Source organism: Mastigoproctus giganteus, chromosome 14 (genome assembly GCF_048544385.1).
Source record: "Mastigoproctus giganteus isolate SK-2022 chromosome 14, ASM4854438v1, whole genome shotgun sequence".
Taxonomy (NCBI): Eukaryota; Metazoa; Arthropoda; class Arachnida; order Uropygi; family Thelyphonidae; genus Mastigoproctus; species Mastigoproctus giganteus.
Window position 1 is genome coordinate 94353092 of NC_143588.1, and position 288358 is coordinate 94641449.

General features: G+C 36.7%; 2 protein-coding genes across 3 annotated transcripts in view; both read right to left on the minus strand.

Moving 5' to 3' along the window:
• Positions 1–15520: 15520 nt before the first annotated feature.
• LOC150075393 (uncharacterized) lies at positions 15521–196437 on the minus strand. 2 transcript variants are annotated; one of them, XM_090388248.1, is made up of 16 exons: positions 196282–196437; positions 171827–171966; positions 168546–168689; positions 157053–157185; positions 132331–133114; positions 120088–120196; positions 107875–108039; positions 89637–89786; positions 66510–66894; positions 62322–62485; positions 57152–57387; positions 46392–46597; positions 35699–35829; positions 28760–28829; positions 18053–18251; positions 15521–15693 (listed from the first exon to the last, which is right to left on the minus strand). In XM_090388248.1, exons 1-16 carry the CDS (start codon positions 196385–196387, stop codon positions 15609–15611), a joined length of 3207 nt encoding a protein of 1068 aa, XP_090244374.1. In that variant the 5' UTR covers positions 196388–196437; the 3' UTR covers positions 15521–15608. The 2 variants fall into 2 exon arrangements, with proteins under 2 accessions (XP_090244374.1, XP_090244372.1); XM_090388246.1 differs by having other exon boundaries at positions 196273–196437.
• Positions 196438–198944: 2507 nt separating this feature from the next.
• The window catches only part of LOC150075394 (uncharacterized), a 159095-nt gene continuing 69681 nt past the window's right edge, over positions 198945–288358 (minus strand). Inside the window, exons 6-13 of the mRNA XM_090388473.1 lie at positions 286010–286456; positions 273354–273884; positions 250944–251039; positions 245089–245289; positions 235910–236062; positions 220597–220698; positions 208986–209224; positions 198945–199343 (exon numbers count right to left, since the gene is read on the minus strand). Coding sequence (XP_090244599.1) covers positions 198945–199343; positions 208986–209224; positions 220597–220698; positions 235910–236062; positions 245089–245289; positions 250944–251039; positions 273354–273884; positions 286010–286456 — 2168 coding nt within the window. The remainder of the gene's footprint in view (positions 199344–208985; positions 209225–220596; positions 220699–235909; positions 236063–245088; positions 245290–250943; positions 251040–273353; positions 273885–286009; positions 286457–288358) is intronic.

Below are 288358 nucleotides of genomic sequence, written 5' to 3' on the forward strand. Positions count from 1 at the left end.
GGACGTAGCAAGGTCTGTTAAGCCACTCATCATTTCTTTCTTTCAGTTCTTCTGTAATCAAATTTTTAAGCAATGAAAACTGATTAAACAAATTTTCATCACCTTGAAAGCCCATGTCCAGGTTCAAACCATTTTTTTTTTATATAGTCACAGGTTGTAATGTACATCTCAAAAATTTACTCTTTAAATGTTTCTATTTCATCCTTTTGAATATTATTATCTGATAAAACTCTGAGGAACCCAAACAAATAAATTTTTCATCAATGTGTAATGCAAGCATGTCGTTGGTTTCTTGGATGCAATTCTTTACCTCAATTATGATTCTCGCTTTGGGTGTAAGAGGTCTCAGGTTCAAATCCAGAATCAGCCCAATTTTTTGGGCTCAGAAATGGCAGTTGAAGTTTAACACTGACAAATGCAAGGTACTGAATATGGGTAGCAGAGTAACTTATCAACTGTGTGGTAGTAAACTGAGGGTAGTGGAAAATGAAAAAGGCCTGATGGTAACTGTGCAGTCAGATATGAAATTCTCTAAGCAGTGCAGACGTACTGCTAAGATGGCTCATGGGGTTTTGTTAATGATACAGAAACTTTGCTAGTAGGGAGAAGGAAGTGATTATCCCTTTTGTACAAGGCCATGGTTAGGCCTCATCTAGAGTATTGTAGATGAGGATATTTCCTAAAGTGAAACCCCCAGGTCTGGGGGTTTCACTTTAGGAAAGATGTAGATCTGCTGGAATGGGTGCAGAGAAAGGCAACCAGATTGGTGAAGGGAACAAAAGGTTGCTCTTACCTAGAAAGGCTTCAGTTCTGTAGATTGTAGTGTCTGGAGACTAGGGGCATCTGCAGGGAAATCTGATTGAGGTGTTTAAGGCCATGAATGGATTGAGTAAGCTGTAAGGGAACGGCATTCTTCTTCTTGCTGACATGCGAGGGGCCATAAATTTAAGTTGAGGAAGGATGATAGCAAGATAATGCAGAAGTTTGCCTTCAGCCAGTGAGTGGTTGATTGTTGGAATAGGCCTCCATCCATTGTTTTGAAAGTGGATGGTTTGAATAAATTCACGGAAGAAATAGACAAATTCTTGGAGGTTAAGGATGGGTAAAGTGTGTGTTGCATGTGTTTTTTTTTTTTTTGGCTGATAAGCTTGCTTTCTTGCATCATTTGCCATCACCACTACTACTATTTTGTGCAACTTCAAATTTTAGAATTTATTAAATAAACCAAGGATGTTAAGAATTGAATGGAAGTATGCTTCATTTACTGGTGGTTCAAAAAATTTAACAATAAATTTTGAGGACTTTTCCTCTGAAGAAAAATGTTTAATATTCTTTATACTGCACTGGACAAACTCAACCAGAAAATTTTTGAATGGGTCAATAACTTTTCATACTGCATATCTAATAGAAAACAAACATCTTTCAGTTGTGCAGTACATAGTGCATATGTTGAAAAGTACAACAGTATTTTTTATCACAACCATTTCTACATCACATGATAACCTTTCAGCTCCCAACTGCACTGTGTTATGCAAAATATGTGCAAAAAACAGATTAATTTTCTTGCACGATTTAAAAAAGACATTATTTGTGTCTTTTCTTAACAGCCCCCAAAATTTGTGTTAGCATTATCTGCTCCATAAGCAATCCACTTTTTTTTTATATCAACACCATAACTCACAAAGCATGTTAAAATAAAATCAAAAATGGAATTAGTATTAGTAATGGCCATATGGTGCATGGAAGCCTAAGGCTTTATGCTGCACCAGCCAAAAAAAAAAAAAAAAAAAAAAAAGAAAAAAAAAAAGTAAAATAATAAATAATAATAATAAAAAAGGAAATATGCATTTCTAAAAGAAACCTATGCATTTCCCTCCTCCTGTAGATAACTATCCAGCTGATCTTTGAAACTCAGCATCTACACAGGTATTAGCATTAGCATAGGCACATGATACAAGAAAAACGCAAGCTTATATAGCATAAGCCAAAAAAAAAAAAAAAACACCTCATTTCATCCATCCACTCGCTCCAAATGTTTGTCTAGTTCTACTTTGAATCTATTTAAGCTATCAACTTCTACAACAGATGGAAGTTTGTTCCAGCAATCAACCACCCGCTGGCGAAAGGCAAATTTCCACACATGCAAAACTTAAGCCTTTCTTTGTAAGAGCAACCCTTTGTTCCATACACTAATCTTGTTGCCCTTCTCTGTACTCATTCCTACAGCTCTACATCCTTCTTAAAATGAGGCCTCCAGACCTGACCATTGCTTTATACAAGAGGATAATCACCTCCTTATCCCTGCTAGAAGAGTTTTTGTATATCACTGACAAGACACCATTAGTTACTCTTGCAGATCTGAAGTTTTCTGTGCAGTCTGCACTGCACAGAAAACTTCATATCTGCTTTCACAATTACCCCTAGGTTCTTTTCACTCTCTACCATGAAAGACACAATATAGACTGGCAGCCTATTTGTCATTAAATTTGACAACAACAACAACTCTCTACCACTGTCAGTGTAGTAGTACACAGTATATACATTACTCTGGGGGTTACTTCTTCCCATATGCAGTATGGGAATTACATTTGTCAAAGTTAAACTTCAGTTGCCACCTCTCAGCCCATCTGCTCAACTTTTCTAGATCCTGTTGCAGCATCGTTCTGTCATTAGCGTCATTAACAACCCTGCCGACCTTGGTATTATCTGCAAACTTGGACATTAAGCCTGATACACCATCATTGGTATCATTAATGAATACAGAAAACAACCATGGACCCAACACTGAACCCTGGGGGACTCCACTAATAATATTAGTCCATGAAGAGCAGTGTCCATTGAGCACCACTCTCTGTCTTCTCCCACTCAACCATTCCTTTATCTATTGCAGCAATTTGCCTCCAATGCCACACTGCTCCAACTTGTGGAGCAGTCTTCTGTATCAAAAGCCTTTCTAAGATCGAAATATATGATATAAAAATTATTCTTTGCATCCAGTTCCTTTGTGACTACATTATAGTATCCAATCAAATTGGTCAGACAAGACTTCCCCATAACAAACCCATGCTGTGTCCGAGCTATAACTGAAGTCTTGTCTAGATGATCCTGCAATGCTTCTTTAACCAGTGCCTCCATTAATTTCCCTGGAACAGAAGTTAAACTAACAGGTCTGTAATTACCTGTGTTTCCCTTTGATCCTCCTTTGTGGATTGGGGTCACATTTGCACACCTCCAGTCCATGGGTACCTCCCCTGAATCCAGGGAAGCTCTCATAATTATGGCTAAGGGTTTGCTTACTTCCTTTGCCACTTCCTTTAATATACAAACTGGATAGATTCCATCCACCCCAGGTGCCTTTCTTGTGTTTATCTTCAACAATTTCTCCTCCACTTTACTCTCAGTTATCACAAGATTATCTAGCTTACTGCCAGAGTTTACTTCACCTCTGGCATTCCCCTCCCTGAATAACTCCTCATGTGTGAATGTCGATGCAAAATATTCATTTAGTTTGTTAGCTACCTGAGGAGGATCAGGTAGCTAACAAACAGTTGGATCATCAATATCAAGTGGACCAATCTGATTCATTCCTTTCCTTCTAGAGTTTACATAAGTAAAGAACTCTTTGCTGTTTTTCTTTGCATCCTTTGCCAAAGATTTCTCATTATCTGCCTTTCCCTGCCTAACCTCCTTTGTGACTTGGTTCCAGACGAGCTTATATCTATCATAGGCTTCTGTCTCACCTATTAATTTATATGTATCCCATGCATTTTTCTTCTCTGCCACATGTCTAATTAGTTCATCTGACATCAATTTAAGCCTAGTAGCTTCCAAGATTAATTCTTTGAATGCTTCCCATTTTGAATTTGCTGTTGGTAACATCATCAGTTAGTCCCACCATATTGAATTTAAAAAGTGTCTCAGACCACTGTAGTCACCTTTACGAAAGCAAAAACCCTTCCCTTTACCCTTGATGGTAGTTACCTCTTTGAGTAAATCCCACTTCAGCACACTGCGATCACTGTCACCTAGTGGTTCCTTTATCTGCAGACTCTTAATGCATGAAGAATCACTACTGATAATCAGATCAAGAGTATTCTCCTTCTAGTTGCCTCCTGAACATGCTGCTGTAGAAAACAATAATCCAATAATTTCTCAAAAAAAAAAGCCTTGCTAGTGTGTGAGTGACTAACCCACAAATTCCACAGTCAATCTCTGGGAAATTAAAATCCCCTATTATAAGATACTCTGATTTACTGGCCCACTCTATTTCTCTGCACAATTTCTCATTATACTCATCAGATTCATTAGGCCTAAAGCACACACCTACTCTCATTTTTCCTTTTGAAGTGCTTATGTCACACCAAACAGACTCAACATTGCATTGTCCACCAACATCAACTGGATGCGCTTCCTCAGATTTTATGTTTCTTAACTAAACGCATAACCCCTCCTCCTTTCCTGTCCTGTCTGTCCTTCCTGTACACATTGCACTTTCCGAATTCCAATTCTGCACTGCTTATGTCTGTGTGACACCACGTCTCTGATATCCCAACAATATCTACCTTTGATGTCTTGACTAGCACTTCAAGCTCATCAAATGTATTAACTATACTCCTAGCCTTAGTATTATTCCTAGCATTAGTATTATCCTAGAATTAGCAAGTAACTTATTCTAGTAATTTTTAACACACTGGATAAAATAAAACTTCCTGCAATCCAGTCTAAACTTAACCCCCTGTAGAATGAATTTATAAACCCTACTTCTAGAATCGTTTATAACCATGAAAAGTTTCAGAAGTTTCACATGCTAGTATAGAATCTGTATGGTGTGAGATAGTTGGAAACAAAGGTATAAGGTATAATGCAAGTAGGAGTAATCTACAGACCAGGTGATTGTGAAGATTATGATGAAAGCCTCTACATGCAAATGGAATGGGCAAGTAAGCATCAATGTTTTATTATGGGTGATTTCAATTTGCCTCTAATAGATTGGAGTAAATGGGAAGGAAACTCGACATGGGGAAAAAATATTTAAATCAACTAGATGACTTATTTGTATCAACATGTCAGGGAAAGTACTAGAGAAAAGAATATCCTAGACCTCATCATCACCCATGAATCAGATGACATAACAGGGTTGATAGCAGAGGAACCAATAGCAGGAAGTGATCACGGAGTTCTATGGTGGATGATGAAGAGAGAGGTAGCAGTAGTAAAAGGCAAAGGAATGGGTTTTAATTTCAGAACAGGAAATTACGATGCCTTAAGGTACTACATGGCCTCTATTAACTGGGTAGATATCGCACAGAGAACGAATAGTATTAAATACAACAGCTGCAGTTGCAGATGAACTCAACTCGATATTGAACTGTGGTATGCTTTTAAAACATTAATCACAGATGCCTTGAATGCTTATTTACCATTAAAAAAATACTCCACGAGGAGGATTCCAAGTTGGATGAATAGTGAAGTTGCCACAATACTTGAGCAGAAAAAGGTGGCATGGAAAGGTTATAGAGCAATAAAAAGTACTAAAGCCTATAACAGCTACAAGATGATCTGTAATAGAGCCACAGAAAAGGTTCGACAGGCAAAGGCAGTTTATGAGAAATCACTAGCAAACAGAGCAAAAGAGGGGGGATAAGGAATTCTTCACATATATAAATGCTAAGAAGAGCAGCACAAACCAGATCGACCTTTACATAAGGGAAAGGGGATAGTATTAAATACACCAACTGCAGTTGCAGATGAACTCAACAGTTATTTTGCATCGATATTTACAAATGAAAAACCTTTTGTGGAAATGGGAAATTGTGGGAGCAAAGGTGAAAATTATGTAATTAATGATATTGAAATTTTGCAAGATTATTTAATGAAAAAACTTTCAAGACTACAGGCCAGTAAGGCTCCTGGAGTTGATGGAATATACCCTATAATCTTAAGGGAGGCGGCAAGTGAGTGCATTGAACCATTGAGGCTAATTATACAAGCATCACTAGATTCTGGGGAGATTCCCTTGGATTGGAAAAGTGCCAATATATCTCCATTACATAAGGGTGGCTCTAAGAGTGAAGTGGGAAATTATCGACCTGTCAGTCTGACTTCAGTGGTAGGGAAAATCATGAAGGCAATGATCAAGGGTGGAATTCAGGATCATTTGGATAGAATTGAAATTCTCAAGGATACTCAAGCATGGTTTTGTAAAGGGAAAATCATGTTTAACAAATCTGGTTCGCTATTTCGAAAGGGTCACTCACGAGCTGGATTTAGGGAATAATTTTGACATTGTTTGTTTAGATTTTGGCAAAGCTTTTGACTCAGTCCCACATGAGCGGTTGCTTTATAAGCTGGAACAGGTTGGAATCACTGGGAAAATCCTTAGATGGATAGCAGGATGGCTTCAGGGCAGGAGGAAGAGGGTTATGATAAATGGCTATTCCTCAGATTGGGTTGATGTAAGAAGTGGGGTTCCCCAAGGATCAGTATTAGGGATCACTGTTGTTTTTAATTTTCATAAACTACTGGATAGTAACCCGAAGGTACTATCCAGATGACCTTTGAATTTCCCCAAACTATCAGCCTCTACCACCCATGTAGGCAACTTATTCCAGTAATTTATAACTCGCTGGCTAAAATAAAACTTCCTGCAGTCCAATATAAACATTTCCCCCCCCGTAACTTGAATTTATGTCCCCTAGTTCTAGCATCATTTAAAATCTTGAAAATTTCATCCTCATTCATTTTACTGATGCCTCTCAGAGCCTTAAACACCTCAATAAAATCTCCTCTAAGGTGCCTAGTTTCCAAACTGCAACCCACATATTCAAAGTCTTTCTTCATATTGACACCCTTTTGCTGATCTTACCAGGCGAGTTACCCATCTCTGGACCCTTCCAAGAAACTCAATATCTTTTTTTAAGTGGGGTCTCCATACCTGAACACAGTATTCCAAGTGTGGTCTAACAATAGCTTTATACAATGCTATTATGATGTCCTTATCTCTAATAGCAAACGTTTGATAAATCATCAATACGACACCATGGGCCTTCCTTGCAACCTGTCTACAATGCTCGGAGAACTTCATATCTGACTATCATAACTCCCAAGTCCCTTTCTTCCACAATAGACTTTAGCTGAACTCTGCCAAGCGTATAAGTTATTTTGGGGTTGCTGTTCCCCAGGTGTAAGACCTTGCATTTTACTGAATTAAAGCATAACTGTCACTTCTCTGATTATCCTTGAAATCTATCTAGGTTGGTTTGAAGAAGTTCTGCCTGGCAGTGATCATTAACTACTCTACTGATCTTTACATCAAACACTATCCCTTCATCGATGCCATTTAAGAAAATGAAAAACAACAGTGGTCCCAATACTGATTCTTAGGGAATCCCACTTCTTACATTAACCCAATCTGAGGAATAACCATTTATTACAACCCTCTACCTCCAGCCCTGAAGCCATCCTGCTATCCATCTAAGGATTTTCCCAGTGATTCCAAACAGTTCTAGCTTATAAAGTAACCGCTCATATGGGACTGAGTCAAATGCTTTGCTGAAATCTAAATAAACAATGTCAAAATAGCTAACCTGTTTGTTAAACATGATTTTACCTTTATGAAACCATGCTGCATATCTTTTAGAATTCCATTTCTATCTAAATGATCCACCTTGATCTGAATTCCACCTCTGATCATTGCTTCCATGATTTTCCCTATTACTGAAGTTGGACCGACCAGTCGGTAATTTTCCACTGCACTCTTAGAACTGCCTTCATTGGCACTTTTCCAATCCAATGGAATCTCTCCTGATTCCACAGATGCTCTCGTAATTAGCCTTAATGGTTCAATGCACTCACTTTCCACCTCCCTTAAAATTATAAGGTATATGTCATCAACCCCAGGGGCCTTATTTGCCTGTAGGCTCAAAACGTTTTTCATTAAATAATCGTTTGAAATTTCAATATCATTAATTGCATATTTTCAACTTCATTCCCATAATTTCTCATTGACATAAAGGGTTTTCTTCTGTAAATATCAATGAAAAATAACTGTTGAGTTTATCTGCAACATCTGGGGTATCTAATATTATCCCTGTCCATTACATAAGGGTTCGATCTGATTTGTCCTCCTCTTCTTTGCATTTATATGTGTAAAGAATTCCTTATCACCACTCTTTGCCAGCAATTTCTCATATTCTGCCTTTGGCAGCCTAACCTGAATTGCAAGTTTCATTTGGTAGTGATTTAATTTTTAATATTTTTATCTGAATTTCTTTTGTTTTGCAAAAATAATGAAAAACTAAAGTAAAAATCTTTTCTATTTCGTGATTGCTTGTATCTGTGGATATTACAAAACAGTAACTTTTTTCAAATCTGAGAATAAATGTTGCTCACAAAATATCCCAATAACATTTTTAATAACAGTTGCAGTTTTAGCTCATGTACATGAATATTTACCAGCTATTTCTGAGTCACAAAATATATTTCTTTAAATAGTTCATTGTTACAATCGGCTGATCTAAAGGAATGGCAGTGTATAACGATGTGACAGGCCACTGTCACCTCACTTGTTACAGTAAGATGGTATTAACATGGTCAGCTATGTCAGATTTCTGACTGTGACCAATGTTTATATAGCATTTGCACTTCATTATCAGTGCTACAAAATGCTACACTTCATTATCAATTCTTCCTCTCTTAATGAACCTCCACAGTTTTAAATACTTATCATTAAAGGTACATTTTCACTTCGGCATTTCTGCTTAGGGGTTCTTCAAAAACTATTACCAATGAAAATAAATAATTACATAAAATTTGGCAGATTAGTTGAAAATACACAATTTTTCATTCCTTAGATTAAAATTAAATTTAATAATTTAAATTTGGACTTAAGAATTATTTAAATTTTAAAGAATTAAATTTTTTTCACTGAAAACAATAATTTTATAATATGCAAAACTAAGTAACTTTTATATGAATGGTACTTTTCATTAACAGTTTTAAAAATTAAAGCCAAACCAAAATTTACTCTACAGTAAAAACAAAAATCTAACCCGGAAACAAATGGCATTCTAGAGGTTCATAGTAACATGATTAAACACCCACACCCACACACCACTGATAAAATAGTGAAAAGCTATTGGGGGTGCTAAAAATTTGTTGGAAATGTAAGTGCACAATTATAATTTTTCAAAAGAAAAAAACTGCAAAAAAAGTTGTCTGTAGACTTTATTTACAATTTTTTATTGTATTTCACTAACCTATGCAAATATATGAGGGGTGTTCAATAAATTATCTACTGATTCTTGCTTCATCTCAGGATCCCAGTGATGAAGAAAATGAGATAGAGGCAAAAATTTGGTTTTATTTTTCAATGTAACTCCCCTGAACTTCAATACACTTGTTCCATTTTGTTGGCAATGAGGAATACCAGACAAATAAAATTCTTTGTCCATCAAAGAATGCAGAAACAGCAGACTTCAGTTCATTATCATCAGCAAAGTGACATCCATGTACAGTCAGTCCTTGTATAGCACGATAGTTGTGTTCCTAGAAACCCTCATGCAATGCAAAATCGTGCAATATAAACAACAGGCCCTATAGAAAAAATAGGATTAGGTGCCGACCACCCAAGATTGAACACACATTTGTAACCAAAACATTACCAAATACAATAAATAATCGTAATAAGATACTTAAGTATTTTATTACGACTATTATGTAATAAAATATTGCTAATGCTTTTGCTTCTATTGTAAGCAAACTTGTTTTTTGTTTGATTTTCTATCCAAAGAGATGACAGCCGTTCCATCTCTTCCAATTCTTTGTGTCTTAATCTAATGGATTTTAATTACACTTTGAGTTGTTCCTGCTATGAAAGTTGTTTTTATTTTCTCTGCATTCTTTGTAATTCTCGGCGTTGCCTCATTTAGGCCTGCAGCGCATGCAATATCACATGGTCTTTCATTTCTCTCAAAGCGTTTCACAATTTCATATTTTTTCTCTATCGACAGAGGCGGACTGGCCATAAGCCTTACCGGGGAAACCCCGGTGGGACGGAGGCCGGTGTGATTTTGGCCATAAACGGTAGTATGAGGCCACTACAAATTTTCCTGGGTAAGAATTCTTGACCCAGTCCGCCTCTGTTTATCGATATTGCTTTTCTTTTTCTCTCTGAATCTGCAGTGTCTTCACCAGGACACTTCCTTTTCACACCTTTTAAGTATTTTACTAATTTTTATGGAATAACGCACAATTACAAAATGAGGAGGCACGTTTGATACACATAAACAAAGCTGCGCGGGTGTAGCTTGTTTGTTTGTTTGTTATTTGGTTTTTAGGAGCATTAGCAACTAAGGCCATATTGCTCCAGGATATGCGGTGGTCATTCCCTGACCTTTCCACATCCTCCGTATTTGGTGGTGACGGGGCATTTATGCCCCGTCACCACCAAAGAAGAAGAATCGAGTTTGCTCAAACTATTTAAGGCTTTATACACCTCAATCAGATCACCTCGAAAGTGCCTAGCCTCCAGATGCTGCAATTTGCAGAATTTCAGCCTTTCTTGGTAAGAGCACTCCTTTGTTCCCCCTCACCAACCTTGTCGCCCTTCTCTGTACTCATTCCAGCAGCTCTACATCCTTCCTAAAGTGAAGCCTCCAGACCTGTATGCAGTACTCAAGGCGTGGCCTGACCATTGCCTTATACAAAGGGATAATCACCTCCTTACCCCTGCTAGCAAAGTTACTGTATATCATTGACAAGACCCCATTAACTGCTCTGGCAGCCTGTCTGCACTGCTCTAAAAACTTCACATCTGACTGCACAATTACTCCCAGGTCTTTTTCATTCTCCACTACCCTGAATGTAGTACCACACAGTTGGTACGTTACTCCGGGGTTACTGCTACCCATATAAAGTACTTTGCATTTGCCAATGTGAAAATTCAGTTACCACATTTCAGCCCATCTTTTCTAGATCCTGTTGCAGCAGTGTACCATCATTACTCTCATTAACAACCCTGCCAACTTTTGTATCATCTGGAAACTTGGACATTAAGCCCTGATGGCTGAGATTGGCCGAGAGAGAGAGAGAGAGAGAGAGAGAGAGAGAGAGAGAATGAATCTAATGGAGAAGAGACCATCATGGAATTGAGATCCGAGGTATTTAGTATTAGTATTAGTAACGGCTGCATGGTGCAAGAAAGCCTATGGCTTATGCTGCACCAGCCAAAAAAAAAAAAAAAAAAAAAATCCGAACAAAACAAAAAAAAAATAATAATAAATAAATAAAATAAATAACTAAATAATAATAATTAATAAATAAAAAAGAATAAAATAAAAAATAAATAAAAGGGAAATTAAACCTATCATCCTATGCGCTTCCCTTACCCGAAAGTACTATCCAGATGACCTTTGAATTTCCCCAAACTGTCGGCCTCTACCACCCATGAAGGCAACTTATTCCAGTAATTTATAACTCGCTGGCTAAAATAAAACTTCCTGCAGTCCAATCTAAACATTTCCCCCCCGTAACTTGAATTTATGTCCCCTAGTTCTAGCATCATTTATAATCTTGAAAATTTTGTCCTCATTCATTTTACTGATGCCTCTCAGAGCCTTAAATACCTCAATCAAATTCCCTCTAAGGTGTCTAGTTTCCAAACTCTGCAACCCACATATTCGAAGTCTTTATCTATAAGGACGCCCTTTTGCTGATCTCACCAGGCGAGTTACCCTTCTTTGCACCCTTTCAAGAAGCTCGATGTCTTTCTTTAGGTGCAGTCTCCATACTTGAACACAATATTCCAAGTGTGGTCTAACATAAGCCTTATATAATGGGATTATCACGTCCCTATCTCTACTTGCAAAAGTTCGATAGGACACCATGGGCCTTCCTTGCAACCTGTTTACAATGCTCAGAGAATTTCATGTCTGACTGTATCGTAACACCCAAGTACCTTTCCTCCAGTACTGGGTTTAGTTGAACTCCACCATGTGAATAAGTTTTTTTGGGATTACTGTTTCCCAGGTGTAATACCTTACACTTTGTTGGATTAAAGCACAGCTGCCATTTTTCTGACCATTCCTGAAGTCTATCTAGGTCTCTCTGAAGAAGCTCAGCTTGACAGTGATCATTAACTACTCTACCAATTTTAACATCATCTGCAAATTTAGACATCACGCCCTCTATCTCTTCATCAATGTTGTTTATGAAAATTAAAAACAAGTGGTCCTAATACTGATCCTTGGGGAACCCCACTTCTTACATCAACCCAATCTGAGGAATAGCCATTTATCACAACCCTCTGCCTCCTGCCCTGAAGCCATCCTTCTATCCATCTAAGGATTTTCCCAGTGATTCCAACCTGTTCCAGCTTATAAAGCAACCGCTCATGTGGGACTGAGTCAAAAGCTTTGCTGAAATCTAAATAAACAATGTCGAAATTATTCCCTAAATCCAGCTCGTGACTGACCCTTTCGAAATAGCGAACCAGATTTGTTAAACATGATTTTCCCTTTACAAAACCATGCTGAGTATCCTTGAGAATTTCAATTCGATCCAAATGATCCTGAATTCCACCCTTAATCATTGCCTCCATGATTTTCCCTACTACTGAAGTCAGACTGACAGGTCGATAATTTCCAACTTCACTTTTAGAGCCACCCTTATGTATGGGAGATACATTTGCACTTTTCCAATCCAAGGGAATCTCCCCAGAGTCTAGTGATGCTTGCATAATTAGCCTCAATGGTTCAATGCACTCGCTTGCCGCCTCTCTTATGATTATAGGGTATATTCCATCAACTCCAGGAGCCTTACTGGTCTGTAGGCTCGAAAGTTTTTTCATTAAATAATCTTGCGAAATTTCAATATCATTAATTACATATTTTTTAACTTCGCTCCCACAATTTCCCATTGCCACAAAAGGCTTTTCATTTGTAAATATCGATGCAAAATAACTGTTGAGTTCATCTGCAACGGCAGCTGGTGTATTTATTACTATCCCCTTTCCCTTATGTAAAGGTCCGATCTGGTTTGTCCTGCTCTTCTTGGCATTTATATATGTGAAGAATTCTTTATCCCCCCCTCTTTGCTCTGTTTGCTAGTGATTTCTCATAAACTGCCTTTGCCTGTCGAACCTTTTCTGTGGCTCTATTACACATCACCTTGTAGCTGTTATAGGCTTCAGTACTTTTTATTGCTCTGTAACCTTTCCATGCCACCTTTTTCTGCTCAAGTAATGTGGCAACTTCACTATTCATCCAACTTGGAACCCTTCTGGTGGAGTATTTTTTTAATGGTATATACGCATTCAAGGCATCTGTGATTAATGTTTTAAAAGCGTACCACAGTTCAATTGTATTCATTCTCTGCGTGATATCTACCTAGTTAATAGAGGCCATGTAGTACCTTAAGGCATCGTAATTTCCTTTTCTGAAATTAAAACCCATTCCTTTGCCTTTTACTTCTGCTACCTCTCTAGTCATCATCCACCGTAGAACTCCGTGATCACTTCCTGCTACTGGTTCCTCTACTGTCAGCCCTGTTATGTCATCTGATTCATGTGTGATGATGAGGTCTAGGATATTATTTTCTCTAGTACTTTCCCTGACATGTTGATACAAATAACAGTCATCTAGTTGATTTAAAAATTTTGTTCCCCATGTCGAGTTTCCTTCCCATTTACTCCAATCAATTAGAGGCAAATTGAAATCATCCATAATAAGGCATTGACGCTTACTTGCCCATTCCATTTGCATGTAGAGGTTTTTGTCATAATCTTCACAATCACCTGGTCTGTAGATTACTCCTACTCGCATTATACTTTTGTTTCCAACTATCTCACACCATACAGACTCTATACTAGCATGTGAAATGTCTGAATCCGGGAATGCTATCGTCGCACTCAGGCTGCTTCTGATAAGAAGCATTACCCCACCACCCCTTCTATCTAACCTATCCTTCCTAAATACATTATACAAGCCGTACTGGAACTCATCATCCCCAATTTCAGGTGGCACCACGTCTCTGTAAGCCCTATTATGTCCGTGTTACTTGTTTTAACCAGCAGTTCGAATTCGCTCATTTTATTGACGACACTTCTAACGTTACTGTACAAACAATTAAGATTTACTGTTCTTGTATATTTAACAACCCTAACACAACCCTTGAAGTTTTTTAGGCTCTCTTCCCTGATATTAGCTACCCGTTCACGTGAAACGTCTTTGTCCCCAGAACATCTAGATAATACGTCAGTTGGGGTAATAGATAAGCACTCTTAAGGTATGTGCAAGAGTTACATTGACCAATATTATCAGATAAACGTGTGTCAGTATTACCCACATCCCCCCTAACTAGCAGTTTCCCTGAACCTTTAAGGTATCCTCAATAATACTGGCAAAAACCTTTGCACCACCTTTGTTTAAGTGTATCCCGTCTCTACAAAACAAATTCCTTCTACCTACAAGTGTGGGCCATGCTGATAGAAATTTGCCCCCTAAAGCCTTGCAGATTCCTTCAAGTCTTGAGTTAATCCACAAGGCTCTTAACATATAATCCCTCCTATCGTGTCTGGGCAGAATTGCAGACACATAGCCATTATGGCCTAGCTCGCGACATTTCCTCAGCATGGTCCTATATTTTTCCAACTTTAGAGGGACCACTAACATTGATTGTGTACTTGAGGAGATTGTTGGTGAGGAAAAGATCAAGAGTGTTGAGTCTGTGTGGTTAGGATTGTTTGGTATTCTGGTAGCTAAATGAATGAGTAAGGATTACTAATGACCTTGTGTAAGATCATTAGTAATTACAAAAGCCTCAGCATCTTAACCAGCAGAGTTGTGTTACTAGAAAATTAAAGCCAGTTTCAGTTGTGAACATAAAAATTGCCAAGGAAAATGACCTCAGTGTTAGGAAAGTTAGAGGTTGAGAAAGTTAATTTTCAAAGAAAGGAAGTCAAAAAGTTCTGAGTGATTTGTAAAGTTGGAGAATGATAGAGGAAATAGATGAATTTAATAGAATGGAGTAAAGAAAATTTAAGCCATTGGAGATCAAAAAGAGCAGATTCAGATTAGGATGTCTGTAACATGGAAAATTAGAGTACACATATGCGTCAGTGCCACTTTTAAATTAAGCCAAAGGAATCATAGATCGAATAATTAGCAAACTGAGATGGGGGTGGTCGAGGCCATCGATAACTGAGATGCTGTCAGAAAATATAAGTAGGGCTTAGCAGATTGTAGGTGGAAATGGATATCACTGAGACTGGAATTAAGATCATGTATATTTGTGAGATAAATGAGAGTTTTAGATCTTTTTGCAGAATATGTTTGCTCTATGTTACTTTGAAATGATATTTGCGGAATACAAAAGGAATCATAAAAATTCAGGAGTACTCAAACCACCTTATCTGCCATATTAAAATTTATATCTGATAGTTACATACAGAGAGAGAGAGAGAGAGAGAGAGAGAGAGAGAGAGAGAGAGAAAAAAAAAAACTTACAAATAATTTTTTCTGAACTATCATGGATATACTGATGTTTACTTTCAGCAGAATCAACTATTTTTAAAGCTTTTTTTTTCCATTTCTCTGACGGCTGTTTCCTCTTCATCCAACTTTTTCTGCCAATTTAAAAAGTTGTTCTACATCTTTTTTTCGCTGTAGAAGCTTTTGCTCCCTTTTGCTTAAATACCTGGTAAACTTGTGCATACAAGAGTTAATCATGAGGTGGTTTTAAAATTTCAGTAATTCTTTCAGTATTTTGTATATGAAATAGGCAACTGAGATTGCTAGAGTTGCAAATACATATAAGTAGGCATTAAATATATCTGAAAAACAACATCTCTTATTGAGAGTTTTAAAATATTTGGAGTAGTTTGATATATATATTTTTAATCAGTAGCAGAGTTTTTTTTTTTAATCAGCAACAATATTATGAGTATATATATTTTGGAAATTCACTAATAAATTACATCAACATTCATTTTAACCACAGCCCATATTTATACATATCTCCAACTCATGTGCTGGACATAAAAGATAATGAATGCAATTTCTAAACTGAAATGGGTCAAGAGGAGAAAACTTTATAGAGAATAACTGAAAATCCACTTCTAACATCTATAAATAATACTGTAAGCAAAGCTTTAACAAAAATGTTATCAAAATTATTACCAATAAAACCATGTTATCAAACTATTATAAGGAGAATTCAAAACGTTTTGCAACTCAGGTATGAAACAAGATAGTAATTTTGGTTATAATTTTATCAACATAATATCATTGTACTTTAAATGCACTGTTCTATTTCAAATTTAGACTTTTAATATCTATTTAACAAAATTCTGAAACACACTCCTCAAAAACAATCATTAACAGCTACAACTGACTATGTGGTTTGAGTTCAGATTCCTGACCACATAATAGTCACTTTGGGCTAAATATGGACTGCGGGATGGGTAGTTTAGCTGAAATGATAACTTTTTTTTTTTTTTTTTTTTTTTAATGGCATTAGCATTAGCAGAGGCATATGATGCAAGAAAGCAAGTTTATACTGCATCAGCCAAAAATTTGTATATCACTGACAAGACCACATGAGCTGCTCTCGCAGCCTGTCTGCACTGCCAGAAAACGTTATACCTGACTGCACAATTAGTCCAAAGTCTTTTTAATTTTCCCTACCCTGAGTGTAGTACCAAACAGTTGGATACTTAGATACAATATATCCACAACAAAAACTGAAACATCCTGTTTCAGTTTTTGTTGTGGATATATTGTATCATGATTGTGTCTGCTACTGCCCGTTGGTGCCAGTCAGGATCTTGGTCTTGGGGATTCTTAGCCCGTAGTTGTTGCTCTTTTTCAGTTAGCTGAAATTAAGGATGCAATGAAATTTATGGAAAATTAGCATTAGTATTAGTAGTGACAAATAATGCAATAAAAAAAAAAACATATAAAGAATCAGCCAAAAAAAAAAAAACCACCATTCCCATAGCACCTTTCCCTTCCCTCAAATAATTGTCTAGTTCTTCCTTCAATTTATTCATACTACCCACTTCCACAACAACAGATGAAAGTTTGTTTCAATAAATAACCACCTGCAGGCTCAATGCAAACTTCCACACATCTATTCTGCAATTATCCCTCCTCAATTTCAATTTATTCCCCTCCTGTGTATAGTCTCAGCATGAGGAAGAATGCCATCAGCATTGAGCTTGCTTAATCCGTTCAGTCTTAAACATCTCAATCAGATCGCCTCACAGGTGCCTAGTCACCAGAAATTTGCAGAATTGAAGCCTTTTGTGATAAGGCTTCAATTTTGTTCCCTTCATCAACCTTGCTACTGTTCTCTGCAGAGCTACATCTTTCCCAAAACAAGGCCTCCAGACCTGTATGCTGTACTCAAGATGCATTCCAAACAATCACTTGTACATAATCACTTCCTTATTCCTGTTATCATAGTTCCTGTATATGATTGACAAAACACCAAACACCTGGCAGCCTGTTGTAAATTTCTTGGAGAATTTCATATCTGACTGCACAATTACCCATCAGGTTTTTTTCACTAACCTGAGTGTAGTACCACACAGTTGGTATGTTAATCTGGGATTATCACTGCCCATATATAGTACCTTGCATCTGTCAATGTTAAATATGAACTGCCATTTCTCAGCCCATCTGCCTAACTTTTCAAGGTTAACCATCAGCATTGAAGGTTAACCTCATGGCAGAACATCAACTAATATGCATTCATTATCCCATTCTTAGTCAAACACAGTGTCTGATTAATAATATGTGTTCCCATCTCTGCTGCTGAGCTCTATCCCCTTTACAAGGAATTAAATTGATGTACATTGACAAAATGATACATTGTTGGTAGCTACTTTCTTGCACTGCATGATGGTAGATCATCCCAAAAAGCTATTATTTTTCACAAATATGTAATTACTTGGTGCTCATGTTTGGTACAAATCTTGTACATTGTTAAAATTTCAATTGTAATATGTATGATTTCACATCAACAACAATCAAGAATAATTTCAAATGCATACCGTTTACTAGCTTCAAGTCTTTTCAAGCCTTGTAAGATGGATTCTAATGAATGGCTACTATGCTTTGATAGATGAGACGATACTCCTTCTGCAGATTTTGATTTTGTAGACGACTGCTTGCTGCTAAGAGAAGTGAGAACTTCCTGGGTTTGATTTGATTGTGAAGGCGGCATAGTAATATGAGTTTCGATAACAGAACCTGAGGGAATAAGAAAAATATATATTAAATTCAACCAAAATAAGTAAACACACCCAAGGAAAAAAAAAAAAACACAGCAGCAGTATATCACACAATAAAACAGGGATACTGCATTGCTAATGAGAGAGAGAGAGAGAGAGAGAGAGAGAGAGAGAGAGAGAGAGAGAGAGAGAGAGAGAGAGAGAGAGAGAGAGAGAGGGAGGGAGGGAGGGAGCGAGAGGGAGGGAGGGAGAGGGAGGATGGCAACGATGAATGAATACAGCTTTATAAAAGAGAGCCAGTATGCATTTTTTTCAAACCCCAGTCTCGGCGGGTCACCCCGGCCACAACTGTCGTCTAGGTCCTGATCTTTCTTTGTATACAGTTCAGATATGGGAAGAAGGATAGGTTCTTATCTATTATTATTCCTAGGTGCTTTAGTTCAGTGACAAGTTTGACTGTAATGCCAATGGATCTCAATCTGTGGTGGTCTTATTGGCACCAGGGAGCCGTTTAGCAAGATGGATTGAGATTTTGTGGGTGATATTGTGAGGTTGTGGAGTCGTACCCAGTCCATGAGGATGGTGAGAGAGCGATTTGCATAGGTTTCAAGTTGAGCTCTTGAGTCAGCAGCCAGTATTAGCAATAGTTCATCTGCATAGGCCTGAGTGAAGACATCCTCAAGGTTCATACCCAGGAACTCATCCAAGACATAGGTCAGAGCAGCAGTGCGAGAGCGAAGAACCGAGCCGTGGGGACAACCTTGGTAGATTTTCCTCTTCACTTGGCAATAAGGTGCCTGGAATACTACACTTCTGTTTGTTAGGTAGTTTTTTATGCAGTTATAGGGGTTGTTAGGGAGTTGCACTTGTCGCAGTCGGCCGAAGACGCTCTGCCACCAATGGGTGTTGAACACGCTGGTGAAGTCAACTGAGATAACTGGAGGTGTTTCTTGTCACAGTTGTTGGCTGCACTGATGAGATTTTCCGATGTCTCAACAGTTGATCTTCCTGGCTTGAAGCCATATTGATTTGGAGCAGGCATCTGTGCAGCACTGTAGTGGCTGTCTATTCTTTAATGCAGTAGATGTTCAAACACCTTACTCAGCATCCAGAGTAGGGTGATGAGCCTATATGAGTAAGGAAGTTCTTGAGGTTTAAAAGGATTCTTCCAAATTAGGCGAATTCCTGCCATCCGTCAGTCTGATCGGAACCACCCCCATTGTAGGCAGTGATTATAGAGGTTTAGAAGGAGGTTTGGGATATATTCTGCTACTTTTTCATGATTTCCAGTTCTATCAAGTCAAGTCTGGAGGTTTCCTGTTTCTTATCTTGTTGACTGCGAGATGGAGGCCAGTTATGGCGAAAGGGTCCGTCCAGGTACAGTGGTAGTTCTCATTGTCCAGGCAGATCTGTTGTTGGCCAGGAGAATTTTTTCATCTAGTTTTGTTTGAATAAGGTGTTGAGGATGTTACTGAGTCACCCCAGGTGGTGGTCATTAGCCCTTGTGGAGTTCTTGTTGACTGTGTTACCTCACCTCTGGGGAGTTTGTTGTCACTTTATAAACAACTCCCCAGGGGTCAGTGTTTCCTATTGTTGAGACCAGGTGCTCAACTGCTTTTGACTGCTTTTTGCGTTGCCTTATCATTGCTGTGTAGTCATTCCTGGTCTCACGGGTATTGTTTCCACAGGTGGCCAGGTCCTCCTTGCCCTCTGGAAGGTGCATCGCTTCTGATTTACCTCTTGCCTCAGTACTTGAAGTTCTCTGGACCACCAGGGGACAGCTCCTGGAAGGGGATTTCTTTTCCTGATGGCTTCATTAGCTGTACTCATGATTGTGTCTGCTACTGCCCGTTGGTGCCAGTCAGGATCTTGGTCTTGGGGATTCTTAGCCCGTAGTTGTTGCTCTTTTTCAGTTAGCTGCTCCTTAAATAGGTTCCAATTTGCCTTGTCTGTGCATAGCATTGGAGTCTGTCCTGTGACCAGGTTATTGTTCTGTTCATATTGAAGGTAATGACACGATGATTAGAAGTGGACCACCCCTCCCGCATGGTCCAGTCGGTGATGCAGCCTGCAAAGGCTCTGGTTGATAAAGTCACATTTATGGTGGCTTCCCAGAGGGTGCTGGAAAAGGTTTGCAGATTGTTAGGTCTATTATGGATGACCAAGTTGCTGTTTATTATGAAGTCCTCTAGATGCTGGCCGTTTCTTTCCCCCCTGCATTTCGCTGTGCCAGAGCAGAGAGTGGCAATTTATGTCCACACAGATTAGGATTTTTGCTCCTTCTAGCTCAGTGAGAAGGTGTTGAAGGTACTGTGTCGATGGCAGGATATCCTCTCCTGGCCGACAGTACAGGAAAACCATGTAGAAATCCCTGAGCATTGTAACTATGTGGGCAGACACCGCCCAGGCCGAGCAGAGATGGGAAATCTTTGTGAGGTTGGGGTTTCACACAACTATGGCTGTCCAGGGCATCTCTCCATCCACCTGGACCACCTTGTAGGACAGAGCATAGCCTTTTATTCCATTGGCAATGGCATACAGCTCCTGGATCAGGAGAGCATCTATATTTTCTTCTTTGATCTTCTGTTTGATTTGGCCAACAACAAAGAAACCAGCTGCTAAAGATACACCACTAGAATCCTTATGTATATAATAGCTGTAGAGATTCACTTAAGAACAATGATCTTAAGTGATCAATGATCTTACCCAATGACAAGTGATACAATGGTTGTCTATATTTTTCTTAACAGTAACATACAGGATATAATTGGATATAACTGACTTCATTCATTTTATTTTGTTGCCGTATCGGCATATCCATGATCATGAGCGGCGATTGACGTTAACTTCGGATCTGAAGAAACTAAACCATTAATTACTTTCCTGCAAGGAACGTTCGATCTAACTCTCAACACGAATCCCTCAATTTCAACTACAAGATCGGGTATCTCAATTTAAGCTGTTTTCCAGAGACATCTAGCTATCATAAATCCATTGTATCTTGTCTTCCAGCTGAAATTATGGAAATTATGGAAACAATATTTACAAAACAAAAGCTCTTTTATTTCGTAATCAATATATACAAATAAAAATGCCTAAAAGAAATGCGAAGATTAGTAAATTTTACGGAAATGACATCATTTCCGTCTCACATTTTCATCAAAGATGAGGCGGAAATGGCACAAATGACGTTATTTTCGTGTCGCATTTTCATTACAAATTGGTTTTATTTCGGTCTGAAATTTAGTAGGTGCCGCCAAAGATGTTTTCACATCAAAAACAAAACAGCAGTATAATTGCTAACAACTGAGAGAGAGAGAGAGAGGATAATAACAATGCAGTCAAATGATAACTGTTTCTAACACACAGATAACAACAGGAAAATTTTAAAACTGCTTAATTACAACCTCATAGGATTATTGTACTGATTTCAATCTTTAAATAGTGATAAACTCATTATACAGAGTGTCTCAAAAATACACGGCATAGCTTCAGGAATGAGTTCCTCATATGGAGACAATAAAAATATTTTATATCAACATAGTTCCAGAAATGCTTGGTTCCTGAGTTATTAACCGGAATGTCTTATCTCCCGCAGGTGATTTCCTTCATCACAAGGTACTGACAGAATCTGGTGGTTTTCCATTCCGACCATGTACTCAAATCAGGAGCAAGTGGATATGCACTTTATGTACGGTTTGGTGGACGGCAATGCTCTGGAGGCTCATCGTTTGTACCACGAAAGGTTTCAGACAGGAAAACGTTTGAAGGTATCCATTGCTGCCTTTGTAAGCATGGGACCTTTACACCTCGTGCTGCTGACAGAGGACGACGACCAAGATCTACGACTCCTGAAGTAGAGGAAGAGATTTTGGATGTTGTGCATGCCACTCCTGGAATCAGCACACGCAGAATAGCAATGCAACTGGCTGTTCAACGCTTGACTATTTGGAGAGTGTTGCGAGAACACCAACTGTATCCTTATCATCTGAAATGGGTACAGGCCTTGTCACCAGCAGATTACTCAGCACGAGTAATGTTCTTGTCAGTGATATTCAGCCAGAAGGTGGACATTTTGAACAATTACTATAAGGTGATGTGAACAGTTAAGTGTCATAGACAGACCTTCAAAACTTGGAAACCAAGCATTTCCAGAACTATGTTGATATAAAATATTTTTATTGTCTACATATGAGGAACTCATTCCTGAAATTATTCCGTGTATTTATAACCATATTTTATCCCTGGTGCTATGTCATACATTTTTCTGATTACAGACCACTTGAACTTAATCTGTTCTTTCAGCTCTTTAGTGAGGCAAGAGAACAACAGAATAGCTTAGAAGAAACAACTCAGGTGTTTAAAGAAAACTAGATCTATATAAAATAATACAAAAAAAAAAAAAAAAGCAAGCAAATAGCACCAACTTTTATGTATGAACCAAAAAAGAATTTCATTTCATATCAGTGCATCTACCATATTTTCATTCATTCCTCCAACTGGCACGTGGCAAAACACACAATATTCAGTGCTTCAGCTAAAATACAAGAGCTGTTCAGTTCTGTTCAAAGAATGATCGTAAAATTTTTTTTCACAACATACCTTTATTAATCATGCATATTTTGATGGTCTTTTTCAAATTTTGTGATTGAATCATGTCTACTTTAAACATTTAAACCACCTGCGAGCTGTGCTATATGGAAGTGTAGATTCACCATAAGCCTCTTTTAACATTTCATTATGCTTCGGCTGATGATTTCTTGAGACGGAAACAAAAATGTGAGAGCAGCGTATTGTTTCTTGTGTGTTATGTCATTTGTTATGTTAGGCAAAGCTGAACAGGCATAATAAACTTGGCTGCCAAAGGTCACACCATGCACATGAGTCAACTGTGCAGCTGCTCTGTGATGCAGCTTGGTTTGGTCTTAAATTCCATAGCTCAGCTAGAAATGCAGTATGGTTGTTGATGAAAAATTACTATCATTCTTTATTGAAAAGCCCTTGTATACAGTATATGGATAGCCTATGTAATATGTATGAAAAAAAAAAAAAAAAACAATAATTAATGGAGTTCTATTGGTTTGAATTTAATGAAATTTGGAGAGGCTCAATAAATGTTCCATATGAGTCAAATTTAAAATTTCATGAAAATCCGTCCACTGTGAGTCAAGTTATTACATGCGGACTGATGGACAAAGAAATAATGATTGCAGGATTTCTATTGGTCTAATTTTAACGAAATTTGAGATCTCTCTCTCTCTCTCTCGCATAGAGAAGTATAAAAAAAAAACTTGATGAAAATCCATCCACCGTGAGTTGAGTTATTAAGTGAAGATGGATGGACAAAGAAATAATAATTAGCAAATTTCCAATTTTTGGTCCAATTTTATTGAAATTTGGAATGGTTTGATAAATTTTTCTAAAAGAGCCATATATAAAATTTTATGAAAATCCATCCATTAAGAGTCAAGTTATTTACATGCAGATGGACAGATAGACAGACATGGTGAAGACATAGGAGCATTATGCATATATGCTAATGTGCCTAAAAATGGATAACACACAAAAAAATACCATAGCCAATTACTTTCAGCTATCATCCACATGCATAATTTAATTCCCTGAAAAGCACAGATTACAAATTTAAAGTTCAAACATTATGTAATAGTATTAATAAGGCCAAATGGTGCAAAGAAACTGACTTTTTCTGCATCAATAAAAAAAAATAATAATAATAATAAATAAGAGGAAACAGAACAATAAAATAAAACAATATTCATAATATTCCCATTCCTGCAAGGTAACCATTCAGTTCTGCTTTGAACTCAACCAGGCCCACTGCCTCTGCCACACTAGGAAGCAATTTATTCCTTTGTTCGATAACCTTCTGCCCACAAATGAGATCCAGTCTTCTGTTATTTCCTGAATTTTATATTTATGCCTCCTGGTTCTTGTCTCATGAGGGAGAACAGACCTTCCTCATTCATTTTACTCAACCCCTTTAGTGCTTTAATACACCTCAATCAGATGTCCCCTTAGATGTTTAGTTGTCAAACTTTGCAGTTCACACCTTCTAAGCAGCTTTTCATATGTGAATCAATTTGCATTCACTGCTAATCTGGGTGCCTTTCTTTAAACCCTCTCCAGAACTTATGTCTTTTATAGGTGCAGTCTCCAGACCTGAATACAATATTCCAAATGTGGTCTCACCATTGTCTTGTGTAGAGAGGTAATTATGTCCTTCTACCTACTAGCAAAGTTCCCATAAATAACAGACAGAACCATATGTTTCCCTAGCTCCTGTTTACACTGCATAAAAAATTTCATGTCTGACTGAATAGTAACACCTAAGTCTTTTACTCCTTGAAAACCACTTTTAGCTCCTTTCTCCTGAACTCATACATGCCTCCTGCATTTCTTTTCCCAAATGCATAACTTTACATTTAGAAGCATTAATATCGATGGGTATACCCTCATCGATATCATCTAAGAAAATTAGAAATAGGATGGGACTCAATAATGAATCCTGAGGGTCCTTGCTGATCCCACCAACCAAATATGAACCTTAACATTTCTCAAAGATTTGAATTTTTTTTTTACTATAAATATCATTGAAAAGCACCTGTTCAACTCATCTTCCATTTCTAGTAAGTAGATATAGCATCATTATGTTTGGCTATGATCTTGGTAATCACCAAATGAAAGTACAACACAGGCAGCTCTGAGGGAAATAGCTGATTAGCACTAAATATAGGCTGTAGGGATAGGGAAAAAATCAGTTGAATAATATGGAATTAAGAGATGAACTGATCTGTTTATCTATAACGCTCCTTGATTTCCTACTGCTGATCAAACTAGACTTTTCAAACATATAGACCTTACTGAGAAGAATAGGCTTAGAATTAAGGTCTGGCATGTACTAATTAAAGGTGATATGAGAAAATATGGACTGTACAAAAGAACTTCATAACTGTAAAATTACCTCTAGTAAATTTAACAGTTCAACATGAAGGAATCATAGAGTTCTGTCAATGACATATAGGAATTTTGCCAGCAGGGACAAGAAGATGATTATCCCATTGTATATGGCAATAGTTAGGCTGTATCTTGAATACTGCATACAGGTCTTTTTTTTTTTTTTTTTTTTGGTAGTTGTTGGCGCATCGACTTCTGTGGCCATAATGCGCCTCCCAAGGTTTTTGCAGTACTTTGATCCAAGCCCAAGGCGGGATTCAAACCCGCGACCTTTAGGTTGCCAGGCAGGCACTTTACCCACCCGGCTAGCCCGGTCGGCGCATACAGGTCTGGAAGCCTTAATTTAGGAAGGATGTGGAGCTGTTCAAATGGATGCAGAAGAGTGCAACCAAAGACTTCAGTTCTGCAAACTACAGCACCTGGAAACTAAGCTCTTGCGAGAAGACTTGACTGAAGTGAAATGATAATAATCATAAGGGATATAAATTTAAATTAAAAAAGCATGGTTGCAAGATAGACTTGTGAAAATTTGCTTTTTGATTGTTGGACCAAACTTTCATGTGGTGTTATGGAGGTAGGTAGTGTGAATAAATTTAAAGAAGGATTAGGTAAATTATTACAGGGGATAAACAGATGATGTGGGGAGTTTTTTTTTTTTTTTACTTAATTTATTTATTTTGATGAATGCTGTATAAATTTTATTCCTTGCAACATTTTCCACTACTAATACTAATTTCATAAATAACTTTATGAAATAAAGTTATTTATGAATTCTGTTTTACTCATAGCAACATGAGTAAAACAGAATATCAGGCCCTAAGACAACTGAAAAAATGACATTAAGCCACTGATCCTGCCAACCTGAGATGTCTCTAGCATGCATGTCAGTTCCATGGGTCGTATTGTTTTTTTCGACAACCTAATTCTATTATTATAAATCTACAGTTCCAGTTGCATCTGCATGATGTAATCTGGAATCTGTTAAACCATAGAGCACTTTACAGTCATTCAGTGTCCAATTTAAGCAATCCCTGTTCCTCCGAAAGCAGCAGCAGCAGCAGTGATGTACATAGTGTTATTTGTAATGCAGGGGTAATCCGGGGATTACTCCCAATTCTGCTAGAGGTACAATGAAGTGTTCTATTACTGTTGCTTAAAAACTAAAACGGTTGACCCATTATGTGTTAGGATAACTGCCACCATAATTCACAAGTGTGCTGAGATGACCTTGGCTCCCTTCTGGTGTTACCCACTAGTATTTATTTTGCTCTGACTGTTCATTTTTGTGTTTTTGAGCTTCCTGGTGTCAATTTACTAATAATATGCATGAACATCCCACCATGGCAGTGGTTATGATACTGACTCCTATAGTCTAGGAGTCCTATTTCAATTACTATTTCAAATTCAGAAATTAGTTAAGCCAAATCCATTGCTACATGCCAGAGTAATGTATCATCTAGAGATTGACATCATTTTGAGATGTTTGCTGTCAACCTATATACACAACTATGATGCATTTGTTGTTTATGATATATGCATAGGAATAGTATCACTAACCAGTTATCTGCAATGTGACACATACGTATCCTTTTCACAAAAAGAATATTCTAAATTTATCCAAAACAGCCTTTCAAAATGCTGCACAGTTTAAAATATATTTAAAGATCGCTCTTATGCAAAATATGCGAAGAATATATCTTTTATTTTTCATCAACTAGTTTAAATTTTTAAAATAATTTTTATAGTGTGCACATATTATACCTGAAGCCTAAAACACTGTGAATTGATCTGTGATACAGAAACAGTTAAGCTGGCAAAGGCACATTATGAGAAATCACTGGCTAAGAGAGAAAAGAATGGGGTCAAGGAATTTTTTCATGTATGTGAATACAAAGAAGAGAAGAATGAATCAGATCAAATCCTTGAATAAGGGGATGTAGAAAAGTCTTAAATCACTCAGATATTGCAGATGAATTGGACAGGTACTTTACATCAATATTTACAGACAAAAGACCATTCATGGCGAGGAAAAACTGTGCACGTGAAGTTGGAAAACATGAAATTATCAATATTGAAATTTCAAATTATTTACCAGAAAAACTTATGAACCTAAAGGTAAGTAAGGCTCCCGGAGTTGATGGTATATACCCAGTAATTTTGAGTCAGGTGGCAAGAGAATGTGTTGAACCATTAAGGTTAATTATGAGGACATCACCAATTCTAATAGCATCAATACATAAAGGTGGCTTCAAAGTGAAGTGAGTAACTACTGACTGGTTAGTCTGACTTCAGTGGTAGGAAAATTATGGAGGTAATGATCAAGAGTATAATACAGGATAATTTAGACAGAAACGGAATTCTGAAGGTAATAACACAGTTTTGTAAAGGGAAATTAATGTTTAACTAACCTGGTTAGCTATTTTGAGAGTCATCATGAGCTAAATGTAGGAAATAATTTTGACATTGCTTACTTGGATTTCAACAAAACTGACTTAGTCCCACAAAGGTTACTGAATCACAGGGAAAATACTTAGATGGATTTGGAGGGTGGCTGCAGGAAGGATGCAGAGAGTTGTGATTAAAGGTTCCTCTTCAGATTGGGTTAACATAAGTGGGGGATTCCCTATGGATGATTAGCCAAAATTTGCAGATGATGTCAAGATCAGTACAGTAATTGATGATCAATACCAAGCGGCACTTCTTCAGCATGACTTAGATAGACTTCAGGAATGGTTAGAAAAGTGACAGCTATCTTTTAATGCAGCAAAATGCAAGGACTTATAGTTGGGAACAGCAACCTCAAAATAATTTATACACTTCATAGGTTGAACTGGAAATATAGAGAAAGAGAGGAATTTGGGAGTTATGATACAGAGAAGTGGATTTCTTTGAGCAGCATAATCAGGCAGTACGGAAGTCCCATAGTGTCTTATTGATGCTTTATCGAATGTTTTCCTGTAGTGATAGGGAGGTCATAATCCCATTGTTTAAGGCAATTATAGGGACAAACTTGGAACACTGTGTTCAAGTATCGAGACTATACCTGAAAAAAAAAAAAAAATCAAGCCTCTTGAAAGGGTCCAAAGATGGGCAATGCACCTGTTGAAATCGGCAAAAGGGCATCCATGAGGAAAGACTTCAAATAGGTGGGCTACAGAGCTCAGAAACTAGTCACCTTAGACTTGATTGAGGTGTATAAGGCTTTGAGAGATGAGAGTAAAATGAATGAGGGTGGAATTTTCGCTGTTATAAATGATTACAGAACTAAGGGCCATAAACTGAATTGGTTTAGACTGAATTGCAGAAAAGTTTTATTTCAGCCAGCCGGTTGTGGCTGACTTAAGAAAATTCAAAGGCCACTTATATAGACACCTATGTGAGGAGGGAGTCAAATAGGTAATTTATTTTATTATTTATTTATTGTAATTATTATTTTCTAATTATTTTTTTTTTTTTGGCTGTTTCAGCAAAAGTCTTACTTGCACCACATCGCTAATACTAATACTAAATACATTTATAATAAATTTCATTTGAATTTCTAAGAATACTTACGTTGAGATGATATATCTGAACTTCCTGAACTTGAAAGTATTTCAGGTATGTCTGAATTTGAAATATCTTTCTGTTTAAAGAAGAAATGTATTGTTATATAAAGCATTAATAGCTGGGAAAATAATACAACATAATACCTTTTAATTCTATATTTTGATTTTCAAAATACAGAATTATTTGAAAAATTAAAATGATCTTATCTTATTTTTATACTCCAAAATTTAGAAGCTTATCTGTGTATGAACTATCTATGAACCTAGCTGTGCATGAATTGTATTTACTAACACTGTAAATATTCCAACTAGTGACAAGCAAGCAGGAATTTATTTTAAGCTCCTATGGTTAAAAATGGTGAATTTGTCAGTAACTGCAGTAAACAGAAGTATATAACAGAAATGACAGGAAGTAAACAAAATACTTGTCTGAGTCCAGCTGCTATAAAAAATAATTTAGGAAAGAGAGTAACTGTTTAATGATATAGGAATTTCAAGGAATACTTTAACACAAAATTTGACAGGTTTGAAGCACATTACTTTTTAATGCAAATTAAATCCTTTTTTAATGGAATACAGACCACATTAGGTTTTATTTAATGTAGTAATGTGCTTCAAACCTGTCAAAAAAAAAAAAAAAAAAAAATACTTACTGCTTGATTTCATTTCAAGTCATCTATTTCACTTGCTGTCATTTCTAAACAGCCTCTTTCTTTGGACTGATTTCCTCACTGGCCTTCATAACTCTCTTCTATCACAATCTGTTAGTAGTTTCATCCAAAAGTTCATCAAACCTGTGCTTGAACTTCTAATTTGTTCTTTGTATTATGCAGCTTAACTTCAAATAAATAAAATGGGATGCACAATTTCAACAAAGTGAGTGCAATAAGTACAAAGGTCAAATGGGACATGGGGGGAGAGTTTTGCTCTTGGTTAAGAGATAGATTCTAAAACAATACATCCAATTGACATGGGTTGTCAATGTACTATTGAATCAGTCTAGTGTGGCAAACACTGGGAAAATAAAAATGAGAGTAGGCAAAAAAAAAATGTTAGGCAAAAATGTTAGAAGGCCAAATGACTGCAATGAGTATAATAAACAACTATATAGACAAATAGAGCAGGCCAATACACCAGAATATCTTATCATGATTGAATTTTAGCTTTCTGGATACTGACTGGAGTTTTGTGAGGTTGGTCACCTCATTCAATAACAAGAGAAAGCAATACTCTTGATCTGATTGTCAGCAGTGACTCTTATGTATGAAAAATATTCAGGTAAAGAAACCACTAGGTAGCAGTGATAATAGTGTACTGACGTAGGATTTATTTAAAGATATAACTACTTTCAAGGATAAAGGAAAAGAATTTTCTTTCCACAAAGGTGATTGCAATAGTCTTAGACTGTTTTTAAATTCTTTTTACTGGGACCAACTGATGTGTTAGCAAATGCAAATGGGAAGTGTTCAGGGAAGTAACTGAAAAGTACAAAAAAAAAAAAAAAAAAAAAACCGTTTCAAGTTTTGAACAAAATGGATGATGTAAGCTGAGCTTATGAGGGACTAATGGCAGAGAAGAAAAATGGATGGGATAATTATAAATTATCAGGGAACACAAAAGCCTACAGTAAGCATGAATTAGTCTGCAAACAAGTCACTAAGGGGATCACCAAGGCAAATTACAAGAGGTCTCTGGCTGAGAATGTAAGAAGAGTAGCAAAGAATTCTGTGCTTATATTATTATTAGTAGTAGTAATGGCAAATGATGCAAGAAAGCAAGCTATACAGAGTGTTTCAAAAATGATGGTCAATAATTTAAAAGTGAAAAGTACAAACTAAAATAAGCAAAAAAGTACCAGTGAACATCGGGCAGCAAATGAACCATTTTCGAGATAATGCACATTTTCTGTTAAGATCCACCACTGACTATGGGAGAACTAGTTTAGCAAAAAGTATAATAAAACCACCCTTTGCTAAGGGTGGTTTTATTAAACATAACATATATATTTTTGTTAACATAATATATTTTTAATTTTTGGTTTCAAAACCACAGGATTTTACAGATGTTACAGGATGTTCTTTCTAAAACCCTTTCCTCAACATCAGGTGTTGTGCTTCTGGGCCTACCTGCTCGTACTTCATGTGCGAAGTGCCCATGTTCTCTAAGGCACTGATGTACCTTGATGAATGTGTGCCTGTTGGGAAATGCTTCTTGGTACAAATGTGCAGTCTTGAGTTCATTGCTGTTGGCTTTACCATACATGAAGTACATGTCCACATACTCTTCGTTGCTGTTACCTCTTTCCATGTTGACTATCCTTTGACAAGTACTAGTATGCCTGCTACGTATCAGAGCAATGAGAGAGGAGAAAGGGAGAGAATGAGCATAGCCTAACCTAAACAAACAAATCAATGGTGGATCCCAACTAGAAATGTGAAATATCTCGAAAACAATTCACTTAAGGACCCATGTTTACTAGGTTTTTTTGCATATTGTAGTCTGTACAGCTCACCTTTAAATTATTGACCATCACTTTTGAAACACCCTGTATAGCATCAGCAATACAAAAAAAAAAAAAAAAAAAAAAAGAAAAAGAAAAAAGTTCACTTATCTGTACCCTCCAAGAATTTGTCTGGTTCTCTCTTAAATTTATTCAACCCATCCACTTCCATAACAACAGAGGGAAGCCTGTTCCAACGATCAAACACCTGCTGACTGAAGGCAAATCTTCACACATCTACAATGCAACCATCCTCAACTTGAATTTATGACCCCTCATGTGTGTAGTCTCAGCAAGTTGAAGAATACCATTAACATTCAGCTTATTCAATCCAGTAAAGCCTTTAAACATCTCAATCAGATCTCCCTGCAGGTGCCTGGTCTCGAGAAAATGCAATTTGCAGAACTGAAGCCTTCCTAGGTAAGAGCACCCTCTTGTTCCCTTCATTAATCTGGTTGCCCTTCTTTGTACCCTTTCCAGCAGATCTACATCCTATGTCTTCTTCCACTTAACTATCCCTTTATCCATAGCAGTAACTTGCCCGTAATGCCACATTACTCCAGTTTGTAGAGCAGTATCAAAAGCATTCTTGAAATCTAAGTATATGATGTCAAAATTATTTTGTGCATCCAGTTCCTTGGTAACTGTCACAGTAACCTATCAAATTGTTTAGACAAGACCGCTCCTTGACAAATCCATGCTGTGACTGCAGTATAATTGCATGCCTGTCAAAATGATCCTTAGTGATTCCATTATTTTCCCTGGAACAGATGTTAAGTTAAGAGATCTGTAATTATTCATGTTGTCTTTTGATCCTACCCCTATGAATTGAGGATACATTTGCACTTCTCCACTCTGTAGGGATCTCCCGTGAATCCATGGATACTCTTGTAATTATGGCTAAGGGTTTGCTTACCCCCTTTGCTGCCTCCCTTAATATAACTGGATAGATTCCATCTGCCCCAGATGCCTTTTGTATGTTAATCCTCAATAATTGCTCCTCCACTTTCCTTTCAGTTATCACAAAGTTGTTTAGCTCTTCATTAAAGTTTGGTAAACATCTGGCATCCCCTACTCTAAAGAATTCCTCATATGTGAATGTAGATGGAAAATATCCATTCAATTTGTCTGAAAACCGAGCAAGGTCATCAACAGTTATCCCATAAACATCAAGTAGCTCAATATGATTCAACCCCCTTCCTTCCACTGTTAATATAAGCATAGAAGTCTCTGCTGTTTTTCCTTGCATTTTTTGACAGAGATTCTGTATCACTTGATAATTTATATGAATCCCATGCACTTTTCTTCTCTGCCACGTCTCAATAATTCATCTGACATCGATTTAGATCCATGCTCTGAACAGTACATGTATTTCTTTGTTGGTATGAAAAGCCTAGTAGCTTCTTTGATTACTTTCCATTTAGAATTTGCTGTCGGTCATCAATTAGTCCCACTGCACACAATTTAAAATCTGTCTGAGACCTCTGTAGTCACCATTATGAAAGCAAAATGCCTTTCCCTTTAAGCTGACAGTAGTTATGTCTTTAATTAAATTCCACATTAATATACTGTGATTGCTTGCACCCAGTGGGTCTTTTATCTGCAGATTCTTAATGCATGAGCAATCACTACTGATAACCAGATCAATAGTATTCTTCCACTTGTTGACTCTCTAGCATGCTGCTATAGAAAACAGCCATCCAAGATGTCCACAAAAGTTTTGCATGTGTGTGTGACTAACCCACAAATTCCAGTCAACATCTGGAGAGTTAAAATCCCCCTTTATGAGACATTCTGATTTGCTGGCCCACTCTATTTCCCTGTACAGCTCTTTAGTTTACTCATCACAGTCATTAGGCCTATAACACACTCCTACTCTCAATTTTGTTTTCCCAGTGCATATATCACACACCAAACTGACTGAACATTGCACTTGTCACCCAAGTCAACTGGATGGACTTAGATTTAATATTCTTCTTAACTAAGTGCATAACCCCTCCACCTCTCGTGTCCTGTCTGTCCTTCCTGTATACATTGTACTATCATATTCAAATTCAGCATCAGTTATGTCTGAGTAATGCCACATCTCTTATATTCCTACAATGTCTGCATTCGATGACTTAATCAGTACTTTGAATTCATCAAATTTATTTGCAATGCTCCTAGCATTAGAGTGTACATGAAAGTATATATGCACATGTTCTTACTCTTAGTTACCCTAATACAGGGTGTGTATTCATTTTTTCCATGATGACACACAGCAGGGTCTGAAATCCGAAATACCTTGCTTTCCAGGCTGCTGCATGTACCAACCATAGCAATGCAAGAATTGCTTTCACCTCTGCTTGCAGCTCTAGTTAAACTATTAGTCTGTGTACCCCCCCCCCCCCCCCCAAGCTAGCAGTTTTCTAATGTTAGCACTAGAAATAGAGGAATGAATCACACTGACCCACTAGATATGAATATCACAACTACTGATGATTCTGTACAGGTTGCTGATAAACTGAATAAATATTCTGCATTTACATTCCCACATGAAGAAATTTTTAATGATGACAATAGCAGAAGTACACCTAATTCTACCTGTGAGTAACTGATGGAGAGGATGGTTGCAAGATACGTGTACGAAAATTTGCATTCAGCCAGAGAGCAACTGGATTGTTGTGGAAATGGGGAGTTTGTAAGAATTTAAAGGAGCTTTGGAAAAATTATTAGAAGGGATGGGCTTTCAACAATGTATGCTGTCTTTATGAACTAATATTGTTACTTTGGTAGCCTAAGGCTGGTATAAAAAGATGTGTGGATATACTAATGTGATCCTATGGTGATGCCTGGAGATGGGTGAATCATGTTTTGGTTAAAGTGACTTATCCATTCGCTCATGATATCTCGTGTCATCCACGCTTTTTTATTAGACTTCCAGTCAACATTCAAAAGATTCAACTTTATGCCCTTGAAACAACGAGGATTTTGTGGTTTTCCTATAAAAAGAGGTTGTTCAAAGTCTCCCAGCATATTTGTACACAATAGTATAGTCAAGCGTTCCATAGAAATTTTTCCACCCTGGCACTTTTCGTTTTTTTAGACTCATTGTTTTTTCAGGAAGAGCTTTAAAAAACAACCCTGTTTCGTCACAGTTGTAAATATTCTTAGCTTCAAAATCACGACATAACTCTTCCAATTTGACGGTCCACTCTGTTACAACCCCAGTATCACCAGACCCACCTTCACCACTTACGGTTTTCCAAGAAATTTTATGCCGTTTGAACTTGTCTAGCCATCCCACAGAAGCTTTGAACTCATTTACTCCCATAGATTTCGCAACCTCCAAAGCCTTTTCCCTAATAATAGCCCCATTAATGGGAATTTTTTTAGCACGTGCGCGACAAAACCACTCATACGTAACACTGTCAATTTGAAGTCCAACAGTTTTCGGGAATGATTTTTGAACGTGATCATTTCCGTGTTGCCAAAATTGTTTGAGCAGTTCATTTTTTTTCTTTAGGATGTCGCTTACCTGCGTCTTCCCGATTTTGAATTTTGCAGCGAGATTGCGAACACTATTTTTTTGTCGATCATACGCATTAATGAGTTCGACTTTATCTTTTAAAGTTAAATGTTTACGAGAAGACATTGTGCACTTCACACGACACTGAACAAAACTGAAAACTGAAACTCAAAAGACGAAAGTCCGACCAAATTCACCCCACCCCCTGCACACGCCGAATTCATCAGAAGTTTTACACATGCCTTAAAAATTCTTGAAAAAGGGTTTACAACCGCGACGTAAACCTTGATAAAATTCAGAGAATCGGAAATAGAAAATAGATTGAGGCAATATGTGGAAGAAAAGTTCCTAGAAAAAGGGCCATGAGCTCCCTCGCAGTCCATTATGGGGAGATCAAATTAAGTGCTAATCTAAACGAAACAGTGCAGATTGCCTGTCCGCGTCCGTTACAGAGAATGTCCGCTAGACAGAAGCTGCAAACACGTTAAAACCAATGGAGGTGAGTTGGGGAATTTGAAAATGTCCATTGTAGAGAGATGTCCGTTAACGAGAGGTGTCTGTTAGGAGAAGTTTCACTGTATTTCCTCTACGAATAACCTTTATCTGTATCATTATAGATAATAATGCTGCAAATCTGATGTTAAGTCAATCAAGAAATGTATTTCACAAGTATTTTTTTAATTAAAAGTAAAATAAAAGCATCTATGAGAAAATCTATGTTTATGACAACTCGGACAATAGAACCATATATTAAGAAGGTTCACATAACTTAATGGACTATTTTTAAAAAGATCTATATAATAAAAATCTCCTCTCTTTGCTTCTCAAAACTGAATGCATGAATATTAGTTGCATACTGGGGGCTGGAACATTAGCTACTGAAATCTGGTCACCTATTTAAGAGTTTCATTACTGTTCAAATATGAAAATGCACTTACTTCTACATTTAAATCTTCATCAGTTGGTACTGATGTAGTAGATGAAGATGGTAAAACTGAAACAGTAAGTTGTGAATGTTCTTCTTTACTTCTTGCATGCAATGGCAACTTAGACTGTGTCTGTCTGTGCTCTAGATTAAAAAAAAAAAAAAAAAAAGAACAAATTTGACACAAAAATTACTTGATTTAGCCTTGCACAGTAAGATAAATAAGCTACTTCTGAAAATAAGTTTTTCCCAAAGATGAGTGGGTTAAAAAAAAAAAAAACTCTTTACTTAAATAAATATTAAAATAAATTATACACAATTTGTGAGATGAAAAACTTTTTACATGGGTGTGCTTGTTCAAGGTAAACTCAAAAGCAAAGGCAAAAAAATTTTATGCAAATGTGTGCACGTTGTACAGCTTACACGTACACAACCAAATGCTGGCATAGAGTACACTGGACAATAATGAAACCATATTTGTATTTTATTTGTTTCTGTGTTCATAATTTGCCAATTCTAACATAATCAGTGTTAGGTCAAAAAATCCATACCGAAGAAATACTAAAATTTTAATTTTTTAATAATTTGAATTTTTGGCACCCTTTTAGAAGCAATGTGCCCACTCCAAGTTTAACTGTCAAACAAGAATGTTAACCCATTTGACATGAAGAAGTATGTAACACGTTCTGTATGCCAATCAATTTTTAGGCAAGTACACAAATGCACAGAGTACTTGGTTTTTTTTTGCTCTATTCATTTGGATACACCTAACAACTTGACTCCCATTGGATGACTTTGTGAATTTTATATCTGTCTTTTAGAAAGATTTTTTTAGTCATCCCAAATTTCATTAATAGAAATTTTACAAAATTTTTTTAAAAAAAATTTTGGGTATCTTTATACATAAATGGAAATATGTCTTCAGATATTTGGGCATCACTTAATAAGGAAAAGTCAGTTCAACAACAAATTTTCAGCATGTTTTGTTTGTCCCGGGGATAAATTTCAATTTGATAGCCTATCCCACCATAGATACCAGTTATGGATGTCCAGGCATCGCTCTTGAACACTTTATTCGGTAGTAGTTGTTGTTGTTCTACATGACAGTGATGATTTTAGGGTACATCAGCATCTTTGTGTATACTGCAGCACAGTGTTATGTCTTGGCACATATTCATGTTGTGAAGGTTGAAAATCCAAAAATAATTTATGGAGTAACCCTATTCAATCATTCTGAGATCAGCTAACTATAACCTTGATTGTTGAGACCATTAAGAATTCCTCTAATCTCTGAGAGGATTCAAACACAGAACTCTAAAAATATTTATTTCAGTAAAAGATAAACCATATATGTGGATAAACTTTAAAGTTGTTTAGGATGGTGGTGCTTCTAGCTATAAGTTACAGAAATTTTTTGCTTTATAATAATAAATAAGCTTGGTATTTAAGCAGAGAATTAACCAAAATTTCAGTTATTTTCATTCCACAGTATACATTTTTTTGGGAATATTTTCATAAATATGTTTATTAAACTAAAGAAATTTTTAATTTAGCTAAATACATTTTCAATATAATACCAGAAATGTTTTTATTTAATTTATTGATGAAGATATAAAGTGAAAATAAAATATTTAAAATCTGAGTGAATTTGAAATATTTTTTATATTATTTTGTTTTATTTTATATTTTAAATATTTTAAAATGAATTTTACTTTGCAAGTTTCCTGCAAAACACAAATTAAAGTCTAGGACTGGGCCTGGTTTATATGCTATTCATGCAGAATTTGACAATGGTTGACAATGACAGAGGGTCTTAGGCAGCAAAATGTGCAGGGTCCTTAAAAATATTAAATGGAAAATATTCCTCACATTATGTGATCAATGTGTTTATTAATGTGATTAATAGAGCAATAACTGTGTGCAAAATTAATAGTTTATTTTCAACAAGAATAGTTAAAGCTTGGGCTGACACTTCTGCATACAGCCTTCGTGACTCTCAACAGTAACAATTATTAATAATTGTTACTGTTGAGAGATCATATTATTAATGATCGTTATTATTAATTTTACAACATTGTAACAATAATATTCATGTAACGCTTAACCTCAACATTAAAATAATATGATACTAATTGATAAATAAAACTAGTTTCTTTGTTCATATAAGGTGTTTTTTTACTCAGAAAAAAAAAAAAAAAATTCCGAAATTAACTACTCATGAAGCAACAACTCTATCAGATCTCACAGGTTCCTGGTCTCGAGAAAATGAAATTTGCAGAACTGAAGCCTTTTTAGGTAAGAGCACCCTTCTGTTCCCTTTGTCAATCTGGTTTCCCTTCTCTGTACCAGTTCCAGCATTTCTACTGGACCTTAAAACACATAAATCAAAATGACAAATGCAGCATGTGTTTGCAATTCCCCAAACACTGGGAATGAAGTTAGTGGATCCTGGGCATTGGTAGTATGATTTTTCTCTTCCTGAAACTCACGTTTTTCATTTCATAAAACTCAAACTACCATAGAATAAATGAAATTTACTGTGTCTCATGGCCTTAATTTTCTTCACATTTAATTCGTAACAATCCATTCCATACCCCTATACCCCTAACCATAAACAGAGGCAGGCTATTCTATGGATATGTTGTTGATCATATGCAGTTCGAAATGAAATGTTTAGTTCTAAAAATATTTCTACATTCAAATGTTATTTGAATGCAGAAATCATAATTTGTACAGTTATAAAAATTCCTAAAGAAATGTTTCAGAAAGAATGGTCCAATAAGAAAGGAAGTGGTAAAGCCCCATAAAATGGTTACTTCTAGAGGGTGCAGCCAATCTGTGTACAACAGAGTTTTCCAATGTCCAAATATGTCAGTTATGGGTATTCACTTCAGTTCAAAGTGAAGTGGACCTTGTCTTGCCAAAGGATGTTCCACAGCCATTGGTTATCCATCTGCAGGTATACTAGGAATGAAGAGTGAATGTTTTTATGTTCTCCACATCACCTTCTCTAACACCTTCCATACTGTGAAAGCAAGCACGTTCAGTTGCTTTGTTCAATCCTCCACAATAGATGTGACTGCCTCAGTATCAATAGCTTTCCACCCTCATCTATGCATTATGCCAAACTTGTTTTCTAAAAGTGAGCTTTTGGAAATAACCAATGTCAGAATGTTTTTTTCATATTGGTATTTCCAAAATGCCACTGCTACATTTCCACTGTTCATGTAAAATACTAGGAATGCATGATCTCATAAAGAGAGGAACATATTTATTACTACTTTTGTGATATTCTTTAATGTGCTTAAACCTCTCTGCACAACTGCAATATGCATAACACACTGTAGCAGCACCATTCCATGGTTGGAGGTATGTGAAGTAACTTTTTTTCCCTGCTGTTCTCCTCCCCATTTTACAGACTATGTGCACCAAATTTTACTTCAATTTCATCATTAGATGTATCTCCAAATGGCTATAATACAAATACTTTAAGTAATTAAAATGACACTGTATATGTACCTAAATGTATGTTTACTATGAATTTGATGCTTAATGAAAAGAACAAAGGAAACGCTTCCTAACTGAGAAGACTTTTTTTCCTGCTGCATTACACAGCTCTACACTCCAATACTTTTCGTAGGCAGAAATGAAAGTGATTCTTGCATTGCTACTGTGGGAACATGCAGCAGCCTGGAAAACAAGGTGTCTGGGATTTCAGACCTTACTGTGGATCATCATGGAAAAAAATGAATATATGGGCTGAGTTAGGGTAACTAAGAGTAATGTATACTTGCATGTATACTCTAATGCTAGAATTTAAAGTACTGATTAAGTCGTAAAATTCAGAAATTGTACGAATAACAGAGATGTGGTGATGCTCAGACAAAAGTGATGCTGAATTTGCATATGGGGAGTACAATGTATACAGGAAGGGCAGACAGGACATGAGCTGTGAAGGAGTTATGCTCTTAGTTAAGAAGAATATTAAATCTAAGTCCATCCAGTTGACGGGTGACAAGTGCAATGTTCAGTCAGTTTGGTGTGATATATGCACTGAGAAAACAAAATTGAGAATAGGAGTACGTTATAGGCCTAATGACTGTGATGAGTATAAAAAACAACTATACAGGGAAATAGCGTGGGCCAACAAATCAGAATGCCCCATAATGGGAGATTTTAACTTTCTAGATGTTGACTGGAATTTGTGGATTGATCACTCGCACACTAGCAAGACTTTTGTGGATTTCTTGGATGGCTGTTTTCTACAGAAGCATGTTAGAGAGTCAACAAGAGGAAGCAAAGCTCTTGATTTGATTATCAGCGGTGATTCTTCATGCATTAAGAATCTACAGGTAAAAGAACAAATGGGTGGCAGCAGTGTACTAATATGGAATTTAATTAAAGACAAAATTAATTTCAAGGGTAAAGAAAAATGCTTTTGCTTCTGTAAGGGTAACTACAGAGGTTTCAGACAGTTTTTTTAAATTGTGTGCAATGGGACCAACTGACGATGTAACCAACAGCAAATTCTAAATGGGAAGTATTCAGAGAAGTAATCAGAGAGGCTACTGGGCTTTTCATACCAACAAAGAAATACTGTTCAAGACTTAGATGTAAATGGATGTCAGGCAAACTATTGAGACATGGCAGAGAAGAAAAATGCATGGGATGCATATAAATTATCAGGTGATACAGACGCTTATGGTAGATATAAATTAGTCTGTATTCAAGTCACAAAGGAGGTTATGCAAGCTAAGGTAGATTATCTTAGACGTCTCTGGCAAAGAATGCAAAGGAAAAAAGCAAAGATTTCTATGCTTAATTAAGAGTAGAAGGAAGGGGTTGAATCATATTGGAGCACTCAATGTTTATGGGTTAACTGTTGATGACCCTGTTCAGTTTGTTGACAAATTAAATAGGTATTTTGCATCTACATTCACACGAGGAATTCATTAGGGAAAGGGATGCCAGAAGTTTATCTAACTCTAATGAGGAGCTAAATGACTTTGTGATAGCTGAAAGGAAAATGGAGGAGAAATTGTAGAGGATGAACATAAAAAAGGTACCTGGGGCAGATGGAATCTATCCAATTATATTAAGGGAGTGGCAAAGGAAGTAAGCAAACCCTTAGCCATACTTATGAGAGCATCTTTGGATTCAGAGGAGGTCCCTACGGACTGGAGAAGTGCAAATATATCCCCAATTCATGAAGGGGAGGATCAAAAGGCAACAAGAATAATTACAGCCCTCTTAACTTAACATATGTTCCAGGGAAAATAATGGAATCACTGGTTAAACAAGCAATGCAGGATCATTTCGACAGGCATGCAATTATACTGCAATCACAGCATGGATTTGTCAAGGGGCGGTCTTGTCTAACAATCTGATAGGTTACTGTGACACAGTGACCAAGAAACTGGATGCAAAAAATAATTTTGACATCATACACTTGGATTTCAGAAAGGCTTTTAATATTGTTGTACATAAAAGACTGCTGTATAAATCAGAGCAATGTGGCACTAAGGGCAAGTTACTGCTATGGATAAAGGGATGGTTAAGCGGAAGAAGACAGAGAGTAGTTATCAGTGGAGTTCCCCAGGGTTCAGTACCAGGTCCATTGTTGTTTTCAATATTTGTCAATGATACTGATGAAAGTATATCAGACAATGTCTAAGTTTGCAGATGATACAAAGGTTGGTAGGGTGGTTAATGACAGTCAATCAGGGTGAGCTACTGCAACAAGATCTAGAAAAATTGGGTCAATGGGCTGAGAAATGGCAGTTGAAGTTTAACACTGAAAAATGCAACATACAGCACATGGTTAACAGTAACCCCAGAGTGGGCACATGTGGGGAGATCTGAATGAGGTGTTTAAAGCCTTGACTGGATTGAGTAAGCTGAATGTTAATGGTATTCTTCCACTATATATAAGTTTGCTATATATATATATATATATATAATAATATGCTATATATAAGTTTGCTTTCTTGTTGTTATTGGGTTTTAGGAGCATTAGCCACTAAGGCTATATTGCTCCATGTATACTGTCTATAAATTGTGCGTTGCTTACTTGCATCGTTTGCCATTACTACTACTACTTCACAGGGAAAAAAAAAGCATTTAAAATAGAAATTCATTTTCTCCAGTGTGTTGTGTGTCCTCTTAGTTTATACTTATACCAGCATTACAAAGATTCCTTACATTTCTATTTGAGTATTTTGTGAGGTGAATTACCATATATGTGGGACCCTGCCAAGCCATTGTGCAATTTATGCTGTTGTTAACATTATTTCTTGATTTATTTATAAAAAAAATTATAATTTTAGCATTAGCATTAGTAGAAGCATATGATGCAAGCAAGCGTATGCAGCATCAGGCAAAAAAAAAAACAAACAAATCCTCCCATTTCACCCTCCATTCGTTCCAAATGCTTGTCCAGCTCAGCCTTAATTTTATTTAGGCTATCAGCTTCCACAAAAAAAGATGGAAGTCTGTTCCACCAATCAACCACCTGCTGGCTAAAGACAAATTTCCACACATCTATTCTACAACTATCTTTCCTCAATTTGAAATTGTGGCCACTCGGGTTCTTAATCTGAGCAAGAAGAAGAAGAAGAATCCCATCAGCATTCAGCTTGCTCAACCCATTCAAGGCCTTATACACCTCAATCATATAACCTCGCAGGTGCCTACTCTTCACTGCACTGCAATCTGCAGATCTTAAGCCTTTCTTGGTAAGAGCACCCCTTTGTTCCCCTCACCAACAATGAGAGCCTTGTCGATCAATTTGGCCCTGGAGAGATTGTGCAAGGCTCAAGGGGCACAATTTTTTCAGCCTGGTCTGTGCTTGTTGATAGGAGAGACTGCTTCTTCATACACTTAAATAGAAAGGGTGCAAGAATATTTGCTGATGCTATCGAGGCAGTGTTCTGTGGGTCGAAAACTGCTAGCTTGGGGGAGGATACACAGACTAAAAGGTTAACAGTGGCTGCAGCCAGAGGCAATAGTGATACTTGCACTGCTTCTATTAGAATGAGCAGCAGCCTAGAAAGCAAGGAAATGGAGATTTCCAGGACTGCTGGGAGTCATAGTGGAACAAGTAAATACATGGGCTGTGTTAGGGTAACTAAGAGTAGAAACAGGTGCATGTATACTTCCATGTACACCAATGCTAGGAGTATAGTTAATAAATTTGATGAGCATAAAGTGCTAGTCAAGACATCAAAGGCAAATATTGTTGGGATATCAGAGAAGTGGTGTCACACAGATATAAGCAGTGCTGAATTGGAATTTGGGGAGTACAATGTGTACAGGAAAGACAGACAGGACAGGAAGGGAGGAGGGATTATGCTGTTAGTTAAGAAACACGTAAAATCTAAGGAAGTGCATCCAATTGATGTTGGTGGACAATGTAGTGTTGAGTCTGTTTGGTGTGAAATAAGCATTGGGAAAGGAAAACGAGAGGTGTGTGTTATAGGCATAATGAATCTGATGAGTATAATGAGCAACTGTGCAGAGAAATATATTGGGCCAGTAAATCCGAATGTCTTATAATGGGAGATTTTAACTTTCCAGATATTGACTGAAACTTGTGGATTGGTCACTCGCACACTAGCAAGACTTTTGTGGATTTATTGCATGACTGTTTTCTAAAGCAACATGTTCGAGAGGCAAGCAGAGAGAGTAATACTCTTGATCTGATTAGCAGCAGTGATTATTCATGCATTAAGAATTTGCAGATAAAGAAACCACTATGACAGTGATCATGATGTATTGATATGGAAATTACTTAAAGATGTAACTACCATCAAGGCTAAAGGGAAGCGCTTTTGCTTTCGTAAAGTCACCTTTACAGGATTCTCAGACAGTTTTTAAATTCTGTACAGTGGGATCAACTGATGATGTTACCAATGTTGAATTCTAAATGGGAAGCCTTCAGGGACTTAATTTTGGAGTCTATTAGGCTTTTCATTCCAACTAAGAAATACTGTTCAAGGTTTAGGCCTAAATGGATGTCAGATGAATTAATGAGGATTGGGGGGGCAGAGAAGAAAAATGTATGGGATGCATATAAAGTATCAGGCAACACAGAAGCCTACAGCAGATATAAACTAGTCTGTAATCAAGTCACAAAGGAGGTTAGGCAGGTGAAGGCAGATTATGAGAAATCTTTGGTAAAGGATGCAAAGAAAAACAGCAAAGAGTTCTTTACTTATGATAACTCTAGAAGGAACTGGATGAATCGGATTGGACCACTTAACATAGATGGGTTGACTATTAATGATCATGCTCAGGTAGCTGATAAACTGAATGGGTATTTTGCATCTACATTCAAACATGAGGAGTTATTCAATGAGGGGAATGCCAGAAGTTTATCAAACTCTAACAGGGAGCTAAGTGATTTTGTAATAACTGAGAGCAAATTGGAGGAGAAATTGTTGAAGTTAAACATAAGGAAGGCACCTGGGGTGGATGGAATTTATCCAGTTATATTAAAGGAGGCAGCAAAGGAAGTAAGCAAACCCTTAGCCATAATTATGAGAGCTTCCTTGGACTCAGGGGAGGTCACCATGGACTGGTGGTATGCAAATGTATCACCAATTCACAAAGGCGGATTCAAAAGGTGACACAAGTAACTACAGACCTGTTAGTTTAACTTGTGTTCCGGGGAAAAATAATGGAATCACCGATTAAAGAAGCACTGCAGGATCATCTAATAAGACTGCAGTAATAATTAAGACACGGCATGGGTTTGTTAAAGGGAGGTCTTGTCTGACTAATTTAATTGGATACTATGATATGGTCACAAAGGAATTGAATGCCAAAAATAATTTTGATATCATATACTTGGATTTCAGGAAAGCTTTTGATACTGTTGCACATTAAAGACTGCTGTACAAATTGGAGAGGTATGGCATTAAGGGTAAGTTGCTACAATGGATAAAGGGATGGTTGAGTGGGAGACGGCAGAGAGTGGTAATCAATGGACACTGCTCTTCGTGGACAAATGTTTTTAGTGGAGTTCCCCAGGGTTCAGTGTTGGGCCCAGTGTTGTTTTGTTTATTTATCAATGATATTGATAAAGGAATATCAAGTTTAATGTCCAAGTTTGCTAATGATACAAAGGTTGGCAGGGTTGTTAACGACAGTAAAGACAGTATGCTACTCCAACTGGATAAGTTGGGCAAATGGGCTGAGAAGTGGCAACTGAAGTTTAATATTGAAAAATGCAAAGTACTGCATATGGGTAGCAATAACCCAAGAGAAATGTACCAAGTGTGTGGTACTACACTCAGGGAAGTGGAAAGTGAAAAAGACCTGGGGTAATTGTGCAGTCAAATATGAAGTTCGCTGAGTAGAGCAGGGAGATGATTATCCCATTATACAAGGCAATTGTCAGGCCACACCTAGAGTACTGTCTACAGGTCTGGAGGCCTCATTTTAGGAAGGACGTAGAGTTGCTATAATGAGTACAAAGAAGGGAAACAAGATTTAAGACTATTTTTTAACTTTTAAGATTTTAAGACTATTCTTTAACCTTTCACAAGTAGGTTTTTCAAATGTGGGCTCCTGTTAGCAAGTTTGTAATGGTGATGGGCTCTGTAGAATGAGTATTTTGTAGAATTCTGAAGTTTTTAAAAATTTGCTCAAATACTTAATTTGTTTATATTTTAACTTTATTGTCTAATGCTAGAATAAAATTGTCAAAATCAAATCAGAATTTTTTAAAAAATTAAAAAATTGTTACATTTTGATGTAATAATATTCTTTACATCTACTTATGTATAACTTAACTTGATTTTATTGAAGAGAATTTCTTCAATTATGACTTTTTCAAGTTCCAAATCAGACAAGTGAAGTTAACAGGTGTGATCTTCTCCAATTTTTCAATGCTACTTTTATGCTGTTGTCTGTTAAAAATGTGTTTATAAAAGTTGGAATTAGATAAGCCATAGCAACATCGAGATACTGTTTGGAAGAACCTTTGAAATACAGATCACTTAAGTATTCTTGAAATATGAAATCTGAAGGCTAAATTAAAGATATGACGAATATAATATTTCTACAAACCAAGTAAACATTTTGTGCTTAATTCTGAGAGAGAGAGAGAGAGAGAGAGAGAGAGAGAGAGAGAGAGAGAGAGAGAGAGAGAGTGAGAGAGAGAGAGAGAGCAAGAAAATTTCTGTGACAAAGAAAGATCCTTCAAAATTTCAACCAAATCATTATTTGATGTCCTATACAGAGCCATGCCAAGGGTGAGGCAAGCGAGGCTCTTGCCTCAGGTTAAAAGTCGAAAGGGGTGCCAAAAGAACAATTAAATAATTGCCAACATTTTCGATTTTATGTTTTGATTATTCCAATCCATTTATCATCTTGCTTTTGCAAGAAGAAAATCTTTGTCACTCCACTGTACAAATACCGAGCACTGCACGCAGTGCTATCTGGGACACTACCATGGCTCTCATTTTTATTACCACAATTTTCATTTTTTATTAAAATGTGTAATAGAAATGTATTTTTAATGTCATATTTTTTTAATTAAAATTTTTTTTTTTTATATATATTTTAAGGAAGGGAGAGAATTTTCATTCTATATCTGTCCTATATCTGTTTCTCATAATGTGATAGAAAACTATCTATCATAATATGAAACACAGAATGGAAAGCTACTAAATAAACTTTTAATATCTTACAGATATACATACTACTGAGAATCTGATAAGCCAATGATCCAGGCCCAGCTATGTTTTCTTTTAGGGATGCACCTGTTCGATTTCTTTGGATAACAGCTCGATAAGTCTCTTTCATACACCTCAATTGGGCACGTTCTTGTCGAAACTGCTGCAATAAAATATGCTGCTGTTTGCGTACTATTGGAAGTTTATCATCAGCTCCTTTCTCTTGCAGCTTTCTGAAGTTAAAAATATAAAAACTGAAAAAGTATATAAATGGCTCAATGTGAAATTACAAAATTTTATTAATTTTATTTATGAGGGTGGAATGAAAAGCAATGTATCTTAGTTCATAACATCAGAGTAAGTTCCTACTAGTTTCTAGTTAAGAGGTGTGCAGAAGCATTTCTTTGTGATTGTGACATCTGTTTCACACAATGTTCTCAGCGTTGTTATGGGCCTTTATGAGACCTTGAAGGACAGGGTGGATGCCCTCGAAGGAAATAAATTGAGGGGCCCATCAAGCTCTCAGCTGCCCACATCAACGCCAGAGCTTGCACTTGGTCATCAGGCAACACAGGGGCAGCCCCCTAGGCAGAATGCGCTGGTCCCACAGGAACTAGTAGTTGTTGGTGACTCTATTGTCAGGGAAACGGGGAACATGCTTTGTAAAAAGGATAGGTGGAATAGGACCAGGGTATGTCTGCCAGGGGCAAAGGTTGATGACGTTGTAGAGCGGATATCATCTTTTAAGGGCACAAAAGGTGATATAGTTGTACACGTTGTTATATCATTAGTTGGCACTAATGATATTAAGAGTAGGAGACCGGCGGAATTACTTAGCAAGTACAGGTCACTGTTGAAAAAAAGCCGTGAATTAGGATTGAACTTGAAAGTGTCTGCAATTCTGCCCAGACACGATAGGAGGGAGTATATGATGAGAGCCTTGTCGATCAATTCGGCCCTGGAGGGATTGTGCAAGGCTCAAGGGGTAGAATTTTTTTCAGCCTGGACTGTACTTGTTAACAGGATAGATTGCTTCTACAGGGATGGGATACACTTAAATAGAAAGGGTGCAAGAATTTTTGCTGATGCTGTCGAGGCAGTGTTAGGTGGGTCGGAAAACTGCTAGTTGGGGGGGATACAAGGACTAATAGATTAACAGTAGCCACTGGCAGAGGTGGAAGTGATTCTTGCACTGCTTCTATTCAAATGAGCAGAAGTCTGAAAAACAAGATGCAGGATATTTCAGAGACTGCTGGTAGTCATTGCGTTACAAGTAAACACATGGGTTGTGTTAGGGTAGCTAAGAATAGAAACAGGTGCATGTATACCTGCGTGTACACCAATGCTAGGAGTTTGGTAAATAAATTTGATGAATTTGAGGTATTGCTCAAAACATCAAAGGCAGATATTGTTGGGATATCAGAGACGTGGTGTCACACAGATATAAGTAATGCGGAACTGGAATTTGGGGAATACAATGTATATAGAAAGGATAGACAGGACAGGAGGGGAGGAGGGGTTATGCTATTAATTAAGAAACACATAAAGTCAAAGGAAGTGAAGCCAGTTGACATCGATGGACAGGGCAGTGTCGAGTCAGTTTGGTGTGACATAAGCATAGGGAAATCAAAATTGAGAGTAGGAGTGTGCTATAGGCCTAATGACTCTGATGAGTATAATAATATATTGTACAGGGAAATAGAGTGGGCCAGTAAATCAGAGAGTCTTATAATGGGGGATTTTAATTTCCCAGATATTGACTGGAATTTGTGGGTCACTCGCACACTAGCAAGGCTTTTGTGGATTTATTGGATGATTGTTTTCTACATCAGCATGTTCGTGAGGCAACAAGAGGGAGCAATACTCTTGATCTGATTATCAGTAGTGATTCTTCATGCATTAAGAACCTGCAGATAAATGAACCACTAGGTGGCAGTGATCACAGTGTGTTGAAGTGGGATTTACTCAAGGAGGTAACTACCATCAGAGGTAAAGGGAAGGGTTTTTGTTTTCGTAAAGGCAACTATGATGGTCTGAGACAGTATTTAAATTCTATACAGTGGGACCAACTGATGATGTTACCAACAGCAAACTCAAAATGGGAAGCATTCAAGGAACTAATCTTGGTGGCTACCAGGCTTTACATACCAACTAAGAAATATTGTTCAAGGTTTAGGCCTAAATGGTTGTCAGATGGACTAATGAGACATGTGGCAGAGAAGAAAAATGCATGGGATACATACAAATTAATGGGTGACATGGAAGCCTATGATAGATATAAGTTGGTCTGTAACCAAGTCACAAAGGAGATTAGGCAGGCAAAGGCAGACTACGAAAAATCCTTGGCAAAGGATGCAAAGAAAAACAGAAAGGAGTTCTTTACATACTTGAACTCGAGAAGGAAAGGGATGAATCAGATCGGTCCACTGGATATTGATGGTTCAACAGTTGAGGATCCTGCTCAGGTGGCTAACAATCTAAACGAGTATTTTGCATCTACATTCACGCATGAGGAGTTATTCAGGAAGGAGAATGATGTAGGTAAAGTAAACATTGGCAGTGAGCTGGATGATTTTGTAATAACTGAGAGGAAAGTGGAGGAGAGATTGTTGAGGATAAACATAAAAAAGGCACCTGGGGTGGATGGGATCTATCCAGTTATATTAAAGGAGGCAGCAAAGGAAGTATGCAAATCCCTAGCCATAATTATGAGAGCTTCTTTGGACTCAGGGGAGGTACCCATAGACTGGAGATGTGCAAATGTAACCCCAATTCACAAAGGAGGATCAAAGGCTGACACAAGTAATTATAGACCTGTTAGTTTAACTTCTGTTCCAGGTAAATTAATGGAGGCACTGGTTAAAGAAGCACTGCAGGATCATCTAGACAAGAATTCAGTTATAGCTCAGACGCAGCATGGTTTTGTTAAGGGCAGGTCTTGCCTGACCAATTTGATTGGATACTATGATGTAGTCACAAAAGAACTGGATGCAGGGAATAACTTTGATATTATATATTTGGATCTTAGAAAGGCTTTTGATACTGTTGCACATGGAAGACTGCTGCACAAATTGGAGCAGTGTGGCATTGGAGGCAAATTGCTGCTATGGATAAGGGGATGGTTGAGTGGCAGAAGACAGAGAGTGGTAATCAATGGACACTGCTCAACGTGGACTAATGTTATTAGTGGAGTTCCTCAAGGTTCAGTGTTGGGTCCATTGTTGTTTTCGGTGTTTATGAATGATATTGATGATGGGATATCAAGTTTAATGTCTAAGTTTGCAGATGATACAAAGGTTGGCAGGGTCGTTAAGGACACTACTGACGCTATGCTGCTGCAACAGGATCTGGAAAGGTTGAACAGATGGGCTGAGAGGTGGCAAATGAAGGTTAACATTGACAAATGTAAAGTACTACATATGGGTAACAGTAACCCCAGAGCAATGTATCAACTCTGCGGTACTACACTGACAGTGGTGGAGAATGAAAAGGACCTGGGGGTAATTGTGCAGGCAGATATGAAGTTCTCTGAGCAGTGCAGACGAGCTGCAAGAGTAGCTCATGGTGTCTTGTCAATGATATACAGGAATTTTTCTAGCAGGGATAAGGAGGTGATTATTCCCTTGTATAAGGCAATGGTTAGGCCACATCTTGAGTACTGTATACAGGTCTGGAGGCTTCATTTCAAGAAGGATGTAGAGCTGCTGGAACGGGTACAGAGAAGGGCAACAAGATTAGTAAATGGAACAAAGGGTTGCTCTTACGAAGAACGGCTTAAGTTTTGCAAATTACAGTCTGGAGACTAGGCACCGGCGAGGTGATCTGATAGAGGTGTATAAGGCTTTGAATGGTTTGAGCATGCTCAATGCCAATGGGATTCTTCATCTTTCTCAGAATAATCACCTCAGAGGGCATAAATTCAAATTGAGGAAGGACGGATGTCGGATAGATGTGCGGAAATTTGCCTTTGGCCAGCGGGTGGTTGGTTGGTGGAACCGACTTCCATCACTTGTTGTTGAAGTTGATAGCCTAAACAAATTTAAAGCTCAACTGGACAGGTATTTCGAACGAACGGAGGGGTGAAATGGGAGAGGGTTTTTTTTTTTTTTTTTTTTGGCTGATGCTGAATAAGCTTGCTTTCTTGCATCATATGCCTCTACTAATGCTAATGCTAATGCTAATGTTACTGAGTTTTTGACTTTTGAAAATAATTCATTTTTAAATGTCTTTGTGATTGAAGATGAATCCTAAATTCACCACTATGATCTAGAAAACAGGAGATAACCCAAAGAATTTCACCATAAAACATTTCCATGTCCATTCAAATCCAAGCATCAACTTGGCCAGGTGATGCTGACTGTTTTCTGCAACTCTATTGGGATGCTGAAGGAATTTTTCCTTTATCAAAAATCTCATGTGGGTTAACATCCACAGAGAATTTTGGATAAAGACCACAATAAAATTCAGTCCATTACAATAAGACACTAGACAAGCTCAAAAAAAAAAGAAAAAAAAAAAAAAAGGAGAATCAAATGAATAAAGCCTGTAATACAGCATGTTGCTTCAACGTGAAAATTCACAATTGGTCCCAAAGCAATTTTCTCTTTGTTTGCAAAGCTTAAAAAACATCTCCAAGGCAAGAGATATATGATGCTGATGAAGTTAAAGCTGCCATGAAGAGATGGTTGGCTTCTTAGCTGAAAGAATTTTCCCTTAAATGGCATATAAAACTTTGTTAAGGACTGGAAGGATGTATGTATAAAAATAATAACGTAAAAATGAAGATTGATGCAATAAAGCATCATATGTTTAAGAGTGTAAATATTCTATATAATACTGGTTAGATAGTATGAATCAGAGTTGTAATACTCAATATGTTCTACGTTGATAATAATATTAGTAAAATAATAAGAGGAGTTTACCTCAATATAGTACGTAGAACACTTCCGTATGATACCCTGCAGAAATTAAAACGGAAAAAACGAAAAAAATCGACAACTTACCGGTACATTAAAGTAAAATATAAATAATCAGTTTAACACAATTCAAAATCAATTTAAAACAATTAAAAATCAAATTAATGCAATTAAAAGAATCTAACGAAAATATTGAAGATAATCACACAATATGAGAGATGCCAGATGTACATGATAATGTAAAAATGAAGATTGATGCAATAAAGCGTCATACGTTTAAGAGTGTAAATATTCTATGTAATATTGGTGTAAATACACCATAGAAAACTCTTAAATGGAAAAAACTACGTTTGTAGTTTGAAGGGGCATCATTTTATCTGTATCTCATATAGTGCTCCTCCTTCACAACGAGTTTCCATGTATTGCACTAACTCGAATAAGTAACGCTTCACCAAAAGAGAATTTTTTTTTTTTTTTTGATTTGGTAGTTGTTGGCGCATCGGCTTCTGTGGCCATATTGCACCTCCCAAGGTTTTTGCAGTACTTTGATCCAAGCCCGAGGCGGGAATCGAACCCGCGACCTTTGGGTTGCCGAGCAGGTACTTTACCCACTCGGCTAGCCCGGTCGGCACCAAAAGAGAAGTCTATTGTTACTTATTCTCAGTGGGCACGGCCAACAAGCCTTGAAATGGTGCCATCAGGGTGGTGGTGCCCACCGAGAATAAGTAACAATAGACTTATCTTTTGGTGAAGCGTTACTTATTCGAGGTAGTGCAATACATGGCAACTCATTGTGAAGGAGGAGCACAATATGAGATAGAGATAAAATGATGCCCCTTCAAACTACAAACATAGTTTTTAACGTTTAAGAGTTTTCTATGGTGTATTTACACCAATATTACATAAAAATAATAACATAATTTTTAGTTATTGTCTTATAACATAATAAGACAATTTTTTTAATTAATTTATTTTTTTATCGACATGTATGTTTAGTTCCTGTTTTTGATTTATCTCTATTCCTTCAAAAGTTATACAATAAGTATAAGGCAATGGTCAGGCCACACCTTGAGTACTGCATACAGGTCTGAAGGCCTTATTTTAGGAAAAATATAGAGCTGCTGGAATGAGTACAGAGAAGAGCAACGAAATTTCTGAGTGGAACAAAGGGTTGGTGTTACCAAGAAAGGCTTTAGTTCTGCAAATTTCAGCTTCTGGAGACTAGGTACCTGCAAGGTGATCTAATTGAGGTGTATAAAGCCTTGAATGATTTGGGCAAGCTCAATTCTGATGGGATTCTTCCTCCTGCTCACCTGAGGGGACATAAATTCAAATTGAGGAAAGCCAATTGTAGAATAGATGTGTGGATTTTTCCCTTTAGCCAGGAGGGTGTTTGATAGTTGGACCAAATTTCCATCTGCTGTAGTGAAGGTCAACAACTTAAATAAGTTTAAGGCAGAACTAGACAAACATTTGGAGTGAATGGTGGGTGAAATGGGAAGGATTTTTTTTTGGCTGATGCTATATAAGCTTGCTTTCTTGCATCATATGTCTCTGCTAATGCTAATTAGTGCATTTCTTTTTCCTTTTTATTGCAGGATAAACAAAATGGATTACATATGCAACTATAACATGAGTTACAGAAATTTTCTGATTCCTTGCACAATTCTTGGGAAGGAGTAGAAGTATAAAATTTAAAGGTGCCATACAGTGGATTATGATACTATATGCAGTAAGCTAGCAAATTTTCATTATAGCTCCATTTGATTCCATTATAATGATTTTTGCCAGTAGTTGGTTTGTATCTTTTTAAATTCAACAAGCTATTCACAAGTTGCAGAAACCAATTCACACTTATGAGTTGAATAATACATTTTTCTGTCAAACATGGTGAGATGCCATAGTAAATGGACATCAGCCATTATGCAAACAAAAATTTTCCTGGAATGTGATTTCAAGGGGATTTTGTCTAAAAGTTATAGAATGGAGGAAAAAAACAGATATAGACTTGGTGTCTTTTAGTTCTTGTGGGTTTGCACACTTAGTGAGAAGAGTTGCTCTGTAGCATTTCCTGTTTGGGGTGGGACAAGACATAAGCTTAGGTTAGGATTTGGCTATAGGGGATTTGTCTGATATCAGGATGAAGAAGCTATTAATTTTCAGGCATTTTTATTGCTTGAGGATACCAAGAAATTGCAATAAAATTGAAGGTGCCATTGATAAGTAGGTATTTCAGTTATTATGCAAGATGTTGGGATCAGAAAGTGTGCTTGGCTGTTCCTGGACATGGACCTAGAAGGGCAATAAAAGCAGAAATTCTCAGATATGATGCTTATTGACTCTAACCTGCTCTCAGGAATTAATTTAGTATATTAACCTCATATGATAGGACACATTAACCTCACCTGAGGACAGGTGAGATTAGTATGTGTCCTGTTTGAGAATCTGGCCATTTCTTATTCTTAATTTAGATTAAAAGCATGGCTTTAATAATAAATTTCTTAAATAAGTTATTTGCAGTAGTTTTATACATACATCCTTCCAGTCCTGTAAATTACGGTTTTTGTTATGTAACTCATAAGTGCTTTACTGAAGCCAGTAAGCTCTCTAAAGTGTAACCACATATGCTTACTCTAACTGAAATGGCAACTCACTGTTATATTGAACTGCTGGGACTGAAAGGTAATTAATATAAATTTGATAGCACCATGTGCATAGAAGGTGAAGTATAATATACTAAGTAACTTCAATAGAGTTAGCACGACGTGGAAAATCATAAAAATTACAAAACTATGACTTAAACATTCTTACGACAAGCAGAGGTTCACAATCTAGTGAATGATTAGGCTTAGTTTAGTTTGTTTCCAGAAACTGAAATGCAAATCTATTCACATTCAAATGCTGAAAGCAACACAGTGCTAACACAATTGCAACTGACCCAAATGCACAATACATGTAGACAAGCTGAAATACAAGGGTAAAATACTATTTTTAAAAATTAATGACAAGCACATTACAAAAGGGGAGTCATAAACAACTAGCTGCCTTTTTTTAAGGAAACCCCATATTTTGAACCCTCCCTTCTTCAATAGATTTTAGAGTGGGTGGTAATAATATTAAATGTTACTTACATATTGAGTTATGATACATGAGAGGATTATATAATTAAGCAAAATAATGAATGTTCAAAAGTCTGAAAGTTCTGTTTTTGCTTTATCAAGAACACAAAGTTATAGCAACCATGAACCCTGAGTGAGCTGTTTAGGCTACTGGATCAGCTACTGCTGTAGCTGATCTGGTAGCCTAAACAAGGGCAGCCTAAAGGAGGCCACTCTCCTTCAGTGGCCTCTTTTTTTTTTTTTTTTTTTTTTTACCAGATCTAAGTCTATTCAGACCTAAGTCAAATTCTTTCTATAGGGGGTTTCACAAATGGTAGAGTTTATCACATATCATTACTACAATTCAGTGATCTGAACAGGATTTACTATTGCCACTATCAAATTAACCCGCAACATGCTCTCCTAAGTATGAAATGAAATGAATTTTGTTGGGATATCTGATACATCATCTCCAGTGCCCAGTGAGCAACTTAACGTATTTCTCTTCATTGCATTTGTTTTCCTTTCATGTTAAAAGTTTGAAGCTGTAAAGCTATTTTTAAATCACCTTGTATATATGAGGGATGTGTGAGATTTTTTTTAAAATATTGGTATGGTTATTTAAATTTGATATTTTTGGGACTAATACTATAAAGTATTCCATGGTAGAACACTGGTAAATAAAAAGATTGTTGAAAAAATAAAACAGTACAAAAAAGATCATCATATTAAAGAATGTTTCATTGTGATTCTGAGTTAAATGTAAATTAAAAAAAATCCAAATTTAACTCAATAAATTAATACAGTAAATTATATACTATATGCAATAATATATATAATAATGATAATTGACACTATTATACCATGTGAAATTATTAACAAAATAGATTTTATTAAACTAATATGGAATATAAGCTCAATATCTATACTAAATTGTTAGCAGGTGAATGTTTCAGGATTCTTACTGAACCCCATCAACAGACCATAAATGCTATGGCTGTATGGATATGGTCCTCTATATCCACACAGCTGTTGCATTTATGGGTCGATAATGATGAGTTTTGGTAAGAATTCTGAAAAATTACCTGCTAACAATATAGTGTAGAAATTGAGTGTATTCAATATGAGTTTAATAAAACATTTTGTTAATAATTTCACATGGTATCATAATGTCATTTATCATTATTATATATATTATTATACACAGCAGGAGTGGCCAACTTAATTTGTGATGCGATCTACTTTTTTCCTTCAAAATGTGCCGCGATCTACCATCTCAAAAATTTCATTGCACAAGGTGCACAAATCGATGGATGACTGTATATTTAAAATTCATTGTGATTGACCAAAATTAAATCCGTGATCAACTGGTAAATCGCGATCGACTCGTTGGCCACCCCTCATATACAACATAGTACAGGTCAACCGTCACTAATCCGGTAGCGTTGGGACCTGTGGGGGTGCCGGATTAGTGAGTTTGCCGGATCACCGGTGGTTATTTTAACACCTACAGTTTACCCAACAGCTAACCACCTGCTCCTACCTTTAACACGTTGACTGCCAAGCCAGTTTAAGAAAAAAATTCCCCAGGAACCAAAAAATATTTAGCAAATAATTTGATTAGTAATTCTAAAATAAATATTGTAATGTCAGTGTTGTCATTTTTTTGCTTAAAAAAAAAAAAAAAAAAAAGAGAGAGAGAGACTTTTTTTTTATGTCACATATATGTGGTTGACATAGCCCAGTAGGTTACTTTATTTCTTAAGAAGCCGTATTGGCCACATACATGTGACACTATTATGGCATACATATGAAGGCCATTTGTGATTAGTTTATTGCACGTGCAGTGAGCGAGCTTGTTTGTTTGTTTGGTATTTGGTTTTTAGGAGCATTAGCAACTAAGGCCATATTGCTCCGGTGATATGCGGTGGTCATTCCCTGACCTTTCTGCATCCTCCATATATGGTGGTCATGGACTCGAACCCTGGTCTAATCAAGAAGCATGTGCTACGCACTGCTGTTCCAGCCCACCTGGCTACAGAGGCACTGCACGGCGAGTGCTGCAATAAAATAAACTCTCAAATGTCGCAATAAGTTTGTCAGTATTGTTAGAGATTTTGTGAAAACAAGTTCGTTAGCGCACTGTATTATCCATCATATTTTGTTGTGTTTTTCCACAAGTTTGTACAAGCGTGTTGTAAAAAAAAAAAAAAAAAAAAATCTAAAAAGGAATGGCTAAAAGAAAATTACTAAAATAAGAGGACCTGAGAGAAATTGCAATTTACAATTAAGCAGAGTTAAACTTCTCACAGGACACACCACTGTCAAGTTTTTTCAGAAGGTCAACTTTATCTGTTATGGAAAATGTACGGTATTTGCGCTTTACACCATGAGAGGCACTTCCTTTATGCATTGGAACCATGGCTGGGGCTAAATGTGAGCAGGTTATAATAATAATAAATGCAGAAAAACAAGTAGGAAAGCTTTCTGGTGTTTAAGAGTTCGCGCAAACAGCTTATGCTGCAACCAATGCCACCAAAACAGTAGCAGCAGGTCCGTGCGCCAACCCGGGAAATTTGAAATTACGTTCTCAGAAATTATGTCCGAATTAGCGGTGGAACCTGATTACTGGTGGCCAGATTAGTGAGGGTCAACCTGTATATAATTTATCATATAGATAGAACCACATAATGTCCTTTTCCCAACTATATCAATAAATTTAATTTTGGAAATTTTCAAAATTGAACTACTTAATGATATCTTATGTACTTACTTTTTGAATAAATTCAGACATGAAAGTTCTGTTTTTGCTTTATCAAGAAGTGCTTTCTCCTGCAACTGTAGAAGAGCTAGCTGGTGACGAGCTCTGATATGTTCTTCATGTGTCATATGTCTCACCATATCAAGAGTAAAATGCGTGAAAGAGTCATCAGAAAAAAAAGAATGAAGATCATCACTATTGTGGCTTGAATCACCAAAGCTACTTAATTCATGAGATGAGAGGGTGTCCTGTAAATCATTAGAAACAAAGAATTTTGAAATTCATGATAAATAAATATTTATTTATTTATAATAAATGCCAAAAAAAGCCACTTCTTATTTATAATTTATATTAACAGCGAGATTTTTTCAAGGTTTTTCTGAAAATATACACAGTCAGACCTTGAACTTCTAACTTCTATATAGCAGATTTTTTTATTTGGTGAATTTTTTAGATTTCCCCTTGGTCATTACACTGAAAATAGTTTCTGTATAACAAAGAAAATTTCCATATAACGAACTGATTTCGAGAGACCTGGGTATGCATTCTTCGCACCTCTGGTCTTTAGGCCACAGAAATGCTGCAGAAAGCACGAATTAAGAGCTAAAAGAAGTAAGAATTAATCTCTTTAGCTCTTAAGTGCTAAAGGGATTAATTCTTAAGATACAAAAGGTCAACTGCTATCTATGTGTCCACAGACATTGGCTAAAATTAAGACATATTCCCAACATGGACATTGGCTCTGATCAACCAGTTTTCTACTGTAAGCACCCTATTAGAGAATTAGGAGAATTTTCTTCATCCCAGAAATTCATCTGTTGTCTTGCAGAAATGAGTCATCCACACTCACTAAATTTTACCTATCTCTATTTCCATGGTAGGTACAAGTGGGCTCTAAATCAGCATTAACATTAGTAGAGGCATATGATGCAAGAAAGCAAGATTATACAGCATCAGCCAAAAGGGGGGGGGGGAATCCCATTTCACATAACCATTTGCTCTAAAAGTTTGTCCAGTTCATCCTTGAATTTATTTAAGCTATCAACTTCCACAACAACAGATGGAAATTAGTTCCAGCAATCAAACACCCGCTGACTAAAGACAAATTTCCAAACATCTATTGTACAACTGTCCTTCCTCAATTTTAATTTATGCTCCCTCAAGGTTCGTAACTGAGCAAGTGGAAGAATCCCATCAGCACTGAGCCTGTTCAACCTATTCAAGACCTTGTACACCTCAATCAGATTACTTTGCAGGTGTTTAGTCTCCAGATGCAGCACGAAGCAGTTTTTAAGTGGGTGAAGTTGATTTGAGACCAAAACATGCTGATATCATGGCCATTAATAAAAGAAAAGGCTATGGAGTAGGCATCCTTTCTGGGACATAAAACATTCCAGGCCAGTTCTGGTTGGCTGGACAAAAATTTAAAAAGTGCCATGGCTTATTCAAAAAAGTCATTTCTGGTGAAAGTGGAGTTGTAATAAAAGAAGACTGTACCCATTCAAAATAAACAGTTTTAAACAGTATGTAGGGCTCATAGCCCTACATACTTTTAAAAAAAGTATGTAGGGCTATGAGCCCAAAGACATGCAATGTTGATGATCGATTTTTTAAATGTTTGCTAAACAAGACACTGACTTTTAAAGGGGATAAATGTTTAGGTGGTAAAAATAGTAATGACAGAATTACAGTCTTGGTTGGTGCAAATATGGCTGGTAATGAAAAACTGAAGCCTTTGGTAATAGTCAAAAGCAAACAACCACGATGTTTCAAAGGAGTAAATCTGAGTAGAGCTGGACTAGAACTATAACAAAAAATCTTGGACAGCAAGTGAAATTTTTGAACAGTGGATTTTAAATTTTGACAAAAAGATGATGAAAGAAAAGAGAAAAATTGCGTTGATTGTCGACAATTGCCCTGCCCACCTTCACTCGCTAATTTTGAAACCTACAAGTATGAAGCTTGTTTTCTTCCCTCTGACTACCTCGTCTAAACTGCAGCCAGTGGACCAAGGCATTATCAAGAATTTGAAAATGCACTACAGAAAAAAAATATATATATACTAAAAAAAAAATTATATAGAAATTAGAAACTAGCCAACCTATAGATTCTGTTACAGATTTGTGGATGTGCATATCAGAGTTGGCAAAAGTGTGAAGTCAAAATATGACAGAAGCAATGATTAAGAATTCTTTTGCAAAAGCAGGTTTTACTAAAATGTCAATTAACAGTGATGAGAGGGATGAACTACTACAAAATATTGAGCAACCTATGGAAGAACTTCAAGGGAAAGGTTTGATCAGTGGAGAAATTGTTCTTGACGAATTTTTAGGAGTTTTTTTAATGATGTCATAGTAACTGGATATCCAAGTAACTCCAACATTTTGGAGAGTATTCAAAGAACTAGGGCCAATATCGGTGATGAGTTTGATGAAAATGAGGGCAACAACGGCAATATTAAATCCTCCAAACATGAAATGTAGGCAGAATTTGAAACTTTGCGTCGGAGACTTTCAGTGTGAAGAAAATGTGCCAGAAAATATATTTGAGTGTTTAAACAAATGTGAACATTTTTATGAACAATGTACAGCAAATTCCAATGTACAACAAAAAAATAACAAAATATTTTAAGAAATAATTCTTAAAAGTGTACTAATATATTGTGTGCATCACGTAAGTGGTCATTTCTGAATATGTATGTATTAATAAATTAATTGTTTTTAAAATGTTAAAAAATTTTTATTCATTCCCACTTATTTGTGATTTATTTTCCATCTTTTGTTATATTTCTGAATGGTGAATTAAGTATTTTTAATTGTTGAAAAGGTCATATTTCTTTATAATGAAATTTCTGTTTAACAAATTTTTTCAAATGAATGATTGATTTCATTATATAGAGGTTGCTGAAATTAGATTCTATAAATTATGGTTCTCTCTATAAATTATAACCATAATTTATAGAATTCAAATATATGTTTGTCAAAACAGTAATTTTAATTTGCCTACCTGCCCGCCCGTCCATCCATCCATCATCCATCCAAGAATGGCCTAAGCATTCTGACTTTTCAACACTCTGAAAACATGCAATTTATGAAATAAATAAGAAAAAGATGGGGAGTACTGATTTTCCTAAATGTGGAAACCCATGTTCAGCTTGAGTAGAAGATAATGTTACAAATGTTAAGCAAGCTCTGGATTGACTCCCCAGGCCTAAAAAAAAAAAACCCACAAGAAGACTTCGGAGAGAACAACATATATCCCAACTTCAATAAAAAGCATGTTAAAATATTCAAGATATAAGGTTTACATTAAATCATATCATGCACTTCACAAGAATGATCCAGATAGGAGAGTTTGATTTTGCAGAAAAGTTTCTCCAACCATGAGAAAATAATTAAAATTTGACAAATGAAATCTTGTGGTCTAATGAGGCAATTTTCAAGATTACTGGATGACATTAAATGATACAACTGCATTTGCTGGGGAACCCAAGTGTAAAAGGAATTAAACTGCTAAAGATTTCCTATGAGAGGAACTGTTGGACCATTTCTTCTCTAACAGAAATGTTACTTCAGACAGCTATTTTTCAATGCTACAAGATTTTGTTTATCATGAAATTGAATAAAAGGACTTCATTTTCATGTACATTATTGTACAGTACTTGGTCTTATACATTATTTCCTTAATGTTAGAAAATTCCTATGTGAAAAACTACCAAACAAGTAGAATGGGTATCATGGCTCTATTGAAAGGCCACCTAGGTCACCAGATTTAGCCTCTGCAGATTTTGTTTTTGTTTGGGGAACTATTTAAAAGATCTTATCTATTCTAGGAAAGTTAACTGTTGAAAATCTAAATGCTGCAATAACTGAAGTTTTGCTGAAACTGATCATGTGTTACGTTCAGCATTTTTCAAAAGAATTTGCCAAACATAATCATAAGATGTGCCAAAAAAAAAAAAAACTGCTTATGAAGTGCTGCAGCTAAAGGACAAATTGTCCATTTTGAAGTTTACCAAACTTTTCTGTATGGTCACAAAAATTTTTTGAGTTTGTCAAATAATAATAATAATAGAAAAAATGTTCTGTTTATACTCTAGCACAACCACCAGGTCAGAGGAGTTTACAATTAATCATTTTGACAACAGACACAAAACAGTATTTAGCAGCCACACAGGCTTGAACCATTGAAATGTGTGCTAGGGCACTCTTTGTACTTTGCTACTCAGCTACACTGGGTCTACATTAAGTTCAGTTAACAGTTCAGTTTCTATTATGTTTCTATACTTTTTCCAAAGAAATTGAAATAAAAGTGTACTGATTTTTGCCCATCTGCATGCATTTATATATATATATATATATATATATATACACGTAAAAATGCATACATATAGGCACTGCCCTACCATTAGTATCTGGTAGGGCAGTGCGCCCCTCCATTGATAGATGGTCACATCCTACCACACATCAGAGAAAACTATAAATATGCTTGTAGGCCTTTGAGGAAATAGTATTACAACTGAGAATGCAAGATGCTGGAACTGACAGAGTTAACAGACTTCCAGCACAGAATGATAATAGGGTGCCACATAAGCAATCAATCTGGATATGACAATTCAACAGCACTGAAGATCCCTAGGTTGAAGACTGTTGATATAACTTGAAAATGGTTGCAAAAACTGTCACAAAACAACACAGAAAATAACAACACAGAAAATATCCGAAGCTGACGGAACATGACAGGAAAGCCATGCAAAGAATCATTCATGCAATCTCAAATTTGTACCATGACATTCCAGTAATAGATTCATGACAATGAATCTATTACTGGAATGTTCTAACCCAACATTGTATTATATACAAGGTTAGTTGAGAACATTATAACTCTATGAATTACACAACAACTTTTTTAATTTAAAGTTTTATACTGCATAAGTGAGAACAATATTTTATAAATGGCTATTATGTTATTGATAATCACTCTTGTTGTATTTTGAATATATACTTATAATAAATATTTTTCTTGATTGTTTCTTAAAATTTATCTATTTCTACTTTAGTGCACAATAACAACAGCTGTTTAAAACACTGATTGAGCATTACCATATTTTATTTCTTTCCAAATTTTTCTGTCATCTTTGATTTTTGTTGAATAAATTATATATACATAAACACATAATCACCTGATCTGAGAGGCTAGCTGGGGAAAGAGATGATTCAGTCTTTGCAGGATGATGGCTTTTAATTAAGTGTCGTCGTTTATGTCCTTCACATCGAGAGTTGTGTGAAAAAGTTCTATCCATCACTTCTTCTGGTAATGATTCCCCTGTGCTGGGGTAAGGCTTCTCTAAAGCATAGACCAAAAGAAGTAATTATAAATATTACTAATGCCACTTATTTATTTAGAGAAGAATCAATAAATTTCGGACTCAAAATTCTCAAGACAATAATTTCTTGAATTTTTATTCACATTTCATATATTCACACAACGTATTTTTAACCTCGTGTTAGTTATGTAGGTCAATTTGAACCCAACAATATATTTCAGCAATTTGCACTTCATCTACTCCACCCACACAGCTGAAACTCCTAATGCCTGTTGTTGAAAATGTATTTTTTTGGAATTTTCTTTGAATTCTTCACAGAAAATTCCAGAAATGTGTCTTCATTATTGCACAATTAGGAAAAATTCATGATTAAGTTAAATCTAATTATAGGAGGAACATATTGAGGGTTTGATTAATTGTTGGTTTTGCAGTGCAGCTATGAGAAAATTCAAGATTCTTCATATTCAATTAAGTCACTTAATTTTATCCAATTAAGTTACAAATTAAAAGTATTTGTGAAAAACACAGGGGGGAGGGAGGGAGGGAGAGAGAGAGAGTTTTCTCAGTGATAGGGTGGGGGATGATGAAAATAAGAATATGTCTCACAGTGAATAATAATTTTAATTAAGAGCCACAAGGCTTTCAAGGCTCTGAAACATTAGGCAGATACTTATTAGAATAATTTTCATTAGGGTATTCCTTTCCTTAATCTCTTTCTCTCTCTCTCTCTCTCTCTCTCTCTGTCCTACCTCCAAATATGCAAATAATATCATTTTATTATTACAAAAATCAAAGTGTTCACACTTGATATGTCTATTTAGTTTACAATTTTAGTCTCCTATTATTTTGACTGAATTTTGAAATAATTATAAAAAATATGTAATTATATTTGCATAATCATTAGCAAAGCATATTTTGGTTTATCCCAATTATGTCAGTAATCACTCTCTCAATATGAATAATAATGCATGTACTGTTAACCAATACAGGAAAATATTTCTCATGATTTTTCCCACAGTTATGAGTTTGTTGATTGGTCATAGGCTGTGATTCTTTTAAGATTATATTAGTCAAAAAAAAAAAAAAAAAAAGAAAGAAAGAAAAAAAAAAGTTTATATATATATATATATATATATATATATATACACAGTCCATTCCGGTTATTTGGGACACATCGGGACTAGTGCATTTTGGCCCGATTAAGTGGCTGCCCCAATTATCCGAAGTTTCACGTAAATAGTTAAAAATACAATGTACCCCCCCTTTACAATTGGTTCACTGTACAATCAAATCACATTACGACGAACTCAACATAGTAAAGTACCGTTCACTATACGATGTGTAGTAAGCGCTGGTCATTGTGATCATGTTTGTGAATTGAATCTTAATACTATTAAACAGCGATTCTAATTAGCGAAAATAGGAGGAATATTATCCACAGGCTATAAAAGCAAAGATTAAGCACAAATTTATCCTTTATTACCTTATCAATTAAAAAATTAAATGATATGTGAAAATCGGAAGAATATACACGATAATTGGAATAATTAATACGTACCGTAATATGTACATATGAACTAGTCGACATTTCTGTTCACTGACATTTGTGGGTGGGGGTTAAAATTTAAAACAGTAAAAAGATAAGCAACCAATAACAAAGAACACAATATGTGCAAGAGAGAACGGAGTAACGAGTTACAAAGCTTTAAAAATAGGAATGAAGAGAAGATCTGAAAATTAATTTTTTTTTATATGATTGAAGATTTCACGGAAGTGGAAACACATTTTACCATTTCGAGCCAGTGCCCACCAAATATGGAGGATGTGGAAAGGTCAGGGAATGACCACTGCATATCCCTGGGGCAATATGGCCTTAGTTGCTAATGCTCCTAAAAACCAAATAACAAACAACAACAAACAAACATTTTACCATAATAACCCACAGAATTCCAGCTGTCGGTATTATCGCAAATTCAGTAAGATCGAGTTTACTGTCTGTTTATGATAGATTTCACTAACAGAAAAGCCCAATAAACAGGTGACTGCTAATTGTTTTTATTGTTTTATGGTTGTGACCTCCAGAATTTTGACCGAACCACATGGTACCGTCGGAGACAATCGTAGGGTAATCTCCAGTGCTACGGTCTCCTGCCCTGATTAAATGGCATGCTGTCCCAATTAAGTGAAGTAAACCCTGGCTATTCTTGATTGGTTTCTGTTTTTTAAGATTTGCTCCAAATAAACGGCTGCCCTGATTAACCGGTGGCCCAAATAACCAGAATCCACCGTGTGTGTGTGTGTGTATGTGTGTGTGTGTGTGTGTGTGTGTGTGTGTGTGTATACATATATATAGTGGATATGGCAAATAGTTAACAGTTATAAACGTAAGATAATTAATTATAATGGTGATACAATCAGTGAAAACCTAAACAAAGAACCTGACAAGAGAGAGAAGAGCTGATTAATGCCATCAATGTCTAGATAAAACATTACATCAGTCTTAATATCTATGAACATATTGTGAATGAGCAGGTGGTAACTAAGTGCTGTGATAGCTGTCTCTGGTCCATGGTAATAACCTGGTAGGGAAACATAATGGTTATATGCAAAAATGAAACATATATATATAGGGATAATTACTAAATAACTATGTCAAGCCAATTGTAGTAAAGATAGGGTGGACACATTGCAAAGGACTTTATCGAGGGCTAACCCTTACAATGTGTCCTCCTACAATTGGCGAGCTATCAGTTTCTGTCATCATCTGCCTGTTATTCCTGACGAATGGTAAATAGATAGATATATATATATATATATATATATATATATATATATTAATTTCCACTTCTACTAACACTCTCATAGCCAAGGCCCTCTCTATGAGGTTGGGTACTTACACACCCAGCTTGCCTAGTATCCTTTAAACTCTTTTCCTTCTCTTTACGTCTTTCTACTTTCTGATCTTCGTTTTTCCGTCCGTTGAACTATTAGTGTAATACGAGGGTGATTCGGACATTCTCACTTTTCTTATTCTCACTATCTTCGCCTCTATATTTTTAACTTCTTTTCCCTCCCCTACCTTGCATTACTTCCTTTTTCTATACCGCTATCTTGTTATTCTTTATTATTTAACTTACATACTTTTGATTTAAACTTACGTTCTTACACACTTAATTTACTAAACACACTGCGTTTGCGTTCTTACATACTATCGACTCAATTTATTTCTAAATACACTACATTACATAATTTATTAATCTAAATACACTGCGTTGGGGCTACCTCACTCATGTTTGTGGAGTCTTAAAAAATCTTAAAAAATTTTTAAAAATTTTTAAAAAATTATTTTTATATCCATTTAATTTCATTTTTCATTTTTTATATCCATTTCATTTCTACAGCTTCTCCATCAGCATGAGTTTGCATAGAAACACAGTGTTTGGTACATGATCAGGTGTAGCCCCCTGATGAAATACCTGATCTATGTACCAATTTTTAATTCTTTAATTTTTATTTTATAATTTTTATCTCTATTACCCTCCCCTCTTTTTCTTTCAGCTTTTGTACATATGACTGGCCTGTTAATTCGGCATTAATTCAGATTTAATTCTACTTAATTTTATATAGGTTCTTAACATTCTTTTTTTCTTTTCTTTTTTTTCTTTTCTTCAACTAGGCTCGGCATTTTGTGTTTAATAACTTCTCCATCTATATTTATTTTTATTTTTATTTTAATCGATGACACTTATATATATATATAGATCGAGTTTACTGTCCGTTTATGATAGATTTCACTATAAAAACCCATGTATACACACACACACACACACACACACACACACACACACACACACACACACACACACACACACACACACACACACACACACACACACACACACACACACACACGGGTTTTCATGGTATATGAAACATTCAATACAAAACACTTACATTCATTCAATGCACATACAAAACACTTATGTTCATTCAATGCACATACAAAACACTTACGTTCATTCAATGCACGTACAAAACACTTACGTTCATTAGATGACTTTTGTATAGATAATTCTTCTTTGATTTCAGAAGTTTCCTGCAATGTTTCAGGTTTATCCTCATCTTTCAAACTGCTGTAACCATGGGCTAGATTTTCATGTAAGGATATTTCTTCAGGTGTGAGTGTTTTGTTTCCTTTACTATCTTCATCACTGAGTGGAAAAGAAGTCTCTCCAGGAATGCTTGCAACTGCTGATTGATTCAATTCTTCTAGTACACTTTCTACAGAAGAGTAATGATCACTTTTTATTCCACCCAATGACTCAAAATCGCTACTATAACTATAATATTGCTTCTTCCGAAGTCCTATTTTTCCTGGATTTTTAGAGTCATGGTCATCAGAGTATGAAGCCTGCTGGTTCTTAATTACCTGCAAAAATTAAAAAATATTATAACTTAACCAGTTTCAATACAATATGATTGTGGGAATGGTGCATATTTGTGTAGGAAAATGTTTAAGAACTATTGTGGGTTTATTCCATTTAAATCTGTTTACAATTATTCAGCATTGAGCTGTGTTTTTTTAAACTCTGGAAAACACAATGTGTTAGGAGGTAGAAATGTGATAACAATTGTATCTAAGAATTTAAAATATTTTTCATGCTTTCTTTCTCATTTTATTTGATAATAAATTTTTAGCTGTTAGGGATATCTCCCCAGAAGAATAGGAAGAGTCCAGGACAAGATAACACATGTGTAGAACTGTTTAAATAAGGTGGAAAACTAATTCAGGAAAGACTACTCACATTGTTTAATAATATATAGAAACGTTACATACAAAATCGTCGTGTCCAAATTGTTTAGCAAATTTTTCCACTTGAGCCTTCCAGATCAGGTTGTCTATTGAAAATTCTGCACTTTGTGTAGAGAACCATTGAAGCAATGTGTCATCGACGCTTGTAACCTCGCACTGTCTAAATTTAAAATTTTTTTTTCGGTTATGTTCTTTTCTAGTGCTGATATATAAACATGTTTATTCTTCCACAGTGGTGATACTGTTGAAGAGGACAAAGAAAACTTTTTACACATTTAAACATTTTTTGCACCACATTCTAACTCAGTGTTATTCAAAGTGTGGTCCGCGACAAATTGGAAATGTGTCGCGGACTTTACCGGTCCCCAACGATTAGTCTATTACTGGTCCACGAGATTTGCATTTTACAAAAGTACCAGTCCACTATGGATTGGAAATAAAATGAACCGGTCCATCACAGACAGTTTGAGAAGCACTGTAATCTAACTCATGAATAATTTTGACTTTTTCGGAAATCGAGAGACACTTTCTTTTATTAGTAGACATGTTTCTGAAGGAAGGGTTCGTTTCTAACTGATTTTACTTTAAAATGACAGTAAAGTGATCTGCATATGAAGTTCTTAGAAGTCCTGAAATAAATTTATGGTTCAGTGAATACAAGACAATCTATAAATAGGATAATGCGACAAGTGGAATGTCAATACACTATTGTATAGCCCCCGCCCCTGAAAGATCAGGTCATAAACCGGCCACTAATCCGATGTGGGTGGTCATAAAAGCTAAGTCACCCTTTTCATTTTTGTCTATTCCAAGAATTGGGTTTTTTCGACTACTTGAGTAATTAGGAATTTTTGCATAGTTATCAAATATTGTACGGTATATCAGTGTAGTATGCTTGTTATAACAGTGTATGGGAATAAGGTAAATTAAAATAATTGTGGTTTTTTGCTTATTACAGCTGTGATCTTGTTATTTCTGTGCTCGTTATAACCAAGTTCGATTGCATATTAAAGAACAAACTGGATGAATACACGGAAGAATACTTCGAAGAAGAATGGTATGGGTTCGGAAAAGGAAGAGGGTGAACAGATGCAATATTCACTCTGCAACAAATAATAGAAAAGAAAAGAGAACAAAATTTACCAATGTACTTATTACTTATTGATTATGAAAAAGCGTATGATAGTTTGAATCGAGAAAGACTATGGACAATTTTAGAAAATGATAACATCCCCCAGGAACTAATAAATGCAATAAGTATATACAAAGACACAAAAATTTGCATAAAATATATGAACAGACACATTTCAGAACCCTATATCAATAATAAGGATATAAGACAAGGTTGTGGGTTATCACCAATGCTATTCGATATTTATATTAACAAAATATTTCAGGAATGGAAAAAACTTATAACAGGTGGAATTCAGTTATTCAACAACAGCAAAATTAACACAATTCTATATGCTGATGATCAAGTACTTTTGGCCAAATCAGAGGATGAATTACAGATATTAACACACCGTTTAAATATGATAGCAAAGAACTATAATTTAAAAATATCCGCTTTAAAAACAAAATCAATGGCAATGTGTGGTAATGATATCAGATGAGTAAAAATAGCAAATAGATGGAAACATCATTGAACAAGTGACTGAATTTAAATATTTAGGAAATAGCATTTCAGAATTTAAAAAGGATATGGAATACAAATTACGAACTTACAATAGAATGAATGATGGAATAATAAAAAGAAATTTTGGCAAACAAATGACACAAACGAAATTACGAATACGTAACATAATGTCAAAGGCAGCACTTAAATATGTTAGTGAAGTAACTTGGGAAAAGCAAAGGAGGACTGGATCAAATATTCTTATCGAGGAAAACAAATAGAATGTATCAGAGGTCAGAGTGTAATACTGAAATCACACAGGCCTCTGGCCCCCGACCCACCATAAGTCTTATGGCCAGTCCGCCCCTGGGAAAGAGGAATAAACAACATCTGGAAGCAGCCCAAATGAAATTTCTCAGACCACTATTCGGATTAACAAGGCTAGATCACCAAAGAAACACAGATATAAGAGAAAGACTAAACACCTCCAACATTAGAAATAAAACATTATCAGTTAAAATGGAAAGAACATGCAGAGAGAATGAGTAGGAAGAGACTAACAAAACTGGCAACGAACTATAAACCTAGTGAAAAAGAAACAGAGGGCATCCCAGAAAGAGATGGATCAAACAGTCCTTTGAAGAGAGATAATGGTACAGGCTTCATAAGCCTAAAATCCACAGGGTACAAGAAGAAGAAGAAGAAGCTATTATGCTAAAGGCTGTATGCCTAAAAAGAATCAGAACTATTGCCGTGGTTATGGTACACATTATCCATGCTATGATCTTATGGACTTTAAAGTTTAAAAACTGTCAAACATGAAATGTGCTTTTCCTGCAGTGAGCTATAACAAACACACAGTTAGCCATAATTATCAAATTTGGAGAGGCAAAAATATTACACAGAAAAAGGAAAGCCTTTAGTAATAAATAAATAAACAAACTGTGCTTTCTTTGATGCTTGAGAGCCCACTCCTAAGCAGTTCATCATTTCCTGACAAAGTACAGCATAGTAATTAATAAACATGCATTACATCTTTGTATGAGCACTTAAACAGGAAAATAAAAATACTTTTTCCCGAGTAAATAAAATTTCAGTACTCTTTATTTTCCCATTATATTTAATGCAGATAGAATTTATCTGCAAATATCCAACAGAAATAACCAGAGATATCCAGCAGAAATAAACAGAGAATACACCAGTAGCCTGCTCCGTAGTCAGATGCTTATTTTCTGCCAATTTCTCTAAATGACATTTCAATATGCATGATATGCTGTTGTTAAAAAAAATGGGAAAAGGAAGCTTGTAATTGAGATATATGGGTAGAACAAAGCTGTCACAGAACAAATGCTCGGACACAGCATGGTTTTGTTAAGGGGAAGTCTTGCCTGACCAATTTGACTGGATACAATGATGCAGTCACAAAGGAACTGGATGCAGGGAATAACTTTGATATTATATACTTGGATCTTAGAAAGGCTTTTGATACTGTTGCACATGGAAGACTGCTGCACAAATTGGAGCAGTGTAACATTGGAGGCAAATTGCTGCTGTGGGTAAAGGGGTGGCTGAGGGGGAGAAGACAGAGAGTGGTAATCAATGGACACTGCTCGTCGTGGACTAATGTTATTAGTGGAGTCCCTCAGGGCTCAGTGTTGGGTCCATTATTGTTTTCTGTATTCATAAATGATATTGATGATCGTATATCAAGCTTAATGTCGAAGTTTGCAGACGATACAAAGGTAGGCAGGGTTGTCAAGGACACTACTGACACTATGCTGCTGCAACAGGATCTGGAAAGGTTGAGCAGATGGGCTGAGAGGTGGCAAATGAAGTTTAACATTGACAAATGTAAAGTACTACACATGGGAAACAGCAACCCCAGAGCAACGTATCAACTCTGTGGTATTGCACTGATAGTGGTAGAGAATGAAAGGGACCTGGGGGTGGTTGTGCAGGCAGATATGAAGTTCTCTGAGCAGTGCAGACGGGCTGCAAGAGTAGCTCATGGTGTATTGTCAATGATATATAGGAATTTTTCTAGCAGGGATAAGGAGGTGATTATTCCCTTGTATAAGGCAATGGTCAGGCCACACCTAGAGTACTGTATACAGGCCTGGAGGCTTCATTTCAAGAAGGATGTAGAGCTACTGGAACGAGTACAGAGAAGGGCAACAAGATTAGTGAATGGAACAAAGGGGTGCTCTTACGAAGAAAGGCTTAATATTTGCAAATTACAGTGTCTGGAGACTAGGCACCAGCGAGGTGATCTGATAGAGGTGTATAAAGCCTTGAATGGTTTAAGCATGCTCAATGCTGATGGGATTCTTCCTCTAGCTCAGAAAAATCACCTGAGAGGGCATAAATTCAAATTGAGGAAAGACAGATGTAGGATAGACGTGCGAAAATTTGCCTTTAGCCAGCGAGTGGTTGGTTGGTGGAACAGACTTCCATCCCTTGTCGTGGAAGTTGATAGCCTAAATAAGTTTAAGGCTCAGCTGGACAGGTATTTTGAACGAACAGAGGGGTGAAGTGGGAGTGGTTTTTTTTTTTTTTTTTTTTTGGCTGATGCTGCATAAGCTTGCTTTCTTGCATCAAATGCCTCTACTAATGCTAATGCTAATGCTAAATCAAAATTAACAGCACTTGATAAGCACGACACGCACACATACATATACTTTTTTTTAAGGGAATATTATCAAAGTAATTTTGTTGGCAATTGCTCAGCAATGGAATAAACGAAAAACAAAAATAAAATAATGCAGTTAATAAAGTTAATATACAGTGGCGGAATAAAAAAAAAAACTGCATCATTTGTGAATTTTGCAAATAATGTGTTTTGTCCTGCATTGCCGGTTGCAGAAATGTTCAAAATGCATTTGTTAGATGGGATATATATCTCTGTGAATGAAATCCAATAAAAAGACTCCACCTAATATACCTAATTGCCATAAATATCTTCCCAAAGTGTAAAATGCATAATTAATGGAAATATGAGAAATCATGCAAATGGCAATCATGACAACCAAACATATATTTTATTGCATTTACTTGTACAAACTGAAATGACAAGTTAATGTAATAGTATTATGTACTGTAAAATAAGTCATCAATATTTTGTTGTTACTCCTCGAGCTGCAATTACTGATGCAACGATCTGGCATAGAGTTAATCACCTTCCGGATATACAGTTGCCCAATTTCATGTACCACACCCTTAACTGTATCCCCGTCCGTTGGGGTACGTACCAGCCCCAACTGGGTTCAGCAAGTTAATTCTATAATTTTTACTCTAATTACAGAGCTGAAACTCGCTATAGCTGGAGCCAGAACTGTTTTCTTGAATTTTCTCACTTAAATTTTCAAAACCTTCTATTGAATTTCACGCAAATGACAAAAATGTGACATCAAGTATGCAATTTTTTAGGCCTTTTCAATTAATTTTTTTACCCCTGCCCTAACCAGCCTAGAGCTTATGAAACCTGACACTTTATTCGTTTCTTGGTGTTAAGCGCGCAAATTTCTTTTTACGGAGAGGAGCAGTTCTGATAAACAACTCCACCTGAATACGAGCGAAGCGTGGGAAGTATATATCATGTTACCCGTACAGCTACATCGAGATGGTAAAAAAAAAAAAGTTTGCTTTATTGTAATTGTTTTTGGTAAACAATATCGGAACAGCAGTTTCCTGGGTTTGATCTTCCAACCAAATTTCGAGAAAATATTTCTATTTATAGCTGCGTTATAAACTTCGAAACTGGTGCATCAAAAGAAAGGAAAAAAAAATCATCCGCTATGAATTTCTTTCTTTCTTGAAATGTGTATTGTTCACATAACTGCAATATTTGTAACAATACAATAACAGATTACAACTAACGGCTGCTCAAAAAGTATCGTTAGAAGATATTTGCTTGTTACGCTTTGATGTCATCGCAAAGGGAGATATTCTGTTTTAGCTCAGAAGCCAAATAAATTCACTATCCACGGTCATAATGCTGTTCTGAACTGCAATAAACTTTATCAGTGATAGCACACGAAGAAAGCCCTTCCTGGGACAGAGCAACAACTACACTTTTTTTCTTGGTGTCAACTGAACATAATTATGGAGCCATGCTTACACCTCCACAAAACAGGATACTAATGAGCACCTTTCCAATGCCATATTTATAGAAAAAGCTGGTGTAATACCTTGCAATTACTGTCTGATGCAATAGAAATGTTATCTGATGCAATACCTTTGCTTTGCGACAAACAAACTGACTGTAATCAAATAATATCTTTTCACTACAAACGTTACTTTTTTTTTAAGGTGATGTAGTTTTTGTGTCCACCACTGTATAATAAGTTAATCATGTATATAAAATTGGCAAAAATAAGACACTCAATGCAACCAAATGATCAAGTTACTGATGTGTTCTGTTTAATGAAAATATTCATATTTTGATATTCAATTTGACAATTTACTTGTTTAGAGTTATTGTCCAAAGGCCAGAAAAAAAAACACCAAAAACTAATTATCACCAGATGTTGAAGTTGCCAGTTTTCGGATATTTACCTGTATTAATGTTCATGAAAAAATTAATTGAAAAATATTAGCATGTGGCAGAATTATAAGCTTTTAAAAGTTGGTATATATCAGTATTCTAAATACCTAGATTACTAAATAAAAAAATAAATAAATAAAAAAAAGAGCTACTTCCATTGATTATAATCTTCATAGAAAATTTTAGTATTACAGAGGAAAGTGTTGTACTGACCAAATAAAAAAATTAATGAGAATTTATAACAACTTGATGCACTACATTTTAAAAGTGTAGCAGGGAACCATCCTATACTCACACTCACAAATTCACATTTCATGTCTTTACTGCCAGGTTAATAACATATGGTTTTGGTGCATTTATTTTAATAATTTCAGTAACTGAACTGTGTACAAGGTGAGTATACATTGCTCTTTTTAAGAAAGTTTCTCAATTTGACATTGAAACTATAAGAATAATATTATTTTTCTTTATAGAATACGAAACATTTTTTATAAAAAAAAATAGCTAAAATGCTTCATAATCAAAAAAATTCTATAAATGTGAGTGATAGTATGAATAATTCATATATGAATTCTGAAATATGAGTAATATATGAAAAATTTATATATATGCCAATAACAACATGGGCCAAACAATGGGGTGGGGTGAGGGATTCTGAATGCTTGGCTATAGAATATTTAACCATAATTTAGTTTTTGAGTATGATTTAATTTTTTTTGTAGGTGCAGATATTGGGGTGGTTTGGGAAAAGAATTATTCTTTGCATTATGTTTTTCTGTCTGGGAGCACTGTCGATGAAAGGAACACTGAGGTCCTACACAGCAAAGACAGAAAAATATAACGCAGAGAAGCACTGTTTTCCCAAACTATTTTGACTTGCATTGAAACAGTAATAGAAATTAAAATATACATGTAACCAAAGTTACATAATTTAATGAGAAGTTTTACTCCCACACACTGCTCAGATGCTTGTTTAGATTCAATATATTATTCATAATTCGGCCCAAATTCCATTTAAGGCCACTAATAAGTCACTAGCAGCAGGTTTGCCTCCCAGATGACGCTATTAAATAAGTGAATCTAGTAAATCGGATTAAATACAAATGATATCAGTAACTTGAGATCAACTCTCAATAATCATTTCTAAAGTGAGCATAAGTCCAAGCTCTGTCATTGGAGGGAACAAAGAGTTTCCTCCAAATTGGAGGTATAAAGTAAAGACAGAAAAAACAATACAGAGAGGCATTGCTTTCTCAAACTTACAATATAATCTGAGGGTTCATGAATACATAAATCATACTGAAAGGTTCTGCTAAAAGTAATAATGTGTTTTATATTTCAGAAATGAGTTGACTATGCACTGTGGAAAGTGATATGCTCAAATAAAAGATAAGGGTAAGAGGATAAATGACAGCAGATGTGGCAAGCTTTCTTTCAGAACTGCTTATAAAATTACCAGTAACAAATGACCAATCATAGATGGCTGTATTAATGACAGTCAAATGCATATCTAATTTATCCATCCATGGTTCTCTAAGGGGCTCACATCTGGTGAGTATGGGCTTGCACACCCAGGGTCCTGAGCTGGATATCATCATTCTTCTCTTTCTTGGCGATCTCTCTCTCTCTCTCACTCTCTCTCTCTCTCTCTCTCTCTGTGGGTAATTGAAATTTTTTTTTTTTAGCTGATGCAGCAAAAGCCCCAGGCTTCCTTGTGCCATATGGCTAATTATAATAATAATAATAATCACTGTGTGGACAGAAATCATGGGATACCTACCTAGTAATGGGTAGGCCCACCTTTTGCCCAGGGCAGGGCAGTCACATGGCAAGGCACTGAGTCTGCTAGTTCACGAAAGCATTCCACAGGTACAGGTAACCCCGCTTAAAGCTGATAATTCGTTCAGGAAAAAACAGAGCGGTAAGTGAATCTGCGCTAAGTGAGTGCCACATTCCCATAATGTAACATATGTATTTGTGAGTTGCGGTCGGTGCCATAGGATATTTCCTAATCAATAATAAACGGTACTGAAAAGATGCACAAATATCGGTCAATATATTTAATATTCAAATATTTGTACATATAAAATATTCTGCATTACATACATATATAATTATGTGGTAATTACTTACGTATCAAAATTAAACTTAAAATTCCAATTAAAATCATGAATTTAAGTGATCTAAATTGATTTTAATTGATGAATTTAATCATGAAAAATGTGTCGATTTTGGGTTGTACTTTGGCCCTCTTCCTTGTAAACTAAAGGGGGTTTTAATTTTAAATACCCCACAGCGCTACCACCCAACAATAGAGCTTTGAAACCTGGCATGTTTTTTTCTTCTTTCAATATGAAACTTCTTTTAGGCATTCGTTTCCAAAAAAGTCCTGCTTCATCTATGTTAAAAACTTGTCGAGAAGTATAACACATAATGGCGCTTCCATAGCCAGGTGAGCAGGAGCAGCAGTGCGTAGCACACGCTTCTTGATTAGACCGGAGTTCGAGCCCGTGACCACCAAATACGGAGGATGCGGAAAGGTCAGGGAATGACCTCCGCATATCCCCGGAGAAATATGGCCTTAGTTGCTAATGCTCCTAAAAACCAAATGACAAACAAACAAACATAACACATAATACCCCTCTTCAATAATTTTAACAAGTTCTTTTTTGAAAGTTTCGGCTCTTTGATCTGCACTTGCGGCTTCTCCCTGAATTTTAAATCTATTCAACCAGCCCAGCCCTTACTAGTTTTAAATGGTTCCTTTTTTTTTTTTTTTTATGAGAGTTTTCTTCAGATCATAATGTAGACTAATATCTCTCTCTCTCTCTCTCTCTCTCTCTCTCTCTCTCTCTCTCTCTCTCTCTCTCTCTCTCTCTCTTTTTTTTTATAATACTTAACTTAAATGAATTCTGCATTGGATATTTATCTTCAATAAAATTAGTTAAAGTCTCTCCATTTTGATCCTAATAGCTGGCCTAGCCCTAGTTTCTTGCAGTGGAATGGCTATCTTTCCCGCTGCTAAAATTAATTCTTTATTTTTTTATAATTGTTCTTACAGTTAAACTTGCTAGTCCTAAATTATGGCACACATCTGCTTGTTGTTGATCAGAATCTATTCGTTTCAAAACGTATAATTTAATTTTCAAATTCAGTCTTTTTCTTACATTTGTAGTCTTCGTACTGCATCCAGACGTTGTTGCCTTTTCATTCTTATCTGCCATTATTATCTCTTCAAAAATGTAACTGCGTTGGTTACATTAATTATGAAACAATGTTCGAGTAAACTGTCTGTTATGCACGATGTCTAATACTGTGCTGAGTGATGACTAGACTTAGGATAAATGCATATAATGCAAATATTACAAGCAATATACTTGATCATTTTTTAAAATGTTGATCTCGGAACTATGTAACAAGTCACTGTACTGTAATTAAATTAGTGTGCGAGAAAACTTTACTGAGCATGAGAAAATTTCTCAAGTCGGCGTGGGAAACATTTTAATGCTTTTTTCCTGTTCATTTTCAAGCTATCGACTCCATCAAATGAAACAATTTGGTTAAATATACCAAAAATGCAAACTGTAAAAGAACATTATAGTGATTTGTAATAGTGATTTGTGGATTTTATAGTGATAACGAGGGCCTGCTGTATTTCCATTCATGCTTGCTGCACTACTGTCCATAATTCCATCGCATTTCTGGGTGGGCGCCTCCATAGCCAGGTGGGCAGGAGCGGCAGTGCCTAGCACACGCTTCTTGATTAGACCGGGGTTCTAGCCCGTGACCACCAAATATGGAGGATGCGGAAAGGTCAGGGAATGACCACCGCGTACCCCAGGAGTAATATGGCCTTAGTTGCTAATGCTCCTAAAAACCAAATAACAAACAACAACAAACAAACATTTCTCGGTGGAGAATCCAATGCTTGAACGGACCTTTCCACAGCATCCCAAAGATGAGGCAAAATCTGCAGAATGCTCTTCAAACCATGTTCTAGTCACCAAGGCTCTGTGGGGAGGTGCAGTGTCCTGCTGGTAGCATCCATTAGCCTGTGGGTGTCCCGTTTTTTTTTTTTTTTTTTGGTAGTTGTTGGCGCAGTTGTTGGCCCACAGATATTAAAGGTTTCTGTGGCCATAATGCACCTCCCAAGGTTTTTGCAGTACTTTGATCCAAGCCCGAGGCGGGATTCAAACCCGCGACCTTTGGGGTAGAGTCCTGTGTTGTGGTGTTAGCAATGGGACTATGGTGGTTCAGCTGCTCCCATAACCTATTGCGGCTAATAATCAGGTGGCACTAGGGTTGCTGAAGAGAACAGTTGGTGGATTTTTGGCTGCTGTAAAGGGATAAGTATTTTTAAATTTTTACCGTATTTTTCATTAATTAACATAGTACATTGTGTTTTACACAGATATTAAATAGGTTTAGTAGCGTTAGTTAGCTTCTTATTTTGAATTTAACCAGTGATTTTTGGAGTTACAACTCCCGCTGTTGGCACCAATATTGTTGAACTAGCCAGCATATTGTAGTCGATAAGAAACAGCTTATAAATATATCTTGAACTGATAGCGTAAGGTATAAAGCAAAACTAGATAGCGTAATATGAAGCACTGTATTAGGAATCTGTTAGCTTATTATAGTATTATCAATTAATCAAAAATAATATTAATCTTATTAAAATTCATTGTTAATTAAATTGTATTTAAACGGAAATCATGAACGAGACTAGAGCTGCGAAGCAAAGATCACAGACTAGCGAGAGTGCTGTGACTCAGGGGAGAAACGAAGGTGGCGATTCTCAAACACATCACAGTCTCAAAAAATGTGCACACAAAGGGTGTGCTAGGTGTCTTGAGTGTCAAGAAATTAGGCGTCAACTCAGCATTCTGATGGGCGTCTATGAGAGCTTGAGGTGTAGGGTAAATGCCCTCGAAGAAGTTAATATGAGGGGACCCATTAAGCTCTCAGCTGCCCAACTCAATGCCAGAGCTCACCCCTGTGCATCAGGCAACACAGTGGCAATCTCCAAGGCAGAATGAGCAGGACACAAAGGAACTAGTTATTGTTGGCGACTCTACTGTCAAGGAGACAGAGAATATACTATGCAAGAAGGATAAGTGGAACAGGACCAGGGTATGTCTGCCAGGGGCAAAGGTTGATGACGTTGTAGAGCAGATATCACCTTTTTTTCAGGGCACAAAAGGTGATGTTGTTGTACACGTTGGAACTAATGACACTAAGAGTAAGAGATCTGCAGATTTACTCAACAAGCACAGGTCAATATTGAAAAAAAAGTTGTGAGTTAGGGTTGAATGCGCAATTCTGCCCAGACATGATAGGAGGGAGTATATGATGAGAGCTTTGTCGATCAACTCGGCCCTGGAGAGATTGTGCAAGACTCAAGGGTAGAATGTTGTTCAGCCTGGTCTGTGCTTATTGACACTTAAATAGAAAGGGTGCAAGAATATTTGCTGATGCTATCGAGGCAGTGTTAGGTGGGTCGGAAAACTGCTAGCTTGGGGGGGATACACAAACTAAAAGGTTAACAGTGGCCACAGGCAGAGGCAAAAGAGATTCTTGCGCTGCTTCTATTAGAATGAGTAGCAGCCTGGAAATGGAGATTTCCAGGACTGCTGGGAGTCATAGTGGAAGAAGTAAATACATGGGCTGTGTTAGGGTAAATAAGATTAGGAACAGATGTATGTATACTTGCATGTACACCAGTGGTAGGAGTATAGTTAATAAATTTGATGAGCTTGAAGTGCTACTCAAGATATTAAAGGCAGATGTTGTTGGGAGATCAGAGACGTTGTGTCACCAAGACATAAGCAGTGCAGAATTGGAATTTGCGGAGTACAATGTGTACAGGAAAGACAGACAGAACAGGACGGGAGAAGTGTTATGCCGTTAGTTAAGAAACAAATAAAATCTAAGGAAGTGCATCCAAATGATGTTGGTGGACAATGCAGTTTTGAGTCTGTTTGGTGTGAAATCAGCAGTGGAAAAGGAAAAATGAGAATAGGTGTGTCTTATAGGCCTAATGAATGTGATGATTATAATGAGCAATTGTGCAGAGAAATAGAGTGGACGAGAAAATCACGTCTTATAATGGGGGATTTTAACTTTTCAGATATTGACTGAACTCGTGGGTTGGTCACTCGCACACTAGCAAGACTTTTGTGTATTTACTGGATGATTGTTTTTACTGCAACATGTTTGAGAGACAACCAGAGGGAGTGATACTCTTGATCTGATTATCAGCAGTGATTATTCATTCATTAGGAATTTGCAGATAAAGGAACCACTGGGTGACAGTGATCACAATGTACTGATGTGGGAATTACTTAAAGATGTAACTACCATCAAGGCTAAAGGGAAGTGCATTTGCTTTCGTAAAAGTGACTACAGTGGTCTCGGACGGTTTTTAAATACTGTACAGTGGAAGCAACTGATTATGTTACCAACGTTGAATTCTAAATGGGAAGTCTTCAGGGACTTAATTTTCAGGGCTACTAGGCTTTTCATTCCAACTAAGAAATACTGTTCAAGGTTTAGGCCTAAATGGATGTAAGTTGAATAAATGAGGCTCGTGGCAGAGAAGAATGTATGGGATGCACATAAAGTATCACGCGACACAGAAGCCTATGGCAGGTATAAACTAGTCTGTAATCAAGTCACAAAGGAAGTTAGGCAGGCGAAGGCGGATTACGAGAAATCCTTGACAAAGGATGCAAAGAAAAACAGCAAAGATGTAAACTCTAGAAGAAAAGGGATGAATCAGATTGGACCACTTAACATAGATGACTATTAATGATAATGCTCAGGTAGCTGATAAACAATGAGTATTTTACATCTACATTCACACATGAGGAGTTATTCAATGAGGAGAGTGTTAGAAGTTTATCAAATGCTAACAAGGAGCTAAGTGATTTTGTAATAACTGAGAGCAAAGTGGAGGAGAATTGTTGAAGTTAAACATAAGGAAAGCACCTGGGGAGGACGGGATCTATCCAGTTATATTAAAGGAGGCAGCAAAGGAAGTAAGCAAACCCTTAGCCATAATTATGAGAACTTGCTTGAACTCAGAAGAGGTTCCCCTGGACCGGAGGTGTGCAAATGTATCATGAATTCACAAAGGGGGTTCAAAAGGTGACACGCATAATAACAGACCTGTCAGTTTGACTTCTGTTCCAGGGAAAATAATGGAGTCACTGGTTAAAGGCTCAAGCTAAATGGAGTGCTGTGGCTCAGGGGAGAACTGAGGTGGGCAGTTGCCCTCTAAATCACAGCCTTTTAAAATGCACTGCTTGCTTGATGTTGGTGGAACAATCAGGTATGGGACATGATAATACCAAGGGGGATGTCTTCATGTGCGCACAATGTAAAGAGTGTGAGGAAATGAGGCGACAACTCAGCATTGTTATGGGCCTATATGAGAGCTTGACGGACAGGGTGGATGCCCTTGAAGGATCTAAATTGAGGGGCCCATCAAGCTCTCAGCTGCCCACATCAAAGCTAGAGCTTGCACTTGATCATCATGCAACACAGCGGCAACCCCCAAGGCAGAATGCGCTAGTCCCACAGAACTAGTGGTAGTTGTTGGTGAGTCTATTGTCAGTGAAACGGGGAACATGCTATGTAAAAAGGATAGGTGGAACAGGACCAGGGTATGTCTGCCAGGGGCAAAGGTTGATGATGTAGAGCAGATATCATCTTTTAAGGGCACATAGGGTGATATTGTTGTACACGTTGGCACTAATGATATTAAGAGTAGGAGATCGGCAGAATTACTTAACAAATACAGGTCACTGTTGAAAAAAGCCATGAATTAGGGTTCAATCTGAAAGTGTCTGCAATTCTGTCCAGACACGAAAGGAAGGAATATATCTTGAGAGCCTTGTCGATCAATTTGGCCCTGGAAAGATTGTGCAAGGCCCAAGGGGTAAAATTTTTTTCAGCCTGGTTTGTACTTGTTAACAGGTGAGACTGCTTCTACAGGGATGGGATACACTTAAATAGAAAGGGTGCAAGAATATTTGCTGATGCTATCGAGACAGTGTTAGGTGGGTCGGAAAACTGCCAGCTTGGGGGGGGGGAGAAACAAGGACTAATAGATTAACAGTAGCCACTGGCAGAGGTGAAAGTGATTCTTGCACTGCTTCTATTGGAATGAGCAGCAGTCTGTAAAACAAGATGCAGGGAATTCCAGAGACTGCTGGGAGTCATTGCGGTACAAGTAAACATATGGGTTGTGTTAGGGTAGCTAAGAATAGGAGCAGTTGCATGTACATCAATGTTAGGAGTTTGGTAAATAAATTTGATGAATTTGAAGTATTGCTCAGAACATCAAAGGCAGATATTGTTGGGATATCAGAGACATGGTGTCACACAGATATAAGGAATGCAAAACTGAAATTTGGGGAGTACAATATGTACAGGAAGGATAGACAAGTTGGAAGGGAGGAAGGGTTATACTATTAGTTAAAAAAATCCAAGGAAGTGAAGCCAGTTGACATCACTGGACAGTGCAATGTCGAGTCAGTTTGGTGTGAAATAAGCATTAGAAAAGGAAAAATGAGAGTAGGGGTGTGTTACAGGCCTAATAGTTCTGCTCAGTATAATAAGGAACTGTACAGAGAAATAGAATGGGCCAGTAAATCAGAGAGTCTTATAATGGGGGATTTTAATTTCCCAGATATTGACTGGAATTTATGGGTTGGTCACTCACACACTAGCAAGGCTTTTGTGGATTTATTGGATGATTGTTTTCTACATCAGCATGTTCGGGAGGCAACTAGAGGGAGTAATTCTGTTGATCTGATTATCAGTAGCGATTCTTCATGCTAATGCATGAAGAATCGCTACTGATAATCAGATCAACAAGAATCTGCAGATAAAGGAACCACTAGGTGGCAGTGATCACAGTGTGCCGAAGTGGGATTTACTCAAGGAGGTAACTACCATCAAGGGCAAAGGGAAGGGTTTTTGCTTTTGTAAAAGCTGAATACGGTGATCTGAGACTATTTAAATTCTATACGGTGGGACCAACTGATGATGTTACCAACAGCAAATTCAAAATAGGAAGCATTCAAAGGATTTATCTTGGAAGTTACTAGGCTTTACATACCAACTAAGAAATGTTTAGGTCAGATGAACTAGTGAGACATGAGGCAGAAAAGAAAAATGCATGGGATACATATAAATTAATGGGTGACATGGAAGCCTGTGATAGATATAAGCTGGTCTGTAACCAAGTCACAAAGGAGATTAGGCAGGCAAAGGAAGATTATGAGAAATCCTTGGCAAAGGATGCAAAGAAAAATAACAGTGTTCTTTACCTATGTAAACTCTAGAAGGAAAGGGATGAATCAGATTGGTCCACTGGATACTGATGGTTCAACTCTTGATGATCCAGCTCAGGTGGCTAACAAATTTAATGAGTATTTTGCATCTACATTCACTCATGAGGAGTTATTCAGGGAGGGGAAAGCCAGAGGTGAGTTAAACCCTGGCAGTGAGCTGGATGATTTTGTAATAACTGAGAGAAAAGTGGAGGAGAAATTGAAGATAAACATAAAAAAGGCACCTGGGGGTGGACAGGATCTATCCAGTTATATTAAAGGAGGCAGCAAGGGAAGTAAGCAAACCCTTAGCCATAATTATGAGAGCTTCTTTGGACTAAGGGGAGGTACCCATAGACTGGAGATGTGTAAATGTGACTCCAATTCACAAAGGAGGATCAAAGGGCAACACAAGTAATTATAGACCTGTTAGTTTAACTTCTGTTCCAGGAAAGTTAATGGAGGCACTGGTTAAAGAAGCTCTGCAGGATCATCTAGACAACACTTCAGTTAGAGCTCGGACACACACCTGAATTTTGTGGCCCGAAATTTGAAAAAAAAAATGTATTTCATAAAGTTTTTGAACTCAAGTTTTATTCATCATAAAATTCATACAACCTATCTCTGTCAAAACTCCCATCCATTAGCTTGTCCTCATCTGTGTCTGATGACGAATCACTGTCTTCATATATTGCCTCGTCCTCAGTTCCATCTATGGCATTTGAAATGCCACACTTCTTAAATGACTTGACAACGATCTCAATCTCGATATTATCCCAGGATCTTTTCACCCAGGTACAAGCTTCTCCTATAGTTGGTTTCTTCACTCTTACTGCTGGTGTCAAATTGTCCCCAGAAGACTTCATCCATAGGTTCCATTCGTCTCTCATGGCAGCTTTGAAGGGTTTGTTAATGCTGACATCAAGTGGTTGGAGCTGGGACGTTAAGCCTCCAGGTATGATGGCAAGTTTTTTGTTTTGCTCTGCAGCAATCTTCTTTGTATTTTTTATTATGTGTACCCTGAATTGATCAAGCACCAATAGGGCAGATTTGCGTAAGAGCCCACCTGGTCTCCTGCTCCAAACTTTCTCAAACCAGATCTGCATCCCATCCTGATCCATCCAACCCTTGTCATGAACGTGCAGAATCACTCCTCGAGGAATGTCTTCTTTTGGCATTGTTTTTCGTTTGAAAATTAGCATAGGAGGCAGCGGTTCTGTCAGCACAACAATCTAGAGCAACTGTATAATGGCTCTTTTCATGTCCACTTGTCTTCACAGTTAGTTTTCACCCCCTTCTTATCAACAGTTCTGTTACTTGGGACATCAAATTGAAGTGGGACTTTGTCCATATTTGAAATCTGTCCCAACTCAAACTGATGTGTCTTCCGACATCGAATGACAAAACGATGAAATTCAAGGACCTTCTGCTCATAGCTTTCAGGCATCTTTTGGGCAAGTCTGGTGCGTGTACGCATGCTTAGTCCATTCCGTTTCATGAACCTGAAGCACCAATTGTGTCCTCATTTGAAATCAGTAACTTCTTTTTCATCAGCAATTCTTCTTGCCTCTTGCTGAACCATCTTTGTGGACACAGGAATTCCAATTATCCTTTGCTCCTCAATCCATATATTCAATTCCCTCTCTAAATCAGGCCATTTTGCTGACTTGCCTCTAATGGCCTTCTTCGAACGTGGCGTTTGCAGTAGGGTTTCTTCTTCTTCTTCCCATAGCCAGTCTCGGATTGTTTTCTAAGTTAGAGGAGGACCAAAGTTATGTTCAGCAGCACAATTTCCATTCACTTTCGCAAACTGGATCACTTTTAACTTGAATTCAGCACTGTACGAAAATCTTTTCTGAGCCATTTCTGGGCAGAATGTGGCAAAACGTAACCTAATATACCGGTAACAAGTGCGAAACAATGAGCGCAAAGACAACAAGCACAAAAAAGTGGGAAATGCAATTAAAAAAAATCTACAACCACTGTATAAACACACCCAGTTTTTAGACCCAAAATTTTTCGTAAAAAGGTGCGTCTTATACATGGGGAAATACGGTAAGGGTAAGTTGCTACAATGGATAAAGGGATGGTTGAGTGGGAGACGACAGAGAGTTGTAATCAATGGACACTGCTCTTCGTGGAGAAATGTTGTTAGTGGAGTTCCCCAGGGTTCCGTGTTGGGCCCATTGTTGTTTTGTATATTTATCAATGATATTGATGAAGGTATATCAGGTTTAATGTCCAAGTTTGCAGATGATACAAAGGTTGGCAGAGTTGTTAACGACAGGAAAGACAGTATGCTACTCCAACTGAATCTAGATAAGTTGGGCAAATGAGCCGAGAAGTGGCAACTGAAGTTTAACATTGACAAATGCAAAGTACTGCGTATGGACAGCAATAACCCAAGAGAAGCGTACCAACTGTGTAGTACTATACTCAGGGAAGTGGAAAGTGAAAAAGACCTATGCGTAATTGTGAAGTCAAATATGAAGTTCGCTGACAGTGCAGATAGGCTGCCAGGGTAGGTCATGGCGTCTTGTCGATGACATATAGGAATTTTGCTAGCAGGGACAGGGAGGTGATTATTCCGTTTTATACAAGGCAATTGACAGGCCACACCTAGAGTACACAGTACTCTAGGTGTGGCCTGTCAATTGCCATTTTAGGAAGGATGTAGAGTTGCTAGAACGAGTACAAAGAAAGGCAACAAGATTGGTGAGGAGAACAAAGGGGGTGCTCTTACCAAGAAAGGCTTAAGTTCTGCAAACTGCAGTGCAGTGAAGAGTAGGCACCTGCGAGGTGATATGATTGAGGTGTATAAGGCCTTGAATGGGTTGAGCAAGCTGAATGCTGATGGGATTCTTCCTCTTGCTCAGACTAAATCTGAGGGGGCATAGTTTCAAATTGAAGAAAGATAGTTGTAGAATAGATGTGCAGAAATCTGTTAGCCAGCAGAAAGTTGATTAGTGGAACAGGCTTACGTCTTTTGTTGTGGAAGCTAATAGCCTAAATAAATTTTAGGCTGAGCTGGACAGGCATTTGGAACAAATGGAGGGGTGAAATGGGAGCGTTTTTTTTTTTTGGCTGATGCTGCATAAGTTTGCTTTCTTGCATCGTATGCCTCTACTAATGCTAATGACCATGAAGGGATGCAGATGGTCTGCAAGGATGGACACGTAACCTGGACCGTTCAGAGATGTGTCTAGACATACTAGAGGTCCTAATGTGTGCCAGTTGACACATCCCAGACCATTACTGACCATTCACCTGCCTGAACAGTTCCTTGTTGACACGGAGGGTGCATAGCTTTGTGCAGTTTCCATCAGATACGCACCCTCTCATCCGCTCAAAATAAACCCAGGAAACGGGACTTATCGGACCAGGAGACCCACCCCAATCATCCAAGGTCCAGTGCTTTTGCCAAGGTGAGGTGTAGAGTCCTGTGTTGTGGTGTTAGCAATGGGAATCTGGTGGTTTGGCAGCTCCCGTAACCTATTGCGGCTAATGATTGCATGATGGTGTTGGTGGAGATGTTTCTGGCACCTCCCTCATTGAAGTAGGCGGTGATTTTTGCCACTGTTCCTCTCCAGTTGGCTGAAAAAATGCGAGACAGACTTTGACGGCCACGTTCACTACCACCTTTCTCTGCCCACAGCGCTGTCCACAATGAGATGTTATTCCGGAAATGGTGGCGCCTCCGTAGCCAGGAGGGAAGGAGCAGCAGTGCATAGCACACACTTCTTGATTAGACCGAGGTTCGAGCCCGTCACCACAAATACGGAGGATGCGGAAAGGTCAGGAAATGACCACCGCATATTCCCGGAGCAATATGGCCTTAGGCTAATGCTCCTAGAAAAAACCAAATAACAACAGCTGAACATAAATAACAGCTGGAAATGGCATATTCCAGATACACTCTTGATAATGTCGTTGACGGCCAAGTTCATCCACCACCTCTCTCTGCAAACAGTGCTGTCCACAGTGGGATGTTATTCCGAAAATGGCTTTTCCCAATACACTCTTGATATTGTCGAACGGGGATAGTGCAATTTCTGTACCACCTCCATGATAGTGACCCATGTGTCGGGCACCACTATCAACCCTCTTTCATAGTCGGTTAACATGACATTTATCCATACTGACATTGAATTACCACCTATGTGAATGCAGTGATGCATTGCCCAGGAACCCCATGAATTCTGTCCTTTCAGTGTACTCTGCATTCCGGTGACCAGACCAGATCAATCATGTTATTTATTTATTTTTTTTTTTTATGTAAACACCAAACACGAGAGGTATTATAACCTAGAGTACTTAGTACAGTGCTTGGGTTGGGAGTTGAGAAATCAAAAGGAGATATTTGTTGACATTGGACTTGAACTTCTATAGACTGTAATTTTCAGGAAATATGTATGAAGGAAGGTTGTTCCAGAAAATGGCAGTTGAATGAATAAACGAGGAAGATGAAAAGTTGGTTCTGTGAGTTTGAATTTGGACAGTAAATGGATGTTAGCTGGTGGTGGCACATGTTCAAACTGTTTTGAGAGAGAGAGAGAGAGAGAGAGAGAGAGAGAGAGAGAGCGGGAATTATAAAAGCCAATTCCGAAGAACAGTGCCCATAGAAGTATCGGTAGAAGAGGCATGCAGCAGAAACAGTATGTCAATGAGACAGCGAGTGGAGAGACTCTGTTAGAGATGAATCATTAATTAACCTAACTGTCCTCTTCTGAATGGAATCAAGAATTGTGGTGGGAAATATTGTTCCCACCCCCAAATGTGGGAACAATATTTCATGGCTGGGCGGATTTACGATTTATACAGAGTGAGCAGCTGTTTGGAAGAAAAGTAACGCCGAGAGCGAAAGAGAAAACCAAGTTTTTTAGATGCAGAGGAAGCAATATTTGTAATGTGCTTGTGCCAACAGAGATTAGAAGTCAGGGTAATCCCCAAAAGAGATATATCATTTTGTATAGAAATCGGAGTGTCACTAAAGATAAGCATAGGAGCAGAAGAATCCTTTTTGCGAGATATAAGACAAGACTGAGTTTTAGAACGGTTGAAATCAACTAAGTTGTCTTTGCCCCACTGGAGAATTACCTGAAGATCGGCATTTAAGGAATTGGTATCAGATTTTCGAGAAGTTGAAGCTGATTGAGCAGGACAAGGTTTCTCAAAATTGAAAGTGGAATGCAATGTGCTATCAATGGCAAAACTATGGATAGGATTTCCAGTCAATGGAAGAAGGTCATTAATGTACAAGAGGAAAAGAGTGGGGGAAAGAACTGAACCTTGGGGGACACCAGCATTAGTGGAGAAGTTAGAAGACAGAGAGCCATCTACCATCACCCTCAGTGAGCGATCAGAGAGAAAACTGAATAATCAATTACTAAAAACAGTAAGATGGAAGCTTTTTTAGAAGACCTTTACGTCAAACACGATCAAAAGCCTTTGAGATGTCAAGAGCAACTACTTGTGTTTCATCGAACCTTTCCATTGAATTAGTCCATAAATGGGTAACATAAGCCTGAATATCACCAGTGGATCGAGATTGACGGAATCCATACTGGTGATCGTTGATCAGATGGAAGGTTGTTTCTAGGTAGTTTAAGAGTTGGCGGTTAATTGATTTCTCCATTACTTTAGAAAGAGTAGAAGTAATTGCAATGGGACGATAATTGGATGGGAGGGGTTTGTCACCCTTTTTCGGAACTGGCTGGATATGAGCAAATTTCCAAGCAGAAGGTAAAACACCTTTGGAATAAGAAAGTGAAAAAAGGAGGCAAAGAATAGGAGTAAGTTCAGGAGCACAGGTTTTCAGAACAAGTGGAGAAATACCATTGGGACCTGGAGCTTTTTTAGAATCAAGATTCGTCAAAATCCTTCTAACATCCTTTTGATGGAAGACCACAGGAGGCATTGAATGGAGTGTGTTGGGAATGGTGGGAGGTGTTTTTACCAAGATCATTAATTCATGAGTTGGAAGAAAAATGGGATGCTAGCAGGTCAGCTTTATCCTTGGCTGAAGTGACAACAGAACCATCTGGTTTGGACAGAGGTGGGAGCAGAGGTCAAAAGTTGCGGCCAATAGCTTTGGCAAGAGACCAGAATGCTCAGCTACCATTAGGGCAAGAAGCAAGTTTTCTACTCTTAGCCTGTTCAAACTCTAATTTTGGACTGATTAATAACTGCTTTACAATTGTTGTGAGCTTTGGTGAAGGCAGAAAATGAAACTGAAGAAGTGGAAACAAGCCAATTATGATATGCAACATTCTTCTTTTAAACAGCCTTAGCACATTTATTGGAAAACAAAGGTTTAGATAAAGGACGAGATTTTAAAGTGGAGTGTGGGATAAAGGATTCCGTTCCTGCAAGAATAATTTCACTGACACGATCTGAGCAAACGTTGACATCAGAAGTTTTGAATCAGTAATCCGACCAAGGAAAAGAAGAAAAGAAGTCTCGTAGGTCAATCATGTTATAAATGATACTACTAGTATCTAATTCTGGTATTCCATGTTTCATACAATTTTAACTTAACTTAATTATTTTCACAATTTGATAAGCAGTTCTGCATGGAAAATACAATACAATACAAGTAAATGCATAAATTTATGACACTTTCAAGAGTTTAAAATTGGAGTTTCCAGGTGTGCACGCTTGTGTGTGTGTGTGTGTGTGTGTGTGTGTGTTCAATATAGTGAATATATGCCCAATAATAATAATGTTATCCGCATTATGGCCTTTGCTGCTCTTGTGCTGTAAAGCCTACAATAATGTTATCAAGCAAGTTCTTTCATTTCTCATTATTAACTAGTTATTTATTATATAGTAAAGACAGAAATACTCCATTCGGAATTACCTCATTTTCACTGGAGGCAGCCATTTCTCTAATACTGCTGTTGATGTTATCAGTAACTAATTCTTCAGCTGGAGTTTTATCACTTGAACTTCCTTTCAGCATTGGTGTTTCAGTTTTACTAACTGGCTGTTGCAGTTTCTGATGTTCTTCCTATCAATAAAGAAATAGTATTAGTATTAGTTAACCAATGTAACGACACAAAGCTTATAACAGCATCAGTTAAAAAATAAAAAAACTTTTTACTCCTTCATTTGTCCAATCCTCTATAAATATTTTCGAGGTACCAACTTAGATAACACTAGGATGAAAGTTTATTTCAATAATTAATTACTCTCTGGCTAAAGGCATATTTCTACTCATCTATTTTGTAACCATCCTCTTTCAAATTAAACTTAAGTCCTTTCATGTAACAACATTCAATTTTTGATATATCTATGGGTTTATTGAGCAATCATTTATTTTTTAACTGCAATCTCTAACATTAAGGTAACAAAAATTATTTATTTATAATTTAACTTACAATCATTATTCAAAAACTACTTTTTGAGTAAAGAAAAAAGAAAATGCTTCCTTTTTTCATAAGGAAGCATTTTCTGTTTCAGGCTCAGTTTTTGAAAGCAGATTTCAATGGTGTCCGTTTGTAAAAATAAACATCATTTATTTTTTTTAATAAAAATATACAAGTAATGCAAATCAAAAATACAGAAAAAGTGAAAGGATTAACTTAATTGCGTAACAAAAGCCATTTAATGAATGGCAGAAAGTATTATTCAATTGTTAAACATTTTATCTGATAAGAAACTTTAAAAATTTAAAAATATTTGCAAGCAAGTGTAGCAATATTAGTTATTTCAGTGGATAATAGATGAAATCTTTACTGCAATTTTTATATGACACTGTTAAAGTGATGGAATTATTTACAACAATAATAGATATAATGGAAACTTCATCTAATCTGAGAACCTATCCCTGGCCACTTCTCTTAAATAATTCCTTAGAATAAACAGAACTGGATAGATGAAATAATTACAATCAGTTATTATTTCCCAACACTTTTTCATTCATTTCAAAATGAATGAAGGAAGCAAGCTGATGGAGTATTGGCCACTTTGTTTACTTACTTCTTTCAAAATAATTCCTCTTTAATCCCTTAGCACAGCATTTTCCAAACTGGGGTCCATATATATTTATTTACTATATATATTTTTGTAAAAATAAGAATCAAGTTGACCTGTTTTAAACATAAAACTATGAATTTTCTTTTCAGAAAACCCAGTGTTCATACATTATCATTATCAGCCATATGGTGCAAGAAAGCCAGAAGCTTTTGTTGCACCAGGCAAAAAAAAAAAAAAAAAAATTGAGTTACCCTGAGAGAGAGAGAGAGAGAGAGAGAGAGAGATGGCTGCTTTTACCACACAAATAATTTTTTTAGAAATAGTTTAAAATGGGAAAGACAAGAAATAGTTTAAAATTTCTTGTTTAAAATAGTTTTAAAATGGGAAAGACAAGAAATAGTTTAAAATGGGAAACTTTAAAATTTTATTTTTAATTCTGACATTATATTGTATAAGAAGATGAAAAATCAGAAATGACAGTTTGTTAAAAAAAAAAAAAAAATTGATAACTAATGTATGGCAAAAAATTGGGTAGAAGCAGGCAAAAATAAAGGAAACTGAACCTCTGTGGAAAGGTTACCATAGCAACAGGTGTTTTTTAGTGTACATGGTGCCATAAGGAAATTTTTTATTGTTAAACTTTTCCAATTAAAAAATAATGATGGAGATTGATAGTGAATAGCATACTGGCAGAATCACATTCACACCTATGTGATTCTAAGAGATATTTAAGTTAATAAGTTTTGCTGTTTTTGGTGCATCCAAGACATCCGATTATACCAGCTAGCCAGTTAAATATTTATAAAAACTTCCAACCCCTACAAGAGTTTTCAGTAATTTACTGCAACATCCAATCACTCTTTGAAAAAAAGGAAAATTTTTGGATATCTCTTTTAAAATTATCCCTTCTCAATTTAAATTTGTCACTTTGCATTTATCACAAAGCAAAAAGGTTTCAGTTTAATGAAATACTTTTAAAGTCTCAAATGCCTCATTTCCAAATTCTTTAACTTAGACTACTCAAGTCTCCCTTGATAAGAATATCCATTTGTGCATTTAACCAATGTTGTTACTCTTCTCTGAATCCTTTCAAAATAGGCCCAAGCCTGCAATGCAATATTCAAGATGTTGTGTAACAACTGTTTTATATAATGAGTTAATATGAAATGTCCCTATTGGATATATTCATATAAATCATTGACAGAACTCCATGACCTGTCTATACTGTCAGTGAACATCATAACTAACTGGAGAGTTACTCCAGAGTAATTTTTATTATCATCGCCTTGAACTTGGTGCCACCCAGCTGAAAGATCTCGCCTTTTATGTTCTGAGCCCATTCAAATAATTTATTTAGGTCTTGTTGAAGTAGCATATCCTGATTATTGTTGTTATCCATCCTGCCTACCTCTTTATCATGTGATAAAAATTCATGTGATATTTTATCAAAAGTTTTACTGAAATCTAAGTAAATGACGCCAAAATTATTCTTAGAATCTAACTGTTCAGTAATAATCTCACAGTAGCTAATAAAATTGGTTATTATAAGAATTGGCTAATTTGATTAACTACCAACTTAGTTAAATATGATCTCCTCTTAGTAAGCCCTGTTGTGATTCCTTTCTATTACATTTTGTCCAGATGACTGTCTATTATATCCGTAACCCTTTCACAAGCAAGTTTGATGAACATTAGCCCCTGGTAATGAATTTTCAATAGTGGCTAACTCTGTGGAATGAGTTTTTTTTGTGGAATTTTGAAATATTAAAATGCCTTTATATGGGGTCATTCCATTCTCAACCTTGCATTGTTATTTGGTTTTTTTTTTTTTTTTAGGAGCATTAGCAACTAAGGCCATATTGCTCCGGGGATATGCAATGGTCATTCCCTGACCTTTCTGCATCCTCTGTATTTGGCGGTCACGGGCTCAAACCGCGGTCTAATCAAGAAGCGTGTGCTTCTTGATTAGACTGGGGTTCAGGAGCAACATTACACTGTTGCTCCTGCCCACCTGGCTATGGAGGTGCCACCTTCTGTTGTCTGGCATTACAAGAATGCAAAATGGGATGATCTGCAAGATGTCTTTTTCTTCTTTTCTTTGGTGGGATTACTGTTTCAAACTGATGTCAACATTTGCTCGGATTGTGTCAGTGAAATTATTCTTGTAGGGATGAAATCCTTTATTCCACACTCCATCTTAAAATCTCATCCATTATCTAAAACGATTTTTCAATAAATGTGCTATGGCTATTTAAGAGAAGAATATTGCATATCGTAATTAGCTTGTATCCAAATCTCCAGGTTCATTTTTTTGACTACACCAAAGCTCACAACAATTGTAAAGCAGTTGTTAATCAGTCCAGACTAGATCTCGAACAACCTAAGAAAAAGAAAACTTGCTTCTTGTCCAAATGACAATCGAGTATTCTGGTCTCTTACCAAAGCTATTGGCAGCAACTTTTTGCCCATCTCTGTTCCCACCTCTGTCAAAACCAGATGGTTCTATTGCCACTTCAGCCAAAGATAAAGCTGATCTGAGAGCATCCTATTTTTCTTCCAACTCATGTACTGATGATCTTGGTAAACCACAGCCCCATCCACCATTCCCAGTACATTCCATTCAAAGCATCTGTGGTCTTCCATCAAAAGGATATCAGAAGGATTTTGAACAATCTTGATGCTAAGAAAGCTCCAGGTCCTGACAGTATTTCTCATACTCCTGTCTGTGTCACCTTTTTCCACTTTCTTATTCCAAAGTTGTTTTCCCTTCTGCTTGGAAATTTGCTCAAATCCAGCCAGTTCCTAAAAAGGATGACAAATCCCTGTTATCCATTTATTATTATCCCACTGCACTTACTTCTACTCTTTTAAACTAGTGGAGAAATCAATTAACTACCAACTCTTAAACTATCTAGAAACCTTCCATCCGATAAACGATCACCAGTATGGATTCCATCAGTGTTAATCCACTGGTGATATTCTGGCTTATATTACTCATCTACGAACAAATTCAATGGAAATGTTTGATGAAACTCAAGCAGTTGCTCTTGACATTTCAAAGGCTTCTGATTGTGTTTGCCACGAAGATCTTCTAAATAACCTTCCATCTTACTGTTTGCTAACTTTTTTTGTAATTGGGTATCCAGTTTTCCCTCTGACTGCTCGCTGCTGGTAATGGTAGATGGATCTTTTAACTTCTCCACTAATGCTGCTGCTCCCCAGGGTTCAGTTCTTTCTCCCACTCTTTTCCTCTTGTATATTAATGACCTTCCAGACCATAAATCCTATCTATAGCTTTGCTGATGACAGCACATTGCATTCCACCTTCTAGTTTGAGAAACCTTGCCCTGCACAAACAGCTTCAACTTCTCAAATATCCACTACCAGTTACTTAAATGCTGGATCTCCAGGTAATTCTCCAGTATGGCAAAGAAAACTTAGTTGATTTCAATCCTAAAACTCAGTCCTGTCTTATATCTTGCAAAAAAGAATTCTTCTGCTTCTATGCTTATCTTTAACAACACTGATTTCTATGCAGGATCATATATTTCTATTGGGGATTTTCCTGACTTCTAATCTCTCTTGGCAAAAGCACATTACAAATATTGTTTCCTCTGCATCTAAAAAACTGGGTTTTCTTTCACTCTCGGAATTACTTTTCTTCCAAAGAGCTGTTCACTCTGTACAAATCACAAATCGCCCACACCATGGAATGTTGTTCCCACATCTAGGGCAGTGCTCCCAAAACCTCTTTCAGGCTTTTAGATTCCATTCCAAAGAGTGCAGTTGGTTAATTGATGCCTCATTTCTAAAGCGTCTATTCACACTCTGTCTTACTGATGTTCTGTTTCTGCTGCATGCCTTTCTATAGCTATTTGCACAGACACTGTTCTTCTGAATTGGCTTCTATAATTCCCACTTTCTCTTCCAAAGCAGTTCGAACACATGCTGCAGCTGGTCAACATCCTTTAACTGTCCAACTTCAAACACTTGGAACCAACTTTTCTTCCTCATTTATTCATTGCTCATCTTCCGTTTTCTGGAACAACCTTCCGTCATGTGTATTTCCTGAAAATTACAATCTTTAGAAGTTCAAATCTAATGTCAACAAGTATTTTCTTTCATCTTTCGACCTTCAAGCCCATCATCATCATCAGCCATTTTCAATCCACCGCAGGATGAAGGCCTCTCCAGCAACTTTCCAGTTCCTTCTGTTTTGTGCAATGGCCATCCATTTACTATCCACAAACTCATGAATTTCATCTATCCATCTCCGCCGTTGTCTTCCAGGTTTTCTTCTAGCTCCTCTTGTGTACCATTCTGTTATTTTCTTAGTCAATCTGTCATCATGTCTTCAAGCCATGTGTCCTGCCCAAGACCATTTTAGTTCTTTAGTTTTGATAAGAATGCCCTTTACTTGAGTTTGCTGCCTAATCCATGTGTTTCTCTTCTTATCTAACAGTCTGATTCCCAATATAATTCATTCCATTCTGTGCTGTGTAGTTCTCAGCTTCTCTTCCATTCTTTTGGTGAGTGCCCAAGTTTCACTTCCATGAGTCATGGTGGGGAGTATACATTGGTTCATTATTTTATGCTTCAGACAAACTGGGATATTGCTCTTCAGTATGTGACTATATTTCCTGAATGCTATCCATCCAAAATTTATTCTTCTCTTGACTTCCAGCCATTTATCATTATTACAGCTAATAATTTGTCCCAGATAAGTATATGACTCCACCTTTTCAATTACTGCTCCTTCAATCATTATGTCCCTTTCTGTGGCATACTTATTCATCATTACTTTTGTTTTAGCCATATTTATCTTTAGTCCAAAATCCTTACTAACTGTGCATAACTGATTAAGATTTTCCCCTAATTCTTTGGGATTGTGGCTTATGACCACAATGTCATCTGCAAATCATAAATGGTTTAGGTACTCTCATTCACACTGACTCCTTTCTGCAACCAGTCTAATCTTCTGAAAGCTTCCTCAAGGGCAGCAGTAAACAGCTTCGGAGATATTGTCTCCTTGTCGAACTCCTTTCTCGATTTTAAAGTTCCTACTGTCTTTGTCTAGTCTAATAAAGGAGGTAGCACTCTCATATATTTTCTTCAAAATCATAATATATGGGGTATCTATGCCTTGTCTTTCCAATGCCCGAAACATTGCCTTACGATGTATGGAGTCAAATGCCTTTTCATAATCCACAAATGCCAGGCATAATGGTGTTTTATATTCATTTGCTTTCTCCATTAGCTGTGATATTATGTGAAGGTGATCCATAGTTGAGAATCCTGTTCTAAAGCCAGCTTGCTCTTTTGGTTGTTTCTTATCAAGTATTCTTTCTAATATGTTAGTAATGACCCTTGTGAACAACTTGTAGATGTGGGATAACAAGCTAGTTTGTCTATAATTTCCAATTTCTGATTTATCTCCTTTCTTATGCAGCAAAACTATGATTGCATTATTCCACTGCTTAGGCATCACACCTTTTCTAATGCACTTTGTGAAGAGCCTTGCCAGTTTTCATGCCATGTCTTTTCCTCCCAATTTTAACAACTCTACAGTAACTTCATCTTCCCCCGGGGGTTTCTGATTCTTCATTTTCTTCAATGCATGGTCTACCTCATCAGGAAGAATATCGGGCATGTTGTATGTGTTGCTGATTTGCGATCCATCTTCCCCACTACTGGCATCATTCCCTTGCTCCTTGTATAATTCTCTATAGTAGTCTATTGCTATTTGAATTATGCCTTCTCTGCTATTTATAAGTACACCATCGCTATTCTTCAGTTTCAGTATCATTTGTCTTTCTGTATTACTGCCCATGGCTGTTGATTTAAGTCCTTTGTTTTCCCTTAATGCTTGTTCTACTTTTGTGTTAAATCTTCTTTTGTCCTCTCTGAGTCTCTTTCTAATGACTTTGCATAACTCAGTATACTCAATTTTCTCCTTGTCAGTGTTAATCTTGCTTTTCATTTGTAGCCTTCGGTTCATCATAACAAGTGTTTCTTGACTAATTTTTTCTTCTTTGGATTTTTTTCCCCCTATAGGTTTCTTGGGCTTTATCACTTTCAGAAAGTTGTAATATTCCTCATCAATATCTTGGTCCTGATCAGTCTGCAGAAGCTCAAACTTGTTCTTAAGTTCAAGTACAGTATGTACTTGAACTTAGTATGTACTGCTTTTTCTCCTCTTCTGTTATCTCAAAGACCTTTGTATTATTTACTTGAGTCAGTTTTTTCCTTTCCTTTCCTACATCTATATCAAGTGTACATCTTTACCATTCTGTGATCACTTCCAACATTTACCTTATTCAGGATGGTAACATCATTCACGATATATCTTCTATTAGTGAGGATAAGTCAATTTCATTAGTTGTTAATTCATTTGGACTCTTCCATGTCCACTTTCTGTTCACCCTTTTCTTGAAAAAAAAAAGTGTTCATTACTGACAATCCTTGAGATTCTGCAAATTCCACAAGTCTTTCACCTCTTTCATTTCTTTCACCAATTCCAAAATTTCCTATAGTTCCCCTTTCTGTGATGTTTTGTCTTTTTCCAACCTTAGCATTGAAGTCCCCCATAATAATAGTGTAGTGGATTTTCTGCTCATCTAGAAGACTCTCAATTTCTGTGTACATTTCTTCAACCTCTTCATCATCATGGCTTGATGTTGGTGCATAAATCATTATAACCTTTAGGTTGTACCTCTTAGAAATCTTGAGTATTAGTCTTGACACCCTTGGTGATGTACTTTTGAATTCCAAAATGTTGTTTTTTAAATCTTTATGGACCAGAAACCCAACTCCACCTTCAACTCCTTTCACTGTTTCCATTGGTGTACAGCAAATTTCCACTTGATAAACTTATAAGTGATTCATTTCTTCTTCTTGTTTCAGCCAAACCGATGATATTCCAATTCACATTTTCTAATTCCTTTTCCAGCTTTAATATCCTGTCTTCACTGATGAGCGATCTTACGTTGTAACAGGCCAAGTTCAGTTTCCGTGCATTGCAGCCTGGTTGTACTCAGAGATTCTTAGCACCCTCTGCTTCCACTCTGATCCTCTCACTGCCACAAGACGGGGAGTGAAAGCCACTGGGGACTGAAGGCCATTTGTTTCGTTGTGCTGTCATATGCTGGAGGGTTTGGTCTTTTCCTCTTCATGATGACCAGGCGTCTTGAAGAGAACCACTCTACACGTTCGTTGCCACCTAAGTGATGTAACAGGGCATACCATCAAGAAGGTGTGCATGAGTGGATTTTAGGGAGACAGGCCAACCGGACTTCTCCTAAATCTTCTGTAATAGAAAGATATTGTGCATGGTACTAAGTACCATAGGTTCTAATACCTCTCATGTTTGGAGTTTTCATTGAGAGGAAAAAAAAAAAAAAAAGCTTTACCAGTGTTTAAAATTAATTTGTTCTTATTTTACAGTACAGTCAGTCCTTGTATAGCATGATAGTTGTGTTCCTAGAAACCCTCGTGCAATGCAAAATTGTGCAATATAAACAACAGGCCCTATGGGAAAAATAGGGTTAGGTGCCGACCACCCAAGATTGAACATATATTTGTAACCAAAACATTACCAAACACAATAAATAATCGTAATAAAATACATAAGTATTTTATTACGTAATAATATATTGCTAATGCTTTTGTAAGCAAACTTGTTCTTTGTTTGATCTTCTATCCAAATAGATGACAGCTGTTCCATCTCTTCCAATTCTTTGTGTCTTGATCCAATAGATTTTAATTACACTTTGAGTTGTTCCTGCTATGAAAGTTGTTTTTATTTTCCCTGCATTCTTTCTAATTCTCGGCATTGCCTCGTTTAAGCCTGTAGCACTTGCAATATCAGATGGTCTTTCATTTCGCTCAAAGTGTTTTACAATATCATATTTTTCTCTATCGACAGAGGTGGACTGGCCATAAGCCTTAATGGGTAAACCCCGGTGGGTTGGAGGCCAGTGTGATTTTGGTCATAAACGCTAGTATGAGGCCACTACAAATTTTCCCAGGTAAGAATTTTTGGCTCAATTCGCCTCTGTGTATCGATATTGCTTTTAATTTTCTCTCTGAATCTGTAGTGTCTTGATCAGGACACTTCCTCTTCACACCTTTTAAGAATTTTACTTATTTTTAGGAAATAAAGCACAATTACAAAATGAGGAGGCACGCTTGATACACATAAACAAAGCTGCGTGCGTGTGGCAACTGAATAAACAACACTGTAAAGGCAGAGACACACACTATTAACACCTCACTAGCTCACATTTCTGGGGGTTACTACCATGAAACAATAAAAACAATTTCCAGTTGCGTTTCTGCTAGTGGAATCTGTTATAAACTGGTAGTAAACTCGATCTAATTGCATTTGCAATAATACCGATAGCTGGAATTGTGTGGATTTTTACATTATTATGGTGAAATGTGTTTCCCCTTCACTGATATAAAAAATAAATATTGTACATTTTCAGAATCTTCTCTTCATTCCTATGTTGCGTTCAGTTGGGGTGATTCTGCGTTCGACTGCCGTTTCTTGTAAACACAAAAGCGAATCGTGCATAAGCGAATTCAGTTCGCGTTATATATGGAGGTAATTATGTGCAATCTCCCCCTCCTCTAGTTTTCAGAGCTATATCACATTGCAATCTGTCAAAAAACTGTCTACAATTAGTTGAAAACACAGATGACAGAAGGTACTAGAAAAATTTCAAGATAATTTGTACATCAACAGACAGACTGAAACAAACGTCAAAACTCAGATCTATGTACATACTCCCACAGAGCTTACATAAGAAAAATGCAGATCTATAGGCATACTCCTGAAAGGGTTAACTAAACTCCATAATCATCTCTAGCCAAAAAATCAAATGAATAGGTCTTTAGTTAAACGATTCACAGTTACTCACTGTGAGCCATCAATGTAAATAGGGGAATTTCCACACTTCTAATCTATAAGGACTTTCTCTGAATTGAAGAATACTCTCGTTATAATAGCTAAAGTCTGATAGCCTCATTTGCTACTTCCTTCATTATAATATTCAATAGATTCCATGAATTCTTGGTGCCTTGTTCACTTTTATTCTTAATAATTTCACTCATGGGCCTTTCCAGTTATAAATTTATTCACCTCCTCGGTTAGTATTAGCTAGGTCACTGGTATTCTTAAGTTTGTGAGTGTGGATACAAAATATTTATTTAGCTTTTTAGAAATTATCAGGATCGTCAAACCTGTTACCATGGATATCAAGTAGGCCAACTGGGTTAGTGGACATAGTGTTTTTGTCACGCGGTTCCCCACAAATCCGTGTTGAGTACTCTGTGATGTATACAACATTGCAAGACCAGTCAGTGTGGGTTATGTGTGAGTAGTGTGTTGTTTGACTGGCCTCTTAGTTACTGGGAGGCATGATCACCATGGAAGGAGCCTTTCAGCATCCGTCCATCGGCACGAGGAGCTGGGCCAGGAAGGTATAAGGAATCCCTGACGGGCTCACTCCCCACTTGCAAAGCTAGAGAGGAGAGAGGCCAAGTTAGAAGAACGGAGTTGGACAGGAAAGGTAAGAAAAGAGGAAGAAAGCAAGGGTAGGCATAGCGGAAATCTACCACCAGCAGAGGGCCAATTGGCCAGGTGATCCCACGCCTGTCAGTTGACCAGCGTCAGCAGAACCCCTTCAATGAGGATTCATCGAGGGTGGTTAAAATCCCGCCTGGGGAGTGTCCCAGGCCAGCAAAAGAGCCCGAAAGCATCTAATCCCATGCCAATATAGAGGCGGCATCAGCAAATGAGCTTCACGGAGAAGAGGTGAAGGGAGGAATCCCATTGGTTTATTCCCTGCAGAGAGAAGTGTTGGCGTCGGCAAGAATCTCTGGTGGAAGCTGTGTCAAGGGAAGTTGAGAATCACCCGGTGAAGTCTTCTAGGAGCAGCAGAGAATATGGTGGAGCATTGCAGGGGAAGATGAAGTTAGGCCAACTGGGTTAATTCCTTTTCTTTTACTGCTAAACTAAGCTGCTTGTTTGTTTGTCTGTGGGGTTTATGGCACAATGGCAACAATGCGCCAACTACAGTAAAGTTCAATGCATCATTTTTATCAATATGAATTGCAGTTGAAGTCTATAGTGCATTATAGAATTATATCTGTTTGAGGAAAGTAAAGATTTTGTCCACGTGTGGTGTAATTGCTAGATGAGCAGTACTCAGTGTTTGTTGCTGAAAATTAATCAGAGTTTGTCAACTCACTGTTGTAAATGGGGAAATCAATGAGTATATGCTGGGCAGCAAGATGGGTGTTACAGTTTGTGCACTTCGGAAGGTCAGTGGCTGCAAGCAAATAAAGATGTGTCAGGTGTGTGTGTGGCCTATCCATAATCAGGCTAATAAGACTTCTTCATGTCAGTTCTCACGCATACTGGATTTCCATGGGTTGAGATCTTTTTTTATACTCAGTAGCTTGTTGGATTGACTCTGCTAGATGTGTTACCATTGTTCAAGACATTGGTTTCTTTATAATGAACTTGTAGTCAGATTCAGATGTAGTAAAAGATTGGTTTATAGGATCGGTAGCAGTTTTGGCAGCTAGCTCTGCATGTTCGTTTCTAGCAATTCTTGTGTGACCGAGGATCCAACAAAAGAGAACTTGTTGTTTCTTCTGATTTAACTCAGTCAGAGTATTCCAGATCTGTCTAAGTAAGGAGTTATTATTCTTTGAATTCTGTTGTATAGCTTGGATAGTGCTAATGGAATCTGTATATATATAACACTGCACATTATGGTTGTTGAGAGTGTGTAATTTAAGGCGGTACAGATAGTAACACAGTTCTGCAGTATAGCTGCTACATTCAGTAGGGAGTTTCTTGGCTATGGTGATATTGGGAAATAATGCTGCTGCACCAACATGACTGTCAGTTTTAGACTGGTCTGCATAGATTTCTGTGTACTTCCCATGCTGAGTTCTCAATGTTGCAAGTATTTGCACTATGTTCTATTGGGACAAGGTGTGTTTTCCCCAGGCTGTGAATAAAAGGATGCACAGCAGTATATGATACATCCAAGGTTGGATTGTATGAGAGGCAGTAGGCTGTATCTTACTAAGTTCAAGTTGCCAGTCAGCCTGCAGTGAGTGAATACTTATTCCAGTTGGTGGGGTTATAGATGAATATGCTCTGTAAAGGTTTTCCCATTTAGGAGAGGAGAGAAAAGTCTGTTTCAAGTATTGGTTTGGTCCCTTTGAGTTTTGCTGCGTAATTTAATAAAAGCATTTTTCTGCATAGATGCAAGGAGGTTTCATGTGCTTCAGTGTATAGGCTCTGAACTGGTGATGTACAGTATGCCCAAGTGCAAAGCAAGGAGCACTGCAATGCACAGGATTAAGTCAACGAAAAGCACTTGGTCTAGAGAAGCTATAGACTACAGAACCATAGTCTAGATGTGACCATATTAAAGCATGGTACAAATGTAGTAGTATGTAATGGTCGTCACCCCATGTTGTGCCTGATGGAACTCTCAAGATGTTTAGCTTTTTAAGACAGATAATCCATAGCACTTTTATACGTTCAAGGATGGTGAGTGCTAAGTTAAGCAACTGGTACTAGTTATTTACAGTTGCCTTTTCCTCCTCTTGCTCTGTAAATATAGTGGTTCTAAGAATGTAGTGGGATATTACTGACTGGTCAGTCTAACTTCAATAGTAGAGAAAATCATGGAGGCAATGATCAAGGGTGGAATTCAGGATCATTTAGACAGAAATGGAATTCTGAAAGATTCACAGCATAGTTTTGTAAAAGGAAAATCATGTTTGACAAATCTGGTTAGTTTGACAGGTTCACTAACAGTATGCCAGCTGGATTTAGGGAATAATTTCGACATTGTTTATTTAGATTTCAGCAAAGCATTTGACTCAGTCCGACACGAGCAGTTACTTTATAATCTGGAACAGGTTGGAATCACATCTTGTTATCCTTAGATGGATAGCAGGATGGCTTCAGGTTGTGATAAATGGTTATTCCTCAGATTGGGTTAATGTAAGAAGTAGGGTTCCGAAAGGATCAGTATTGGGACCACTGTTGTTTTTGATTTTCTTAAATGACATTGATGAAGGGATAGAGGGCATGATGTCTAAATTTGCAGATGATGATGTAAACATTGGTAGAGTAGTTAATGATCAAGTGGAGCTTCTTTGGAGTGACCTAGATAAACTTCAGGGATAGTCAGAGAAGTGGCAGTTATGCTTTAATTCAGCAAAATGCAAGGTCTTACACCTGGGGAACAGTACCCCTAAAATAACTTATACACTTGCTGGAGTTGAACTAAAGTCTGTAGTGGAAGAAAGGGACTTGGGAGTTATGATATGGTCAGACATGAAGTTCTCCAATCATTGTAGACAAGTTGCAGGGAAGGCCCATGGTGTCCTCTCTATGATTTAGTGAACATTTGATAGTAGAGATAAGGATGTCATAATCCCATTATACAAAGCTATTGTTAGACCACACTTGGAATATTGTGTTCAAGTATGAAGACCGCATCTAAAAAAAAGACATCGAGTTCTTTAAAGGGTCCGAAGACAGGTAACTCACTTGGTGAGATTGGCAAAAGGGAGTCCATATGGGGAAAGACTTCAAATATGTGGGTTGCAGAACTTGGAAACTAAGCACCTTAGAGGAGACTTGATTGAGGTATTTAAGGCTCCGAGCGGCAAAAGTACAATGAATGAGGATGAAACTTTTGTGGTTATAAATGATTCTAGAACTAGGGACCATAAATTCAAGTTATGGGAGGGGGAAAGTTTAGGCTGAATTGCAGGAAGTTTTATTTTAGCCAGTGAGTTATAAATTACTGGAATAAGTACCTACATGGGCGTTTGAGGCTGACAGTTTGGGAAAATTCAGAAATCAGCTGGATAGTTACCTACAGGAGGAGGGAAATGCCTAGGTTGTTTATTTCCTTATCTTTTATTATTTATTAATTATTTACTTTATATAATATTTTACTTTTTTTTTTTTTGGCTGGTGCAGCATAAGCCTTAGGTTTCCTTGCACCATATGGCCATTACTAATACTAAGTACTGACTATATTTTGAATTTTTGCATAATTTTATTTGTTTATCATGATAATTACGAGCATTGTAAGTCATAACCAACTCCTTAATATAGTAGTTTCTTTTATCTAATTTGTATGTTGTAAGCAATGAACTCTGAATTGCACTAATAAATAGCCTAATATGGTATTTCTAGTGAAATGCAATGCAGAACCTGAATTCATTAGCTATTCATTCAGTATATAATGCAAAAATATTTATAAAGCTTTTGAACTGAAATGAGCATTTTTTGACTAAATATATTTAATTTTAGGATAAGACATATAAACCCTTTAACACTTTATTTGGGTTATCTTAGATTTATTTGCTGCTATTTATGTCACTAAAGGCAATTATATTAATTTTTAGAAGGCTCTTATTCCATTAAGACTAACCTCATGCATGTAATATAATAACTGATAAAAGGTAATCTATTAATAATATAGTATGTCAATTTCAAACATAATGTTCACTTATTGTTTGTTTGATTATTATATTCTAAATGGGTAATGACACAAGCTGTAACTTTTTTTTTTTTTTGCATGTTAAAATGTTATTAATTACTATATGAATTTCAAGCTATAATTAACACACTTTGCATTCAGCCCTTCTACCTAATTATTTTCTAGGGACTTTTTTCCAGGGCATGCTTTTAAATTCAAATATAATTTATTGACTGTTGTAATTTTATGGTAATATACACATATTCATACATTTACTTAGATTCGAGAATTCAATGTGTTCTCTGTCATCATATTGGTCTCAGTAGTTTGTATGTTGTCTGTCATGTAACATTATGCTGGAATAAAGTAACATCATCTATTCTATATATACACTCCAATTCTCATTTTTGTTTTCTCAATGCTTATTTTACATCAGACTGACTCAATATAGTTATCTACTGGATATGCTTGTTCTCCTCAGAGATAAAGGAAAATTTCTTTGTCTCAAACTTAGAAAACCTGGTGCAAAAAGAAATATTTGTTCATTTTTGCGCCAAGCTCTTTTTCTGTCATGTCTATCCTTTCTATATGCATTGTATTTACCATATTCAAATGTTGCATTCAATACATCAGAATGACACTACTATGTTTCCGATATTCCTATTATGTCCAAATGGTAATTAAACCAGTTTATTGTCTTAACCAGTATTTCGTATTCATCAAATTTATTAATCTGATGAATTTGAGGTACTGGTTAATTAATGCAACAGGTGAAAGCTTGACTTTTTATGTCATTGTGATCCCTAACACAACTTATACAGCTGCTTGTGGTAGTGCTTTCTCCAGAATTTTACAGTTGGATATTAGGTTATTTTAGCACCTTCTGCATAACAATTCAGTAATTTCTCATTACTTTCCTATAGTCACATGGCCTTGAAGCCAATTATTCCAGTTCTTGCAGTCCCTCCCACCATAAGACCAATACTTCTACTTAATTACAAGTTGGTAGATTTCCTAATAGGCAGGTTTGAAGTGATGCAAGAATCAAATCTATTTCTGCTTTTAACTGCCATTAATGTCCCTCTGCCCCAAGCTAAAAGTTTTTTCTGAAAAGTCTAACTCTGTCTCAACAGTATTAGCATATATTTTGTGCATTTCTTTTATTCAAGTGTATCCCATCTTAAAAAACAGACATTCTGATAAAAAAGTGCAGGCCACATGGAGAAAAATTTTACCCCATGATATATCTCACCAGGTTGGAACTGGTCAACAAAGCTTAGGGCACAGACTTCTTCCATCACACCTGGTAAAATTCATTTCATACACTCTCACATTAAGGCCTAACTGGTAGTTTTTTCCTAAACATCAACCTCAAAAATTTGAAGTATGACCTCAGATAGTCAATGTTTAATATCATTTGTACATATACAAAATATCATTTTTTGTTCTCTTAAAAGGAACAGTTCTATGATATTATTAACCTTAGCCTCTGGAAGTCCTATACAATAGTCCTATTCCATCTATCCATATTATTACATAATATATTCACTGTTTCTCACCATTGAATCACCCAAAATTACATGCCTTGTGAGACCAGCATTTCTGCCCCAAGAAAAATTAAAAACTTTTTGAAATTAAATTTATTTCACCTTGGGGTGTAAACAGAGAACATGTCACATAGACACATCTGCCAATATCAAGGAAATATCTTTTAGAGGAGGGCAAGAGGATAAATGGCAGTGGGTCAAACCCTAGCAGAGATTACAAGGCAGCTAAATGTTGCCTTGTAATCTCTGCAATATAAGCAGGTTTTGGAATCGAGTCCAGGAAAACAATGATAGATCATATAAACTTGATAATGGTACTTTAAATCCAAATCCAGCCAGAATTTTTTGTGTTTCTTTTTAAACATAACATTCTCATAAAATACCAACCTACATTTATGAATCACCCTATACTTGTAAAATTAACTGGTATCAGATGCTTGATGTAATCATTTCTAGGGTTCATGTGTCAACAGTTTTCTATGGGATTTAAATTTGGCTATTTCCTGACAACAATAAGCATCCGATATGGGAGTCCCCTGTGAAAAATTTTACCTAAAAATAAAGCATGACAGTATTTGGCACAAATTAATTATTAAAATGATTGAACAAAATATTGTGCTTACACTGTCTGCAATATGGCATGGGGTAAGAGAGTGCTAGAAAATAATTTTTTTTTCTCTGAGAGTGGTCTCTGATAATAACAAGAACAGTCTCCTTTAAATTTTTTTTTTATAGTAGTCACTACTAACAATAACATTTGCAAAGCGTATTCTGGGCACTGCTTCCTATGCATTCCCAAACCATCTGGCTGAAACGAAACTTCACTATTCATTTAATGAATTTAGGGGTGATTAGCTTCACTGGGTATATTGACCATATTGGTTTCCCTTCCAATCCATGTAGGTTAAATTTAGACTCAGAGAAGATTATAGATTTCTACCACTGAAATGGCCAATTAGCATGTTTTTCAGCCCAGGTTGGGCATTTTTCAACTCATGGATTTGATTAATAAGGACTTCTTTCAAGATCAACATGCTTTCAGACCACTTGTGATGTCTTCACTGGACAGTTCTTTTGCTTGTCTTTACACCAGTATGTTCCTTCCATATAGCATTTATGGTCTGCAGAGCTTGCACAATGATCATGGAAGTTTACATATTTTGAAAATTTGTCATGTGCTAGAGTGCTAATCTGCCTCAACCTTGTTCCAAATTTTCTTTTGACATTCCAGTCTCGTGTTTCTTTCTTATATAAAGACTTTTTTTCCCAGTGATATAAAGACTGATTACAGACAACCTTTTGGAAATAAATCAACTAGGAATAATGCTTGTATGCCATATCACTGCTAAATGAAACCTGATGGTATGCTAGCGGTTACATGCCTTTGGGCACAGGATTATGCAAAAACATGCATCAATTACATAGTTAGCAAATGAGCATTCAGCATGATGTAACAGAATGCTAATATTAAAGGTTAATAAAAGGTGCTTTCAGTTGATATAATTTCATATGTACGAAATAATACACTTTAAGGTGGTGATCCAATTTTTATGGTCTCCTACCAATTATCTTCTTAGTGCAAGTCAAAAGGCATGTTTATTCAGGTTTAAATTAACTCTCTCTCTCTCTCTCTCTCTCTCTCTCTCTCTCTCTCTCTCTCTCTCTCTCTCTCTCTCTCTCTCTCTCTCTCTTTATTTTATTTTATTTTTTGTGAAGTCAGTGGTGAAAATCTGTAACAGGGCAAATCTGTAACATAGGTGTACTTTCTGTTTCGTTAAATTTATTTTTACATGCAGGGAGGGATTCTTATTTAGTTATTTTATTATACTTTGTGGTTTCCTTTAACAAAATTTTACACAGTTATAATAATAGAATATGGAATACATTAGTAAGATTTTGGTGTTGCCAAGGTATCAAAAAAGTAAATTGCATACATGGAAGCAAATAGCAGCAGATAAATCTGGTTAATAACTTCTTATGACATTACAATATGAGTTAAAAAGAGTATTAAAACTATTTAAAATTCAACATAACATAAGCATACCTGAAGTAACTGTGCCAGAGTAACAGTATTTTGTTGAGCTACTGATACAGCATGGAGATGATCCACATCACTTAGGTGCAGCAAGGAATCATGAAGGTTATCTAAATATGTCAGTTCTGTGCTAATTCTCAAACCCAAAACAGATGGGGATAAGTACTTTTTGCTCTATTAAATAACATAATTTTAGTTAACAAATGATAAATAAATCTTAAACACTTTCAATAACTACTAAATAGTTTATTTATTTAATGAATAACAAATATACAAAATACTTTACATCAGAATTGATTGTGAGTTAATAGTTGTTTTATGATGAATATGGGCAGAACTGAGAAAAATTTTATGATTTAAAGGAGAGGGAGGGGATTTCAGTTTATGCATTACACCTAAAAATATTTAAAAATTTTTTTTTTCTAAGACTAGAGAATAAATTTTCACATTTATGAGAGTTAACTAATATAACTGGGTTGTTTGTTATTTGGTTTTTAGGAGCATTAGCAACTAAGGCCATATTGCTCCGGGGATATGCAGTGGTCATTCCCTGACCTTTCCGCATCCTCCGTATTTGGTGGTCATGGGCTCGAACCCCGGTCTAATCAAGAAGCATGTGCTACGCACTGCTGCTCCTGCCCACCTGGCTACGGAGGCGCCAATATAACTGGGATAGAGTTGGCTGGAAAATGTTGGTCTCCAACGTTCAAATTGAAATGGAACCTGAAGAAGCAGAACTGATATAATCAAGCAATCGCCACTCACTTACTCTCAACCAGTAGCATCCAGAGATTGCAATTTCTAACAATTAGTCATTAGATAACAATAGCTGAGTGGTCAAGGACAAGGGTACAAAAGTATATGCACTTTAAGTGAATGTGGTTCCAGCCTGCATAACTACTAAATATGGTAATGCTCTTGTCTTCTCTTTATCTTGTGAGTTCCTCTGACCTTATGTGGTCATCACAATGAATATAAACAGAAAATTTATTTATTTTTAATTAAGCTGACCAAGTAGTATAATTTGGTTGGAAAGTTGAAAGAAACTAACTGACATTTGAGGTCAGGAGCAGGAGTGCAGTAGCACATGCTCCTTGAGTAGACCGGGGTTCAAGCCCCTGACTGCTAAATACGGTCAATCTGTGAAACTGCACTGGACCAGCGTGGCAAATTATGGCCCATTTCCCTCAACACGAATTGTTGAGGAGGCTTCCATCCTGCAGTGGGTTGATAATGGCTGCAGTTTACCTTTTTACCTGTAGATTGTAATTTTCAGGAACAACCTTGGAAAAACACATGGAGGAAAGTTATTTCAAAGAATGAGGCAGAAGAGTTCAATTAAGAAGAAAAATTAGAGTCTGATGAGTTTAGAGAACTATGAATAGGCATTGGCTTAATGTACGCATGCAAGCACACGTACATTAAGCCAACATCTATTCATCCTTTGTAAATTGGTTTGATACTTCATTTTTTTCACAAAGTTTGGCAAACAATCACGATTTAAGAGGATGAGCTCTAATTTGATTAACAGATTTAACACACACTCTTAGAGTATCATGCAGTTCGTCACTGAGAGTTTTTGCCACCAAATGGTTTCGGTGCAACACACAGTGAACAGTACGTACACTTTGAACTTTTTCTTTTAGAAAGGCAGCGAAACCTCGATAACAGCCCACCATTGCAAGTGCGCCATCTGTGGCTACTGCTGTTATATTAGTAAATGGAATATTATACTTATTTAAATATTCCTCCAATCGCTGAAAAATTGTCAACCCCGTTCCATCACTTTCAAGATATTTTGCAAATAAAAATTTGTCAATAATTTGATGTTTGGTTTGACTATAATATCTTACATAAGCCATAAGAATATAAGAACTATTGAATGTAGATTCATCAAGCTGGATGGAGAACTTACTATTTTTGAGTTCTGATACTACAGTTTTTTCTACATCTTCAGTCATTTCACCAATACGCCTTTTCACAGTATTCGCACTCAATGGTAAGCATTTTAAAACAGGGCCAGAATCTTTTTTCATTATGGTCTCAATTACTTCTTTGATTGCGGGCATAACAATGTCCCTTGCAATTGTATATGGGGTTTTCCTTTTTTTTTTTGGCTATATTAAAAGAAATATTGTAGGAGGGTGTTAATCCTTGTTTATTGTCAGCTTTGGCAGGTGCTTTCATAAATGATTTTATAGTTGGTCGATGTGTGTATTTCTCTTTCAGTTCTTTAAAAAAGTCAAGATCTTTGACTTTTATCTTTCTTATCGGGATGGAATCTTTGAAGACGATCTTTCATTTTTGCTGGTTTCATTACATCGTTACTAAAAGTTTTTTCACAAAGAAGACACATAGGCCTTGTTTCGTTTGTTAAATATTACCCGTACAATGATGTCTTATATTTTTCTATCGACCCCTGGGGTCGATATTGACCACTTTGGCGACCACTGCTGTAGATGGTAATCTTTTAAAAACTAAGGTTGAATCATTTGTGCACTGAATGGATACTGAAGAATTTAAAAGTTAAAATGGATGGTTGCAGAAATTTAAGACTCGTCCTGGACTGTCTTTCAAAAAAGTGCAGCCGTGGACATTGACGCTACAAAGGAATTTAAGGAAAATCGTTTAAAAATGTTTTGCTGACATGCAACAACAATGACATCTTCAATGCTGATGATGATTGCTACCAGATAAAATGTTTACATTTAAAGGCAAGGAATTTAGTGGCAGAAAAAAGGCCAAAGAACGGATTATTGTTCTCCTAGCAGCAAACATTTCTGGCAGAGAGAAGCTTCCTCTTTTAACTACTGGGAAAGCCCAGAAGCCTCGATGCTTTAAAGGTTTGAAGACATGGTAAATCTACAAAGAATGGATCAGAGACTTAGACTGCAGGATGAGTGAGAAGAACAGAAAAATTTTGCTGTTTGTGGATAACTGCACTCCTCATTGTCAAGTAAATGACCTACATGCAAACACTGTTGAGTACCTGCCACCAAATATGATGTTGATTCTTCAGCCAATTGATCAAGGTGTAATTCAGTGTTTTAAGAAAACTACCGAATAATGCTATTAAACAAAATTGCACTATGTCATGAAAGCAAAATTCAATGTGGAATCAACGTCCTGCAGATAATGTATTTATTTGTTTCAGCATTGGATAAAGTTAATGAAAAAGTGACTGCCAACTGCTTCAAACATGATGGATTTACCACCTTGAACAAGCTAATGTGTGAAGTTTCATATATTTCTTCCTCTATTAATTGCAAAGAATAGTCTGGTAATAGGGAAGAAATATTTGAGCATGAGCATCATCACCTAAATTTACAGGAAAATGGAAGCTTCAAAGATTACGCAGAAGTGGATGCAGACATTGAACGTTTTGGGATATGCATGAATGAAGAGGAACTCATTGCAGATGTAATGCAATCTTCTGAAATTTGTAGAAATGAAGATGAGGAACCTACTGTGGTTGAACAAGAAGTTTCAGTGAAAGATGCTCATCAGGGATTAGAACTTGTACGTTTATTTTTTCAAGCACAGCCTAACTGCAAAAGTGAAATAACTGCTATTGCGCACAATTCTCTTGTTAGGTTTTGATAGGTATATAGACTATGTAAAGAAATTTTCAATTTAATTGTAACTTTACTCCACTCAACAATCAATGCAAAAATTTACAATCATAATTTTCTTGTTTAATACTGTAGTACATATTTTAAATAACAATATACTATATTGTTTTAGTAGAATTACATTAAATGATCAAGCTTTTACTTGTTTTGTTGCTGATTTTAAGAACGAATGCTATAATGATTGTTATATATATTTAATCACACATCTGTGGTATAAATGGCTTTTTTTTTTCACAGTCATCTTTTGTATCTTATATATGGGCACGTGTATTAGAATACACTGTCTATCTACTTTTAATTTAATTATTTTTACTCTTTTAAAAGTTTACATTGTGATATTTTATTACAATCCATAGTAAACTGTAATAAAAGTGGCAAGTATATGCAATACACCTTTATGTCGAAGGTTACAACACCAAAAAGTCTATAAACATAGGTGACAACATGATATCACTCTAATTGATACTAGTACATGACTTTAATTATGCAGGCAAAAGTCTTACTGCCTGTTTGGTACTGCACTATAAATTAGGTTCTCTGTAGACTACATCTCGATATGAAAATGTTTGCAACAAGAAACTGACAATATTGAAAGTTTACTCTTCAAGAACTTGAAAAGTAAACCTGGTAACATAACTCCCAATGAATTTTGTCAACTTTTTTCATCTGATGAAGAAGAAAAATGAATTCTTGGGTTTTAAAAAATGAGTAATAATGTATATTTGTATAAAAATGTATATCTAATAAATTATAAACATATTGTTATTAATTCATATATTTCTAATTCTAAGACAATTTTTCTTCTCTTCAAAGGTTACTTATATTCTGGAATATACTGCATATATTTTTTTATTTTGTAACAGTTGCTTATTGGGTTGCATGTAATCAAGAAATTGCACTAATTCTACAAATAAATTTGATAGCTGGAACAGGACCAGAATATGTCTGCCAGGGGCAAAGGTTGATGATGTAGAGCAGATATAATTTTTTAAGGTCACCTTTTGTGCCCTTAAAAAATTACTTAACAAGTACAGGTCAATGTTGAAAAAAAAAACCGTCAGTTAGGGTTGAATTTGAAAGTGTCTGCAATTCTTCCCAGACATGATAGGAGGGAGTATATGATGAGAGCTCTGTTGATCAATTCGGCCCTGGAGAGACTGTGCAAGGCTCAAGGGGTAGAATTTTTCTCAGCCTGGTCTGTGCTTGTTAACAGGAGAGACGGCTTCTACAGGGATGGGATACACTTAAATAGAAAGTGTGCAAGAATATTTGCTGATGCTATCGAGGCAGAGTTAGGTGGGTTGGAAAACTGCTACCTTAGGGGGATACACGGAATAATAGATTAACAGTAGCCACTGGCAGAGGTGAAAGTGATTCTTGCACTGCTTCTAATTGAAATGCAATTGAGCAGCAGCCTGGAAAGCAAGGCAATGGGGATTTCCAGGTGTGCTGGGAGTCATACTCGAACAAGTAAATACATGGGCTGTGTTAGGGTAAATAAGAGTAGAAACAGGTGCATGTATACTTGCATGTACACCAATGCTAGGAGTATAGTTAATAAATTTGATGAGCTTGAAGTGCTATTCAAGACATCAAAGGCAGATATTACTGGGATATCAGAATTGTGGTGTCAAACAGGCATAAGCAGTGCAGAATTGGAATTTGGAGAGTACAATATGTACAGAAATGATAGACAGGCCAGGAAGGGAGGAGGGGTTATGCTGTCAGTTAAAAAACACAAAATCTAAGGAAGTGCATCCAATTAATGTTGGTGGACAATGCAATGTTGAGTCTCTTTGGTGTGACATAAGCACTGGGAAAGGAAAAATGAGAATAGGTGTGTGTTACAGGCCTAATGAATCTGTGAGCATATGAGCAATTGTGCAGAGAAATAGAGTGGGCCAATAAATCAGAGTGTCTTATAATGAGGGATTTTAATTTCCCAGAGATTGCCTGGAATTTGTGGGTTGGTCACTCACACACTAGAAAGGCTTTTGTGGATTTATTGGGTGATTGTTTTCTACAGCAGCATGTTCGGGAGGCAACTTGAGGGAGTAATACTCTTGATCTGATTATCAGTAGTGATTCCTCATGCATTAAGAATCTCCAGATAAAGGAACCACTAGGTGGCAGTGATCATAGTGTGCTGAAGTGGAATTTACTCAAAGAGGTAACTACCATCACGGGTAAAGGGAAGAGTTTTTGCTTTCATAACAGTGACTACAGTAGTCTCAGACAGTTTTTAAATTCTGTACAGTGGGATCAACTGATGATGCTAACAACGTTGAATTCTAAATGGGAAGCCTTCGGGGATTTAATTTTGGAGGCTACTAGGCTTTTCATAACAACTAATAAATACTGTTCAAGATTTAGGCCTAAATGGATGTCAGACAAACTAATTAGACATGCAGAGAAGAAAAATGCATGGGATAGATATAAATTAACAGGTGACACAGAAACCTATGATAAATATAAGCTGGTCTGTAACCAGGGCACAAAGGAGGTTAGGCAGGCAAAGGCAGATTACGAGAAATCTTTGGCAAAGGATGCAAAGAAAAACAGCAAAGATTTCTTTACTTATGTAAACTCTAGAAGGAAGGGGATAATCAGATTGGTTCACTTGATATCGATGGTTCAACTGTTGATAATCCTGCTCAGGTAGCTAACAAACTAAATGAATATTTTCCATCTACATTCACACATGACGAGTTATTCAGGAAGAGGAATGCCAAAGGTTTATTAAACTCTGGCAGTAAGCTAGATAATCTTGTAATAACTAAGAGGAAAGTGGAGGAGAAATTGTTGAAGATAAACATAAAAAAGGCACCCTTTTTTATGTTTTAGGGAGTACAACGTGTACAGTAAGGATAGACAAGAATTTGAATTTGAGGTATTCATCACGCAACACAGCAACAGCCCCCAAGGCAGAATGCGCTGGTCCCAAAGGAACTAGTAGTTGTTGGTGACTCTACTGTCAGGGAAACGGGAAACATGCTTTGTAAAAAGGATAGGTGGAACAGGACCAGGGTATGTCTGCCAGGGGCAAAGGTTGATGACGTTGTAGAGCGGATATCATCTTTTAAGGGCACAAAAGGTGATATAGTTGTACACGTTGGCACTAATGATATTAAGAGTAGGAGACCGGCGGAATTACTTAACAAGTACAGGTCACTGTTGAAAAAAAGCCGTGAAATAGGGTTGAATTTGAAAGTGTCTGCAATTCTGCACACACACACGATAGGAGGGAGTATATGATGAGAGCCCTGTCGATCAATTTGGCCCTGGAAAGATTGTGCAAGGCTCAAGGGGTAGAATTTTTTTTCACCCTGGTCTGTACTTGTTAACAGGAGAGACTGCTTCTACAGGGATGGGATACACTTAAATAGAAAGGGTGCAAGAATGTTTGCTGATGCTATTGAGGCAGTGTTAGGTGGGTTGGAAAACTGCTAGATTGGGGGGATACAAGGACTAATAGATTAACAGTAGCCACTGGCAGAGGTGAAAGTGATTCTTGCACTGCTTCTATTGGAATGAGCTGCAGCCTGGAAAATAAGATGCAGGATATTTCAGAGACTGCTGGGAATCATTGGGGTACAAGTAAACACATGGGTTGTGTTAGGGTAGCTAAGAAAAAGAACAGGTGCATGTATACTTGCGTGTACACCAATGCTAGGAGTTTAGTAAATAAATTTGATGAATTTGAGGTATTGCTCAAAACATCAAAGGCAGATATTGTGGGGATTTCAGAGACGTGGTGTCACACAGATATAAGGAAGGTAGAACTGAAATTTGGGGAGTACAATATCTACAGAAAGGATAGACAGGATAGGAAGGGAGGAGGGGTTATGCTATTAGTTAAGAAATACATAAAATCCAAGGAAGTGAAGCCAGTCAACATTGCTGGACAGTGCAGTGTCGAGTCAGTTTGGTGTGACATAAGCATTGGGAGATCAAAATCGAGAGTAGGAGTGTGCTAAAGGCCTAATGACTCTGATGAGTATAATAAGAAACTGTACACGGGAAATAGAGTGGGCTAGAGAATCTGCAGGTAAATGAACCACTAGGTGGCAGTGATCACAGTGTGCTGAAGTGGGATTTACTCAAAGAGGTAACTACCATTAGGGGTAAAGGGAAGGGTTATTGCTTTCGTAAAGGCGACTACGATCGACTGAGACAGTATTTAAATTCTATACAGTGGGACCAACTAATGATGTTACCAACAGCAAATTCAAAATGGGAAGCATTCAAAGAACTTATCTTGGAAGCTACTAGGCTTTACATACCAACTAAAAAATATTGTTCAAGGTTTAGGCCTAAGTGGATGTCAGATGAACTAATGAGACCTATGGCAAAGAAGAAAAATGCATGGGAACATACAAATTAACACGTGACACAGAAGCCTATGATGATACAAGTTGATCTGTAACCAAGTTACAAAGGAGGTTAGGCAGACGAAGGCAGATTACGAGAAATCTTTGGCAAGGGATGCAAAGAAAAACAGCAAAGAGTTCTTTACTTATGTAAACTCTAGAAGGAAAGGGATGAATCAGATTGGTCCACTTGATATCGATAGGTCAACTGTTGATGATCCTGCTCAGGTAGCTAACAAACTAAATGAATATTTTGCATCGACATTCACACATGAGGAGTTATTCAGTGAGGGGAATGCCAGAGGTGTATTCAACTCAGGCAGTAAGCTAGAGAATCTTGTAATAACTGAGAGTAAAGTGGAGGAGAAATTGTTGAAGATAAATACAAGAAAGGCACCTAGGGTGGATGGGATCTATCCAGTTATATTAAAGGAGGCAGCAAAGAAAGTAAGCAAACCCTTAGCCATAATTATGAGAGCTTCCTTGGACTCAGGGGAAGTACCCATGGACTGGAGATGTGCAAATGTGACCCCAATTCACAAAGGAGGATCAAAGGCTGACACAAATAATTATAGATCTGTTAGTTTAACTTCTGTTCCTGGAAAATTAATGGAGGCACTGCAGGATCATCTAGACAAGATTTCAGTTATAGCTCAGACACAGCATGGTTTTGTTAAGGGGAAGTCTTGCCTGACCAATTTGATTGTATACTATAATGCAGTTACAAAAGAACTGGATGCAGGGAATAACTCTGATTTTATATACTTGGATCTTAGAAAGGCTTTTGATACTGTTGCACATGGAAGACAGCTGCAAAAATTGGAGCAGTGTGGCATTGGAAGCAAATTGCTGCTATGGATAAAGGGATGGTTGAGGGGGAGAAGACAGAGAGTGGTAATCAATGGACACTGCTCATCGTGGACTAATGTTATTAGTGGAGTCCCTCGGGGTTCAATATTGGGTCCATTATTGTTTTCTGTATTTATAAATGATATTGATGATGTTATATCAAGCTTAATGTCCAAGTTTGCAGACGATACGAAGGTTGGCAGGGTTGTCAAAGACATTACTGACACTATGCTACTGCAACAGGATCTGGAAAGGTTGAGCAGATGGGCTGAGAGGTGGCAAATGAAGTTTAACATTGACAAATGTAAAGTACTACATATGGGAAACAGCAACCCCAGAGTAACGTATCAACTCTGTGGCACCACACTGACAGTGGTAGAGAATGAAAAGGACCTGGGAGTAATTGTGCGAGCAGATATGTAGTTTTCTGAGCAGTGGAGACGGTCTGCAAGAGTAGCTCATAGTGTCTTGTCAATGATATACAGGAATTTTTCTAGCAGGGATAAGGAGGTGATAACCCCCTTGTATAAGGCAATGGTCAGGCCACACGTTGAGTACTGTATACAGGTCTGGAGACCTCATTTTAAGAAGGATGTAGAGCTGTTGGAATGAGTACAGAGAAGGGCAACAAGATTAGTGAATGGAACAAAGGGTTGCTCTTATGAAGAAAGGCTTAAGTTTTGCAAATTACAGTGTCTGGAGACTAGGCACCTGCAAGGTGATCTGACTGAGGTGTATAAAGCCTTGAATGGTTTGAGCATACTCAATGCTGATGAGATTCTTTCTCTTGCTCAGAATAATCACCTGAAAGGACATAAATTCAAATGAAGGAAAGACAGTTGTAGGATAGATGTGTGGAAGTTTGCCTTCGGGTGGTTGATTGTTGGAATAAACTTCCATCTGTCATTGTAGAAGTTGATAGCATAAACAGATTCAAGGCAGAACTAGACAAACATTTGGAGTGAGTGGATGGGTAAAATGAGAAGGGTGCTTTTTTTTTTTTTTTTTTTTTTTTTCCTTTTTGGCTTGCTTTCTTGCATCATGTGCCCTTGTTAATGCTAATGCTAAATATAAAATGTGCAGAAATACACATTACTGAAGTAATGTGTAACTCTTCACACAGAATAATACAGTCATTATTAATAACATGAAATACTGAGTAATTCAAATGGTGTACTTGAAGCAGCTAATCAATAAACACTATTCTTTCAAGAAAATTAAATTAAATTAAATTTAATACTGCAGGACAACCATACAGACAGAAGAATTAATACAAGAATTTTACGGGAGAAATTGGTTATAAATTTTCAGTTCATGTATTTGCAGTACTGTGCAGATTAAAACATGATATTCTGAACCTGAATGCTAACCAAGGTTAGGCTATTGCAATCCTTTTAAAAATAAGTTAATTTTAAGATAATTTCAATTTAAATTAACATAATTTCAATATAAACAAAACTGTGAGCTTGCTTAGCCTTCCAGCAGTCAAGAATAAGCTGCTCACAATTCCAAGTATTTTGAATGGAATTTTTTAAAAATTTCTATTGTTCTGAATGAAGTACTCTTATACTAAAGTCATGCAGGTTCTTCTGCAGTTGCTAGTTTTTTTCTTGACAGTTGAAAAATCCACAGTTTTTAATTTCAAATTGGTTTTTTTCAATGAAGATATAATTGGCTTTGCAGACATAAAACCACTTATCTTTATTAGCAGGTTTTTGGAAGCCCAGGAATTAATCATCATATATGTAGGCATGTATAGTATCTTATGTAGGACAGCACCTGAACGTCAGTTCAACTCCGCCTTTGTACACTGTGATGTTTTTTGTACACTTTGAAGCACTGTAAAAGGCCAAAAATGTGTGTAATATTATGTTTGTGCAGTGTATGTGTTGTTGTTGTGTTGTTAATTGTTTCTGGCCGCTTTGTCACCAGGCAGGTGATCACCTGGAAAGCCTGTCCAGTGTCCGTCTACACCACGGGGAGGTAGGCCACAACTATACATGTATCGCGGCCCACCGAACCCTCTGGTTTACCAGCTCTTACTGCCCTAATATCAGAGGGGAAAAAGGGGGGGGGGGAATGTATAATATACAGGAATACCTCGCATAGCTCGGTTTCAAACAGCGTGGTTTACAAATTGAAAAAAAATTAACTGCGCTACTTTTTTTTTTTTGGTAGTTGTCGGTGCATTGGCTTCTGTGGCCATAATGCACCTCCCAAGGTTTTTGCAGTACTTTGATCCAAGCCAGAGGCGGGATTCGAACCCGTGACCTTTGGGTTGCCAGGCATTGCGTTATGTACCAATACATTTGCTATGTATGTATGTATTATAATGCCAGCACGTAGGCCAATACGTTATGGATTCAAGGCCATGCTGAGTGTTGTCGCAACTCCCATAAATACTGACTCTGCTAGCATTCATACATTAGTAAACACTCTAGATTCCGAGGGGTGAAGTCGTTCAGTGTGCGTAAGCTGTACAAATATTTTTTGCTGTGTATTTTTATTAAAGATTATTTTTTAAAACATTACACCTTTATATGCAAATATGAGTGGAAAGAAGAAATGTAATGGCACTCAGAGTTCTAGATCCAAACATCAAACGAGGTGTGAAGGTACAGGCGTTGCAAAATGACATTCAATGTTATAAAGAGATGTATGCAGATAAAAAGAAGAAAAAAACACTGCACAAACTAAGCTGATCAGTTATTTTTCAAAATAAAAATGCAGTTATACTTCACTTATATTCTTTTGGTATGTACATACTGCAATAAAAATCATTTCTGCTGTACTTACTAGTATTTTTCATTTTTATCATTTTAATTTCTTTTTTTGCAAAAACTTTGTGTGCATAAATTTATGGTAAACTTATTAAAGATTATTTTTTAAAATATATAAAAAAAACTATATATTTTTGCAACTCGACCCATATAATCAAATTGTCGGAATGCATTACATTAAAATACATACTAATAATACCTTGATCAGTGCGGTATTTTTTTTCGCACAAATTAACCGCATTATGCGAGGTATACCTGTATATATGTATATAAAAAATTTTTAAAATGTAAGTAAATAATAAAATCCCGTCCCACGGGACCAGCAAAAATAAATAAGTAAATAAATAAAAATAAAAAGTGAAAAAAATATAAATAAATAAAATAAATAAATAAAAATAAAAAGTGAAAAAAATATAAATAAATAAAATATTAAAAAAAAAGAAAAGGGGAATTAATCATCAGATAAACAATGGTGAGGATAATTTTTATTAACTTATATTCCTACTTTTATTTATAAAGAATATGAAAATATATTTAACAGATGCAGCCATTTAAAATACATGAAAGTTTACATGAAACAAAAGAGCTTACCACACTTGCATCTGTCTGAAGTGGTACCACTTGGGAAATGTCATTTGACACAGAGGATTCAGCTGGTAAAATTTTATTCACTAAGATTTTGCTTTCAGGTAAACTACTCCTTTAAAATAAAAAAATGAAAAATGATGGGTCTTTTACTCTTTCTTACTTTTATTTCAAATAGTAAATTTGTAATTTAGATTTAATCAAGAGGAACTTATTGTCTCAATAATTCTGCTGATTTTTAAATATATTATGGTTTTAAGAACTTTTATTCGTGAGGTAGTCCCTCCCTCTTTTGTAGCCTGATTTAGATTTTGATTTGATTTGGTAGTTGTTGGCGCATCGGCTTCTGTGGCCATATTGCACCTCCCAAGGTTTTTGCAGTACTTTGATCCAAGCCCGAGGCGGGAATCGAACCCGCAACCTTTGGGTTGCCGGGCAGGTACTTTACCCACTCGGCTAGCCCGGTTGGCACCCTGATTTATACATTTACCTTTGTAGGTTATGAAAGGATGTTGATTCTATCCAGAACAACAAATAGATAAAATAGTGTATGTCTAATTATCTTTAAAATAGCAATAAAAACAATTTACTTTTTGTGCTATAGTAGTAGTAGTAGTAATAATAATAGTGATGGAAGAAAGCAAGCTTATGAGCTTATTCAGCATTAGCAAAAAAAAAAAAAAAAAACAATTTCACAACCATTCCCACTAAAAGTTTGTCCAGGTCCTCCTTGAATTTATTTAAGCTGTCAACTTCCACGACAGATGGAAGTTTGTTCCAGCAATTAACCACCCACTTGCTAAAGGCAAATTTCCACACATCTATTCTACAACTGGCTTTCCTCAATTTGAATTTATGCTCCCTCAGGTTCGTAATCTGAGCAAGCGGAAGAATCCCATCAGAATTCAGTGTGCTCAACCCATTCAAGGCATTACACCTCAATCAGATCACCTCGCAGGTGCCTAATCTCCAGCCACTGCAATTTGAAGAACTCAAGCCTTCCTTGGTAAGGCCTTCTTTGGTAAGAGCACTCCGTTCCCCTCACCAATCTGGTTACCCTTCTCTGTACACACTCAAGCAAATCTACATCCTTCCTAAAATGAGGCCTCCAGACCTGTGTGCAGTACTCAAGGCATGACCTGACCACTGCCTTATACAAAGGGATAATCACCTCCTTTTCCTGTAATTGACAAAACCTCATGACCTGTTCTGGCAGCCTGTCTGCATTGCTCAGAAAACTTCATATCTGACTGCACAATCACTCCCAGATCTTTTTCATTTTCTACCACCCTTAAGTGTAGTACCACACGGTATGTTCCAGGGCCGTGCGGTAGATTTTCTCAGTATGATGCAAGTCTTCGAAATGCCGCCCCTATTTTGATTTCGCTGCTTATGCCGCCCCCTTACATTGCCGCCTGATGCAGCCACCTCTCTGTATCATAGCAAGGCACAGCCCTGGTATGTTCCTCTGGGGTTACTTCTACCCAGTGCTTTTTTTGTAAAAAAAAATAGGTGCTGGTACTCATTCTTTGCTATCAGGAAAAATTGAAAATTAAAAGGATATGAAAAGTACTCTAAAAATTTTTTTCTTCCTGATATTGTTACTTTCGTAGTAATGTTTTTGGAATAAGAATAACAAATGTAGTATATTAACACAGTTTATTAAGTATAAATTAATTATTCAAGTATATATAGAAAAATAAGTAAAATATGAATAAAATAAGTAAATATATCGGTCAACTACTGAGTGCCAGGCACTCAGGATGACACAAATGGTCGTTAGTGTAGTATCTGAAATAGAGAGCTTTATGGTAACTGAAAAAAGTTTCTAGTAAAAAAAAAGTTTCGACTTGGCCTAAAACTTAGGAAATAACGAAAACATTGCTATTTGAGTCTTTCCAGTTGTTATGAATGCCAAGGGTGGGAGAAGCGATTAAAGTCTCGGGGGAAAAGTTACTGGCAGGTGAGGGCCGTGCAAGACTCTGCACAGGTGCCTCTCCACCACCACCGCCTCACTGGCTCTCTGAGTATCTCCTTGCCGGGACAATTCCAGCTTTGAAAAATGTTAAAAATACTTCTGGTCGCAAAATTTATAAATGACCTTTATAGAATTATTAACTAACTATTTAGCAACCTTTTTGTCACCAAAAGGAGAGTTACTTAGTACAAAGAGGCGTGCTATCGAAGTGCTATCGAAATGCAATAAAAAATTGGTTTTTTATTTTAGCAAAAAATAAATGATAGATTTCAATTGGAATAGTTTTCCCTTGATAAGCATCGAATAACGCATAGCTAATGTGAAATTGGGGTTTGGAAAGGCAAAAGGCTGCCCTTGCAATTCTACACAAATGGACGGCGATAGATGAGTTGAAAAAGCAAGACCAAATTGTGTTCGATGTGTGGAGTAGCTTACCGGAAATATTTTCAAACATGAACTATATCAAAAAAGAATCAAGAAACGATCTGAACAATGTGAGTCTCTCGGCATGTTTAAATATGAAAATTATGGCATACTTGCCTGATGTTGAGAGACTTGCTCAAGAAGTTCAGCAGCAAAAGTCACATTAATTCGTACCTAATTGGATGTCTGTTATGTTTTTTCAGTATTAATAAATAATATTTCAAAATATATATATTTTTAATAAAACACCTTCCCATTCTATTCCATTTCTTAACCCCCCCCCCACAGCTTGAGCTGAGGTGCAGCTCTTCGGATTCTCATTTTTTTTTAATTAGATCAAAAATGGCTCTTCACTCAAAAAAGGTTGCCGACTCCTGCTTTACAAGGACTCTTTCCTCCTGAACCATACACCTGCCCCTTAGGTCACCACAGGCAGGAATATACTTTTATAAAGTGATGTCAAGGCCTTTCCCCACAGCCCCCCACAGTCTGAGCTGGTGACTCTCCTTATCATACCAACAAGCTGCTGTACTTTACTTTTAATGTATAATATGTATTGTACAAGTGTTAGCTTTGAATCCACAATGATACCAAGGTACTTCCATTGCTTTGCAAGAGAAATCGCTTTGTTTTCCATTTCGATATTTGGAGGTCTACTATCACTCAGCTCCCCTTTCATTAGTATAGCTTTTGTTTTACTAGATGATATTTTTATCTTATGTATTGTGGCCCACTGTAATAATTGGTTTAAGACTACATTTGCTTTTGTTTCCAGTTGCCAGCAAGAGTTCACTCCCACCAGGAGAACCAGGTCATCAGCAAATCTGAAAAATTGGTTGAGATCAAGCTCTTCAGCAGAAACTCATCTATAGCCACATTTCAACAGAAGGGAGCCTAGCACAGAGGAGCCCTGTGGGCATACCCTCTGTAATTCTGCACTGCAGCTACTATGTTTAGTTCTCACTGTAACTATTCTGTTGTGGGGAAAAAAAAAAAAAAAAAACTTTGGCCATTATCAATCCATTGCAGGATAGAAGCCTCCTCAACAAATCATGTTGAGCAGGGGTGGGCAACTTTTTTCGTCAGCGGGCCGAATTAAATTTTCGCATCATTATGCGGGCAGGAATAGATTGAACGATTTAATAAAAAAAATCAGAACCTAAAAAATGTTATATTACTTGAATTACCAAATTATTAATGTATTTTTAAAAAAAATATCTGAATGTCCAATTATCATTGAAAATGCGGCATTCGGCATCAATTTTTCTTTTTTTTTTAATTGGCTCATTTATGGGCTATAAACTATATTAAATTAAAAATTGTAATAATTAGAAAAGGCATAAAACATAAAATATCTCGCACCAATATTATTTTTTTCAATAAGAAGTCAAACAAAAGGAACTTCATTCGATCAATGCTACAATAATAATTAGGAAATAACTCTTTGACGCTGCGTAGAATCACTTGGTTACTGTTGTACTGGCCACGATTCCCGATTGAACCGAATTAAGCCGAACGTTTACGGCGAGTGTAGTCAGGTATGGATTTTCTATATTTATGCATTTACCGAGGGGGCCGGATTCAACATCGTCGCGGGCTGGATGTGGCCCGCGGGCCGGCTGTTGCCCACCCCTGATGTTGAGGGAAAATGGACCATAATCTGACACGCTGGTTCAGTGCGGGTTGGCAGATTGACAATATTTAGCATTCAGGGGCTTGAACTCCAGTCTACTCAAAGAGCGTGTGCCACTGCACTCCTACTCCTGACCACTTGGCTATGGAGGCCTGTTGTGCAAATAGTTTCTTAATAGGCTGAAAATGTTGGCTGGTAATTCCATGTGATGAAATCTTCTGAGGATGCACTTTCCCACCATAAGGTATGAGCAGTGGTGAGCTGTGAATATTTTAATGATGGGCTCGCAGTTTTGCCGACTTTTCAATGTGAAACATCCTTGGGGATTCCTACCGCGGATGACATCACTTCTGTGATGTCATCCGCAGCAGGCTTCTGCCAGAGGTGCTTCTCATGTTCACACTACTAGTCTGCGCCAAGCACTCACTAGTAGTGTGATTAGGGCACATGACGCATTTTTCGTGACCGGTATGATATCTCGAGTCAGCCTGGTCATCATGCCCCCTCCCCTTTACGATAATATCTGGATACGATAGTATCTCGAGTTCTAACTTTTTAGAATTTTTTAATAGTATGATGTCACAATCATACTTTCTGAGTATGATTGCAACAATACAAATATTTGTCAACAATTTTTATTTTTTCATCTTGCATTTTCATAACATTCCATTGTTAGGTGCCCCCGAGCAGCTGCATGCATCGTTTCATATACAAGATTGGCATTTCAAAGGGGTTCTCTTACCAGGAGAGGCTTATATTCTGTCAGTTGCAGCATCTGGAGACTAGGCACCTGCGAGGTGATCTGATTGAGGTGTATAAGGCCTTGAATGGTTTGAGCATGCTCAATGCTAATGGGATTCTTCCTCTTGCTCAGACAAAGAACCCGAGTGGGCGTAGATTCAAATTGAGGAAAGACAGTTGTAGAAAAGATGTGCAGAAGTTTGTCTTTAGCCAACAGGTAGTTGATTGTTGGAACAGACTTACGTCTGTTGTTGTGGAAGTTGATAGCTTAAATAAATTTAAGGCTGAACTAGACAAACATTTGGAGTGATCGGATGGGCGAAATAGGAAGAGGTTTTTTTTTTTTTTTTTGGCTGATGCTGTATAAGCTTGCTTTCTTGCACCATATGCCTCAGCTAATGCTAATAATATTCTTCAAGTTAGAAACTCAAATGGAGAGGGGAGGTGGAAACTTCAAAAATTTTAACAAAATTTTAAGTCCATCTTTATATAAAGTAAATGAAGTGATTGGAAAAAGAAGGAAAAGTATAAAATATCAGCAAGATAGTAAGTCTCCTTTCAGACATAAATTTATCCTAAATAAATGACATGACTGGAAGAGAATTTTGAGGAGTGAAAAACTCCAAGAGAACCAGTGAGATGACATACTTCCTTTATTGGACTAAAATTCTCACACCTGAAATGAAATTTAGAAAAGAAATAATCAATGAAGTTAAACCAAAGATTGTGTGATGTATATAAAAAAAAAAAAGAATGGTAAAAATGTACTTGGGAAAATGTAGAAGGAGTAATTCTGCTGCCAAAGCCCCATCTCTTCAGGGAAAGCTATAAGACACTCCAGCAGGTGAAGAAAGAATGTAGTTTCAATAACACCTGAAGCCTGAAATGTCTGAGATGAGTTAAACCAAAGATTGTGTGATGTATATAAAAAAAGAATGGTAAAAATGTACTTGGGAAAATGTAGAAGGAGTAACTCTGCTGCCAAAGCCCCATCTCTTCAGGGAAAGCTATAAGACACTCCAGCAGGTGAAGAAAGAATGTAGTTTCAATAACACCTGAAGCTTGAAATGTCTGAGATGAGAGGCTGTAGTCCAACACTGCAGCAACCAGTCAGCAAACACCATTCTGACCAGCAAAGCTGTAAAAATGAACTAAAAATGTGAAAATATGAATATAAATACCCACAAATAGTCCCTTTAGTAGGGACAGAGCATCTAATAATTTTATTTAAAATTTCAAATATAAATTTGAGTAATATGCTCAAATTTATCAATGTGCTGTAATTTTGGAATATTTAAAAAATCAAAATTCTGACACATCGAGGATTCTGAAAATCTGTACACAATGGTTAAAAATTAAAAGTTTGGAATTCATTGCTAAAAGCAAATATTTAGTTTTGTGATGAGCTATAAATCAAAACTAATCTTGAAATTTTGTAAAAAGTTTATTCATGTACATAACACAAGCAAAGAACAAATAAAATTCTGTGCCAAGTCTAAAAATAAAAGCCAAGCATTACTGCAAAGTATTCAAGTCAGTCTGCCAGTACTGAGTAGCTGTTAATTTCATGTGCCTTTTATGTTTACAGCACCTATTGGTTGACTGCATGGCACAGTGCTTAGGAGCATTTTGAATGTAGATAGCACATCACTCCTACAATCCTAGAAGAATCCTAGTGCCATTTTAAGCATACAGGGTGATTCAGGAGGAATAGTAAATATTTTGGGAGGTTATAGTATCAATTATTCTAAGTAAAAAAGTTCATATAAACATGTGTCCAATTGTCGATGGATACGGAGATATAGCTGTTTGAAAATGGAATGCACAAAGCCATTATGAGAGGTATTAAAGAACAATAAATGATTTATTGTTTGTATTTATTGACTTTTTGAATGATACAAAACACAAATAATAGACAAAGTTTTTACAGTTCACAATAAATGTTAGAAAATCCCACTGACAACCTCAATGCACTTTGTAACTCTTGTGGTAATATGACGTGTTGTTCTTCTGAGGTTATCTTAGTGTTCCTTTATGAGAGCAGCAGTATCTAAAATGCGAGCAAGCAATTCGTCTCTTGTATTCACCTTTTCTTTGTATACTGCACTTTTCATCCAACCACAAACAAAAATCTAATGGTGTGAGGTCTGGAGACCTTGGTGGCCAATCCATCGTTCAGGGAAAGTTTGATTTAGATATTGTACCACCAGACAGGTATAATGTGGAGGAGCTCTGCCATGATGAAAGTACATACCAATCCTTGTAACCAAGCAAACATCCTCCAATAGTAGCGGAAGTTCGTTTTGCAGAGGCGCCTCTATACCAGGAGAAGCAGTGCACAGCACATGCTTCTTGATTAGACCAGGGTTCGAGCCCGTGACCACCAAATACGGAAGATGCGGAAAGGTCAGAGAATGACCACCGCATATCCCTGGAGCAATAGCCTTAGTTGCTAATGTTCCTAAAAAAAAAAAAAACCAAATAATAAATCGTTTTGCAGAAATTCTGGATAAATGGGCCAGGTAAGACGTTTTGTAACACAACAGGCCCAATGAACTGATTGTCGATGATACCACACCACACATTTACAGGGAAGCGATGTTGAAAATTTGTTTCCAGTGGCATGTGGATTTTCGTCTGACCACCTATGAGAGTTAACGGTGTAGTTGATGCCATCATGGGTGAAAGTAGCTTCATTGCTGAACAGTATTAATGGAATTAATCGGCGATTAGCATTTACCCACCAACAAAATTCCAATCGCCGGGCGCAGTCTCCTGGTTGAAGGTGTTACAGCCACTGTATGTGAAATGGATACAAGCTGTGCTCAAGTAATGTTCACCATACTCTTGTCTGAGGAACACCAATACACATAGGAATTCTTCATGTGCTAATAATAGGACTATGTTCTACTGACTGAAGAATGTGTTCTATTTCATCCACATTTTGTTCATTTGCACATTCAGAAGAAATACGAGTGCTGGGAACTGTACTGGTCTCGCACAGTTTGGTGTAAATACTAGTAAACGCTCTTGAATTCTGCAATTAGGAAATGGACAGTATTCTCTACAAGCAGCAGTACCACTTCCACCACAAAAACCGTAGACAAACACCATATTGGCATATTCAGCATGTGTGAAGATGTCTGACATTCTTAACAACACTTCTAACACCAAACAGCACCAAGTTATAACTGCTTCTTGGTCACATCTGATTCAGGGAGCTGTGCATGGCAGTTTCAAACAGCTGTATCTCTGTATCCATTGAGATTGGACACATGTTTATGTGAACTTTTTTACTCAGAATAATCGATACTATAACCTCCCATAATATTTCTATTTCTCCTGAATCACCCTGTATATGCATAAAGAGTGAATGTATTAGCCAAAAGAAATTATAACTTTGAGAGAAAGAATCAATTGTGAGAATTTTTGAATGTGATGAAAAATAACAGATAAAAACAGCACCAAGCAACAAGGAAAAAAGTATGGAGAACAGCCAAGTTTGATAGACTATGGGCAGATCATGCAGCAGCATAAATATGAGACCAGAATAGACTAGAAAAGCTGTTGTGTTAGATGTAATTAATGAAAGTGAAATTATATCAACACATAAAACTGAGAAAATAATATCATGAACAAAGGCAATAGATTTGAAGGTTTAAGGAAAGTGAAATGAAATAATAAATATCGATTGCAATAACTTCAATAAGACTTGACTATTGAATGCATCGATCCAAATAGTCACATACCTTGATAGTGAAATCATAAAGAAAATATAATTTCACCTGCACTATGACAAACGAGACCACTTCAAATTTCAAGTGGCAATGTGATTACCCATAACTTATTAAACTTACTAACTGGGAAACAAATTTAGCCAAACAGATACATGGCAATGTAATTAGAACCCAAATCAACAGAATAATATGCATTTGTAATACCCCGGAAAATATGCTATGTGCATTAGTAAAGTTAAAAGCCAATTTAGTTGCAAATAATATGCCCATTAAATTCATCACATTCCATATAAATGCGGCTATTCAGGCCAATGTAGTTGAAATCACACTGACATTAATCCAAATTGAGTCACAGAATGCCTTTAACCCCCATTAGTCCCCTGACAAGGCTTGTTGACCGACCACACTGCAATCCGGATGTCTACATTTTAAACCCTATATAGAGCTGTTTGTTGTTTGTTATTTGGTTTTTAGGAGCATTAGCAACTAAGGCCATATTGCTCAGGGAATATGCGGCTTTCCGCATCCTCTGTATTTGGTGGTCACGGACTCAAACCCCGGTCTAATCAAGAAGCGTGTGCTACGCACTGCTGCTCCTGCCCACCTGGCTACGGAGGCACCTCTATATAGAGCAACTAATCCTATAATTTACTTTAGAAATCAACAATTTTCTGGCTGACCTTGTCTGTATTATTCTGCCCATTTCTCCCTTTTATCCTTTATAAATTTCTCCACAAATTTTCCCTCAATAGTTTAAGCATTTTGACACTTAGATAGATTATAGAATGTCTTAATGTACCATTTAAAATTGACTCAAAGTTTGAATAGCATAAAGCTTAATGAGTGGTACTCACCTTAGATATCTGCTACATTACATGAAGTTAGGGCTTAAGGTAGTTTAAAGGTAGTTTAAACTACCTTAAGGTAGTTTAAAATAATTTAAAATGATTTAAAATAAGTTAAGATTATGAACACGGAATTAAAATATGCTCAAGAAAGTAGAAGTGCACAACTTCGTCCCTGGTTGTCATTGAAGAATTGATTTAAACTTTAAAATATGAGACCGGTGAAGCCAAAAGTCATGAACGACGGACTTTCGTATTAACGTCATCAGTTGGCAATACTAAAAGGAAAGGAATTGCATGTTTTTAAAGACTTCTATGTTCCCGTGATGCACTTTGTAACATGTGGGAATATTAGGTGTGTAAGATTAATTTTGTGTTTACGACGTTAAGTTTGGTATTATGGCGGCACCATTCTATAATAACAGCTTCGTATTGAAAGAATTTGTAACTGGATTTTAATTTTACAATTGTGATGGCCGAACACAACACTTCTACTTCCTTGAGCATATTTTAATTCCATGTTCATAATCTTAACTTATTTTAAATCCTTTTAAACTACCTTAAGCCTCAAATTATTCTTCCATCCTAACTTCATGTAACGTAGCAGATTTATCTAAGGTGAGTACCGCTCATTAAGCTTTATGCTATTCAAACTTTTAGTTTAAGCATTTTATTTTCCAGCATATTTTTCTGGCATATTATTTGACATAAACAAAATCATATTGCAAATATAAATATATCTGCTTCACCACACTATCCGATTCAGTCTAGTTAATTATAGATTTTCCCAAATAGTCAAAAACTGATTCCAGTGCACCACGGGACTAGACAAAATCACTGTAGGAGGATGTAAATAGTTATCCGACTGAGCATACATTGATTATTGCACTGTAGAAAAGTGATACCAGTCCTTGCCCAGTGGATAACATTATAATTTAATATTAATATTACATTATAACTTCTATGTATCTATCTTTAATCCTAATTTTATCAAAAATTACTTCACATTAACATTTACAAATTTATTAGTTAACATCAAAATGATCCATTAATATCTGTCTGCCATTTGTCCAACATTAACATAGACTTGTGAAAACCTATAATTAGATAAAATAATTATGATTGCTGCCAGGACAGCAAATTGGCAGATGGTGCCCCTTGAAACCTATAAATTCAGCCATAGACTGATATATGGTCTCTTATAACAACAGCCATCGACAATGTTTTTCAGAAATTTCAGGTAAATACTGCAGTATTTTACATTGATGCATACCCATTGGCTTTGGGTTCCAATCCCAGCTTGCTGTAAGTACCAAACATAAAATTAACTTTAGGTCAAATTTTATCAAAATTAAATGGGATGTACCAAAATTGAAAATAGGTAATTAATAATAGTAAAACTGTTATTGGGACCACAGAAACGGATATACATGAGGCATTCATTTCATATGGCTATCTGCCCATTCAAAGTCCCTAACGAAATAGAGATGGCCTTAACGTTAACTGGAGAGATGGCCATGTGGATTAATGTATTTTTTCTATTTCCTCCTAACCCTTTTATATTCCTTTTCAAATTGCTCTTTTATTGTTTCTTCAACATGTGCTTTAGTTATAAGATCATAAAAATTCAAATTTTAGTATTTAACTAGCAAAAATAGGGTTTAACATTAATAATAAATAGGTGAACTGGTATTGCCTGAAATATATTGAACCAGTTAATGCCTGAAATTCCTGGCATCCAAATTAAATATACACCAGCAAAAACAGATCCAATAATAAATAGGATCATATCCAAAGTAAAACAATGCGTGCATAATGTTTAATATTATATATAATGTATGTACAGGCTGGCCTCGATTAACACGATTAATTCGTCCCACGAGCACATCGCGCAAAATGGAAATGCATTAATCAAATATAATAATCAATAGGAAAAATTATAATTGGTCTTTGACCTTCTGGAATGTCCATAAAGAATTTTAAAAATACCTTTTAAATAACTTTTTAACAGTATACAATGTAAAAGATAATGAAAATAATTATGGAATTAAATGTTTATTGCATAAAACACTGTTCCTAAACTGTGCGCCACGGAATATTTTAAATTTTCGAGGGAAACACAGCGATACTCGACATCTGTCGGACACCGTGCGAACTACTAGCTTGAGGTAGTTCACGGTTTCAACATTTCTTATTAAGTTGTTTGAACCTAACTACTAAACGGAACTGTTGGGTATTTCTTTTGGTCTGGGTGCGCCTTGAAAAAATTATTGAGACACTAAGGGCACCGTGAACCAAGAAAGTTTGGGAACCTCTGACATAAAATACACAATGAAGAAATGACTGTTGAGGAAATATTTGAACAGTGTTTACTTTCTCTTTTCATCAAATCAATTTCCGATAGCCAACAACAATTTTCTGGGCCCTGGCAAAATAAATATTGCAGAGAACCTCACCACCTTTTGTTTGAGGTTCTCTGCGATACGAAAGATTTCATCTAGTTCTTTTATCGTTATCTCCTTCGCAGTAACATTTTCATCTAGCTCATTTAAAAATTTAAATTTAATGCAAGTGACTTTATTGACTTTATTAGCAGGAAACAAACAAGTAACATGTCTTCTTCCGATGGTTGATGGAACACACCGAGGCGGGCAGCAGGAAAATGTTGGTTTATTGCCTGTCCGACTCGCGGTAAGCTTAACGTGTGATTCAAATCTTTTTCAACTACTGCATAAAAAAAAAAAAAAAAAAAAAAAAAAAGATTGTGTTAACTGGAAATTTGCATCATGTAAAGTGAAAAGTGGTATAATTTTTTCAATTAGCATTAACTGAAAATCGCATTATGCGAGGCCTGGCTGTATAAAGAATAATAAAGGAATAGTCATTACTTACTTGTTCGAAGAACTGAAAGTATCATTTGGCAAAACAGAACTTTCAGCATCAGCAGATTTTATACTGACTGATCCATTAGATACAAAGGAACTCTCCACATTGTGTTTTGTATTAATAGGTTCATCTGGCAAAGAGCTTTCTTCTTCTTCTTCAGCAGCAGCATCATCATCTGTTTTTGTGTTAGTTAATTCAGAATGAGAAGGTGGAAAAGTACTAGGAACATCAGGTGATGAGAGGCTTTTTTCGATAGCAATTTTCTTGTGTGTTTTAGGAGAATCCAATTCTGCCGATACAAATTTTTCAGAAAGCTCACTTGCACTAACAGAATGAAAATTACTTTGTTCTGATGCTGATGATATTGTGTTCTGTGGTGGTGATGATGACAATGGAAAAGAGAATTCTGAACTCCTTTTTATAATCTTTTGAGAAGTCTTCCTGTATCTCCTGTTTTTGCTGCTCATAGTCGAGACTGATAACTTAAATTTTGTAGATGGATCTGAATCATCGGATTGATTTCTCGACCACTGTGTTTCAGATGAGTGTACTTTATCACCTTCTGAATCCAAACTGTTAACAGCATGTATTCTAGCATTTGCAAAATCTCCAGATATATTATTATTTGGTGATGACTGATCAGTTGCTGAACTAGTAAAGTCTGGAGAATATAACCAAGGGTCTTTCTGTGGCAAAGTATCACCAATTACATTTTGTTCTAATATTTCATTTTTTGCTGTCTTAACACTATAAGTCTCGATTTCATTTTTATTGTTGCCACTGGATAGTCCTGTAAAATAAGAGATTGACTGTTATTGATTATTTCTATAGATATAAAATACTAGCATAACAAAGTAGAAATGTCAGGTGTATACATTTGTTATACTTAATTAAAAATCTAATTAATATATATATATATATATATATATATATATACAGTTCTGCCTCTATAATTAAAGGAAACTAAAGTTAAATATTATTCAAACTGCCACCAAACCAATGTTATCCAACTATGGAGAAAATATTAACAATACTAATCTTATAAAAACAGCTGAGAGCAGCTAACCTTATAAAATCTTAACCTACATCTTTCTTCTGTGAAAAAATAAGAGTTGAAAGGTCAAGCTCAGCTTAACATCAGGTTCTTTCTTGAAAACAACTCACCAGCCCCACCAACCTGCTCAAGTGCCTACACACCTCCCCTCTACTCAAGTGCATAACTGCTATCTACAAGAGATAAAGATATTGTTGGGATATCAGAGACATGGTGTCACACAGACATAAGCAGTGCAGAAATGGAATTTGGAGAGTACAATGTGTACAGAAAGGATAGACAAGACAGGAAGGGAGGAGGGGGTTATGCTGTTAGTTAAGAAACACATAAAATCTAAGGAAGAGCATCCAATTGATGTTGGTGGATAATGCAATGTTGAGTATGTTAGGTGTGACATAAGCATTGGGAAAAGAAAAATGAGAGTAGGTGTGTGTTATAGGCTTAATGAATCTGATGAGTATAATGATCAATTGTGCAGAGAAATAAAGTGAGCCAGTAAATCAGAGTGTCTTATATTGGGGAATTTTAACTTTCCAGATATCAACTGGAACTTGAGGGTTGGTCACTCGAACACTAGCAATACTTTTGTGGATTTATTGGATGACTATTTTCTACAGCATCATGTTTGAGAAGCAACCAGAGGGAGTAATACTCTTGATCTGATTATCAGCAGTGATTATTCATGCATTAAGAATTTGCAGATAAAGGAACCACTGGGGGAACAGTGATTACAATGTACTGATGTGAGAATTACTTAAAGATGTAATTACCATCAAGGCTAAAGGGAAGGGATATTGCTTTCGTAAAGGTGACTACAGGGGTCTCCGACAATTTTTAAATTCTGTACAGTGGGATCAGCTGATAATGTTACCAACGTTGAATTCGAAATGAGAAGCCTTCAGAGACTTAATTTTGGAGGCTACTAGGCTTTTCATTCCAACTAAGAAATACTGTTCAACGTTTAGGCCTAAATGAACGTCAGATGAACTAATGATGCTCGTGGCAGAGAAGAAAAATGTATGGGATGCATATAAAGTATCAGTTGACAATGAATCTTATGGCAGATATAAACTAATCTGTAATTAAGTCACAAAAGAGGTTAGGCAGGCGAAGGCAGATTATGAGAAATCCTTGGCAAAGGATGCAAAGAAAAACAGCAAAGAGTTCTTTACTTATGTAAACTCTAGAAGGAAAGGGATGAATCAGATTGGACCACTTAACATAGATGGGTTGACTACTGATGATCATATACACGTAGCTGATAAACTGAATGAGTATTCTGCATCTACATTCACACGTGAGGAGTTATTCAATGAGGGGAGTGTCAGAAGTTCGTCAAACCCTAACAGGGTGCTAAGTGATTTTGTAATAACTGAGAGAAAAGTGGAGGAGAAATTGAAGTTAAACATAAAAAAGGCACCTGGGGTGGATGGGATGGGATCTATCCAGTTATATTAAAGGAAACAGCAAAGGAAGTAAGCAAACTCTTAGCCATAATTATGAGAGCTTCCTTGGGCTCAGGGGAGGTCCCCATGAACTGGAGGTGTGCAAATGTATCACCAATTCACAAAGAATTGGTTCAAAAGGTGACACAAGTAACTATAAACCTGTTAGTTTAACTTGTGTTCCGGGGAAAATAATGGAATCACTGGTTAAAGAAGCATTGCAGGATCATCTAGACAAGACTGCAGTAATAGTTAAGATACAGCATGGGTTTTTTAAAGGAAGGTCTTGTCCGACCAATTTGTGGATGCTATTATGTGGTCACAAAGGAACTGAATGCAAAAAATAATTTTGATATTATATAATATCAAAGTTATTTGGATTTCAGGAAAGCTTTTGATACTGTTGCACATGGAAGACTGCTGTACAAATTGGAGAGATATGGCATTAAGGGTAAGTTGCTACAATGGATAAAGGGATGGTTGAGTGGGAGATGACAGAGAGTGGTAATCAATGGACACTGCTCTTTGTGGACAAATGTTATTAGAAATCTTTATTGCAATAATAATAATAATGGTAATACAATGGATACATTGCAATAAGCCCTTCACGGCCACAAGGCCAGGGGTTAACAGTGATATTACAATATGTAAGAAAGGAAATTAATAAATTAAATATAAAATACATATATGAACGAATCAAAAGTAAATGGAGCTCAACACTCAAAGTATAACACAATTATAAACATCACAATGAACAAATAATATACAGGTGGAAAATTACAAGGCTCATTGGTAAGCCATCTTCATGTCGCATTTCTGGATTGCGGCGTTAAGGCGAGCTTCAAGGAGCAGAATCAGGGACGGGGAAGTACAATTTAAGGATGCGGCGTTTATACTCCTTATCACTAGAAAACTTATTAAGGTCAGCATCCAAAGACTGGGCACATGGAAGTAGCTGATATGGCAGAAACCTATCGGATAGGTGGAGACGGCTGAGATGTGGGCATAGAGCTGTAGTCGCTCTGAGGGAAGGCTGAGGGACTCTCCAAGAGCACAGGTCCCAGAATGATGGCACCGAGATCTTTCCAGTAATCATTTTTACAGTTGTGGTAAGGCATTTCACCTTAATCAGCGTGGGAAGCCTGTGAATTTTTATCAAACTGGCCATTTCAGTTCCTTAACTGTGGAGGAAGTTTATGTTTGTTTATGACCCATTTTAAGAGCCAAAACTCAGTAGAAAAGAGTGGTCGAATTGTGCTAGGGGCGGCAGATGCCCATACTTCTGCAGCATATAGAAGCGGAGAGTATACCGTGCTTTTTATATATCTTCTGGTGATCGTTACTTCATTAATGTAATGCAAATGCTGTTTGGCCATCCATCGGAGTCGAGCTGCTGATTAGCTGCTGATTAGTAGAGTTCCCCAAGGTTTGGTGTTGAGCCCATTGTTGTTTTGTATATTTATGAATGATATTGATAGGAAGGTTGGCAGGGTTGTTAATGACAGTAAAGACAGTATGCTACTCCAACTGGATCTAGATAAGTTGAGCAAATGGGCTGAGAAGTGGCAATTGAAGTTTAACATTGACAAATGGAAAGCACTGCATATGGGTAGCAATAACCGAAGGGAAACGTACCAACTGTGTGGTACTACACTCAGGGAAGTGGAAAGTGAAAAAGACCTGGGGGTAATTGTGCAGTCGAATATGAAGTTTGCCGAGCAGTGCAGACGGGCTGCCAGGGCAGGTCATGGAGTCTTGTCAATGATATAGGAATTTTGCTAGCAGGGATAGTGATGTGATTATCCCGTTATACAAGGCAATGGTCAGGCCACTCACCTAGAGTAAGGTGTAAGGTGTAAGGTATGTTAGTGTCTAACGGCTCCTGGGATTTCTCCCATCTCCGCGGGTATACATTGTATCGGGGCCAGAGATTTGAAGTATGTGGGGGTCGTGTGCTGTATATTGTGTTGTGCCCTTTGTTCCTCCGGTCTATTAGCCGCCGAGCCCCTAGTGGGACCCGACGTTACCACACCGTGCCACGGGGAGGCTGACCGGGTGCACCACTGATGATAGAGTACTCTGGCGGATCCTGCCACCTACTTTCCTGGGATTTCAGTGGCTAGGACCAGATTTGAGAATGAGATAAACGCTGTTTCTTGAGCAACGGTTGTAATTTTAACAGAGCGTAGGGTTGTTCGCTGATAACTTGTTCTAAGGCCAAATAGGTCGGGCAATAATTTTGATGTATTTAGATTTAGACCTGTGGGGCGCATATATATATATATACACACAAAAAAAAAAAAAAAAAAAAAAGTTGTGCAAGAGAAAAGTAAGGGAGGTAGGCAGAAGACTGGAGGGTAGGAAACAGAAGAAGAGGGCCGACAGGGAAGATGGCCCCTGATGACAGTGTGGCATGCCCAGTGCCTCACCAGAAAGGAGTGGGGTGGACAAAAAAAAAAACCACCTCACCACAAAAAAAAAAAATTATTTTGTAAGAGAAAAATAGGGGGAGGGAAAGGAAAGATGGAAGGAAACAGAAGAAAGAAGCCAAAAAAAGAAAAAAAAAAGAGAGAGAGAGAAAGAGAGATACCCCGCAAGTGCAGGGTAGGTACAGCTAGCACGGCCAGTCAGTTGGAGCCAACACTTGGTGGAAATCCAGCAGTGTCAGTGCTGCTATGGTGGATGGGTCATGTTCAGGAAGGTCATTGGGACTCCATTTGGTGAGTCTGTGTCGCATCCAGACTGAAGGCTGGTCCAGTAGTCCATGATAACGAACAGTGGGGTGGTCAAAACTGGGAGTCCAAGATATGATGGTCAAGTCCAGGGATCGATGGTAGGTCTCTTCTTGATAAGATGTGTCACGTCTGGTCGGGAGAAGTTGGTCCAGGAATCAATGATGAGGAATTTGTCAAGGTATGTGTGGACCCTGTCTTTGATTGCGCTGTTGTTATTGTCCCAACCAAGTGGGGAGACCAGTCGACTACTTGAGATGTGAATGATCAAGTTGGGTTCTGTACTCTGGATGGTTTGTTGGTCAAGTCTTATTGATTCAGATGCTAAGGTGGTGGTAGCGCTTTTTGCCTGGTAAATAGGTCCATTGCAAATTGAGTCAGGGCTCTGTAAGTTTCTTCATTCTGTAGGGTGAGGTGTTCTTGATTTTGGTAGTTGAAGCATAGTCTCGTTGTTAGGATCCTCCTGATGTCCTCGTAGATTTCACAGCTGTGGGCAAGGTGCTCCCACGTCTGATCCTCTCCACAGTGACAGCGGGGTGAGTCTGAAATTCTGAAGTCGTGTAGTTTTTTCTGGAAGGAGCCATGTCCAGTGAGGAGGTAGGTAGCATAGAGTCCCGGTGAAAACCAGACAGGTGTGAGGGGGTAGGAATCTTTTGGTGACAGCGCCTTTAGTTGAGGTCTGCCATCTTTCTTGCCAGGTGTCTGTTAGATGTTCATTAAGTCTCTTCTTTTCAGCATTTCTATTATTTGCTGGGTCAGTGGTGAAACCTGCACAGGTAACTGCTCTTCCTTTGGCTATTTGATAGAGCAACCCATGACGAACAATCTCCAGGTCCAGTGGAAGAGATCCAGTGAGAACCTGAAGTGCATGGGTACTGACAGTGCGACAGGCACGCGAGGACAGAAGGAGAAGAGAGCGCTGGATAGTTCCTAGGCGCGATCTGTTTACTACTGTATTGGCCTTCTTGTACCAGACTCCAGAGGCATAGGTGATAACCGGGATGAAAACTGCCTTATAGAAGAGGGATAGCGTTCTCTTCTTTAAGCCCCAGTCCTTCCGGGCAACTCTTGAGACTTGGGCAGCATACTTCCTGATCTTAATCCTGAGTTGATCTAGATGAGGAGTGAAGGAAAGGTTTTTGTCTAAGATCAAACCTAGATATTTAAGCTCTGTTTTTAGTTTTACTGTAACACCATTAACCTTGATTTGGGGCGGTCTTCTCAAATCAAGGGTACCTTTTAGTAGGATCGAATGGGTTTTCTCTGGGGAGATCTTTAGGTTGTTATTCTCTGCCCAAGCTTGAAGGGTGGAGATGGCCTGGTTGGCAGTTGCTTCTAGTTGCGCTCTGTTATTGGCAGAAAAGAGCATGACCAGGTCATCTGCATAGGCCTGGGTTTGTACATTGTTGAGTTTGGTGTTCAAGAAATCATCCAGCACCAGATTCCAGAGAAGAGGCCCCAAGACAGATCCCTGAGGGCATCCCCTGAAGACTGGTCTGGAGACACTGCAGTGGGGAGTGGACACGACAACTCGCCGGTCCTGGAGATAGGTCTTGATGCATCTATATAAGTTTTCTGGGACTTGCGCCCTCCGGAGCCTGCCAAGGACGCTGGGCCACCAGAGGGAATCGAAGGCACCAGCAAAGTCGAAGGAGATTAGAAGAAAGTATTTGGAGTTGCAGTTGGTAGCAGCTTCAATGATTGTTTCCAGTGCATCTACCGTGGAGCGTCCTTTCCGGAAACCGTACTGGTTAGGTGAAGAGAGACCAGCATCATTGTAGTGGGCTTCTATTCTATGGGAGATCATCCGTTCTAGAAGTTTGCTGAAGACCGGCAGCAGTGCAATGGGCCGATAGGATTGTGGCAGATCGTGTGGTTTGGTTGCATTCTTCAATATAAGTCTAACAGTTGCAGTCCTCCACTGTGTGGGGAAGAATCCTTGGTGAAGACAGTGGTTTAACAGGTTGAGTATGGTAGTGGGAATAAGTTCAATGGCTTTCTGGACGATTTCTGGATCGAGCATGTCTCTGCCCGGAGCCTTCTTGTTTCTGATTCTAGATGCAGCTAAGTTGAGCTCGGTTGGGGTGAAGGGTTCTTCAATTGTAGTTGTGCGATATGTTTCATTTTCCATGCAGAGCTCTAGCTGTTCCATTGTGTGTGGGTCAGCAGGCTGCTGGAATGTAGCATCTAGAATATTATTGATTGTATCTTGCCACGATCTGGTGTAGAGTCCATTTGGTAATTTTGTTGTTGATACGACCTCGCCTCTGGGAAGCTTGTTAGTGGTCACTTTGTACACAACCCCCCAGGGATCGGCGTTCCCTTCAGTGCTTACCAGGGCTTCCCATGAGCGCCTTTTGCGCTGTTTTATTGTTGTGGTATACTGGTTCCTGGTCACTCGATATTGCTGCAGTAAAGCTTCTGTTTCTTCTGGAGGCCATGTTCTTCTTGCACGTTGATAGCGTTTTCGTCGGTAAATGACTTCGCGTCTAAGAGCCTGGAGTTCTGGTGACCACCACGGGACAGCACTAGGTGTGAATCTCTTCTTTTTGATAGCCTTGTTTGCAGCATTAGTGACGAGCTGTGTAATTGTGCGTTGATGCTGGTCTGGGCTGAGGCCGCTAGGATTGAAGCGGCTAGCTGCACTGGTCAATTCCTCCTTAAAAAGGTTCCAGTCAGCCTTATTCAGGGCATATCTTCTTTGTTGAGTTCGGTTGGTTGGTTGAGTTACTAGTGAACGGTGTAGTTGGAAGGTTAGTACCCTGTGGTCAGAGGTGGTCCAGTCCTCACGGACTGTCCAGGAAGCAAGGTGTTGAGCAATGGAGCTTGAGGCTAAGGTGACATCTATGGTAGCTTCCCACAGGGTACTTGAGAAAGTTGGCAAGCAGTTAGGTTTGTTTAGAATGACTAGGTTGCTGTTAGATAAGTAGTCCTCAAGACGTTGGCCATTTCTATTTCCTCTGTGATTTTGAGTTCGGCTATGCCAGGCTGGGGACCTGCAGTTAACATCAGCCCCTATAATGAGCTTTGCATTTGGCATTTGTAGCTGGATGGTCTGTAGATATCGGGTGGCAGGAAGAATATCTTCCCCCGGTCGACAGTATATCGAGACTAAGCAGAATTGTCCCAGTGGTGAAATTACATGGGCGCACACAGCCCAGCTAGTACACAGATCAGTGATTTTGGTGACAGTCAGTTCGGGATTGCAAACGACGATCGCGGCCCAGGGTGTGTCACCATCAACCTGGACCACTTTAAATCTCAAGGGGTAGCCTTTTACCTCCTTATTATGGGTGTATGGCTCCTGAAGAAGCAGCACATCTAAGTTCTCTTCATCTGCCTTTTTGACCAGTTGTGCAGCAACAGCCTTGGACCTCTGAGCGTTATGTTGTGCTATTTTCACAGTGTGGATATTTACGTTTGGTCTGTTACTCCCCATAATCTATTCTTGACTGTTGAGCACTTCTGGCTTTGAGATAAACTGGGCAATTGCTGTCACGGAGTGAATGGTTGGCTGGCACCTTTAGGGCCTTGCAATTGGCACATGTGGGAGGTTGAGACTTATTGGGGCATGTAGCGTACTCATGCCCCATTTCGGCACAGTGGCCACAGGTGGGCAGATTTTGCCTGCACGTGTGCGTGGTTGGCCAAAACGGCAGCACCTGAAACATTTGGGGACAGCTACATGCTCCCTAAAGCGGTGGCTGCCCCAGTTGATGTAAATTCTTGTTTGCTGGGAGAGGATCTTCCAGGCCTTGGGTGATAGCTCAAAGACCCAGTTAATGGTGTGCCCAGCTCTGGTTTTTGTTTGGAATTTAGGGATTATGTGAGAAGTCGATTCTTCATCTGGGAGTTCCTGTTTCAGGTTTCTGTGGAAAATTTCGCTTTGCAATTCCTCTGGAGGGAAATCCTTGTCCACATCTAGTACCAGTATACAAGGGCCCTTTTGCCTAGGGGGCTCGGCCAGGAGTCCCAGAGATGGTATTTTAGGGTTCTTGATAATCAGTTCAGCATCCTCTTTTGTGGCTGTTTCTATAATTACTCCTGTATTTCACGTTTTGCGAATTGACTTGATTTTAGTGTTCTTTAAGTCATCTGTCAAGGAGTCCATGACAGTCTTCTTGACCTCCTCACTGGAGACAAACAACCTTCATTGGTAAGGGGTTTAAGTACCACTAGGTTAGGTCTGGGTGATAGCGTTTTCTTCAGTGTAGTCCGTAGATTGGCACCTGAATTGTTTGTCTTGTTTCCCAGTTCCTGAGATTCGGGAATAAAGTCCGGTGGTGGCTTCCTCAGCGCTTGGGCATATGTGGAGTCGCGCTGTCGCATTTGTTTTACTCCACAGTCAGTGTAGGCTTCCAATTTTGCAGTTGCCTTTTCGCTTTCCAGGTGAGTCTGGATAAGCAGCGATTCCAGTTTATTCCATAGGGTGACGATTTCTGCCCTAAGAAGTGTTGTAACTCGGTTGGTTGGTTCTTTGAGCAAGTTCTCCAGTGCTACTTTGAGATGTAGCGATTGTTGGATAACTGTCCCCTCAGGCATGTTGGGATCAAGAGGGAGGTCAGGTTGTCTCATGTCTGTGTATTCAGTTTGGGAGAGGGGGGGTTCCATGGTCCCTCTGTTTTGAGATTTTGACCTGGTTTCCCGATTAAATTTGGTACCGATTGGTTTTTTGTTCTTCTTAATGGGGGGTTCAGTTTGAGATTCTTCGTGTTGCTCTGCTATTTTAGGGTTGTCGGTCACTGGCAGGGTTGTGTTTACAGCCGATTTCCTCGATTTACCCTCCATTTGAGCAGATACGAATTGGCGAGTTCACTGCGGATGAGCGAGTGGCGAGACAGTCTCACAGAAGGAACTCAGAAAATGAGGGCAGATGATACCCACTGCAAGTTAGTAGGTGAATCAACTTAAGAAGTGCTACACAAGAACAGCTACCACCAATAGGATTTACAGTATAAGTCACGTGCTATTTGCCCTGCGATGACATCCATATGGTCATTATAATGGTATTAAGTTAGACCAGTGATTATTATTTATAGCTTGCAAAATTGTTTAAATCAAGTGGCACAATTCAAATTTCTGCCGAAACCGTGGGGGCAAAAACAGCCGTTCACATCCAGTATCGGCACACTGCGAATGTGTCGCCGAGGACTTCCTTGCCACAAGAGAAACTATATTCGTCGTAACGCAGAAGCACACGACATTCAGTAACGTCTTTTAAGTTTTTGTTTTCTAATTTGAGTGTAGTAGGGAGATGAATGCTGTGAGCAGCAGGTGGTCGCGGGAGGGCAATTACTGCCAGAGGCGTAGAGTGCGACTAAGTAGCTCTCACTAAAGGGAAGCTTAAGCAACAAGTGACCTTCGCTATGATTGTACTCACACAGGGGGATCACCCTCCCCAGTCAATAGTGCAGTTCAGCCGTGGTAGCAACAGAAATATGTGTTTGCTACACTTTCCAATTCTAGAACAATGCCGCCAAGGTGGGCAGACACATTGTTACTAGCGTTGGATCGAACGAGTTGAAGTGCACGAGAATGGCCCAGAAAAACGAAAACCTGATCTCACCACTGAGTTCCTCTTCCTTAAAAACCTTTGTATGGCACAAATCCAAAAGCTGACACTATTTTAAACTGATTAAAACTATCGATATTCACGGAGCGATTTGCAGCACGTGTTACCAAGAAGGAGGTCTGGAGGCCTCATTTTAGGTTTGGTTTGGTTTGGTTTTTTAATGGCGCATTGGCAGCTAAGGCCATAATGCGCCAAGACAAATTTAAAATCTTATTAAACATTTTGGTAGCAAAGGCTACCACGTCAAACAATTAATTATTATGTTTAAAGAGGTATAAAAGTAAAAGCATAAAACTTAGATCTTTGTATAAACATTAATAAATTGTAAAAAGTTAAAAACGTCAGACATATTGTCTCTGTCACATATTATCTGACTGAGTGTAAAAGGCTCAGTCAAATTATTAAAATCAGTAAAATACAAGCGTCGTGCTTCAATAAAAACAGGACATTCTACAAAAATGTGATTGACGGTTAAAATTACGTTACATATCTCGCACATAGGTGGGTCATCCGCCCTCAGCAAGTAGGAATGCGTTAGATGACTATGACCTATGCGGAGCCGAGCAAGAACAACTTCCTCTCTTCGGTCCCTGCGTAGACTGGACTGCCATTGCGCAATTACAGGCTTAATACGATGTAATTTATTTGTGGCCTGTCCGTGCCAAGAATCTTGCCATTGGGAGAGTAATTTAGAACATATTATTTGCCTGTAGTCTGTATAGGGGACTGACAGACAATGATTATCCAGGGAAATGGCTGATTTAGCAGCGGCATCAGCCGATTCATTTCCCCTGATCCCAATGTGGCTTGGGATCCAGCAAAAGCGAATATCATAATCCAATTCTATGAGAGAAAAAAGAATCTGCCGGATCCTGGACAGGATCGGATGAGGGTTAAAACTCACCGATACCAGAGCCTGTAACGCGCTTGATGAATCACAATAAATCATATACCTCTGGTAGTCGCGATTTTTAATGTGATCTAGGGCTGATTGTATTGCATGCAACTCAGCAGTATAGATGCTAGTTTCTTGTGGGATCTTATAGGATAATGTTTTGTGAGGGAGCACAACAGCAGATCCCACATGACATTCTAACTTTGAGCCATCTGTATAGATTGGCAGAAAGTCAGAATACTGCTGTCTATGTGATGCAAAGAGTTGCTAGTAGACAGATGGCGGTGTCGTAGCCTTCTCCCAGATCTTAAGGGAGAAGTCGCAGGTTGGAAAATAAGCAAGCCAAGGTGGAAAGAATTGCCTTGGTGATTGTGCAACATTGTCTACCGACAATTGAGCTCATTCAGCAGCCCTTGAATGCGAATACCAAAAGGTTTGTTGGCAGTCCGACGGGTGTTGTAGAGGTTTTCCCAGCGCGGCTCAAAAACGGATGGCCACGTGGGATGATCGTGCAGGGATTTTAATTTGAAGGCGTACTGTAAGGACAACTGCTTACGTCGAAGAGACAGAGATGGTTCATTTGCTTCAACATAAAGGCTTTGGACAGGAGATGTGCGAAATGCTCCAGTGGCTGTCCGGATGGCTTGATGGTGGATTGGATCTAACCACCGAAGTGCACTATCTCTAGCAGAACCATAAACCTGAGACCCATAGTCGAGTTTGGAACGGACAAGTGCTCGGTAAAGGCGAAGAAGGGTAGAACGATCTGCGCCCCATGAAGTTGATGAAAGGGCACGAAGGATGTTAAGCCCTTTGACACATCTTGTCCTCAGCTGACGAATGTGTTGTAAAAATGTCAGCTTTTTGTCGAAAATAAGTCCAAGGAATTTGAATTCTGCTAAAACTGGGATGTTATTTTGCCCAAGCCTTAATTCTGGGTCAGGATGAAGATTACGTTTGCGACAGTAGTGTACACAAACGGTCTTCTGTGATGAAAATCTGAACCCATTAGCCAAAGACCAAGCTGTGAGACGATCAATGGTTTTCTGCAGTTGCCTTTCAATGACCCTCATATTGCATGAATTGCAAAATATAGCAAAGTCGTCTACATAGAGGGCATTGTTTACAGTGGGTGGAAGTTGTTCTGTGATAGAGTTTATTTTGATTGCGAAAAGCGTAACACTTAGAACGGATCCTTGTGGGACTCCCTCTTCCTGAGAGAAAACTCGAGAGAGGGTGGATCCTAAACGGACTTGAAACTGGCGATTCGAAAGAAAGTTTTTAATAAAAACAGGAAGGTTACCTCTAAGACCAAAGTTATAGAGGTCTTTTAAAATTCCAAATCGCCAGGCTGTGTCGTACGCTTTTTCAATATCAAAGAAAACTGCTACCAAATGCTCGGATTTAATAAAAGCATCACGAATGGACGTTTCCAATCGGATTAAATGATCCAGAGTGGATCTATTTCTTCGGAAGCCGCACTGTGTCCTGGAAAGCAGACCATTTGTTTCTAAATACCATACGAGGCGTGTATTAACCATTCTTTCCAGGACTTTGCAAAAACAGCTTGTCAGAGCAATAGGACGATAATTACTTGGATTGCTAGGATCCTTTCCTGGTTTTGGGAAGGCAAGAACGATTGCTTTCCGCCAGGAATCCGGAAATTGTTTATTAAGAAAAATTCTGTTAAACAGAATTAAAAGGTGATCCTTACATTGTGGTGTGAGGTGTTTTACCATTTCGTAGTGGATGTCATCGGGCCCCACAGCACTTGCGTGCGTGAGAAAGAGTGCAGCATTTAACTCCTCCTGTGAAAAGGGCTTGTTATACGATTCAAGCCCTTTTGAATAGAAGTTCAGGGGGTTTTTCTCATTTTTCTCTTTCAGGGCCAAAAACTCTGCGGGAAAAGATGTTATTGCAGAGATTTTTGCAAATGTTTCCCCTAAAATATTTGCAACTGCAGTTCGATCTGCAATTGGACATCCGTTGTGCTCGAGGATCACTGAAGGGCATGGTGGATATTTTCCCTTCATTTTCCGGATCTTATCCCAGACTACTTTTGAGCTAGCAGCCTGAGTTATGGAAGATGTAAAACGAATCCAAGATTTCCTTTGGCTCTGACGTCGTACATAACGTGCTTTTGCACGTGCACGTTTGAATGATATTAAATTTTCAGTGGTGGGATATCGGCGGAATATCCCCCACGCTTTGTTTTGTGCTCTTTTTGCTGCCGTGCATTCTGAATTCCACCAAGGTTTGGGAAATAGTGGGAACCGGCTGGATGATTTTGGGATTGCAATTGCAGCTGCTTGGACAATCGTTTCTGTGACATACATGACTGCTTCATTGATTGGCTCCTGACTGACTGTAGTGATGTCAAAGTTTGCCAGATATTGAAAGGCATTCCAGTCAGCCTGATCAATCTTCCACCGCGGTAAACTAAATGGCAGGCAGGGTCTACCACTAGTTAGGGTTGTTATCACGGGGAAGTGATCACTTCCATATGGATTTTCTTCCACTTCCCAAGTAAGTGAAGGAAGGAGAGAAGGGGAGCAGATAGAAAGATCAATGGCAGAGAATGTACGGGTAGGCATGTGGAAGAAGGTGTTTGTTCCCACATTTAGGAGGGAGAGATCATTGTCAGTGAGCATATGCTCTATGACTCGTCCCCTTCCATTGATGTCAGCACTACCCCACAGAGTGTTATGTCCATTGAAATCCCCAAGAATTAAACAAGGGGAAGGCAATTGCATGATAAGATCATCAAGGTCTTTCTGGGGGATGTCAATCCCAGGTGGCAAATAAACAGAGCAGACAGTTAATAAGAACCCCACTGTAAGGCGAATTGCTACAGCTTCAATGCTAGTTGTAAGCTGCAAAGCCTGAAATGGGATCTGGTTGCCGACGAGGATTGCGACTCCTCCGTGGGCAGAACCATCCACAATTCTATCCTTACGAATGATGGTAATGTTATGCATGGTGGGGTCATCATTTGCCTTTAAATAAGTCTCCTGTATGCAAAAGCAAACTGGTTTGTGCTTTTGCAGGAGTGCCTTGATGTCGTCAGTATTTTGCCGGAATCCACGACAATTCCACTGTAGGAATTTACCCATTATTTGGACTTGGTGGGTCCATCAGGCGGCTTCCGAGGTGCTGAGGGCTTAATTTTGTCAGTCTTGGATTTATCTTTCTTGGGGAAGTATGGACGCTGTCCTGTGTCCATTTCTTCCTCAGCGAAGAGTTCCAAAACTGACTCATCATGTACCTCCTTCTGCTCAAAATCCATGTTTTCCTGGGTACTAGGTGTTACTTCCCCTTTCTTATTCTTTTCTTTTGCTTTTGTTACTTGTGGAGCATTAGGAGGTATCGATATAGGAGTGGCAGCTGATTGGTCCTTTTGTGCAGGTTTTTCGGAGCTTAAAAGATAACGTGCAATGGGAGTAAATGATTTTTTTGGAGGGACGGACATGTCCGTCTGAGTCCCAATCGAACATCTCCCTGCTACCTTCTGGGCGTAGGTAGGTTTTTTGATGTTAAGAGGTTTCACTGCTTTTCTTGCCTCCTGGTACGATATGTTGAGCTCTGCCTTCAGCCGTTGAATTTCTTTTTCTTCTTTCCACCTCTGGCATGCCCTTGAATAGGCCGGATGTTCTCCCTCACAGTTAATGCAGGTGGGTTTAGTGGCTGAACATGCTGTTGTTTCGTGGTCCTTTGCACCGCACCGGGCGCATGCAAGGACTCCACGGCAGGCCATTTGAGAATGTCCATACTTCTGACACTTAAAACACCGTAAAGGGTTCGGAATGTATGGACGTACTGGACAGTTGATGTATCCAGCTTTAATCTCATCAGGAGGTTTGGGAGAGTTAAAAGTCAGGATAACACTCCTGGTTTTAACAATTTTCCCATCCCTTCGCGCAGTGATTCTCTTGACGGCAGTAACTCCCTGTGGTTTTAATTCGGAGCAGATTTCCTCCTCGGTGACGTCGAGAAGGTCCCACTCAGAAATGACACCTCTCGATGAATTTAGTTTTCTGTGTGGTGTCACTGTTATGGGTATACCTCCGATTGATGTTACTCGGAGCAGATGTTCAGACTGCCCGTCATTTTTTGTTTCAATCAAGAGGTCCCCAGAACGGAGCCTCTTAACTGACTTGGGTGTACCTGCTAACCCATCTAACCCTTTTTGTATAAAAAAGGGCGACATTTTACCAATCGGTGTTTCATTGGTGGAATGCATTATTAAGAACCTTGGGACAGGCCCTGATGGTAGTTCGGTTCGCTGCCTCTTTGTAGCAATAATGCTATCTGCCTCTCCGTCATTATTTTCAGATAGGGACCGGGTTGGGGCCCCTGAAGGAATACGTTTATCAGGATTCATGAAGTTATTTAAATTGTTCAGTGCCCGGGCTCCCCACCCACCACGGAGCCCAAAGGGACGCCCACTACCCGGCATGCAATAAATGCGCTCGGGAGTGGGACGCCAGGGCTACCCAGACACTATACCCGCACCGCCGCCAGCCTGAATCCTGTCCCTCGGACCATGAGGGTAGGGGCGTGGCATTGACACGGTTGACCCTCGTAGGCGAGCCTACTGGCCGATTGATCCTAGCCGGGCCTTCCAGGACCACCCGTCTTGTCGAAGCAGGGGCCAAAGTGGTGTATTGAAGCTGGGCCCCTCAACCACCAGGATCCCCCTTTCCGAATTTCCACGGGTCGCAGCGCACGGCAAACACGCCGGATTCCATTGATGTAAGCCCGGAACCTAGGCTGTGGGCGTTGGATCCCAGTGATGCTAGTCTGGAAGTCCAGCAGCGTCACTGGGAGGTCCCCTCACCACATACAGGTGCCCACGTCGAGGGGCTCATTTTAGGAAGGATGTAGAGTTGCTAGAATGAGTACAAAGAAGGGCAACAAGACTGGTGAGGGGAACAAAAGGGTGCTCTTACCAAGAAAGGCTTAAGTTCTGCAAACTGCAGTGACTGGAGAGTAGGCAATTGAGTGTTGATCTCATTGAGGTATATAAGGTCTTGAATGGGTTGAGCAAGCTGAATGCTGATGGGATTCTTCCTCCTGCTCAGATTAAGAACCTGAGGGGACACAGATTCAAATTGAGGAAAGACAGCTGTAGAATAGATGTGTGGAAATTTGCCTTTAGCCAGCAGTAGTTGATTGCTGGAACAGACTTCCATCTTTTGTTGTGGAAGTTGATAGCCTAAATAAATTTAAGGCTGAGCTGGACAGGCATTTGGAATGAATGGAGGGGTGAAATGGGAGGGGTGTTTTTTTTGGCTGATGCTGAATAAGCCTAATAATGCTAATATCTAATCTCTGCCTCTTTCTGATAACAGTGCATAGAGGTAAAGAAGGGAATTTATTGCATAACAATTTGGAGTCAAATATGTTATGCAATAAATTGTGTTTTGCTGAACAAATGGTTAATTTTTATTCTGTGGTATATACAGTTCTTTAACATTAATCCCCTCAAGAATCCAACACCCTTTTACAGATCTGGTCAGATATCTTTGGCTTTTGTAGATATGTATATGCATGTGACACAGGAGTTGAAGTAGATGTTATGCTGCAGATTTTATTTGCAGAATAAATCTCTAATTTTCAATGAAACCCCTAAAAGTTTATCTTCATGTTCTGATACTGTGTTTTGCCATCAAAACAGAAAGCAAACATTTTTTAATAAAAAGCTTCTATAAAAAAAAGAATCTAGAATGACAACCTGATTTAAGATGAGAACCTCATAGTAAGCAAACAACAACAAAAAAACACTGACATTTAGTATAAGAGACCAAGACATATACATATATATATATAGTATATGTTGTATTGCAAAGAAGCGCTCTTATGCAGCATTAGCCAAAAGTAAAAAACTAAATGTGATCTATATCACCTTCAATCTCTTCATTTACCTATTTCTGTCAAGTATTTGTCTAAATTTCTAAAATTAGAATATATTACCATCTCTGCAAAAGCCAGATCGAAGTTTATTCCAGTAGTCATAAATATTCTTTGACTTGGAAAATTTTTGTGCTTATTCTATAAGTAGCCATTTTCAATTTAAATTTTTCTCTTTGTGTATATCATCTGAGATTGAGTAAAGATGCCTTCAGGGTTAAATTTACCCAATTGTTTCGAAGCTTTAAAAACTTTAATCAAGTCACCAGAGATGCATGGAATATCAAACAATATAACTTACAAAACTCAAGTTTCTTTTGGTAAATAGTATTTGTAGTGGCAAATGATGCATCCCTGCATAATTTGCCACTACATTTACTACTACTATTAGTAATAGTATTAAATGATGGAAAATGACACAAGAAAGCATGTTTATATAGCAAAAAAAAAAAAAAAAAAAAAAAAAAACTAACTACATTTGTCAGTTTCCCCTCTACTAATATCTAGCTTTTCCTTAAATTTATTCAAACTGCCCACTCCCATAACATCACATGGTAGTGTGTTCTAACAATCAATTACTCTCTGGCTAAAAGCAAACTTTCGCACATGTATCCTGCCACCTTCCTTTTTTAATTTAAGTTTATGTCCTCATGTGTTTCATCGCAGAGAGTTAGAATACCATCATTATTTATTAATTAATACCATCATATATATTAATCATTATATATTAATACCATCATTATTATAAACTTATGATGAGTAAACTTATCATCATAAGTTTACTCAATCCATTTAAAGCCTTAAACACTTTTATCAGGTCTTTCTAGTTTTCAAGTGCTGCAATTTGCAGAACCAAAGTGTTTAGTTCTGCAAACTGACTAATCTCGTTGCTCGTCTCTGCACCCATTCTAAGAGACCCATATCTTTCTTAAAATAAGGTTTCCAGACCTGTATGTAGTACTCAAGATGTAGCCTAACCATTGCCTTATACAATAGAATTATCACCTCCTTGTCCCTCTATATCATTGACAGAATTCCATGAGCTGTTCTAACTGCACAGCTCAAAGAATTTTATATCCAACTCCAAAAATAATCAAGTTTATTGAAACCAGTTGGAAAAAAAAAAAAAAAAATTTTACAGAAAACAGTCCAAAACCCAACCACTTATAGGGCAATTTTGATGATGTTTTGAAATCTTTGTTCATGTTATTCCTTAGAATCACCTTATTTTTCTTTCCTCTAGGCTTTAGACTTGACTACAGATGTAGGCTTTAGACTTGAAAATGATATCGATAAGGATTTCGAAATGTTGTCAAAATTGGCCTTTAAATAACTTTTAACAGTTGAGTTCAATAAACTCAACCATTTTTTGCCTTTAAAACTTACAAGGAGTGTTGTTTAATCTGTTATTAAAATTTCCTTTGATGCTGTATTTCATTTTCGCAGTGCTTATGTCACATAAGCACTGCGAAAGCAAAAATAAGAGTAGGAGTGTGTTATAGGCCTAATGACTCGAATGAGTACAATGAACAATTGTACAGAGAAATAGAGTGAGCTAGTAAATCAGAATGTTTTATAATGGGGGATTTTAACTTCCCAGATATTGACTGGAACTTATGGGTTGGTCACTCGCACACTAGTAAGACTTTTGTGGATTTATTGGATGATTGTTTTCTGCAGCAGCAGCATGTTCGAGAGGCAACCAGAGAGGGTAATACTCTTGATCTGGTAATCAGCAGTGATCATTCATGTATTAAGCAAACATTTACTCTCTGGTAAATGTTTGCTTAATATAACTGTCACTAGATGGCAGTGATCATTTACTCTCTGATGTGGGATTTACTTAAGGATATAATTACCATCAGGGGTAAAGGAAAGGGTTTTTGCTTCCGTAAAGGTGAGTATAGTAGTCTCAGACAGTTTTTAAATTCTGTACAGTGCGATCAACTGATGACGTTACCAACAGCAAATTCTAAGTGGGAAGCATTCAAGGAATTAATCGTGGAAGCTACTAAAAGTTTCATACCTATTAAGAAATATTGTTCAAAGTTTAGGCCTAAATAGTTATCAAATGAACTAATGAGACTTGTGACAGAGAAGAAAAATGCATGGGATGCATATAAATTATCAGGCAACACAGAAGCCTATGGCAAATATAAGCTAGTCTGTAATCAAGTCACAAAGAAGGTTAGGCAGGCGAAGGCAGATTACAAGAAATCTTTGGCAAAGGATGCTAAGAAAAACAGCAAGGGTTTCTTTACTTATATAAACTCTAAAAGGAGGGGATGAAGCTGATTGATCCACTTGATTATCAATGGTTCAACTATTGATGATCCTGCTCAGATAGCAAACAAACTGAGTAAGTATTTTGCATCTACATTCACACATGAGGAGTTAATAAGGTTTGAAAATGCCAGAAGGTTATCAAATTGTAGCAGGGTGCTTAATGATTTTGTAATAACTGAGAGCAAAGTGGAGGAGAAATTGTTGAAGTTAAACATAAGAAAGGCACATGGGGTGGATGGGATCTATCCAGTGATATTAAAGTAGGTGACAAAGGAAGTAAGCAAACCCTTAGCCATAATTATGAGAGCATCCTTGGACTCAGGGGAGGTCACCACGGACTGAAGATGTGCAAATGTATCCCCGATTCACAAAGGGGGATCAAAGGGTGACATGAGTAATTACAGACCAGTTAGTTTAACTTCTGTTCCGGGTAAAATAATGCAGTCACTGGTTAAAGATGCATTGCAGGATCATCTAGATGATCCTGCATTGCAGGATCATCTAGACAAGACTGCAGCAATAATTCAGACACAGCATGAGTTTGTTAAGGGAAAGTCTTGTTTGAGAAATTTGATAGGATATTATGATGTGGTTACAAAGGAACTGGATGCAAAAAATAATTTTGATATCATATACTTAGATTTCAGGAAAGCTTTTGACACTCTTGCGCATGGAAGACTACTGTACAAATTGGAGCAGAATGGTATTCAGGGTAAGTTGCTACAATGGATAAAAGGATGGTTGAGTGGGAGAAGACAGAGGGTGGTAATCAATGGGTGCTGCTCTTCGTGGACTAATGTTATTAGTGGAGTCCCACAGAGTTCGGTGTTGGGTCCAGTGTTGTTTTGTATACAGTAAACCCCTGCTATTTGTGGGGGTTACGTTCCTGAGAAATGCCGCAAATACCGAAAACGCAAATACTGAGTTATGGCTCCCATAGTAATAAAGGGGTTCAGTTCCAAAGTATGAAATATATAAGAAAAACTAGTCTAAAATTTTGTCTATGTATGTATTATATGTACCTTCATAATATGACTATGTACATAGTGAAATGCAAGCATATGGCATCAAAATGAAAATAAGAAACAATTTAATATTACGTGTAATATTTATTAGAAATTTCAAACAAATCTTTCAAATCAGTGTCTTTGCTAGCTAAAAAACTTATCCCGCCAGTGCTATCACTAGTTTGATAAAGGAGTTTTGCCTTTTCACAAATTATGAGTGAACCTAACAGAATTTTATTTTGAGTTCGGTTTTCTATCCACAGATTTAAAGCCTTTTCCATTTTTTTCTAATTTAACATCACGAGTTACAGAGCAAATTTTTGAAGCAATTAATGCGTTTTCACGGACACTACAGCGGATTTTTCTTCCGATTTCTTGATTGATCGTACCATTGACTCATTGATTTTATAATGTTTTGCCACTGAGGAGACACTTTCACCATTAGAAATTTTATCTAATAACTCAATTTTATTCGTTAATGTCATCACCTTCTTTGATCTTTTCACATTTCCCTTGTTATTCGTAGCCATATTTTTGTACAGGTTAGAAAGAACTTGTCCACAATAAAGTCACTTTCTTCCATTAACACATTAGAAAAAGTCTGTTTTACACTGCAAAACGGTAGATTTATCACTTTTGTAAGCATATCAATTTATAAATTGATAAATTTATTCTAATTAGAAGCATATAAATTAAAAGCAAACGATGAAACCTTCCATGACAAGCGCATAACACATAATGAACAAAGATTAGCGAGAAACATCCACTCGCGATTTTGTCGCCCCTCTCCCCCCACCCACTGAGCGCTGTTTTGACCGGGAAAGATAATTTTAGCCACGCCCATGTTTTTTTATGGCGGAAAATGTTCACGGCGCTTTAAAATTCACATTTTTTTTTTAGGTTTCATTTTATATTAAATCAGCGACCGCGAATACAGATACCGCGAATAGCGGAGGTTTACTGTATTTATCAATGATATTGATGAAGGTATATCAGGCTTAGTGTGGAAGTTTGCAGATGATACAAAGGTTGGCAGGGTTGTTAATGACAGTAATGACAGTGTGCTACTGCAACAGGATCTAGAAAATTTGAGCAGATGGGCTGAGAAGTGGCAACTGAAGTTTAACCTTGACAAATGCAAAGTACTGCATATGGGTAGAAGTAACCCCAGAGAAACATACCAACTGTGTGGTACTACACTTAAGGTGGTAGAAAATGAAAAAGACCTGGGAGTAATTGTGCAGTCAGATATGAAGTTTTCTGAGCAATGCAGAGAGGCTTCCAGGGCAGGTCATGGAGTTTTGTCAATGATATATAGGAATTTTGCTAGCAGGGAAAAGGAGGTGATTGTCCCTCTGTATAAGGCAATGCCTTGAGTACTGCATACAGGTCTGGAGGCTTCATTTTAGGAAGGATGAGATTTTAGAGAGGCTTAAGTTCTGCAAATTGCAATGGCTGGAGACTAGGCACCTGTGCAGTGATATGATTGAGGTATATAAGGCCTTGAATGGGTTGAGCATGCTGAATTCTAAAGGGATTCTTCCACTTGTTTAGATTACGAGCCTAAGGGGACATAAATTCAAATTAAGGAAAGACAGATGTAGAATAGATGTGCGGAAATTTGCCTTTAGCCAGCGGGTGGTTAATTGCTGGAACAAACTTCCGTCTGTCGTTGTGGAAGTTGATAGGTTAAATAAATTTAAGGAGGAACTGGACAAACATTTAGAGGGAATGGTTGAGTGAATTTTTTTTTTGGCTGATGCTGCATAAGCTCATACACTTGCTTTCTTGCATCACATGCCACTACTACTACTATTTTGAAATAAGGTGCAGCCATTACTTATGGCATTACTTGATATATTTTCATGGTAAGCAATATGTATACAACACGAATAAAGAAAAATTCTTATATTTTAATATAACCACCCAGTGGTAAGTGAAGTTATCTTCATTGCATGTAATTATTTTTATAACAGCTGCTATCCCAGCCATTTCTCAGTTAATGGTGCAATGTACAATTTTTCTATGGAAGCACACAGCTACATTGCATATCAGTGATGAAAATAAAAAAAGGTGGTCCTGATGATGCATAACTATTCAATTCAAGGTATGAATTTAAGTTACAGTAGACTCTCAATTATCCAGGGTGCATGGATAATTTGAAAAATGAAGGCAAAACTCATAATAATTCATATTTATAAAAGTATACTGCGGTGTAAGAAGATGTGACAAAATTTAATACAAACATATAATTTCTGGAAAAATCGAAAACAACGAATTTCACTTTTTCTTCGGTTTACCTTCCTGAAAAAGGCACTATATAAATTTTGAAGTGCTATCTTGTTAGCAAGGGCAGCAATGTTATTGTTGTTCCATGTATCTTCAAATAAAGACTCATTAAAGTTGACTCTTTAGCATCTTTTTATGTTGATGAGCTGAAATTGTTTTTGTTCAAAAGAAAGAACAATCCATTTCTGTTTTAACATGACAGGATGCACATAGATGTAAATTTAAAAACACAAAAAATTTAGAGAAGAATATTAAATGTAACCACAGAGTAGTAAAACTGACGTGAGCTAGTAAGTAGAAGGCAAAGAAAGGATGCATTTCTGAGAAATTCAAGGGTAATGGCCAAAGGAACATTACATTACAAAAAGTAAACAAGCAAAACCTCTAATGGAAACCATGTATTCCACAGAGATCTTAAATTTGCTGAACAGCAACCCCAAAATGACTTATACACATGGTGGCATTGAATTAAAAACAGTAGCAGAAGATAGGGATCTGGGAGTTACAATGGACAGATATGAAGTTCTCTGAGCAGTGTAAACAGATGGCCAGGAAAGCCCATGGTGTCCTGTTGATGATTTATCGAACAATATTCTGTAGAGATAGGGAGGTCATAATCCCACTATATAAGGCAATTATAAGACTACATTTGGAATTTTGTGTCCAAATACGGAAACCTAATCTGAAAAAGACATTGAGCAATTGAACATCTTGAAAGGGTCCAAAGATGGGAAACTCACATGGTGAGATTGGAAAAAGGGCAATCGTAGGAGGAAAGACTGATTATGTGGGCTACAGAGATTAGCAACCAGGCATTTTAGAGAGGTCTGATTGAGGTTTATAAGGCTCTAAGAAGGATTAGTAAAATGAACAAAGGCAGAATTTTCACTGTTATAAAGAATTCCAGAACTGGAATTCAAATTTCAGGGGAAAAGATTTAGACTAGATTGTAGAAAGTTTTCTTTTAGCCAGTGAGTTGTTGATTACTGGAATAAGTTTCCTCCACAGGTAACATAGGCTGAGTGTTTGAAGAAATTCAAAGGTCAATTGGATAGTTATCTAGGTGAGGAAAGAAGTGCATAATTTGTATTTTCTTGTATACTTTTTACTCTTTTTTTTTTTTTTTTTTTGGCCAGTGTAGCGAAGTCTGTAGCTTCCTTTTGCTATATGGCTAATTCAACTTCCATGGAAAGTAGAGATCCCAGTTAATCTGCAATCCAAATAATTGAGAGTCTTCTGTATTCATAAATTAAATCTACAAATGATAAATAATGAATGATTTCATTTTATTTTTTAATCAGTAAATAACAAAAACTGCACCTTTAACTGAAACTAATATTTTTTCTTAAATTTTTCTGTTCTAGAAAGGTTAAACTTATCTCCAAAGTTACTCACATACGATGCATGAATGTATATAAACACATGCATACAATAAGACTAAAATTCGCTTATATAATCAAACTGTTATCCCCTGCCATAGGGTTACAACACATTAATATGAAAAGAATATTCAATCAATACATATTGTATTACTTTACCTATCTGCTTTCTCTTCCATGCATTAATAAAATTATATGGATCTGGGTGAAACATATGATGAAAAGGAGGACTGTTAAGGATCTCATCACGGACAGCAAGAACTAAACTAGGTAATCCAGTGCTGGGTGGTACCTAATGATGAAATATCATAACTAGTAAATGTAAGCAAAAATAATGAAAGAAAAAAAATGTAAATTAATAAAATTAATTTATTAATATACAAACTATGAAATTACTTATGCCAGACTACAAAGTAAAAAAAGGCAAATTACTCCAAAATGTCTGAGCAATGGAGTTTATAAAGAACAAATATGTTCATCACCATTTATGTCAGTCAATGACTTCATGCTATACACCAATTCCTTCAAAAATGTCAATTTCAACACTTAAGTCTTATCATGCAACTCCTCACAAAATATTTATATTTATAAAGATTTATATTTATTTAAAAATAAATACATAATAACGTACAGAGTTTTATAGTTATCTGTTTATTTATTCCCTGTGCTATATATTTAAACTTCAAAAAAGCTGAAATAACTTAGGTTTTTCTCAAAAAATTATAGTTAAACAAAATCAAAAATTTAATTACCATATTGATGTTATAGAAATATGTATTTATTAATATTTATTTATTTTATTTAAAAAGGGTAATTCAAATGTTAAATTACTTTTGAACACTTTAAAAATGGCATGACTTCATTTTTATTTTCAAAAACAAAATCTAATACAGCTCTTTGCACTTGAATACCTTCAAGTTTACTCTCTAGCATATTTCAATTGCCTGTCTATTACTAGAGGACAAAGAACAAGTTTGTCTTGTAGTAACAGACAGTAGTGAAAATTAAAATGGCAACCTTTATAAGGTTATGAAAAAGAGCTGTGTGTTTTGATTTGACAAAGCCAAGTGTACGAGAGTGCAATGTCAAAATCAGGATATAACATGCTAAGATCCCTTCATCAGATACTCTGTGCTTGGATGACACAAAAACTATGTTGTGACTGGCTATGTGAGTCATGCAAAAAAAAGTGGCAAACGAAGCATTATTGACGAAAGTGTCAAAACTGTGAAGTGTAAACATACTTCAAACTAATCAACTTACTGTGCTTGTTGAGACTTGGGAGTGTGAAGAATGCTAATGAAACATTTGTATTTCAAACTGCAAGGACTGCAAATGTTACAAAAAACAATAAACAAGGTGATATGTCAATAATTTTATGCAAACATTTTCTCTTGATGTGAAGAAAATGAAGGCATACGTTTAGAATATCAATTTTGGTGATGAGTGATCTTTCCATATGAGTGGAAAAGTTCATATACACAATGTAAGACTGGAACTCTTATGAGCACACACGATTGAGGCATGTGTGACAGTTCTAACAACATAATATTAAGAAAAATTAGCACTTTCTCCACACAAAAACATACAATTTATGGTCTGATACTTTACCATTTCTTCAGGTCATTTATCACCGAAAATGATACTGTATTTTTTTTTGTTATGAATTCTATGAATCATATGTTACTATCCAATATGCCTTAAATACTATAAATACATAGTTTATTAATTTATAGTTTCTATTTATAGTTCAACAAAAATAGAAAGGATTTTCTTTAACTGTGTTACTATCTCCACATCTGCTTATAAACAAATAAAGGGTTTACCCTGACTTGAAAGGTCTTAAGCAAAAACTCATTCTAGATGCTATTCTTTGAGATTTACTTAATTGTTAAGGAGATTAATGGTGTTGCTAATGATAATTAATTGATATGAGGTATTAAGGTTATTGCCATTAATGGTGGTTAATTGATATAGAGGATTATGGTTACGTTATTAATGGAGGTTGTATTACTACTATTAGGGGTGACAGAATTTGGAATTTTTGTTAGTCATGTGTTTGTTATTATGTTGCAGTTGGGCTATAATTCTACTTTTAAAAATGTAAACATGATTTTTATCAGTGAGAATACTTTTGTTTTTATTAATATGATTTGCTATACTAATGAAAAAGCCTTTGTATATTCTGCATCTGTAGTATTTGTCTGTCCTTAAAACTGATGTTTTGGAAAAGTCCCACTTGCGATGTTTGCAGGATTGGTTTGCAGGGTCTGATGTGGATATGCAACTGCATATTATAACACCTTTGTGCCACTTTACACTATGCATAATTTCCTTTTGCTTTGCTCTATATAAAGATTTTGGTAATCTCTGCATTGAGGATCTTGAGGAAGGATGTGGATCTGTTGCTCTTCTCTGCACCCATCTGTTGGAATGGGTGCAGAGAAGAGCAACAAGATTAGTGAAGGGAACAAAAGAGTTCTCTTAGAAGGAAAGGCTTCAGCTCTGCAAAGTGCAGCATCTGGAGACTAGGCACCTGCAAGGAGATGTGATTGAAATCTTTAAGGCTTTTAATGAAATGAGTAAGCTCGATGCCAGTGGAATCCTTCCTCTTGCTCAGGCTACTCATTTATGTGTGTAGTCTGATGAGCAGAGGAAGGATTCCATTAAAACTGAAGAAAGATGGCTACAGAACATGTGTGGAAATTTGTATTCTGCTAGCAGGTAGTTGATGGTTGCAACAAACTTCCATCTGGTGTTGTAGAGGTGTTTAAATAAATTCAAGGAAGAACTAGATGAAATATTAGTGGGAACACACAAGTGATATTGGAACTGGGTGTTTTTTTTTTTTTCTTTTTTGGCTCATGTTTAAAAAACTTGTTTTCTTGCATCATCTGCCACTACTACTGAAACTAATTGCATTTGGTATACTGGTAGTGCTGTGTCAAGAGTTCCTGAAAGTGGGAATGAGGAGGGATTTGATGAGATGTATAATATTTTAAAATATTAATTTTAGATTTTTTTTTAATGGAAATTGATTTTGAGTATATGGCAATGATGGCAAAGTTGTTCACTGATTAGTGGGCATGCAATGGTTATATGTTCTTTTTCAGTTTTATTGTTAAGTGGTTCTTCTTAATCATTCAAATATTTATCTTTGATTATCTCTATGGTTTTGTGATCAATTTCTTGGGGTCGTTTTTTAGAATTAAAAACATAAGTGATTGGGAACAATGGCTCAGTTTTTTTAGGGGAAACAAGGAAACAAAAAAAAAAAAAAAAAAAAAAATAGTGAATAATAGCAAAGCCAAGTATTTAAAAAATGTAATTGCTAGATATGGGCACATCTAGAGAAAAGTTGGTTCCCAGCTTTATCATTCTCTTTGTGAAGATAATAGGTTGTCTGTAAACCACTAGTTGTCAAAGAGGGTTCTGAAGGGGGAGTCTCAGGATGGTTCAAATCATAATTGATATATAGCATTAAAATCTGGTGAGTTGTTATGCAATAGAAAGGAGGAACATACGGAATATGTGATCCACAAGATCTGGCACTCTAAAGTGGCCCATGGCAAAGGTTTGAGGAAATAACACTGTACAGGAAGAATGGTATAAACACACTCCAAAAAACCTGAGTATAGTAGTAGTAATAGAGGCAAGAAAGCAAGTGTATGAGCTTATATAGTATCAGCCAAAAAAAAAAAAAATAAAAATAAAATAATAATTTCACACAACCATTCTCCCTTTAAAGTTTGACCAGTTCCTCCTTGAATTTATCTAAGCTATCAACTTCCATAATCTGAGCAAGCGGAAGACTCCCATCAAAATTCAGCGTGCTCAACCCATTCAAGGCCTTATACACCTCAATCACCTCACGGGTGCCTAGTTTCCAGCCACTGCAATTTGCAGAATTTAAGCCTTTCTTGGTAAGAAGACCCCTTCGTTCCCCTCACCAATCTTGTTGCCCTTCTCTGTACACGTTTAAGCAACTCTACATCCTTCCTAAAATGAGGCCTCCAGACTGTGTGCAGTACTCAAGGCTGGCCTGACCATTGCCTTATACAAAGGGATAATCACCTCCTTTTCCCTGCTAGCAAAATTCCTGTATATCATTGATAATACCCCATGACTTGCTTTGGCAGCCTGTCTGCATTGTTCAGAAAACTTCATACCTAACTACACAACCACTCCCAGGTCTTTTTCATTTTCTACCACCCCCTTAAGCATAAGACCACACAGTTGGTACATTCCTCTGGGGTTACTTCTACCCATATGCAGTACTTTGCATTTGTCAATGTTAAACTTCGATTGCCATTTCTCAGCCCATCTGCTCAAATTTTCTAGATCCTGTTGCAGTAGCACACTACCGTTAACAACCCTGCCAACCTTTGCATCATCTGCAAACTTTTACACTAAGCCTGATATACCTTCATTAATATCATTGATAAATATACAAAACAACAGTGGGTCCAACACCGAACCCTATAGAACCCACTAATAATAGAAGAGCAGCATCCACTGATTACCACTCTCTCTGTCTTCTCCCACTCAACCACCCTTTTATCCATGGAAGATTACTGCCCAAATTATACAGTAATCTTCCATGCGTAAAAGTGTCAAAAAATTTGTCAGACAAGACTTTCCCTTAACAAACCCATGCTGAATTATTGCTGCAGTCTTGTCTAGATGATCCCGCAATGCATCTTTAATCAGATCAGTAACTCCTTTATTTTACCTGGAACAGAAGTTAAACTAACTGGTCTGTAATTACTTGTGTCACCTCTAGAATCCCCTTTGTGAATTGGGGATACATTTGCACATCTCAATTCTGTGGAGACTTCCCGAGTCCAAGGATGCTCTCATAATTATGGCTAAAGGTTTGCTTAGTTGCTTTGCTACCTACTTTAATATAACTGGATAATCCCATCAACCCCAGGTACCTTTCTTATGTTTAACTTCAACAATTTCTCCTCCACTTTGCTCTCAGTTACAAAATCATTAAGCACCGTTTTACAGTTTGATAAACTTCTGGCATTTTCCTCCCTTAATAACTCTTCATGTGTGAATGTATATGCAAAATACTCATTCAGATTATTGAATTTATCAGCTATCTGAGCAGAATCAACAGTCGAACCATCAATGTTAAGTGGACCAATCTGATTAATTTCCATCCTTTTAGAGTTTATATAAGTAGAGAAGTCCTTGCTGTTACCAAATCCTTTGCCAAAGATTTCTTGTAATCTGCCTTCGCTTGCCTAATCTCCTTTGTGACTTGATTACAGACTAGCTTATATCTGCCATGGGCTTCTGTGTCGCCTGATAATTTATATGCATCCCATGCATTTTTCTTCTCTGCCACAAGTCTCATTAGTTTGTCAGAACCGAGGTTTCTTACTATTTATTTATCTGGTTAAGTGTTGTTATAATCCGTGCTTTGGGAACCCAATTTAGATAGTTATGTATTATCTCGATTAAAACATAACTGGCTCCTCACTCCTCCAAATTTCACAAGCTACCAGACTGCTTTATTTATTCTTTCTGTCACAGAAGATTCTGGGCACTGAGGATATATTTATTCTCCTTGTACAGGTTTGGATTTAGTGCAAGTTTTTTTTGAGAGCAGTGTATATTTATCTTAGAATAATGAGGCACTTATTTGAATTTATAAACATTAACAAAGGGTTATTTCAATATCAACAAAATTTACACATCTTTATCGCCTTTAAGGTTAAGAAACATTATCATCACTTTCCTTCTGAAAATTTTACAACACTACTTTTAATTAATGTTAACTTCAGGATCAATAAAAGCTTTCTTTCTACATCCTTTATATATATTCATTATAGATTTTTTTTATTTAATCTAAAAATTTTCATTCAAATTTTTTTGTACACAGCACATTTCCTCTAACAGTCTCAGACTATACAACTCTCTGAAAACAATCATTTTAGCCTTACAAAATACTACTCCTATAGCTAATTATCAATCTACCCCTTTGTTTTTTTTTTTTTTTTTTTTTTTTTTTCTTTCACAAACATATACAACTTAGGGATACATATATTCTCCCTAGAGCACTTATGCAACATAATCCCGAGCATATAACATATATTCTACACAATGCCATTATATCATAGACAGATAGTATTTTCTCTCTCTCTTCCCACCTAACCCAGTTTCTTGCTATTTATTAGTGTTCTAGGCCTATCTCAAGCTATCTGTCAACAAAGTTAACAATTATCAGTCCTAAACGGATTATAACAATTAACCTTTATAATTGTTGGGGACTTACTTTTCCTTGCCCTTTCTTTATTTTGCAGCCACCAGTAGATTGATCCTCCACTTCTGGTTTTTCTCTGTGGTCGTCTTCCTTGTGCTTGGCTTATGAGTTCTATAGGCATTCCATTCCTAGATTCTCCTTTAGAGGAATCGATGGTGATGGTCTGCATCCATTTACTTTCTTATTATGATGAGGCTCAGGCTCCTTGAGCATTCAGCAGGCCATTCATCAGACACACTTCTCATTTTAGCGACTATCTTCACCCTCCAACCTTTAAATCAAACAGGCACTTCTGCTTGGCCATTCTTTCCGACACAACATTACAACACTATTTTTCGGACATTCACAAACCAAAGTTTTTCTACTATGGCACCTTTCTCCTTGTGCTCCTGCTTTTTGTTTCCATTCTCCCACCTTCTTCTTAACCAATACAATCACCTTCTCTTCCAGAATCTCTACTCTAATTCATCCTTCATCTCAAATCTTTGTTTGAGCCGTGCTGTATGGCTGGGCATCCTCCTTCACCCAAAGTACAAAGGTTGCGGAGCTACTTCCCTTCTGGAATTTTCCCTTAATCAGGTTTGCTCTGCTTGTAGTCAGAAACAAGGGCCCTTCTGTTTCCCAAATGCATTCTAAGGTCAGTTTCATTGTATGTACCTGAAACTTAGGTTATCTTCCATTACTAGGTTCACACTACTCAAGCACTTACCACGATTAATGGATAATTTGGGACGGTGACTTTATTGCTTTCCCAACATATCTTTCCTGCCATTGCCTGCATTCCGAATCATTACTTTTAGAAATCAAACTTGCCATCCATTGTCACTTTCCAATTGTTCTGTACTTGCTCACATTGGCATAACTAATTCCTTCTGGAACTTTCAGTGACTTTATTACTTCCCCAACATATCTTTCATGCCATTGCCTGCATTCCAAACCATTACTTTTAGAAATCAAACTTGTCATCCATTGTCACTTTCCAGTTGTTCAGTACTTGCTCACATTGGCATAACTAATTAGCAATCTACTTCAAAGGAATATCTGTGTTGATTTATATGCAAAAGCACTTAACTTGCCCTATCTTAGATTCTTTGTAGCTAACTACAAAGAAGACTGAAAATTTTGTTATAAAATTTTTTTTTCTAACTAATTAATATAAAATCATTCCTTTTATTTATTCTTGTAAGATTTGGGATCTTACAAGTTCATCTGACATCCATTTAGGCCTAAACTTTGAACGATATTTCTTAATCGGTATGAAAAGCCTAGTAGCTTCCACAATTAATTTCTTGAATGCTTCCCACTTAGAATTTGCTGTTCGTAACATCATCAGTTGATCGCACTGTACAGAATTTAAAAACTGTCTGAGACCACTGTACTCACCTTTACGGAAGAAAAAACCCTTCCCTTTACCCCTGATGGTAATTATATCTTTAAGTAAATTCCACATCAGTACACTGTGATCACTGCCACCTAGTGATTCCTTTATCTGAAAATTCTTAATGCACAAATAATCACTGCTGATAACCAGATCAAGAGTATTACGCTCTCTGGTTGCCTCTCGAACATGCTGCTGCAGAAAACAATCATCCAATAAATCCAGAAAAGTCTTGCTAGTGTGAAAGTGGTCAACCCACAAGTTCCAGTCAATGTCTGAAAACTTAAATTCTCCCATTATAACACAATCTGATTTACTGGCACATTCTATTTCTCTGTATAATTGTTTGTTGTACTCATTAAACCTATAACACACTCCTACTCTCATTTTTGCTTTCCCAGTGCTTATGTCACACCAAACTGACTCAACATTGCACTGTCCATCTAGGTCAACTGGCTGCATTTCCTTAGAGTTTGTTTTTCTTAATTAACAGCATAACCTCTCCTCCTCCCTTCCTATCCTGTCTATCTTTTCTGTACACATTGTACTCCTCAAATTTCAATTCTGCATTCCTAATATCTGTGTGACACCACGTCTCTGGGCGCCTCCGTAGCCTTAGCAACTAAGGCCATATTGCTCCGGGATATGCGGTGGTCATTCCCTGACCTTTCTGCATCCTCCGTATTTGGTGGTGATGGGCTCAAACCCCGGTCTAATCAAGAAGCGTGTGCTATGCACTACTGCTCCTTCCCACCTGGCTACGGAGGCGCCTTTGAATAAGTAAGAATAAGTCTTCACCAGTGGAGAAGACTAATTTCACTTATTCTCGGCGGATACCACCACCCAGATGGCACTGTTTTGAAGCTTGCTGGTTTACTCATCAGTGCGTGGGCAGGTACCCTGTTGTTGCAATAACGACAACCCAATTATGAAGTATAACTCCACAATATGAGAGATGCTTGATGGTGTGCATGGTTTAATCTAAATATATTTCTTGACTAAATTTCTAAAAGTATGTAAACAGTTGTTTATGCATGGGTAATGCGAGATATAATCAACCGATGGATGCATAATACCTAGGTAGTAGAAATGATGGAAGTGCATTACCCATGCATAAACAACCTTTTTTATACTCTTACACATTTAGTCAAGAAATAGTTTTAGATTAAACCATACACATCATCAAGCATCTCTCATATTGTGAAGTTATACTTCATAACTGGGTTGTCACTATTGCAACACCAGGGCGCCTGCCCACCTAGCGAAGAGGAGTCGATCAGATCTGAAACGGTACAGTCTGGGAGGTCTTAATGAGGCTCTCATTACCACGAATAGGTAACAACAATCTTCCCTAAATGGGGAAGCATTGCCTATTTGGGGGATTCATAAATGTTTGAGTTCAGTGAGTGTGAGGAGTAACTGCTCCTTTCCTCTTCCTCTCCTACTATCAGAGAGAAAACAGAGTAACTTATCCCATACCATTCTTCAAATGGTGCCATCTGTGTGGTGGTATCCGACGAGAATAAGTAATATTAGTCTTCTCCATAGCTGAAGCGTTACTTATTCGAGGAAGTGCAATACCTCGGAAACTCGTGAAGGTATTCACAATATGAGATATAATCGAAAGATGTATGCATATTACCTGGGTAGTAGAAATGATGGAAGTGCATTACCCATGCATAAACAATCTTTTTTAAATTAATATGTTTTCCATACTAATTTTTTTTTTTTTCATTCTCAAGGATCATTGTTATGTATGGGTACTTTTTTTTTAGAACCTATAGTACTTAGTACCATGCATAGGTTGAAAAGATGAAAGAAGATACTTGTTGACATTAGACTTGAACTTCTGTAGATTGTAATTTTCAGGAAATATGTATGAAGGAAGTCTGTTCTAAAAAAAACAGAAATTGAATGAATAAATGAGGAAGAAGAAATGTTGGTTCTGTGGGATTGAACTTGGACATTAAAAGGATGTCCACTGGTTGCGGCACGTGTTTGGACTGCTTTGAACAAGAGAGAGCGGGAAATTATACAAGCCAATTCAGAAGAACAGTGCCCATGGAAGTATCTTTAGAAAATGCATGCAGGAGAAACAGTACATCTATGAGACAGAGTGGAAAGACTCCGTTAGAGATGAGTCATTAAATTAACCTAACTGACCTCTTCTGAATGGAATCTAGAAGCCTGAGAGAGAGGTTTTGGGGGCACCGCCCCAGATGTGGGAACAATATTTCATGGTAGGGTGGATTTGGGATTTCTACAGAGTCAACAACTGTTTGGAAGAAAAGTAACGTCGAGAGTGAAAGAGAAAACCCAGTTTTTTGGATGCAGAGAAAGCAATATTTGTAATATGTTTTATGGCAAGAGAGAGAGAGAGAGAGAGATTAGAAGTCAGTGTAATCCCCATGATCTTGCCTAGAAATCGGAGTGTAATCGAAGATAAGCATAGGAGCAAAGGAATCCTTTTTGCGAAATATAAGATAGGACTGAGTTTTGGAAGGATTGGAATTAAATTTTCATTGTCCCACTGTCGAATTACCTTGAAATCGGCATTTAAGAATTGGCAGTGGATACTCGAAAAGTTGAAGCTGATTGAGCAGGGCAAGGTTTCTCAAACTTGTTGGTGGAAAGCAATGTGCTATCATCAGCAAAATATAGGATTTCCAGTCAATCGAAGAAGGTCATTAATATACAAGAGGAAAAGAGAGGGAGAAAGAACTGAACCTTGGGGAACATCAGCATTAGTGGAGAAGTTAGAAGACAGAGAGCTGTCTACCATCACCTGCAGTGAGGTCAGAGAGAAAACTGGATACCCAATTACAAAGAACAGCTGGCAAACCATAGGATGGAAGCTTATTTAGAAGACCTTTATGCCAAACACGACAGAAAGCCTTTGAAATGTCAAGAGCAATGGCTTGAGTTTCACCAAACATTTCCATTGAATTTGTACATAGACGGGTAATATTAGCGGAATATCACCAGTGGATCGACGTTGACGGAATCCATACTGGCAATTGTTGATCAGATGAAAGATTTCCAGATAGTTTAAGAGTTGGCAGTTAATCGATTTCTCCATTAATTTGGAAAGAGTAGAAGTAATCGCAATGGGATGATAATTCGATGGAAGGGATTTGTCACTCTTTTTAGGAACTGGCTGGATTTGAGCAAACTTCCAAGCAGAAGGTAAAATACCTTTGGAAGAAAGTGAAACAAGACAACACAAAACAGGAGTAAGTTCAGGGACAGGCACAGGTTTTGAGAACAAGTGGAGAAATACCATTGGGACCTGGCACTTTCTTAGCATCAGATTCATCAAAATCCTTCTGACATCCTGTTGACGAAAAACCACAGGAGACCTTGAATGGAATGTACTGGAAAGGTTTGAGGTGATTTACCAGGATCATTAATATGTGAGTTGGAAGAAAAATAGGATGCTAATCTTTGGCTGATGTGGCAACAGAACCATCTAGTTTTGACAGTGGTGGTTAACCGAGATGGGTAAAAATTGCAGCCATTAACTTTGGCAAGAGACCAGAATGCTCGCTACTATTTGGACAAGAAGCAAGTTTTCTACTCTTAGCCTGTTCAAAAGGTCTAGTTTGTACTTATTAAATATTGTGTTGAAAGGAGTTCGCAATAAAAAAATATTACATTGAAAGGGGTTTGCAAGTCAAAAAATGTTGGGAACCGCTGATGTAGAGTGATCTAACCAATACTTCAAGAATGATAATCATTCTTGAGTCGAGTATAAAATTACAAATATTATAAATAATAATTTAAAATTTATTACAGATGAATATGAGATGTGTATATATAATTAAAATAATATGCATCTAAATTGGCGGCTAAATAGCATCTGACTTTTTAGTAGAGGTTAATAAATCATGAGAAATGCGCATTAGTCATGCCAAATCATGACCAATGCGCCATTTTAAATCAAAGCAGAAGTTTTAAAAATAAAATGCTTTTTTCATAGTCAGATAATAAAATTAATTACCTCCTTTAAGGTATTATCATCCTCTTCAGAACTAAGTGGACCTTCACTCAAATGATCTTCTGGAGATGAGGATTTCTTACTGGCAACATTCTCTTCACCTTCGGATAATGGGCCTTCACTTAAGTGATCACTATCTTGATCAGACTTAAAAAACGCATTAGTGTTTATCAGCAATGCAGTCAAACATCAACATTGCAAAATCAAAACCATACTTATTACACTATTTCTTGAAAAAATGTACAACTCTCCAGATGGCTATGCCTTTGCTCCTAAATATAGTTCACTATTTAAAAATTATTTATGCAGAAGGCATTTTGAAGATTAAGTAAAACTATTATTTTCAAATAGCTTTTTCTAATTGCAGATTTCTTTAACCTCACACAAAATCTGATATTAGTTCTTATTTCTAAATAGTGATATATCATTTTTTGCTAATATTAAACAATGTGCATCTTTAAAAAATATCCCACAGCTAGCAAAGAAAGAAAAAAAATCACATAGCCTACTAAAGACTTTTGGACAAAGATGTGATCAATAAAAGGACATATGATTTCATAAGACCTACAAAGAGTGAAGCTCTGACATTATTTGCTAGTGTTAAACTTCACAAAGAAGGGAACCCCATTATGCTAATCATTAGCAGTAAATACAGTCCAGGTGAAAATTTAGGTAAATGGTTAGTTCCAATTTTAAGTACACTCAAGAAAATAATCACATTAAAAATTTGATTGATTTTATAATCATAAAGAAAGAAACTTTTAAAAATACTGTCATGGCAAGTTTGGATGTAGAGGGCATGTTCATGAGCATTCCAGTGAAAGAAGCAATAGAAACAGTAAAAACCAAAATAACGGGGTGGCAAGTTGAATAAAATACTGTCTATGTCAATGATAATTAAATAATTATAACTGGCTTTGGAACTTGGGTACTTCAAATTTGAAGGGAAAATTTATATACAGACATACAGATTAAGCATGGGAAACCTTCTCTTATCACTCATAGCCAACATCTTTATGGAAGATTTTGAAGAAAGCCACTGCTCATTTTAAGACCCTTGATATGGATTGGATATACAGATGATATTTTTTTGACATGGGAACATGGGGAGACAGTAAAACAATTTCATGAATATATGAACAATGGACATGGAACTATTAAATTCAAAATGGAACAAAAAAAGAGGACGAGAAACTTCCATTTTTGGATGTCTTAGTGCAGAGGGAACAAAATTCGATTATCATTCAAGTGTATAGAAAAAAAAGGCAGATTCCAGATGTTATATTAATTTTGCATTGAATAATTTAGAGAATATCAAAAATAATATTATCAAAACATTTAACAGGTAGAGCAGTGGTTCCCAAACTACTGAGATTTGTGGACCCCCCTTCAAAAATTAAAACATGTTTGCAGACCCCCTATATATATATATATATATACACACACATGTGTGTGTGTGTGTGTGTATGTGTGTGCGCAGCACACTGAGTTTTCTGAAAAGAAAATGCAACATTTTATGTTTGAATATTTCACACATTTTATGTGTGAAACAATTCAATTTTATTCTTATTTTTATAAAGATATATAATAATAACTTTATTTATGATCAATTTGCTATACATAGAATGAATAATTTGAAATATGTATACAATTATATATACTAATCATATCGAAAATAAGTAATGTTCTATAACAAAATTCATTGTGATTCTATCAGTATATCTTTTAAGAAAATAAACACATATTACTTGATACCATCTGAAGGTTTTGCAGACCCTTTGGGAAAAGCTGATGTAGAGTATTAAGCATTTGATCAGGAAAAATTAGGTAAGGAACTTAAAAATATCTCCTTAACCCTTTCTAACAATGGGTTTCCATGGGACATGGTTGACAAAACAATAAGCAAATGTAAGAGAAATTTTGGGAATGAAAATTCAGTTAATAATAATAATAATAATAAAAAAAAAAAAAAAAAAGAACAGGGACAAATTTAAAAAAATGCTGTCACAATTCCTTATATAAAAGGAATAGGAGAGAAAACGATGAAAATATGCAAAAAATATGGACTAGATGTGGTTTTCAAACCAATAAACAAAACAGGTAATTTTCTCAGGAATGCAATTTTCCTGATGAAATGCAGACACATTATTTAAAAAAAGCATGTGTGGATGTGGAAAAGTTTACATCAGGAAGATTATTTGACACAAGGGTGGGGAAAGTATTGTAAACAAGTAGCAAAGGGAAATACCAGAAAATCAGAGATTGTGGAACCTGCCTATAATTGCTCTTATGCTTTTAATGTAAAAAAAAAAAATTGAAATTATAGGTGAAAGTGATTTTACTAAAAGAAAAATTAGAGAAGCTATGTATATCATAAAAAAATTTAAAGACAAGACAATAAATAGAAATATGGGGAGGGATGTAGATGCATTATGGGCACAACTTTTGGCAACACAATATAAATTTATAATATAAAATATGTTTCTTTTTAGTTTTGTTTTCCATTTTTTTTTTAAACTAAGGGAGTTGATCTTTAAGGGATAGGATAGACTTTCTCCATCTCTCTCTTTCTCTCTCTCTCTGACCAATCAGAAGTCAATTACTCTCTTATGACATCCTCTCCCTTTTCTTACTTGCCTGGACATCCTGATCATCGAGAGTTTGCATGTGATCAAGGGATTGGCATAGGTCCCAGAACGTAGTGCTCTTTATACAGGTAAACATCACGGAGTAGCACTGTTTTTCAATTGTAGTTATATCTTAACAGAATTAACTCATGAAAGTAACGACTCGTTTAAAGTCATCATCAGGGAAACATACACCTTTATGCACTCATCATGGCTATTAGTACAAGATAAGACTGGTGGACCTTAAAAGTACTGCTTCAACCAGAAATACATACTATCATGTCCCTGCTCACACACACACACACACACACACACACACACACACACACACACACACACACACACACACACACACACACACACACACACACACACACACACACACACACACACACACACACACACACACACTTTAAATTCATTCTTATTACCTAAAGTTTCATTGTGACTCTCCTTGTTTTGGAAGCCATAGGTACAATGCCTCCCTTTCACAATTATTCTCTACAGCTCTATATAAAAGCTTTTACAATAACCTGTTATTGCATTTGTTTTACTTGCATTATATGCTAGCAGCATTCAGTGAGGATCAAGTTCTCATACAGTATGATCATATGAAATTATTCAGAAATGTATACAAATTTATAAATTGTTACTTACTGTTAAATCTTGTGCAGTTTTAGGAGCATGAAGCTGTTCCAAATTTTTTTTTCGTATTTTATATCTACGATAAAAAGCTAGAATTTTAATTGCTGCAAGCTTCTTATCCTTGTCTAGAACATCTGCTTGAAGAGGCATGGCTGTCACAAAAAAAAAAAAAGGTAAATAATCATAAATCCTGATTGAGTTATGTCCAACTTGTACAATAATCATGAATCTTAAGACTAAAAAAAATAAAGTAATAAAAATGCAAAATAATTATACTATATACAAAACTTTCCAAAATCAATTTTTATTCAATTTAAATAAACATCTAAAATATCAATATTTATTTCACATAAAAGTCTGAAAATATAAATATACTAAACAATTCTAAAATTTTAATGAAAAGAGGAGACTTTGTGAGTTCAGCCACAGAAGCTTAACCTTATTTTAATGTCTATTGCAACTTTATTATGTCATACTGAACTTATGTTTATTTAAAAAAAAATATTTTTTCTTTTTATGAGTTAATTTAGGGACATGGCACAGCAGTAGCATTTATATCCTGGGAGGAACCAGTTTTCATATTTGGGTCTTGCTAAAGTTTCAATGGAAATTTTTCATGGGGGGGGGTCTGCTTTGTTGTGATCTGATCACATGCTGAAATAACGAAAATTTCCTAATTATTTCTTTAGTTTTGTGCTTCACAAAGAAAAGTCAATTAACATATAAACAAACTTAATTCAACAGAAGACTATAGCTATTGATATAACAGTTCACAAGTTAAGGTTGACCTTTGAAAGGTAATTTAGTTGTGGTTGTTGTTGGTGATAATGATGACACAAGGGCTATAAGGCCAAAATGTGTCTGCCAGCTATAATTTCTATATCCGTTTTAAATAATGAAGGTAGAATCATCAAAGAACATTTGTTATTTGAAGATGCTTAAGAATTCACTGAAGTTTGCTTTATCACCAAGTATATGAATAGGCATCAGAGGAGTTTGCAGATTTGCCAATGACTGGATGAAGACAGCTCAGATGGCTAAAAAGATGGCCATCTGTCAGAATGTGCCTAACTATAATATGAATCTGACATTCAGAGCAAAGTGAAAAATCTTGCCCTAGGAACAGGATAAAGATCTTGCCAATACAACTTCTTTTTGCCAATTATTCTGTTAACTGAAAACTCCATAAATATAGATCTTCCTGATCTCTCCACATGGAAGTGTACTTGGTATGAAAAACATCTCTATAATCCATATAGGGCATAAACTGAAAGTTCTTGAGAATCCTCCTGATGTGAATTTTTTTCAGATTGATCAGTTCAATTGACCACATAATCAATTCCTAGATTCCAGCATGGTTAGAATCCAACAGATTCTGCCATAAAAGTCTACAAACAGAAGGCAGGGAAACAGATACTGTAAACTCCAAAAAACTGGTACTCACACCGAATAAGTTAGTCAATTTTGATCTATCTGTACACATCTGATGGCTGTTTCTATTTTTAAAGCCATGCAATGCATCTAACTTCTGAACAGCAGCTGGGGGTATATACAGTAGACTCTCCGTTAACAGGAATTCAAGCAACCGGCAAAAAAAAAAATCTTGGAAATAGTAGGTAGTTGAAAAATTAAAATGATACATATTAATTTCTAGATAAAATTATTCAAACTTGGTGTGCTGCTTTGCGCTGTGAGTACGCGCACACGCATCCCTCATCACATATTTGTCTCTCACTCCCGACAAGTCACTGTGTAAATATACCAGTTGATTTATTGTTATACAAATTCTGTGTTCTCTTTCAACCCCTAGTATGCTGAAACAGGTAGCAAGTAAGCATAAACGTGCAGTGCTTACCCTCAAGCAAAAGATGGAAATATGCAAGAGGCTTGAGAAAGGTGAAAGTCGTGAAGTGCTCATGGAAGAATTTAATGTTGGCTTGTCAACGATCTATGACATTAAGGCTCACTCTCAGAAAATAAAGGAGTTTTATGCCAAGTCGGAGAGTGACAAGAGTGTAGAGAAGCATCATACTCTTCATACACCGAGAATGGAAGTGTTTGACCAGGCCCTGTATGAGTGGTTTTCACTGAAAAGATCCGAGGGTGGTTGCATTTCTGGACCCATGTTGCAAGAAAAAGCGAAAGAATTTCATGAGAAAATGAAAATTGAAGGTTAGTGTTCATTTTCAAGTGGCTGGCTTACTCGATCCAAGGTTCGTCACGGCATCCGTAAGCTGGATTTGTCAGGGAAGCAGAAATCGGCTGATTTTCAGGCTGCAGCTTCATTTCGTGAGGTGTTTAGTGAAATAGTGGGGGGGAAAAATGACTTGACCCCAGAACAGATTTATAATGCAGATGAGACAGGACTAATGTGGAAGTGTCTACCTAATTCTACTTTGTCTGGTGGTAATGAGAAGGTAGCTCATAACTGTGCTCATTTGTGCAAATGCATCAGGAAATCATAAAGGTGTGTGTGTGGTCAGCAAATTTGCTAAACCAAGGCGCTTTAAAGGAGTAAGTAACTTTCCCGTACATTATCATGCACAGAGTAACAGTTGGATGGACGCAGGAATCTTTACCAAGTGGTTTCATTATTCGTTTGTCCCTAGTGTTAAAGAAAATTTACGAAAGAAAGGATTACCAGAGAAAAGTAGTTTTGTTGCTCTTGGATAACTGTCGAGCACATCCTCTTGCTGAAGACCTAGTTAATGGTAACATTTTCGTGTGTTATCTTCCAGCTAATGTCACAAGTCTGATCCAACCAATGGATCAGGGGGTGATCTGTTTGTTTGTTTGTTATTTGATTTTTAGGAGCATTAGCAACTAAGGCCATATTGCTCCAGGATATGCGGTGGTCATTCCCTGACCTTTCCGCATCCTCCGTATTTGGTGGTGACGGGCTCGAACCCCAGTCTAATCAAGAAGCATGTGCTGCTCCTCCCCACCTGGCTACGGAGGCACCTAGGGGGTGATCTAAAACATAAAAATGTTTTACAAGCGACTTCATGCGGAAAATGACTAATTTTGATGGGACAATTCTGGATTTTCAGATGAAATATAACCTCGAAGATGCTATCTACACTATCAGTTGTTGTTGTTATTTGGTTTTTAGGAGCATTAGCAACTAAGGCCATATTGCTCCGGGGATATGCGGTGGTCATTCCCTGACCTTTCCACATCTTCTGTATTTGGTGGTCACGGGCTCGAACCCCAGTCTAATCAAGAAGCGTGTGCTACAACCTGCTGCTCCTGCCCACAGAGGCACCACTATCAGTTGTGCTTGGGACTCTGTGAGAAATGAAACATTACGGAAATGTTGGAGAAAGTTGTGGCCAGCTGTGATATTTGAGAAGTCCTCCTCCGTCGAATTTGAGGAGTTCCAGGCAATAGTGCAGCTGTCAATAGCACTGTTTATGATGAAATCTGTGAGTTGGTTGACGAAATGAATTTTCCTCGAGATGAAGTCGACGACTGGCTTGTTGTGGATGAAGATATACCAGTAACTCATACTCTGAATACGGAAGACATTATAGAAGCTGTTGTGAATCATGGAAAAATTAAAGTTGCAAAGGAGGAAGAAAGCGATGACGATGTGTGTCAGGTGGGAAAAGTATCCTGGCAGAAAGTTACTGCAGCATTTGAAACTTTAATAGCTTTTGCAGAACAGCAACCCTTCTTCACTTTTCAGCATCTTATGCAGCTCCACATCATGCATAACTTGACTTTGTCTGAGAGTAGTAAGAACTCAAAGCAAGGTGATATTCGTTCATTTTTGAAGAATGCTGAAAGCAAGTTTGGGCACAACATCTACTGATGCAGATCCAAAACCATCTACAGACCCTCCTGATCCTGTCCCAGCTACATCAGCAGATACTGACTATCCTCATGCGATGTCTACCCAGTAAACTCTCTACCTACTGCAACAGTTTTGAGTGTGTTTTTTTGTAAGTTACTGTATTCAAAAAGCAGTTTCTATAATAAAACTCAGTTTCTTTAGTAAAATTTGTCTATGTTTGTTTTAATTTTCTAAGTATTGGACTTAGTATAATAGTCAAGTATTTTTTTTAATACTAAATCTCAAGCAACCAGAAACTACAGTTATCCGGCATCTACCAATCCCCATGGGTGCCGGTTAACTGGGAGTCTACTGAGTGTGTGTGTGTTCTTACTGAAGATTATAATAATGATATCTGATAAAGTTTACAGTATTAGGTATTTGTCAGTTGTGCAACTTTAATGCTATTGTACATAGGACAATTAGACATTATATGTGAGTGAAATTATATTGGTCAATTTAATTTTATTTAATTAAATGATATTTATCTGTAGGGAATTAGGTGTATATGGACCAAGTTACCAAGTTAGTAAAAGTAAACTAGCTTTAGCCTGGGTGGCCTTTATAACTTTATATTAATGAAATGGAAATAAAAATAAAATAAATATAAAATGATGCTAAACAATGAAAATAAAAATGATAATAAACAATGAAAATAAAAATGATAATAAACAATGAAAATAAAAATGATAATAAACAATGCAAATTGCAAATAACATTCCCTCACTTGGCCATCTGTCTGCTACTTCAATGGGGGTTTTGAGCAGATCGATAGCCAGACTAAAGGAATGTCTCATACCTACCCATTTCTGTTGTCCCCATACCAATTTTTCCAATTATTAATTTTTAAGTGATAGTATTAAAATTAACTTAAAATTAATATAAATTAAATGCGAATAGATAATATGTTTAATTTAATTTTCGTAAAATTTTTTAAAATAAAATTTTTAAATTTTGCAAACGTAGTGTCAGAAACAGCAAACTGGGATAGGCGACACAAAGCCCAACGGGTATGTATCAGAATAAATAAGAAAGGTTCTTACTTCCTTCTTGTTCTGTGGTGGTCAGACTGAAAAGGAGCCAATTCCCGCTTTCTGGTTGTTTTATGTGTTGATTAGATTATACTGCGCAGATGCGCCTTTCATAGATTATGGTGTGATGGTGAAATTGCTGTAGGCAATATATCCTGTGTCAATGCAAGTGTTTTGAAAGCCATGAGAGGGTTTGTATTTGTGCTTGTGGGGGGGGGGGGGTTGCTTCTGATGTCAGAAGGAACCTGTATAAATGAAATGATGTGTTTATACCATTACAATATGTTTTGGTATGATTAAATACAAGAAGTATGTTAATAAATGGAGGATGCTATCCCCTGGACAGGGCCAGTATAGTTTTTCTAAGGCATAACGACCCATGTTTGTCTGGGGGGGGGATAGCTATGTACATATTTACAGCCTCCTTCAATGTGAAAATTTCACCCTGTGTCACTAGGTTTTATACTGTATTTAAATGGAGGGATATAAACATTATGTGTTTATATCCTAAGTAAAAGTTTATATCCTAAGTTTATATCCTAATTGTGCCTAAGTATACCTTAGGCACAATTATTTTGTTGTTGGGAGTTTGTTGCAGGTGATAATTTCCCTTTATTTAGATTGTCTGATTTGAGAAGGGGAGAAAAAGTTTGGTGGTCGGGGTTACAGTGCGGTCAGACGACGAGCCTCTTCTGAGCGCAATAAACCCGGGGATCAAATTTGGGAATTTTAATCTTAATTTGATAATGGACACAGATTTTAAGACAACCTAGTAATGGTAGGCTACAGGCCATTTATAGTTCTAAACTGTTTCAGTGTATTTTCAATAAGTGTATAGGGATTGGCGTTAGGGTGGTGTATGTTGAGGTTTGTAAGTATGGCCACTTTAATATGGTGTCTGCTGTAGTTGGTAGGTATATTATTCTTGTTGAGAGTATCTATAAGTTTTTTAATTGCTTCCGTCATGTTATCTAGATTATTGCAGATGTGTATTAACCTGCTTGTTTGGTTTCTAATGGTGTTGCCATGGATATGCTTAGCTAGATTGCTCTCCCAGTTGATAAGCTTTATAGCTGGGAAGCTAAAATGGTCTCTCTTATCATAATGTTGGGTATAGACCTTGTCTTTAGTAATGGTGATTTCGCTGCCGAGATAGTAAGCTTGTAAGTTGCTATCCGGGTTAGTGCGTTCTATGGTTAAATATTTGGGGTGTTTTCTCGGCTATAATGCCGAAATTGTCGAAATTGATGACCAGGACATCATCAATATATCTGTAGAATATAATTTCTTCTTTGATGTCGTTTTTGAAATAATGCAAGTAAAGGTTGGCTATGGAGCAGGAACTGCTAGCCCCCATGGCTACCCCCTAGTCTGTACGTAAATACTGTCTCCCATAAGCACGTAATTGTTTTTGACATTAAGATTAATAAGGTCGTGCCAATACTGTTTATTACATTCCATAATATTTTGATGATTTTCATAGTAGTGTATAAAAGGACTTTAATTAAATTGTCATGGGATATACTGGTGAAAAGGTTTTTAAAATCATAAGTGTATAGACTTCTGATACTATTGTTTTTGTTTTCGATGTATTCTAAATATTTTTTGTTATTGGAAATAATTTAAGTATTAGTGATTTGGTTGGCTATACTATTTAATTTGTCCTCCATTAAATTACTGTATGGTTTTATGCAGCTGTTTTTGCCTGAGGTGATGAACCTTTTTACAGTCGGGACTTTATGGAATTTGGGGATCCAATATATGAATGGTTATCTTGTATTATCTATTTTTAATTTGAATATTTTGTGCATGGCTATAATTTTTTTGGTAATGCTGCTAGGTGTGGAGTTCATAAACTTGTATGTATTGCTGTGGTTCATCTCCTCTTTAAGCGTGTCTATGTAGAACTTTTGGCATATAATGCTGAAGTTTTTATTGGCCTTATCTGTATTTGTAATGACAAATTTATTTTGCAGTTCTTTCGTTTTGTAGTTAATTCTCTTTAGGTTGTATTGCTTAACGCATTTTTGTAGTGGTATGATTTCTTTGAATCTAGCCAGAATACGTTTAGTGAAAGTATTTATCCAACTTTGAAAGGCTTCTACTGGTGTGTTGAATTTGTATGCTATTTTAAAGGCAAACTGTAGTAGATCTATGTAAATAGATTTATGCATGTTTTTTAGGTTGGCTTGGGTGTTGGGTCTGAATTTGGTTCCCTTTTCTATAATCTCTCTTAGGGTGTGATCCTCTATAATGTTAAGGTCACCGGTGATGATATGGTTGTAATGTGGTTCTATGTATTTTTTATATTTGTTTTCCCGGCAGTGGCAGGGTTGATCTGTGGTGTTCATATTAGCAATGGTATTTTTATAGTTACAAATGGCCATACCTATAGTAGACAGATGGCCAAGTGAGGGAATATTATTTGCTTTTTGCAATTTGCATTGTTTATTATCATTTTTATTGATATTTTCATTGTTTACATCATTTTATATTTATTTTATTTTCATTTCATTAATATAAAGTTATATAGGCCACCCAGGCTAAAGCTAGTTTACTTTTACTAACTTGGTAGCTTGGTCCATATACACCTAATTCCCTACAGATAAATACCATTTAATTAAATAAAATCGACCTATATATATATATATATATATATATATATATTTTTTTTTTTTTTTTTCTGATTTTTGTAAGCTCAGAGACATACAATTAATTAACAGGCAGGGAGAGTCTGAATCTATGTTTAGAATAGAAATGTGATTAAGATTTATTTTCTGATCTCAAACTAACTGTCTGAGTTGTGGTCCCATTAAAATAGTGAATCACCCATCCAGGCTCATGGATAATGGATCAGTTTGGATGTGTTCACTGGCTACGTATTTTTGTCACATTCATGTGAGGTAGATAATTTTATCAAAGATGCGACGGAGGCTCAGATGCATCTGTATGTAGTATATAAACAGGGGAGTTCTAAGGCTTCTAGGGCTATGCAAAGAGCACTGTAGTGAATGGTATCTAATCAATGTAATATGCTCTGTCTAGTTGAAGCATACACAGGAGATTCACAATGTAATTGAGATCTAATCAGAGTAATGTAGACCAGTCAGAAATCCAGGCCATTTAATAAACTGTATGCAAGATTTTAAGCTTTGATAGGCAACCAGTCAAAAGTCTTGGTACATGTTCAAGAAAGGTAAGTTTATTATTAAACTTAAAAAGGAAAATATGGAAAAAAAAAACATATATATATGAAGACATATGCAATGTTATCAACTAATGATTAACAATTCAATATAGCACTTTTATACCACAACAGGATAATGCTTATGAGGCACTACAGCTACCTGCTAGTATACTGTAACTGAACAAAGAAGAGAGAGAGAGGGAGGGAGGGAGGGAGGGAGGGAGAGAGAGGGAGGGAGGGAGGGAGAGAGGGAGAGAGAGAGAGAGAGAGAGAATTTAAAGATTAAAAAAACAAGTACAGGAACTCCCCGACTTACTTATGTAAGGGTTGCGTTCCGCGGAACGCTACATGTCGGAGAATTTCTGTGGCATTGGAGGCAAATTGCTGCTATGGATAAAGGGGTGGTTGAGGGGGAGAAGACAGAGAGTAGTAATCAATGGACACTGCTCATCGTGGACTAATGTTTTTTCTGTATTTATAATGTTTTCTGTATTTATAAATGATATTGATGATGATATATCAAGCTTAATGTCCAAGTTTGCAGACGATACGAAGGTTGGCAGGGTTGTCAAGGACACTACTGACACTATGCTGCTACAACAGGATCTGGAAAGGTTGAGCAGATGGGCTGAGAGGTGGCAAATGAAGCTTAACATTGACAAATGTAAAGTACTACATATGGGAAACAGTAACCCCAGAGCAACGTATCAACTCTGTGGTACTACACTGACAGTGGTAGAGAATGAAAAGGACCTGGGGGTGGTTGTGCAGACAGATATGAAGTTCTCTGAGCAGTGCAGACGGGCTGCAAGAGTAGCTCATGGTGTATTGTCAATGATATATAGGAATTTTTCTAGCAGGGATAAGGAGGTGATTATTCCCTTGTATAAGGCAATGTCAGACCACACCTAGAGTACTGTCCTGGCCTGGAGGCCTCATTCAAGACGGATGTAGAGCTGCTGGAACGAGTACAGAGAAGGGCAACAAGAGTAGTGAATGGAACAAAGGGGCGCTCTTACGAAGAAAGGCTTAAGTTTTGCAAATTACAGTGTCTGGAGACTAGGCACCAGCGAGGTGATCTGATAGAGGTGTATAAAGCCTTGAATAGTTTGAGCATGCTCAATGCTGATGGGATTCTCCCTCTTGCTCAGAATAATCACCTGAGAGGGCATAAATTCAAATTGAGGAAAGACAGATGTAGGATAGACGTGCGGAAATTTGCCTTTAGCCAGCGGGTGGTTGGTTGGTGGAACAGACTTCCATCCCTTGTGGTGGAGGTTGACAGCCTAAATAAGTTTAAGGCTCAGCTGGACAGGTATTTTGAACGAACAGAGGGGTGAAGTGGAAGTGGGTTTTTTTTTTTTTTTTTTTTTTTGGCTGATGCTGCATAAGCTTGCTTTCTTGCATCAAATGCCTCTACTAATGCTAATGCTAAAGTGGAAGTGGTTATTTATTTATTTATTTTATTTTTTTGGCTGCTGCTGCATAAGCTTGCTTTCTTGCATCAAATGCCTCTACTAATGCTAATGCTAATTTCCCCCATGCTTGTGCAGCACTCGCAACTGTGTTCGCTGAATTGATTGAATCAAAAAAGAAATGTTCGATGAACATGTAAAGAGAATTATTCATTGTATTTATTCAATTTTTTATCTCATGCGCAGGAAAAATTACAAAAGTGTGCAATTTAAAAAAATTTCAAAATTATAAAATTACAAACAAAGAGGAGACAGGCATAATGTCAGTAAATTTTACCTCTCAAGCATCATTGCCAGAATCGTCTTCAGCTGATAAGTACGCCGCTGCGGAGGTTGAGGGCTGTGGAGATTTAGAAGGGGTCGGCCACTCAACCTTACAAAAGAACATATTAATGGATGACTGGACGGTGGCTTTTTTCTTTTCATCAGAGATTTTTTTGTAGGAAGCAAGCATATCATTCACCCCTCAATAAGAATCGTTCGCTGTCAGGATCCATCTTCTCAAACCTCGCCATTGCCATCTCTCTGGTGATGAAGTGTCTCAGCGTTTTCTTCTTTCACTATTGCTGCCTGCAAGTCAATATGTTATTTGTTAGATAATTCCTTCTCTTCTTCCTCTATTAACTCCTCCACGTCTTTGGCATCAATCTCCAACTGAAGTAGCTCTGCAACCTTTACAATATTATCTGTAACCTCTTCATATGATCCGTCTTTTTCAAATCTTTCGTAGCCTTTTACGTGCCGTGGGCATATTTTCTTCCATGTGCCATTTAAACAACTTTTAGTAATTTCCTCCCAGGTCTTATTAGTGTTTGAGATGGCATGGTAAATATTGTAAGATTTCCAAAAGTCTCTCAACATAAAATTTTTCTCATCATCTACTGCAGACAATGCTTCAGCAAATGTGCGCAAATAGTATGCTTTTAAATTCGAAATAACACCCTGATCCATAGGTTCAATGAGTGAAGTCGTGTTTGGTGGTAGAAATATGACTCACATTCGAATTGAAATCATCTAGATGCGTAGGATGTCCAGGAACATTATCTGATAGAAGCAAAATCGTGAAAGGAATGTCGATGTCTTTGCAATATTTTTCAGCCTCGAAAATGAAGCGGCATTTAAACCAATCCTCAAAGAGAGATATTGCTATCCATGCTCTCTGGTTCGATTGGAAATGCACGGGTAGGGTGGCTTTACTGATGCCCTTAAATGCACGAGGATTTCGAGAACGGTACACAAGCAGAGGTTTGCATTTGCCCCAAGCAAGAGCGTGGTCCTTTCTTTTGATGCCTTGAAGCCTGACATTGTATTTTCCTCCTTGGCAATGTATGTTCGATCTAGCATTTTTTTCAGAATACAGAGCAGTCTCGTCAACGTTAAAAATTTGCTGTGTTAAATAGCCCTTCATTAATAATTTTTTCCAACACATCACAAAATTTCTCTACAGCTGCAGAATCGGCACTGGCAACTTCACGCATACTTTAACGTTGTGGAAACCAGCGCGATGCTTGAACCTATTAAACCACTCGTTGCTTGCCACAAACTTGGATTGGGGTTTGCTGTACTTATCCTTAATATCTTTATAAATACTTATTGCTTTTGTTTGAACAGTCATTAGACTCAGGGGCACTCATTTCTGAATCTGATTTTCCATCCATATCATTAACAGCTGTTCCATCTTCAACATAGAACCTGAATGCTGTTTTGTGATCACTGCTGATCTTAAGTGCATTGATCCTTTGACATGTTCTTTTATACGCACACTATCCTATAAAATAGCATTCACTGTTGAAGCAGCGAGACCTAATTCCTTGCAATATATGACAAACTTTGTCCTGCTTTGTACTCCTTAATCATTTTCATCTTCATTTCTAAATCAATTTTGTTTTGTTTCCTGACACTACCACCACTTGCAGTTTTCGTTGGTTGCTTTACCTTCATCATTGTAATACATAAATGGGAATGAAGAGAAGTTTCTGAAAATTTGTTTTTTATATGATTGAAGATTTCAGTGAAGGGGAACACATTTCACCATACTAGCGTAAAAACCCACACAATTGCAGTTATCGGTATTATCGCAAATACAATAAGATTGAGTTTACTACCCGTTTATAATTAGATGCACTAACAGAGAAGCCCAATAAATCGGAAAGTGCAAATTGTTTTTTGGTTGGGTGACCTCCAGAAATGTGCTTTAGAAAAAAGCACATTTCTGGAGGCACATTATCACAAAGGCAATCAAAACTGATTCTAATAATGGGTTTGTTTGTTTGTTTTGTTTTTTAGGAGCATTAGCAACTAAGGCCATATTGCTCCGGGATATGCGGTGGTCATTCCCTGACCTTTCCGTATCCTCCATATTTGGTGGTGACGGGCTCGAACCCCGGTCTAATCAAGAAGTGTGCTACGCACTGCTGCTCCTTCCCACCTGGCTACTGAGGCGCCTCTAATAATGGGAACGTATGATAACGCGAAAGAGTAGTGCAATTTCCATTATAAATATGACCTTTTAGAGAGATAAATAGCTTAGTAATATAGCAAAATTTTCAACTTACAAGGACTTGGAACGAATTACAAAAAAAAAAAAAAAAAATCCACAATGTGTTAGTGGGTTCACATTACAATATTTTCACGATACCTCTGTTCCTACGGGATTTAGATTACGTAAAGTTGAATTTCTGTAAGTCGAGTATTACTTCACAGTAAGACTGTGAAGAGTTTTGCACAAGGTGGTGAAACTAAGCCAGAAAAAAAAAAAAAATCTCCAAATATGTGTAAACCTAAAGGAAAAATGTTGACCAACACTTCAAGTAGAGAAAAGAAAGATAACAAAAGAACAGGGGGAAACACAGTAGTTTCTTCATGCGGGGGCACTATGAATTAGTTGTATTTCAAACATGCCTGCTCAGGAGAAATCAAACTATACACAGCTGTTCCTATATAACTGAGAAAGACCAGTAGGTGAAAACAATGTGCTTAAATATGGAAGATACCTTTTAAAACTTTCCAGCTTTATAAGGATTTGCATTCACTAAACTTTTTAAGCATGAAACAGCACCATTCAACACCCATCTGCTAATAAGCTTCTTGTATTTTAAATGATCATTAATGATGGCATTAATTGCTGCTGATCCAGTACCCACATCTTTCTTCAATTGCTGACACATAATTCTTCAATCTACTCTCAGTAAAATTCTTACCAGCTTAATTTTTTCTGGTGTGATGGCTTCCCTGAGTGAGGTTCACCTTCCAAATTGGTTTTTCCACATTTAAATTCATTTAACCAATTAAAAACTGTTCTAATTGATGGTACTTGATCCCTAAAGCATTTATTAGGCTTTTATAGGATTCTTTAGCAGTTAGATTCAATTTAAAATCATAGAAAATAATGACATGTAAACTTTGAGGATTAATCTCCATTCTGGCTTACACTATCTTAAAAAAAAAAAAAAAAAAAAACCCCACCACCTTGTCAACAAAATCATGCCTTCCAGCAGTAACTATCTGAAATATTTTAATGAAACTTGGCCTTTAAGATAAATAAAAAATATAGATTTTAATGGTATTATTTATTTTTATTATTTAACATCAATTGCAAGAAGTTTTGAAGTGACCCTTGTAGCAGCTGATACAGTATCATAAGAATCCACCAAAGTTTCTAAGGTCTTATCTGTTGAGGAGCTGTTCTGCCCTTTTCAATGAAAGACTGGAGATTATATGCTAGGACAGTTGCTATCCAATATTCAAATTTATTTCCACACTAAACAAGGACTCTGATTCCTAGTAATCACAGACACAAACATATCCAAGAATTTTTCTTGGTTGTTCTCCAGATCTGTCTTGCCTCAGCCATAGCTTTTTTATATGCAAATAATTTAAATATACAGTGGATTCCGGTTATTTGGACCACCGGTTCGGGGCAGCCATTTATTTGGGGCAAATCTTAAAAAACAGAATCCAATCGAGAAAATAGCCAGGGTTTACTTCGCTCAATTGGGACAACATGCCGTTTAATCAGGGCAGGAGACCGCAGCACTGGAGATTACCCTACGGATTGTCTCCAACCGTACCACATGATTCGGTCGGATTTCTGGAGGTCACAACCATAAAAAAATAAAAACAATTAGCAGTCACCTGTTTATTGGGCTTTTCTGTTAGTGCAATCTATCATAAACAGATAGTAAACTCAATCTTATTGAATTTGCGATAATACCGACAGCTGGAATTCTGTGGGTTATTATGGTGAAATGTGTTTACACTTTTAATTTTCAGAATCTTCTCTTCATTCCTATTTTTAAAGCTTCGTAACTTGTTACTCCATTTTCACTTGCGCGTATCGTGTTACTTGCAATTTGTGTGTGCCGTGTTCTTTGTTATTAATTGCTTATCTTTTTACTGTTTTAAATTTTAACCCCCACCCACAAATGTCAACTATTTAGTAAAAAAAAAAAAAAAAAAAAAAAAAAAAAAAAGGTAAAGTGCAGCCATTATCAATCCACTGCAGGATGGCAGCCTCCTCAACAATTCATGCTGAAGAAAATGACCATAATCTGCCATGCTGGTCCAGTGCGGGTTGGCAGATCGACTGTATTCAGCAGTCAGGGGGCTCAAAGAGCGTGTGCTACTGCACTCCCACTCCTGACCACTCGGCTACAGAGGCCGTACAGTTACAACTAGTTAGTATGTACATATTACAGTATGTATTAATTATTCCAATTATCACGTATATTCTTCCGATTTTAATGTATCATTTAATTTTTTTAATCGGTAAGGTAATAAACGGTAAATTTGTACTTAATATAGCTTTACTTTTATAGCCTGTGGATAATTATCCTCCTATTTTTGCTAATTAGAATCGCTGTTTAATAGAATTAAAATTCAATTCACAAACGTGATCACAATGACTGGCGATTACTACACATCGTATAGTGAATGGTACTTTACTATGGTGAGTCAATCATAACGTGATTTGATTGTACAGTGAACCAACTGTAAAGTGGGGGTCAATTGTATTTTTAACTATTTACGTGAAATTTCAGATAATTGGGGCAGCCGCTTAATTGGGCCAAAATGTACTAGTCCCAATGTGTCCCAAATAACCGGAATTGGCTGTATAATATTTTCAAAATTTATTCCACGTACAATTCAGTTTTGTTTTCTATGTCACACATTCTGCATTACACCATGAGTAATAACGCTATTCAATGGTATTATGCAATGGACCTTACCATCCTTGTCTTACTTATTTGAGGTAATGTAGCTTTTGATGTCTGCAACAACTGGCCTACATGACATACATTATCTGTGAATATCACATACATCATCTGTATATCTTACATCAGATGGTAAGGTCTGAACTAACTGCTTATCCAGCTTGATTAATTGCATATATTCACTCTAGTTAGCTTTCTTAAAATTCCATACTGTTTTGGTTTTCTGTGCATGAATCAACTGTGTTTGTATGAAACATACTATTGGAAAATGATCACTCTTTTGAGAGTCACTTAATACAGACCATTCTACATTGGAATAAATTTAGGGAGGGCATGCTGATAAGTTACAGAAGTTATACCTGTAGGCAAACTGATGTAAGTGTGAGATCCACTTCTTAAAAAATTCATGTATTGGTCATCCAGGATTTCATGTCATATCTACTGTCTATATGGGTAGATCCACACAAGGGATGGGGATTCATATCTCCTTATTGTCATAGTGTAAAAAACATATATATGGAGGTCCTAAAGTCTCAAAACTTTATTAGACAGCTGGACAGACAACTTGAGTAGTCGAGACCCACTAATTCACATTTTAGCAGTTATGAAACATCAAATAGCTATATTTTGATACATGACATAGTTAAAAAAATTATGTAGGTCCTAAAGTCTTGAAACTTTATTAAACAGCTGGACAGACAACTTGAGTAGTCAAGACCCACTAATTTGCACACCTCCTTACTGTCTTGAGTAGTCAAGACCCGCTAATCGAGGCAGTGTTAGGTGGGTCGGAAAACTGCTAGCTTGGGGGGATACAAAGACTAACAGTAGCCACTGGCAGAGGTGAAAGTGATTCTTGCATTGCTTCTATTGGAATGAGCAGAAGCCTGAAAAACAAGATGCAGGATATTTCAGAGACTGCTGGGAGTCATTGCGGTACAAGTAAACATATGGGTTGTGTTAGGGTAGCTAAGAATAGAAACAGGTGCATGTATACTTGCGTGTACACCAATGCTAGGAGTTTGGTAAATAAATTTGATGAACTTGATGTATTGCTCAAAGCATCAAAGGCAGATATTGTTGGGATATCAGAGACGTGGTGTCACACAGATCTAGGGAATGCAGAACTGGAATTTGGGGAGTACAACATCTACAGAAAGGATAGACAGGATAGGAAGGGAGGAGGGGTTATGGTATTAGTTAAGAAACACATAAAATCCAAGGAAGTGAAGCCAGTCGACATCACTGGACAGTGCAGTGTCGAGTCAGTTTTGTGTGACATAAGCATTGGGAGATCAAAATTGAGAGTAGGAGTGTGCTATAGGCCTAATGACTCTGATGAGTATAATAAGAAACTGTACAGAGAAATAGAGTGGGCCAGTACATCAGAGAGTCTTATAATGGGGAATTTTAATTTCCCAGATATTGAGTGGAATTTGTGGGTTGGTCACTCACATACTAGCAAGGCTTTTGTGGATTTATTGGATGATTGTTTTCTACATCAGCATGTTCGGGAGGCAACTAGAGGGAGTAATACTCTTGATTTGATTATCAGCAGTGATTCTTCATGCATTAAGAATCTGCAGATAAAGTAACCACTAAGTGGCAGTGATCACAGTGTGCTGAAGTGGGGTTTACTCAAAGAGGTAACTACCATCAGGGGTAAAGGGAAGGGTTATTGCTTTCGTAAAGGCGACTATGATGGTCTGAGACAGTATTTAAATTCTATACAGTGGGACCAACTGAAGATGTTACCAACAGCAAATTCAAAATGGGAAGCATTCAAAGAACTTACCTTGGAAGCTACTAAGCTTTACATACCAACTAAGAAATACAGTAAACCCCCGCTATTCGCGGTTTCGCGGTCGCTGATTTAATATAAAATGAAACCTAAAAAAATGTGAATTTTAAAGTGCAGTGAACATTTTCCGTCATAAAAAAACATGGGCGGGCTAAAATTATCTTTCCCGGTCAAAACAGCGCTCAGTGGGTGGGGGAGAGGGGTGACAAAATTGCGAGCAAAATGGATGTTTCTCGCCAATCCTTGTTCAGTATGTGTTATGTGCTTGTCATGGAAGGTTTCGTCGTTTGCTTTTAATTTATAAATTGAACAAATTTATCAATTTATAAATTAATATGCTTCCAAAAGTGATAAATCTACAGTTTTGCAGTGTAAAACAGACTTTTTCGAGTGTAATGAAAGAAAATGACTTTATTGTGGACAAGTTCTTTCTAACCCGTACAAAAATATGGCTACGAATAACAAGGGGAATGTGAAAAGATCAAAGAAGGTGATGACTAGCAAATAAAATTGAGTTATCAGATAAAATTTCTAATGGTGAAAGTGTCTCCTCAGTAGCAAAACGTTATAAAATCAATGAGTCAACGGTACAATCATTAAGAAATCGGAATAAAAAAATCCACCATATGTCCGTGAAAACGCGCTAATTGCTTCAAAAATTTACTCTGTAACTCGTGATGTTAAATTAGAAAAAATGGAAAATGCTTTAAATCTGTGGATAGAAGACCGAACTCAAAATAAAATTCCGTTAAGTTCACTCATCATTCGTGAAAAGGCAAAACTCCTTTATCAACACTTTAGCGAAACTGGTGATAGCACTGGCGGGATACGTTTTTTTGCTAGCAAAGGCGCTGGTTTGAAAGATATGTTTGAAATTTCTAATAAATATTACATTTAATATTAAATTGTTTCTTATTTTCATTTCGATGCCATATGCTTGCATTTCACTATGTACTGTCTATGTACATAGCCATATTATGAAGTTACATATAATATACATAGACAAAATTTTAGACTAGTTTTTCTTATACATTTCATACTTTGGAATGGAACCCCTTTATTACTATGGAAACCATAACTCAGTATTCGCATTTTCGGTATTCGCAGCATTTCTCAGGAACATAACCCCCGCAAATAGCGGGGGTTACCTGTATTGTTCAAAGTTTAGGCCCTAAATGGATGTCAGATGAACTAATGAAATATATGACAGAGAAGAAAAATTCATGGGATACATATAAATTAACACCTGACACAGAAGCCTATGATAGATACAAATTGATCTGTAACCAAGTTACAAAGGAGGTTAGACAGGCAAAGGCAGATTACAAGAAATCTTTGGCAAGGGATGCAAATAAAAACAGCAAAGAGTTCTTTACTTATGTAAAATCTAAAAGGAAAGGGATGAATCAGATTAGTCCACTTGATATCAATTGGTCAACTGTTGATGATCCTGCTCAGGTAGCTAACAAACTAAATGAATGTTTTGCATCGACATTCACAAATGAGGAGTTATTCAGCGAGGAGAATGCCAGAGGTGTACTCAACTCTGGCAGTAAGCTAGAGAATCTTGTAATACCTGAGAGTAAAGTGGAGGAGAAATTGTTGAAGATAAACACAAGAAAGGCACCTGGGGTGGATGGGGTCTATCCAGTTATATTAAAGGAGGCAGCAAAGAAAGTAAGCAAACCCTTAGCAATAATTATGAGAGCTTCCTTGGACTCAGGGGAGGTACCCACAGACTGGCGTTGTACAAATGTGATCCCAATTCACAAAGGAGGATCAAAGGCCGACACAAGTAATTATAGACCTGTGAGTTTAACTTCTGTTCCAGGAAAATTAATGGAGGCACTGGTTAAAGAAGCACTGCAGGATCATCAGGACAAGACTTCAGTTATAGCTCAGACACAGCATGGTTTTGTTAAGGGGAAGTCTTGCCTGACCAATTTGATTGGATACTATGATGCAGTCACAAAAGAATTGGATGCAGGGAATAACTTTGATATTATATATTTGGATCTTAGAAAGGCTTTTGATACTGTTGCACATGGAAGACTGCTGCACAAATTGGAGCAGTATGGCACTGGAGGCAAATTGCTGCTTTGGATAAAGGGGTGGTTGAGGGGGAGAAGACAGAGAGTGGTAATCAATGGACACTGCTCATCGTGGACTAATGTTATTAGTGGAGTCCCTCAGGGTTCAGTGTTGGATCCATTATTGTTTTCTGTATTTATAAATGATACTGATGATGGTATATCAAGCTTAATGTCCAAGTTTGCAGACAATACAAAGGTTGGCAGGGTTGTCAAGGACACTACTAAAACAATGAATATGAAGTTTTCTGAGCAATGCAGACAGGCTGCCAGGGCAGGTCATGGGGTTTTGTCAATGATGTATAGGAATTTTGCTAGCAGGGAAAAGGAGGTGATTATCCCTCTGTATAAGGCAATGGTCAGGCCACGCCTTGTGTACTGCGTACAGGTCTGGAGGCCTCATTTTAGGAAGGATGTAGATTTACTTGAGCGTGTACAGAGAAGGGCAACAAGATTAGTGAGGGGAATGAAGGGATCCTCTTACCAAGAGAGGCTTAAGTTCTGCAAATTGCAGTGGCTGGAGACTAGGCACCTGCGCGGTGATCTGATTGAGGTGTATAAGGCCTTGAATGGGTTGAGCACACTGAATTCTGATGGGATCCTTCCACTTGTTCAGATTACAAACCTAAGGGAGCATAAATTCAAATTAAGAAAAGACAGATGTTGAACAGGTGTGCGGAAATTTGCCTTTAGCCAGCGGGTGGTTAATTGCTGGAACAAACTTCCATCTGTCATTGTGGATGTTGATAGGTTGAATAAATTTAAGGAGGAACTAGACAGGCATTTGGAGGGAATGGTGTGATTTTTTTTTTTTTTTTGGCTGATGCTGCATAAGCTCATACACATGCTTTCTTGCATCACATGCCACTACTACTACTACTACTGCTATGCTGCTGTAACAGGATCTGGAAAGGTTGAGTAGATGGGCTGAGAGGTGGCAAATGAAGTTTAACATTGACGAATGTAAAGTACTACATATGGGAAACAGCAACCCTAGAGCAACGTATCAACTCTGTGGTACTACACTGATAGTGGTAGAGAATGAAAAGGACCTGGGAGTAATTGTGCAGGCAGATATGAAGTTCTCTGAGCAGTGCAGATGGGCTGCAAGAGTAGCTCATGGTGTCTTGTCAATGATATACAGGAATTTTTCTAGCAGGGATAAGGAGGTGATTATTCCCTTGTATAAGGCAATGGTCAGGCCACACCTTGAGTACTGTATACAGGTCTGGAGGCCTCATTTCAAGAAGGATGTAGAGCTGCTGGAACGAGTAGAGAGAAGGGCAACAAGATTAGTGAATGGAACAAAGGGATACTCTTACAAAGAAAGGCTTAAGTTTTGCAAATTACAGTGTCTGGAGACTAAGCACTGGCGAGGTGATCTGATAGAGGTGTATAAAGCCTTGAATGGTTTGAGCATGCTCAATGCTAATGGGATTCTTCCTCTTGATCAGAATAATCACCTGAGAGGGCATAAATTCAAATTGAGGAAAGACGGATGTAGGATAGACATGCAGAAATTTGCCTTTAGCCAGCGAGTAGTTGGTTGGTGGAACAGACTTCCATCCCTTGTCATGGAAGTTGATAGCCTAAATAAAGGCTCATCTGGACAGGTATTTCGAACAAATGGAGGGGTGAAGTGGAAGTGTTTTTTTTTTTTTTGGCTGATGCTGCATAAGTTTGCTTTCTTGCATCATATGCCTCTACTAATGCTAATGCTAATTTGCACACCTCCTTACACAAAATCTTCATCATGTCTTGATGAAGATTTTGTGGAAGATACAGTGATGCAGCTGTGATAGAAATTTGAATAGCTATTCTTGCTGGTACTGCTTTTAGGTTAGTTTGTAATGCTCTTTGCTTAGCTGGTATCTTTATTCACCAGTATTGCTACTCCTTTGGCAGCTGTCCTTACAGTTCTCTTTCTGGAATAATGTATAGTGTTGAAATTTTGGGGAAGATTAGGGTGGCAGATGGATTTCTTGAAGACATGCTAACTGGCTTATACTGCTAGATGATGTCCTTTATTTCATCTGATTTTCCAAGCAGACCACAATGTTTCCACTGTATAATATGTGGCATTATTTATCTCTCTTTCTTCTCATTTGGTTTATTTATTTTGAATGAGTTTGTGCCTTGGATATCCTGGATTTGTCTCTCTCTCTCTCTCTCTCTAAGATCATGTGTATTTCTTCCAGATAAAGCTCTAATACATTCAGTCCTTAAACTTCATCATCACTGATATTCTTTCATCTCTGTTTGGATATTTCTGCTTCTACTGAGTTGAAGATGCTGTCTTCTTTTCTTTTGAAAATGTCAATTCTGGTTGCTGTATTCCAGGCATGAGACTCACTTGCCTCCTGCTCTTCTTGAGCAGATGTTTCCTGTCATGCTGTTTCTGTTGATAAAAATACTTTATTCTAATCTATAATTTGATTTGGAGATACAGCTATCTCTGTTTGCATGGCTACAGTTTTCTTTTGTTTTAGTGCTGAAGCATAGGAATACAAAGACTTAGCTGCAAGGCTCTGCTTTCTCACCTCAGGGACACTTTATTTCAACCTTATATTTTTGTATTTGATTTTCCTAACACCAGTATTTCACTTATCTTTGAAAAAGCATTGTGATTTCCCCTGTAGCTTCAACAATGGGGGGTAAAAGCAGTGCAATTTGCTTGATAACGTTCTTTCAATCCACAACAATTAGGATCTCCCTGTTGTGTAACCCAAGAGCGTCCGTATTGTTAACACTAATAACATCATATTAGATTTTTTATATATGGGGAAATTTTGCAATTTACTGATTGCAGTAAAGAAAATGTATTAAAGATAAGAATTACAGATTGCGTAGAATGCCATCTTTGTTATTATTATTCTTACATGTATCATCTGTTCTTTCAACTCAGAGAGCAATGTTTTCTCTGGGATAAATAGTAGAGCTCACTCTGTAACAAACTATCTGATGTATTCAGGATATTACGTAGGGTAATCTTAACTGCTAATTCTGCAAAAATCTTTGTTTTTAACAGCTATGACTGATGTCATAAGGTTTCTATTAAAAGATGCCTGACTGTAACCATTTGATCATTTTTAGTGAGCCAATGAAAGCTTTTATAATCTTCTGAACCAAAAAGGGAGACAATTTCCTTACATACTAAGTTGTTAATGAAGACTTTGCAGATGGTATGCAACAGCCAAAGTTTGCAGATTAATAACAGTAATGACAGTATGCTGCTGCCACAGGATCTAGAAAAGTTGGGTAGATGAGCTGAGAAGTGGCAACTGAAGTTTAACATTGACAAATGCATAGTACTGCATATGGGTAGCAGTAACCCCAGAGAAATGTACCAACTATGTGGTGTTACACTCAGGGTAGTGGAGAATGAAGAGACCTGGGAGTAATTGTGCAGTCAGACAGGCTTCCAGAGAAGGTCATGGGGTCTTGTCAATGATATACAGGAATTTCGCGAGCAGAAATAAGGTTGTTGTTGTTATTTAGGAACATTAGCAACTAAGGCCATATTACTCCGGGGATATGTGGTGGTCATTCCCTGACCTTTCCGCATCCTCCATATTTGGTGGTCATGGGCTCGAACCCCGGTCTAATCAAGAAGCATATGCTACGCACTGCCGCTCCTGCCCACCTGGCTATGGAGGTGCCTATCCCCTTGTATTAGGAAGGATGTAGAGTTGCTAGAATGAGTACAGAGAAGGGCAACAAGACTGGTGAATTGAACAAGGGGTTCTCTTATGAAGAAAGGTTCAAGTTCTGCAAATTGCAGCTTCTGGAGACTAGGCACCTGCAAGGTGATCAGATTGAGGTTATAAGGCCTTGAATGGATTGAGCAGGCTCAATGCTGATGGGATTCTTCTCCTTGCTCCGACTACAAACCTGAGGGGGCATAGATTCAAACTGAGGAAAGACAGTAGTAGAACAGATATGTGGAAGTTTGCCTTTAGCCAGCGGGTAGTTGATTGCTGAAACAAACTTCAATCTGTTGATGTGGAAGTTGATAGCTTAAATAAATTCAAGGCAGAACTGTTATTTGGTTTTTAGTAGCATTAGCAACTAAGGCCATATTGCTCCGGGGATATGCGGTGGTCATTCCCTGACCTTTTCGCATCCTCCGTATTTGGTGACTCACGGGCTCAAACCCTGCTCTAATCAAGAAGCGTGTGCTACGCACTGCTGCTCCTGCCCACTGGCTACGGAGGTGCCTAAGGCAGAACTAGACAAACATTTGGAATGAATGGATCAGTGAAATGGGAAGGTTTTTTTTTTTTTCCTTTGGCTGTTGCTGCATAAGCTTGCGTTCTTGCATCATGTGCCTCTACTAATGCTAATGCTTCTTGGGTGAAGTTTTTTTGGACAACACAACTAATGTTCAGAGATCGTGCTGGTTTTTTTTTTTTTTTTCCTATTTATTTATTGACTTCAGCACTACTTTAGATGACACATTGTAATATCTCAAGCTAAAATAATGAAAATCAGGTCCTCTCAACCTGTTGTACCTTCATTCTTGATCAGTGAAAGTCAACTGACCATTTCAAAATTTAACATCAGCCAGGGAAAGCGTGATGTTAAATTTTGAAATGGTCAATTGACTTTCACTGATCAAGAATGAAGGTACAACAGGTTGAGAGGACCTGATTTTCATTATTTTAGCTTGAGATATCACAAAGAGCATTCACAGAACACACCTCTCCCCAATTTATGATACATTGACAAAAACATTTCTCCAATCCTCCAGCAGAATAGCTTTTAACTGTCCATCTGATATAAGTTTTTATGAATAAGCAATCACATGGCTTTCCAATTTGTATTACAGTGCATCCATTGGACTCAGACCAGGGTGCTAAATGGATGGTTCATCCATATAACATTATTTCCCCCAAAATAAGCTATCATACAGAGTTTTGTAATGGGGCACAGAAGATATCATCTGAGGTTTTGTTGAAAAATGTAAGGCACTGCATCATAAAACTGTACCAGTATTGGAAGAATAGATTATCAAGGATGTCACAAAATCACTCCTTCTGCTAAGACACTGTTCAAAAATATTACGCCTACCACAATATCATGAAAAGAATCCTTTTACACTCTTCCAGAGACTAGTACTTCCAAAAATGATAACACTGTATCCATTACTGACAATAAATTTAGTGATGAAAGGGTTATAGGTAGCAGCAAATAACAATACATAAGCTACACAAAAGGAACAGTTTTGTGATCTAATTCCTCTCCTTTTTTGCCCTTGTAGGATGCAATATCAATGATCCAACATAATCTCTATCTAGCTTTTACTTTGTTATACTGTAGGCATAACAGACAGTGCTTTCAGCTCAAAGGTACAAGCTGAAGAAACGTTTTCAAACTATACTTTAATAATAATATCATTATATAAAGGATGTTGCATAATACGTGGCTCATACTTTTAGGATTGATTCAGGACCTGAAAACAATGAAAAACGTTTGTATAATCATGTGCCTAATTCTGAACGGCTACAGAGCTATGGCTGTTTGAATTTAAAATTGGCTATGAAGTTTTCAATTGTAAAAATAAAAAAATTACAATAATAAATAAGAATAAGCACACATATACATAATAAAATTAAACATAGATGTTTCCTTATACTTATTTATTTTTTATTATTTTTTTACCACTGAAAACTCTACAGCCACTTTTAAAAATTCAAACAGCCATAACCATTCGGAATCAGATATATGTTCAGATGAACTTTTTTTTTTTTCCCATTGCTTTCAGGTACTAAATTGATCTTGAAAGTAAAATCCACATGTATATTAATAAACAAATAGTTTATTTACTTTGCTTACTTGGCAGCTTCTCATCCACTTGTGATATAGTCAATGGTTGCTGTAGAATTATTTCATCTTTATCTTTACTGATATTTGAGACAAATAGGCTTTCTTCTTTTCCCATACTTGAGTTGTTTGTATTGTATTTTGAAAACTGCCTTTCTTTAGCAGCAAACTGAGAAGCTAAGAGAAAGTCCTGTAAACGTATAGTTTCTTTTTCTATTTGATTCTGAATTGAAGTGGCAATATCCCTCAATGATTTGAATTTATCATGATGCAAATGTGCAGCACCTACAAATACATTACACTGTTAAATAACAAACATTCTAGTACAGAAAAAAAAGTGATAATAACAAAACTGATATATGAAATAATATGATTTTTAAGTAATTATTTTTCACAGATTTTCCAAGTATATTATGGCGTATACCAAAAAAACAAAGTCTACAACATTTAAAAAAAAAAAACTGCAGGTTAAACTACTGCAGCTATTATTGGAACCACCAGGTAATAAAAGAAATTTCTGACTTGATCATCAAAAAAGTTCAATGAATTTGCAATGCTTTCTTTTGGAATTCAAAAAACCTGTTCTGAAATTGATGATCATTCTTGTCTACAAATTGAAAATAATAATTTTATTTTTCCTTTTAATGGCAAGAACTAATGTGGATGTTATAGTTGTTGCAATGCTGCCCTGTTAAGAGTCATATGCACATCGGGTTTTGATCAAAATGAAAATTACACAACAAATAAATAAATTTCTATTTAATTTATTTGTTTTGTAATTTCCTTCATTTTTGGCATAATTGTCTTACTGCAGCAAATAAACCAACAACGTTAACAATGAGTTGTGTATTTATCAATGTACAGGCAGTTCTCGCTTTACGAGTTCCCGGGTTATGAGTTTTTTTTTTTTTTTTCCAAGTATCAACAAAATCGAAAATATGAACATTAATTGCAAAAAACGAATGTTAAACATTCATAAATACCGCATTTCAAACCACGCACATAGCTATACAATACAGCATACCCCGCTTTACGATATTAATCCGTTACCGTCGTATCGCGAAAATATCGTAATTTGAACCCAATAACACATTGTTTTTTGGTAATTCATTCCACGACCTCGGAAGTTCAAATTTTTGCTATATAACTCTCTAAAAGGTCATTTTTATAGTGTAAATTGTATTAGTTACCAATTCAAATCATTAAACGCACCACACTTTCATCATTATCATGTGTTATAAGAACCAATTTTGAATGGCTTTGTGATATTTTTCTAAAGCACATTTCTGGAAGTCACGACCATAAAACAAAAACAATTTGTACTTTCCGGTTTATTGAGCTTTTCTGTTACTGCAAGCAATTATAAATGGGTAGTAAACGCAATGTTATTGCACTTGTTATAGTACCGATAGCTGGAATTGTTTGGTTTTTTATGTTATTATGGTGAAATGTTTTCCCCTTTACTGAAATCTTCAATCGTATAAAAACACATAAATAAATTTTCAGAATCTTCTCTTCATTCCTTTTTTTTTTTTTTTAAAGCTTCATAAACTTGTTACTTGGTACAAATCGTGTTAGTTGCAATTTGCGCAATTCGTTAAAAAATGCTTATGCATGCTATTGAAATTTATAACGAAAAGAGAAGATTATCTTGGAAATAAATGTCCATTGAAGCATTTCTGAAGAAGACGACTCCTTGTGCAACAAACCAACGAGTGCTGAGCCAATAATGAGTGATCAACGAGTGTGTATTTAGTCAATGATGATGAAGAATGTTTATTCTTTAACATTTGTAAGTCATAAATAATTTCTCTATTATTATAATTTGCTTGATTTTACAGGCTACGTTTTCATTTCTTTGGATAAATCAATCATTGTTTAAACAAACTAATTAGCTAATTTCATTGTTGATAATGTAGCGCCCCATTTTTAACATTATGTCTATGGGAAATAAATTCCCGCTTTAAGTTTTCGCTTTACAAGCGTGTGCTAGGAACGAATTAACTCGTAAAGTCGAGAACTACCTGTATATACTTATCTGTGTAAATATGCTGATAAGTATGTACATTTAAATACACAATCTAATTTTTTTTTTTTTTATTTTTGTCCTTGCTTTTTTCCATTATATATGGGGTCAGCATTTTTGTTTTGGCATGCAATTTTTTTTACGGCTGGATGCCCTTCCTGCCAACCCTCACCCGTTATCCGTGCTGGGAATATACAGTGGTCATTCCCCGACCTTCCGCATCCTCCGTATTTGGTGGTCACGGGCTCGAATCCCGGTCTAATCAAGAAGTGCGTGCTATGCACTACTGCTCCTGCCCACCTGGCTACGGAGGTGCCTAAATACACAATCTAATTAATAATGTATATTAGCCACTGATATATACCATCGTATATATCAGTGGCGGTGTGAATTGCTCTAAAGTCACAGCCAACCGTACTCTGTGGTCACCATAGCAAAAGATTTATTTAGAACTTCAATGTAACTGTTTCATTGCAACATATAAACTAGTGCAACGGTTAACAATGAGCTGCACATTTGTAGCAGCACATGGGCTGAATCTTGTAACCATGTCAATCTAGAAACCATGTTCACGTGGTTTCTATAAAACTTTTGAATATATTCTAGGAACAATCAAGTAAGAAAAAAAAAACAAAAAGGTTATTACTTCCTATTTTAAAATGTAAGCAATAAAAATATTAATACCTGAAATTTCATTATCCTCAACAAAATCAGGAACTATATGGTCACCAATGATATCAGATAAAGTTACAAATTTCTTTGAATGATGACTTTCTTCCTTTGGTGAAAATTCATCCTTACACGTCTGATTACTATTCACCTTTAATACATTTCTATCTTTAGTTTCTTCATCCAATTTCTCAAAAAATTCTGATGGAATATGTGCATTTTCTGAAAAAGAAACCTTGTTTTTCACTTGCAAAACTTCATAACTTGAATGAGATTTCTCTTCCTCAGAAATGTACGGTGATTCATCAAGTAGTGGAATATGATTAGGTGATATCACAGTTGTAGCTTTCTTTGATACCCACTGCAATTCAGGCATATACTACAAAATAACAAAATACAATACAAAAGTGATTAAGGTAACAAAATAATAGTCTGTAAAAAGATTTTTTAAATGAGATAACATTCAATAATATAGTCTGTGGATTATTAGATGTTCATTAAGAATATTAATAATAATAATAGGCCTAAAGTATAACGTGCATCTTTTTCCAAAATAGCTTTTGCTTTTATCAACATTATGAAGTAAGTAAAAGAAATTTCACTATAATGGCATATAGTTATCATATGCAATATCACCAAAGGTTGCCTCAGATCTACAATCACAAATAAAAGGCATCCCATTCATTACTGTTTTTATGCATAATATGGAACCATTACACTGACAACATTTTTAACGGAAGCTATCTCAATGGAAAGTGGGCATATTTTATAACTAGATTATATGTGTTATAGGCCTAATGAATCTGATGAGTATAATGAGCAATTGTCCAAAGAAATAGAGTGGGCCAGTAAATTAGAGTGTCTTATAATGGGGGATTTTAATTTCCCGGATATTGACTGCAATTTGTGGGTTGATCACTCACACACTAGCAAGGATTTTGTGGTGGATTTATTGGATGATTGTTTTCTACAGCAGCATGTTCGGAAGGCAACTAGAGGGGAGTAATACTCTTGATCTGATTATCAGTAGTGATACTTCATGCATCAAGAATCTGCAATTAAAGGAACCACTAGGTGGCAGTGATCACAGTGTGCTAAGTGGGATTTATTCAAAGAGGTAACTACCATCAAGGGTAAAAGGAAGGGTTTTTGCTTTCGTAAAGGTGACTATGGTGGTCTGAAACAGTATTTTAATTCTGTACGGTGGAACCAACAGATGATGTTACCAACAGCAAATTCAAAATGGGAAGCAGTCAAAGAAATAATCTTGGAAGCCACTAGTCTTTTCATGTTATGTTATTTGGTTTTTAGGAGCATTAGCAACTAAGGCCATATTACTCCGGGAATATGCGGTGGTCATTCCCTTGACCTTTCCGCATCCTCCATATTTGGTGGTGACGGGCTCAAACCCTGGTCTAATCAAGAAGCATGCGCTACGCACTGCTGCTGCTCCTTCCCACCTGGCTATGGAGGCGCCGGTCTTTTCATACCCACAAAGAAATATTGTTCAAGATTTAGGCCTAAATGGATGTCAGATGAATTAATTAGACATGTGACAGAGACGAAAAATGCATGGGATACATATAAATTAACATGTGACACAGAAGCCTATGATAGATATAAGCTGGTCTGTAACCAAGTTAAAGGAGGTTAGGCAGGCGAAGGCAGATTATGAGAAATCTTTGGCAAAGAATACAAAGAAAAACAGCAGAGTTCTTTACTTAATAAAAACTCTAGAAGGAAGGGGATGAATCAGATTGGGCCACTTGATATCGATGGTTTAACTGTTGATGATCCTGCTCAGGTAGCTAACAAACTGAATGAATATTTTGCATCGACATTCACACATGAGGAGTTATTCAGGAAGGGGAATGCCAGAGGTGAAGTAAACTCTGGCAGTAAGCTAGATAATCTTGTAATAACTGAGAGTAAAGTGGCGGAGAAATTGTTGAAGATAAACACAAGAAAGGCACCTGGGGTGGATGGAATCTATCCAGTTATATTAAAGGAGGCAGCAAAGGAAGTAAGCAAACCCTTAGCCATAATTGAGAGCTTCCCTGGACTCATGGGAGGTACTCATGGACTGGAGATGTGCAAATGTGACCCCAATTCACAAAGGAGGATCAAAGGTGAAACGCAGGTAATTACAGACTTGTTAGTTTAACTTCTGTTCCAGGGAAATTAATGGAGGCACTGGTCAAAGAAGAATTGCAGGATCATCTAGACAAGACTTCAGTTATAGCTCGGACACAGCATGGGTTTGTTAAAGGGAAGTCTTGTCTGACTAATTTGATTGGATACTATGACATAGTCACAAAGGAACTGGATGCAAAGAAAAACTTTGATATCATATATTTGGATCTTAGAAAAGCTATTGATACTGTTGCACATGGAAGATTGCTGCACAAATTGGAGCAGTGTGGCATTGGAGGCAAATTGCTGCTATGGATAAAGGGATAGTTGAGTGGGAGAAAACAGAGAGTGGTAATTAATGGACACTGCTCTTCGTGGACTAATGTTATTAGTGGAGTCCCTCAGGGTTCAGTGTTGGATCCATTGTTGTTTTCTGTATTCATATATTTGATAATGATGATGGTATATCAGGCTTAATGTCCAAGTTTGCAGACGATACGAAAGTTGGCAGAATTGTTAATGACAGTACACTGCTGCAACAGGTTCTAGAAAAGTTGAACAGATGGGCTGAGAGGTGGCAAATGAAGTTTAACATTGACAAATGTAAAGTGCTACATATGGGAAGCAGTAATCCCAGAGTAACGTATCAACTCTGTGGTACCACACTGACAGTGGTAGAGAATGAAAAGGACCTGGGGGTAATTGTGCAGGCAGATATGAAGTTTTCTGAGCAGTGCAGACGGTCTGCAAGAGTAGCTCATGGTGTCTTGTCAATGATATACAGGAATTTTTCTAGCAGGGATAAGGAGGTGATAATCCCCTTGTATAAGGCAATGGTCAGCCACACCTTGAGTGCTGTGTACAGGTCTGGAGGTCTCATTTTAAGGATGTAGAGCTGTTGGAACGAGTACAGAGAAGGGCAACAAGATTAGTGAATGGAACAAAGGGTTGCTCTTACAAAGAAAGGCTTAAGTTTTGCAAATTACAGTGTCTGGAGACTAGGCACCTGCGAGGTGATCTGATTGAGGTGTATAAAGCCTTGAATGGTTTGAGCATTCTGAATGCCGATGGGATTCTTCCTCTTGCTCAGAATAATCACCTGAGAGGGCATAAATTCAAATTGAGGAAAGACGATTGTAGGATAGATGTGCAGAAGTTTGCCTTTAGCCAGCGGGTGGTTGATTGGTGGAACAAACTTCCATCTGTCGTTGTAAAAGTTGATAGATTAAATAGATTCAAGGCAGAACTTGACAAACATTTGGAGCGAGTGGATGGGTGAAATAAGGGTGGGTTTTTTTTTTTTTTTTTTGGCTGATGCTATATAAGCTTGCTTTTTTGCATCATGTGCCTTGCCTTTGCTAATACTAATGCTAATCTCTATATACATGCAAATAGAATGGGTAGCAAGTGAGAGTTCTGAAATTGTACAGGTAATGTTAAACAGAAAAGACATAAATAAATTCGAGTTTTTTTGTACATTTCTTTACAGAAGAGGAATAATTTCCTCTGTGTTTTTAAAATCCAGGAGTCTACTAGAGCATGCATAGTAGACTCCTGGAAGGAATGGAATGGTGTGGAAAGAAATGGCTTTTAATTTCAGAAAAGGATATTATGACAGATTAAGGCTTACATGGCCTCTATCTACTGGGGAGATAACGCACAGAGCAAAAATAGATTAGAATCATGGTATATATTACAGAAGCCTTGAATGCATATATATCATTAAGTAAGTATAGAACAAGAAAGATTTCACAATGGATGAATAACAAACTAGCTAGTTTAACAGACCCAAAGGGAAGAGAAAAAAAAAAAAAATGGCATGGAAAAGTTATGAGCAATAAAAAGTACTGAAAGTTATAACAGCTAAAAACCAATCTATAATAGTACCACAGAAAAGGTTAGGCTGGCAAAGGCAGATTTACAAGAATTTGCAAGCTAAGAGAGCATAAAGCAGGAACAAGGAGTTTTTAGGTATGTGAATACAAAGAAGAGATGAACAAATCAGAGTGGATCTTTCTGTAATGGGTGTGGGAAAGTTTTAGGTAACTCAGCTGATATTGCAGTATTGAACAGGCACTTTGCATCAATATTTACAGAAGAAAGATCCTTCACAGTGAAAAGAAAGTGTCCAAGTAAAGCTGGAAAGCATGAAATTAGTGGTAATGAAATTTCAGATTATTTATTACAGAAAATTTCAAGCCTAAAAGTGAGTAATGCTCCTGGAGTTAATGGCATATACCTAGTAATTCTGAAGCAAGCAGCAAGAAAGTGCACTGAACCATTAAGGTTAATTATGAGGACGTTGTTGGACTTAGAAGAGATACCCTTGGATAGGTGAAGTGCCAATGTATTGCCAATACATAAAGGTGCCCCCATAGTAAATCAAGTGACTATCGACTGGCTAGTCTGACTTTAAAATCAGGGAGGTAACGATTAAGAGTTCAATACAGGATAATTTACATAGAAATGGAATTCCAAAGGAAAGAGCATGGTTCTGTAAAGGGAAAAAATCATGTTTAACTTTCTGGTAGATATTTTGACCGAGTCACTCATGACATTGTTTACTTGGATTTCAGCAAAGCATTTGACTCAGTCCCACATGAAAGGTAACTGTTAGAGTCACAGAGAAAATCTTTAGAGCATTGCACGGTGGCTAAAGAAATGAGTGATAAATGGTTACACTTCAGTAACCATTAATCACATTAACCATTAACCTTCAGTAATAAGCTAATATAAGTTCATTATGGGCTAATATAAGAAGTGGCAATTCCCCAAGGATCAGTACTTTGATCACTATTGTTTTTGATTTTCTTAAATGACACTGACAGACGGACAGAAGGCATGATTAGTCAAAATTTGAAAATGATGTCAGGCATATTCTGCAAGGTAAATAATGACCAGTGCAAAGCTGCACTTCTTCAGGATAACTTAGACAGATTTCAGGGGTGGTCAGAAAAGTGGCAGCCATCTTATAATGCAGCAAAATTCAAGGTCACTTGGGAAATAGCATCCCCAAAATAATTCATACACTTGGTGGGTTTGAACTAAAAACAGTAGAGAAACAAAGGAATTTGGGAGTTATGATATGGTCAGACATGGAGTACTCCATGAAGTGTAGACAGGCAGTAAGGTGGTGCCTTATTTATGATTCATTAAATGTTTGCCTGTGAAGACAGGGAGGCCATAATCAAATTGTTTAAGGCCACTGTAAGGACACATCTGGAATACCGTGTTCAAGTCTGGAGAAGGCACCTAAAAAAAGATATTGAGTTTCTTGAAAGGGCCCAAAGATGGAAAATGTACCTAGTGAGGTCAGCAAAAGGGCATCCATGTCAGGAAAGACCACACAGTTCGGAAGCTAGTCAACTTTACAGAAGATTTGATTGCAGTGTATAAGACTCTGAGAGGTGAAAGTAAAATGACAGTGGAATTTTCACTGTTATAAATGATTCTAGAACTAGAGGCATTAAATTCAAATTATGGGGAAGAGGTTTAAACTGGATTTCTGAATGTTTTCTTTTAGCCAGTGAACTTAATTACTGGAATAAGTTAGCTCCATGGGTGACCTACATGAGGAGAGAGTCAAATAGGTGTTTTATATAGATATACACAGTCGATTCTGGTTATTTGGGGCACATCGGGACTAGTGCATTTTGGCCCGATTAAACGGCTGCCCCAATTATCCGAAGTTTCACGTAAATAGTTAAACCCCCGCTTTACAATTGGTTCACTGTACAATCAAATCACGTTATGATGGACTCACCATAGTAAAGTACTGTTCACTATACGATGTGTAGTAAGCACCGGTCATTGTGATCACGTTTGTGAATTGAATCTTAATTCTATTAAACAGCGATTCTAATTAGGAGGAAAATAGGAGGAATATTATCCACAGGCTATATAAGTAAAGATATATTAAGCACAAATTTACCCTTTATTATCTCACCAATTAAAAAATTAAATGAACATGAAAATTGGAAGCATATACGTGATAAAAAGAATTATTAATACGTACTGTAATATGTACATACTAACTAGTTGACATTTCTGTTCACTGACGTTTGTGGGTGGGGGTTAAAATTAAAAAGATAAGCAATCAATAACAAAGAATATGGCACACACAAATTGCAAGTAACATGATACGTGCAAGTGAGAATGGAATAACAAGTTATGAAGCTTTAAAAATAGGAATGAAGAGGAGATTCTGAAAATTAATTTTTTTATATGATTGAAGATTTCATGGAAGTGTAAACACATTTCACCATAATAACCCACAGAATTCCAGCTGTCTGTATTTTTCAAAATTCAATAAGATCAAGTTTACTATCTGTTTATGATAGATTGCACTAACAGAAAAGCCCAATAAATAGGTGACTACTAATTGTTTTTATTGTTTTTTGGAGGTCACCTCCAGAAATCCGAATGAACCAAATGGTACGGTTGGAGACAATCATAGGGTAATCTCCAGTGCTGCGGTCTCCTGCCCCGATTAAACGGCATGTTGTCCCAATTAAGCGAAGTAAACCCTGGCTATTTTCTCAATTGGGTTCTGTTTTTTTAAGATTTTCCCCAAATAAACGGCTGCCCCGATTAACCGGTGGCCCAAATAATCGGAATCCACTGTGTATGTATATATATGTATATATATATATATTTTTTTTTTGGTCAATGTAGCAAAAGGTTAGGGCTTCCTTGCACCACTTGGCTAATACTAATATTAATATCCGAGTTAAATGGTACTAAAAATACACTGTATATTAAGAAGTAACTAAATTTACTATGTGTAACAAGGAAGTTATTAATATGGATCATTATTTTACACTTAAAATAAAGTAGCCTCATTATGATTTCTCTACTGAAATCTTCATTAGAAGTTAAACAACACAAAATTAATCAAACTGGATATACTTTTTTCTTCTGAATCATTCCGCATTATAGCTTCTGAATCATTCCTCATTATGATTCTCTGCTTTATTAGAGGGATATAGAGCAGCTTGATTACATGCAAATAAGTTTAACCAGTTTAATTAAATTTTATAAATTCTTTAGCTTCTAAACGAAGATTTTTAGCAAGAAAAAGAGAGGAGGAATTCAATATGAGGCTGTTTTATTCTATATTTTCAAATTAATAAATTGTTTCTTACTTGCCTTTATTCTTTAGTTCAAGTTAACTGTATGATAAGGAATGCCTTTTTTTTCCCTCTGATATTAGAAATACTGTATATCCTTCACCCTTTGATACTGATGGTATATGCTATTGATGGCACTGATATTCAATTCCCACATATAAGCTGTACAGGTAGAATTTTGCCAAAATGGGTCATTCTGCAGGAACCTAAATATGCTTATTCTTACATTCTGAGATTGTTTACAAATTTGGGTACACCACCAATTAAAAAGCTTTAAGATATATCAGGCCCTTTCAAATGCCTAGTTTGTCCCAAAGAATGTAAATATACATATGTAACATACATGGAAATTGACACAGAAGTATGCCATTTATTAATAATTAATTAATAAATTAATTATTCTTTTCTATATATTTTACATTCTTGTTTTCAGAGAGAATGTTGATATTTTTACATCAGCTAACTGATTAAATTAATTATGATGCACATAATTAATATCTTAATTTATTATATTTATTTATAAACTACACATCATGCAGAAAGTTGTCTTCTTTCTAATAGGATGTACACACTAAGTAGTAAACAAAAATTTTAAATCAAACTTATGGAAAGTTGTATAATAAGTATAAATAGATTAAAAAAATAATAAATACACATAGTAATTTTATAGTTACAAATCCATATTGCAATAATATAAAAAATTTAACATCAATTAAAAAACACATTAGAAAGACATTGGTTATTAATGGGACATTACTTAGACATGTCCCATTAATAACATAATTAAAAAATTTATTTTTTATAATATTCAGTAAAGGAAGGAAAACAGCTGGTCCAAGTGAACTAAAAAAAAATTCAGTCTGTTTGACACAAAGATTATGAGCATCCCAAAATTACTAACTAGTTATGTTTTAATATTTTGTACCAAATTCTAAACCATAAGAGCAAAAATTTTTAGGTTCAAATAAATCAATAGTTATATGGCTTCTATCCTATCATATGTAAATGAAATAAACAAAAAATTTTCTACATTTACATATAATGGAATTAGAATGCAGATACAAATTTGTATCCGCATTCAATGGCATGATTTAACATAAGATGGTAAAATATAACCAATCCCCTTTTAGGGCAAACAAATTGCAAATTTTTTTTTTTTTTTTTAATGGATTTTGAATTTGCTTTTCTTTACTAAATACTATATATTTATTATCAAATAATGCACTTCAAACATTGTTTTGCACTGAATTCTGAAGTAATAATCATTTCAGAGTAAAGTAGAAGCATATGTTATTTCTTTTTTGTCATAAATCAAATTTATTTTGTTAAAAAAAATATATTTAAAAATAAACGAAAAGGTGTCCTTGTTTTTAATCATATAATTATGGTATAACATTTAAATCATTCATTGTTTAAAGCTTAAATAAAAATATTATTTTTAAATGCATGTAATTAGTTTACTCTTATATGTTTTATAAATATTCTATTTTGAAACTGTTTAATTAAGAGCATGGATATAGATGAGTTGAAGCTAAACAAGGGTTATTCATTAATTTATTCTGGAAGTAATACATTAATTTTCCATCTTTAATGAAGGTAGACTAGAAATGGAAATATATATCAAAATAAGTTTCAAGAAATACAGAAAGCCAGTTAAACTGATTTGTTTGGAGTAAAACAGAAATCAGTGGAAAACAAAATTAGCTCTTTATAACAGTTTTTCAATCCATTTTTAACCGATGGAGCTGGAGGCTGGGTAAAAAATAAAGGAATTGATAAAAAAATATAATGTCTCCAGAAATGAGTTTTTAAGAAAAATAAAAGCATGTGGAAGTAATGGCAAAATCATTGAGTAAAAATGGTGTCACACAAGCATTAGAAGAAAGAGAGCTTACTCTGGACAAGGATAAAATTCTAACAGGAAAGAGGATAGCATGGAAAAATATACAGAGTGTCCATAAACCTCCTTTACAAAGTGAATATGGTCAATGATACAAACTAGAAACCATTTCCAGGAGACGAAGGATATCTACAAGTTTTTACCCATCAATCAGAAAATGTGCATGCTATAGTAAATGGCAACATAATCACAAAACTTCAATCATGGTGGAATATGCCATGATAGCTGCTTTTTGCACATGACAAGTTGTCGTAAAGAGTATGAACCTTGGGAAGACTACAATCACAGAAATCATGTATTGGAATCTGGATGTGTTACAACATTTCCTAATGCCCCAACTGTAGGATGACAATGATGGAAACTTCATTTTCTAACAAGATGGAACATATTATTACAAAACAAAGAAGTTCATGGCATACCTGAATACAATGTTTCCTGAGGACTGGTAAAGGAGACCCAATTTTGTGTCCTTGATCCCTCAATCTGACTCTTATCTTTTACTTTCTGGAATTCATGAAAGACCAGTGTATGTTTCATCTATGACAGGAACCGTTATGGAATTTAAGCAACATATTTGTAAAGCAAAAGGCCACATTGAGAGGGAATGTTGTTCTGAACATGGGAAAAATTGGATTATATGTGGTTTTGTAAAAGGAGGTTCATAGATACCCCAAAGAGAATGGATGGTCACTATTAATCCAGAAGCATAATCTGTACATTCTCTGGATATAAACAGATTTAGATGATGATATCCTTAAAGTAAAACACAATTATTAAAATTATAATTAAATGAGAAAAATCATGCTATAGTAATTTCTCAAAGATTCCAAACCAAGCAATGTGCCATGATACCAGATACCTTTTCAAGTTCTGCTGCTTTTCTTTTAACTCCAGGTTTTACACCGAGATGACTAACTTTTTTCTGGAACTCATACAATTGTTGTAGCCTCTCAGCTTTAATTTTCTGAGCCTCAACTTTATTCAATTTTTCTTCTTCCTGTTCCTGTTTTCTTTTTGCTCGCTGCTTACTTATATATTTTCTTATTACATCAGGATTGTAGTGTCGAACTTTTGGAAGTGGTGCTCTATTTTCTGCTTCTATGAAAGTGATAAAATGTTTTTATTTCAGAAGAAGAAAAAATTTATTAGACTTAAAACTATTTAAGTATATTCTAAAGGATATCTCAATCCTAATTTTTCGTTTATAATGCTATGTGATATGTGCATAATAATAGTACAATGCTAAGTCTCAAAACTTCTTTACCTCCCCCACCCTCAAATTAAGACAGTTCATTCTAAACGCCGACCGGGCTAGCCGGGTGGGTAAAGTGCTTGCCTGGCAACCCAAAGGTCGCGGGTTCGATTCCCGCCTCGGGCTTGGATCAAAGTACTGCAAAAACCTTGGGAGGTGCATTATGGCCACAGAAGCCTATGCACCAACAACTACCAAAAAAAAAAAAAAAAAAAAAAAATCATTCTAAACAGTTGCACTAAATTTAGTAACCTATGTAGTTCTACACAAACTTGTAAAGTACTGCATCTGAAGGTCAGCAGGAACATACAAATGTGGAGCTAGTGAAAATGAGACAAGTAAGAAATAAGGTATTCAGTGCCAGAAATGACAAAGAGAAGTATTAAGCAAATTTTGTTAAAATTTTGTTATTATCCCTTTTTATTTTGCTATTACATGTAATAAATTATTGTCACTTAGTAAACACAACATATTACATCAATGCCCATTGATTAAGAGAGCAATAAGAGAAATACTCAGTAATAAAAGCAACAAAACACCCATGAGACGAATATTTATATTCACTGAAACTGAGTTTCCAAGGTAAAGATTTCAAAATATGACAAGTCAAACAGCTGTCAATAAGAAAATCATAAAACAAGTAATTTTAACTATTTAAGCAAGGAGTGAAGGGGAGCATATAAATAAGAATGTAATTTACAACATTCTTATTATGATTATGTGGTAAGGATGTTAATTGTAAAGTCTTATCAACAAATTGAGATTAATTACATACAATTAATTTCATCCAATAGACTTCAGTATTAAATAAAAAAAACAAACTCCCACTCACCCATTAAGAATACAAAAAGATTACAGGCAGTTCTTCCTTTATGAGTTCCTGGGTTTACGAGTTTTTTTCCCCAAGTATCAAGTATCAACAAAATCGAAAATATGAACATTAATTGCAAAAAATGAATGTTAAACATTCATAAATAATGCATTCCAAACCAAGTGCATAGCTATACAATACAGTGTAACCTGCTTTATGATATTAATCAGTTTCAGAGACACCATTGTATCTTTAAAATATCATAATGTGAACCAACCCAATAACACATTGTTTTTTGGTAATTCATTTCAAGATCTCAGAAGTTGAAATTTTTGTTGTATAACTAAGCTATTTATCTCTCTAAAATATCATTTTTAAGGTCATGAGCATGACCTTGAGGCCATATAAAAGGTTGTGAGCGTGGTTTGTAAATTGTATTACAGCACGCCCCCATTATAACGCGGTTTGCTTCACGCTGATTCACTATAATGCTGTTCTTATATTATATATCTGACTAAAACGCTGTCACAGATCACTATAACACTCTTTTACAGATTGCATCTTTGGCATATTTAACGAAATCTTTCATTTGATGGAGTCGATAGCTTGAAAATGAATAGCAAAACAGCATTAAAATGTTTCCCACGCCGACTTGAGAAATTTTCTCGCACGCTAAATTAATTGCAGTACAGTGACTTGTTACGTAGTTCTGAGATCAACATTTTAAAAAATGATCAAGTATATTGCTTGTAATATTTGCATTACATGCATTTATCCGAATTCTAGTCATCACTCAGTACAGTATTAGACATTGTGCGTAACGGACAGTTTACTTGAACATTACATCGTAATTAATGCAACCAACGCAGGTACATTTTCGAAGAGTTAATAATGGCCGATAAGAATGAAAAAGCAACAACATCTGGGCGCAGTATGAAGACTGTAAATGTAAGAAAAAGACTGAATTTGAAAATTAAGTTAGACATTTTGAAGCAAATCGATTCCGGTCAACGACAAGCAGATGTGCGCCATAATTTAGGACTTGCAAGTTTAACTGTAAGAACAATTATAAAAAAATAAAGAATTAATTTTAGCAGTGGGAAAGATAGCTGTTCCACTGCAAGCAACTAGGGCTAGGCAGACTATTGAAATGGAAAGACTTTAACTAATTTTATTGAAGGTAATATCCAATACAGAATTCGTTTAAGTTAAATATTATAAAAGAGAGAGAGAGTGAGATTAGCCAATATGATGATCTGAAGAAAACTCACCAAAAAAAAAAAAAAAATCAGATGAAGGAGCCGAAACTTTCAAAAAAGAACTTGTTAAAATTATTGAAAAGGGATACTTCTCAACAAGTTTTTAACATAAATGAAGCAGGACTTTTGTGGAAACGAATGACTAAAAGAAGTTTCATATTGAAAGAAAAAAAAAAAACAAGCCAGGTTTCAAAGCGGGGAAGGATTGGTTGACTTTATTGTCAGGTGGTAATGCTGTGGGGGATTTAAAATTAATACCCCTTTTAGTTATTTGGAAGAGGGCCAAAGTTCAACCCAAAATCGACACATTTTTTATGATTAAATTCATCAATTAAATTAAATCAATTTAGATCAATTAAATTCATGATTTTAATTGGAATTTTAAGTTTAATTTTGATACATAAGTAGTTACCACATAATTATATCAAAAATTACGGTCAAAATATTTTATAAATATTTTGACCGGCATTTGTGCATCTTTTCACTACCGTTTATTATTGATTAGGAAATATCCAATGGCACCGACCGCAACTTACAAATACATATGTTACCTTATGGGAATGCGGTGCTCGCTTAGCACAGATTCATCACAAATTCATCAAATTTGTTTACTACACTCCTAGCATTGGTGTACATGCAAGTATACATGCACCTGTTCTTACTCTTAGTTAGTCTAACATAGCCCTTGTATTTACTTTTTTCATGACCCCCAGCAATTCCTGAAATCCCTAGCAACTGCCTTTCTGGGCTGCTGCTCATTCCAATAGAAGCAGTGCACGAATCATTTCCACCTCTGCCTGCAGCTACCGTCCAAAATTTAGTAGATGATCTGTAAGATCACCTCCCATGATCCTTTGCATGATCTCCTCTCCTGACTCAATTTTTCTTTGTTATGAAATGGAAATGAAGTCAAATGATGTCATTTACACATTGCAAACTAGTGACAAATTGATTTTACTACCATCCGAATTTTAGTAGGTGCTGCCAAAGATGTTTACACATCAAAAAGGTAATACCCATTGGAAAGAAACAGTTTTGTAAAAAATTATGGAAGACAACGAGCTGAAAGACATATTAAACGTTGATGAAACGTGCCTATTTTTTAAATGTTTGTCGAACGAGACACTGACTTTTAAAGGTGATAAATGTTTAGGTGGTAAAAATAGCAAGGAGACAATTACAGTTTTGGTTGGTGCAAATATGGCTGGTAATGAAAAACTGAAGATTTTGTTAACAGGCAAAAGTAAACAACTCCAATGTTTCAAAGGAATAAAGTCATTAGAGTTGGACTACAACTACAACAAAAAACCTTGTATGACAAGTGAAATTTCTGAGCAGTGGATTTTAAATTTCGATAGAAAGATGGCGAAAGAAAACAGAAAAATCACATTAATTGTTAACGACTGCCTGCCAACTTTCATTCGGTTATTTTGAAACTAACAAGTGTGAATGTGCATATCAGAGTTGGCAAAAGTGTGGAGTCAAGATGTGACAGAAACAACAATTAAACATTGTTTCACAAAAGCAGGTTTTGCTAAAACATTAATTAACAGCCAAGAGGGATGAACTACTACAAAATAATGACCAATCTTGTGAAGAGTTCCAAGCAAGGTTTGATCAGTGGAGAAATTGTTCTTGACAAATTTTTAGGAGTTAATAATGATGCCAGAGTAGCCGAATATCTGAGTGACTCCAACATTTTGGAGCATATTTAAAGAACTAGTGATAATATCGACGGCGAGTTTGATGAAAATGAGGGCAATATTAAATTTTCCAAACAAGAGAGGTTGGCAGCATTTGAAACTCTCCCTAGAGGCCTTCAGTAGATAGAAAATGTGAATGTGACAGAAAATATATTTTAGTGAAACAAATGTGAACATTTTTATGAATGGTGTACAGTAGAATCCAGAGTACAATAAAAAAATAACCAAATATTTTATGACATATTTCTTAAAATTGTACTAATACATTGTGCACATTAGTAAGTAGTCATTTCTTAATATGTATATACGGATAAATTAATTGCTTTAAAATGTTAGAAAATTTATTCATTCCCACTTATTTTCCATCTTTTACTATATTTCTGAATTTAGAAAATTTTTTCATTGTTGAAAAGGAAAATAATGAAATTTCTGTTTAGCGAATGTTTTCAAGGGAACGATCGATTTCATTATATAGAAGTCCGACTGTGTGTGTGTGTGTATACATACATATATATAGTCAGTCCTCGTAGAACACGTTTGCACTACACGAATTCGATCATACACGATTAATAAATAGGGGAACGATATCTTATATAACACTAACCGAATTCGCTTATGCACGATTCACCTTTGTGCTTACAAGAAATGGCAGTCGAACGTAGAATCACCCCAACCGAATGCAACATGATAGGAATGAAGAGAAGATTCAGAAAATGTATTTATGTTTTTTATATGAAGGGAAAACACATTTCACCATAATAATGTAAAATCAACACAATTCCAGCAATCGGTATAATTGCAAATGCAATTAGATCGAGTTTATTACCAGTTTATAACAGATTCCACTAGCAGAAACGCAACTGGAAATGTTTTATGGTAGTAACCCCTAGAAATGTGCTTTAGTAAAATGTGAGGTGTTAATAGTGTATCTCTGCCTTTACGGTGTTGTTTATTCAGTTGCTACAAGCGCACAGCTTTGTTTATGTGTATCAAGCGTGCCTCCTCGTTTTGTAATTGTGCTTTATTCCCTAAAAATGAGTAAAATACTTAAAAGATGTGAAAAGGAAGCGTCCTGTTGAAGATACTGCAGATTCAGAGAGAAAAAGAAAAGCAATATCGATAAACAGAATCAGACTGGGTCAAGAAGTCTTACCCGGGAAAATTTGTAGTGGCCTCATACTACCGTTTATGGCCAAAATCACACCGGCCTCCATCCCACCGGGGTTTCCCCGGTAAGGCTTATGGCCAGTCCACCTCTGTCGATAGAGAAAAAATATGAAATTGTGAAACGCTTTGAGCAAAATGAAAGACCATGTGATATTGCACATGCTACAGACCTAAATGAGGCAATGCCAAGAATTACAAAGAATGCAGAGAAAATAAAAACAACTTTCATAGCAGGAACAACTCAAAGTGTAATTAAAATCCATTAGATTAAGACACAAAGAATTGGAAGAGATGGAACGGCTGTCATCTGTTTGGATAGAAAATCAAACAAAAAACAAGTTTGCTTGTTTATATAAAATATTGCTAATGCAAAAGCATTAGCAATATTTTATTACGTAATAGTCGTAATAAAATACTTACGTATTTTATTACGATTATTTATTGTGTTTGGTAATGTTTTGGTTACAAATGTGTGTTCAATCTTGAGTGGTCGGCACCTAACCCTATTTTTCCCATAGGGCCTGTTGTTTATATTGCCCGATTTTGCATTGCACGAGGGTTTCTAGGAACACAACTATCGTGCTATACAGTCAGTCTGTATAGCACGATAGGACTGACTGTATATATATATATATATATATATATATATATAAGTTAAGTTAATAATGGTAAGAGTTTTTTAAGGTAAAAAAATGATATACTAGCTTATCAGGTAAGCCATAAACCCTGGCGGGTACCCAACGTGACCTGGAAAAAATCAATCTATGCCATGACATAAGCAAAAAAATAATAAACATATATAAAAATACCATTAAAATGTTAGTTATGGCAATAAGATACATTGCAAGGGACTTTTTCAAGGGCTAACCCTTACAATGTATAAACCATAATTAACGAGCTATCCGTTTCTGTAGTCATCGTCCAGCATAACTATGTCCAAATATACGTAAAATAATATTAAGTTAGAGCCAAAAGTATAAAATTTGTAGTAGTTAGAGCCAAAAGTATAAAATTTGTAGTAAGTTAGAGCCAAATGGTTAATTAATCCCAAATTTAGCAGTAAACTGGCAAGATGACTGTTAGCCCGACGGATAGCCAAAATTTAAATTAAATTAGAATTATAGAAAGAGCTATATTTATTGTTAGGCATATGTGCGTAGTTGATGGTAAATGCTGTCACGGTAGTCTAATCAAAAATAACAGTGTGAGCTATAGCTAACAAAGGTGAACGGAAAAAGGTATAAGAATAGATATAGTAGCTCAATCCCCCTCGAATACTCTAATAGTTCATGAGGTATGAAAAGATAGGGATAAGAAAGTGAAAGTTAAACAGCAAAGAAAAAGCAAAATAATTAACCTAGGATGTAACCTTATAGTAAGGTATCCTGGTTAGAATTAGAAATGCTTACCGCCGTATGGCCAAGGTACTAGAAAACCACGTGTATAGGCACGTGTAGCATATATAACTACCGATCGCAGCCCCCCCTAGGAAATGTAAAAGTTAAGTGATAAAATAAGTATAATTACATACAGCGCCCTCTGCTGTTATTTAATATACTGTATAGTATTACACATAGAAAAGCCGTCAAATAAGTATCTCTCTCGAAGTAATAATAGAAATTTACAGAATAAGTTCCTACCCATGGAGCAAATATAGGTACAAGTTTTTAATGCGAGTAAGTTATATGTAACTTACTCCATGGGCAGTGCCTACTAATTACATAATTACATATCCAACGAAATTTATCTAAGCCAAAGAAACTCCTACGAAAATTTTACAAAGGCTATGTTACTTCCCACACCACATAATTACAAGATATATGTAGAGCTATATTGATAGCAAACAACAAGGGGAATTATAACCTTAACGCACAGAGTATTATAGATAAAGTCCTAAACAGGCGCTAATATAACATAGCCTTTGTAAAATTTTCGTAGGAGTTTCTTTGGCTTAGATAAATTTCGTTGGATATGTAATTATGTAATTAGTAGGCACTGCCCATGGAGTAAGTTACATATAGCTTACTCGCATTAAAAACTTGTACCTATATTTGCTCCATGGGTAGGAACTTATTCTGTAAATTTCTATTATTACTTCGAGAGAGATACTTATTTGACGGCTTTTCTATGTGTAATACTATACAGTATATTAAATAACAGCAGAGGGCGCTGTATGTAATTATACTTATTTTATCACTTAACTTTTACATTTCCTAGGGGGGGCTGCGATCGGTAGTTATATATGCTACACGTGCCTATACACGTGGTTTTCTAGTACCTTGGCCATACGGCGGTAAGCATTTCTAATTCTAACCAGGATACCTTACTATAAGGTTACATCCTAGGTTAATTATTTTGCTTTTTCTTTGCTGTTTAACTTTCACTTTCTTATCCCTATCTTTTCATACCTCATGAACTATTAGAGTATTCGAGGGGGATTGAGCTACTATATCTATTCTTATACCTTTTTCCGTTCACCTTTGTTAGCTATAGCTCACACTGTTATTTTTGATTAGACTACCGTGACAGCATTTACCATCAACTACGCACATATGCCTAACAATAAATATAGCTCTTTCTATAATTCTAATTTAATTTAAATTTTGGCTATCCGTCGGGCTAACAGTCATCTTGCCAGTTTACTGCTAAATTTGGGATTAATTAACCATTTGGCTCTAACTTACTACAAATTTTATACTTTTGGCTCTAACTACTACAAATTTTATACTTTTGGCTCTAACTTAATATTATTTTACGTATATTTGGACATAGTTATGCTGGACGATGACTACAGAAACGGATAGCTCGTTAATTATGGTTTATACATTGTAAGGGTTAGCCCTTGAAAAAGTCCCTTGCAATGTATCTTATTGCCATAACTAACATTTTAATGGTATTTTTATATATGTTTATTTTTTTGCTTATGTCATGGCATAGATTGATTTTTTCCAGGTCACGTTGGGTACCCGCCAGGGTTTATGGCTTACCTGATAAGCTAGTATATCATTTTTTTTACCTTAAAAAACTCTTACCATTATTAACTTAACTCATATTCATACAGACCGATGTAATGTTTAATCGTCCTAGATGGCATTAATTGGTTATGTGACTACTTAGTATTTATTATAATATTTATATTTATTATAACATTTAATATTTGCTTTGTCATACTTGGAAATATATATATATATATATATATATATATATATATATATATATATATATTAATTGCTTTAAAATGTTAAAAACTGTTTTTTTTTTTATTTTTATTTATAGTCTCAGCCTTACAATTCATTACTAATTAATAAAAAACACGTTATATTAATAACAGAAATAAAATATCACAGAGGGCAATGAAAATTCATGTGGAGAAGATATACAGAAGACTGGTCATGGTTTGTTATAAAATACCACATGAAATGCAGTTTTTCTTTCAGAAATTTTAATGAATATATCTTTTTATTGGTCTTAACAAATTATAATAAGAAAAATATATAAACTATCTGATGAATTTGTAGAAGAAAAAGTCTGCATATAAAGGAAAGGAATTTCTGTGCAGTTTTGTAAATTCTAATGGTGCTAAGAATAAATGAGCAATGAAATAATACTATCATAATTATTATAATTTGATAAATAATTATAAGAAAAACAGTTGTATTATTGTTTTATTACTTACAAGTGAAAAATATTAACAACTAACAATTAAGAACTGACTATTTCTTAATATGAGGGGTGATCATTTAATTCATGGACTGGTGCAAGATCTCATCTTAATTGTCATCATCTGAGTCTTCTGTGGATTTCTCCTTTTCGAAATACTCTCCCTTGAACTTTACACACTTTTGCCACCATCGTACCACACATTAAATGCTTCTTGCAAGCCATCTGTCGAAAGACTGTGAAGTGCTTCCATTGTGGCTCTACGAGCATCGCTGTTGGACACAAAATGCTTGCCTTTTGGAGCTCTCTTCTGAAGAAAGCTCTGAAAGGCAAGCGTTTTCAGGGCTGGAAATAGGTTTGTTTGTTTGTTTGTTTGGTTGGTTTTTAGGAGCATTAGCAACCAAGGCCATATTGCTCCGGGAATATGCGGTGGTCATTCCCTTGACCTTTCCGCATCCTCCGTATTTGGTGGTGACGGGCTCGAACCCCGGTCTAATCAAGAAGCGTGTGTGCTACGCACTGCTGCTCCTTCCCACCTGGCTACGGAGGTGCCCTGGAAATAGGAAGAAATCACATGGGGCTAAATCTGGTGAATAAGGGGGATGTGGCATAACCTCAGCACTTATGGCAATGATCACTGGCTGCACAATATTAGACTTATGTGGCCTGACATTGTTTTGATGACAAACCACTTCACACCAGAAAGTTCTTGTTGTTTTTCACGAATGATGCAGTGAAGACTCTAAGAACCTTTGAGTATGCTTCCTTATTCATAGTTGTTCCACGAGGCACAAAATATGTAACAAGAATGCCTTTTATGTCAAAAAACACAAGAACCATTTGTTTGTCAGCAAAATGAGAAGCTCGAAATTTCTTAGGTCTTGGTGAATCAGAATGCTTCCACTCACTCGACTGTTGCTTTGTCTCTGGCTCATTGTGAAAAATCCAAGTTTCAACACGTCACTATTCGATTTAAGAAGTTTTAACCCTGTGTTTCTAAACGATCAAGCATTTTTTGCACAAGTCTACTCTATGTTGTTTTTGTTCTGGAGTCAAATAGTGTAAAATCCAGAGAGCACGGATTCGCAACATTTTCAGGTGATCTTTCACAATATTGTGAACACTATATTTCACAATATTGGGTCCACTGTTGTTTTGTGTATTTATCAATGATATTGATGAAGGTATATCAGGCTTAATGTCGAAGTTTGCAGATGACACAAAGGTTGGCAGGGTTGTTAATGACAGTAATGGCAGTGTGCTACTGCAACAGGATCTAGATAATTTGGGTGATGAGCTAAGAAGTGGCAACTGAAGTTCAACCTTGACAAATGCAAAGTACTGCATATGGGTAGAAGTAACCCCAGAGAAACATACCAACTGTGTGGTACTACACTTAAGGTGGTAGAAAATGAAAAAGACCTGGGAGTAATTGTGCAGTCAGATATGAAGTTTTCTGAGCAGTGCAGACAGGCTGCTAGGGCGGGTCATGGGGTTTTGTCAATGATATATAGAAATTTTGCTAGCAGGGAAAAGGAGGTGATTGTCCCTCTGTATAAGGCAATGGTCAGGCCACATCTTGAGTACTGCGTACAGGTCTGGAGGCCTCATTTTAGGAAGGATGTAGATTTGCTTGAGCGTGTACAGAGAAGAGCAACACGATTGGTGAGGGGAATGAAGGGATTCTCTTACCAAGAGAGGCTTAAGTTCTGCAAATTGCAGTGGCTGGAGACTAGGCACCTGCGCGGTGATCTGATTGAGGTCTATAAGGCCTTGAATGGGTTGAGCACGCTGAATTCTGATGGGATCCTTCCACTTGTTCAGATTACCAACCTACGGGGACATAAGTTCAAATTAAGAAAGGACAGATGTAGAATAGATGTGCGGAAATTTGCCTTTAGCCAGCGGGTGGTTAATTGCTGGAACAAACTTCCATCTGTCGTTGTGGAAGTTGATAGGTTGAATAAATTTAAGGAGGAACTGGACAGGCATTTGGAGGGAATGGTGTGATTTTTTTTTTTTTTTGGCTGATGCTGCATAAGCTCCTACACTTGCTTTCTTGCATCATGTGCTACTACTACTACTACTACTACACTACCGTATGAAATTGATTGGCATTTTAACAGCTAATTCACAAGTGTAATTTGCCTGTCTTCACCCAAGATTTCCTGGTGTTTTGCAATTTGCTCAGGAGTTGTTGAGGGGATGGCTGACCAGGTCTTGGGTCATCTACAACACTCATGGCCTTCACTGAATTGCTCGTGCCATTTAAATATGGCTGTCCTACCAAGACACTCAATACCATAGGCTTCCTTTATCACTTTAACTGTTTCCAATGCATTTAAGCCCCATCTGACACGATAACAAATGACACATCGCTGTTTAATCTGTATGTCAGACATGATACTTGCTTCAAAACGATTGTCAGTGACATGGGTTTAAAAAAACTCTTCTTGCAACATTAACTCGACAAGTATTGGCATGCACTCACAGAGTCTGCTCAGTAGCAATTATGGAAAGTTTGCATGTTAAACATAAAATCTTGCACCAGTCCAGGAATTAAATGATTACCTCTCATAGAAATAGCTAATTCTTGTTCTAATTATTTAAAATTTTACCTATTTGCTTTGAAGCCTTTCTCTTTTTGACAGGTGGAGACTTCTTAAATTCCTCTTTCCTTACAGAAACAGCTATATCCTGGTCTTCTCTTTGTTCATTATCTAAAATTTGGACATTATTAATCAAATTAAGAAATATGTTATACTGGCTTTAAAATAAGCTATTTTATTATTATTTTTTTAAACTAAATTTGGCATTCTAAAAACAAAAATGTGACTTGAGCTTTGTACCTTAGAAAATAAATTGTCACCACCAGTGGGTGCACAATGTTCACCAGTTTGGGCACTTATTTTAAAATTTACTTAAAAAAAAAAAAATATATATATATATATATATATATAGTAAAAGTGTAATAGTCTGGGAACTGAGTGGGTTAGCCAGCATGTTTGTTTGTTATTTGATTTTTAGGAGCATTAGCAACTAAGGCCATATTGCACCGGGATAATGCGGTGGTCATTCCCTGACTTTCCGCATCCTCCGTATTTGGTGGTCACAGGCTCGAACGCCGGTCTAATCAAGAAGCGTGTGCTACGCACTGCTGCCCCTGCCCACCTGGCTATGGAGGCGCCCAGCCAGCATGTTATAATATACACTGAAAGGACAGAATTCATGGGATACCTGGTTCCTGGACAATGCAATGCTGTCACCCCTGTCGCTAGTGAACAAGCTCACCACTTGGCAGGTATATAAGTACACTGCATCCACATAGACGGTAATTTGATGTCAGTATATATAAATGTCGCAAGTTAACTAACTTTGAAAGAGGGATGATAGTGGGTGCCTGATGCAAGAGTCACTCTATCGCGGAGGTGGTACAGAAATTGCACTATCCCCATTTGACAGTATCAAGAATGTATCAAGTATATGCCATTTCCAGAATAACATCTCATCGTGGACAGCACTGTGAGTGAAGAAAGGTGGTGGATGAACATGGCTGTCGACGCCTGTCTCATATTGTTTCAGCCAACCGGAGAGCAAAAGTGGCACAAATCACTGTCGACTTCAATGAGGGAGGTGCCTGAGTCTCCAATAAGACTATCAGGCGATCATTAGCTGCAATAGGTTATGGGAGCCGCCGATCCACCAGTCCCATTGCTAACACCACAACACAGGACTCTTTGCTTCAACTGGGCAAAAGAACATTCGAGAGAATGAGAGTGTATGTATCTGGTGAAAACCGCACAAAGCTATGCATCCATCATGTCAACAAGGAACTGTTCAGGCAAGTAATGGTTGGTAATGGTTTGGGGCGCATTCAACTGGCACAAGTTGGGACCTCTGGTACGTCTAGATGCATCTCTGAATGTTCCAGGTGATGTGTCCATCCTTGCAGACCATCTGCATCCCTTCATGGTCATCGTGCACCCACAGGGCAATGGACTCTTCCAGAAGGACAATGCACCTCCCCACAGAGCCATGGGTGACTCCAACATGGTGTGAAGAAAATTCCGTAGGTTTTACCACTACGGAACGGCCTCCCTGTTCACTGGACATGAACCCTATGGTGCATCTTTGGGACGCTGTGGAAAGGTCCATTTGAGCTTTGGATCCTCAGTCCAGGAATGTGACAGAATTATGGACAGTAGTGCAACAAGCATGGATGGAAATACTCGTGGAATGCTTTCTTAAACTAGTGGGCTGAATGCTGCACCACGTGACGGCCCTTATCTGGGTGAAAAGTGGGCCCACCCATTACTAGGCAGGTGTCCCATGATTTGTGTGTGTTTAATCTATTAAGAATAATTGGGATATATGTAAAAGTTACGTCAGATCAGATTAATGCCATCAATAGTAGATTGAACACTACATCAGTCTGTAATCTAGTTATTATAGTAAAAGTATAATATATACTATATAGGTACTAAATATGTATATAAACATAACAGTATACAGTGGGCCATAAGGCCAAAATAACTTATAAAGACTAAAATAGCCTGTGTAGGTCTACATTGCCATACCCTGGAAATAATATAATTAGTAATAATATATACAATAATGATTATGTAGCTAATTATTGATCTATAGATACATTGAAAGAACTTTTTCAAGGCTAACCCCTTTCAATATATCTCACTAATAATTAGCAGAGCTATCTGTTTCTGATTGCCATCTGCCTCTTTTTAACTAGGTCCAATTAATAATCATAAAGGCTATTTGGTTAAAATTTAAATTTAACAGTAAACGGGCAAGATAAAGCTAGCCCGACAGATAACTACGAAATGAATATATAGAATATTATATAGAAAATAGAAGGCCAACATAATTTTCAATTTTAGTTGTGGTAATATTATTTGATTTATATTTATGCAAAAGAAAGCTACCGCTGACATAAGGAGAAAGGAAGTAGGGAGAAGTATAGTAATAGTACCTCAATTTTATTACTATCATTATTATTATTATACTTATTACTATATTATTATAGTAGTATCATTATTACTATACTTATCCCTACTTCCTTTCTCCTTATGTCAGCAGTAGCTTTCTTTTGCATAAATATAAATCAAATAATATTACCAAAACTGAAATTGAAAATTATGCTGGCCTTCCATTTTCTATATATTCATTTTGTAGTTATCTGTCGGGCTAGCTGTTATTTTGCCTGTTTGCTGTTAAATTAAAATTTTAACCAAATAGCCTTTATGTTTATAACTGGACCTAGTTAAAAACAGGCAGATGGCAATCAGAAACAGATAGCTCTGCTAATCATTGGTGGGATATATTGAAAGGGGTTAGCCCTTGAAAAAGTTCCTTTCAATGTATCTATAGATCAACAATTAGCTACATAATCATTATTGTATTCTATATTATATATATATATACAGTCAATTCTGGTTATTTGGGACACATCGGGACTAGTGCATTTTGGCCCGATTAAGCAGCTGCCACAATTATCTGAAGTTTCACGTAAAAGAAGTTAAAAATACAATGGACCCCCACTTTACAATTGGTTCACTGTACAGTCAAATCACGTTACGATGGACTCACCACAGTAATGTACCATTCACTATACGATGTGTAGTAAGTGCCGGTCATTGTGATCACGTTTGTGAATTGAATTTTAATTCTATCAAGCAGCGATTCTAATCAGCAAAAATAGGAGGAATATTATCCACAGGCTATAAAAGTAAAGATATATTAAGCACAAATTTACCCTTTATTACCTTACCAATTAAAAAATTAAATGATACCCGAAAAACGGACAAATATATGTGATAATCAGAATAATTAATACATACTGTAATATGTACATACTAACTAGTTGACATTTCTGTTCACTGACATTTGTGGGTGGGGTTAAAATGTAAAAAGATAAGTAATCAATAACGAAGAACTTGACACACACAAATTGCAAGTAACACGATACACGCAAGTGAGAATGGAGTAACAAGTTAAGAAGATTTAAAAATAGGAATGAAGAGAAGATTCTGAAACTTAATTTTTTTATATGATTGAAGATTCCATGGAAATAACCTAGGAAATAACCTTTAATAGGATATTAAATTGGTTGCCATGGATAGCTAGGTTATTTCACCATAATAACCCACAGGATTCCAGCTGTCAGTATTATCGCAAATTCAATAAGATCGAGTTTACTATCCATTTATGATAGATTGCACTAACAGAAAAGCCCAATAAACAGGTGACTGCTAATTGTTTTTATTGTTTTATGGTTGTGACCTCCAGAAATCCGACCGAACCATGTGATAAGGTCGGAGACAGTCGTAGGGTAATCTCCAGTGCTGCGGTCTTCTGCCCCGATTAAATGGCATTTTGTCCCAATTAAGTGAAGTACACCCAGGCCATTTTCTCAATTGGGTTCTGTTTTTTAAGATTTTCCCCAAATAACCGGTGGCCTAAATAACCGGAATCCACTGTATGTGTGTGTGTGTGTGTGTGTGTGTGTGTGTGTGTGTGTGTGTGTGTGTGTGTGTGTGTGTGTGTGTATTTTTTTTTATCCCTTGAATGCTGACATGTAGGATGAAGATTTCACAAGAAATACAAATTCTTACTGAAATTAACCTTCAAGCGAAACAGAAAAATGTTTTGAATTAACACACACTGCATTTCGTAATTGATTTATAGCATGGATAAGTTTGTTGGAAGGTCACAAAGATTACTGCTATTCGTGAGCAAAATTAGAGATCCACTGATAATTAGCAATGAGGATCTCAAGAATTTCTCAGTTTTCTGTTTAACAAAGAATTAGACTGACACAATGAATTTTAAATGTCTGTTTGTAAAACACATTGAAACAGTAATTTTTATTCACTTGTATTTGATCACAGGAGAAAAAAATGTGTATGTTCGATGATCATTCATTTGTGACAGCATTATAAATAAATAAATTTTCTGTTTACACACCTATATAGCGAGTTCGTGTCTAATGGCACCAGGGGTTTTCCCCATCTCCGTGTTGCTTTCATTGTAAGTGTAACAGTTCGCTGTAAAGGCCAGAGATTTAAAAGTATATGGATTTTGTAAGTGTCGTGTATCATTGTTCTTCTGGCCATTTAGCTGCTAGATCCCTGCTGGGGCCCAACGTTGTCCACACTATGCCTCGTGGAGGCAGACCAGGTACACCAATATTTAGATATTTACTCTGGCAGGTCCTGCCACCTAATTTCCTGAGATTTCAGTGGCAAGGACCTAAAAAAAAAATAAATAAATAAAATAAAATCAAATAAAAAATAAAAAAATAAATAAATAATTTAATAGTATTGGGAAGTAGTCGCTGAAAGGTTAGGCCGAAAGGGGTTTTTGTATGTGGTTGGAATTTTGACAATTTTTTTAAAAATTTTGACATTGTATGGGGTGTTCGCTGGTGTTTAGGCAGAGTAGGGGGAGACTGAAGACGGGGAAAGTCAGAAATATGGAGCCAACAGGGAAGGCGACCCCAGGTCAAAGTTTTAAATTTAAATTTAGACTGAGCGGGGTTACACTGTGAAAGTGAACAGAGTAGGGGAGAGACTGAAGGCTGGGGGGGAGGAAACAGGAAGTAAGGGGTCGAAAGAGGAGGTGACCCCTATGGTCAGTGGGGCAGGCCCATGTCCCACCAGGAGGAAAAGGAGGGTGAGGAGGGGAACAGACAGTGAAACCATCTCCTCCCCTCCCCAGGGAAGTGGAAAGTACCGTGCGAGAGAGCACAGGTATAGGATCTCCTGTGACGTTGGCAGCAGAGCTGCAATGAGGTCAAGTCCATGGTAGGTATTCTATTTAAGTTCTACTTCTTCTAAAGAGATGTCAACTTCTAGGGTTGTGGGTCATCATTCCTGGGACAAGTCCCATACTTGCAGTTCAGGTTGTTGAGGTTGCACTTGCAGTCTGTCATCAAGTTTTCGGTTTTAATCTTCTTTCGTTTAAAGAGGAGAAATGCTAGTTGGTGATATGTTTTGTTTTTGGGTTGTCATGGTCGGGTGGCTTTTCCTCAGTGAATGGCAATTTGCACCCTTCTTCTTGCAAAGAGGTCCTGGGCGAATCGTGACAATGCTTTATAATCTTCTTCCGATTCAAGGAGGAGAAATTCTTGTCCTCTTGGAAGATATCTCACTTTTGTAATCAGAATACATCTTAGGTCTCCGTAGATGGGACAATCAAAAATAAGATGGTTCCAGTCTTCTATCTTTCCACAAGTGCAATGTTGGTTTTCTGTGAGTCTGAAAGCCAGCGGGCTTTGCATTGAAGGGGCCATGTCCTGTTATTAAATACGTTGTATGAAGTCCTGGGAAGAATCATGATGGTGATTTCGAGTATACTCAGCCACCAAAGTGAGTCAAATGCCCCGGCGAAGTCGATGGAGATGAGGAGGAAGTATTTCCTGCTGAATGCCCTTACTGTAATGAGCAGGTTTTTCAAAGCATCTATCATGGAGGAACCTGAGAGGAACCCATATTGGTTTACCACTGGTAGTCCTGCTGCTTTATAGTGCTGGGAAATTCTTTTATGCAGTAATCTTTCGTATAGTTTACTCACCACTGACAGAAGTGCAATGGGTCTATACGAGTCTGGATTCTCTGGCTGTTTGGTTGGGTTCAAAATTAACTTAATATTTGCTGTCTTCCATTCAGTTGGGTACACACCTGGGGTGACAACATAAGGTCAAAGGAGTTCACAAGTACACAGAATACAAGAATATGACTCAATTTTGTAGTCATGTGGGATTGAACTAAAGCCACTCAAAGTGCCATGTACCCTTTCAATTGACCAATCACATGGCTACAGCAGCCTCACCATGTGAGACTGCTGTAGCCATGTGCTGCTATATATGGTGTTCATAAGCTGTGTTTGTAACTCAACAAGTGACCTGTAATTTAACTTCTCCTGTGTTTTTTGATTTGTGTTGCTTCAAAATTAATGCCAATAAAACTAGATAGCATAAAACTAAATAGGTATCACTGCATTCAGGAATCTATTAGATCAGTGTAGTATTGTCAATTAATTAATTAAATTTATTAATCATATTAATTTTCATTGTTAATCAATCAATTGTATTCAAGCGGCAATCATTAGAGCATTAGTAGAGGCATGTGATGCAAGAAAGCAAGCTTATGCAGCATCAGCCAAAAAAAAAAAAAAACCACTTCCACTTCACCCCTCTGTTCGTTCGAAATACCTGTCCAGCTGAGCCTCAAACTTATTTAGGCTATCAACTTCCACGACAAGGGATGGAAGTCTGTTCCACCAACCAACCACCTGCTGGCTAAAGGCAAATTTCCGCACGTCTGTCCTACATCTGTCTTTCCTCAATTTGAATTTATGCCCTCTCAGGTGATTATTCTGAGCAAGAGGAAGAATCCCATCAGCACTGAGCATGCTCAAACCATTCAAGGCTTTATACACCTCTATCAGATCACCTCGTCGGTGCCTAGTCTCCAGACACTGTAATTTGCAAAACTTAAGCCTTTCTTCGTAAGAGCACCCATTTGTTCCATTCACTAGGTGTGAATGGAACAAAGCATGAATTAAGTGTGAATGGAACTGACCATTGCCTTATACAAGGGAATAATCACCTCCTTATCCCTGCTAGAAAAATTCCTATATATCATTGATAATACACCATGAGCTACTCTTGCAGCCCGTCTGCACTGCTCAGAGAACTTCATATCTGCCTGCACAACCACCCACAGGTCGCTTTCATTCTCTACCACTGTCAGTGTAGTACCACAGAGTTGATACGTTACTCTGGGGTTGCTGTTTCCCATATGTAGTATTATCATGCCCCAGATCAGAGCAGCAAAGCAAAGGGCACAAAGTAGCGGGAATGCTGTGGCTCGGGGTAGAACCGAAGGTGGGATCCCTATTGCTGGAACTTTGTACTAGATGATTTATTTAATACATTCCAGGCCAACGGGTACATGGTAGCATATGCTGACAATTCTCCAAAACCTAAAAAAACAAAGGTGCAACTTGTGAAATGTTTGTGGATGTTTCTGGGACAGAACATGATCTAGCCAAGGAGGGTGTGTGTGTGTGTGTGTGTGTGTGTGTGTGTGTGTGTGTGTGTGTGTGTGTGTGTGTGTGTGTGTGCACGCGCGCTAGGTGCAGACTGTGTCAAGAAATTAGGTGCCAACTCAACATTCTGATGGGTGTCTATAAAGGAATAGGGTGGTTGGTCTCGAAGGAATTAAAATGAGGGTTGTTGTTGTATTTGGGTCTTTTGGCACAAGGGCCTCTTGGGCCATATTTTGCCTTTAAAATGAGGGATCCATCAAGCTTTCAGCTACCAACTGGAATCCAGAGCTCACTCTTGTGCATCAGGCAAACACAGTGGCAATCTTAAAGGCAGAATCTGCTGGTCCTACTGGAGCTAGTTATTGTGGTGACTCAATCGTCAGGGAAACTGTACTGTACTGTACTGAAAATATACTGTGCAAAAAGGATAGGTGGAATAGGACTAGGGTATGTCTGCCAGGGACAAAATTGCCGAAGTTGTAAAGCAGATGTCATCTTTAAAGGGCACAAAAAGTGATACTGTCATACACGTTGGCACTAATGACATTAAGAGTAGGAGATCTGTGGACTTACTTAACAAGTACAGATCAACATTGAAAAAAAGTCGAGAGTTAGGGTTAAATTTGAAGGTGTCGGCAATTCTTCCCAGATACAATAGGAGGGAGTATATGATGAGAGCCTTGTTACTCAATTCGGCCCTGGAGAGACTGTACAAGGCTCATGGGGTAGAATTTTTCTCAGCATGGTCTGTTCTTGTTAACAGGAGAGACTGCTTCCACAGGGATAGGATATACTTAAATAGAAAGGGTACAAGAATATTTGTTGCTGTTATTGAGGCAGTGTTAGGTGGGTCTGAAAACTGGTAAGCTGGGGGGGGGGATTCACATATTAATAGATTAACAGAAGCTGCAGGAGGAAATGGTGAAAGTGATTCTTGCACTGAATGAGCAACAGCCTGGAAATCAAACTGCTGGGGATTTCAAGAACTGCTAGGAGTCATCATGGAACAAGTAAATACGTGGGCTGTGTTAGGGTAACTAAGAGTGAGAACAGGTGCATGTATACTTGCATGTACACCAATACTAGGAGTATAGTGAATAAATTTGATGAATCTGAAGTGCTGGTGAAGACATCAAAGGTGGATATTATTGGGATATCAGAGACGTGGTGTCACACAAATGTAAGGAATTCAGAATTTGAATTTGGGGAGTACAATGTGGATAGAAAGGACAGACGGGATTAGGAAGGGAGGAGGGGTTATGCTGTTAGTTAAGAAATACAAAATCTAAGGCAGTGAATCCAGTTGACATGGATGGACAGTGTAATGCTGGGTCAGTTTAGTGTGACATAAGCACTGGGAAAGAAAAAATTATGAGGATAGGAGTGTGTTATGGTAGCTACAAGTTGATCTGTAACCAAATTACAAAGGAGGTTAGGCAGGCGAAGGCAGATTACGAGAAATCCTTGGCAAAAGATGCTAAGAAAAACAGCAAGGATTTCTTTACTTATATAAACTCTAAAAGGAAGGGGATGAATCTTATTGGTCCACTTGACATAGATGGTTCGACTGTTGATGATCCTGCTCAGATAGCAAACAAACTGAATGAGTATTTTGCATCTACATTCACACGTGAGGAATTATTAAGGTTTGAAAATGGCAGAAGGTTATCAAATTGTAGCAGGATACTTAATGATTTTGTAATAACTGAGAGCAAAGTGGAAGAGAAACTGTTGAAGTTAAACGTAAGAAAAGCACCTGGGGTGGATGGGATCTATCCAGTTATATTAAAGGAGGCGGCAAAGCAACTAAGCAAACCGTTAGCCATAATTATGAGAGCATCCTTGGACTCAGGGGAGGTTCCCACGGACTGGAGATGTGCAAATGTATCCCCAATTCATAAAGGGGGATCGAAGGGTGACACGGGTAATTACAGACCAGTTAGTTTAACTTCTGTTCCGGGTAAAATATAATGGAGTTGCTGGTTAAAGATGCATTGCAGGATCATCTAGACAAGACTGCAGCAATAATTCAGACACAGCATGGGTTTGTTAAGGGAAAGTCTTGTCTGACAAATTTGATAGGATATTATGATGTGGTTACAAAGGAACTGGATGCAAAAAATAATTTTGATATCATATATTTGGATTTCAGGAAAGCTTTTGACACTGTTGCGCATGGAAGACTATTGTACAAATTGGAGCAGAATGGTATTAAGGGTAAGTTGCTACAATGGATAAAAGGATGGTTAAGTGGGAGAAGACAGAGGGTAGTAATCAATGGGTGCTGCTCTTCTTGGACTAATGTTATTAGTGGAGTCCCACAGGGTTCGGTGTTGGGTCCACTGTTGTTTTGTATATTTATCAATGATATTGATGAAGGAATATCAGGCTTAGTGTCGAAGTTTGCAGATGACACAAAGGTTGGCAGGGTTGTTAATGACAGTAATGGCAGTGTGCTACTGCAACAGGATCTAGATAATTTGGGCAGATGGGCTAAGAAGTGGCAACTGAAGTTTAACCTTGACAAATGCAAAGTACTGCATATGGGTAGAAGTAACCCCAGAGAAACGTACCAACTGTGTGGTACTACACTTAAGGTGGTAGAAAATGAAAAAGACCTGGGAGTAATTGTGCAGGCAGATATGAAGTTTTCTGAGCAATGCAGACAGGCTGACAGGGCAGGTCATGGGGTTTTGTCAATGATATATAGGAATTTTGCTAGCAGGGAAAAGGAGGTGATTATCCCTCTGTATAAGGCAATGGTCAGGCCACGCCTTGAGTACTGCGTACAGGTCTGGAGGCCTCATTTTAGGAAGGATGTAGATTTACTTCAGCGTGTACAGAGAAAGGCAACAAGATTAGTGAGGGGAATGAAGGGATCCTCTTATCAAGAGAGGCTTAAGTTCTGCAAATTGCAGTGGCTGGAGACTAGGCACCTGCGCAGTGATCTGATTGAGGTGTATAAGGCCTTGAATGGGTTCAGCACGCTGAATTCTGATGGGATCCTCCCACTTGTTCAGATTACGAACCTAAGGGGGCATAAATTCAAATTAAGAAAAGACAGATGTAGATTGGATGTGCGGAAATTTGCCTTTAGCCAGCGGGTGGTTAATTGCTGGAACAAACTTCCATCTGTCGTTGTGGAAGTTGATAGGTTGAATAAATTTAAGGAGGAACTAGACAGGCATTTGGAGGGAATGGTGTGATTGTTTTTTTTTTTTTGGCTGATGCTGCGTAAGCTTATACATTTGCTTTCTTGCATCACATGGCACTACTACTACCACTACTACCTGGGGATAATTGTGCAGTCAGATATGAAGTTTTCTGAACAGTGCAGAGAAACTGCCAGAGCAGGTCATGGAGTTTTGTCAATGATACAAGGAATTTTGCTAGCAGGGATAAGGAGATGATTATCCCTTTGTATAAAGCAATCGTCAGGCCACACTTAAAATAAGGCCTCCAGGTCTGTACTGCGCACAAGCCTGGGGCTTCATTTTAGGAAGAATGTAGAGTTGCTAGAACTAGTACAGAAAAGGGCAACAAGATTGGTGAGGAGAACAAAGGGATACTCTTACCAAGAAAGGTTTAAGTGCTGCAAATTTCAGCATCTGGAGACTAGGCACCTGCTAGTTGATCTGATTGAGATGTATAAGGGCTTGAACAGTTTGAGCAAGCCAATGCTGACGGGATTCTTCCTCTTGCTCAAATTACAAACCTGAAGGGGCATAAATTCAAATTGAGGAAAGACAGTTGTAGAATAGATGTGTGAAAATTTGCCTTTAGCTAGTGGGTAGTTGATTTCTGGAACAAACTTCCATCTGTTATTGTGGAAGTTGATAGCTTAAATAAATTCAATAAATAAATGCACCCATCCATGAATGGATGGGTGAAATGGGAAGTGCATTTTTTTTTTTTTTTTTTATCTGAAGCTGCATATCCTTGCTTTCTTGCGTAATATGCCTCGACTAATGTTAATATTATTTGCCATTTTTTAGGATGTCACTTTTCAAACTACAGAATTTCAGAGAACTTTTTTTTATCTGTAAACGTTTGCTTTTTGGTAATTAAATTAGCCTCGGGGAGCACACAAATGACTGTTGAAACACATAGTGAAAATAAAACGAGTTTTGATATTTGAATGGTACAAGTGCTTAAAAGATGGTTGTTGTTGTTTGGTTTTTAGGAGCATTAGCAACTAAGGCCATATTGCTCCGGGGATATGCGGTGGTCATTCCCTGACCTTTCCGCATCCTCTGTATTTGGTGGTCACAGGCTCAAACCTGGGTCTAATCAAGAAGCGTGTGCTACGTACTGCTGCCCACGGAGGCACTCTTAAAAGATAGGTGCAATATCATTTAGAATGAAGCAAAGTGAAAACCCTTGAACATCAACAAATGATAGCACATTTAAATAATCTTTACTATGGATTGGTTGGACTGACTAATACTTCTGTTTTTCATCAGATGCATTATTCAGGCTGACTGTCACAGAAGAATTTTAGCCACAGCTTCTGAAGTTTGAATATCGTATCGTAGTTGCCTAGCCAACTCATTATTTTAAATGTGTAGCAATAATTTATTTTTTTGTTCCAAATTTTTACAGAAAGTCAGATGAAAACAAGAGTTGAACTTTCAAAAGAACCGGTTAAATATCATGATCATGATAGTAAATTTCTAAAAACAATAGTGAAAAGAGATGAAATGTGGTGTTAAATTTATAACCTGCACAAAAACACCAATCCTCTGAATGAAAATCTATTTCCCAGGAATAAAAAAAAAAAATACTGGAATTCACAGGTCTCGCGATAGTTATACTAGAATAATTTTTTGATTATTAGCATTAGTAGTAGCAAATGATGCAAGCAAGCAAGTAAGTTTATACAGCATAAGAAAAAAAAAAACCCTTCCCATTTCACCTATCCATTCCCTCTAATAGTTTCTCTAGTTCTTTCTCGAATTTGTTTTAAACTATCAACTTCTGCAACAACAAATGGAAGTTTGTTCCAGTAATAAATCACTCGATGGGTACAGGCAAATTTACACACATCTATTATGGAACCATCCTTCCTCAATTTGAATTTATGCTCCCCCTCATGTGCATGGTCTAAGCCAGTGATCTCGTTGCGCACCCTTATTTTACTTAAAAGGACTAGCACACACCCAGGAATAAAAAATTAAATATAGAAGTTTAATATTTTTTAAATTTATAAATCATTTACACAAAAGGCATTATATCTAAAATCACATAATTTTAAAAGATCACCAATAAAAAAATATAAAACAAAATTAAATTGAAGTTCAAGTACAAAATGCATGTACTTGAACGTGCATGATCAAATAAAGCCGCGCGATCAAACAAAGCTGCATATTGAAGTATTAAAAATACATTTAATTATAATTTTTATTTTCAATTATGTTTTGAAAAGGTAAACTTTTCATAATTAATAAATATTAATTTATTGCGGATTATCTCGTGCACACCATGGATCATCTCGCATACCCCTTGGGGTGCACACACCCAACTTTGAAGACCACTAGTCTAAGCAAGAGGATGAATCCCATCAGAAATGAGCTTGCTCTATCAATTCAAAGCCTTAAATACCTCAATGAGATCACCGTGCAGGTGCCTAGTCTCCAGATGCTGCAATTTTCAGAACTGAAGCCTTTCTTGGTAAGAGCACACCTCTGTTCCCTTTACCAATCTTGTTGCCCTTCTCTGTACTCATTCCAGCAGCTCTACGTCCTTCTTGAAATGAGGCCTCCAGACCTGTATACAGTATTCAAGATGTAGCCTGACCACTGCCTTATACAATGAGGTAATCACCTCCTCATCTCGGCTAGCAAAGTTCCTCTATATCATTGACAAAACCCCATGAGCTGTCTTGCCAGCCTGTCTGCATCACTCAGAGAACTTCATATCTTACTGCACAATTACCCCAGGTCTTTTTCATCTTCCACTACCCTGAGTGCAGTACCACAGCTGGTACAATAATCTGGGGTTACTGCCACCCACATGCAGTACTTTACATTTGTCCAATGTTAAACTTCGATTGCCATTTTTCAGCCCATTGTAGTAGCATACCATTATTACTATCATCAACCACCCTGCCAACCTTTTTATCATCTGCAAACTTGGCCACTAAGCTTGATATGCCTTCATCAGTAGCATCGATAAATATAGAAAACAACAATGGGTCCAACAATAAATCACATTAGTGGAGTTCCTTGGGGGACTCCACTAATCACGTTAGCCTCCGAAGAGCAGTGTCCATTGATTACCACCTCTGTCTTCTCCCACTCAACCATCCATAGCAGCAAATTGCCCTTAATCCCACACTGCTCCAATTTGTACAACAGTCTTTTATGTGTAACAGTATCAAAAGCTTTGCTAAAATCCAAGTATATGATATCAAAATTATTTTTTGCACCCAGTTCCTTTTGTGACCACATTGTAGTATCCAATCAAATTGGTCAGACAAAATTTCTCATTAACAAACCCATGCTGTATCTGGTAATTAACAAACCCATGCTGTATCTGTATAACAGGCAGGGTTCAATTTGAATAGTAAGTTAAGGTAAACAGCAACATTTTACTCTCTTTTTCTTTCTTATTAAAGATTTAAAGATTAAAAATGTACTAATTTTACACCACACTAAGTAGATATTTGAAAGATATTTTAGAAGCACCTAAAAAACAAAGATTGCCATGATGTTCTTGTTCCCTTTGCAGGTAGCACTTTTAAACATTGCTGAATTTGTGAATTAAATTAAAAGTACCAATGGATAGTAATTAGAGAACAATGAAACAGAATAAGGAGAGATTTTATCTGCTGGAGCACCATCAATAATCTATAAACCTGTCATAGTGCTACACTAAAAGGCTGTATCCGTTTGCTATAAAATTATAATCATGCAGAATACCTACTAACTTAAGATTGTAGAACCAAATCAAGCCTTGGATCTCCGTCAATATATAAATACCTTTGATAGCACCTTCTTGATGGAAAAATTTATTGTACTGTTGGAACAAATGGTATTTTTGGCAGACAGGACTCTATTCATGAAAAATAAATAAATAACCAAACTTGTAAATAAATCACTAAAATTTGAATAATACCTTCACAGGTCAGCTATGAAAATGGAATAAAAAATAATTCTCTAAACAAAATAATATAAAAAATAATAAACCCATAAATGGCATTATTAGAAGGATTAAATCATCTAGAATTATTCATCCTGTTGTTTCTCTATATCACTACCTTTACAGGCTGGCACCATTAGTAGCCTTTTTTTGCCATTGTATCCAACAGGCAGTTTGAGAATTATTTAAGTTTTAATCATCCCACCTACTGTTTACTCAAGAATAACTAGATCAATTTCTATTATAGAGTTTTATGAGTTTCATCTTATTTTATTTATTTATTTTTATTGCTAAATGGGGAAGACAGCATAAAGGCTTAATTGTTGGTATTTTTCCCATTTAGAGGGCACTATCTGGGAGGGTGATTTATTTCTTTAGTCTCAACTTGGTAAGGACTACTTGTAATTTTTTATAGCAGAGGTCCACAACTTTTGAGCCAAGCCTTATATCCCCCTCCTACAGATACCAATGCTTTGCTGTTCCTGAAAAAATAAGCCCCAGCAGATAAAATCCATCTACATTCTATTAAATTTGACTATATATTTTTTTATTTTGTATTTTATTTTATTTCATGAATCTTTAAAAGCATCAGTTGCAGACTGTCTCAGTAAACTTCATTCTATTTTCATTTCAAATTTCAATGCAGGGCAATGTAAAATGAATACATTTATAATTTCTGTGTATTACACCTTTTTCAGAGATATTTTATAAAAATATACATACCATCATCCAATATTTTCTTCCAAATATCACTTTGAATATCCTGTTTCTCTGTCTCATGAGTGTGAACTGTTTCTGAATCACCTTTATCAGAAACTATTAATTCTGGGGTATGTGGGGGATCATTATGTGATTCTTCAGGTAGATTATCTCCATCTATAAAATAAATTTAATCAGGATTTTTTTTTACCTCTTTTAAGTTTCATATAAGAACTAATTTTTTTATTAACAATTATATATATAAATCAGCTAATAGCAAGTTTCTCATCGAAATAATGGACATACTTCAAACAAAGTAATTTGAAAATATTTCTTCAAACTGCAGACAAGGTAAAATATCGAAATACTTCCAGTTAGTGTTTAAAGAAAAAGCAATTACATATATTCAGCATTTGAAGAAAATACAATTATAATATATATTTGTATTTAAAATTTTTCTTTCAACAATAAAATAGCTCCTGAAAATCACTGAGAAATGATATTAGAAGGTCTGTATTTGTGAAACCAACTTACTATAAGTTTGCTGTGATCATGTGTTATAACTATTTATCCATTACCTTGCACATCAGGAAACATAACATAGAAAATTTTCTTGCAACAATCAACATACCAGAGTTTAAATGAAATAAACTTTAATGTAATAAAGCTTATTTTATTACATTAAATAAATGTAATAAAATGTAACAAATGCTAAAGTGGAATAAATAAGTAAAGAAAAAATGAAATAAAATTGATAAAAATAAATAAGAATGTTAAAATACCATAAAAAAAAGGCTAAAATAGAGTAGCTTTTGACGTGAGGTGCCTCTTCTTCAGCTTGAAAGAATGAATGGCATACTGGGTGTAAATAAATTCATACGACACATGATTAGTATAGATAAGAATGACTGGGTAGGATCACAAAAAATAGTAATCTCATGTCAGTGATATAAAATTATGCAATATGAGGTATATGCTAGTACTAACTATATTGCAGAATAGTAGACTCCATAATAGAGTGGATGCAAGTCCCCCTATTGTGATTCATAGTGTAATCTGCAATGGAAATATGGAATGCTTCAAGCAATAAGCACTGGTGGTAGCAGTGCGAGGAGTAAATCATTTGACTATCACAAATATCACTTTGTGATAGTGATCAAGATTGCATTGTTCATTCAGTGTTTGGCAATGGCAGAGTGATCAAATTTAGCAGTGTGAACAGCCCCCTCATGTTGAGAAACATGATTCTTCCACCCCTGGCAGTCTTGCTGATGTAACATATCCAACAATCTGGGCATTTGAGAGAGTAAACAGAGTTGCATCATGAAAATAAAGGGATGAATGACTTCACTCTTGAGATGATAGACTGCAACTTCCTACCAATGTCATTAGGTCCAAGTTATTGACTGCTTAAACCACTATCACTAGCACTCACGGCTCAAAGCATACCATATTTTGATTGCAGGCCACACTATGTATCACCCTATTATGGAGATTACTATTCTGCAATGCAATGTGCACTAGCATATACCTTGTACATGTAATTTTATGTCACTGATGTCAGATTAACAGTTCTTGAGATCTGCTCAGTCATTCTTATCCATAATAATCACGAGCAATATGAATTTATTTGTACTCCATTATACCATGAATTCTCTCAAGCTGAAGAGGAATTTTTCCTCAAAAGATTCTTCTTCCAGTCACATAGCTCCCTGAGGAGCTGTTGTGGCCACCAACAAATTCCTCCAACTGCATCGATCATGTGCTCTACAAGTGGCATCGCAAAGTGTCATGCCCAGAAGTTCACTGATCCCATCCTTCCACCTAGTTGCAGTTCTTCCTCTGCACCTCTTCCCATCGATTTTTCCTTCCATTATATTCTTCAACAGAAAGTTTTCCCTTCTTACTAACTATATGACCAAAAAACTTGAGTTTTCTTTTGTTGATGCTATGAAGAAGGATTTTAGGTCTGCAAGTTCTTCGATCCAAGTAAGCAATACACATTATTCTCCTGTAAACATCACATTTCAAATGCCTCAATTTTCTTCCTGTCAACTCTTTTCACATTCCATCCTTCACATCCATAAGTGGCAATTGGAAAAATTAACGAATCAATGATTCTCAGTTTTGTCTTTAGGGGCAGATCTTGATTTCTCTATAATTTTGTCAGATCAATGACCAACGTTTTAGCAATTGCCTGCCATCTCTTTACATCATTTGAGTAGTCGCTATTTATCCTGTGTTTGATCACCTTAAGTAATCAAATTCATCAACTTCTTCGATATCTTGCCCATTAACCTTCACTTTACTGGAACCGAGATTATCACCAATCACCATAATTTTAGTTTTACACACATTCAGGAACAATCCTTTTTTCTTACTTGCTTCACATACTCTGCTCAGAGTTTCTTTCAGATGAGCCTTAGAATTGCAAATTAGCACAGTATCATCTGCATAACGAAGGTTGTTTATCTTCAGTCCTCCAATTTTGATGCCAGTCTCTAAATCTTCCAAAGCTTCACGCATGATATCTTCGGCATGAAAATTAAAAAGGTGAGGTGACAAAATACAACCCTGCCTGACACCGTTACCTATTGTGAAAAAATCCGTTTCCCATGTTGGTTCTCACAGTTCCTTCCTGTTCCTGGTACAGTAGCTTAATCAGGTGAATTATGTGGATTGGGAAACCCATATTAGTCGTTTCGCATAGTTTCTTATGTTGAACACAATCAAATGCTTTTGCATAATCTATAAAACACCACAATACTCAAAAGATACTGTATTTTATTTACTGAATTTTGACAATTTTATTTTTATTGTATTTTAATGTGCTTATTTCTTTTTATCAGTTTTATTAAATTTGTGTTTTACTTATTTAAACCACTTTAGTATTTGTTTGTTACATTAAGTTTATTTTATTTTAACTATGCTGGCTGGTTATTTCAAAAATATTTTGAATAAATTGGACTAAATTTGAAAAAGCATTTGGGTTGTAGATGTACATTCCAGCAAAAAAAAGTTTTTCAAACTGAATTCCAAAATTATTTTTAAAATTATTATTTTTTCTGTACAACAGCATTGAAATAATTCAACTAAAAAAAAGGATCAGACTAGAGATCAAAACAACTGCAGTAGAATCATGTGTTTTAGATTTCCTTTTTCTTATTTATTTATAAAAATTATTTTCATTACTTATTTTAAAAATAATCAAATAATATAAAATTCCATATGAGTAGGAAACAACTTGTCATTGATTTCAATGTTTCCTTTTGTCATTTTTTAAACTGTCTGTCTTCAATAATAAGAAAAAATATTTTGCATATCCATTCACACATGGCAAAATGTTTTTAGGGATGGGGCCTACTACCAGAAGTATACCAAATTACAGCTGGAAGTTAAATAATCTTGTGAAAACTCAGTGGAGATGTGCAAATGCCTCTCCTATTCACAAGGGGAAACAAAGGGCAAAGTGAGTAATTAACAGACTTATAAGCTTAACTTCTCTTCCTGGGAAAATAAAGAAGTTAGTGGTTAATGCAGGATCATCATGATAGGAATGTGGTTATACAGAAATCACAGCACGAATTTGTTAAGGGCAGATCTTGTCTGACCAATCTGATGAACTACTATTTCACAGTAACAAAGGAACTGGATGCAATAATTTTGACATCATATACTTAGATTTCAGTAAAGCTTTTGATGCTGTTCCACATGAAAGACTGTTGTAGAAGTAAGTTTCTGTCAGTGTGGGAGAAAGTTACTGCTATGGATAGAGATGGTAGAATGTCAGAAGTCAAAGAGGTGGTTATAAATGAGATCAAATGAGGTGGTTATAAATGATATTAGTGGAGTTCCTCAGGGTTTGGTGCTGGGCCTGTCATCTCTTTGCAGTTCTTGCAGTATTTATTAATGATATTTATGAAGACAGATCAAGCTATTGTCTAAGTTTACAGATGGGTTAAACAGGCTGGTTAACGACAGAAATCAAGGCATACTACTGCAACAAGACCCAGAAAAATTGGACAGCTGGGAAAGGAAATCGCAACTGAGGTTTAATGTTTAAATGCAAGGTACTAAATATGGGCAGCAATAATCCCAGAATAACATAATAAATGGGTGGCAAAGAATGAAAGACGCCCAGGGATAACTGTGCAGTCTGACTAAAGTTCTGCAGACAATGCAGGGAGGCTGCTAAGACAGCTCATGGGTTTTTGTCAATGATATACAGGAATTTCGCCAGCAAGGAGAAGGAGGTGATTATGGCATTATATAATACAATGGTTAGGCTGTACCTTGAATACTGCATACATCTAGAAGCATCATTTAAAGAAGAATGAGGATCTGTTGGAACTGATTCAGAGAAGAGCAACAAGATTAGTTAAGGACACAAAAGAGTACTCTTATCATAAAAGACTTTAGTTCTGCAAATTGCAGTGCTTTTAAACTAGGCACCTGTGAGGAGACCTGTAGTGTTTAAGGCTTTAAATGGATTGAGTCAACTAAATGCTGATAGCTTACTTTTTCTTGGACAGCACATATATGGGAAAATAAATTTAAACTGAAAAAAGGATGGTGTAGGAACATATTTCCATCAGGTGTTGTGAAAGTGGACAGTTTCAATATATTTAAGGAAGAATTAGATAAATTATTAGAGGGGATGAAAAGATGGGGTGGGTGTGTTTTTTTTTTTAACCTGGCTGATGCTGTATAAGACTGCTTTCTTGCATTATTTGCCACTACTAATAGTAATAACAATCAGATAAGAAGCTTAAATAATGCACCTTATATCATAATATAATACATACCTCTCTTCATGTTCATGCATAGGTTGCCTAATGAATAATATGAAAATTGTCATCTCTGATATCAATAAATATCATTTGCAGTCTTGGGTTTCCATTCTAATACTATCATGGAAAAAGTTAAAAGTTCACAAAAACAGAAACTGTGCTTCTATTTAACTATCTTGTGATTACAAAAATAACAGTTAATATACTTTATTCCACTACAAAATGAATTAATTAATCTAAATATACAAGGTGATTCAGAACTCTCCTGTCAAAATCAATTTATGCTGGAGCTCAATAATAAAGAAAAGCACTATTATGAGCTTGGGTGCCTAAGAACCCCCTTGTAAATTTTGGTAGTCTATCAATAACTTGCAGTACATTACTGTGTGCATTTGAAGGACATTAAGTGTTTTCATTCATTTTTATAAAGTGAAATATTTAAACGGAAATAGAATACAGATATTTTGTGTTTAGTTTCTGCAATGGCAACTTGAGCTGCTGAAAGAAAGTATCAGAGTTGATTTTCTAAGAGGAAGTATCTAGAACTAATATCAATCTCTTACTTTAAGAACAAGCTCCAAAATTCTGCAGTGAGTCCCAGAGGGCAAATATTCAAGAAAATATTCTGTATGCAGTTGTTAATGCCCTGTTAGCCAAAACTCAAAGAATCAGCAGACATTGTGGGAATGTCTAAAAGATCTTCCTAGTGTAAGGTAAACTAGGAAAATATATAGGATATGATAGGATATGTACTAGATTACATAACCTTTTGAATCTGTTTTTTTCTGTAGCTTCTCTGTGCTATCGTCATAAACTAAGCTTCAGGAGTTCTATATCACCCAATGGATATGGCACAGTTTATAGCACAAAGGAATCAGATAATTAACTTACATAAGCAGCACACACACATGGGTCAGAAAAATCCTCATGCAATCTCTGTTCAGCTGATATGGTAAGCATCAGCCGTTATCTCCCTGCATATTATTCAGGATTAACTGATTATGGCAAACTCATATGGCATATGGTGCAAATGACAACCTCATCTGCGAACACATTTTAATTAGTATTGGAAGATGCATCATTTATTGTGCAATTAAGAATTAGGTACAGAGAGAACATTCAAATATCTTAAAAATATTTAAAACTACACATTTTTAAGATACAGATATGGAGCAACCCCCCCCCCCCCCACAATAGCACAAAAATTCTCCAAGTAGCACTGTCTGATTACAAACTGGATTAGTATTAGTACTGGGAATATGATGCAAAGAAGCAAAGTTTATACAGAACCCCCCCCCCCCCACACACACACACACATACACACCCACAAAAAACACTCAATTTGCCTATTTCTGCAATAATTTGTCCAAACTTTTAAATTTTTCACACTAACCACTTCAACAATACTAGATGGAGGTTTATTCCAATATTCAATTATCTTTTGGCTGAATGCAAATTTCTGTACATTTATTCTGCAACCATCATTTTTCAATTTAGATTTATGTCCCCTTGTGTGTCATCTGAGAAAGAGTAAAGGCACTCCTAATACAATTCTATTTAATTTAACACTTCCAAAATTTTATTTAACAGCATGTTTTTCCACTATACAATCAATCTTTTTAGCAAAGGACTTTCAATCGCCATAAAGTAAATGGTACAATCTTGGGAACTCATAACAGTCTACTAACCACAAAACATAATATGCTTGGTGGTCAGGGTGTGAATCACATCCTGTGAATCACAAGATGTGAATCACATCCTGTCTGTCAAAAAACATGATCCTGGACTTTGAAATCCATTGCATGCTCTGGGTCATACTGAAACACCCAACACTCATCTCCAGTGACAATACAGTCAAGGAAATTAGGATTGTCTTGACAAGTCTGGATGAAGTCTTTGCACGATGGTATTCTTTATTGTTTCTGCTAATCCATGAGGCTGTGCAGCATAAACTTTGGACAGACCTTCCGTTTTCCTAAATCTTAATGCATAATTTGACGAATCATCTCCTCATTCAAATCCAACTCATCAGCCATCATTCTGAGGGTCAAATGATGATCTCTTGCCACAATTTCCCAAATTTTTGCAACTTTGTCCTCATTTCGAGTGGTTGAAACACACTGGTATGACTTAATATTTAATCACCATAAACAGTTTTTAACATTTTATATGTTTGCGTTACAGATTTTCCCAGTTTAAAGCAAAATCTGATATTTTTTGTTGCTCCATTGCAAAATTATGACATGAAATGCTAATGCTACTAAAGAAACTTGTTGTTACTTGCAACCTGTCGGCCTACTGGACATATTTGTACCAACATCTGTTGGAGGTAGTTTGAGCTACAACATACCACTTCTGTTTATTTTCAAACTCATCGAACATGACCACAACAGCATCAGTCCAGGAATTTTATTGCCATACCTCATATTAAACCCCTATTAAGTAAGCGGCATGAGCCCATATTACAATATAATTAAGAAGCAGGATACTATTTCAAAACAGGTTATTAATAAATTGAAATAATTCTATAAAATAATGCTACTCTGCTGTAAAATTTCTAATAGGATGGATTCTTGAAAATGAAGGAGTAGACTTGATACCGATAAGTAATATCGAAGGGATGCAACTGGCACCAAAATTTTACTGCATTGAAAGCTGAAAGAAACATTGAAAAAAAAAAAAAGAGTGAAGATTAAGTCTAACATTCTAGTCATTCAAGATTTTAGTACATAAGAGTAAGCAGGTGAAAGTAGAATGAACAGTAAGAACAAAGTGAATGGTGGAAGACTAAAATGTGAAAAGTTGAGATGCATGTGCTTTAGGCCCACACATTTTAGAAAAACTTATACTTAAAGCATTGTTTTTAGGAAGAATTTTAGTAGTGAAGAAGTATATGCAATAGGAAAGAAGATCTTAAAAGGCAGAGATAAAATCATTTTAGGAACTAGAATGACCCTACACTGTAACCAATAATGGGAGACTTAATATTTAGAGAGTGTAGAGTTAAACAGAATTAACAGAGTATCTAGAAAGTTAAAAGCTCACTATTTTTAAGTAATAGTTTGGAATAAAGTCTGGTCCAACTGCTGATTTAACAGATAATTTGTTTGAAGATCCTAACACTGAATGACAAATTATTTATTCAGTCACTGAATGACTGAATAAAGGAGAAGGTTGAATTTAGGAAAAAAATTAGGAAATGATTGGCACACAAGCATAGAGTCATTAAAACAGAGCAAATGATTTAACCAAAAGAAGTAAAAAAAAAAAAAATTCAAGAATACCTGTTACAGTTGAGAAAAAATTCTCTTACCTTTGGTTACTGACTGGCCTATAAATGTTCAACTGCTTTTTTGCTAGGCACATACAAGTGTTATTAGATTGAAAGAATAAAAAATGTAAAGATTGGAACATCTTTATTATTTTAGCAGCAGCAGCCTGTTTTCATTTAAATAATAGGATTAGGTCAGGATTCAACCATCATTTTGATATGACAGAAAGTGGTCATATTTCAGACAAGTGTGTATGGCAATGAAATATAGTCAATTAATTAACCAGAATAGTGTGTCACTTTTCAATAATGAAAAAAGAATTGACCAGACAGAATAAAAAAACAAACATATCATAAGGTCCTAGTTAATGCATTTTGGAGAGATAACAATGTCTTACTGGAAAGTGAAACTTGGAGTCTTGGAACTATTTTTTTTTCACGACTTGTTCCATAGTTGTTGCTCTCCTCTCCCAATCTAAATCCATTATACTATTATTTGTGGAAACACCTACACAACTGGTATACAGGACTATAGTGTCAATTAGGATAAGTTGCTTCAGCACATGCTGATGAAGGGATATGTCACATCCCACATCAATTGTACCATCTGTGAATACTGTTTTATCAATATGAGGCATATTGACAGTGGAGGTGAGCACGTGAAAAATTTGTGAATTTTTTTATGTAAAGACAAAATTAATGAAGCAGTATAAATAAATAAATTAAAGATTATTGACTGCTACTTAATTTGACTAGCAAATCTGTAATAAACTTTAAACCAGGAAGGAGGCATTTTGACCATGCTCACAAAAAAAAAAAAAAAAAAAAAAAACCCTTTTACATTATCAGCATCCTTCCAAAGTTTGGCAAGAGAGTTTTGGCAACTGAATAAGGCTAATATATTTTATCTAACTAGAGCTTTTTAATTAATTTATAAGTGTATTATAAATTTTTAATTTGTAATGCACTTATAAATTTTTTAAAAATGAACTAAAAATTTTGAATTAAAAAAATAAATTCAAAACTACATATAATATTCATAAAAGAAGGTTGTCAAATGATCCTAAATCCACAGAAAAATTTTATTATTATTTTCAATGTGATACACATTAAATTTTTTCAGTACCAGAAGGGTATATTACATTGTTTATATACAGTCTTCTCTTTAGCTTGAAACACAGGTTCATTCCTATCCTCTTTAAACAAATGTCTTTTGGCTTTTTCTTTATCATTGGAGAGAATCTTTTCGTCCTTTTTCTCCTTCTTAGATGAAAGCACAGGAGGTGGACCTAATGTTTTTTGAATCAATTTCTGACCTTCTCTCCACGAAGATGTTGTGATTACTGCAAGTGAAAAAAAAGAATAATATTATAAGTATCAAGTAGTTTGTTTCCATGTTATTTGATTATAACATTAAAATGGATTATAATTATTACAAAAGATCTGACACAATGATGTGTCAGCATAGCGGTTCAAACTCACAATGTACAGGCACATCTACATTACACTAGAACACAGCAAGAAATCTAATGTGTTCATAAATCATGAGATAAAAAAAAAAAAAAAAAAACACACTTTTCTGCAGTACTTTTTTTTCATTCATTTAGTGTCAAAAACTATCCCACTCTAACTGAAAATATGCATGTCAGTACTTCACCATGACATAGGAAAATAATCAATCAGGATACAAACTGAAAAAAAAAAATAAGCAAGCTACAGAGCCACTGGAATGCTAAATATGATGCATGTTATTAACACATTTTCTCAAATACCCATGCCACCAAATAAGCTATGCATCCCATTTTTTAAGGTGTGAAAAATAAAACAAAAAAAATAATGTGAATTTGTTTCGCTAGAGTTTTAAAGTCTTCATTTTTTGTTTTCTGATTTTTCACAACTTGATTTTTATAGCCTCTTGCAGTCTTTTCAGTTTTTTTACTAACCATGAAAGATTATAACCTTGAGTATTCATGTTTAGCAGAACATATGCACAATACCTTACAGATTATATCCACTAGTAAAGTGCACCAAACTTAGAAATAATCTTGAGCAAAGAAGTGGACTAGGAGATTTCTATCATGGATAAGGGATGTTGACAAATGAACATGCCATTATTCACTACTTTTCATTTCCACATGGTAAACCCTATCTCTATCCATATCCGTTCTATTAAAAATCATACTATCCTGATATTTGAATGAACAATACACATTGTTGGAAAACAAGAATATTCATATCCAAAAGACAGAATCTATTTTTTTATGAAGAACAACATACCAAGTAGTATTCTAATAAGGTTTAGGCCTAAATGGATGTCAGATGAACTAATGAGACATATGGCAGAGAAGAAAAATGCATGGGATACATATAAATTAATGGGTGACATGGAAGCCTATGATAGATATAAGCTGGTCTGTAACCAAGTCACAAAGGAGATTAGGCAGGCAAAGGCAGATTATGAGAAATCCTTGGCAAAGGATGCAAAGAAAAACAGAAAAGAGTTCTTTACCTATGTAAACTCTAGAAGGAAAGGGATGAATCAGATTGGTCCACTGGGTATTGATGGTTCAACTGTCGATGATCCTGCTCAGGTAGCTAACAAACTAACGAGCATTTTGCATCTACATTCACACATGAGGAGTTATTCAGGAAGGGGAATGCAAGAGGTGAAGTAAACTCTGGCAGTCAGCTAGATGATTTTGTAATAACTGAGAGGAAAGTGGAGGAGAAATTGTTGAGGATAAACATAAAAAAGGCAGCAAAGGAAACAAACCCTTAGCCATAACTACGAGAGCTTCTTTGGACTCGGGGAAGGTACCCATAGACTGGAGATGTGCAAATGTGACCCCAATTCACAAAGGAGGATCAAAGGCTGACACAAGTAATTAGAGACCTGTGAGTTTAACTTCTGTTCCAGGAAAATTAATGGAGGCACTGGTTAAAGAAGCACTGCAGGATCATCTAGACAAGACTTCAGTTATAGCTCGGACACAGCATGGTTTTGTTAAGCGAAAGTCTTGCCTGACCAATTTGATTGGATACAATGATGCAGTCACAAAAGAACCGGATGCAGGGAATAACTTTGATATTATATATTTGGATCTTAGAAAGGCTTTTGATACTGTTGCACATGGAAGACTTCTGCACAAATTGGAGAAGTGTGGCATTGGAAGCAAATTGCTTCTATGGATAAAGGGATGGTTGAGGGGGAGAAGACAGAGAGTGGTAATCAATGGACACTGCTCATCGTGGACTAATGTTATTAGTGGAGTCCCTCAGGGTTCCGTGTTGGGTCCATTGTTGTTTTCTGTATTTATAAATGATACTGATGATGGTATATCAAGCTTAATGTCCAAGTCTGCACACGATACAAAGGTTGGCAGGGTTGTTAAGGACACTACTGATGCTATGCTGCTACAACAGGATCTGGAAAGGTTGAGCAGATGGGCTGAGAGGTGGCAAATGAAGTTTAACATTGACAAATACAACATTACAAATACAAGTACAACATATGGGAAACAGCAACCCCAGAGCAACGTATCAACTCTGTGGTACTACACTGACAGTGGTAGAGAATGAAAAGAACTTGGGGGTTATTGTGCAGGCAGATATGAAGTTTAAGTTTTCTGAGCAGTGCAGACGGGTTGCAAGGGTAGCTCATGGTGTCTTGTCAATGATATACAAGAATTTTTCTAGCAGGGATAAGGAGGTGATTATTCCCTTGTATAAGGCAATGGTCAGGCCACACCTTGAGTACTGTATACAGGTCTGGAGGCCTCATTTCAAGAAGGATGTAGAGCTGCTGGAACGAGTACAGAGAACGGCAACAAGATTATTGAATGGAACAAAGGGTTGCTCTTACGAAGAAAGGCTTAAGTTTTGCAAATTACAGTGTCTGGAGACTAGGCACCGGCGAGGTGATCTGATAGAGGTGTATAAAGCCTTGAATGGTTTGAGCATGCTGAATGCCGATGGGATTTTTCCTCTTGCTCAGAATAATCACCTGAGAAGGCATAAATTCAAATTGAGGAAAGACAGATGTAGGATAGATGTGCGGAAATTTGCCTTTAGCCAGCGGGAGTTGGTTGGTGGAACAGACTTCCATCCCTTGTTGTGGAAGTTGATAGCCTAAATAAATTTAAGGCTCAGCTGGACAGGTATTTCGAATGAACAGAGGGGTGAAATGGAAGTGGGTTTTTTTTTTTTTTTTTGGCTGATGCTACAATAAGCTTGCTTTCTTGCATCATATGCCTCTACTAATGCTAATGTCATGACACCAGAAGTCACAGTGAATGACCTCATATAAGGAAAGTCACATTACTATTGAAGAATTTTTCATATCATGCAATATTAGTGTTGGTAACAGCATATACTATCATTAGGAATGGATTTCTTGGCATTTAACACTAGAACTTAAAGAAAAACAACTTAATGTGTGTTCTGTGCTTCTTGGACAGTATAATTATCAGTAATTGTAGTGGCAAGTGATCCAAGAAAGTAAACTTATACAACATCAACCAAAAAAAAAAAAAAAAAACATACTACCTACCTCACTGCCCATTTCCTCTAATTATATATCTAATTCTTTTTTAAATTTATTTCAACTACCCACTTTCACAAAAATCAGTTTCTGTTGGCTGAAAGCAAATTTGCACACATCCATCCTGTAGCCACTCCTTTTTAATTTAAGTTTATGTGCTCTTTTGTGTGTTGTTTGAGAAAGAGTAAAAATACCACATCAAGTTTTTTAAATCCATTTAAAGCCATAACTTCAATGAAGTCTTCTGTGGCAAGAGTACCCCTTTGTGTTTTTTACTAATCTGACTGGGTACTTGGAATGGATATAAAGAAGACTCTGTACCTATTCCAAGAGCGCCACATCATTAACCCCAGGGGCTCACATCTGGTGAGTATAGGCTTGGAACACCCAGGGTCCTGAGCTGGATATCATCATTCTTCTCTTTCTTGGTGATTCCCTTCTACTTTTGACTCTCTCTCTCTCTCTCTCAGGGTAACTCGGGAATTTTTTTTGGCTGGTGCAGCATAAGCCTCAGGCTTCCTTGCACTATATGGCTAAAATAATAATAATCATTCTTAAAATGGGATGACCAGACCTATATGCAGTACTGAAGAAGTAGCCTAACTATTGAATATGAAGATGCCTTCTCAGAACACACTGTGGCTGGAGATGAATTCTGAATGCACTATTACACACCAGGGGACAAACATGCAAGGCTCACCAGGACTGAAAAAGTCCATACCTAAGCATTAGCCAGGAAAGTGCTATTATTCATTGTGTTCTGAGATAATAAAGGAGCGATTTTCGATGTTATCTGGAGAGAGGAGAAAGAGCAATGTGCAACAAATTCTGTGACATACTTCTGAACCAATTAAAACCAGTAATTTGAAAGAAACAACAAGTTTGCTGTCATTGAATGTGTGTGTGCCTGTATCATGATAAAAAAAAATTTCTTCACGCTGCCCATTCTACAGCAAATCAGAGAAGATAAAGAGGTATTAGCCCATCCTCCATATTCATTACACTTAGCACCATGTGATTATCACTTTTTTTTTGCCACAAAGATGCACTAAGAGGATGTAACTTCTTATCAAATGAAGAGGTCAAGGTGGTGATGCAGGATGGCATCAACACTAACCACAAACTTCTCTCAAGGAATCCAGGCATTAGTGCAGCATTGGAGGAAGTGTGCCAAATGCAAATGTAACACAAGAACTATAATGAAGATTAACATGCCTCATCGTTAGCAAAGTATAAGTTTCATTCAAGCTTTGCAGTTTAATTTGCATGACTTTTTTTCCCTACTACTAATTCACTCATAATTATTTCTATACTTGAAATTACAGGCAACTAGATCTGTTTCTTTCTCCTTAAATTTAGAAGTATATGTGAATAAATTCTCTATAGAGAATTTATCTACAGATCTATTAAATATATTTAATCAAGTAAAGGGAAAGGCAAAGTTTTATATACAAAAATTTTTTATTAAGTAAATGTTTTTATATTTTTATTATATTCGCTTCTATGTATATAAAGTGCTTAGCATCATAATACACAGCCATTTCTGAATAAACAGAAAATTTTTAAGGTGGCATCGTTTTAGGTTATATCTCATATTGTGAATACCTTCACAACGAGTTGCCATGATATTGCACTACTTCGAATGCTAAGCACTTTGATGCTAAGCACTTTACATACATAGTCTAAATTTGTTCGCAGCTTGAGGCTTTAGCCCTAAATGCGCCTTAGTCTAAATACATCATACACCATCAGGCATCTCTCATATTGTGGAGTTATACTTCATAACTGTTTTTGCCATCATTGCATCACTTGGGTACCTACCCACTCACTGAAGAAGGGCCAAATAGCCCTGAAACAGTGCTGTCTGGGTGGTGGTACCTATCTGAGAATAAGTAACATTAGTCTTCTCCTTAGGTGAAGCGTTACTTATTCGAAGTAGTGCAATATCATGGCAACTCGTTGTGAAGGTATTCACAATATGAGATATAACCTAAAACGATGCCACCTTAAAAATTTTCTGTTTATTCAGAAATGGCTGTGTATTATGATGCTAAGCACTTTATATACATAGTCTAAATTTGTTCGCAGCTTGAGGCTTTAGCCCTAAATGCGCCTTAGTATATTCGCTTCTTTGAACAAAAGTGAATTAAATTATTTCTTCAAATTATGAGATCTGAAATTCACAATTTCAGATCACATATTTGAAGAAATGAAAGTGAAACCATTTATGAGATTTGAAACCAATTTGTACATTATTATACTGCTGCTCTATAATCTGAGATCTATAATAGCAGGATAATAGGAGACACTCAAGAAACAAGGGAAGGAAGACAGATAGAACATTACATATACATATCATTATCTATATATATATATATATTGATAGCAAATTCTAATTAAGTGACTATAAAAACAACTACTTCTTAGATAACAGCAATGCTATCTAAAAAAAATTACCCTTTTTATTGTTTACTGGTACTGCTTTCCTCACCCTTCTTGGTTTATTTTCCAAATGTGGTGTAGGCCTTTGAGGTTTCTGATCAACTGTATTAACTAAAAGTGAATTAAAAAGAATAACTTCAAATTATAAAACACAAATTATAATTATTATTTCAGTTTATTAAAAATATTTTTATATATTTGTATAAATCTAAAAGAGTATTTGTAAAATTATTTTGTAAGTTGATTAACATTCTAAGCTACTCTTCTCTAATTCTATAAAACTCAAGGGGAGAGAGAGAAAAATCTGATACTGCTATTTAAGCACCACTCGGCAGCTTTATAAACACCAATGGGGGAACTGTGCATTTCAGTATATTTATGTAAATCTAGGCAATACAATCATGTGGTTGCGAAATACTCAAGAGACCACAATAAAGATTGTGTGTGGACAACGCTGTTGCATTCTGTTCATTGGCAATGAAGAAAGATAAGGACCTCACCATCTTCATAGCAGTTTCTATGGTTTCACATCTAGCAGTTTCTATAGTACAAAAGACAATTACTCTTTGAGTGTTCCACAGCAGCTGTAATTCTCGTATCCCAAAAATGTTAAAATGCAGTATACTGAGTTTGGAGCAGATTGTTAAGGCAAATTATAAAAAAAAATGACAGCACAACTGAATGATGCCTTCAAATGCAGGAATCTCAAACCCATCAGCACTTGCATCACAGAGAACTCTAAAGAAAATGGGCTAACCATCAGGAACTACTCCACATACTAATGATTTTAGAAGTGAACAACAGTATCCGGATACTGTTGACCATGACAAAGACTACAACAGTATCCCTCATAAAAGGAGTGGATTCAGGAATATGGGCTAATGAATCTCATTTTATGAAAGAGCGAGAGAGAAACTCTTGTCTATATTACTGAGGTTCCCTAAACCTACAGTTTAGCAATACAGACAAGAGTTTACTTATTCATCACTGCAGATCAAGTGCACCAGGCAATTTAAGTCAACAGAAAGAAATTCTGTCTTGACTTAAATGAGTACTTCCAGGATGATTTATTAGCAAAATGTGTACATGAGTGGTTTTAGGAACACAATGGGGACTTTACAAATCTTTCCTATCCAGCATTATGAAATGAAGTCAAAAAGTCAAAATTATGAAATCAAGCATTTATGAAATGAACCAAAAAGATATCCTCATTAACAAATAACTCTAGCTACCACTCTGCAATGATTGCAAGATGTTTGTTAACTTCCTAGTAGAGTATTCTTAATAGCATCTTTAACTCTTTAGGTACTGAGCTACTTTCAAAGTTATTAACCACATGGTATGAGTTATTTTTGAAAAAAAGTAGACTTTTCTGAAAACATAAGAAAATGTTACAAAAATTATTTTTATGCATGATATGTAAGTGGAACATATTTTATTAACTTATGAACTATTTTACTGCTGTTAGAGCACAAGATTATAAGAATGCTGGTATAGTACAAGTATATCAGAATGCTAATATAGTACAAGAATACCAGACTGTTAGTATAAGTACAAGAATATCAGATGTTGTTGTTTGTTGTTTGTTATTTGGTTTTTAGGAGCATTAGCAACTAAGGCCATATTGCTCCGGGGATATGCGGTGGTCATTCCCTGACCTTTCCGCATCCTCCGTATTTGGTGGTGATGGGCTCGAACCCCGGTCTAATCAAGAAGCGTGTGCTACACACTGCTGCTCCTTCCAACCTGGCTACGGAGGTGCCAAGAATATCAGACTGTTAGTATAAGTACAAGGATATCAGAATGCTGGTATAGCACAAGGATATCAGAATGCTGGTATAGCACAAGGATATCAGAATGCTGGTATAGCACAAGGATATCAGAATGCTGGTATAGCACAAGGATATCAGAATGTTGATATAGCAAAGAATACAGGAATATTAACTTCAAAACAATAAATTATAGTCAAAGGTTTTGCACAGTGTGGTACAATCTCAAGTATGGTTCGATGCATAATCCCACATCACATTTGGGACACATATATCTTGATTCAAGAATATCAGAATGCTATTCTGGCAGATGATACAAAGTTTGCTGATTCAAGTTTGCATATGATACAAAGGTAGGCAAGGTTGTTAACAACAGTAAAGAGAGTATGCTACTCCAAATGGATCTAGATAAGTTGGGAAAATGGCCTAAGAAGTGGCAACTGAAGTTTAACATTGACAAATGCAAAGTACTGCATATGGGTAGCAATAACCCAAGAGAAACGTACCAACTGTGTGGTACTACACTCAGAGAAGTGGAAAGTGAAAAAGACCTGGGGATAGTCGTGCATTCAAATATGAAGTTTGCTGAGCAGTGCAGATGGGCTGCCAGGGCAGATTACGGAGTCTTGTCAATGATATATAGGAATTTTGCTAGCAGAAACAGGGAGGTGATTATCCCATTGTACAAGGCATGGTCAGGCCACACCTAGAGTACTGTGTACAGGTCTGGAGGCCTCATTTCAGGAAGGATGTAGAGTTGCTAGAACAAGTATAAAGAAGGACAAGATTGATGAGGGGAACAAAGGGGTGCTCTTACCAAGAAAGGCTTAAGTTCTGCAAATTGCAGCACCTGGAGAGTAGGCACCTGCGAGGTGATCTGATTGAGGTGTATAAGGCCTTGAATGGGTTGAGCAAGCTGAATGCTGATGGGAATTCTTTCTCTTGTTCAGATTAAGAACCTGAGGAGGCATAGATTCAAATTGAGAAAAGACAGTTATAGAATGGATGTGCGGAAGTTTGTCCTTAGCCAGCAGGTGGTTGATCGGTGGAACAGACTTCCATCTTTTGTTGTGCAAGTTGATAGCCTAAATAAATTTAAGGCTAAGCTGGACAGGCATTTGGAATGAATGGAGGGGTGAAATGGGAGGTTTTTTTTTTTTTTGGCTGATGCTGCATAAGCTTGCTTTCTTGCATCATATGCCTCTACTAATGCCAATGCTAATGATTCTCTTCTTTTCTTTTGACCTCTTGCAATGCAATGCCATGTGTACAAATAAGGCAACACCTCACAGCATTTTTCTTCCACAGGGTACTATTAGGCATAGTAGAAGGAAAATGATGTTCAGTTAGTCAGAGGTTTTTCACTTAATTTTCTTCTGCCACTTGTTCGCTTTCTGAAAGTATGGTTATCTTTTAAAAGTTGTATTATAAATAAGTGAATTTCACAAGAGGTTTTTTACCGGTGTGTTCTTGGTAAAGAGCATAGATATTCAGAAAGCATACATCCACAAAATGTAAAACATTTTTTGTATCACTTGACAGTTTTGTGCACATTCTACTGAACTTGGCATCATATCAGATCTGCCCACTGAACACACACGTTTTTATTATATGCATTTACACATTGTGGCTTCATTATTCTTTCTTTTGTTTTCTCATCAATTTTTCCAGTGTCAACTATCTTGTCTACCTGAAGTGTTGGTTAGCATTCTAACATCCCTTCTGTCCACTCAGTGCAATGTCACATCACTGTGTTAAAAAATTGTGTTGCACCTTTTGGTATTTTTTCATTCAAATTAGGAGGTGGCATTCCCTTCCCTTCCTGTTAGAACAAAAGACACCATAAGAATTGATTTATCTTTTCATGCAGTTCCTTAGAAAACAGTGTACTTGTATACCAGTTGTCAATATACAAACTATGACCTTTACCTAAATATAGCTGAAGTAATGCATTACAATAGCCCTACTTACACCTAAATTTACAACTGTTAGTTCCCTTGTAGATCCAGTGTAAACTATTATGTTAAGGATATATCCATTCTTTACATCATATAAAAGTTCTGCATCAAGTATGAAATTTTGTGTGAATTTACTGTTTTATGACAAGCAATTCTTTGAACAGAAGTAGGCTCTCATCAATGCATAAGTTTTCAAATGGATAAAAAGTATTCAGAAAATATTTTCTTAGAATATTCAGCACAGATCTCAGCTTTTACATATAATCACCTTTTTTTGCCCACTTCTGGTTCCTTATTAAAAAAATGTAGCATTTTAGTAATAAGATTCTTCATTCTGAATGCAGAACCTGTCTCTTGCCATAATCTCAAAGAAAGTTGTGGGATGAGTAATGCTCTCGGTTAAGGAGTGCACGGTACTTGATGAAGACGTACACAAGTGGCCAGTGCAATGGCGAGTCAGTTTGGTATGACATAAGTACTGGGAAAAAGAAAATGAGTGTTATAAACCAAATGGCTTGGATGAGAATAACAAACTAGAGACAAATAGAGTAGGCCAGTAAATCAGAGTGTCTTATAATAGGTATTTTAACCTTCCTGATATTGACCAGGACTTGTGGATTGGTAACTCACACAGTAGCAAGACTTTTCTGGATTTATTGAATAATGTTTTAAACACCAGAATGTTAGAGAGGCAGAGAGATAAAGCAAGATCTGATTATCAAATCAAGAGTATCGCTTTCTGAGCAGTGATTTTTTATGCATTAAGAACGTGGAGATAAAAGGACCACTAGGTGGCAGTGATCACAGTGTAATCATGTGGGATTTACTTAAAGATGAAAATTACTGTCAAGGGTAAATGGAGGCACTTTTCTTTTGAAACAGGACTATAAGAGCCTCAGATAGTTCTAAAATTCTACTCAGTAGGCCCAAATGACAGTGTTACCAAAAGCAAATTCTAAATGGGAAGCATTCAGGGAAGTAATTGTTGAAGCTACTAGGAGGCTTTTATAACATATAAGAGATACTGTTCATGGCTTTTCTTCATGGCTAAATGAACATTGGATAAACCGATGGGATGACTGGCAGAGAAAAAAAAAATAAGTGGGATGCATATAAATTATCAGAGTATGCAGAAATCTACATTGGGTATAAACTAGTCTGCAATGAAGTAACAAATGGGGCTGGCAAGCTAAGGCAGATTATAAGAAGTCTCTAGCAAAGAATGCAGAGAGTAGTAGGGAAGAATTCTTCACTTTTGTAAACACTAGAAGGAAAGTGAGGAATCACATTGGTTCACTAGATATGAATGGTATAACTACTAATAATCCTGCTCAGGTAGCTGAAAAACTGAATAGATATTCTGCATGTACAGTATGTTCACATATGAGGAATTTTTTTTTTTTTAGGGATAGGGATACCAGAAGTATATCAAATTCTACCATGGAGTTAAATGATTTTGTGATAACAGAGAGGAAGGTGGAAGAGAAGCTAAAAGTAAATAAGGCATTTGGGGGGGCCTATCTGATTATTTTAAGAGAATCAGCAAAGAATGTAAAACAAACCTTTAGCCATAATTATGAGAGCATTCTTGGATTTAGCAGAGGATGGACTGGAGATGTGAAAATGTATCCTCAATTCATGAAGCAAAATCAAAGGGTGAATTAGGCTCACAGACCTGTGAGTTTGACATCTGTATCCAGGGAAGATAATGGAGTCACTGATCAAAGAAGTAATGCAGAACCATCTAGACAGGAAGGGAGTTATGCAGCAGTTACATCATGGCTTTGTTAAGGCACAATATTGTCTGACCAACCTCATTGGATACTTACTATGATGCAGTGACAAAGGAACTGCAGGCAAAAAAAATAATAACTTTGACATCATAAACTTGGATTTCAGAAAAAGCTTTTGATACCGTTCCACATGAAAGAGTGCTGTACAAATTGCAGCAATGTGGCATTAAGGGCAAATTCCTTGAATAAAGGAATGGTTGAGTAGGAGAAGACAAAGAGAGAGGTTATCAATGGTTACTGCTCTTCTCAGACTAACATTATTAGTGGAATTCTCCCAGGGTTCAGTGCTGGGCTCATAGCTGTTTTCAGTATTTATTAATGATAATGATGAAGGCATATCAGGCTTAATATCCAAGTATGTAGATGATACAAAGGTTGGCAAGGTGGTTAATAACAGTAATCAGGGTATGCTACTGCAATAAGATTTAGAAAAATTAGGCAGATGAGCTGAAAAGTGGCAACTGAAGTTTAACACTGAAAAATTCAAGGCACTGCATATTGGTAGAAAAAGACCTGGGGATAATTGTGCAGCTAGACATGAAGTTCTCTGAGTAATGATGGGACCCATGAAGGATAGCTTGTGCAGTTTGTCAATGAGATACAGAAATTTTGCCAGTAGCAATAAGGAGGTGATTATCATTTGTATAAGGCAATGGTCAGCTACACCTTGAGTACTGTATACAGGTCTGGAAGCTCTATTTCAGGAAGGTGTGGATCTGTTGGAAATGGTGCAGAAAAGAGCAATGAGATTAGCAAGGGGAACAAAAGGATATTCTCATCAAGACCAGCATATAGAAACTAGGCCCTGCAAGGATATCTGATTGAGGTGTTTAAGGCTTTTAATGGATTGAGTACACTGTTGATGGCATCCTTCCTCTAGCTCAGACAACACATGTGAGGAAGAATAAATTTAAACTGAGGAAGGAGGTTGCAGAATACATATGTGGAAATTTGCTTTCAGCCAGCAGATAGTTGAATGCTGGAACAAACTCCTATCTGGTGTTATGGAAGTGGATAGTTTGATTAAATTTAAGGAAGTATTAGACAATTTATTATTACAACAGATGAACAGGTGATGTTCAAAGTGTTTTTTTTTTTTTTCTTGGCTGATGCTATATAAACTTGCTTCCTATTATCATTTGCCACTACTACTACTAATTAATGTTAAATAATATCTTGAAAGATCTTCAATAATCTCTGGATAAATTAGACACTAAGTTGTAGACATTTTGGCACAAAAACCAATTACAAAACAAAATTTATGAAAGTTGGGAGAGGCAACTTTCATAAATTTCGGAGCATAGAATAAAGTATCCAAAAATGAACAAGTAAGTAATTTGGTGTATCTAAGAATAGAATAGTCCTTAATAAAGATAGAAGATTACATGTGGAAATAAACAATAAATAAATAAAGCAGGAATTTAGGAAGCTAGTTATACAAATTCATTAGATGCAAATAGAATAGTAAAATTAATATTATTAAAAGGCAAAATTAATTATTTTGTCTTTTAATAATATGTGTATAATTATGTACACAACAATATGGTGTGTATAAGGTATTTTAGAAGAATAGGAAAGATAGGAGAGGTGGTGCAGTCATGCTTCTTAACAAAAGCAGCAGGAACATAAAGAGCTTTTGCTGAATGGATTCTGAGTCAGAAGTTATGCCTTCTAGCAGAGAATCAGTGTGATGTGAGTTTGTCCAGAAGCAAAGAAATAATGAGAGTGGGAGTAATTTACAGACTAGAAGATTACGAAGAGTATGACGAGAGTCCCTACATGCAGATGGACTGGGTGAGCAAACGTAAATATCTTATTATGGGTGACTTCAATCTTCTCTAATTGATTGGAATAAGTGAGAAGGAAACTCACCATGGAGAGCAAAATTTTTAAATAAAATGGATGTGATTATTATTTGTACCAGCATGTCAGAGAAAATACAAGGGGTAATTATACTCTAGACCTCATCATTACTCACAAATCAAATGACATCACAGGTCTTAAAGTATAGGAGCTGAGTGGTTAGTTGGAAGATGAAGAAATATGTTGCAGTAGTTAACGGTAAAAGCAAAGGTTCTGATTTCAGAAAAGGGAACTATGACAGTTTAAGGCTCTACCTGGTATATTAACTGGGTAAATTGCAGAGGGAGGGCAGATACATTAGAATTAAGGAATGCTTTTAATTAAACTATGAATGCATACATATCATTAAGAAGATACAGCAAGAGGAGACTGCCAAGAAGGATGAATATGGAACTGGCTAGTCTAACAAAACAAAAAAGATAGCATGGGCCAGTTGCAGTGTGATGAAAAGTACTTAGATAGTATGAATCAGAGCTGTAATGCTCAATACATTCTACGTTGATATTAATATTTGTAAAATAATAAGAAGAGTTTACCTCAATATAGTATGTAGAACACTTCAGTATGATACTCTCCAGAAATTAAAACAAAAAAAACGGAAAACTTACATTAGAGTAAAAAATAATTAAAAATCAATTTAATACAATTAAAATCAATTTAACACAATTAAAAATATTAAAAAGAATCTAACGAAAATATTCAAAACGATTTTCCTTCCTGAAGCTGACAACGCTTTTCGACCGTATGTCGTGATCACAGGAATGAAAATTACCGAATTGGGATAAACCTGATACTTAAATAGAGATTATTTGTCTTCGCGCATGCGTGTAAAGGTCCACACATCGGAGATCAAATATGGCCGCCGAACATTAACAGAATTCTCGTGTAATTTAATTTCAACGGTTTCTGCAATTAATAGTCGCATATAATTACGTTGAACATTAAGTATTTTGGCTTCGTTAAATAAAAAAGTATGTTTTTCGTTAATGGCATGAAAGGCTAATTCTGACGCTGCTGAACGAGAAGCACGAACTGAGGCTTCATGTTGATTTACACGAATATTAAGAGAAAAACGGGTCGAACCCTGATAAGACGAGTCGCAATCACCGCAAGAAATGTACACCAGGTCATTAATTTGTGTTGCGAACGCGGAAAGAACCGAGCGATTGTTCAGTATAGTGTGTAATTTCCATATTGGCCTGGCCACAATTTTAAATTCGGTATCTTTAAAGAATCTATTAAGCTGTTTGTGCCACTGTTCAACATATGGGACGGAAGTAAAGTATTTTTATATATTACTATTGTTGGTTGGTGTAGTATTTTGCATCCTATCCTTAGCCTGTACCCTAATTCGGTTTATTGTGGCAAGAACCTGCTTATTGCTTAACAACCTGTTAGTTAATATTTGTATTTCTGAGCCCAAAGCAGATTCCGTCGTTGAATATTTATAGACATTTAGAAATTGATTAAAGATAATCGATCTTTTGTAAGTGAACGGATGATAGCTATTATAATGTAAAAGCATACCGGTGTTTGTAGGTTTTTGCTAGATGCTAAATTGGATCTTATTTGAGTCCCGAGTAAGCATGAAATTTAGAAAGTTTAATGACTTTGTATCCATATCCTCCCTTTAAAATGTAAATTTGAGTCTAGAATGAATATTATTAAACGAATGTAAAATGCCTTGGATAGTACTACTATCAGTAATAACTAGAACATCATCTAAATACCTCCCATAATATGTGATATCGGGTCGAAAAGGTGTCAAATGTACATGCTCAATCATTGAGAGATAGATCTCTAACATTAAGCTGCTCAGGCTCAAACCCATTGGTAATCCAAAAATTTGTTTGTACACCTTGTCTCGAAAGGTTGGCAACTAACAGTTTAATTAAGTGAAAAATTTCCTTAATAGGTAGCTTTGTATAATTAATCGGTATTGAGTTATTATTTAACATATCCCAAATAACATCTAATGTGTATTCAACGTTCACATTCGTATATAACGAGGTAACATCTAGTGAGAATGAATTGTCATTGTTGCCAAGTCTACAGTCTTTAAGATTATTAAATAATGTATCGTAGTTCTTAATCCCAAATTGTATTACCTGTCTAAAGGGTTTTATAATGCTATATACATGTGTGGTTAAGGATGAAAATGCCGAGTTCCTGTAGGAAACTCGAATTGGAAATCCAGTCTTGTGCAATTTTACCTGACCAAAAAGTGCAGGAATATTGTTATGTTCTGGCCTTCAATTCCTTTAACTGAGCCATAGTAATGTAGTCGTTTTTTCGATATGTGGTTAACGTTTTATTGTATTGATTGATCAAATTGGTAAACAGTGCCAGGTCTACTTCAAGATAAGTGGAGGTATCTGAAACAACCGAATCTAACTTATTAATATAATCAGGTTTATCTAGTATTACCATTGTATCTCCTTTATCTGCCCTCTGTATAATAATGTCTTTATTTTCTTGAAGTTCTCGTAAAGCTGAACTGTCATGTTTATTCAATTTAGGAAGTCGCGTTTCTTTTATGTTATTCACTACTTGGTTAACATGTTGAATAAATAAATCTTTTTGTGGAACATTACGAAGTCCAAATTCAATATCAATTATGCATTGTTTTTTAGATAGTTTTTGAGGTGATAAATTATAATTTAATCCTTTGGATAAAAGTGAAATCTGGTCCTGCGATAGCATACACGAGGAAAGATTTGTAACCTGTTGGTATGTCGGTTAGTTGAATACTGGGTGAGGGGGTGTTCGTGAACTAGCTGACGTATTCTGTGGTAGTACGTTGTGTGTCATTGTGGGGGGGGGGGTTGTTACCCAACTAGTATGTACTCAGTTGCAAGCCCGCGACAATGTGTTAGAATTCGCATGAACGTGTCTTGACCTTTCCGATAATGTTTGCAATTTATTAACATGTCTGTTTTTTATTCCTGAGGCCTGTGCTTCCCGTCGCAAATCTATGGAGGTCTTCAATACAGACCAATCATTCAGATGTAGATAATTTTTTAATTTATCGCAAAGCTTCCTAACCTGGGAGAAGTATTTTTGTTTATTCGAATATCGAGATTTTAAGGCAAGCTTAACGATATCACGCGATGTGGCCAGTGTTAGTTGTTTTATGCCCGAAATTTTTTGATTTAAATTAACCCTGCAAACTTCGGAACGATGTTTTGAAGGCAATACTTTAGAAAAGAAATATGGTAACTTTCGGCCAAGTATCTTAGTGTTGATTTAATGCAATTTTGCACCAAGCCATTCAAAAAAATCCATCATAATTGTGTGTATCGATAAGTTACCCCTGGGGAGACAGGAAGTGAATTAAATAGTCAATAAGAGTTTAAAAAATGAATTAGATAGTATGAATCAAAGCTGTAATGCTAAATACGTTCTACATTGATATTAATATTTGTAAAATAATAAGAGGAGTTTAACTCAATATAGTACATAGAACACTTCCGTATGATACTCTCCAGAAATTAAAACGAAAAAATTGAAAAACTTATATTAGAGTAAAAAATAATTAAACCAATTTAGCGCAATTAAAAATATTAAAACGAATCTAACGAAAATAATCAAAACGATTTTTCTTCCTGAAGCTGACAATGCTTTTCGACCATATGTCGCGATCACAGGAATGAAAATTATCGAATAGGGTTGAACATGAAACTTAAATAGTGATTATTTGTCTTTGAGCTTGCACATAAAGGTCCACGCATCGGAGATCAAATATGGCCGACAAATATTAACAGAATTCTTGTGTAATTTAATTTATACGGTTTCTGCAATTAATAGCCACGTATAATTACATTGGACATAAGTATTTTGGCCTCATTAAGTAAAAAAGTATGTTTTTCGTTAATGGCATGAAAGGCTAATTCTGACGCTGCTGAACGAGAAGCACAAACTGAGGCTTCATGTTGATTTACACGAATATTCAGAGAAAAACATGTCGAACCTTGATAAGATGAGTCGCAATCACCGCAAGAAATGTTCTTTCCGCATTCGCAACACAAATTAATGACCTGGTATACAATATTTCTTGTGGCGATTGCGACTCGTCTTACCAAGGTTCGACGCATTTTTCTCTGAATATTCATGTAGATCAACATGGAGCCTCAGTTTGAGCTTCTCATTCAGCAGCGTCTGAATTAGCCTTTCATGCCATTAACGAAAAACATACTTTTTTATTTAACGAGGCCAAAATACTTAATGTCCAACATAATTATACGCAACTATTAATTGCAGAAACCGTAGAAATTAAATTACACAAGAATTCTGTTAATGTTCGTCAGTCATATTTGATCTCCGATGAGTGGACCTTTACATGCATGCGTGAAGACAAATAATCACTATTTAAGTTTCATGTTCAACCCTATTCGGTAATTTTCATTCCTGTGATCATGATATATGGTTGAAAAGTGTTGTCAGCTTCAGGAAGAAAAATCGTTTTGATTATTTTTGTTAGATTCTTTTTAATATTTTTAATTGCGTTAAATTGATTTTTAATTGTGTTAAATTGATTTAATTGTGTTAAATTGGTTTAATTATTTTTTACTTTAATGTAAGTTTTTAGATTTTTTCGTTTTAATTTCTGGAGAGTATCATACGGAAGTGTTCTATGTACTATATTGAGGTAAACTCCTCTTATTATTTTACAGAGATGAAAAGTACTGAAGCCTACAACAGCTATATGTTGATCTGTAAAAGTACTACATATTGGGTTTTCTTCCTCTTGAATACCAAGAGGAAGAAAACAAATCAGATTGGAACCTTGGGTACTGGGTGTGGGAAAGTCTTAGATAACCCACCTGATGTCGGTGATGAACTAAATAAGTACATCACATCAGTCTTTACTAATGAAAGACCCAGCTTGCTGAGAAGTTGTGCAACTGAGGCTGAGCCATATGAAATTAGTAATTTCGAAATTACAGTTGACTATTTATTAAAAAAAACTTTTGAGTCTAAAGGCAAATAAGGCTCCTGGAATTGATGGCATTTATCCAGTAACTTTGAGGGAGGAAGCCAAAGAGTGGCATGAACCATTGAGAAACGGTTCAAGTTAGTGGCTTAATAAAGTGGTTCAAGCCTCAGTATAAGGGTGAAGTTGGTAATCGCAGACTGGTTAATCTGACTTCAGTGGTAGGGAAAATCATTGAGGTAGTGATTAAGATTAAGAGTGCAATTCAGGGACATTTAGATAGATATGAAGTTCTGAAGGACACACAACATGGCTTTGTTAAGGGATAAATAAGGCTTAAATAACTTAGTGGGCTATTTTGACATAGTTACTCATGAGCTGGATTTAGGAAACAATTTTGACATAGTTTATTTCAGCAAAGTACTTGACTCAAATCATTGGATCTCATGAGAGGTTATAGCATAAGCAGGAACATGGGATTACTGGAAAGATTCTAAGACGGATTGCAGGGTAGCTACAAGGCAGACAGCAGAGGGTTGTGATCAATGGATATTCTTCGGATTGGTGCAATGTCAGAAGTGGGGTCCCCCAAGATTGGTTCTTGCAGCACTGTTGTTTATGATTTTCATAAACAACATCAATGAAGGGATAAATGATGTTATATCAAAATTTTAAGGTAAGTTAAAGAATGGAAGACTTGTTAGTGATCAGCTTGTTGTTTGTTTGTTATTTGGTTTTTAGGAGCATTAGCAACTAAGGCCATATTGCTCCAGGAATATGCGGTGGTCATTCCCTGACCTTTCCGCATCCTCCGTATTTGGTGGTGACGGGCTCGAACCCCGGTCTAATCAAGAAGCGTGTGCTACGCACTGCTGCTCCTTCCCACCTGGCTACGGAGGCGCCCTAGTGATCAGCACCAAGCAGCACAACTTCAGGATGACTTGAACAGACTTCAAGAATGGTCAGAAAAGTAGAAGCTATGTTTTAATGCAGAAAAAAATGTTTATAATTTTGAGAACGGCAACTCCAAAATAGCTTATATACTAGGTGGAGTTGAATTAAAAACAGAAGGAAAAAAATAGATTTAGAAGTTATGATACATGCAGATATGAAATTTTCTGAGCAGTATAAACAGGCAGCCAGGAAAGCTCATACGGGAAATATACTGTGCAAAAAGAATAGGTGGAATATGACCAGGGTATGTCTGTCAGGTGGCAAAAGTTGATGATGTTGTAGAACAGATATCATCTCTTGAGAGCACAAAAGGTGATACTGTTGTACACATTGGCACTAGTGACATTAAGAGTATGAGATCTGTAGACTCGGGCGCCTCCGTAGCCAGGTGGGAAGGAGCAGCAGTGCGTAGGACACGCTTCTTGATTAAACCGGGGTTCGAGCCCGTCACCACCAAATACGGAGGATGCGGAAAGGTCAGGGAATGACCACCGCATATTCCTGGAGCAATATGGCCTTATTTGCTAATGCTCCTAAAAACCAAATAACAAACAACAACCTGTAGACTTACTTAACAAATACATGGCAATGTTGAAAAAGTCGCAAGTTAGGGTTATATTTGAAAGTGTCTCCAATTCTGTCAGACACGATAGGAGGGAGTATATGATGAGAGCCTTATCAATTATATTTGGCACTGGAGAGACCATGTAAAGCTCATGGGATAGAATTTTTCCTAGCATGGCCTGTGCATGTTAACAGGAAAGAATATTTCTACATGGATGGAATACACTTAAAATGAAAGGGTGCAAAAATATTTGCTGATGCTATCAAGACAGTGTTAGGTAGGTCACAAAATGTCTAGGTAGGGGGGGATTACACAGACTAATAGATTAACAATAGCCATAGGCAGAGGTAAACGTGATTCTTGCATTTCTTCTACTAGAATGAGCAGCAGCTTTCAAAGTAAGGTGCTGGGGATTTCAAGGACTGCTGGGAGTCATCATGAAACAAGTAAATACGTGGGTTGTGTTAGGGTAACTAAAAATAAGAACTGGTAAACTTGCATGTACACCAATGCTAGGAGTACAGTAAATAAATTTGATGAATTTGAAGTGCTGGCCAAGACATCAAATACAGACATTGTTGGGGACATCAGAGATGTGATATCACTGAGGTATAAGGATACAGAATTTGAATATGGAGAATATAATGTGTACAAAAAGGAGAAACAGGATAGGAGGGTGGGGTTATGGTCTTAGTTAAGAAGCACATAAAATCTAAGGCATTGCATCAAGTTGACATGGCAGCAAATGCAATGTTCAGTCAGTTTGGTGTGACTGACTCAACACTGGGAAAGCAAATATGAGAGAACGAGCATGTTATAGGCCTAATGACTCTGATGAGTACAACAGCTGTACAGAGAAACAGAGTGGGCCAGTATATCATAATGTCTTATAATGGGGAATTTTAACTTTTCAGATATTGACTGGAATTAGTGGGTTAGACTAGTAAGACTTTTGTGGATTTATTGGATGACTTTTTTTTCAGCAACATGTTAGAGAGGCAACAAGAGGGAATAATACTCTTGATCTGATTATCAGCAGTGATTATTCATGCATTAAGAATCTGCAGATAAAAGAACCAGTAGGTGGCAGTGATCACAATGTATTGATTTGGGATTTATTTAAAGAAGTAACTACCATCGAGGGTAAAGGAGGGGTTTTTGCTTTTGTAAAGGTGACTATGTTGGCCTCAGACAGTTTTTAAATTCTATATAGTGGGACCAACTGATGATGATACAATCAGCAAGTTCTAAAGGGGAAGTATTCAAAGAATTAATCATAAAAGCTCCTAGGTTTTTTGTACCCACAAAGAAATACTCTTAAAGTTGATAGATCTAAATATATATCAGATGAACTGATGAAACTCATTCCACAGAAGAAAAATCCATGGGATGCATATAAATTACTGGGTTACACAGAAGCCTATGGTAGATAAAGAGTATTCTGTAATCAAATCACAAAGGAGGACAGGCAAGTGAAGGCAGATTATGATAAATCTTTGGCAAAGGATGCAAAGAAAAACAGTAATGATTTCTTTATTTAAGTAAACACTAAAAGGAAGGGGGGATGAATTAAATTGGTCCATTCAATATTAATGCATTATGAATCTGCAGATACTGTCTGTTGATGGATGATCCTGCTCAGGTTTCTGACAAACTGAATGAGTATTCTCCATCTACATTCACATATGAGGAATTCTCCTGGGAAGGGGATGCTGAGAGGAAAGTTATTACAAAGAAATTGTTGATGTTAAACATAAGAAAGGCACCTCGGATGGATGGGATATATCCAATTATATTAAAGGAGGTAGCAAAGGAAATAAGCAAACCCATAGCCATAATTATAAGCACATCCTTTGATTCAGGGGAGGTCCCCGCAGACTGGAGATGTGTGAATGAATTCCCCATTCATAAAGGGAACAAAGGTGATGCAAATAATTACAGACCTGTTAGTTTAACTTCTTTTAATGGGAAAATAATGGAGCCACTGGTAAAGGAAGTAATGCAGGATCATCTAGACAAGACTGCAATTATGCTTCAGACATAGCATGGGTTTGTTTGACCAATTTAATTGGATACTATGTGGTCACTAAAGAACTGGATACAAAAAACAATTTTGATATCTTATACTTGTATTTCATGAAAACTTTTCATACTGATGCATATAAAAGACTGCCATACAAACTGGAGCAATGTGGCATTAAGGGCAGGTTGTTAGGATGGTTGAGTGGGAGAAGACAGAGTGGTAATCAATGGACATTGGACATTGCCCTTCGTAAAATGTTATTAGTGACCCAGAGTTCGGTGTTGGGCTATTGTTGTTTTCTATATTTATCAACGATATTGATGAGGCATAGCAGGCTTAATGTCCAAGTTTGCAGATGATACAAAGATTGGCAAGGTGGTTAATGTCAATAATGACAGTATGCAACTGCAACAGGATCTAGAAAAGTTAGGTTGATGGGGTTGAGAAATGGCAATTGAAGTTTAATATTTATAAATGCAAAGCACTGCATATGGATAGCAGTAACCTCAGATTAACATACCAAGTCTGTGGTAGTACACTAAGGGTAGTGGACTACCACAGAGTTAGTAGTACACTCGGGGTAGTGGAAAATGATGGCATTTGATTATGGGGGTAATTGTGCAGTCAGATATGAAGTTCTCTGAGCAATGCAGGCAGGTTGCCAGGAAAGCTCATGAGGTTTTGTCAATGATATACAGAAATTTTGCTAGCAGGGATAGGATGGTGATCAGAGAGGCGTAGCTAGGTTTCTGGCACCCTTGGCAAATTCGTGGCTACGGGCATTTTTCAATAATTGGTAAAATCATAATAAATAATAAGTACAGTTGGACCTCTGTTTAACAAACTTCTTTATAGCGAATTTTTCTATTTAGAGATAAATGTTTTCTTTTTACCGAATATTTTTAGAATTCACTAAATAGAATTTTATTCTTTACCGAATTTTTTTATTTCTTCGTTTTATGGAAACGAAAATTTCCATATAACGACTGCATTACGCGACTTAACTGGGTACACATTGCTTGCACCCGTGGCCTTCAAGCAAGCAATAGTGCTGTTGTTACGCCCGAATTATAAGATAAAAAGATTACCATCTGCAACTCAGTGGGACCCGTAAAACCTATCCAACTACCTGTCCCACATACCGACAAGTTGAGCTGGTCAACTACTTTCTGTGTATCCATAGCCAGTGGGCAGACCAAGGCTCTGGTCAACCTTCTATTGTAAGTACCCTGTTAGAGATTTAGAAGAGAGTGGTTTTCCTTTATCCTGAGAAGCGGTCATCTGTTGTTTCGTAGAAGTGAAACAGCACTGTTTCAAAGCTATTGGCCTATCATCGAGCACAATATGAAATACAGAAGAAATGATGCCTCCCACGCTGCTACTATCGTAGTTTTTCCTTAAGTTATCTATGGTGTATCCACACCAATATTATATAGATATAAACTTCTTACTCTTAACATATTATGCCTTGTTGCATTTAGTTATTTTAAATTATTTCACTTCGTACTTTCGTTGCTAACAAATTAATAAATTCATTCTGAATTTCTGGAGATAAATAATTAGAGTGGTGTTTAATATGCGATTCCAGAGCATTTTTCATACCAAAGTCAAATTGGCTGACAAATTTTATCAAGTTTAAAAATACACCACAATTTTTTTTCTTCGGTATCGATATTACTAGCATGTCCACGAAATGCCAAATTATTTTCAGCACAGAACAATATACATTTCAATATTATTTTCAATATATGATGCCATTTCGAAATTTGGCTTTTAGTGCTGCTTGTGCAGTGCCATCAATTAGTCCACATTTTGAAGACCCTTTTCTAATAATTTCCATTTTGTGAAATTGTTTGTGTTGTAATGAATTCTCATGAAAAAGAACGTGAAGAAAAAGAAGATAATGAAGATATTAATAAAGGTATATCAGGCTTAATGTCCAAATTTGAAGATAATTCAAAGGTTAGCAGAGTTGTTAATAACAGTAATGGCAGTGTGCTACTTCAACAGGATCTAGAAAAGTTGAGTAGATAAGCTGAAAAGCGTCAACTGAAGTTTCATATTTTCAAATGCAAAGTACTGTATATTAGTAGAAGTAAACCCAGAGAAATGCACCAAAAAGGGACTCACATCTGGTGAGTATGGGCTATTTGTTATTTGTTATTTTGGTTTTTAGGAGCATTAGCAACTAAGGCCATATTGCTCCAGGAATATGCGGTGGTCATTCCCTGACCTTTCCGCATCCTCCGTATTTGGTGGTGACGGGCTCGAACCCCGGTCTAATCAAGAAGCGTGTCCTACGCACTGCTGCTCCTTCCCACCTGGCTACGGAGGTGCCCCGGTGAGTATGGGCTTGGCACACCCAGGGTTCTGAGCTGAATATCATCATTCTTCTCTTTCTTGGTGATTCCTTTCTACTTTTGACTCTCGCTCTCTCTCACACACAGGGTAACTCGGGAATATATATTTTTTGGCTGGTGCAGAATAAGCCTCAGGCTTCCTTGCACCATATGGCTAATAATAATAACATTTGGGTTTAGATGTTTTCAATCCTTAAATCCATCTGAGCTGCAAAATGTAACATTATTTGTGCCAGATACAAATAAGAGGCACGGAAAACTATATATTGCATCTTTGTTTTTGCAATAAAATAACCATTTCCTCTCTCTCTTTTTTTTTTTTTTTTTTCCCCCAAGGCCTTCATTTTTGTATTTCCACGAATTATTGAAACATCGGCCATTAGTGAGAGGATACATATTTAAGACTATATGTTCGGGACCCTGTTGCACCATAAAAGATCTGTTTTTGTGGGTATTAAAGTTCCATGTGGTCAGATCATTAAAATTCGGACTTACATGTTCCATGTTAATATCATTGTTGCCATCATTTTCTTCTGCCAACTATTGTTGATTATTGTCCACACTTTCTAATTCTTTTAAAAGAACTTCAACTGTTTGAGCTTTTTCTTGGACTTCCATTTCAGTAGCATCATCATTTATTTCATCTTCATTCGAATCATGTTCGCTTTCTTTGTCACTTTCAGGTTTGGAGTGGCTTATTGTAATCCAGTTTTGTAAACTAGCGGAATGTTTTTTCTAATTTCCTCTTTATGCAGTCTTTCTACACGGTACTGATGTCCACTTTTTTTCTTTGGTAGCATGTCTAAAATTAATTTGGCCTTTATTGTTTTATTTAAATTATAAATCACAATATTCACGATTACCTGTTTATACAGCAATCACAAAAACATTATAACTTATTCAGTTTGTACACAATGCGTGAATTGCAAATTACTATGCATTCGAGCATGCGCTGATGAAGCGATCACCTGATTGGTCCCTTCAAAGTTACATTCTGGACAGCAAATAGATCTATGATGCTATGCAGTATGTACCCAGATGTAAGGATGCATGCAGGCTTGAATCACCGTGTGAAAATTAATTTTCACCCTCTCTCTGTGCTGTCATTTTGATTCGACATCATCGAGGGGCGCCATTTTGTCAGATAGCCTCGGGTGTCAAAATAGCTTGGCACTGATATGGCCTGTCAGTGGTGCCCTTCTCCTGTCGGCACCCTTGGCACCTGCCCCAATGCCAAGGCGTTCCTACACCACTGATGGTGATTATCATATTGTATAAGGCAATGGTCAGGCCACATATTGAGTATTGCATACAGGCCTGGGGGCCTTATTTTAGGAAGGATGTGGAGCTGCTGGAATAAGTAGAGAGAAGGGCAACAAGATTGGTGGGGGAAAAAGAGGAGTGCTCTTACCAAGAAAGGCTTCAGCTCTGCAAATTACAGCTTCTGGAGACTAGGCACCTAGTGGATTGCACAAGCTCAATGCTGATGGGATTCTTCCTCTTGCTCAGACCACGCACATGAGGGGACAGAAATTCAAACTAAGGAAGGACAGTTGCAGAATAGATGTGCAGAAGTTGCCTTTAGCCAGTGTGTGGTTGATTGCTGGAGCAAACTTCCATCTGTTGTTATGGAAGTTGATAGCTTTAATAAATTCAAAGAAGAACTAGACAGAACTATTGGAGAGAATGAATAGTTGAAATGGGAGATTTTTTTTTTTTTTTGGCTGATGCTGTTATAAGCTTGCTTTCTTGCATCATTTGCCCCACTGCTAATGCTAATATGCAATAGAGATAGGGAGGTCATAATCCCACTGTATATGGCAATTGTAAGACTGCATTTGCAATACTGTGTCCAAATATGGAGATTTCACATAAAAAAAAAGATTGAGCTTCTTGAAAGGGTCCAAAAACGGGCAACTCACATGGTGAGATCGGCAAAAGGGCGTTTGTACGAAGAAAGCCTTTGATTATGTGGGTTACAGAGCTTGGCACTTCAGAGGTGACCTGATTGAGGTTTACAAGGCTCTGAGAGGGGTTAGTAAAAAGAACAAAGATGGAATGAAGGCATTATAGAGAATTCCAGAACTTGGCATAAATTCAAATTACAGGGGAAGAAGTTTAACTGTTTAACTAACAGTTGAAGTTTAACTTCAACTGTTATTTTTCTTTTGGTTAAATAACATGCTAAGAGTTGATTGATTCTTCCCCTTATAGCATATTTCAGTAATTTTTGTTGCAATATTGGGATATCAATTAAGTCATATGCTTTGGTCAAATCTATAAATAAAATCATTATTAAGTTACTGTTGTTTAAATGTAAGTTAAAAGAGTCTACTAAATTTTTTAATAATGTTTGTGTGCTCTTGCCCTTCTGATATGAGAATAGAGAGTTGTTTAACAGTCCATATTGATGTAAATATTTGCTTATATGGGAAAAAATATAATTTTCTATTATCTTATTTATAACTGACTGTTTTGTTATTGGTCTTTAATTGCAAAGTCATCTGGTGATTCCTTTTTATATATAGGAATTACCTTAAATGAAAGTAAATTTGTAGGATAGCTTCTCGACTCTAACATCCATGCTATGAGCTCCACCAAGAGAACAGAGAACTGTTCTTTATTTCTCTTTACTTCGGTTACTGTAATACAGTCCAATCCGTAAGATTTCTTGTTCTTTAACTGTTCTATAATCTTAAGAATCTCAGTATATTGTGGAGTTAAGACTACACAAGAGTTCACTATCTGAGGAAGACTATCTTGTTGATTAAAGGAATTTTGACAATAATGAATATAATATCTTTTGAGATCTAATACAGCTTTGGAAAATCTATTTGCAGCCTCATATTGTTTGTTTGTACCAGAAATCTGTTCTAATAGTGTTTTAATTTGATTTCCCCTTGATAATTTCTTCCTTGTACTTAACAGGTTATTTATAATGTTCCATTTATCCTTTTGAGTTATCTGCTTATCCATAAAAAGTTGATTGTAATAAGTGTTTTTTTGTTTTCTAATCATACCTGTCAATTTATTTCTGAGTGTTTTATAATTGTGATAATGTTCTATCTTTGATGGACAATTTCTATACTGCCAGAAGTATTTATCCCTTTGTACCATTAATTCTTCTATTTCGTTAGTCATCCAAGGTTTCTTAAGCTTAATCTTGCTACTCCTAGAATTTATGTTGCAAGCTGAGTGATTTACTTTTCTCTCTGTATTAAACCTCGAATTGTTTATCATTTGTATTATCTTATTTGAAAAGACATTTACATTTGTTGTGTAAGATACTTGCTCTTGTATTAACATGTTATCTATGTTCTGTTTCAGTTTACCTGTTGATAAATAATTTCTCTTTGTAGTAGTAGTAGTAGTAGTGGCATGTGATGCAAGAAAGCAAATGTATGAGCTTATGCAGCATCAGCCAAAAAAAAAAAAAAAATCACACCATTCCCTCCAAATGCCTGTCCAGTTCCTCCTTAAATTTATTCAAGCTATCAACTTCCACAACGACAGATGGAAGTTTGTTCCAGCAATTAACCACCCGCTGGCTAAAGGCAAATTTCCGCACATCTATTCTACATTCATTGTAACATTTGTTAATTTTATATCTTCACATGGATGTTGTTTTGAGTTGACAGAGCAGTTTTCACAAGACTGAGTTAAGTGATAAACCTGTATTGCCTTAAAGCATATTCTATAGTATATTATTATTCTTCCACCCCTTCTCAAATCTCTCAACATTGTCATAGCGTTGTATGTTATAATTAGAAATTTCATCACTTTTCATGTTAACCTCTGTCAAAACTATACATGAAATAAATTCTTTCATTGCATTTATATATTGCAAGATTATAATAATTATTATAATAATAATAATTATTATTTCTTTCTTTTTGACTGGTGCAAAAGTCTATGGCTTCTTTTGCTTACTCTAAGTCTACAGCTTACTCTGTTTGGGCTAAATAATAAAACTATATGGAGGAAAACAGTGAATGGAAACTCAGTCCAAAGGATTGGTTTGTATACTAACATAATAACATGTATACCCTCTGGGTATAACAGATTTCAATGATAATGATTCATAAATTTTTATTTTTGGAAGATATCTGCAGTCTAATGTTATCTAATTAATTAAAACTTGATAAAGAAAATGAAACATTATCTAAACCAAAAAAAAAATAAAGCAATAAAGAAATATGCATACTACCTGTGATTGAAATATCTGTATGAACATAATTTCTTTTATCTGTAAGACCAGGTCCTTGAATAACAGAATTTTTTTTCCCTGTTAATGAAAATCCTTTATACTCTTGGGGTGGTAAGGCATGAATCACTTTTCTTGCAAGAGGAATTTTTGCTTGTAAATTATCACTGCCTTCATCACATGAAGAATTTCCTACTGGTTCTAAAACTTTTTCATTTTCAGATAAGTTACTATCTGGTTTAGAGCTCACACTTTCAGAGGACACAGAAAGGTTCCACGAAGATTCCTTTTCCACAGGAGATGGTTTCTTCTGAATTTCTGTATCAATAGATATTGTTACAGGTTTGGGCTCGGAATCAAGAGAACTACTCACGCTACTAGAAGAACTACTTAATTTATTAGATTTTAATGGTGTTTGTTTCGTTATATTTTGATTATTCCTTGTCCACTTGATATCAATTGGTTTCCAGAATAAATCTTGCTCTTTTCTTTCCTTTTGTCTCTCCACTACTTCTTTCAGCCTCTGTAGACCATCTATTTCAATTAAATTATATAAAAAAATAATTATTTTAATTATTTAATTGCACTAAATCATTCATTTGAACATAATACTTGTACATTCATTTTTATATCAGTGTTTCAGATGTGCTGATCTTTAGATCAGTGTCAGGCCAGCTATGCCATATTGTTTACTTGTTCACAGCAGTGTGAACAAGTGATGATCAATGCAGTGGCACTTCTCTTGTGTGAAGAAAGCAGAAGTTGAGACTAACTGATAAAAGTTCAACAGTTCAGGAAAAAATAAAATAGCCAGACATTAGTTTCTTATTGTTCACTCAGAATAATATCTCCTGCTTCACTTTAATTTATCTGATCTTTGACTTCAGAATGAAAATCAGCATACATCATTATGCTAATTTACTAAATTTAAGCTGTTTTCAGTCTCAGAATCAGGTCAAAAAGTCTTTCCTGATATTCTCTTGTGAAATGTCTCGCCATGTCTGGGTTAACTAGTCCCTTAAAACTTTCATTATTTGCCAGTTGAAGTATGGTTACAAGTTGCTGTGGCATCATGTCCAAAACGTAAGCAAGATGAGACAAATCAAAGGACATTACAGATCATAGTAGAATGCCATGGTCTGTAATGTCTGCAACACTGCAAAGAAACTGTCTTAAGAATATTAGCAGTATAGAGTTGGGCACTGTCCTGTTGGAATAAAAGGTTATGCACTTGTTGCAGAAATGGCAAGGACTGGTATAGCATCAGCAAGGGCACGTGATGCAAGAAAGCAAGCTTATATAGCATCAGTCAAAAAAAAAAAAAAAACGCACCCCCTTCTCATTTCACCCATTCACTTGCTCCAAATGTTTGTCAAGTTCTGCCTTGAATCTGTTTAAGCCATCAACTCCTACGACAGATGGAAGTTTGTTCCAGCAATCAACCACCCACTGGCTAAAGGCAAACTTCCGCACATCCATCCTACAACTGTCTTTCCCCAATTTGAATTTATGCTCTCTCAGGCGATTATTCTGAGCAAGAGGAAGAATCCCATCAGCATGAGCATGCTCAAACCATTCAAGGCTTTATACACTTCAATCAGATCACCCCGCAGGTGCCTAGTCTCCAGATACTGTAATTTGCAAAACTTAAGTGTTTCTTCGTAAGAGCAACCCTTTGTTCCATTCACTAATCTTGCTGCCCTTTTCTGATGTAGAGCTGTTGTCATTCCAACAGCCTTCTTCTCTACATCCTTCTTAAAATGAGGCCTCCAGACCTGTATACAGCACTGATCTGACCATTGCCTTATAAATACAATTTTCAATAATATCAACCTACAAGACACCCAGCAGTGAAAGCTATCATAAGAAAAGGCACCTCCAATGATTCCTGGTGTTAATGACATGCTCTTGTTGGATACACACATGAACACTTCTTTCATCCCATCATCATCATAGACTATTTCTGCTTATTCCAGCTGGCTCAATCTCTCCACCACTGAAGTTGCCGTACAAGATGAAACATGACGAGGGGGGGGGATATTGGCACAATGCACATCATGAATGTAATCATGCCTCTCCGCAAGAATTTAAAATAACGTGCTTCTTGATACCAATTAAATATCTCTAATGAGAGAGAGAGAGAGAGAGAGAGAGAGAGAGAGAGATTTCAGTTTGAAATGCATGATGTTTTATACATTTCGATATGAAATGTATGAGACATCAACTGATGTGCTTGTGTAGATGTAGTATTTTTTGTAGCTTTTTTAAGGCTTTAATATGAACACCCAAAAGCAGTCCGTGTTCATTAGGGGTGCCGGATTTGGGATATTCAAAAATATTTGAAGCTAACCCATGCTTCTTTTTTCTGCTGTGATCATTGTTCCTTTAAAACTGCTCATTAAAGTTAACTTTCTTATCTTTTTTTTTCCCAATGAAAATGCCTTCTTTGAGTGTCATATCAGATAAACTTGGAAATTGATTGAAAAGATACAGAGCAATTACATCCCTTGTCTAGAGCCTTTAAAGATTGCTTCATTAACCTTAATAGAGTCTGGAGGTAACAGTTTGGCTGGAACTAACATTCGTTCTGTATTCAATACTTTTTTGAACCTGTTAACAGTGACTTTTTACTTTACGCGTTTACTTATTTTACTTTTTTACTTATCAGATAAACTTGGAAATTGATTGAAAAGATACAGAGCAATTACATTCCTTGTCTAGAGCCTTTAAAGATTGCTTCATTAACCTTAATAGAGTCTGGAGGTAACAGTTTTGGCTGGAACTAACATTCGTTCTGTATTCAATACTTTTTTGAACCTGTTAACAGTGACTTTTTTACTTTACGCGTATTTAAATTATGTGAATTTAAAATAACGTGCAGCAACCATATTTATGGAAAGTGCCATGGGAGAGGGAGTACATAGCCAAACAGATATTCAACCTCGACGAAACAGGTTTATATTTGAAAAAAATGCCTGATCACACTTACATTTCCAGTGCTGAAAAAACTGCGGCTGGCTTTAAGGCTGCAAAAGATAGGCTAACGCTTCTGTTTGGTGGGTCATAATCTGGTCTAATAAGCTGATCTAATATGAAGAGTGGTCATAAACTGAAATCTGAGTGCATTTACTACTATCAAAACCCTTGTGCCCTTAAAGTTACAACAGGTCGCACATGTCTGTGTATTGTTACTCAACCCTAAAGGGTAGATGGCTGCTGTTATTTTCAGAAATTATCTTGGATCTAGTTACGACAAGAATTGGAAGCGTATTGCAAGGCAGAAGGAATTCCTTTCAACGTCTTACTTATTTTTGATAATGCCACACACCATCACCCAGTATTGTTGGTGTCTGTTCCAATATCAAGATTGTTTTTTTCCCCCAGAAAATACAACCTCAGTACTCCAGCCTATGGACCAACATGTGATTAAATCTCTTAAGGCTCAGTATTAAAAGCCCATTCTGGCTGATCTAATTGACAAGACCAAACACGAACAGATGAGTATGCAGTTATATTGGCAACCATTCAATATAAAAGATGCTTTAAAATTCATTGATGCTGCATGGCATGAAGTTCCACATAACTGTATTCAAATTTCGTATTCGACATAACTGTATTCAAATTTCGTATTCGACATAACTGTATTCAAAGTTATGTCCAGATCTTAGCAACTCCTTCAAAGGCTCTGATACCAATGAAGATTATGCGCAAACTAAAGACAAATGCATGAAACTCGCTAAAAAGATAGGGTTCACTGAAGGAAGCAACTGATGTTGATAATTTAATTGATTCGCTTCATCAAGAATTACCAAATAAACATCTGTTTGCACTGGAGCAGCATCACATTCAAGAGGAGGCGGCAGCAGCGAGTGAAAGGAATATCAAAAGTATTAAATCTTATAGATGAAGGCCTAACTCTGTTAGCTGATGAAGACCTAATCCTTAACAAAGCTCCAAAGTGCAACATAAAGTTACGCTAGAAATTAGTTGCTATTATGAGTTGTTGTGCGAAAAGAGGCAAAGTGCAAAGCAACTAGCTCTGAATTCCTTTTTCACACACTCAAGGGAGCAGTCAAGTGAACCCTCCACCTCCTGGGTTAGCGTAAACACCCCCATCCCCACCTATCTCCGAATCTGATCACGATGATCCCTCTCATCAATCTGCCTAAGGCCACCCTTCACCCCAATCTCTCTCTCAATTGTTGTTTGCGTTGTACTGTATACGTTGGGTATAGTGAACATACTGTTACCTACTGTACAAAAAAAATAAAAAAATAAATAAATAAGTAAACCAATAAAGATGAATGAATCTCTGTGGTTGCTCATCATTTTCTTTAGTGCCAGGTCTTCTAACCAAAGAAAACGAATAGCATGTACCGGTAGGGGTAACTTAGCTAGATGCGAGAGTTACTCTTATAGGCCTATCATCACATTTTTTTGTGATTGCATGAATTTAAATTGCGCATGAATTTTTTTTTTGCATGAATTTAAATTGTGAAAGACGTTCTGGAATGTAACCCTCACATAAATTAAGAAGTCACTGTACAAGGCTTTCTCTATATGGGCATTGCTTCCTTGTCCAATGCTAACTTCATGTATAATAATGTAAACATGAAAAATTACATTTACACTATTGGTACTTTGTGTATAGCAGATTACAGTATGTCTGTTCGTAGAACAGAAATTGACATAATAGAGGCTGACATTGATACACTTCTTACAGCACCAAATGTGAGTTTTCTTTAAAACATATTTCTTTAAATACCCATGGCAAATATTTTGCCAAAACTGTTTCTGAGAAGTAAAGATTAACATTGGAGTAATCTCTCCCTCAGCTCCCTTTGCTGCTAACTAAGGTGTCAGTGGAATGGACTTGGGTAATAAAATGACTGAAAATGCAATTTGATAATTGCATTTTTTACATGTGTAATTATATTATCCTTTAAAAAAATTATAATTATTGGACAAAAATTCCAGGACCTGGAAACGTACATAAAGTTGTCCATGAGCAAAAATGCCAACTTTGTTGAACGTTTGACCCTGAGATTTGTTGATTGTGATGACAAAAGCTAAGAAATTGTCTTCTCTTCAAAGTAAATGCCAAAAGTTTCACTGGGAGCTGAATCAATTCTCAGGATTTGAAAGTCAGTTGGAAAACTTTTTTGGATTTTGTTTTTAATTTCATTTTTTACTGCTAAATGAAACCTGTAACAAACAATATCAATACAAACCAGAATCAATGTGTAAAGTCATCAGAGAACTATTATGATTCTTTGTAGAGTAGCAATAATCAAGTTAGCAGCAGTAGCTTGAAAATCTTTTCAACAAGTTATTTCACCACAAGGGACTTTCTTTTCGAATTACTGAAATGTGTGAAGATATTCAATGCACAACATTACAGATGCTAACCATTTGCATAAGCCTATCCATAAAGTGCAGGGGTTATGAACTTTAGTTTTTTTAGATTTCTGAATTAATACCATATGGGACTTGGCAATCCCAAGCTCCATATAACACTAATATATCCATTTCCAAGACAGTGCATCCAGTGGGCTGTTCCTAATCTATCACTGAGTGTGTACTAAGGTTGGTAGGCAAGGGCCAAAACAACCAGTTTGCACAAAACCTGTGACATATTCAATTGGGAGGTGGTGTTGGAATATCAATTTAAATAAAAGATCAAAAGTCTGTCATACTTTTAGGACGACAGACTTTTAGAAATCCAAACCCATGAAGAAAACTCAACCTGAAGAGAAAAAAAAATAATAATAATTAACTCAAACTGAATACCTTCACCATAGGATAATTAAAAATGAACTACAACAATACGTGTGTGTATGTGTATTAAATTGAAAAAATGCAATGGAGATAAGTGTTAGCATGTAATAAGATGGTAAACTATCAAACAGATAAGCAGAATGAAGATCAAAGAATTAAGAAATTAGTCAGATTATAGTATTATGATGCACAGAATTAATACACCATCATAATACTGTGATAATTTGACATTATATTACATAATATCTATAATTTGCTTGTCCCTCTGTCCATGATGCTCTTTGAACTTGAATAACTCAAACAACAGACTTTTCACTTGATTCTTTTTGAAAGTTTTATTTAGCAGTAAAATTGAAATAAAAAAAAATTACAAAAACATTTTCCGACCAATTTTCAAATTCCGAGAATTGATTTAGTTCTCAGTGAAACTAATTTGCCATTTACTTTGAAGAGAAGACAATTTCTTTGAGCTTTTGTCATCACAATCAACAAATCTCAAGGTTAGACTTCAACAAAACTGCCATTTTTGCTCATGGACAACTTTACATTGCTTCCAGATCTTGATAATTGACACCTCCGTAGCCAGGTGGGCAGGAACAGCAGCGTGTAGCACATGCTTCTTGATTAGACTGGGGTTCGAACCCATGACCACCAAATACAGAGGATACAGAAAGGTCAGGGAATGACCACCGCATATCTCTGGAGCAATATGGCCCTTAGTTGCTAATGCTCCTAAAAAAAACCAAATAACAATAAATGTAATCTTGATAATTTTTGTGCAATAATTGTATACATGTAAAAAATTATCAAATTGCATTTTTAATCATTTTATTAACCAACTCCATCCCAGTGACACCTAAGCTAGCAGCAAAGGGAGTCTAGGGAAAGGTTACTTTGATATTAATCTTTACTTCTCCTCAGAAACAGGTTTTGGCAAAATATTTGTGATGGTATATAATTTGCTTGTGACCTCTGTCTGTGATACTTTTTTTGAACTTGAATAATCTAAAGACTAAACAAGCTTTTGACCTGATTCCTTTTGCAGCAGGTTTTATTTAGCAGTAAAATTAAAAGAAAAAAATTGCAAAAAATTTTTCCCAAAAAATAAAAATCTAAAAAATTTTCTGGCAACAGGTTTTATTTAACAGTAAAAAATGAAATTAAAAACAAAATCCAAAAAAAGTTTTCCAGCTGACTTTCAAATTCTGAGAATTGATTCAGCTCCCAGTGAAACTTTTGGCATTTACTTTGAAGAGAAGACAATTTCTTAGCTTTTGTCATCACAATCAACAAATCTCAGGGTCAAACGTTCAACAAAGTTGGCATTTTTGCTCATGGACAACTTTATGACCAGTTTACAGGTCCTGTAGTTTTTGTCCAATAATTATAATTTTTTTACTTAATAGTGTGAATAGCAGTAAAGCTTAATATATAATTTTTATATTATATAATTATATAATTTTTTTAAAGGATAATATAGTTACACACGTAAAAAATTATCAAATTGCATTTTTAGTCATTTTATTACCCAAGTTCATTCCACTGACACCTTAGTTAACAGCAAAGGGAGCTGAGGGAGAGATTACTTCAATATTAATCTTTACTTCTCAGAAATAGTTTTGGCAAAATATTTGCCATGGGTATTCTAGTATTATAATATTTATTTATAATATATTATACTCAAATATAATAATCAATTTATTATCAAATTATTAAAGTATTTTAAAATATATAATTAATTTGCATCTTGGTGTTCAACCAGTTAGAGGTTGAAAGTGAGTGGGCTCCTCTCGTGTTGAAGATGTGGCTATGGCTGTCGTGGATTTATCAAGTCAATCTTCATGTGGTAGCGCAAGTGTGCCAGCTGATTCTCACGAAGTGGACATGCCATATTCCACTGTAAGGCTAGTAATGCATCAGGTGTTGAGGTACTATCCTTACAAGGTGCACATGCTACAGCAGCTAAAGCATGGTGATGCAGATATTCGTTTCACATACGCACTTCAGTTTCTGGCACGAATGGCAGTGGATATCACTTGGCAATGGAACATCCTTTGGAGTGATGAAGCTCACTTCTGCTTAAATGGACAAGTGAATACGCACAACTGTTGCATTTTGGGCAACATAAAACCCTCGAGTTCTCCAAGAGGTCCAGTTGCATTCTCCAAAAGTGATAGTGTGGTGTAGATTTACGGCCACATTCATGATTGGGCCATATCTTGTTGAACAGGTAACACCGACGACCCCACACCTGTTCTGTCACTGGACAGCGATATTATAAAATGTTGGCAAATTTCGCAATACCAGAGCTACAACAGCGTGGATGCCTTTAGGACACCATATTCATGCAAGACAGTGTGCCACGCCACATCCACCGTCATTTCCAAAGATTGCTAAGACAACACTTTACAGACGAACGGGTCATCACCTGTTGTTTCCAGACATCTTGGCAACCCTGATCACTGGACCTCACCCCATGCGACTTCTGGTTGTGGTGTTTTTTGAATCAGGTGTATCGGGAAGGATGTCAAACTCTGGCAGATCTGAAGGACAGCGTTAGACGTCATGTGCTGGCTATTCAGTTGACATGTTACATTCTACTGTAGAAAATGCTGTTCTTAGAATGGAAACTGTTGTTGTTGTTGTTATTTGGTTTTTAGGAGCATTAGCAACTAAGACCATATTGCTCCGGGGATATGAGGTGGTCATTCCCTGACCTTTCCGCATCCTCCGTATTTGGTGGTCACGGGCTCGAACCCCGGTCTAATCAAGGAGCATGTGCTACGCACTGCTGCTCCTGCCCACCTGGCTACGGAGGCGCCAGGAAACTGTTAACCAAAATGGGAGGACATATGAACAATTTTAGCGCTGTTCTAGTGATTTGTATTGCCACAGCGCCATATAGTGACAAAGTTTGTAACTAATTTTTCTTTCCCAATAAATGGCAAGGGCATTCTTTATTGTACCTGTTGTCCAAATTTCTCTTCAGTACAAGCCTTAGAACTTGCTCCAGAGCCCTCTACATAGGGATACTTTAATTTTAACAGCCCTGTGTATATATATATATATATACACAGGGTGTCTCAAAAATACACGGCATAACTTCAGGAATGAGTTCCTCATATGTAGACAATAAAAATATTTTATATCAACATAGTTCCGGAAATGCTTGGTTCCCGAGTTATTAACCAGAATGACTTATCTCCCACAGGTGATTTCCTTCATCACAAGGTACTGACAGAATATGGTGGTTTTCCATTCCGACCATGTACTCGAATCAAGATCAATCGGTGGATAGGTTGAGGTGGACCAACTGCCTGGCCCCCATGCTCACTGATTTAAACCCACTAGATTTCTTCTTGTGCGCCATTTAAAGTCATTGGTGTATTCGACTCGGGTAGCTGATGTGAAAACTCACCGCAAACGAATTGTGTCAGGTTGTGAGACAACACGAAACATGCCAGGAATTTGGCATAGTCTTCGCAAGTCCGTGAGACATCGATGTGAGGCCTGTATTCAGGCAAAAGGTGGACATTTTGAACAATTACTATAAGGTGATGTGAACAGTTAAGTGTCATAGACAGACCTTCAAAACTCGGAAACCAAGCATTTCCGGAACTATGTTGATATAAAATATTTTTATTGTCTACATACGAAGAACTCATTCCTGAAGTCATGCCGTGTATTTCTGAGACACCCTATATATATATACACACACTGGTGTTCAAAGAAAGTGCATTACCCCTTAAAATTGTAATTGTCATCCAAATAACGTAAGTATATGGCAATATTTCTTACAGATTGCATCAGATAAGATTGACACGCATAGGTGATGATGTAATATTGTAATATTACTTTCAGCTAAATAAGCATACTCTAGTTGCAGTCATTCTTTGCTTTTGTCAGGATGACGAGTTACGTGCAGTTGATGCCACGAAGAAAGAGTACTATCGTTGCTTTACGTGAGGAAGGATGTTCTTCCCGTCATATTGCTTATAGAGTGTCTTGCAATCAGTCGACAGCGAATAGCTTTCTTTCCAAACTCAAGAATACTGGTTCTGCTGATAGGAAAAAAGGAACCGGATGCAATCGAGTCTCTACACCAAAACAGGACCACATTTTGAAGCGCTTATGCCTTAAACTGTAAAGCTTCTTCATCTGAGCTGAAAAGAGAATAGGAAGAACATATGGCAGTGGTAGCAAGTGCAGTAATAGTCAGAAGATGCCTCTTCAAAAATGGACTTGTAGCCTATCGTCCTAAGAAGAAGCCCCCCACACACAAAAAATGAAAAAGGCCCAATTAATTTGGTGTAAGGAGCATGTCAATGAAGCCCCGAGCAGTGGAAGTCAGTTATTTTCTCAGATGAGAAGAAATTCAACCTGCATGGCTCTGATGGGAGACAAATGATTCGTCATAGATGTGGTGAAGAATACCATCCAGACTGTATGGTGTCTACAGTGAAATTCCATACCAACCAAATGATACTGGGGTGCATTTTGTATCATGGAGTAAGCCACATGCAGTTTATAAAAGGTTCTATAAATGCCAATGGATACCTGGCTATATTGGAAGGCAAATTGCTGCCAACCATTAGAGACCATTTCAACCTGCCAAGTAACTGCATCTTTCAGGACGACTCTGCTCCTTGTCATCGGGCAAAAAGTGTAAGCAGGCACTTCTGTAGTTACTTTAGCTTCATTTCTGCATTAGAGGTTCGACAGTAATGTGTTTACATTTGTTACAGGTGAAAAAATGGTTGGAAGAATGGTCCATTACAACTCTTAGCTGGCCAGGAAACAGCCCTGACCCGAATTCTATAAAGAACTGTTGGTATTGCCAGAAAGAAACCAAAGACCCTTCGTGAACTCCAGGAAGCCATAATTCATGTTTGAAAGCACGAACTATCAGTTGATTATCTTCAGAAATTGATCTTGTCAATGCCTCGACGGTGTGCTGCTGTCATCAGGGTCAGAGGCGGTTCAACTAAATACAAAGGGTACTAGGAAAGTTTTGCAATACAGCTTTGTTTATTTAATTTTTTCAAAGTAATTTCCTCTACATTCAATACACCTCTCCATCCTCCGAAACCAATCTTTAAACCAGTTCTGCCAAGTTTCACTAGGGAGTAAAGCACACTCATTGTCCCAAGCCCGTAGAAGGTCCTCATCACTGGAAAACCGCCTCCCTTTTAGCTTCATTTTCACATGCAGGAACAGTGCAAAGTCGCAGGGAGCAAGGTCTGGACTGTAGGGAGGGTGCTCGAGAAGTTTCAGTCCTGTCGTGGTCAAATATTCGGTGCAGGCTTTGGCGCGGTTAGCTGGAGCATTATCGTGATGGAGGTACCAGGTGTCCATTCTTGACTTTGGCCGCAGGTTCTTCATAGATCCAATGACTTTAGGCAGGCATTGTTCAGTATACCACTTAGCTGTGACTGTCTTCTGCGTGTCCAAAACGACACGTTCCACAATTCCACTCGATTTGAAAAATACAGCTATCATTTTCTTCTTTACAGATCGGGATTTTCTGACAATTACGGGTGTGTCGTCATCATCAAAGACCCAAACTTTGTTTTGAGCCTTGGTCGGCAGATCGTAATAGTACAGCCAAGTCTCGTCACCTGTCACGATGTTGTTCACATACCGAGATTGTCCCTTATCAAACTTTTTTTAACATCTCCCGGCACCAAGTCACACGTCGTGTCATCTGCTCTTCAGTCAGTTGATGCGGCACCCAGAGAGAACAAAGTTTCTTCACGTGCAAATGATCTTGCAGAATCGAATGAATTGCTGGTGCATTTAGGCCCAAAGTATCCTCTATCTGTTGGTAGGTCACTCGCCTGTTTTCGTCAAGCATTTTCCTCACAGCAGTAACGTTTTCCTCCGTAACTGACGTTCGTGGCCTTCCCGGCCTCTCAGAATCCTCCAGAGTGAAATTTCCCCTTTGGAATTCTCTATACCACCTGAATATCGTTGTACGATGTGGACAATCATCATCTAGTGCAAGAGTCGTTTCTTCTAAGCACTGGTCTATGGTTAAACCACGCACGAAATTATACCGCAAAACTGTCCTTATCTCATTTCGTGACCACGATGCCATCGCAAGCGCTTTACACTCTCACTACTAATGAATAACTGAGCCCATCGACTTGGCGCGGCGGCTACTATGCACGTATGAACATGTCTCAACATGCAGCAACAAGCAGCTTCCTGTGATTCATTGTTACGTCATATTGCAAAACTTTCCTAGTACCCTTTGTATTAGTTTGCATCTGGTGAACTTTTAATTTTGTTTTCCATTTAAAATGATAAACTGAAGCAAACTGAGGACTTCTGATAACATTTCAGCCATAATTGTCGTGTTTACCAAAACTGTTGTATAAAGGTTGCAAATGCTCATTTTGGAATATTTTGAGAGCACCTGTCAAATATTACTTAGCTTTGCCTTAACTTTACCTTAATAAACATCTTTTGTTTATATTTCTATTTGTGATGCTAGTCATTAATGCAACATACCATCATGAAAACGGGTTAGAAATGTGAAATTCCTAGGTGATGCACTTTTTGTGAACATCAGTATGTGTGTGTGTATATATATATATATATATATATTTTTTTTTTTTTATAATGAATACTCTGACCATGCAGTCTACCATTTTGGTATTTGAATAATTCATTTACTAAAAGACACAGCCTCACAGCAAAATCCACTGACTTCAATAAAAGGCAGTATGACTACTAAAATACTGAAATATGGATAATACATGTTCTTAACCTATGTAGTATATTTTGTGTTGATTCATATCATTATTTACAAATAGTTTAATATTAAATCCTCTATGAAAAACATATTCTTTAAAGATACTAAGTTCTGACAAGATCACCTTTAATAGAAGCTGGATCTTTCTGTATTTCACATGGCTTCACTTTTGAGCTTTTCTCTGGCACAGAAGTATGGACAGGATCATTTAAACATTGAACTTTAGTTTTTTCTTCATCTTGAAGGTCACTCACAATGCTTGAATCACATATATCAGAGAGTTCTTTTTGAAGAAATTCCTTTTCCCATTTTGTAAATGTAATTTTTGAACCTTGCTTGGGTGAAGATGAATAACCAGTTCTTCTTAAGAAATCCACATTATTTAAGTCCACTTCTTTAATTTGGATGGAATCCTTGTAAGGTGATTTAACTACAGGTTTTATAGTATCTGTTGAAGTCTGTGATGATTTCCTTTGTGACAATTTAGCATTTGTTGGTTCTTGCATATCAATCCAGGCTACCTTTAGAAATTTTCGGTTTACTTCACCTGATTTTATATCATTTGGATTTGCTAGAAATAAATTATAAATAATTAAAAATAAAATAACAAATATTCAAAGAATAAATAGACATGGAGTGTTTTTCAAGAGCTGTAAAAAAAAGGGTCATTCAACTGAAAGACAGTATAACCTCTATTAACCTTGAGAGAGAATTATTATTTATTAATCTTACTTGTAATATGAAGAGAATGCCATCTAAAATTAACGTAAGAAAGAATAAATGCACAAATATACAATTCAACTTTAAGGTGAAAATTACTCAATAAACCAGCATTATCACTGGCTATTTATTCTGTTCAGATACTTCCACAAAATGCATAATAAAAATGAATGAACAGCAACAGACTATTGTAATTTAAGGAGTAAATTACACCTCTTGAAAAACTAAGAGAAATATTGAAGATTTAGTATTTTAATTTATATTTTTGTTAATTTATACACGTAAGACATTATTTTCTGTTCAAATTAAATCCAATCCTCTGCTTCTGGGAAGATTACAAACACTTCTCTGTCCCCTTAAAATGTTTAGTTATTTGAAAGCATGGTTTGAGAGTAATCAGAATATTTAGTCCATTATCTTTGGATGATCACTGCACTTGAATGTCTGTAATTAAATAAACAACATCACAGTGCCCAATTAATGTACAAGTAAAGAGAGACTGAATTAGCATGATTTGGTATAGTGACCAGATTACAATAACAGTGTTCAATTATGCACATTTATTATAAAATGTAATTTGTATATTTAAATTTGCAATTTGAAAATTTAAATTTACAGTTATAATAACTAAAGATAATATAAAGCGAAAGATAGTATAACTGTAAATACTCTCTGCATTTACAGTTAGCCCTTAAGTAAGGCATGCACTAGTTACACGTCACCATTTTCATACTATTCAGTGGAGATTTCATTCCATATGTTTACTTAAGGGTTAATTCGTATTTACTTTTACAATAAATTTACAATTAGAAAAAAACATTTAAATTATAAATGTAAATTTACAATTAATTTGAAAGTTACATTTAGTTTCATGTAGAATACAATAACAAAGAAAGTTAAATTGTATTATAGCATAATTTAACTTTCCTATGTTAAATGTTTATAGTACTGTACAAGTGATAATACATTAATATAGAATCAACATGAAGGGATAGCTTCAGGAAGCAATGTGGTGAGCACACCCTTGATTTCTATGTGAAATTTTTTATTTTTCCACAGAAAAAAAAAAAAAAGTCCACTTTAAGGTGGACTTTTTTTTTAAGCTTTAAATAAAAAGCTTAACCATTTCTAAGCTTGATCTTGAGAAGCAGAAGGTGCACCCATTTGCCTTTTCCTTACAACTGGTAACATGAAAATCAAGTTTCTGTAACAGTTTAGGAAGAAAATATGGTACAGGAGTTTGTGGTCCACTTAATTCCCAAACAACCACTCAATTTCCTAATGACAAGCCAAAGCTCTTATTTTATATAGACATATCAAGAAGTTTCCAGGAAACAATGTTATCATGATAATGATACAACATTGAAAACTTCTCATGTGGAAGGTGTATTACAGATAAGACAATCTTAATTTCAGCATTACACATCAACCAGTTGAGATACATAGGACATGACATGACATGCTACCCTGTTTGCTGTTATGAATGTTATGGAAAATTTGAAAAATGCAGAGGTCGAATACTAGAAGTGCTGGGCAGCATGTGCAAAGTTATCTTCAAGAAATCTGCTTTGTATAACTGGTATAAATGTTTTCTGACAGGAGAGGAAATTACTGGAGAAGAATGATGAACTGTGGTTGATGCAAATGAAGAAATACAATGCACTACTTGAACTGGTATAGAATGTTACAAGTTATACAAAGACTGGTTAGGAATTTTCTATGGTCTGATTCATTTGGATGGGAAGAGAAATTT

Bases quoted from the DNA above. Each gene is read 5' to 3' on its own strand.
- LOC150075393 (XM_090388246.1), bottom strand. From the start codon at position 196,387: ATGGGAAAAGAAGAAAGCCTATTTGTCTCAAATATCAGTAAAGATAAA. The intron at 133,115-157,052 runs GTAAAGTAATAC...CTTATTTTACAG, and splicing joins ATGGAAGAGAAAGCAGATAG to GACTATCCAGTGGCAACAAT. The intron at 46,598-57,151 runs GTAAGTACATAA...TTTTAACTTCAG, and splicing joins TGTCTGAATTTATTCAAAAA to AAAGCTGCAAGAGAAAGGAG.